Raw genomic sequence first — 224613 nt, forward strand, 5'->3', positions numbered from 1 at the left:
CGGCAAGCTTCAACTGATCACTGAACCCTGTAAAAACCTCTGGCGAACACAGACTGTTTTTTAAGATTTGGCACCTACGGAAAGAAAAAAGAATTTCCAGTTGAATTGAGGAGAACAGATTAGTCTTTCCTTAAAACAGATGATACCACAAAGTACAAATCATGTGCCAGGTAGATGGCTCAGACTCTGAAGGGCTGTGAAGACTTCAGCGGAAGTCAAAAGATGAATGAAGACTGAATCATCAAGAATGAATCTGTAAAGCGGGGTGTGTTGGAGCACACCCATGATCCCAGAGACTTGGGAGGCTGAGGCAGGAGGATGGCAAGTTGGAAGCCAGCCTCAGCAACTTAGCAAGGCCCTGTGTCTAAATTAAAAAAGAAAGAAAGAAAAAGGGCTAGAGATGTAGTTCAGTGGATAAGCACCCCTGGGTTCAATCCGCAGTACCAAAAAATAAGAAGAAGAAGAAGAAGAAACATCCAGATGACTAAGAGTCCTCATTCTGTTGGTTCTACAGGGAACGAGTTTATCATCAAGCAGCTCTTACAAAAGACAATGTAGGAGCGACTGGGAAGGTAGAGAGTCTTGGGAGGGACCTCCGAAGAGATCCCTTGTTTACAAAGTTCTCAAACAAAAAGCCTTTCAGCTTGCTGCCTGTTGGATCTCAGTTCCCATCCAAACCCTTTCCACATTATCGGGGCTGCGGTTGCCAACGGAGTTGGGGGGGAAGAGAGGCGCTCTCCGCTCTTTGGCACGGATGGATAATATTAAATAGCTTTTAAATCCTGGCAGCTTGCAAATTCCCAAGTCTCTGACATTTTCCCTGTGGCTTGGATGAGCATTTGCTAAATATTTTACAACACATTATATTCAGCCTCCAAAGCTCCTGGCCCCTCTCTCTGGCCTCCCCCCTCTCTCCCCCCAGGATGATTCACAAGTTCATCAACACATGTATCATCGGTTATTCACAGGACTTTTCTCTGGACTTAAATCATGCTTAGGGATTCGTGTTCATAAAAATAGTGGGGGGGGGAGTAACTTTGGTCAAGAGTCAAAAAAAAAAAAATGTTTCCAGATTCCTAAGCCTGTGCCCCAAGGACCACAGAGGACCCCGTGAAGGCCTTTTCTTTACAAATCTGAATGAGGGATCTTGAAACAAGAGGTCAGCAAGAGAGGTGACATGGGGACGTGGGGCGTAGCCCCATGGGAGAACATGTCTTCGGCATGCACGAGGCACCAGAGAGAAAGAGGGAGCAGCTTCCGCTGGTATCACACTGCAAATTCCTATTTATAGGTTTGGGGACACACACAGCAACCAGAGGGATGGCCACATCAACAGCATTAAAGAAGAAAAGACAAGGGCATTGCTAGGCTTACTTACAACTGATTCCAGTGATTTTTTTTTTTCATGGCTTCTTTGAGGTGACCGAAGCCAGGCCCTGATGACTTGGTATCTACTACAAACCTCTGTTGATAAAACAGGGGAGAAAGGAGGTTGGAAATTGGTCCCCAGGGACAGTTTACCACTGAGACACATCCCCAGTCCACTTGTAGTTCTTATTTGGAGACAAGATCTCACTATGTGGCTGAGGACCTTGCTAAATTGCTGAGCCTGGCCTCGAACTTGCAATCCTCCTGTCTCAGCCTCCGGAGTCTCTGGGATTACAGGATTGTGCCACTGAACCCAGCAAGACTTCTGTTCTTCATAAGGCAGCCACCTCCCTGTTTTTCTCTTTTCTCACCTCCTCCTGGTTTCTGCTCTGGCTCCTGGTTATCTCTGGTTACATCAGGATCACTATGATTATCTCCACGTCTCCAATGTGGTTACAATTGGTTGCACATGGTGGAGGCTGGCCTCCAATTTGCAATCCTCCTGCCTCAGCCTCCCAAGTCTCTTATATAAATGTGGTTGCACATGGCATTCCTTCCCTTTAATGCTGATGTAAAATAGCAGGATGGCCAGACATAGTGTGTGCACCTGTAGTTCCAGCTGTTTGGTGGCAGGGTGTGACATAGGAGAACCACATGAGTCCAGGAGCTCAAGGTCACTCTGGACCACATAATGAGAGCCCACTTCAAAGTACAAATAGAATCTTCGCCAGTGCAGTGGGCACCTATAATCTCAGCGGCTTGGGAGGCTGAGGGAGGCGGATCGTGAGTTCAAAACCAGCCTCAGCAATGGCGAGGCCCTAAGCAGCTCAGTGAGACCCTGTCTGTAAATAAAATACAGAATAGGACTGGGGATGGGGCTAAGAGGTTGAGTGCCCCTAAGTTCAATCCCTAGTACCCAAAAAATAAAGTAAAATAAAATAAATAGGATCACAGAGTTTGAAAGGTGTCAGGTGTCATAATCCCACCCATTCACTGAACACACGCTCAGTCAAGTCTGCCTGAGAATGAAGGTGGACAAGCCCTGCTCTCCAGGAGACCCAGGGGTGAGTCTTTACCAACTCAGCAGCAGGGACAGCTGTCTAGAGATTTACGGATTCAGAGAGGACGTGGGGAGACACAGAAGTGTCAGAGCACAGGAGCCAGGAGTGGAAAGTCAGAGTGGGATTGAAACCAGTTTACTCTTCATGGTGAGGCGCCATCTTGGATTGGATTTGCAGACCATTGGGATCCAGTAGATGTTGCCAAGCAGAAAGGGGATAGGATCCAATCTGAAATTTGGAAAGCTCACTTTCCCAAAAGTCAGTGCTTCCCAAGTAGAAATCCCCTCTATGTTGCTTCCAACTGCTTGTCCAGCCCCTGCACAACTTCCTGAAGGCATGGATGCTCTGGGGATGACCATCAGCCCTTGGTCCCGGCTCTGCCTCTGAGTCACACACACACCACGCACGTATGACTGCCCCCTGAGGGTTCTGACCCACTTCAGTGCCTCTAACCCAAGTTACAATCTTTTGGCCCAGTGTTGGGCACCGTTACCCCTGGTCATCCATTCTCTACTGTTTCAGGGAGCCAAGACCCCAGAGACTCTGCTCCAAGGAGCTCTGCCTCCAACTTCTTGATCTCAAGTTCATTTCTATTCCCATAACTCAAAACCTGCCCACCCGACTTTTCCAGAAAGGCTCTGCATTTGTCATGGGATTCTAGAAAATGAGACCTGGTGGGTGTTGCTCAGTGACAGTGACACCTATGTCTAGCAAGCTCAGGGTCCTGGTTTAGCTCGCCAGCACTGCACACGCGCACACAAATAATTTAATTAGAAAAATAAAGTCCTTTCTGTAGACAGGTAGTAGGTGTTCAATAAATGGCAACTGCATCTTGGTGTGGACTTCAGCATTCTGCTGACTTGGGTTAAAATTCTAACTCCACAACGTCTGGTTCCATAGCCATATGGCTCTGGCCAATCTCTTAACCACTCCAGGCTTCAAATTGCCCTGGTGTGTAAAACAGGGTGACAGAACCCATCTTGCAGGGCTATCGTGAGGATTAAGTGTAATGACGGTTGTAAAACACTTCTGCACGGTTTTCTTGGCACATCTCAACACAGTACTGGCTGCAGAGCCTTGCTGGGGTTGTCATTATTAAGGTGCTCTTTGTGGTCTGGGATTGTGGCTCAGTGGTAGAGCATTTGACTAGCATGTGTGAGGCCCTGGGTTCTGTCCCTGCCATCACAAAAAAAAAAAAAAAAAAAAAAAAGTTAACTAATCAAATTTTAAAACTAAAGTACCTTTGTGTAAGAAAGGCATCCTGGGCCCTTGGCTGTTCCTGTTGCAATGTCTTTGCAGAGGCTGAGGCAGGAGGATCGAAAGTTGGAGGCCAGCCTCAGCAACTTAATAAGACCCTGTCTCAAACATATAAAGGGGGCTGGGGATGTGGAGAGCCCCTGGTTTCAATCCCAGTACCGCCAACAGAAAAACATCTCTGAAAAGATGTTTGCCCCAATCCACAAGTATTAGGAGGAAAAAAAAATATGTATGTGTTTGAAAGATACATTGCTGTGTTCTGATTTAGAACAAATGCTCAGGATGAGGCTACGAAAATATTTTCTCCCAAAGTAGTGGCACTTTTCTCTTGTGACTTATGCTCCTAATTTTAGACTAATATTACATAGTTCAAATTTCCAGAGGGGTTATAAAGAAGAAGAAAATTGCTAATTTGAGTCTGTAGGGAGTGGGTTGGGATATTTCTATCCCCTCTGGAGTTTTGTAAATATGTTCCAGGCCAAATGTTCCCAGGAGAGTGTCATTTCTGAGATCCGTTGAGTGCCATGGACTGGTCTCAAGGAGGATCCAAGAGGTTTTCTGCAAGAGTTGGAAAATCGATACCCTGGCTACTTTTCCACAATCCTGGCAGCCACCAAGTCTGTGTGTGTCAGAGACTCCACTGACTAAGTTCTGTCACTTCCTAGGGGTGAGGCCTTGGGCAGGTACAATGTTCCTCTCTGGGGACATAGTACCTGGCCTATGGAAGTCCCTCTGCAGATTACATCTCATTCATTCACCATGAATAGGGTCTCGTCTTTCCTGTCTATAAAATGAGGATCTGCAGGGTGCAGTGGTGCACGCCTATCATCCCAGCCGCTCAGGAGGCTGAGGCAGGAGGATCTCGAGTTCAAAGTCCTGCCCCAGCAACTCAGCAAGGCCCTAAACAACTCAGTGAGACCCTGTCTCTAAATAAAAACATAAAAAAGAGCTAGGGAGGTGGCTCAGTGGGTTCAATCCCCAGTACCAAAAAATGGTGGTGAGCGGGATCATAGCGCTTGCCTGCGTGGCTGGTAGAATATCGAATAAATAAAGCCAGGCCATCCTCCCAGGGAGGCAAAGGAGCTAGCCCAAGGTTACACAAAGGAAAGGGAGAGGCAGAACTGAGACCAGACCTCAAGTTTCCTGAACCCTGCACCATCTTCATCTCTTTCCTAGTATGCTGTGCTGTCTTCGGAAAAACCACAAAGAGAGTGTCATTTGGACAGCACAGCACAAACTTTAGAACATAAGAGACTTAAGTTTGAAATTTGACTCCGCCACGTGCATGCTATGCAACCTCAGGCAAGTTAATTCCCGTCTCTGAGCCTCTAATTTATGGCAAAGATCCCAACCTCAATTTGTGTAGGGCTGTTGTGAGAACTACCTAGAGGCCCGAATACAATTAACATCTTCTAAAAGCAAGGACTCCAACCCCACAGGATCTGCTAGGAACCTTGGTTACAAACAGGGGACATTGGTGACCAGCATCCTGAACCAGAGAAGAAATCCATCAAACTCTTCCCCGGGAAGAACTGCCCAGTGATGGCCTGGGTTCTAAGAGCGATTGGAGTGGGCTTTGGGGCACTGCTTTCTCTGAGCCTCAGTGTCCCCATCTGCACCGGGCGAGGGCTGTTTGGCCTTCCAGCGCCGAGATCCTCAGACCCTGGGGCCTCTGGGGGAGGCTGGCAGGAGACAGAGTTCTCCCTGGCTGCCCAGCAGAGCCCTGTGTCCTCTGTTGCCTGAGCTCGTGTTCTCTCTCGGAGCACCAAGGCCCAGGCCAGGCGGCAGCCAACACTCATTAAGGGCCTGGGGCTGGTCCAACCCGAGGGATGGCCGCCTCCAAGGGGAGGGGAGGGGACACCGGATGGCTGGTGGGTTCCCACCCAGAGCCGAGCTGCTGAGAGAGGGGCGTTGTGCTGAGTCAGTGAGCTGGCGGCTCCTGGCCTGGGGTCCCTGGCCGCCTGGGCCTGCCAGATGGGACGGAGCCAGGAAGGCCTCCAAGGAGCCCGGCATGTTATCGACGGTGCTGCCGCTGCCGGGGCCACGGCGGTGGGAATCGTGCCCTGGAAAAGCTTGTCCCCAGCCAGGCCTCCCAGGGCTCCCGGGGTGGGGAACGGCTGTTGGTGAAGGAGGACATTTTTAGGAGCTGCCTCTGACTGGCCAGAGTCGAGCCAGAGCTGTCCCTCTCGTCCCCTGCTCCCCGCGCTGCCGGCTAGTGACAGTCATGATTCTCCAAAGCTCTGCTTCTCGGCTGCTTCCGTCCCTCGGATCCCTGCACAGGGCCATCCGGGTAGTTTGGGGCTTAGGACCCCCTCAGGGAACAAAGAGCACACGCAAAAGGAATGGCGGGGAAGGGTGTAACCACACACAAACCTACACTCGGGAGCGACAGCCCCAGCAGAGGGTCCCGGCCCAGGTTGCGGCTGGAGGCACACAGTTGAGAGGAACCTGCCCTCTTGCTCCGCCCACCCTCCCACCAGCGTCTCCCATTGGTGAGATCTAACAAGAGGAACCCGCCTTCTTCCTCCGCCTACCGTCCCACCAGCGTCTCCCATTGGTTATATCCAACAAGTGGAACCCACCTTCTTGCTCCGCCTACCCTCCCACCAACATCTCCCATTGGTTAAATCCAACAAGAGGAACCCACCTTCTTGCTCCGCCCACCCTCCCACCAACATCTCCCATTGGTTAAATCCAACAAGAGGAACCCACCTTGCTCCGCCTACCCTCCCACCAGCGTCTCCCATTGGTTAAATCCAACAAGAAGAACCCACCTTCTTGCTCCGCCCACCCTCCCACCAGCGTCTCCCATTGGTTAAATCCAACAAGAGGAACCCACCTTCTTGCTCCGCCTACCCTCCCACTAGCATCTCCCATTGGTCAAATCCAACAAGAGGAACCCACCTTGCTCCGCCTACCCTCCCACCAGCGTCTCCCATTGGTTAAATCCAACAAGAAGAACCCACCTTCTTGCTCCGCCTACCCCCCCACTAGCGTCTCCCATTGGTTAAATCCAACAAGAGGAACCCACCTTCTTGCTCCGCCTACCCTCCCACTAGCATCTCCCATTGGTCAAATCCAACAAGAGGAACCCACCTTCTTGCTCCGCCCACCCTCCCACCAACTTCTCCCATTGGTTAAACCCAACAAGACTCCAGAGCGCGGAAGAGCCAATGGCTGCGTTCCATTTGATTCAGCTTCCTGGGGCTGGTGGGGAAGGATGGGGGTAGATCCGCAAAGCAGAGCGCAGTGGCCCCCAGTTAACCACAAGGGCTTGATTCTAGGACACCCCCCCACGGATGCCAAACTATGAGGATGCTCAAGACCCTTATAGAAAAATGGCATGGTGCTTACATAGAACCTAGACACATCCTTCTCAAGTCTTTCTTCCCTCCCCTTCCCTTTTTCTTCCCTTCCTTTCTTTCTCCCTCTCTTTCTTCTTCCCTCTCTCCCTTCTTCTTCCCCTCCCCTCCCCCTCTCTCCTTCTTCCTTTCTACTGGACATTGAATCAAAGGGTGCTTTAGCAGTGAGCCACATCTCCAGGTCTTTATATTGCTTTTATATTTCATTTTTTGGAGACCTGGTCTCACTAGGTTGCTTAGGGCCTCACAACCTTAAACTTGAGATCCTCCTGCCTCAGCCTCCCGAATCACTGAGATTACACACCTTCTCCACTGCACCTGGCCTCCCCCATATTTTAAAGCATCTCCAGTTGATTTACAACACCTCATACGATGAAAATGCTGTATAAATAATTGTTCTATTACAGTGTTTGGGGAATCATGACAAGGTTAAAAAAAAGAAAAGTCTTAAACTGTTCAGTACAGATGTCATTTTTTTCCCAAAAAAATTTGATGCAACTTTGGTTTTAATTCACCCATGTGGAACCCACAAATATCAAGAACTGATGGTGCATCCTTTCCTTATTTTTGAAATTATTTTTTTTTAATCCAGAGGTGCTTCACCACTAAGCTACATCCCCGGCCCTTTATTTATATTTATTTATTTTTATTTTGAGACAGGGTCTTGCTGAGTTGCTTAAGGCCTCACTGAGTTGCCGAGGCTGGCCTTGAACTTGCCATCCTCCTGCCTCAGCCTCCCAATTTGCTGGGGTTCCAGGCATACAACACCATATACGGGCTCTTTTAAAATTTTAAAATAATGTTTAAAATATCGATTCACGTTAAACTGTCTCATCAAGTTCCATCCGTGCCAAGACTTTTTCCAAGAAGAAAAGGACTCTCCAGGATCGAGGGCTACATTTTCCCTGTGACTTCTAGGACCCTAAGATAGGGTTGTGTACCCTCACTTTGAGAAGCACAAGACCTATTGTCCTCAGGGAGCAGAGTTACTTGCCCAACCTCATACAGCTAATGGTCAAACTTTGAGTCCCATGACCTTGCCCCTGGCATGGTTGGAGACAAAGGAAATCTGGCCAACATGGGGCCCGGGGGAGAGCCCAAAAAGGGGAAAAAAAGGTCACCCGTAGTCAGCCTCCGAGGGGAGAGGAGGAAAAGATCGGAGCTCCTTGTCAGCAAATGCTCAGTGACATTCTCTGTCCCCAGCTCTCCTCACACTCTGGGGACACACTGATAAGCCTGGCATGACTCATGCCACCGAGAAGCTCACTCTCATCAGGAGATAAACACATAAGCTGGCGCCCCAAGCACAACAAGAGCAAGGGAACAGAATGGCCAAGGCAGGTGGCAGGTTTAAATCCCCAGCTCGGTCCTTTCTTGGCTCTGTCACTCTGGGCAAGCAAGTAACCTTTATTCTGAGGTCTCTCTTTTATCACTGGGCCAGCTCGTAGCTACACCTGGGAGCAAAAGAGATGGCATGGGAAAGCACTGCGTATTCCAAGTCACTCAGCGAGAGTTAATTTATGGTCACCTTCTTCCTGCAACAAAGGGTAGGATAGATCCTCACGCACCTCAGCACCTCACTTGTGATCCACCTCCCCAGGCAATCGGAGCTCCCTATCCCCTGTTACTGCACAAATCTCTGAAAGGAAGGCTTCCAAGAGGAGGTGACATTTTTGACATGGACTGGGAGGATTTATACGAGTTGTACAGGAAGAAAAGAAAGAAATACCAGGCGACGGGCTCATGTGCAAAAGCCCAGGGCATGTTGGGAATGGTGAATCTTTCAGTTGGACTGGAAGATAAGGATGGATGTTGGAGGAGAAGAAAGAAACCAGTGGAGTGGTAGAATGGAATCCAGGGAGCATCAGGACCTCCATTAATGGACATTGAACAAAGGAGTTGTCAGTTTTCTTTCCCTATAATAAGATGCCTGAGATGATCAACTTATAAAGAAAAAAAAAAAAAGGTGAGTTAGGGCTCCTAGTTTTGAGGGTTCCAGTGCAGGATTGGTTGGCTCTGTGGCTTTGGGCCTGTGGCAAGGACATCATGGCACTCACATCCCAAGCCAGCGAGGGAGCAAAGAGAGAAGGATGAGCTGGGACCCTATAGTTCTCTTTGGAGCACATCCCCAAAGACCTAAAGGTGTTCCTCTAGGCCCCGCCTCTTAAAGGCTCCGCCAGCTCCTCGTCACTCTATCCTGGGGAGTTTAGGGAACTAAATGGGCCTTTAGGAAACATTTATGGTCCAAAGTAGAGGATCAGGAAAGTGGTACATCGGCTGTATTCACTGGAACGACCCCTCTGTCAGCCACTGAGCAGATTAGGATTGGATTGGAAGGTGGGAAGACCACCAGGAGGCTACAAGAGGTAGTGGTGGTATGTGAGGGGAGGCCCTTGGTAGGGCGGACAGGGGGAACAGACAACACGGAAACAGTCTAATACCACAGGTGGGACTCAGGTTTCAACTTGGGACAGAGGACTTGTCTGGGGGTGGGGGACAACAAATTCTGCTGTAGCATTCTGAGGATGAAGTTCCCGTAGGACACCCAGGCCGGTGTATCTAGGTGGCTGTGAGGTACATGGGCACCAGAGGTGAGAGGGGCAGGGGAGAGGTTGGAGGGACGCAGGAGCCATGGAAGGAAGTGACAGTCTAAAGAGAGTGATGGTTATGGAGAAGACCAGCCTGCCACGGTGGGGCACGCCAGTTATCCTTGCGGCTTAGGAGGCTGAGGCAGGAGGATCGCAAGTTCACAGCCAGCCTCAGCAAAAGCGAGGCACCAAGCAACTAAGCGAGAGTCTGTCCCTAAATAAAATACAAAATAGGGCTGGGAGGTGGCTCAGTGGTCGAGCACCCCTGAGTTCAGTCCTCAGTACCCAAAAAACGAAACAAAACAAAACAAAAAGAAGTGGGAGAGAAGACCAACAGATAATCCTGCTGACACTCCCCCTAGGGCTATGGGTAAATCATTTTCCCACTGGGCCAATAGGCAGTTTGACTGATTCCATTCGCTTTTCATCCCTCCACTGATTTTCTAAATACGTCTTGGGGGCCTTCTTTGTGTTGGGGAGGCTGTTAGAGAAGCAGGATTCTGATTCAACGGCCAGTTCTGGGCGAGGATCCCAGCGAGGGTCATCTCATTTCTCCTACACAAGGAGATCCACGGCATTGCCCCCATTTCACAGGTGGGTAAACTGAGGCCAGTCAGCGACAGAGCTGGGATTTGGAGTCAGGTCTTGCGAATTCAAGGGCGGTGACTATGCTCCACGTTGGCAGAGCCCAGGACCTCCAGGAATGGAGGGTCCCAGATCTCCAGAGAAGGGTCCCCATCCCCCACGGCCACTCCCACCGGTGACTCCCCCACAGGCTGACCCAGGCTCCCTGACTCCTCCCTCAGGGGACTTTATTCTCTCCTGTCACTGAGAAGGAAAACTCCCCACAGCTATCTCACTTCTTAGAGAGAGTTTTATGATCAGGAAGCCGCGGCCCAGACAGTTGGCAGTGGGGGTGGCTCCCGTGGAGGGCAAAGTCCTTTCACTCTTAAGTGCCTTCTGTATACAGATTCCTGCCTCGGTTCCCAGCCCAGGAAACTCCCCAGGCCTCTCCCCATCCCTGGACCAGAGCCAGAGTCCAGACCTAGATTGGCTGCGGCGGAAATTCAGGCCCCTGGTCTCCGTCTCTGCCCATCCTTCCTCTCCATCCCTCATTTTTTTATTTCAGGCCTGGAAACTTGAAAGGCCTTGACTCTTCTCATCCAGGCAGGCCGTCACCATTTTGTTGACAGTGGATGGATCCGGTGACATCAAGGGAGGAGAAAGTGCTTTGCATTCACTAGCGATCAGAAAGGAACTGTGCTTGGAGATGCTGTCCCCGAACCTGTGGTCCCCGGAGACAGGCCTCAGGGCAGGTACGGCCAAGATTCAAGTCACTCGGGGGTCACCCCAATTCCAGCCCCAAGGGACTCGGCTCTTGGCTGGAGGATCCCTTGCAAACTGTCTGCCCCTGGGTTTTATGGGCCGGGTTGGGACTGTGAGTAACACCCCATCCTCTGTCACCACCACCAGCCTTGCAGGAAGTCAGCAGGACCCAGGGCTCCCCCCCTTAATCACCGCCACCTCCCCATGACCCGCCTCAATCACGTCTCTTTACAGTTGGGCAGAGCCCGCTGGGCCTCCTCAAACTTCCATATCTGCGCCGCCAGATCACTGATAGGGCTAATGGCGTTTGCTCTGCTCCACACCCTGGGCCCCGGCATTCCAGGAGTCACGCAATCCCCCGCTGGCCCAGGGCGGAACCCGTTCCCACAGCAGCCCTGGGGCCTGGGGAGCCTGGCCACCCCACAGCGCACGCGCAGTGAGCCCTGCTTCCCAGCCACCTGGGTCACCAGCCTCAGAGCCGTTGGGCAGCTCCTGGCTTTGCCACCGGTACCTCTGTCCCCTCCTGAATTCAGCATGCATCTTCTTGGGGACTTGGGGACAGGCTCTACTATGGAGTGTTGAAGCTGAGTGACACAGGCCCTGGCCTCTAGCCACGTGGACTCAGGGATTGCAATGGGGAGACCAGATGTGCGACCGTTCTGGAGGCTGGTAGAGTGTAGAAGTCTCACCCCAATCCCTCATCCTTTCCTCCTGGGTACAGCCTGACCTGACTTCCACCTGCCAGTCCCTGTGTTTCTTAGGCCTGAGGCCTTTCTCCAGTTGGGAGATACTGCTCTCTGCCCTTCCATGGGGCAGATTGAAATCACCAGAGTCTCCATGTTCCCCCAGAACAGCCCTCAACCCCAAGACTGAAGGAGTATAAATACCCCAGCTCCCGGTCTCTCCAGACAGGATGCGGGTTCTGTGATGACTCCCAGGGTTTCCCCAATGGGACCGAAAGCCAATCTCTGGTGGCATAAGCTGCCTGCAAACACTTTCAGGAGGGCTGATTTCCCTTCCCACACCGTGGCCACCCAGGACACTGGTATCACCCATTTATACAGTCAGTGAGAACATGCTGAGCACCTACTGCATACCACACCCCGGGTTCTAGGAAACACTGGGGTGAGTCTGTCGCAGACCTTGGCTTTAAGAAATGCAGTGTCTAGTGAGACCAGCAGACCGATGGCTAAGTCTCAGGAGTCCCACGGGACTTGTTCAGGTGGGGAATATGTCCCAGATAGAAGGCGTGCCAAAGTCCCAGAGGTGTCACCAAGCATGGCACATTCTGGAGCCACTCATTCTTCCACTGGGAAAAAGACACAGGGTGCAGGTGAAAGATCAGTGAGAAATGAAGCAGAACCTCGATCCTAAAAGGCTCTTGGACACTTTTAATTTCTTATTTTATATTTATTTTATTGCTGATTGATTGATTGGTAACACGATGGAACCCACAGGGTGCTTAACCACTGAGCCACATCCTCGGCCGCTTTTATATTTTATTTAGAGACAGGGATCTCGCTGAGTTGCTGAGGGCCTCGCTAATCTGCTGAGGCTGGCTTTGAATTCACCATCCTCCGGCCTCAGCCTCCCGGGTCGCAGGGATGACAGGCGTGCACCATCGCACCCACAGGCTGGAATGTTTGAAACTTTTTTAAAGGGAAGTCTCAAGAAAGGAAGCTGTCATGGAGAAGTGTTTGCAGTTGCGCTGGGAAAAGGTCCTTCCATTCTGGTCCTGCCTCACAGGGGTTTCAGGCATGGCTATCACCAGCCTCTGGCAAAGGGTGCTGGGGGGCAGGCTCTGCGGCAAGGACTGACAAGGCTTTGGAGGAAAGATTCGTCTAGAAAGCTAGGAGCATCTGGCTCCCCCTCCCATCAGACACCACAGCCCCCCGCTGACATGACCCCGTGGAAACCCACTGTCCTTCAGCTGTCCCTGCCTGCTGGGGCTCTGGGAAACTCAGGTCTGGATTATCCTCCGGGTGCTTGGGGGGACAGGTTGTTCCAACATGCCGAGGCCCATCTGAACTGAGTCACCCCAAGCCAGTCCTGTGAGCACGGAGGAAGCCTCCTGACGAGGATCATTTGACACCCCCCAAAAGTCCAGCCCAGCGAGACCCGTTCTGGTGCAGAGGCAGCTGGGTTCCCGCCCCCTTCCCCAGGCAGCAATCTGATTGGACCAGCCTGATACACCCCCCCCAACCAATCACTGTGTCGGAGGGAGGCAGCGAGCCAATGAGCTTGTCCGTGGGTCACGTGCCCAACTCTGCAGCGCAGAGGCTGAAGCCTCCCCTCCACCAAGTTGCGGAGAGGATTTCTCCCAAACTCCAGGGTTGTTTCTAAAGGAAAAGGAATTTTTTTTTTTTTTTTTTTTTTTTTTTTGGAGGAGCAAGAGTTGGAAACCACTCGCAAGAAGCATGGGATGCATTCCATCCAAGTGCAGCAGGACACACAGAACCATGCCAGGATCCCAGCCCACTCTAGTTGGGCGGTTTGCTAGAGGGATTATTAGAAAGGGATGGGCAAGGTGCAGGGTAGACCCCCCCCAGGGACCAAGAGTCCCCAGAACAGGACAAAGGAGCCGGCCTTGGGAAGACAGTGGTCTCACAAGAAGCCTGATCTTGGCCCAGGGTGGTAGATCCCAGGGGACTCCCCCCACTCCAAGAACCGGAACCTGAGAATCAACCCCAGGTCCCTCTCTCTTGCCCACTCCGAAGACTCCAACCAGGGCTGTGGGATCCTTCCAAGAGGGCGCACTCACATGGTTCGACGGGACTGAAGGGGTCCCCTAAATTTCATAATGTTGAACCCCTTAGCTGCCAGTGTGATTGTATCAGGAGACAGGCCCTTCAAGAAGGGAAGGAAAATTAAATGGGATCATAAACATGATGGCCACAATCCCAAAAGGATACAGAAGAAGGTCATGTGAGGCTCAGCAAGAAGACGGCCATCTATAAGTCAAAGAGAAGACCCTCATCAGGACTCGGTCCCGCTGGCACCTTGATCTGCGACTTGCCCAGAGCTTCCAGTCAAGTGGCCCAGTGGCATTGACCTGATTTCTGCCCTCCTTTTGGGGCCCAATAGCTGACACCACCCATGATTGTTATTCCAAAAAGCTTGGAGACTCTTGAGAGAGCTGGGAAGGACCCGAGAGGCCCTCAGATCTCGTGTTTGATGTGAAGAAACCCAAGTCCAAGAGAAAAAGGGGGTTATCCAAAGTCACCAGAAAAACCAACACATATTCTGCACCCACTCGGGGCCAGGTCTTGGGTGGGACACTTTGTCAACCCGTCGTCGTGCTGTGGAATCTCAGCAACCCTGATCCCTAGGACTGATAAGGCCTATTTTATAGACAAGGGAACTAAGGCTCAGAGACGGTAGGTGAGCCGTCCGAGGTCACACAGCTAAAAAAAAAAAAAAAAAAAAACGGTAGAGGCTGAATGGCAGCACAGGTCTCTCTGGGGTAGAAAGGGGTCAAATGAGAGAGGGGACAGGGTCCGATATCTGCACCCCTCCCCTTGGTGGGCTCTGGGGAACACATTCGTCCCCAGCCCTGGCGTCAGCTCCGTGAACGGTGCCAGGGACCCAAGGCCACGTTTAGCAATCCCCAAGCAGAGCGGGTCCACGCTGGGACAGAGCACATGAGCGTGACTCCGCCAAGCTCTTGGCTGCCACTTGTACTCCCATGGCAAGAAGAGCTGCCACCGTGTGAGGCAATCACTGCCACCCTCGCGCAGCTCAGCATCTTAGGAGAAGGCCACGGGCACTCAGGGGACCTGGGGAGCTGTGGCGCAAAGGCTCATATGATCGGGACCGTCCGTTGTGCAACGGTTTGGGTCAAGGGTTTGCCAGTCAGAGGCTCCGATAAACAACGCTGGGCTCCTTGGATACCACCACAACAGGCTCATGTGGGTGTCTGTGTCCTGGTGGCCCAGGCGAAGGGCCTGGACCCCCACACTTCTGAGATGAGTGGACGGGAGATCATCATCCCCTCTTGATAGATGAGGAAACCGAGCCCAGAGCTGGGATACTGACTCACCAAGATCACAGGGTTATGGAGTTCCCAGATCACAACTGAAGCCCTTGGGTTGTCCCCCCGGTTTTTTTTTTACAGGGATGTTGGGGGTACCAGGCTCTCAACCCACTAAGCCCCATCCCTAGCCCTGTTTTGCATTTTAATTGGAGACAGGGTCTCACTGAGCTGCTCAGGGCCTCCCTTTGGCTGACGCTGGCTTTGAACTCTCGATCCTCCTGCCTCAGCCTCCTGAGCTGCTGGGACAAACAGGCCTGTGCCACCGCACCCGGCTGACACCCTCCATTCTAAAGATGCAGGAGGCCTGGCTGCCGGGTGGCCCTCCCTCTACATTCTCTGCAGAATCCCTGTGCAATCCTGGTGTGCAGGGGTTAAACACGGGGCACAGGAGACCTGCCTCCAAGACCTAATCTGCCACTGGGCAGCTCTGTGGCTTCAGGCAAGTCCCCTGGCCTGAGAGCATCTGTTTCCTCATACCTCGCCTAGGAATGAGACTCCGCGCCGCAGGTGTCTTGAGAGGTCAGCAAGCCGATGCCCCGCAGGCTCTGTGGGGAGCCCTCACCTCGGAGAATGCTGATGGGTTCCCTTAAAAATTATTTTTTCTTTTAGTTTTTTAATTCGCAAATAAAATCGTAGCTATGTATCACGCACGACCTGCTACTTGTAAGTACAGCTGTGCACTTTGTGCAGCAGCTGAATTGAGCTGATGGATGTGTCGATGGGGAGTTTAATCCATTGGGACTGCCATCCTGAAGGGCGAGGGATCAGGGGGCTCTGGGACCAGGAACTTGAGTTCCACGTGACCATAGGATCTCTTGGAAGGGACAGCCACCGCGTTGGACAGCTTTCCCTCACTGACAAAATACCTGAGATGATCAACTTTTAAGCAAGAAAGGTTCACCCTGGCTCAGGGTTGCAGCACAGGATCTCTTGTCCCCTTCTGTCTTTGAGCCTGTGACAGACAAAGCTGCTCATACCATGGTGGGTGGAAGGAGAGACAGGAAGGGGCAGGGTCCCACAGCACCCTTCAAGGACACGCCCCCAATGACCTAACTGCCTTCCGCTAGGCTCCACCCACTGAGGTTCCACTACAGACCTGGAGACCAAGCCTAAACACTTGGGCCTTTGGAAAAAAAAGTCAAGCTCCAAACTATGGCAGTCCCTGGCCTCTAAACCCCATGCATCTGTCCTACAGAGAGGCCAGAAAACTCCCAACAGGATCTTCAAGGCCCAGTACAACTATCACCACCTCTGAGATGCCACCTTGATGGGTTAGCTCCCATCAGCCTGTGTGTCTGGGTACCCCCAGCTCCCCGGACACAGCCGTGTGGGCATCTATCAGGTTGGAGAAGAATATAGTCTTGGCCAAGAGCAAGACAATCAGTCAAGTCCCCCCCGCCCCCGCCAATTTCTAGCTGGGTGGCCTTAGGTCACATGGCCTCTGTGGCCCTCTGTATCCTTTTCTGTAAAATGGGTATGGTGACCTCTTCCTCAGTGTTATCGGGAAACTAAAATGCTGTCTCTACTCTGATACCAACTAGTGCCTAATGAGCAATTTTATCTCCATTATTATTACCATTATCATGACTACTATTGTGTAAATAGTCTTGGGGGCATTTGGCTCGGAAGGTAAAGAATTTTCTAGAGCCCCAAGAATGGGACTATAGGGCATGACCTCTACTGAGTATCTCCTGGTCAGTCTTCAGGCTGAGGATGCTTTGCCTACACAATCACCCTCATTTAAGCCTGGCCACAGTCCCCTGCAGAAAACCATCACATTCCCTTCATTTTTATGGAAGAATGAACTGAAGTTCAGAGAGGTCAAGGGTCTTGCTAAAGGCTGCCCAGCCAGGAAGAGGCAGAACTGGAACTAGATCTATCTGCAGAAGCTCACCCTCCTTCCCTCCACCAACCCTATCACCTTCATCTCCACATCCCAGAGCGTAGCAGAGCAGGGACCCAATAAATGCTTGTTGAAGGAAACCTGTTGCTCAGTGACCCCGGGAGAGCACCCCATGTATTCAGCTCTCAGGGCCCCAGGGCTGTGGAGCCATCGGGGGTAGATAAGGGCACGTTTGCAAAAGTCTGATGCACAAGCTCTTGTCAGGGTGGGTGAGGATTTGATGGACAGCCCTCGGGATCGGGTCCCACCCTCCCTGCCCAGCCAAACATTGCTCAATGCCTTCTCCCCAGTTCAGGATCTCTGGCCCCTCCAGGCTTCTGCTGAGCCATCTGCAGCCCCAGTGGCCACTCTGCCTCCCATCTGTCCAGGGGCCTGGCCAGGGGGGCCTTGGAGGCCCAGATTCCCTCTAGAAAACATCTTATTTAGTTTTTCCTTACAATTCATTTTACTATAGAGGGGGAAAAAATACTATAGTCAATAGAGAAAGAAATTCTGTGCTTCATGCAGATTCATTTCAAATACTCATTTCAGAAGGAGGAAGGAGAAACTAGAAATGAGAAATTCAACTGCAGCTCGACCACTGAGATTCCAGTGCCACTAAGATCTCCCCAGGTTTTTGTCTCAGGGGGTGCGTACATTTACATGATCATTTAACCCAACTGCTGTTTAGAAACCTGCTTCATCATCTCAAATGTTTTGTTTTGTTTTGTTTCTTCTTCTTTTTACCGCTGGGGACCAACCCAGGACCTTGTGCAGGCTGAGCCTGAGCGCCACCCCTGAGCCCCATCCCCAGCTCTTCAGTAGATTCTTCTATGCCTGTGTAAGAGGGTAGGAAATTGTCCCATAGAACACTTGAGTATAAAAATAGATACACTTTTGCTAGGTGCGGTGGCACATGCCTATAATTCCAGTGGCTCAGGAGGCTGAGGCAGGAGGATCCCAAGTTAGAGGCCAGCCTCAGCAACCCAAAGCATCTAGGGGAAAGTCTGTCTCCAAATAAAAATTAAAAAGGGCTGGGATGTGGCTCAGTGGGTAAAAGCCCTGGGTTCAATCCCTGGTACCTCCCCCCACCAAAAAAACCAAGGCCACCAGGCAGCTTTGCCCCCCCCCCGGGTGGCCATGAGCACAGCCTTTTCTTTCCATCTCTGTTCCATCTGGCCCCCCGACTCCCCTTTGTCCAGAGGACCCCAGCTGCACACCTCTGGGAGCACAGGCCTCGGGGAAGGGATGCCAGTCAGTTCTTCTCTGGGGCAAAAGCTGATTTAAGAAGAAACCTTTGCTGGGCTCCTCTCCGTCCTCCTCCACTCACTTCCACCCTCATCCCCGCCCTGGGTGGCCTGACTCTCTAGCTCCAAGGCTGCAGGATCAAGGATCTGGGGGTGTCTGGAGGGTGGCTGACTTAAGCCACTGCTGCTGAGCTGGCCTCCGAAGGTGCCGTGGTGCGAATCAGTCCCCCAGAGTTCACCTGTTGGAAACGTGATTCCCAGGGCCACCCTGTTGAGACGTGGGCCCTTTAACAGGTGTGTGGGCCAGGAGGGCCCCGCCCCCAGGAAATGGTTGAGGGCGGCAGTGCAGGAAGAGTCCCTGCTGTGGGGAGGACTTGGGCTCCTCCCAGTCCTTCCTCCCTCCCCTCCCTCTTTTCCCTCCCCGCCCCCCTCCTTGTCTCCTGCTTTTCTTCCTTTCCTTCTTCCCTCTCCCCTCCTCCCCTCCCCTCCTCTCTCTCCTCCCCTCTCCCTGCTCCCCCCTTTTCCCTCTCTCCCCTCCCCTCCTCCCTTTCCTCCTTTCCCTCCTCCCCTCCCTTCTCCCCTCTCCCTCCTCCTCTCCCTCCTCCTCTCCCTCCTCCTTTCCCTCCTCCCCTCCCTCCTCCTCTCCCTCCTCCTCTCCCTCCTCCTCTCCCTCCTCCTCTCCCTCCTCCTCTCCCTCCTCCTCTCCCTCCTCCCCTCCCTCCTCCCCTCCCTCCTCCTCTCCCTCCTCCTCTCCCTCCTCCTTTCCCTCCTCCCCTCCCTCCTCCTCTCCCTCCTCCTCTCCCTCCTCCTTTCCCTCCTCCCCTCCCTTCTCCTCCTCTCCCTCCTCCTCTCCCTCCTCCTCTCCCTCCTCCTCTCCCTCCTCCTTTCCCTCCTCCCCTCCCTCCTCCTCTCCCTCCTCCTCTCCCTCCTCCTCTCCCTCCTCCTTTCCCTCCTCCCCTCCCTCCTCCTCTCCCTCCTCCTCTCCCTCCTCCCCTCCCTCCTCCTCTCCTCCTCTCCTCCCTCCTCCTCTCCTCCTCCTCCCTCCTCCCACTTTTCCTCTTCTCCCTCCTCCCCCTCTTCCTCCTCTCCTCCCCTCCCTCCTCCTCTCCCTCCTCCTCCTCTTCATCCTCCTCCACTGTTTGAAGCCAACAGCCAAACAGTGACCTTCTCAGCGTCTCCTGCTCCTCTCCTCCTCCTCCTCCTCCTCCTTCTCTCTGTCTGTCCCTCCCTGTGGTGCCGTCCACCACATTATGGCACAGCACGAAGGCCCCCATCAGATGCAGCCCCTGGACCTTGGACTTCCCAGAACCAAAAGCCAAATAAACCTCTGTCCCCGAGGCGGCCCCGTCTCAGGCGCCCGTCACAGCAGCACAACCCCCAGAGACACAGTGTGCGGCCCGAGCATGGAGCACAGCGGGGCCAGCGTTCGGCCCTGGGTCCCTGGGCTAAGCCAGAGCGACCCTGTGCGGAAAGGTGTGCAGTCGGCCACCAGGGACACGTGCAGGGGCGGGAGAGCCCGAGCCAGCAGCCACTCCGGGTCAGTGACAGCGACGTCCCCTTGGGGTGGCCCAGGTCTGGGAGTGTCTGGGCCTGGAGTCCAGGTGGGCCATGGGGCTCGGCTCACTCACGGAAGCCACCAGCCAAAGAGTGACCTTCCCAGAGTCTCCGCCCCCGCTGAGGTGTCACCAATATGAACTGTCACAGCAGCCGGGGAGCAGGTGACAGAGGAAAGAATGGCCTCTGCCCTCTGCGTCCCTTCGTATTTGTCCACATGAGTGCTTAGTGACGGATGTTTCAATGTCACCGTCATCATTAGGACCTCCAGCAGAGGGGCTGCAGACCGGGGACTTCTTGGGACCCCAGAGTGCCCCTTGGCCTCTGTCCTCGCCACCTGCCCTCCACAGGAGCCGAATAAACAACTGAGCCAAGTCAGCAGGACTGCAGCCCGGACGTGTGGGGTGAAGTCACCCGCCCAGAGACAGAGATCACAGACAGAGCAGGTGGCACCGTGAGAACGCATCTTCCTTCCCGGCCTCTACCCCGTCTTCGTGGAGGCCAGAGGCTTCCTAGCCTCTTATCACTCAGGGGGGGATCCTCTGAGCGGGGGCAGGAAGGGACACTGCCTCCCCCAAACGCTGAAGAAATGTGTCTGTCCGGATCCTGTTGGGAAATCCTGGGCCAGGGGAGGAGGGAACAGCCTGGCCCCGTCCTGGGTACCTTGAGCAAGCCGAGCCGTTGCTCCATCCACCAAGCAGGGAGCCGATACCCCAGGGGAGGGCTGTTGCACCACATTCTTAGAAAGCGGCCTCTGTCCGGGCCTCTCCACGTGGGGCCCCCAGCTGGTTTTGTTTAATTAAAATCTTTTTCACTTCCAAGTTTCAGAGGGCCCGTGGGGAGCAGAGCAAGATGGTGAAATGATCAGGATTAGCCAACTTTCCCTAAATACTTACCCTATGCCATACCTCGGGCTGTTTCTGCTTCCCGATTGCCGTCTTTGGAATCCACCCCACGGACCCTCTGCAGGAGATATTCTGCTTCCCCACATTTGCCCGTAAAGAAAACTCAGGTCCAGAGAGGTCAAGAAACTTGCCCACAGACACACAGCTTATAACAGTGGAGCCGTAATTTGGAATCACACTGCATGACAACAGGTCTCTGGGACTTTGTTCCCTTGAGTGCTAAGAACCCATGAGGGTCAGGCAAGGGAGGGTACTAGGAGTGGAACCCAGGGGCACGTTACCACTAAGCTATATCCTTAGCCCTTTTCTTTCTTTTTTTTTAATACTTTTTATTCTGTTTATCTATCTTTATGTGGTGCTGAGGATCGAACCCAGTGCCTCCCATGTGCAAGGCAAGTGCCCTGCCACTGAGCCACACACCCCAGCCCTCCTTAGCCCTTTTCTATTTTTATGTGGAGACAGGCTCTCACTCAGTTGCTCAGGGCCTCCCTAATTTGTGAAGGCTGGCCTCCAACTTGCGATCCTCCTGCCCCAGCCTCCCAAGCTGCTGGGATGACAGATGCACGCCCCATGGGCCCTCCACGGGACCCAGCAGAACCCTGGCTCTGAAATCAGGCCGTGGTGGTGTTGAATCTCAGCAACCGTAGGCCCTTTTTTGAAAATTCTCTGGGACTCAGTTTCCCCATCTGTGGAATCCGCAGCTGAGACCACACCTCATGCAGGGGGCGTGGGGCGGGCCTCAGAACCCACGTGGAAACATCGCCTTCTGCCCACTGGAAAGTTCCACGGCCGCAGAAGATAGATGTAAATGAGACTCGAAAGAAATAACGAGAGATGATCACGAAGCCAGCCGGGCAAGCTCGGAGGGACAGGCGTGGGGCCGTCCCTGGGTGACATGGTGGGGACAGGGACAGACAGGGAAGTGGGCAGCAAAACCAGAAACCAGGGAGAACGTCTCTTCTCCTTCCTTCTTCTTCTCCTTTGAAAACTCTTGGGTAAGCTACTGACTAAGACCCACCGTCATCTCTTAGCACCGGGGCAATTGCCTCTGTGTTCTAGAACCTTCTCTGGAAACCCGGCGGCTTTGACGGAGAGGGTCCCCAAAGGGGGATAGTCTGAGCAAGGCACGCTGGTGGCTTTGAAGGCCAAATGGAGACTGGGCCTGCAAACCCCAGAAGAGAGCCAGGCGCCGTGGCATAGGCTTATAATCCCAGCGATGGAGGGGAGGCTGATGCAGGAGGATCGCACTTTGGAGGCCGGCCTCGGGAACTTAGCAAGACTCAATCTCAACTATTTTCTTTTTAATTTTTTGAAAAAAGAACATGCTTCTCTTCTAGAGATGACAGATGGATGTGGCTTCAGCAAGCAAAGAGCCACCCCCTGCCACAGCATGGGTGGAAGTGAGGCTGAGCATATTGGGACGGGGACAACCCCAGTCTGGCCTCCCCTGGCCCCTGCTCCCCGCCTCCAGAGGTGTCCCGTGAGGCAGGGCACAGCCGCCGACGACGACAGGGTGGTGATTGGGGAGTACGTGCTGGGACACACACAGACTCCAGGAACAATGCAGGGAAACCGAGTTCTCACAGGAAACATCATATTGACTCACGACAGACCCATCCATAAAACAAACCCCGGGTACCTGGGGCCGGGCCCAGGGAGCCACGGCGCTCACCCGGGAGAGAGTCTCACGGCCCCCTCTGTCCTGGGCCTGGGAGGAAGTGGGTGCCTTCTGGGGGCAGGGAAGGGCCACTTCCCCTGGACTGTCCTGGGGCTGAGGCTGGGATCTGAATTATCTGTCCCAGTGCACTGTGGCCTGGCCCGGCCTCAGTCGCTGCATTGCAGGAACTCGCTCCAAACGGTGGGATTTTGCAAGCCACAGGCCACACCAGGGAGGAGAACACTCCTCCCAGCCCGTGGGGAGAGGTAGCCTGCGACAGGGATTTGGGAACCCAAAGACTCTATGCCCTTTCTTGACCCCCAGAGGCTGGGCAAGTCGGGCACCAATCTGCACCTCGGTTTCCCCCACACACACACACACACCCTGCTGAAAAAGCAAGAGGTGTATGCAGCCCTGGTTCCCAGAGCCTTGTGTGGCTGTGACAGCTGTCAATCAGGCTTAGACCCTGGGGTCAAGAGAACTCAGGAGATGGTGCCACCCCGGCTGAGCACCGGTCATTTTCCTGTGCAGTTCACGGAGGCTGGCCTCCAACTTGCAATCCTCCTGCCTCAGCCTCCAGAGCTGCTGGGATGACAGGCGTGTGCCACGATGTCCTGCCAGAATTCATGGTTCACGGAGACGGAAGAGAGTCAGTCCCTCCTCCTGACTGCACAGGCATTACAGAGCCGGGTAACCCTGGGAAGAGGACATGGGTACTACAGCAGACTTGAGTGTCTCCTGGAAGTGCTACCAGGAGACACTCTGGTACCTGGTACATGTCCATGGGCCATGCCCAGCCTTGCTCTCTCTGCCCAATCCTAGGAGAGGTCAAGGTACTCTCTCAAGAACATACTGTGGCCGGGTGTGGTGGCCCACACCTATAATCCCAGTAACACAGGAGGCTGAGGCAGGAGGATTGCAAGTTGGAGGCCAGCCTCAGCAACTTAGCAAGGCGCTAAGCAACTCAGTGAGACCCTGTCTCTAAATACAATACAAAATAAGGCTGGGGATGGGGCTCAGTGGCTGAGCTCCCCTAGGTCCCTCATAAAAAGCATCCTCATCACATTTAGCAAATCCCCCCACCCCAAATGGTGACAGCTCTGTGGACTCCGACGGTGCCCGGATTTGCAGCCCGGTCTCCTTCCAGAGAGTCAGAAGCCTCCGTTACTTGTTTTGCTTCTAAACAGACTCCCAACAGGTCTGTAGCAGGCGGCCCCCGATCGCCAGTTTGCATGCCTGAATTTTTAAAGAGTTTTAATGTGTAACCGTTTAATTCTTCCCAGAGAGATGTTTGCTAGGCGATAGAGATATTTTGTAAATAATATACTTATTGAGTGTTGGGAGGGAAGGCAGGGAATGAAAAGTCAAAGTACTAGAGGTAAAAACTGCTTAAAAACTGTGCATGGCACACGCCTGTCATCTCAGCGGCTCAGGAGGCTGAGGCAGGAGGATCGTGAGTTGGAGGCCAGCCTCAGCCACTTAGTGAGGCCCTCAGCAACTCAGGGAGACCCTGTCTGTAAATAAAAGCCCAAATAAATGGCTGGGGAGGGGGGCTCCGTGATTTAAAAAAACAAAAATGGTTTACCAGCCCCCTACATTGGGTCTGGGGATGGAGAAGAGGGTGCATTTGAGCCATTAGGAATGAACGTCTTGGGATGTCCGTGTGCTGGGCAGAGTGTCTGGGATACTTCCTAGAGATCGTGACCTGTCCCCGTGAGTGGGGACCGCTAATGAAAGGAAATCAAAGCCCAGAGATTCCAATGTGCTAAAATAACAAGAGCGGACACACCCTGCAAACTGCTAAGTAAGCTGTTTGCCTTACCCAAAGGCATGCCACCACAGGGGGCCCTTCCTGATGGACACTATCTTCTCCTCCTCCTAAGTGGGGGATAGCAGAGCGGGCTGGGGGGGTGTTGGCAGAGCAGGGTGGCCCAGAGGACAGGCAGGTTAGCGCAAGAAGGGAATGCCTAGGAAAGTCACCAGAAGCCACTGTGCTCCTTGCTCCTTCCGAATGAGGAGGATGGGCGAGGACCGAGAGCAGCTGAGGGGTTAGCCACTTGGGCAGCAGAAGTAGGTGAAATACACCCTTTCTCCCCTGAGATGAAGGCACACACTCCAAGGTGCTTTCAACGGGGAAATGGTAGTAGCCGTCTTCAGAACACAGGAGCAGAGACAAATCAAGGGTCCACCAACGGATTCAAGAATAAGCCCAATGTGGTCCGGCCTTATCGTGGAATATTACCCACCCAGGAAAAAGGGGATCTTGATACTTGCCGCCGCACAGGCAAGCCTTGCAAACATCGCCCGGCTACGTAAGTGTACGTGACAGTCATCCAAAGGCTCGGGAGGCTGAGGCAGGAGGATCGCGAGTTCAAAGCCAGCCTCAGCAACGTAGCAAGGCCCTGAGCAACTCAGCGAGACCCTGTCTCTAAATAAAATATGAAAAAGGGCTGGGGATGGGGCTCTGGGGTTGAGCACCCCCGGAGTTCAATCTCTGGTGGAAGAAAACAGGGAAGGAGGAAGACAGAGAGAGAGAGAGAGAGGGTGTTCTTGGGCGCCTCCCAGCAGCCCAGGTCTTGCTCATCCCTCTCTGCCCTTGAGAGGACCCATCCCCCTCCCCCATTCTTCAAAGCGACAGCCTGTGCCCATGGTGCACCCAAGGTCCCAAGGTGCACCCAAGGGCAGGCCGGGTTCTCCCGTCCTGGAGAGCAGGTCCCTTTCTGGTTTTCTCTCTTGGAGCCTTTGCTGATGGCTGGCGATAGGGCTCTGTACCCGGGCCCTGCCCTGCTCTTTAGCAAACATTCCCCCTGGATGCATCATCCCGCGGGTCACCTGGGCAGCCACCGGGCATTTGATCCATTTTTCTGGCCTAAAACCACAAACAGGAAGCGGTCTTCGCAGACGCGCAGGAGTCCAGTGAGGCCCACCCAAGGCCCTGGGTCCAAGAGTCTTCCCTGGGGACGAGGCTGAGGCCGAGAACCTCTGTCCCATCCTGTCCCCCAAACACAGCGTCCTGTAGCCCAGGCCTGACCCGAGTCAGGGTGACGGAGTGTCGGGTCCAGGGAGGGCCACTGACCAGGCCCCTGCTGGCCACCCCCCCGCCCATGCCACAGCAGCTCCCTCCTGCTCTGCGCTCAGGCAAGACCTCCAGCAAGATTGTCACCTACAAGGTGACAACTCTGTGAGTGCAGCCGGCCGTCCTGAGACAACTGTCCCTTGCTGACTGTGACAGGTACCATTTGGGGAAGGCCTGGCCCTGAGGTTTCATCCAGGGATCGCCCTTGACTTCTTAGGCTGTGGCTTTTGGTGACAAACCAGGACGGCAGCATCTGTGAGCAGGACAAGCATCGTGGAGGCACTTTGGACAGGGACTCGGTGAGTGACGGTCCCCTACAGGACCTCAGGCACAGGAAGAGGTTCAGAAGACCCAGGATGGGCTCTCCTGCCTCTGGGACTATTTTTCCATGCATTTGGATCTTTGGGCCCTTGGAGCCCATAAACCCTTATCCAGAGTTTTCGGAGCTGAGCAGGAAAAACCCTGCCCTTGGTCCACAGTGTCCCCATTCTGGTGACCACCTTAGCCGCTACCCATAGCTGGAGGCCCAAGCCACCAAACTCTCTGTCCTCTCCCAAAACACAGTGGAACCGAATATAGAAAAAAAAAATGGGCATCCGAAACTCTGACCAAAAACGTCCACCTCATTCGCTTCCTTGACATTCGGATGAAGTCTAGAACCTTCTCTTTGTGTTATTAGGAAATTCAGATGAGCATAGAGAAAGGAGGGTGTCAGAGTTCCTAAGGCCACTAAACCAGGCCACCTTTACTACCCTGCCAAAGTCGTGACCCTTAGTAAACCTGTGTGATCTCCAGGTAAACCAAAAATCCAAGTTATGCACAGAATTTCCTAAAACCACAGACATGGAGAAGCCATGGCATCTGTGCTAGGGGTTTACTGAGATGAGACCCAGGCCCTGTCCTGCAGACGTCCCTGCCCACCGAGGACCGTAAAGTACATTCATGAAGTAGCAGCAAATGCCAGGCGTAGCCTGATAAAAGCTGCAAAAAAAGTTCAGATAAAATGTCATGCCAATGTGCCCGGCCACTTGGGAGGCTGAGGCAGGAGAACGGAAAGTTGGAGGCCAGCCTCAGCAATTTAAACTCACTTAGCAACTCAGTGAAACTCTGTGCCTAGATAAAATATATATATTTTTTTTTTTTTTAAAAAAGGGGGGGCTGGGGATGGGGCTCGGGTTAAGTACCCCTGGGTTCTTCCCCTGGACCATTCCCATCTTTCAGATGAGCAAACAGAAACTCTGACCGGTGAAGCCACTTGCCCAAGGTCACAGGGTCAATCCCAGCTGCTCAGCCCTTGAACCCGGCTGGGTCGGAAGCCAGCGCTGCACCTTGGGGTGGATGGGTTGTTTTCGAGCCTGTCACCCTATTTCATCTTCCTGTACCCGGGGTTTCTCTATGTCTCACCAGCCTGTTGGCACAGATGAGTCACCCTGCCCGGAACCGGGAACCTCGCCGTGTGGGCCTCGCCCCCGCCCCCCACGCCCCCTGGTCCTCTGGCCACCTGCAAAGCCTCGCCCACCTCTAGCAGGGAGTCCCCAGGGGACCCAATAAGGTCACCCAGCCCAGGGGACCGTTGGGGCTGCCTCCCTCGGCCCCAGGTGCGCTCCCCACCCCGAGAAGCCTCTCCCAGCACCTGGCCTCCACTATGGAGGCCCACATGGACCAGAGAGGAAATGGGGAACCCACTGCTGGTCCTCAATAAGACCCCCAAGTAAGCCGTTAGGTCCTGGGGCTCCGCGTGGGCACGGGAGTTGTCACACGAGGGAATCAGACTATGAGGGGAAGGACCTGTTCCCGGCTGGGGAGAGGCCCATCTGGAGGCCACATTCACATGGGCCAGATTCTGGGCTCACAGCCTCATCAGCATCATCCTACATCATTCCCCCACCCCCCAAACCCAGCTGCAGTCGGGACCCGTGTTATTCCCGACAGAGACCAAGAAACCAAGGACGCTCAGAGAGGGGCAGTCACTGGCCCGAGGCCACACAGCGAATCAGTGGCGGGATCCAGGGACTGAGGCCTGAACTCTTTCTTCTTTTGGTACCAAGGACTGAACTCAGGGGCACTTCATCACTGAGCCACATCCCCAGCCCTTTTGATTTTTTTTTAAATTTTTGAGACAGGGTCTCACTAAGTTGCTGAGGCTGGTTTTGAACTCGCGATCCTCCTGCCTCAGCCTCCTGAGTCGCTGGGAAGACAGGCGTGGGCCACTCCACCCAGCAGGGCCTGAACTCTTAAACAGCATCTTCATACAACTAGGGCCTGGGGACCCTCTCATTGAAAAATCGGCCATATATATATATTTTTTTTTAAAGAAAAAAACTCTTAAAAATTTGAGACGATGGTCAGACCTGTTTCCATTGAATTTTTCTCTTCTGTCGTTTTCAAGAAACCTTCAGAGCCTGGTGCTTCTGGGCCTAGGGCATGATGGATGGTATCAGCCAGAGCTGTACAAGTCATTGTCACGAACATTATCCAACACGACGGAGCATGAACATCCACCGACAACTAACAACAACAACAAAAATTAATATGTGTCCCAGCACCGTGGTGGTGCACCCCTGTAATCCCAGCTCCTCGGGAGGCTGAGGCAGGAGGACTGCAAGTTTGAGGCCAGCCTCGGCAACTTAGCAAGAGCCAGTCTCAAACAAAATAAAATGAAGAGGGTTAGGGATGTAGCTTTGTGGGAGAGGGCTTACCTACCAGGTGTGAGTCCCTGCGTTCCATCCCTAGTCCTACTGCAAAATAATAATAATAATAATAATAATAATAATAATAATAATATATCCTTTCTGACTTAATAGGTCGGAAACAAACCTCAGTTTTGGTTTGAATTTACATTTCTTTGAATCCTGGTGAGGATGAACTTTTTTTTTTTTTTCCCTTCCTAGGCTTATTAGTCATTGGTAGGGCTTCTTCTGTGAATCGTCTGTTCCCAATTTACTAATTTACAACCAGAGACATGTAACTGCCAAAGGAGACCGGATACACGTCCCCTCAGCCAACACGTCGGCTCCCTGTAGGCACCGTCCGGGGAAAGCCAAGTTGAAGTCAGAACCATGGATGTGGACGCCCGGGGAGCACAGAGGGGTGGGGGACGGGGTGCCAGGGTTCTGTGGAACTGAGGCAGAAGAGACCCTACCCCTGGGATCTACCGAATCCTGGGCCTGAGAGAGCCTCCTCCTCCTCTCTTCCTTCTTCGGCCTCCCTGGCTCTCCAACCTTTCTTCAGATGGATGCAGTCTCTCTTTAAATAGAGGACCACATTCAGGCAGGCCTGGTGGCACACACTTGGAATCCCAGCCAGAGTGGAGGCTGAGGCAGGAGGATGGCAAGTGGGAGGCCAGCCTTAAGAAAAATCCAAATTCCTAAGGACAGAAGGCAAGGCCCTTCACAGTTGACCCTAACCTTTCTTTCCAGACTTGCTCTGTCCCTAGCCGACCACTGGAAGGTTTTTTTGATCTGTGAGATGGGGTCTTGCTGGGTTTCCCAGGTTGGCCTCAAAGTACTGGGTTCAAGTGATCCTCCCACCTCAGCCTCCCAAGTAGCTGACTCTCAGGACCTGCCTGGCTTCTGCTGAATTTTTTCCCCCAGTGTTAGGGATCAAACTCAGGGCCTCATGCATGAAAAGGCAAGCCCTCTACCACTGAGCTACACCCCCAGCCTCTTTTTATTTTTTATTTTTTGGGGGTGCTGGGGATTGAACCCCAGGCTTTGTACATGTGAGGCAAGCCCTCTACCAACTGAGTTCTATCCGCAGACCCCCGCCCAACCCTTTTTATTGAGTTTATTTTGATACCAGATCTCACTAAGTTGCCAGGTTGGCCTCCCACTTGCCGTCCTCCTACCTCAGCCTCCCCAGGAGCTGGAGTTCCAAGCATGCACCCACTGTGCCTAGCTTGATGGTTCTTGAACGTGACACGTATGGTCACAGCTCTGGGCCTCTGCTCCTCTCTGGAATACCCTCCCCCCACCAACCTGGCCTCTTGTTCTTTAATACCCAGCTCAAATGTCAGCTTCTGGCCAGTGTCAATTCTGGGCCTTGGGGCCTTTGCCAGACTGTGTGAGAGTTTGGCTTTCTAGAGCATCCCGTCGGGTTGGATCATGAGAACTTTGATGTGAAATACCTTGTGTGATTTTTTTTTGGGGGGGGGTACCAAAGATTGAACCCAAGGGCACTCGACCCCTGAGCCCTGTCCCCAGTCCTATTTTCCATTTTATTTAGAGACAGGGTCTCACTGAGCTGCTTGGGGCCTCGCTTTTGCTGAGGCTGGCTTGGAACTTGCGATCCTCCTGCCTCAGCCTCCCGAGCCGCTGGGATGACAGGTGTGCACCACCACGCCCAGGCTATGAAGTTGACCTTGACCTCCAGCATAATGCTGGCTCTCGCAGGAAACCTAGATTCCCATTCTGGTCTCCCAGGGCCTTGGTAATAAATCTCTTATTCTCTCTAGACCTCGGTCTCCTTATATATAAACCGAGGACACCAGAACTTCATTATATCTCCATGTTGTTGATAAAACTTACTCTACGAGGCCCCATTCCAGAAGCAGATGTGACAACCACACGATGTCCATAAACATCATGATTTCTATTACGATGATAATATAAAAGCTACCCGAATTTGAAACTTTCAAGGGAAAGATGTTATTCCATTACAGGAATCATGATTTTTTTGCTCTTGGCCCTCCCCAGCGAGGAGGCAAAGCACAGCTCGGATCTCAACTCTGCCACCCTCCAGCTGTGTGACCTTTAGCAAAACACCTGACCTCTCTGGGCCTTGGATAATTAGAAATCGCCCACCTCTTGGAACTTCAGTTACCTCATCGGCTAAATGCACACAGAAGAGCTGTCCTGGGGGGCTAGGATTCAGAGACGGGCACAGCAGACAAGGCTCTGGAACACAGGACCAATTGCCAGTTCCTATCCGAACCAGCTCTGAAACCAACAGCCAGTTTCCTCCATCCCTGTGGAATGCAGAAGAGATTTTTCTTTTCTTTTTTTTTTGCTGATTAAGTGCCCCCCAAACCCCCCTTTAAGAATTTTAATAAAGAAATGCAAAAATCAACAAAAAAGTTCAGCAAACCCTTTCCTGTTATTAAATAAAGGGAAAGTAAATATTGCAAATTGCACATAACTTCCTAAGAGGATGTTTTGTTTGGACGGAAAAAAAAATGAGAAAGAAAAGAAAAAGCTATTTGCTTTCTGGAAGCAAAAAAAAAAAAAAAAAAAACATGTCTTTGCTGCAATTTGGTTTCAAATTTGATGATGGGGACATTATTCCTGGTTGGCCTGGAATGTAGACCTTTTGACATCTAGGACGGATGTACCCAGGGAGGCGGGGAAAGCCAGGTTGGGGACCTTGTTGGGTCTCTTCTCCCCTTCTGTCCTGTGTGAGCTGAGCCACCCAGGGAAATGAAGAGCCCAAGATCACAAGTGGGGAACGTACCAGGAGGATCACACACAAGAGAAAAGCAACTCAAAACAAAGAACAGGTTTAGGTTGTTCTGAGAGAAAGGGAGAAGTTGCTCAGGGCCCTCGCTAAGTGGCTGAGGCTGGCCTCCAACTGGCGATCCTCCTGCCTCAGCCTCCCGAGCTGCTGGGATGACAGGCCTGCCCCCACCAAGCTCCCAGCTTGACTTCCTTTTATTTCTTTGTAGTGATTAACAGTGTTCCAAGGACAGTAGCACTCAAGATGGGACACACTGATCACCACAGCCCTGGAAGACGAGAAAAGACATAAGTCAGACTCGCCCTTATTTTCCACCTGGGGCATTTGGCATTTGAGAGTGAGCATCGTCTGTCTGGGGGACCCATGTGAAGAAGTGATCTAGGGCTGGGGTGTGGCCCAGTGGCGGAGCCTAGTCTAGCCTGGGCCAAGCCCTGGGTTCAACCCCCAGGACCATAAAAAAAAAAAAAAGAAAAGAAAGAAAGAAATCCAAAGTCCCCTTTGCTTTGTGTATATTTTAATTTACATAAACAGTGTCATGGAATTCCTATCATTCTGCCTCTTGTCTTTGTCACCAAACATAGTTTTGAAATTTAACCATGCTGAGCTCTATCTATAGATATAGATATTAACATCTATTTCTTTCTCTGTCCGTTCCTTTTAATGGCTGCATAGTATTCCAGTATGTGACCATTTCATATCACATTTTATGTATCTATTTCCTTTTTTTTTTAAATCACAAACCACCACGCTTTGATACAAATCTTGGTGTCTCTTTGGATATATATGCTCAAGTTTCTCCAGGAAACTGACCCCCAAGTAAGACATGTCGGATCATCGGTGGGAAGACACTTGGCAGGAGCAAGGCATTCCTGGGATCCCATCTACCCTCCGACGCTTATTCCCTGTGTGACCTTGGGCAGGTCATTTCACCTCTCTGAATCCTTTTTTTTAAAAAATATGATCATTATTATTATTTTTAGTTATAGATGGACAAAGTACCTTCATTTCATTAATTGATCTTTATGCGGTGCTGAGGATGCAACCCGGTGCCTCACCCGTGCTAGGCGAGCGCTCCACCACTGAGCCACGTCCCCAGCCCTGAATCTGTCCCCACGTGGGGACCCCTCGATTCCCCTTGGCCTAGCCCGGGGTCAGCAGGGTAAATGAGGAAGCCTTTGTACCCTTGGAACCTCAGTTTCCTTGCCTGCAAAATGGGATGGGACTAACTGCTTCAAAAAGGCTGTCGTGGGACCTGGGAGCTAGACAGGACATTGTGACCAACTCCCCCAGCCTGCTCATCTGGATGCTTCAGAGCCTTTGCATTTGTCTGTCTGTCTGTCTGTCTGTCTGTCTGTCTGTCAAGAAGCCCTGGATCCTTCTTGGGGTCCTGGCTCTCTTCCTCCCTGCAGCCCGAGGGGTTGAAATTTGCTGAAACACCCCCACCTGGTGGACGCCCTCAGGTACTGCAGGGCTTGGCCCAGCCGCAGGGAAACAATGGGGCGACGGCTGGGGCGGCCCTGCCCTGCTCAGAAATGCCGGCGGCTCCCCATTGTCTACAGGGCAAAGTCCAAAAGCCAAGCCTGGAATCCAAGCGCCTCCACCACCGGGCCCAGCCCTACCTATCAGACCTTATCACAGCTTGGACCTCCTGTCCCCAGCTCCTCCCTGGCTCCAGAACCTCAAAGCCCATCCCAGCCTCCCACGTGGGCCTCCCCTGAGCCAGATCCCATCTGCAAGGCTCATCCTACTTCCCCCCCCCCAGGTGAACCCTTCTTCCGGGTTCAGCTCAGGGGCCACCTCCTCCAGGAAGCCCTCCAGGCCCTTGCTCTTTTGTTTTCCTGACGGCCACTCCCCCAACACTTTGTGGGAGCTCTGTTTATATTTCTTTATCGAAAGCTGCCTTCCGGCCTCCTGGTAATCCACAGGAGAGGCTAGAATCCAAGCGCTGGACCTGGTCCCAGGAACCAGGATCATGAGACCACAAGCAAGTGAAGCAGCCTCCCCCGTACGGTGACACCCATCTCACTGGTCTGTTAGGAGAATGATGGATACAGAGGTTGGCACATAGTAAGTGCTCAATAAATCGCCACTGGTGCTGGGCGTAGGGGTGCCTTCCTGTCATCCCAGCGACTCTGGAGGCTTAGGCAGGAGGATCACAAATTCAAGGTCAGCCTGAGCGATTCAGCTGGACGTTGTCACCAAATAAAAAAATAAGCCAGGCGTGATGGCATACGCCTGTCGTTACAGGAACCCGGGGAGGCTGAGTCAGGAGAATCACAAGTTCAAAGCCAGCCTCAGCAACTTAGCAAGGGCCCTAAGCAACTCAGCGAGACCCTGTCTCACTGATTTTTAAAAATCAAAAAGAAAAGGGGGTGTGGATTCGGGGGGTTCAACACCCCTGGGTTCAATCCTGGTACCAAAAGAAACAAACTCACAAGATACCAAAGGCTGAAGGTTGCAAAGTGATAGGTTTATTAGGTGACTCTCTCTACTTTTGTGCACTAAAAAACCTTATAGAAAATCACCTTTGGGTTGTGAGTACCAGGTGTACATAAAACGGGAATGAATTTCCTGTTTCGAGTTGGATTTCCATCTCCCACGATGTACATGCAAGTATTCTGAAATCCCAAACGCTTCTGGTCCCAAGAATTTCAAATTAAAAAAAAAAAAAAAGTACTCAGCCTTCATTTCCCAAATTGGCATGTTCTGGTGTGACATTACAACCCTCCCAATGGATGCCCCATCCATTCCTTTACCACTTGCAGTGGTTCGGGTATGAATTCACATGTGGCAGGCTTGGACCTCAGTGTGGTGGTAGGACTCGAGAATGAGGCCTAGCAGGACATCCTTAGGTGACTGAGGGGCACTGCCCTCAGAAGGGAACACTGGTCTCCGTGTTATGGGTTCTCATGAGAATGAAATGGCTGAGTTGATTCCTGAGTTGCTATCTGGCTTCTTGTTTGATGTGATCTCTCCCTCTCACATTCTGCGGTGACGATTTGCCCCTGAATCTTGAGCTACGTAAACCTCTTTTCCTTATAAAAATTTCAGCCTCAGGCATTTTGTCATAGCCGTGGCAAAGAGTAAGACACTAGAATTCTGCAAATCTTGACAATCTTCTCCCTGTCCACCCCCACTTTTTTTTTTTCAACATTCTCACCATGAAATTCATTTGCCTTTTCCCATCTGAAGCCTGCACTTCCTAGCCTACCACAGTCAAAGCCCAAAGCAGCCAGTGAATGCCACATCATGCTCACAGTCTGGTCAAGGAGGCTCGGCAAAAGAGAACAATCTAGGCTGTGTCAGACACTATTGCAGAACACAGAGATTCCCCCAAGCAGGTGTGAAAAGGCAAGAAGTTTCCTGGAAGAGATGAGAGATCTGAGCTGAAATCTAAAGGATGCCCAGAAATAACTGTAGCAAACAGAAGGGAGAAAGATGTTCCAGGCAGTGACCACACAATGTGCCAAGATCTGGAGGCGAAAGGACATTGGAGAAGATCCAGAATTTTAAAAGTCTGTGGTCAACACTCAGCTGCATGAATCTCTCCAGGGTTAATCACCCACCTCCAGGGTCGTCTCAGATCTGTGCGCTGGAGAACCTGTCAATCAACTGTGGGAAGGTGTCTATGGGACCCCCCATGAGGGCCTCCTTGAAAATAACCAGGTAAGCAATAACTAGTACAGGTCCCGTGCGTGGCCCTCTCTCATAATCCTGACCACCCAACTTTCAGTAGAGAAAACTGAGGGTCACAAAGTCAAGTCACTCGGTCAAGATCACAGTCAATGAGGGCAAAGATGGAGATTCTAACTAGGCTGGCCTCTGGGGCTGAGGTCCTGGTTAAGATGCACAAAACAACTACAACACCCTGGCTTTGGTCTCGTGTCCAGTAGAGAGAGCACCCCCCTCCCCAGGATGTAGCTATCTATGCACATGCGCTCTACGACCCGCGTGTTGCACCCAGAGCTGGTTCCCAAGGGCCACAAGCCCTCTAATGAAGTTTATGACATTACACAGATAGCTTCGTATCTCGGGTGCAAAATGACTCTTGCAGGATCGATGAGAGGAATCAAGGAGAACAGCATCTGTGCATAGAGGCCGTGCGCACGACGCCAAGGAAAGAGACATGGAAAACGGGACACGCAGCCTCAGCTGCAGCCTCCGCTCGCAGCCCCGTGGGTGCAGAAAACACCCGCCTTCGGGCCGTGCGCAGGCGCACTCCGCTAAGACCGCGGCGGGATGGGCGGGGCGTGCCGCAGTTCCGCGGCTGCGCACTCGGCTCGTTTTGCGGCCGCGCTGCTTGACGGCAGCGGCGTCGGCCCGCCCTCCCCGGCCGGCGTTCCCAGGTAACGGAAAGCGCGTGGCGCTGAGGAAGGTAAGGTTCCGGAGGAGCTGGCGGCTTCGCGACGCGGGCAGCGCCGCGGCCCAGTCTGGTGGGCCAATTCCGCATCCCGAAGAGACAGGGTTCCTACGGAAGCCCTCCAGGGCGAGGGCGGAAAGGGCCCAGAGGCCGATTTCCCGGGTCGGCCGGGCTTGGAGCGCGACGTCCCACCTGTAGCGCTCGGTGTCACGCGGGACCCTGGAGCCTGCACACCCCAGGAATTTTCTGGAAGGTTTATTGGCTGCAAGTTCCAGGCGGGGGGGGGGGGCTTGGAGCTTTGCATTTTTATAGGAGTCAAGTAAGAGGTTATTTTTTTTCCCCCTTGAATTCACAGAAAGTGCTTTTTATCTTTTTTTTTTTTTTTAAGATTAGTCTGAGGTTTTACAAAAGCAGAAGTGACATCATCATCATCAAGTGCGCGGCCACATTTCGTTTTTGCAAGACAGAGTAACTTAGGTCTCCCAAGAAATAGGAAGTCCCATCCCACGTTGAGGGTTTTTGTTTTTGTTTTTTAATTTTTTTTTTTTTTTTTGGTAGAAAAGAGAAACTTGTGTGCTTTAAATATGGTGGGGGGTTCTGCCTCATTATGGTAAGGGTCTTCTGGGTAGGAGTCTCTGATCGTCTTCAGGTTCTTCGTGGGGACACTGGGCGTTGTCCTGCACTAGGGGCTTGGGGTGTCCATCAGTGCCTGTGCCCCTGAGGAGACTCAGCCTCTAGTGGGGTTGGGGCGAGGGGGACCCGAAGGCAAGGAAACCATCAAAGGGACAAGTGAAGGCAAAAAGTGGTGCTGCCCAGAGTGTGGCTTCTGCGCAGTTGTGTATTGCAGTTGCATCTGCCATCTGGTGAGCACATCCCAAGTGGTAGGACTTGTAAGGTTCCTTCTGCACTAAATTACCCATTTAATTCTGACAGCACCCTTCAAAGGTTGGTCCTTTGTTGATGTGTCTTCTATGTTCTAACTTGAAAGCTCCCCAGAGGCAGGATTTGTTTGCCTTATCCCTTTCATCCTTGTTTCCCTGAGCCCAGGAGGTATTGCAATTGGAGCTGGGTGTTTTTAAATCAGGAGACAGAGAGCTTTGCTGGGTGGGAGGCATGTTTGGTGCCTGGTCCTAGGGGGTTGGAAAAAATTAAGTGGAACCATTTCCTCCCCTGTCATTTGTTCTTGGATAGGCTTTTACTCAGCCTCTAAAAGGTGTCAAGTTGTTGGCACAAAGAAAGAATAAAGAACAGGCGCTTACTTTTGATAGAAAGTAAATATACTTAACCCAGGCATGCTGGGGTTTGGGAAATGAAAAGTAACAATCCTTTATAGGAGCACTCAGCCCCCGCTTCCACTTTTCTCATCTGTACATTGGGAATAAGAATAGTACTGAGCCAGTCGCCTGTAATCTCAGCAGCTTGGGAGGCTGAGGCAGGAGGATCACAAGCTTCTGACTAGTCAGGCCAACTTAAGTGAAACCCTGTCTCATAAAGGGCTGGAGAGGTAGCTCAGTGGTAGAGCACTTGCCTAGCATGTGCAAGGTCCTGGCTTCCATTCCCAGCACCAGAAAATCAGCAACAACAAACACAACTTTTGCTTGCAAACTCCCTAGCTACTGACCCCGTCTTACCTATTCATTTTCCCGTGCTTCAGACAGGCTTCCTCTTTAGCCCAGTCTAGTTACCATGCCCTCCCTCCCTGCCTTCCCTCTTATGTCCCTGAGCAGTGGGGGCTTTGGGTATAGATGACCTGTCCTCTTTGAGCCTCCCTTTCCTTGTCTGTGATTTGAAATGAGGATCGCAGTTCTCACAGATCACGTGTGTGCGCATGGTACAGGTCTGATCCTCAGCATCACAAATAAATAAATTATACACACACACACAATGGTCTTAATATATGTGCCCCCTTTGCTTGACTATATATATTCAGCATTGGGCAGCTATTACATTGTAGTCTAATTTTAGAACATTTTCATCACCCCCCCCCAAAAGATAAATCCCATATTATTAGCATGGCTCCTCATTCCCCTTTCCCCAGTCCCTGGCAACCACTAATTCATCTCCAGGGATTTGCCTTTTCTGGATAGTTCATATTTATAGTCTCATGTGATCTTCTGTACCTGGCTTCTTTTTTTTAATATGTATTTTTTAGTTACAGGTGGACACAATATCTATATTTTTTTTTTAGGAGGTGCTGGGGATTGAACCCAGTGCCTCAGACATGCTGGGCGAGTACTCTACCTCTGAGCCACAAACCCAGTCCCGTACCTGGCTTCTTGCATTCGGCATAACACTTTCAAGGCTGATTCATGTTGTAGAATGTACCAGGACTTTTTCCTTTTTTATGGCCAAATAATACTCTATGATATGGATAGAGCACATTTTGTCAGCCAGTTATCTGTTAATGGACACTTGGATGGCTTCCATTTTTTGGCTATGATGAATAATACGGCTGTGAACTTTTATGTACGAATTTTGCCATATGTTGTCAGTCCTGAATCTGCACATAGGAGTGGAATCACTGGATCATATGATGGCTCTCTGTTTGACTTCTTGTTGGTGGTACTAGGGGTTGAATCCAGAGGTGCTTTATCACTGAATTGCATCCCCAGATCTTTTTACTTATCTATTATTATTATTATTATTATTAGTTGTAAATGGACACAATAGCTTTGTTTTATTTTTATGTGGTGCTGAGGATTAAACCCAGTGCCTCACACGTGCCACGCAAGCATTCCACCAAACCACAACCCCAGTCTCTTATGAGACAGGTTCTAAATTGCCCAGGCTGACCTTGAACTTACAGTCTTCCGGCCTCAGCCTCCAAAGTAGCTGGGATTACAGGGATGTGCCCCCTATGTTTGACTATATTTGACATTTTGAGGACTTGCCTCACAGATCTGCAGTCCTGTTCAATTTGAAGATGAAGAATCTGGGTTGTGCAAGGCCATAGAACAACAATGACAACTTGCATGTATGAAAGACTCATGATTTGAGCCAGAGTTTTGATGCACATCTTATTGTCGCATAGGCAGGACTTTTTTTTTGTTCTTTGTTTTTTTTGGTGCCGGGGATTGAACCCTCCTGAGCCACATTCCCACCCCTTTTTATTTTTTGAGATAGTCTCATTAAATTGCTTAGGACCTTGCTAAATTGTTGGGGCTGGTCTTGAACATGTGATCCTCCTGCCTTAGTCTCCCAAGCTGCTGGGCTTACAGGCGTGCACCACTGAACACAGTACATAGGCACAATTCACCCTGAAACTGGATTATGAGGTTAACTGTTTTTTCCAGGGACCCTTGTCTTGGGTTAGTGAAGTTTTCCCTTGGCTTCCACAGGGAATTGGTTCCAGGACCCCAATGGATACCAAAATCTGAGGATGCTCAAGTCCCTTCTATGAAGTGGTGTCGTGTTTGTATGTAACCTCAGCACAACCTTCTATATACTTAAACCATCTCAAGAGCACTTATCATATAATGTAAATTCTATATGAATGGTAGTTAAACTTACTGTTGGGGAAATAATGACAAGAGTCTGCAGGGAGAATGTCAGTACACATTTACCATATAGTCACTTTTATTCCTGCATCTCAGGGATGATGCATCCATGGATATAGAACTAGTGAATATAGAGTCTAGCTGTATGTATCTTGTTCATTCTGTTTTCTGAAGATCTCTAATAAACAAGGGCTTTGTTAGGAAGTAATTAATTTTTATCAAGAAGTGGAGAATATTTAAGATATTACCAAGAATGCAGTTATACTCCAGAGAAATCCAGTTATCAGTAACCAATATTCCTAACTGCAGATCATTGATCTTAGGACTCAGCTACATTGCTTTGACATAGCTGAAGTACACAAAATTTGACTGATTTAAATATGAAGGAGTTTTCAGAGAGCGGCCATCCCCAAACTTGGTGGTGCCTTAGAATCATCCGAATCCCAGGTTTCCACTGTCAGATTTTGATCCGGTAAATCAGTCTCATAATTCAGTCTTGATTTTTTAAGCAGATGACAGCAATCCAAAAAAAAAAGAAAACCAAACAAGGCAAGAACTGAACAGAGGTTCAGTGATAAACCTGACAATCTGATAAGTCCAGATTGTTCCTGGAAGTCCCTAAGAGTTCCCTTACTGGGGACCAACATCCTGCTTCAGAAATGCTAACACAGCATTGTTTATTTTCAGTTTTGGAATAAAATGTTTTTTTTTCTTCAGTTGAGTACTAGACGTGATAGTTGGCCTGGGTGGTGGCCTAAGTCATCAAGTAAAGTGAAAGCTTAGTCACAATATCCTTGCCCATCAGTATACAGTAGGCATGGTTTTGTCATAAACATTACACAGCAATAGGTATGTGCATCAGTACATACAGTGATGCTCAGCATGTATCCCATTGAGGGATCTTAACTAGTAATTAAATTATTCTAAACCAGGCATGATGGCTCATGCCTGTGATCCCAGCTACTCAGGAGGCTGAGGCAGGAGGATCACACATTCAAGGCCAGCCTCAGCCACTTAGCGAGACCCTGTCTCAAAATAAAATAAAAAGGGCTGGGGATACAGCTCACTGTTAGGGTGCTTGCCTAGCATGTGTGAGACCCTGCGTTCAGTCTCCAGGACTAGGGATGGAGGTCCCAGGAAAAGGAAAGAAAAGAAAAATTATTCTAGCATGTTGCTGCTAGAACAGATTGGCAATTCTAGGAGGGTTGTGACTTCCTAGTTTCTTTGTAATCGATTTATCAATTCTTCTACTTCTTCATACTGTGTTTTTCTGTGTCTTCATTTCATTCCACAACTTCTTCCTTGAGCACTAACACAAAGGCATCCTCACGCACTGGACAAGGGTTTTAATTTCTTCTTAGTGGTCGTGAAAACCTCGAAGCTGCTCACCCCCTCTTCCCCCCAGCTGTGGCCACATCCTGGATGTCCCAGGCCCTCGTCCATTGCCTGATAGGTGCTGGTGTGGAATATGGGCACCTAAGTGAGCTGTTCGTTTTTGTCCCTTGAGAGGGGCTTGGAGTCTGGCAGGTTAAATATGTGTATGACTCACACATTCATTCATCCGCCTTGCCTGAGCTCTCAGTTTAAATCCAGTCCAGATCCGATGCTGAGGGAACAGCAGGTTCCTGTCTCTTACCTGGTGACAGGCCATCCGCTGCTCCTTGAGCCAGTGATTAACTTTTGAGTTAAATGCCTCTGGAGTGTACAAGGCGCTCAACTCATAGGATGGCACTCCACCCCCACCCATGTTGCTCTCTCTGACTTACTTTAAACTGGGAGCTGATTGGCCCAATGTCTAAACTAGATTTTAAGGTCCTCTTTTAAGAGATTTTAGGTGCTCACTAGGTTTAATTTGTTGAGGACAAGGTCTCCCTTGGTTTTATCTTGGTAGCCTCAGCACCTCTGAATATTAGGAGCCCCAGGAAGGTGCTGAGTGAAACAATGACGATAATCCTTACAGGCAAAAACCCTGTTGTGCCTGCTCCCAGGAGACCTAGCACGGTGACTTTGAGCGTGTCACTAAGCCTCAGTGTGGTTCACTGTAGATAGACAGAAAACTGATGATTTCTTGGAGTTCTGAGGATTAAAATGTTCCTGGTGACTGTGATTTTTATTTTTTATTTTAGTTTTAGGTGGACACAGTATCTTTATTTTAATGTGGTGCTGAGAATTGAACCCAGTGCCTCACACATACTAGCCGAGCACGCTACCACTTGAGCCACATCCCCAGCCCTGATTATTTTTTTTAATATTTACTTTTTAGCTGTAGTTGGGCACAATATCTTTATTTTATTTTTTTTATGTGGTGCTGAGGATCAAACCCAGGGCCTCGCACATGCTAGGTAAGCACTCTACTGCTGAGCCACAATCCTGGCCCCTTGTTTTTTGTTTTGTTTTGTTTTGCAGTACTGAGAACCAAACCCAGGGCCTTCCACCACTGGGCTATATCCCTGGACTTTTTTATTTTGAGACAGAGTCTCACTGAGTTGCCCAGGCTGGCCATGAACTTACAATCTTCCTGCCTCAGCCTCCCAAGTGGCCAGGATGTGCCCAGCTGTACCGTGTTGTTTTGTTGGGTAAAGAGGGGTACCAGGGATTGAACTCAGGGACACTCAACCACTGAGCCCCATCTCCAGCCCTGTTTGGTATTTTATTTAGAGACAGGGTCTCACTGAGTTTCTTAGTGCCTCAGTAGGTTGCTGAGGCTGGCTTTGAACTTTCGATCCTCCTGCCTCAGCCTCCCAAGCTGCTACGATTATAGGTGTGCACCATTGCACTCAATTTATACCATGTTCTTTATTATTCCATGCCTCTTAATTAATCACTTTATAGATACTGGGCTTTTTTTAAATATATTTTTAGTTGCAGATGGACACAATACCTTTATTTTGTTTATTTAGGTTTTTTTTTTTTTATATGGTGCTGGGGATCGACCCAGTTCCTCATGAGTGCTAGGCAAGCGCTCTACTACTGAGCCTCAACCCCAGCCCATAAATGCTGGTTTTAGCACAGACTACAAAGTTTTTGGCTCTGTGCTTCTGATCAGTGTCACTACTGATGGACTGTCCTCCTCATCTGCTCTTTAAAGAACAGTTGCCCTGAAGAATGGCAGAAGCAGTTTTCCACGCCCCAAAGAGGAAAAGGAGGGTGTATGAGAATTACGAGTCTCCACTGCCAGTCCCTCTTGGTCAGGACCAAGATCCTAAGAAATTCAGAATCTTCCGCGCAGAAATAATCAACAACAACGTGATTGTGAGGAGTCCCGAGGACATTAAGCAGCTGTATGGGAAGGTAAGTGCGACCTCAGCGGGTGCCCGACCCTGAGCAGGCCGTCCCTTCCCTCCCGTCCCCTCGAACTAACCATCACAGTGCGGCTTCCTCCCTCACAGTGTGGTCCGTGCACCCAGGGGGTGATGAGATGGCAGACGCAGACCTGCCTCAGACAGGGGTCAGTCGGCTGGCCGTTCTCATCTGTCAGAGCTCGTTCACTGTTGAGACAAACAGAAGACCAAGGATGTGTGGGAATGTGATAGGCAAAACAGGAAGCCCCCACTCGCCATCGCAGTCCCAGACGTAGCCACAGAGTGGCACTGATCCCAGACAGACAGAGGTGGCTTCAGAGTGTGCCCCGGCTCCTCCCCTGCTTCTCTCCTGGCCCTGCAAGTTCTTAGATGAGGTCAAGTTCTAGTTCTTACTGTTGTCTAGCAGTAATGGGTTTGTGTGAGGGCTGGCTGGTGGTTGGCCTTCTCTCTCTCTGCTTTGTGTTTTGTTGTGTTCTCGTATTTTCCGTAGCCTGTTCATCACCAGTGGCGTTTTTACAACCAGCTTGACTGCTGTGTGGCTTAGGGCCCCCACCCATTGTTAATGTCTAATCCGGGGATTATAAATTCAGAAAGTGGTACAGCCATCATCACAATCCTATTTTAATTATTTTTAAATTTATTATTATTTTTTTTAGTTGTAGTTGGACACAATACCTTTATTCCATTCATTTATTTTTATGTGGTGCTGAGGATCGAACCCAGGGCCCCGCGCATGCTAGGCGAGCACTCTACCACTGAGCCACAATCCCAGCCTGTATTTTAATTTTTTAGGTGCTTTTTTCCCAAACCCAGGGCATCGTGTATGCTCTGCACAATCTCTACTGCTGAGCTGCATCCCCAGCCCACGGTCCGGTTTTAAAATATTCCCATGGCCATAGAAAGTTCTTTGTGCCATCACACATAATCCCTGCTCCCACTCCCAGCCAGGACCACCACTGATGAGCTTCCTGTCTCTGTTCGTGTGCCTTCTCTGGAGATGTTATACAAAAGTGGGTGGCCTTCTCGCTGGTGAGATGCGAAGGCCCCACTTAGCTCCTGTCTCCCCACAGCTCCGCAGAGAAAGCCTTCATTTGCAAGTGGCTTCCTAAGGGCCCTGCTCAGTCTGTATTCTAGTTAGTTATGCTATCTATAGTGGAAGATAAAGGGTGTCCCCTTTATTATTTCAACCCTCTATGTGTTTATGACCAAAAGGAGAAGACGTCTCTGTCACCCTCAATCTGTCGTTTCCAGATTGAAATCATTAGTAATGACTTCAATGAGGGGCACTGAAACTTAACCTTTATTCTTCAAAAGATTAGAGACATAAAACCCTGAAGTCAACACGAGTCACCGTGACATTGTCAGAGGGGAAACAGAGTGGCGAAAAGCCCGAATGCCGATATTCCTCTCCAGCTACAAAAAGTGGGTAACTGAACATGAACTTTGTTTTCTCTCTTTTCAAAAGGGCTACTTTGGGAAAGGCATTCTATCCAGAAGCCGACCGAACTTCACAATTTCAGATCCTAAGCTGGTTGCTAAGTGGAAAGGTAAGCTCATACATCATTCAGTTCTTTGGCAAATTAGCATTTTCTTTCATTTGTGATCACACATCTCAGGTGAGTAAAGTTCTAGAGGAGAGTGACAGGGCACACTGACAACTTTACTGCCCAGAAGAGCAACTAAGATAATTCTTATCAAAAGAAAAGTGTTCTTGCTGGGTGTGGTGGTACACACCTGTAATCCCCATGGCTCAGGAGGCTGAGGCAGGAGGATCGAGAGTTCAAAGCCAGCCTCAGCAAAAAGCGAGGCCCTAAGCAACTCAGTGAGACCCTATCTCTAAATAAATACAAAATAGGGCTGGGATGTGGCTCAGTGGCTGAGTGCCCCTGGGTTCAATCCCTGGTACTCCCCCCCCCCCAAAAAAAAAAAAAATGGGTTCTATTTTCAAAAATAGAACTTATAACAAGAAACATGACATTGACATATTTATTAAGACATACTAATATGCAGAGGTCTCACTAGCTTGTTCATCTTTGTGTATTTTTCTAAGGAACGCTCATGGTAGTTATTGAAGAATCTATATCCAGGTGCACTGGTGCATGCCTGTGATCCCAGTGACTCTGAAGGCTGAAACGGGAGGATTGGAAGTTCAAGGTCAGTCTGGGCAACTTGTCAAGACCTGTCTTAAAACAAACAAACAAACAAATAAAAATTTTAAAAGGGGTGGGGGTGTAGTGTAGCTCAGTGGTAGACCACCCCTGGGTTCAATCCCCAATGGGAGGTGGGGGTACAGAAACCAACACCAACATGTTCAAACATAATTAGAAAGGAATTTTTAAACTCCTCACTCCCACCTCCAGGGAACCAGGGCAATTGCTCTACCACAGAGATACACCCCCAGCCCTTGTAATTTTTATTTTATTTTGAGACAGGTTCACACTAAGTTGCCCAAGCTGGCCTCCAACTTGCCATCCTCAAACTCCCAAGTTGCTCGGATTATAAGTGTGCACCACTGCATCCAGATTTTTAGGAAAAAAAAATTAATAAGAAGATGGAGAAGGGGTTGTGGCTGTAGCTCAGTGGTAGAGCACTTGCCTAGCTTGTGCAAGGCACTGGGTTCCATCCTCAGCACCACTTAAATAAAATAAAGGTATAAAAAAATAATATTAAAAAAAGAAAAAAGTGGAGAAATAAAAAATGCACTGAGATACCATTTCAGCAATCAGGCAAAATTCCAAAAGTCTGGCCACATGCTCCATTGCTGAAGCCCTGAGAAACACGGGCTTGGCTGTGTTGCTGGTCAGAGTGCAAATGCTATAGCTCTTAGAGGAATTTAACAGTGTCTCACAAAACTGTATACACATCGACTTTTTTCTTTTCTTTCATTTCTCTTTCCCTTCAGTTCTAGGGAACTTTTACAAAATATAAATGGAATCCTACAATATTTGTTCCTTTGTGCCTGGCTTCGTAATGTTTCCAAGGTTCTTCCCTCCCTAGCAGATATCAGAACTCTATTCCTTTTCGTGACCAAATAATACCAAATAATATTCCACTGTATGGACGAACCACTTTCTTTTTTTTAAATTTATTCATCTATTAACAAACAAATTGTTTCTAAGTTTAGGCTGTTGCAAATAATTCTGTTGTGGCCATTGGTCTACAGTATCTGTTTGACTCTCGGTTTTCACTCCTTTGCATATATACCCAGGAGTGGAATTACGGGATCATATGGTCATTTTATGTTTAATTTTTAATAGTCATTCTAATGGATGTGAAGTGGTTTTTGTTTTCAGTAAAGTCCAATTTATCTATTTTTTTTTTTTTTATTGCTTGTACTTTTGGTCTTATATTTAAAAAACTATCGCCAAATCCAACTTTGGCAGATTTTCTTGTTCTTTTTTTTTTTCTTTTTTTGGTGTATTATAATCGTACCTAGTGGTAGGATTCCTTGTTCCCTATTTGTGCATACACACAGTATGGTTTGGCTTTTCTGTCTCCTAGTAGTTTTGTCGTTTTAGCTTTTGAGTTAGGACTTTGTTGCTCTTTTTAACCTAGCAATCCCACTTCAGGAATCTATTTTAAAGAGATACTAGCAAAAGTTGAAAAGAAATAGCACAGGGCTGTCTGGCAGCACTGTCTCTAATATCCAAAGAAAGGGAGCAGCCCCAATGTCCACCCAAAAGGAGAGTGGCCTCAATTCCAGCATGTTCATGTAGTGAGTACTCTAGAGACACCACAGGAGGGGCCTCTGGGGTGCGTTATTAAATGAAGAGACCCAGGTAGGGGGTGTGCAGTGTGCTGTCGTTCATCCAAACAGGAAGGTTTATATTATGCTTTTTAAATATGAAAGGATTGAGGAGACGTTTAATCCAATTTAAACATCACACAACGTAGACGCGTGTGAAAACATCACATTATCCCCATTAATATGCACAATTTTGCTGAGCGCAGTGGTGCACACCTGTCATCCCAGAGGCTCGGGAGGCTGAGGCAGGAGGATCAAGAGTTCAAAGCCAGCCTCAGTAAAAGCGAGGCCCTAAACAACTCAGTGAGACCAAGTCTCTAAATAAAATACAGAATTTGGCTGGGGACATGGCTCAATGGTCAAGTGCCCCAGAATTCAATCCCTAGCACAATTTTTTTTTTTTTGAGAGAACTTTTTTTTTTTAATATTTATTTTTAGTTTTCGGTGGACACAACATCTTTATTTTATTTTTATGTGGTGCTGAGGATGGAACCCAGTGCCCCGCTCATGCCAGGCGAGCGCACTACCACTTGAGCCACATCCCCAGCCCGCGACAATTTTTATGTTTTACATATTTGATTTAAAAAAATCAATTTAAAAATTAATATGAAAGGATAAACCATATTTTTTTTAAATGCTTATGGAAAGAGATGAAACAGGATGGAGACGTGAGACCTTATAGATTGGACTTGGAAATCTTGTAAATGTATTACATGATTGCAAAACAAAGTTTAGTTTAGTTTGTTTTTGGTATGGGGGTAGAACCCAAGAACCCTTTACTACTGAGCCACATCCCTGGTGCTTTTTATTTTAAGACATTGTCTCTCTAAGTTGCTGAGGCTGGCCTCAAATTTGCAGACCTCCTACCTCAGCCTCCTGAGCGGCTGGGATTGTAGACTTGCACCCCCGCCTTGGAAACAAAGAAATTTGTAAAAAGCAACCTTTTTTTGTTGTTGTTTTTTTAAACAAAGGTGAAACAACTGAATTAGTATATCACTGTTGGTTGTGTAACCACTCAGAGAGAAACTATTTTAAGTACATTAATTCCTGCAGTCCTAATGGGGTCCACTCTGCCAGTTTTCTCTTGTCATGATGATGCTGCTTAATAAACCACCCGAAATTCATCAGCTGTCAACAGCAACCCTGCTGCTCCCTAGTCTCCTGATTTGCAAAATGAGTTAGGAACAGAACAGAACAGAACAAAACCCCAGTGGGCACTTAGAAAGAAAGATGCGCCACTCCTGATGGCCGGAGCGAGAGCCGGGGTCCAGAACTTCCAAGCCCACACTCCAGACCCCCCACTGTGGAGTGCACCTCTCTGGCTGCAGGCACACAGAAGGGCAGAACCCCTTCTCCCAGCCTGCAGGCTCCTGTCTGGACGCCGGAGTGAGGGGTCGGAAGGATGGGGGTCTCCATCCATGCCACCACTGCCTGGCAGAGTGCTGAGCAGAGCATTCTGAGGTCAATCAGAGCCTGCCAGGCACGTGGGTGCAGGGAAGGATGGCACGTATTGCCCATTGGTGTGGCTCACAGGACAGTTAACCTCGTGGACGCGCGACTTTCTTTCTTAGATCTGTAGTGTGTTTTTTTTGTCTCTTAAGGAAAATTTGTCTGAAACTAATAGAACTGCTTTGTTGTTACAGGTATGAAGACAGACTTGCCTGTAATCTCATCAAAGAAGTAAGTTATGACCCGCATTACAGTTATGATCTAAGGTGGATGCCGTAGCTGGCCTCTGACTTGTGATCCTCCTGCCTCAGCCTCCTGAGTTGCTGGGATTATGGGCATATGCCACTGCGCCCAGCCCCAGCGCTGGACTTTTAATTCAGTGGTCTTTTGTATATTGTGAGTTAAGGAATTTGATGAGGGCTGTAGTGTTCAGGGTGGAGCACTTGCCTTATACGTGTGAGGCCCTGGGTTTGATTCCATGGCTCTCCCAGAAAGGGCGGGTAAATTGATGAACCTCTGGGTCTTGTGGTGGGAGCGTAGTTCATGGCCTGCCTGGCGTGCACAGGACCCTGGGCTCAAGTTCAGCACTGGGGGAGGGGGTATATTTCTTCTTCACAAAAATATATGTTGACAGAAAAATTTGTGTTCAAATAATAGAGACTCACAGACCCAGGAAGCCTGCAGGGCCAGTGCTGTCGTCGGTAGGAAGAGCTAGGATCTTTCTTAGATCTCTCCCGTGAAAGTGCTTTTAACTCTGCACAAGTGGCCAGGTCACAGGTGACAGGACACCAGCTATCTTATGGACAGCTCCTTTCTTTTCCCACCAAATATAAGAAACAATCCCTGTGAAAGTCCCTGTAGATAGTAGTACCAGGGTCCCCGTTTTATGGGTTTAGGAAAATGAAAGCACAAAGGTGATTTGTTTTGTCACACAGTTGCAAGTAAGTGGCCAAGTCACGGCGACACACAGAACGTGGGTAATGCCAGCGTCACTGCTTCCTACTGCATCATGGGGCGGGTGTGTGTGTGTCCTTGCCTGCTCTCAGTCTTTAGAACTCGGTTCCTGGTGTGTAGGGATGCGTGCGCTTCTGTCCACAGGATAAACACGGGTGTGGACAGCTTGGGGACTCTGATCCCTGGTGAGCAGCCACAGGTCTCTTAGGTACAGCAGAAGCCAGTCTCCCAGTTAAGGGTGGGAGCTGTAGCGTTTCTCAGACCATGACATACTCAGCCGACTGTACGCAGATAACGGAAGGTGGGGAGTAAAGTTTCACCTGTCCTCTCCCGGCCAGTGATGTCCTGGGTTCTTTTTTGTTGGTACAGGGATTGAACTCAGGGGCACTCAACCACTGAGCCATATCCCCAGCTCTATTCTGTATTTTATTTAGACACAGGGTCTCTCTAAGTTACTTAGCACCTCATCATTGCTGAGGCTGGCCTTGAACTCGCATCCTCCTGCCTCAGCCTCCTGAGCCACTGGGATGACAGGCGTGCACCCCTGCTCCTGGCCATGTCCTAGGGTCTTTACAGACTGATGCTAAAGGCAGAGACAGAAAGTGCTGGATGTCACCAGTTTCGTTAGCCTTCTGTTGGTCCTCAGATTTCAACACAGTGGCTCTTATGCGCAGGAACGCAGCCCGCAGCGTGGTTTGGCACAGGGCTTGTGTTTTCACCTGTGATTTTTTTTTTTTTTTTAAATACTATGGGAAGTGTTCAGATGGAAGTGTTAGAAACTATGTGCATTTTGTCATTAAAATATACCATGAAAATTATTAGAGGGAATGGACCATTTCTTTTAGAATATTTGCACATACTAGATAAGCCAAATAATTTCCAATATGGTGAAGAAGCTGTTTGGTCCTGTGGAAAAATATTAATGGATGGGCTGTGACTGTGGCTCAGTGGTAGAGCACTTGCCTAGCATGTGTGAGGCCCTGGGTTCGATTCTCAGCACCACATAAAAATAAATAAATGCCCATTGACAACTAAAAAAAAAATTTTTTTTAAATATTGAAATTCTCATTTTGCTTTCCAATACTCAACAAAGGGCCTAGTTGTAGGATGAATGGAATATCTATCAGAAAACACTGCAGTAGCCCAAATTGAAAATGATAACAAAGCAAATCCTGATAAAAGGTGGCCATTGTCTCTGTTTTTTTACTTGTGTCTTTTAGTTTTAAATTGGACACATTTTCATACTTTGCAAAATGGGGGCTGATTTTTTTTTTCAAATCAAGCAAATGAAATGAAGCTTTATTAATAAAAACAAGAAAGTGTACATGCTTATTGCAGAGCATGTAGAAAATGCAGAAAGGTATAAAGAACACCTCTACCTATAATCCAGCATTCAGTGAAATTGCTTCAAATGTCTTAGCACTTAGTAGACCACCTTCCGATCATTTTTTTTTTTTTTTAAACTGGGACTTGAACAGAGGCATTTTACCATTGATCCACATCTCCTGCCCTTTCTATTTTTTATTTTGGGACAGGGTCTCACTAAGTTGCTTAGGGCCTTGCTAAATTGCTGAGGCTGGACTTGAACTTGTGATCCTCCTGCCTCAGCCTCCCAAGCTTCCAAGATTACTGGCATGAGAAACTGTGCCCAACTCTTCCAGTCTTTTTTTATATGTTTTGTTGTCTTCAGTTTTAAAATTCAAGAGTTACTGACAGTATTTCCCCTGGCAGGTACCAGCGTCGTGTCGAATGGGCCGCGAGTCTCATGCACAGACAGGGGCAGGACCCGAGAACTGTGCACAAGATCCTCAAGGAGTACACAAAACCGCTTGAACATCCTTGTGTCAGAAGGAACGAAGGGGTTCAGGTGCATGACACACTTGACCCTGAGATAGCTTCCACCCTGGGAAGCACAGTGGGCACCGAGAACCTTTCTGAGATGAATGAAGACATTGGACAGTCAGACGAGCCTAGCAGGCACTCAAACGGCGGCCTGCAGGAGGACTCTGCGCATGACCCACTCCCCACCAAGGGCCTCGATGCACGGGTGGGAGAGGACACCACACCTCTGCCCCGAGATGTCCTCATCCCCCTGCGTGGCCTTCAGCCTGAGGCTGGCGGTCAGCAAACGGGTCTTATCCATGCTGGAGAGAGAGGGCCTGACCATGAGTATGTGCTCGTCGTGGAAGAAGAGGTGTGTGCTGTGAGCGAAGGGGACGACGCCCCCAAAGAGGAAGTAAGTTAAGGAGAGCAGAGCCCACCAGGTACAGTGGTGCTCACCTGTAATCAGCGACTTGGGAGGCTGAAGTGGGAGAATGGCATGTTAGAGGCCAGCCTGGACAACCCCCATGAAACCCCGTATCAAAGTAGCAGTTAATCCTAGCACTGCATAAATAAGTGAGTAAGTAAATAAATAAATAGGTGATTTAAATAGAGGTCTGGGATGTAGCTCAGCAGTTGGGCCCCCACCCCCGGTACAGTTTCTAGTACTAATAGTACCCCCCCCCAAAAAAAAAAAAAAAACAGACACATATAAGTGAACAAAATAAAACACAACAATTCCACAAAATGATCTGCAGGAAAAAATATATTTCATGAGTAAAAGGAAATTTAAAACAATGGGGAAAATCAAAGCTGCATTCTCTCCATAAGGTGTATTAAAAAAAAAAAAAATCTAGTATTTACCCAATAGCATGTGCATCTTGAGAGTCATCAGAAAAATGTTCCTTGCAAAATGTTGTGTCTTCTATGTGGCCTGGGGTGCTACCATGTGTTCCATGTGTGTTTGATGGTATTACTTTCTCATCAGGTGGTGCAAAGACAGAAATTAACGTGCAGAAGAAACCCATATAGGATCTTCGAGTATTTGCAGCTCAGCCTAGAAGAGGTAGGTTTTCATCGTGTGTGTTCAGCACCGTGCACTGTAGGCAGGAACCTACCTCAAACACAGTTCTAAATGTCATGTAGTAACTGAAGATTCCAGTTAAGTGTTGGCATGGGCATTGGCAGCTTCCAAAGTTGGCCTGCCAACTTCATTCCTCAGCCTTTATTTCATTGGTTCTAAGATGTGTGTGGGGGCCAGGGGTGTAGCTCAGTGGTAGAGGGCTTGCCAGGCATGCAAGAGTCTCTGGTTCAATCCTCAGCCTTGCAAAAAAGAAAAAAAAGATGTGTGTTTTATGGGATATTTTTATATCATTGCATGCAGCATTTAAGGGGTTTATTAAGCATTTCTTTTCTCATCAAGATTTCAAATTGGCTGAATTTTATGTCACTAATTTTCACCAGCTTTGTTAAAAATACAGCTTAATGAAATGTAATTTATATACTATCAAGTTCATCCATTTTGCCAGGTACAGCAGGTACAGTGGTGCATGCCTGTAATCCTAGCAGCTCAGGAGGCTGAAGCAGGAGGATCACAAGTTTAGAGCCAGCCTCAGCAACTTAAGGAAACCCTGTCTCAAAATAAAATATTAAAAAAGGGATGGAGGTGTGGCTCAGTGAGTGGTTAAGTGCCCTGGGTTCGGAGCTGGGGTTGTGGCTCAGTGGTAGAGAGCTCACCTAGCGTGCATGAGGCATTGGGTTCAATCCTCAGCACCACATAAATATAAAATAAAGACATTGTGCCAACCTAAAACTAAAAAATAAAATTTAAAAAAAAGTGCCCTGGGTTCAATTCCTGGTACCAAAAAAAAGTTCATTCATTTAAAATATATAACACACAACTGGGATACAGCTCAGTGGCAAAGTGTTTGCCCAGCATGAGGCCCTGGGGTCAGTCCCCAGTCCTGCAAAAATAGCGTTCAGCCCACCAGGCATTCCTGCTGTTGGTTATGGATTCAATCTTCCATGTCTTCTTACACGCTTTCATGTATAAAAAGAAAAATCAGGGCTGGGGACAGAGCATAGTGATAGAGAATGTGCTTAGCCTGTGCAAGGTCCTGGGTTCCAGCCCTAGCGTAAAAAAAGTAACCCAGTTTCCTGTGAGCCACCATTTAGCCATACTTGCTGCACATCAGTCTCTGGGGAGCCTCCTCAATTGTACCTGTAGATTCTATCACCTGAGACAGGTACAGCCAACAACTTGTGGCTGTGTGGATGGTATTATCTTCATCAGAGAGCTCTTTTTATTTCCATTTAAGAGTGATTTTATTCAGCCAGGCCAACTCTCTGAATGCTGGTTCTCCAGCGTCTTTCATACAGTAGAACATGGAATTTCACATAACTCAGTGGAGACGCCTGATAGTCAGGAGAGCTGAGAAACTTATTTTGGTTTTGGTACAAGGGTTTGAACCCAGGGGCACAGTCACTGAGCTACATCCCCAGCCTTTTTTATTTTGAACAGGGTCTTGCTAAGTTACTGAGGTCCTCGATAAATTGCTGAGGCTGACCTGGAACTTTCCATCCTTCTGACTCAGCCTCCCAAATCAAAGGGATGACAGGCGTGTGCCAGTGTGCCTACCTAAATGTTTTTTTTTTTTTTCATTTTTCCTTTTTTGTGTGTGTGGTACTAGGGATAGAACCCAGCAGCACCCTACCACTGAGCTACATCTCTAGCCCTTTTATATTTTTATTTTGAGACAGAGCTCACTAATTTTCTGAGGCTGGCCTTGAACTTGGAATACTTCATTAACCTCCTGAGTAGCTGGAATTGCAGGCAGGCGCCACTGCACATGGCAGTATTTTGTTTGACTTTTTCTTTTCTTGTTTTCAGTATTGGGGATTGAATGCAGGCCCCAAACATGCTAGCAAGCTAGGCACACTCAGTATACCCCAGTATTTTATAAGCAAAGTCTACTCTATATTTTGTAACATAAGCAAAATTTGCAATGCCCTGTACATTTCACAATTTTTTTCTATACTTTTCTCAGCTTAATATGGTTATTTCCTTTTACAGGAGGCAATCCAATTAGCAAAGGTTTCTGTTTTTATTAGTTACTGATATCTTTCTCAGTTCAATTTTTTTAAGGAAAATATATATAATTTTATTTTTTACTGATCTAAACCAGTTTGTAACATTCATGTTAAGATTTTTTTTCGGGGCTGGGGATGTGGCTCAAACGGTAGCGAGCTCGCCTGGCATGCGTGCGGCCCGGGTTCGATCCTCAGCACCACATACCAACAAAGATGTTGTGTCCGCCGAAAACTAAAAAATAAATATTAAAAAAATTTAAAAAAAAAAAAAAGATTTTTTTTCTCAGTTCAGAAATTTTAGTGAGTCATTTATGATAAAAAATATATAATTTTGCTGATTTAAAAACATCCCTTTGGGGTATGGGGACTGTCACTCAGTGGTAGAGAGCTTGCATACTGAAGGCCCTGGGTTCCATCCCCAGGAAATTAAATAAAAATTTTTAAAAATAATAAGTTAAAAGGAGAAAAAGGGGCTGGGGATGTGGCTCAAGCGGTAGCGCGCTCGCCTGGCATGCGTGCGGCCCGGGTTCGATCCTCAGCACCACATACAAACAAAGATGTTGTGTCCGCCGAGAACTAAAAAAAAATATTAAAATTCTCTCTCTCTCTCTTTAAAAAAAAAAGGGAGAAAAAGAACATTAATTTGAGGGCTGGAGATGTATCTCAGTGATAAGACCACTTGCCTTGTACGCACAAGACCCTGGTTTCTATCCCCAATACCCCACAAAAAAAAAAAAAGCATTAATTTGTATTCATTGGTGGTATTTTGGACTAACAGAGGGGAGTGGAGGGAGAGGAGGTAGGAATGATAGTAGAGTGAATCTGACATTATTACTCTATGTGCACATGTGATCACATGACCTGCTTAACTATATCACGTACAACCAAACAAATGAGAAGCTATACTCCGTTTATATGTGATGTATCAAAATAGATAAGTTGTATTCATGGTAGAAAAAATCTCAGCCAATACAATAGCTTCTCAAAAATGTGGCTTTTTTTTTTTTTTTTTTTTTTTTGTGATGCCAAGGAAGGAACCCAGGTCACTGAGCCTGCTAGGCAAACGCTCACCCTTGAACTACAGCGCTCCCACTCCTAAGAATGTGGACCTATTTCTAATGAGCATTTTCTGCTTGCTCTGCTTTCAGGCTTTCTTCCTGGTCTATGCCCTGGGATGTCTCAGTATATACTATGAGAAGGTAAGGTGTTTTGTTCAGACACAATTCATTTAAGTTTCCTGAGTGTTAAAAGCAGGTTGTGGGCTGGGGCTGGGGCTCAGTGGTAGAGCGCTTGCCTCGCATGCATGAGGCACTGGGTTCGATCCTCAGCACCACATAAAAATAAATAAACAACATAAAGTTATTGTCTCCATCTACAACTATAAAAAAAAATTTTAAAAAAAAGCAAGTTGTGCTAATTCTCAAAGTACTTTAATATATTGTATCTGTTTCAGGCTGGGGATGTGGCTTGAGGCCTGAGTTCAATCCCCAACACCACAAACAAAGCAAAACCAAGCAAACGTGTCTATTCTTAGTGAATAAAACAGGACTTGGATATTCTTCTTCAAGGTTTCGCTCTGGGTTCTGAATGTGTCTGTTGAGGTGAAAGCCAGCTTGAACCCTTGTAGACTGAGTTTCGTTCCTAGAGATGAAGCGTAATATATGATAATCAGGAAATTTGTCAGAAAAATACTGAAAAAGAACAATAAGATTGAAGGGGTCTGAGGGGTAGCTCAGGGGTAGAGCGCGTGCTTGGCCCTGAGTTGATCCCCAAAATAGATAGATAGGTAGGTAATGTGTTCAGATAACGCCAGAGCCTTTGACTTTATATAGTGGCTTGCCCCCTTAAGAAGCAGAGGCTAGGAGCTGGGGTTGTGGCTCAGCAGTAGAGCGCTCACCTAGTGCGTGCAAGGCCCTGGGTTTGATCCTCAGCACCACATAAAAATAAATACATAAAATAAAGTTATTGTGTTCATGTACAACTAAAAGTACTAAAAAAAAAAAAAAAGAAGAAGAAGAAGTAGAAGCAGCAGCAGCAGCTTCAGACTGTAGAACCGTTGCCTCCAGGCAGAGGAACCAGGGGACCAGGGACAGGAGGAGAGGCAGGCTTTACACTGGATGCTTTTTATACTTTCTGATTTTCAAACGATGTGAGTATGATACCTGTTGAAGATATAGACACCCCTAACTGACGAGGGTTCGAATTTTTTATGTGTGTAAAAATAACATGCTTTGGTAGAAATGGCACCTTGAACTTTGAACTTGGGATCTTTTCCTGAGCAAATCGCTAGCTGGGTAGCAGCAGCAGCCATGAGTTGCCCCTTCTGGCCACCCTGCAATCACCATAGGAAACAGCTGACACTTCACAGTGTGCTGTGACTCCGAGTTCCTCTACCTAGAATGTCCATCCCAGACTCCCACACCACCCCCATACCACCATCGCCTCTCCTTGGCTACTTCTCATTTTCAGATGTCACCTTTTCTTTCTTCACTTTCTCCGCTGTCCCTTTAATTTCTGCTACTGATAGAGCCCAGGGCTTCCTGCAGGCCAGGCACATGCTCCACCCCAGGTCCCAGATGTTGCCATTTCTGAGTCCTGTAGAGCCCCCCTGTCCAAGAGGAATATCATGCACGTCTCGGATGGGAGCCATGTGTATCATTTTTAGATTTTTCTGGTAGCCACATTTTTAAAAATTCTTTTTTAAGCAGGTGAAGCTAATTTTAATAACATATTCCATAGTTTTTATAGCCCAGTACATCCAAAATTATGGAGCTAGTTTTCATTCATTTTTGGTTCTCATACTGAGTTGGAACTCACTGTGTATTTTACACTCTCTATTAGGACGAGCCAGATGTGCCTGGCAGCTGTGCCCTCTAGTCTAGGCCTTCCGGGGGGCCTCCCTCTGGTAGGGGTACCACATTGATTTCGGTTTGTACCTTAGCTCCACGTTTGTTGATTGGTGAGTGAATACGTGTTCCCAATAACGCCTTTTCTTTTTGTGTGTGATGTTGGGGATTGAACCTGGCCCTTTTCTTTTTAATTGACTTTAGGAACCTTTGACGATACTGAAACTCTGGCAAGTTTTCACTTCCATTCAGCCCACCTTCAGGACCACCTACATGGCCTACCACTACTTCCGAAGCAAGGGCTGGGTGCCCAAAGTGGGGCTCAAGTACGGGACAGATTTCTGTGAGTATTCTTGGTGTACATGGCAGGTGCCAGAATGGCGTTTGCATGAGATTCATCTGAGAAAATCAGATGGGTTACCTGCTGTTGCTGATCCTGTCTGAGACAGTATCGTCCTTCTGGTTTAGATAAGAATATTGGGTGCTGGACTGGGTAGAGGGGAAGTTCAGGCAGGAAAGGAGGCAGCCTGGGAGCAGAAGCGGAAACCTGCAGCCCCACTTCAGGTTCTCCCCCAGTTCACTCTGTGATCTTAGGGGTCTGCAGCACTGATTCCCATGACCTCACGTCACATGTGGTTTAGGTCAGTCCTGTATCCTTGGGGCCTCAGTTGCCTCATTTGCCAGGTAACAATAATCTTATTATTTCCGTAAGAGTCATCGCTGATGTGTATTGAGCGCTGACTGTGCGTCAGGCATTGTGCTGATTGACATTTGTCATCTCACTTAGTCCTCCCAGCAGTCAGTCCTGGGCTACAGGCTGCACAAGATCTTTTCCTAATGTTTCTGATAGGCTGCGGTTTTGAGCGATTGGATCATCTGTCCATAGTCGTTTCCAGGGCCAGAACTTCAAGGGCTGGGCTTTGGGTTCTAGAGCACAGTCTCTTAGACCCTGCCTCCCAGCACTGCCTGCCTGGAGCTTCCTAAAGTCAGTCAACCTTCCAGAAGGTCTGCGGTGGGCCAGCTATTATTTTAGGGGTCCGGAACGCAATTGGACAATAGATGTGCCTTCCTGGCACTCACTGGGGCTGGGGAGAGACAAACAAGCACACAAATACGGAACACAACTTCAGGCGCTATGTACCCGTAGGAAAAACAAGGCAGAGCAAAGGCTCAGGGAGCGAAGGGCATTGCTCAGGAGGGTCAGGAAAGGACTCCCTGAAAAGGTGGGCACAGAGCAAGGGAGCAGCTCACAGGAGAATCTCAAAAGGACACGCCAGGCAAAGTGGACAGCAGGCCCTGAGGCAGGAACATGGGAACATGCTGGGCAGGTTTCAGGAACAGCAGGAGTCGGGTGTGGAGAATGTTGCGATCCCCAGGGGTGACAGGAGCAGAGTGTGAGGGTCAAGCTGGACCAGATCCGGTGGGGCTGGCAAAGACATGGATATTTTCTTTTTTGTTGTTTAATATTTTTATTAGTTTTTTGTTTGTTTGTTTGTTTGTTTTTGGTTTTTTTTGAGAGAGAATTTTAATACTTATTTTTTAGCTTTTGGCAGACACAACATCTTTGTTTGTATGTGGTGCTGAGGATCGAGCCCAGGCTGCACGCATGCTAGGCGAGCGCACTACCACTTGAGCCACATCCCCAGCCCTTTTTATTAGTTGTTTTTTTTTTAATATTTACTTTTTAGTTGTAGTTGGACACAATACCTTTATTTTATTTACTTATTTTTATGTGGTACTGAGGCTCAAACCCAGGGCCTCACACGTGCTAGGCAAGCGCTCTACCGCTGAGCCATAACCCCAGCCCCTTATTAGTTATTGATGGACATTTTTTAGTTATTTAATTGCTTATGTATGGTGCTGAAACTCGAACCCAGTGCCTCACACATGCTAAGCAAGCGTCTACCACTGAGCCCAGTCCCAGCCCAATGTGGATGTTTTTGATTGGGAAGATTTTGAACAGAGGAGTGAGTTGAATCTAATGAGCTGACTTAATGGAACCCTGTCTCTGCCGCCTTGTTCATGACCAACGGGGGCTCAAAGTGGAAGCAGACTCACTAGGGAAGCTGGGCCCACTGAAGGAGTGGACGTGGCAGCTCCAGGTGAGAGAAGAGTTAGAGATGGCTGCTCCTCCAGGGGGCCGCTTCATGTTTAGAGCTCACCAAACAAGTTCAGTGAAGATACAGATGGAGAATCTCATATCTGAAATGCTGGGTAACAGAAGCATTTCCCATTTTAGGTTTTAGAATATTTGTATATAGGTAAGGAGAGATCTCCAGGGTGGGACCCAAGTCAAAACACGAAATTCACATGTGGTCCATACCCATCTTGCATACAAGTCCTGACTGTTAGTTTATATAATATTTTTAAAATAATTTAATGTGTGCAGCAAGGCTGCCTGGTATGGAATTTTCTGCTTGTGGCATCTTGTCAGCCCTCCAAGAAGTCACAGGATTTGGCAGGCAGGGCGTGTAGTTCAGTGGTGGAGCATCTGCCCACTAAAAACAACAACCAATTTTCAGATTTTAGAGCACTTCAGATTTTTGTGCTCACGATGCTCAGCTTAATGAGCAGAGGCGGCAGAGACGGGTGGTTCTGGAGCACAGGAGAGTGGCCTTGACAGTCCTCAAATATAAGGGGTCCTGAAGCCAGGCCTTGGTGAGCGAGCCTCTGTCATTGGAATCCCTTCCAGCATCAGAATCATTCCTTTAAGTCACTGAAACCCATTTTCCACATCTGCCAAATGAGGGCTCTTCCTTGATCTTTTCAGAACCATTGGTGAGGTTCTGATCCGAGTTTTGAGGTGTTTTAGAAGCCTTCCACTTAGTCAGGGCCCATGTGGTTTTGAGCCTTTTATTTATTTTCCATACTGGGCATGGAGCCCAGGGGCACTCAATCACTGAACCAAAAACCCTAACCCTTTTTATATTTTATATTTTGTGACATATTCTCACTGAGTTGCTTAGGGTCTCACTAAATTGCTGAGGTTGACCTCCAACGTGCGATCATTCTGCCTCAGCCTCACACAGCTGGGATTACAGGCATGTGCCACCAAGCCTTTAAGCCTTTTTAAATTCCCAAAGAAACTCAGTTTATTCCTCAAAATTCTTAAAATGTGCTTAAACCTGGAATCTGAGAATAGTTTTCAGGGGGACCCGAACGCCCTCCAAAATTCTTTTCAAAATAGTGTTTGTAGACTGGAGTGGTTTTGCAGGTCACATTCTCTTATCTTTCCTGGGTTCTCAGAGGGGATCATCAATCCAAAATGAAGGGTGGGGCCTGCCCATCTCTGGGATGAATGGCTTCTTTTGTTTCTCCACACCTGGATTTCAGTACAGATGTCTAACCCAGGGCAACCACCTGAAGGCTGGAGGGGAGCTGGTGAGGAGTTCACCAGTTCTGCGCTGGCCACCGTCTTGTTTAAATAAGCCAAGTGTAGGTTCTGTTTTTCTTCCTTGGCTTCCTGCCCTGTCCTCTTCACACTCCGTAAGCAGAGCCGCTTGGTGTGCACCTTTGGCAGGCCTCCTCCAGCTTGCTCATTACGTGGGGGAAACTGGAGTCAAATTTTCCAGTCAACAAGGCCACATCAATGTAAAGAGGTGGCGTGGGGTGACGGGAGACAGCTCTCAGGTTCACAGCCGGCTCTACTTCTTTAACCTTGTGACTTCAGACAAGTTCCTTAGTCTCTGAGTGCTCCCATTTGCTCTTATAAGGTGATAACAACATCTTCTTTATAAAACTCTTTATAAAAGACAGCTGATGATAACAGAATGTGACCTGCAAAACCACTCCAGTCTACAGGGCGCTCACCAAAGCCCCTTCCCCTGCAATCGAATCTGTAGATGACACATAGAATTATAGAATTTTTCTAATTTTGTTTTGTTTTTGGTACTGGGAATTGAACCCAGAGAGCACTTAACCACTGAGCCACATCTACAGCCCTTTTTATTTTTTATGTTGAGACATAAAAATGTAGAGAGTCCTGAAGCCAGGCCTTGGTGAGCGAGCCTCTGTCTTTGGAATCTCTTCTTGCTAAGTTGCGGAGGCCAGCCTCAAACTTGTGATCCTCCTACCTCAGCCTCCCAAGTTGCTGGAATTATGGGCGTGTACCTCTGTGCCCCACTGAACTTATTTAATTTAAAAATGAAAAAAAGGGCTGGGGATGTGACTCAGTGGTTAAGTACCCCTGTGTTCAATGTCCAGCAGAAGGGAGGAAAGGAAGAAAGGAGGGAGGGAGGGAGGGAGGGAGGGAGGAAGGAGGAAGGATTGATTTAAAAGAATAAAAATAAATGGCTACTGGGTATGACAGCACACACCTGTTTCTTCCTGCTACTAAGGAGGCTGAGCTGGAAGATCACAAGTTTGAGGTCAGCCTGGGAAACTTAGTGAGACCCCATCTCAAAATAACAAGGCTTGGGGCTGAAATTGTGGCTCAGCGGTAGAGCGCTCGCCTAGCACAGGCAGGACCCGGGTTCGATCCTCAGCACCACATAAAAATAAAGGCATTGTGTTGTGTCCATCTACCAAAAAAAGATATTCTCTCTCTCTCCCCTCTCTCCCTCCCTCCCTCCCCCCCCCTCTGGTTTTGCTTTTGACTTTTGAGACAAGGTCTTGCTGTAGCACCCAGTCTGGCCCCCAAACCTAGACTCAGGTGATCCCCCTGCCTTGGCTCCTGAGGGCTGGGACTGGAGGCAGCACCACCACGCCCAGCCATGTGTTCATTTTAGAATTTTGGGAACTGAGGTTTGAGAAGTTCATCACAGGCCTGAGAGCCACATAAGCTTGGAGTAGGGAGACTGGGCAGGAGGCAAAGCTTCTGAGTTCCCCTGCATCTCCATACGTGTTTCTTTCCACTCCACCACATCTCCAAAAAGTTTGAAAATGTTTGGATGTTTACTTAAATTTGTGCCAGGGAAAATGAGCTGACTTGTGGCATACTATAAATACAGTTTTCAGAGGGGAACCCAGTAATCAGGAAAAGTGGCCATGGACAGTGGTGGTGGTCTCCCCTGTGTTCCTGGGGACCTTACAGCTGTGCACGTGGTGGTACAGATTTGTCTGTGAGCTTCTTGATTTCCCAAGCCAGGGGCAAGTATGATTCCCTGAAGGATTGATAAGTCTAAAAAGGAAAACTGTATCATCATTACTTCAAGGGAACAAAACTTTCCCTCGAACCATCCTGCCTCGGTTTTAGCACAGGGGATAGCTGAATGCTTATAGTGTAATTCTGCATTAGTGACAGGGATTCCCAGAACTACAGTTAACTTATAAATGCCAGGTCTCTGGAGCTCAGCAGTGGCACTCATTTTTTTGTTCATGGGAAATCCAAAATGAGTGTCTGAATGGCGGGCAGATCTGCTCCAAAAGGTGCTTCAGGAAGGCAGGCTTCTTCCTGTGCCTCACGGTCTCCAGCACCAGCCTCCCAGGTCCCCTTCAGAAAGGAGGGTTCGTGGGCCAACCTGAAGTGTCAGCACATACACGGCCATGCCTGGCTGCTTGGGAGATTGAGACCTGTGGTCTGGCCACATGCCCAAGAGGAAGAAGAACTACATTTGGTGAGCAGGCAGCCGTTCTCTGCCACAGGGCCTTGTGTGCATCCAAAGAGTCCCAGGAAAGTTCCAGAGTCCCTAGCCCCAGTCTCCTTTACCTAGAAGTTCTTCTTGCCCTCTACAGATCAAATCAACCCTGCTTCCCTCAAGGCCCAAAGAGTAGGGCAGACTGATACTTTAGCCTTTTTTTTTTTTTTTCTTTTTAACCACTTGACTTTGAATTTATTAAAAATAGCCATGAGACTGAATTTCTTAAAAACAAGCTTGAATCTTATTCATCTCTAGCACCAACTAGCACCGATCACAGAACTGGCCAGAGTGGCCACTCGGTCACTTCAAATTCAATTGATTTGAAATGAATAACAGATTACACAAACATCACACTGTTGATACAATTTCACACCCTAACTCTGGAGAGCATAAGAGGCAACACAAAGGTTACTTGTGACTGGGTGGTATAGCTCAGAGGCCCTGGCTTTAATCCCCAGCCCCAAGAGGGAGGAGAATTACTTGAACTTGACTTTGGGAGTTACTCTGGGAGAGTAGGGGTGGGGGTCAAAGGTGGCTGGGTGGTGTTGGCAACAGATTTGCTTTACAATTGTACTTTGTTTGGGGGGAAAAATAGTTATAGACACAGTGATTCAGTTCCTAGCACCACAAAAAAAAAAAAAAACAAAGTTAATGCCTCGTCTATGACATTGTTATGCTATATATCTGTAGGTGATGACGGTGTATTTTTGTGTGGTGTCAAAAATACTCTATTTTTAATAGAATATTAAAAATAGATCACAAGTATATTGCAGAATATCCATGTACAGAGATTTGGATATTTGCTTCCCTTTGGAGAAGGGGAAAAAATTAGTAATAATAAAACAAACCTTTGATTTTGAGTGGTTATACATTTTCTTTTTCTTCTTTGCAGTGCTATATTGGAAAGGCCCGCCATTCTACCATGCCAGGTTTGGAATGATTTTCAAATAAATTAACACCTTAAAAGACACAAGGAGGTGATGCCTGTAATCCTAGTGACTTGGGAGGTTGAAGAAGGAGGATCACAGATCAAGGCCAGCCTCAAAAATGTAGTGAAACCTATCTATCTCAGAATAAAAAATAAAAAGGGCAGGGATGTAGTTGGGGGTAGAGCACCCCTGCATTCAATCCCCACTACCCACCCCCTACACAGACACACACAAAGCAGAAGGAAATTCCTGGCTTCCAATTTTGTTTTCAGTGCCACAGAGACAAAGTCATGTTCCTCCTGGCCCTGACAGGGACCAAATATTAAATGTCTAAGCTGGGGCTGGAAGTAGAACTCAGTTGGTAGAGTGTACAAGGCCATGGGATTGGTCCCCAGCACCACACACACACACACACAAAACAAAAACAAAGTTAATCCCTCATCTATGACATCGTTATGCTATAAATACAGTAATCTGTAGGTGATGACAGTGTATTTTTGTGTGTGTGTCAAACACTTGAGTAGACCTCTGAAGTGGTTATTCATCTTAACATCAGTCAGTGTTAGTGTTTCAACAGTTGAATGAATTTATAGTTTTCATGTTGGGAAAATTATCTCTGTTCCTTTCTTGTAAATAAGCATTGAAATCAGCTGAAAGTTTGCATGAGGTGAGGGTTTTTTGTTTGTTTTGGGATTTTTTTGTTTTGTTTTGTTTTTGTTTTCGATGATTCATTTGTATGGAGTGCTGAGACTTGAACCCAGTGCCTCACATGCTAGGCAAGATTTCTACCACTGAGCTATAACCCCAGGTGTGCATGAGTTTCTCATTAACAGTCCAGGTGTACTTTATGGTCAGAACATATAAATTCCATTTTCTGTATCTTCGTAAAACAAACACTTTTATTTTGAACACATGATGTCCTGCCATTTATTTATTTTTTTTTGTTGGGTTTTGGTACCAGGGGTTGAACCTAAAGGTGCTCTACCACTGATCCATACCCCCAGCCCTTTTTATTTTTTTAGACAGGGCCTCACTGAGTTGCTTAGGGGTGCTTCCTTAAATTGCCGAGGCTGGCCTCCAACTTGTGATCTTCCTGCCTCAGCCTCCCGAGCCACTGGGATTACAGGCGTGCACCTCACCCCCGCCCTCAGCCTTGTGCCTTTTATTTTTAAAACATCCTGTCTGTGTCTTCCAGTTATTCTGTCATCGTTGAGCTCGTGGATGATCACTTGGAAGGCTCCCTCCGCAGACCATTCAGTTGGAAGTCGCTGGCCACCCTGAGCAGAATCTCAGTTAATGTCTCTAAGGTAGCACAGCATCAGCTTTGGCATTAGAGCATCACCAAAGTTGTTTGATTGTTTGTGTTCTTAAATATAGTAGAATTAAAGGGGTCATTTATAGAAACTTCATAATGTCCTGACATTAGGTTCTGGGACATTTGGGGTCTTTTGCACCCCGCCCCTATTGGGCTGGCTGCTGTCCTCTTCTCCCCTGGTGTTTTGGGGTCTCTCTTTTCCACTTCCTGGGTTAGGCTGGGTCTCTGTGGCCATCAGTTGTCCCAGGCTCCTTCCTCCCGCAGTTCAGCAGTTCATCACAAACACAAAGGAAACCACACATCATTGACATACTTCTTTTTAAATTTGTCAGATCTCTGAGAGAAGGGAGTTAAAAGGCATCGCTCAGCACTTCGCCACCCTGTTTTCCCACCTCTCTGTTCTCATCCCCGTTCTGAGGATGAGGAATCCTGAGGTCCAGCAATTCTGGGTGACCAATCCCAGGTCTATGGCTCAGATGCAGAAGAGGCCCAGACCCACAGCCATCTGTGTTCCTCACTGCAGTTCTGTGTCCTGTAGCCATCGCAGGCAGGAGGACAGTTTCACCCTGCACTAGGACTATCAGGATCACAAGTTCAGTGGTGGAGCCTCTGCTGAGCACCATCCCCCCCAAAAAAAATAAGGATGCCCGCTGAGTCTCGTGCCACAGTGTGTGCTGACTGACAGGCCATAGGTGTTCCCACTCCCAGTGCTGCTGGAGTTGGCTTAGGCAACCCCGTAGGAAAACAGGGAGTCTGTTTCTGGCATTTTTAAACCAAGTGTATGGGATTTTTAGCATATCCTTAATATTCTAAGTTCTGCTTCTGATCAGCAAGTCTCCTTTATCTGCATTCCCCTGCCATGTCAACTGTGAGATCCCCAAGCCCCAGTTTTAAAGTTCCCAGGAGGAAACGGATGTGCTGCGAAGTTCCCGTGTGCTGGTGGCTCCGGGAGCTCAGAGTGGGAGCTGAGGAGCCCGCCTGCACCCCCTTGCGCTCGCTGCCGTCCTGTGAGCTATGGAAATGGCTTTTCTTTTCTCAATAGGAACTTATGCTGTGCTATCTGATTAAGCCCTCTACCATGACTGATGAGGAAATGGAGTCCCCAGAATGTATGAAAAGAATTAAAGTCCAGGTGAGTAAACAGAGGGACACATCATCCCAAAGACTCTGTGCACCTATTGTCTCCTCTGGAACTTGTGCCAGGAGAGCAAGTGCAGATGGTCTTGCCACAGAGACATGGAAAGCCTTCTCGGCCCATAAGCCTGCTCTGCATGTTTCTCTCTCTCTCTCTTTTCTTTTTTTTTTTCCCCTTGCACAGACAGCCCTACCACCTAGCTGCACCCCAGCGCCTCTCGTTTGACTCCCGTATTGAATTACACTCTCTGCTGTCTTCTTGGCTGACTTTTCTCTGTCAAGTTCTCTGCCAAGTTCATTGTCAGATCATCTGCTCTTTGTTCTGTGCCCCTCCCCCTGCAGGTAGATCTCCTCCCCGCCACCTGGCCTGTCCTCCTTTCCCTCTGCCTCACACACTGCACCTTTGCTCACCACTCCTGTGCCTTAACCCATGGCATAGCCCCCCCTCCCCCGCTCCATCTGCCCTGCTCCTCTCCACTGGGTGAGGTTTTCATGAAATACTGATCAAAATCCACTCCTCCCTTTCCCAGTGGCTGACCCAGTTCTGACATTGGGCACTAGCGTCCATATCGCATGCCTGTCCAGAAATGTGCTGGTGGGAAGCACAGCTGAGCAAGTCCAGCCTTTAAAGTCTCTGTAGTGATTACTATAGATATTATAGATAACGTAAGGATTACATCGTTGCCTTTGTGTTTTCTCCAGATCTTTCTGTTATAAGCACCTGTAATCCCAGTGGCCAGGGTGGTTATCACAGAAGGGTTACAAGTTTGAGGCCAGCTTGAGCAACCCTGCCTCAAAATTTAAAAATAAAAAGGGCTGGGGATGTGGCTCAGTGGGAGAGCACCCCTGGGTTCAATCCCTAGTATGCAAGCAAGGGAGAGAAGGAGGAAAGAGGGAGAGGGTATCATCTTTGCACAGAGGATGCCTCTTTGTGAAGCACAGCTGCGATGTCAGATGCTTGGAACATTCTCTCATTTCTGTCTTTGAAATCAGTCACCTTTTGTTTGTCTTGGTTACAGGAGGTGATTCTCAGTCGCTGGGTTTCCTCACGAGAGAGAAGCGACCAAGATGAACTCTAGTGATTCAGCCTCAGATTTCCCACTCACTGAGCCTTCCACAAAGTCCTTTCCCTGTAATCGTCCATCCAGCTACTTAGGGGAGGAAAAAGAGGCCTGTGCTGAAGCCACAAGGTCTGTCCTCGAGTCACTTGCTCGATGAGCCCTCTAGGCCCCAGCCTGGGTCTTCAACCAGTCACTGGGGACCCAGTCAGACTAGATGAGTCCAGAGAGGACTCTCCCAGGAACAGGTAGGTCTGCTCTCTGAGTTTGTACAAAAATATAATACACGTTTACACAAAAATATAATTTCCATTGATACAGCACTCTGCAGTTTTGGGAGCATGTTCATACACAGATATGAACAAGATCTCTCGTTTGCACATCTAATCTGTTGCAGAGAGAGCATCGGAGAGCAGATGTGGGGATCACAGGGCCCCATGTTCCTTTCTTTAAATGGAGAAAGTATGAATGTATCTCAGCATATCCAAGGACTTGTCCTTGGATTTAAAAATCCATCTGGGTCTGGGGCTCACACCTGTAATTCCATTGACTCAGCTGGAGGATCCCAAGTTCAAGGCCAGCCTCAGCAACTTATAAGACCCTCAGCAACTTAGTAAGAGTCTGCCTCAAAATAAACAGTAAGGACTAGGAATCTGTCTCAGCAGTAAAGCTTGTCTGGGTTCAATCCCCAGCATTCAAAAGAAAAAAAAAATCCATTGATTATCTGCCAAGGATTTTTTGATTCAAAGAAAACCTTTAAAACGTCAATTACTGGGCTGGGGATGTGGCTCAAGCGGTAGCGCGCTCGCCTGGCATGCGTGCGGCCTGGGTTCGATCCCCAGCACCATTTACAAACAAAGATGTTGTGTCCGCTGAAAACTGAAAAATAAAATATTTTTTTTAAAAAAAAAAAAAACATCAATTACTGAGAGCCTGGGATTGTGGCTCAGTGGTATGGCGCTTGCCTGATATGTATAAGGCACTGGGTTCGATTCTCAGCACCACGTATAAGTAAATGAATAAAATCAAGGTCTATCAACAACTAAAAAAAATTTTTTTAAAAAATCAATTACTGAATTGCTTAATTCTCAACTCATTTATGTGCAGAACACAACAATATCACAATATAGTTAAAAATTCTTGCTCTGGGGAACTTGTAAAATAAAAATAAGTGATGAAATAATATGTTTGGAGACATAATAAATGCAGTTAACACGTAGGAAAGTACAATAAACAAATTTGTTTAGTTGGTTAGAAAGCAATGAACATCAAAATTATACTGAGATTCTGTCTCACTCTAGTCAGAATGGCAATCTTCAAGAATATGAGCAACTATAAATGTTGGTGAGGACGTGGGGGAAAAGTCACACGCATACATTGCTGGTGAGACTGTAGATTGGTGCAACCACTATGGAAAGCAGTATGGAGACTCCTAAGAAAACTTGGAATGGAACCACCATTTGACCCAGTCATCCCACTCTTAGGTTTATACCAAAGGACTTAAAATCAGCATAAACAGGGACACAACCACATCAACATTTATAGCAGCTCAATTCACAATAACTAAACTCTGGAACCAATCTAGGTGTCTTCAACAGATTAAATGGGTAAAGACACTGGTAAATACACTATGGAATATTACTCAGCCTTAAAGAAGAATGAGATGATGGCATTTGCTGGTAAATGGATAGAATGGGAAACTATCATGCTAAGTGAAATAAGCCAATCCCAAAGAACAAAAAGCGAATGTTTTCTCTTACATGCAGATGCTAATTCACAATAAGGGAGCAGGGGAGAACAGAGGTATTTTGGACTAGATGGGGATGAAGGGAGAGGAGGGAGCATGAGAGTAGGAATGATAGTGATATCAATGATCCTATGGGCATATAAGATTACATGACCTGGGCGAGGTGGGCTCAGTGGTAGCACACTGGCCTGGCATGTGTGAGGCACTGGTTCAATTCTCAGCACCACATAAAAATAAAATAAAGGTCTATCAAAAAAAATTTTTTTTTAAAGATTACGTCATCTCTGTAACTACATCATGTACAACAGGACAAATGAGAAGTTAGACTCTTTATGTATGGTGTGTCAAAACAGATTCTCTTGTCATGTGTAACTAGAACAAATTTGAAAAAGAAATGAACATTGCCTAAGAAGCATTTGAGGAATGTCTTTAAATAGAACACCTGTGACCTTGTGCTGGGTAAGGTATAGTAGGAAAAAAAAAAAAAAAAAGATTCATTAGGGTCACAAAAATTCTTGTGGCTGGAAAGTCCAAACAGCATGGTGTGGGTTACGGTAAGGGCTCCCTGGCTGTGTCAAAGCATGGCGGAGAAGAAGGGATCTCGCCATGTGCAGAAACGGCTCCTGCAAGAGTAAGAGATTGGGGAAGGTCCTGGCCACTTCTCTAATAGCCTGCTCTCAGGAGCTAACCCATCCTGCAGGAGCTACATCCCTGTCCCATTATCGCTATCTCCCTTAAAGGACCCATACTTTGGTATTACTATTGTTGGGAACTACATGAGGTTTGGTGGGAACAAACCACATTCAACCTATCAAAGAGGGTTGTTCTTTGGCGATGGGGAGGAGGAAGTCAGAGCGAGCTAGTGAAAGTATACAAGAAATGTCTGCGATCCATCCCACATCCAAATCCAGGAAACTGGCTGGCGGCCCTGGCCCCTGACCCTCCCAGTGGGGACAGCTTGAGAACTCTGTGAGATGAACCCTGGTCGACATGCAGGTTCTGCGTGTAGTCATATGTCTCTGTTCAGGTCCTGATCCTGCTGTTCCAACCAGCCCATTTTGCCTGCATGATCCAAATTTTAAGATGAGCCATTCGAATAACAGCCCTTCATCCTCCCCTGCCTCTGGCCGGTAGCAGCCCTTGGTCAGAAGTTCCTTAGGAGTGCCAAGCCCTTCACTGGTGCCTTTCGTTACATGTCACAACACTTCTTTGCAAGCCGGTTCAGTGCTCCAAATGCCTTTATGGTAAAAACTCTTCCATAAGTCAGGCACCGGTAATGGGGCAGGGAGGGGGTGCCTGAGACAGGCAGATCGCCAGTTGGAGGTCAGCCTGGGCAATTTAGCAAGACCCTCAGCGATTTAGCAAGATCCTGTCTCAAAGTTTAAAAAATGACTAGAGATGTAGCTCAGGGCACTGGATCCCCAGCTTGTGCACCTTGAAGCTTGTGACTCCGGTAATGGTGTGGTATGGAAAAGCCAGAGACCACACTAGGGGTATTGATGACAGCAAGCTCTAGAAGCAGCATCTTCACCCCGTGGCTGCTGGGGACCCAGGGCCATGCATATATTAGGTAAGCACTCTACCACTGAGCTGCATCCCCAGCCCAGAAACAATAGCGCTCTCCAAGCCTGTATGGAAGGTGTTCCTTTGTGAACATGATCTGGACTCTGTGTGGCAGGCCAGGTGCTCTTCAGCATTACCATAGGGCCTTTGGGCTGGGTCTAACATTGCCCTCACAGTTTCGAGCTAACAGCAGTAGTAGCTGCTCTTTGGAGGATTTATGTCCTGGCACTTTTGTTCTCTGATATAAATATACAAAGTGGTATGTGTTTTCTTTAAAAAAAAAAAAAAAAAGGCAGTTTTGTTAAGATGGGAAATTTGCTTTGCAATAAAAATACCTTCAGGAGTTTTCCACAGTTCACTGGGGGTGATGCTGCAGCTTCGCTTACAGCAGTGATTGCCTCATCCGTACCTTCAAAGCCTCAGGCTTATGTGGTAATTAATCTTGCAACCCCTCCAGACAGGCCTTGTGTGTCACACCTGTGATCCCAGCAACTCAGCTAAGGCAGGAGGATCACAGGTTTGAGGCCAGCCTCAGCAATTTAGCAAGGCTCTAAGCAATTCAGTAAGACCCTACCTCAAAAACACAAAAACAAGGGATGGGAATGTGGCCCTGTGGTAAAGCACCCCTGGGTTCAATCCCGTACGGAAAGAAGAGCTGGAGATACACCTTAGTGGTAGAGTGCCCTTGGGTTCAATCCCTCCATACTGGGACCTGAAATCCTCTCGTGGTAGGTCATGTAGCTCAGTATAGCTTGCCTAGTTATGTGCAAAGCCCAGGGTTTAATCCCTAGCGTCAAGAAACAACAAAACAAAGCCTTCACAAAATCATCTTTCTCCATCACTGGGCTGAACTGGTGTTCAGTTTCCTGCTTGAGCCAGGTGTGGTTTGGTCATGTAGTTCCAGCTACTCAGGAGGCTGAGGCAGGAGGATTGCAAGTTCAAAGCCAGCCTCAATAATAGTGAGGTGCTGAGCAACTCAGTGAGACCCTGTCTCTAAATAAAATACAAAATAGGGCTGGGGTGTGGCTTAGTGGTCTAGTGCCCCTGAGTTCAATCTCTAGTACCCGAAAAAGTATAAGGCTAGTCTCAGTGGCCTCACAGGCTCACCATGTACGCTTAGCACAGGGATGTCACTGGCTTGAGCACACCGTACTTGGGAACACCCTGAAGTTTTCTGGAACCAACTATTTTCACAAATTTTGTCACTTAGTGCAAGATATTGTACATAATATAATATACATACTTGACCACATTTTTTATTGTTTGTTTGTTTTTTTTTTTTTGATACTAGGAATTTACCTAGGGATGCATCCACTGAGCCACATCCCTGGCCCTTTGGATGTTTTTTTTAATTTTGAAACAGGGTGTTGCTAAATTGCTAAGGTTGGCCTTGAACTTGTGATCTTCCTGCCTCAGCCACCCAAGTTGCTGGGATTACAGGGCGTGTGCCACCAAGATTATGCCTTTTATGTTTACTTTCTCAGGACATTTTATCACTTCCAACTTCTCCTTGGCCTCCAAAACTCACCTACTTATTTTATGATGCTTCTCCCTATCCTTCCATGTTTTCAGGTACCAAGGTGGGGAGATGGGGTGACGGCACACCACAAGCCCAAACAGTAGAAGAAGTAGGTGACCTGCAAAGATGGCTGCTTGTGCCACCTCCTCCATCCAGTCCAGCGCCAAGTCCTCCACTTGCATAGTCATTGGTGAAGCACAGAAGTGGCCATCTCTGAGCCTTAGCCACTGTTCTTGTGAGACCCTCAACCCCAACCCACAGGGCTGCTGTGTGCATAAATGACACACGGGTGTCTGTACCACCTCGGTTCTTGCTCTGAACATGTGCTATCATGTCTTCCAAAAAAAAAAAAAATTGTGCCCCCACATTGGATGTCCAAATCAAATATAACCACCAGGGCAGGGTTGGCTGCAAAATCATTTAAGTGGCATTCAGAAACCGAACTCAAGGGGCACCCGCTCAGCCACGTGAGGTCAGAAGTGCCCCCCTGCCGTTGGGTGTGGGCTTCTGCAGATGCACGATGGTCCTGCTCCACAAGGTTGGGGTGCAGCCAGGCCCCTCCCCCAGGAATGCCCTCCTGTATCTGAGGTTTTATTTATTTGATTTTATTTGCAGTTCTGGAGAGATGGAACCCAGGGCCTCACGCGGTGCCAGGCAACCACTGAACTATACCCCAGGCCTCGTGTGTAATGATCAGGAGAGTGGCGGATCCCACCAGGTCCATCTGTGGATCCAAACTTAGCAACCTCAGCACAGGGGTTTCCCCAGATAACTCCCGCTGAAGGCTGAGCAGGGCAGTGAACCTTCTAGAAAGGAACCCCGGCTGGGTTGTGCCCTTGAGCAACTTCCTTGCTGCCTTTTATCAGCCTCAGTGATCTTAATTCTAAAATGGGCCCCTGTGAATGTTTTTCTCATTGTGCGGTGACAGGGACAAAGGAGGAGGACCCAAAAGGCACCTGGCACCACAGGGAGTCTTACTTCCTGGCAGGAGTGACTCAAATCCGCCCAAAGAGGCCAAAAAGACACAACATCTGTCTATCTGTATTCAGAGCAAATTCCGTGTTGGGATGGTGCCAGAGGGGCCACTCCATCATGGGAGCAAATTGACTTATCTCCGTCCTGCCCTATGAAGAGCCTGGGGCTCCACTAGGGGGGTCACCCTGGGAAGGCCCTGACCGGCTCTGCCAGGCAGTGACACAGGGATTAAAGTGATTCAGTGGGGGCTGGGGTTGTGGCTCAGCAGCAGAGCACTCGCCTCACACAGGCAAGACCCTGGGCTCGATCCTCTGCACCACATAAAAATAAATAAATAAAATAAAGGTATTGTGTCCAACTACAACTTAAAAACAAATATTTGAATAAATAAATAAAGTGGTTGAGGGGCAGCAAACCTGTCTTCCTTTCAGGGAACCGTCTTCTTGGGTGAGAATTAGCACTTGACAGTTCACAGGGTTTAAAAGCTTTAAGACGGGTTTGGGTTCTAGGTTTCAGCAATTTCTTGCTGGAGGCCGGAGGGTTGATAGTGAGACCCAGGTTTGTGTCCCACTTCATTCTACGCTAGTTGTGTGAGCCTGATGTCAAGTGTCCTCAACTCTGAAATGAAGTTAATGTTGCTGATACGCCCACACAGTGGAATGTCACTCAGCCACCAAAAGGAATGAAACTGGCCCGGCGGTAATCCCAGTGGCTCAGGAGGCTGACACAGGAGGATCAGGAGTTCAAAGCCAGCTTCAGCAAAAGGGAGGCCCTAAGCCACTCGGTGAGACCCTGTCTCTAAATAAACTGCAAAACAGGGCTGGGGATGGGGCTTGGTGGCCGAGTGCCCCTGAGTTCACTCTCCAATACAAAAAAAAAAGAAACAAGAAGAAGGAGCAGCCAGACAGAAAGGGTTCTGTACTGTATGATATATAGGAAATATCTAAAATAGGTAAATCCATAGAGAATGCAATTAAGTAAAATTGAGATGACATAGGAAAAGGGTCTGGCAGGTAGATGGTGTATTGTTTCACCTTTCAGATAAAATAACCATTGCTTTTACTACTTTCTCTAGAAAGTGAAAATCTCCATCCCGCCCTGGAAGGTAACACAGAAGGAGAAGGAGGTGACCAAAAAAAATAGTCTGAGGTATGGTAGCGAAGGCCAGCTCAACAATCAGCCCCTCCTGAACCAGGTGGCTGGATGCAGCTGTTGGATCTTCTTTTTTTTTATTTTTTTTTTTCCTTTAATAATGTTTCTTGGGGTTACTTAGCTCTTGGAGTGTTTTGCGCAAGCTGAAGCTTTGGAAAAAAAAAAATTCACTGTGTGAGTCCTGGTCTCTCCTTTCTATGACCCTGAGGTACTTGGTGTGTCCAGTGGTCAGTCCCCAATGTGTGCCCCAGGCAGTGCTGAACAATGACATGAAGAAGCACTGTCACCAGAGAGAACCCAGGGACCTCATCTAGAGAACAGAGTTGGTTTCAATGTTGAGCCTCTTTTTTTTTTTTTGGTACTGGGGATTGAAACTAGGGATGCTTTACCACTGAGCCACCATCCTTTTTTTTTTAAATTATTTACTTCATTTTATTATTTATTTTTTATTATCAATTTTATTATTTTTATTTGAGCAACTTGCTAAATTGCTGAGGCTCACCTTGACCTTGCCATCCTCCTGCCTCAGCCTCCCAGGTGGCTAGGATTACAGGTGTGCACGGTGCCCAGCCAGAGCCTCCTTATCACTGTGGTTAGCAGGTAGCTGGGGTGAGAAATCAAAGGATTCTCAGTTCAGAATTCTACAAAGCTGAGCAACATTGCCATCTGTTGGTGCTATTTCAGTGACTAATTTTCTTTATTACAGGTAAAACCTATAGATATGGTACTTTGGTTTTGTAGGAGTGGGGAATTTGTAGCCTCATAACATGAAATGGAAAAAAATATAAAGCAAGCCACCTCCAGACCAGAGAGTGGCCCCTAAAAGAGGGAATGGGGACCTTCTGAAGCCTTGAAAATCCAGCAGTGCAGCCTTAAGAGAAATTAGCATGAAATATCATGAAAACATTCTAATACTATCAGTTCTTATTTTAGCTGATTTTGTAATGACACAATTTTTACCTTCTTCCCATTTTGCATATTGATGAAAACAATCCTTGTCTTCTCCTTTATCTCTAAAGATGGTGAATGGCTAACCTAGATGCTGGCACACCCTGCCTATGGTGGGTCTTCACCCGTGCACTGACCCAGGGGTTGAATGCACAGCTTTGCAGACAAACCTGGGTATGAACCCCAGTTCTGTCACTATGTGACATTGGGCAAGTATCTTCATGTGCAAAAGGGACATTATGTTGGTTCCTGGAAGATGGGAAATTAGACTAGAGAAACTGACACCTAAAACAGAGTGTGAAGGAGGGGAGGTTGGAATACAAACACTCCTCCACTTAAGATGGGATTTTACGTCTAAACCCACCATCGCCAGGTAAGGAGATGCACACCTGTAATCCCAGCCTCCGGGAGGCTGAGGCTGGAGGATCCCCTCGACTACAGTAAGCTGAAATAGACTTTTTAAAGAAAACCACACACCTTTTTATTAACTCTAGTTAGATGCATTTGGAAATCCTCAGGACCAATTAAAGACAGTGACCCCTGAAGTCCTGTCCCCTCCACCCTCACACACAGCCCTCAGCACAAAGCACCTCAGAAGGAGGGCTTGCTCCTTGGTCAGGATGGTCAACTGCATAGAAGCCATGCTTTTCTATTGCCCGGTAGAGGATGATGTACTTGGAGGCCAACCTTGTCCTTGGGATCACATATTTCTCCGTGAATTCATTCTTGTCCAGTTGCTCCTTGCCTTCTGTGGTCAGGATGCAGTTAATGAATGAGAGGGTGTAGCTGTAGCAGTTGTGGTGGTCTTCATCATACCTTTCAGGAGAGGGATACAGAGAAGAAAAGCTGAGCTGTGTGTTTGTATGCATGCATTTATTTATTTAAGATATGGCCCAGGATGGCGGTGCATACCCACCATCCCAGTGACTTGGGAGGCTGTAGCAGAAGGATCAGAAGTTCAAGACCAGCCTCAGCAACTTAACGAGACCCTGTCTCAGAATAAAAAATAAAAAGGGCTAGGGATGTGGCTTAGTGGTAAAGCACCTCTGAGTTCAATCCCCAGTACCAAAAAGAGAGAGAGACAGAATCTCTCTCTGCTGCCCAGGCTGGCATTGAACTGAACTCAAGAGATCCTCCTGCTACAGCCTCCCCAGGAGTTGGGACTATTGGTGCACCCCGAAGCACCAGCCCCTGAGAGGCTGAACTTTAAAAGCTTCTAAGGAACAGGTTGTGAAGCTATGGGAGGACTTTCATAATTGAAATCTGTTTCCTCAGGGGACAGGGCCCCTTTATGTGCTGACCCACTTACTTATGAAGCCTCCAGAGGTACAATTCTGGGGGACAAGGGTACCTTGGGCTATATCTGCATATTAACCAAAAGACAGGTAGGAGTAGGCTCACCCAAGCGTTCAGGACTTAGGTGCCTATAAACTGCCAACCTGGAGAACTTTATTTGAATGAGAGTCTAGATTTTAGAAGTGAAATTCCATACCTAAGTTTTATGATAGCCCACAGGATCAAAACTCATTGCAAAGGAAACTGCGGAAACATTGAAATTCACAAGTATACCATCCATCTTCTAAAAGGGTGAGGGAGAAAGGAATTGAGAAATCAATTTCAAAATTGCAGGGATCACACCTGCATGCAGAATGTGGTCTTCGTAGCCACCCACCTGTGTGGCAGCCAGGCCCCGGTGGCTGAGAAGTCTTCCAGGTACCTGTCCCACTGGTCTCTCAGTCCGAACATGTTGGGCTGCACTAACGGGACACTTAGACTCTGCTCCCACCCGGCCTTGTCTCGCTGGACACCGAGTTGGTTGTAATTATACACGACGCCTGCAAACCAAAGTCACACAGAGCCCAGGGAAAAACTCATGTCCGTTAAAAGGCACCTCAGACAAGAGCAGCAGCCACCCCCGAAACTTGCCCTTTGGTGAATGCAGGCTCCACTTTCCTGTTACTGTCAGAGAACAAGAGAGAGAGACTCTAGAATAAGTATGGGAAGCAGCAATCCATCGAGTGAGATTTAGATAGGAAATTTAGATGTTTTAGTGTCTAAAATAATTTGTTGGTCTTTTTAGTACTTGAGATCAAACCCAGGGATGCTCTACCACTAAGCTACACCCCCCGCAAGTCTTTTTTTTTAAATGAGAGAAGTTCTCATAAGTTGCTGAGGGCCTCACTAAGTTGCTGAGGCTAGTATCCAACTTCCCATCCTCCTGCCTCAGCCTCCCAAGGGGCTGGGATTCCCCGTGTGTGCCACCATGCCTGGCTCAAAATAAAAATTTTAAAACGGGCTCTGGAGGGGTGTAGCTCAGTGATTGTTCTGGTTTGGATGTGAGGTGTCCCCCAAAAGCTCACGTGTGAGACAATGCAAGAAGGTTTGGAGGAGAGATGATTGGGTTATAGCCTGACCCTAATCAGTGAATTGATCCCTGGTGGGGTGAACTGAGTGGTAACTGGAGGCAGGTGGGGGGAGGCTGGAGGAAGGGGTTTGCTCAGGGCGTGGCTATGGGGTATATATATTTTGTGTCTGGAGCGTGGAGTCTCAAGTCTCTCTGTTTCCTGATCCACACGTGAGCTGCTTCCCTGTGCCACACTCTTCTGCCATGATATCCTGCCTCACTGGAGCCCTGAGGAATGGAGCCCGCCTTCTATGAACTAAGACCTCTGAAACCGTGAGCCCTCAGATAAACCTTTCCTCCACTACAGTTGTCCTGGTCGGATCCTTTTAGTCACAGCAGGGAGAAAAGTTGACTTAAAACAGTGGTATGGGACTGGGGATGTGGCTCAAGCGGTAGCACGCTCCCCTGGCATGCGTGCGGCCCGGGTTCGATCCTCAGCACCACATACCAACAAAGATGTTGTGTCCGCCGAAAACTAAAAAATAAATAAAATAATTAAAAAAAAAAAAAAAAAAACAGTGGTATGGTGTTTGCCTAGCGTGCAAGAGTTGGGGTTCAGTCCCCAGTTCTGCAAACAAACAAAAACCAATTCTAGTTTGGGTTCATGTTATCAGTTTCCTCTTCCTCCAACAGGAAAAACCAACCAGAGAGGCCAGAACGAAGAGCCCCACCTGCTCCCAGGGTCCAGGCCCTTCTGCAGAGGAGACCGATTCTGGTCTCTGAGTTACAAACTCTGCACCTTCAGAACTCCATCCAGCCAAAGGAACATTGTGTAATCGCCATATACTTTTAAAATTTTTTTTGCAATGCTGGGGATGGAACCCAGGGCCTCCTGCATGCTGGGCAAGCACTGTACCAGGGAGCTACCCCCACAGCTTACCTTAAAAAAAAAAATGTTAAGCAAAGTACTGCAGGTCCTCCCACACCCTCAGATGTTCTAACCTTCAGCTTGATTCTTGAATCCCCCGCGGTGCTGGGACCCAGTGGCAGTAGGTTGAATATAGGATTGGGAAATCGAGGAATATGGGTCCAATGGTTTAGACTCGACATGTGGAGGTCTTGGGCAACTCCACTTCTCAGAAAGTCTGTTTTTTCCTCTCTAAAAGTCAGTGGGAAAATGTGCAGGTTTGCGGGGGTCTTCATTGAGAAAAACACTGAAGAGGTGGCTCCGTGGTCATGTTGTGGGAAACAGACTGGCTGAGAGGCAGCAAGCAGCGCTTGGAGAGGAGGAGGAGAACGCCAAGCGTCATTTCACCCTGGTGGGCCCAGAGAAGAACAAACTCCAAATTCTGAGCCCCGATCCACCATTTTCACAGCTTTTCTAGATTATTTGGCGTCATCTTAGACCCATTCTATCACTGGACGCTTTTTTTTCCCCCCTCTTTTAAAAAGAATTCCTAGCCAGTGTGGTGGCGCACGCCTGTAATCCCAGCAGCTCAGGAGGCTGAGGCAGGAGGATCTCCGTTCAAAGCCAACCTCAGCAATTTAGCAAGGCACTTAGCAACTCAGCGAGACCCTGTCTCTAAATAAAATATCAAAAAGGGCTGGGGATGTGGCTGAGTTGAGTGCACCTGAGTTCAATCCTCAGTACCAGGAAAAAAAAAATTCCTAATCTACGTGGCTGAAGGCCTGTGCAAGGTCTCTTAATAAAGCATGCTCACAGAAATGGATAAGAAGAAATGGCTCTTTTTACAGGCATCTGTTAAATCTCTAGCCTTGAAAGCCTGGCACAGGGGTGTTTCCCTATCAAGAGGGAACAGTCACATTCCCCGTGCAGTGTTTTACTGTCCAAAAGGTGGGGACCATAGTTAATTAGGCTTCCTGAAGAAAGGCTGAGAGAAGGGAGGAGAATTGACTTTCCCCCACGTTTCTAACCATAAGGTTTTGTTTAATATTTTTTAGTCGTAGTTGTCGATGGACCTTTATTTTTTTATGCGGTGCTGACAATCAAACCCAGGGCCTCACACATGCTAGGCAGGGGCTCTACCGCCAATCCCCAACCCCAGCCCCCACCATAACATTTTAATTTCTTTTCACAACCAGGTCTAGTTTTGCCGCCATCGTAGAGCACTCACCTAATATGCGCAATGCCCTGGGTTCCATATCTGGCACTGTGAGCGGGGGGAAGCTTCCAGATATTTAGTATGTGAGTAGTAATAACTCGCCATAGAGTCGAGTGTTTCTATTTTATTTTTTTGCAGGGGCTGGGGTAGCTGTTCCTACCTCATGGTGGAACAGCGGGATCACTAGTTAAACGTTGCTATAATCACATCTTTTCTAGAACTACCATTCTCCTCCAACTGGGTGTGGTGGCATGTTTGTTTGTTTTTTTAACTAAAAAAAGTATGCAAATACACTCACCATTTGTGTTAGTGATTCCAACATGGAGATCAGACTTGCCATCATACTCCCTGAAAAGAAACACTTGTTATTATTATAATTATTATTTATTTACTTCTTTTAATGCTGAGTATTGAACCCAGTGGCTCTACCACTGAGCTGCATCCCCAGCCCATCTTATTTTTATTTTATTTTTTTTACTTTGAGACAGGGTTTTGCTAAGTTGCTGCAGCTGGCCTCAAACTTGGGCTCCTCCTGCCTCAACCTCCCAAGTTACTTGGATGACAGGCGTGCACCACCATGCCCTGCAAGTTCTCATATGAAATATCTAGTCCCTCTCTGTATTTAGAAGTAGAAGTGGTAGGGAAAAAAAATTTTTTTTTTTTGTAAATATCTTTTTAAAACTGACGGGAAATAGCATTTGGAAATGTTAACCCACCTCTGAATGGTATACTGTAGGCACTTGCTCACTGGGCTGAGGGAGGCAGAAGGAAAGACGTTACACAGATGTTTTGTTAGCACATACTAGAAAATCCTAGCTTACTCATTGCCGTGTATGTTCTGTGTATTTTGTCCAACTTTGCTGCACTGTATACATTATGCATCTACTGGAGGAAGGAGACTTAATTCTATAATACCTACACTCCAGATATTAAAGCAGTTGCCAGTGTATGACATTAGTAGTTGGTAAACTAACACATTCTGTACACTTTGTGTTAAAATTCATAGAAAGGCAGTCTTTAGAAAAGGACTTTTGAAAGGAAATGGTAACAGTGCCTCCGAGAGACACCTGAGACAGGAGGAGGAGGAATTGGAAGAAATGGAGGATTCTAGGCTGGAATGCCCCCACTTAGAAGATGCTTTCAGATAGAACCATCTTCACGTGTGAGTAGTTTACTGGGCTCTACTGTGGACATTGTGGACACACCTAAGTCCTTATTGGAAACATCTAGTCTTTCTAGATCTTTTTATTTACTACCTCTACTTTGTTAAAAGTAGAGGTAGTAAATAAAGCATTTGGTAGATTAAAAAGGAAGAAAGAGAAGGAGGGAAGAAGCAGCTTATGATAGAGGTCCTCCCCCTCTCATGTGTCACCTTAAGATAAAGGACCAGGGACAGTAGCACACACTCCTGAGGCAGGAGGATTGCAAGTGTGGGGCCAGCCTCAGCAAGTTAGCAAGGCCCTGTCTCAAAATAAAATTTGAAAAAGGGCTGGGGCTGTAGCTCAGTGGTAAAGCACCCTTGGGTTCAATTCCCTGTCCCCCCCCCCCCAACAAAAAAAAAAAGTATATAAACAAACATAAAAATGCATGGGGTTGTGGTTCAGAGGTAAAGTGCTTGTCTATCAGGTGCAAGGCCCAGGGTTCGATCCTCAGCACCACATATAAATAAATTAAATAAAGGTATTGTGTCAACTACAACTAAAAAATAAATATTAAAAAAATGCATGGGGTTGGGGGTGTATAACGGTGCTTAGCAGGAGCTTAGCATAGGAGGATGCTTGAATTCATTCCTTAGCACCAAGGGGTGAGCTTAGGGCCAGTCTGAAATTCGATCATGCATTGTGTCATTTCAGGAGAGCAGGTCTGTGGCATCCCTAGGAGAGCTCTTCAGTAAGGATTTGTTTCATGGGCCAATGTTATGAGAAGGAAATCCTGAATTCTGGCCCCTTGATTCAAAAGCTTTTGGAATCCAACCAGTTAATGACTCAGAGGCGGCTCTTATGAAAGAGCTGGGCCTCTGTGGTTCTGCTTAAGGTGGACGCAAAGGTCCTGCCAGGCTGGGGAGCCACAGTCTGAGCTGAACGTGAATTTTGGAATAGAAGGAGCACAGGGTTGAAGCCTCATGATTGACACTTGGGCCAGGCTTATGTGCCTGATCCCTGGACCTCACCACCTGCAAAGTTGGAGCCATCCTCCTTTGATAGCTGAGGGATTAGAGACTTGGAGAGGGTTCCCAGAGCTGGTTAGTAAAAGAACCAGGATAAGAGATAGGGCTTCCTCACCCCAGAGCCTGAACATCCTTCCTAAATAAAGTGCATGCCATCATTCAATAACATGCATGCCACTTTAAAAACCTCGTTTATACAGGGTCATTTTCAATTCTATTTGTAAACTCCACAGGAACAGTTGAGACATGTTTTCTTTTTGATTTCTGTATTCATTCTTTTTTTTTGGGGGGGGGGGCACTCAACCACTGAGCCACCTTCCCAGCCCTATTTTGTATTTTATTTAGAGACAGGATCTCACTGAGTTGCTCAGCACCTCGCCATTGCTGAGGCTGACTTTGAATTTGCGATCCCTGCTGTCTCAGCCTCTAGCTGCTGGGATTGCATTCATTCTAAAAGCCAGGGAGCAGCCACAATGAAATTTTTTGGGGGAAGAGGGTACTGGGGATAAAGTACAGGGAAGGTTTACCACTGAGCTACATCCTTTTTTTTTTTTTAATACCATAGACTGTGTGGTTTTTTTTTTTTAAAGAGAATGAGAATTTTAATATTTATTTTTTAGTTTTTGGCAGACACAACATCTTTGTATGTGGTGCTGAGGATCGAACCCGGGCCGCCCGCATGCCAGGCGAGCGCCCTACCGCTTGAGCCACATCCCCAGCCCAACTGGGTGGTTTTTTAATATTTATTTTTTAGCTATAGGTGGACACAATATTTTATCTTTATGTGGTGGTGAGGATCGAACCCACTGCCTCATGCATGCTAGGTGAGTGCTCTGCCTCTGAGCCACAATCCCAGCCCCATCCTCAGTCTTTTTATCTATTTCTTTCCTCTATTTCTCCTTGAGACAGGGTCTCTAAATTGTTGAGGCTGGCCTTGAACTTGCAATCCTGCTTTAGCCTCTCAAATCGCTGGGATTAAAAGGTACTATCTTGATAGGATTGGCAGCTGGGTTATTTTCCCAGTTAGCCTCTTAGCAGATACTTTTCTCTCCTAAAATTGTTTGAGCAGGTGTGTCCTTCCTATATTGTGCACATATTCTTTTTTTAAAAAAATATTTATTTTAGTTGTTGTTGGACCTTTATTTTATTTATTTAATGCTCCAACACAAAGCCATATACCCCCAATGACCTCCACACACCAATCGGATTTTTATTTTTTGACTTTCTTTTTTTTTGGTACCAGGGATTGACTTTGGGGGGCACTTGACCACTGAGCCACATTCCCAGCCCTATTTTTTTTTTATTTAGAGATGGGGTTTCACTGAGTTGCTTAGCACCTTGCTTTTTGCTGAGGCTGGCTTTGAAATTGTGATCCTCCTGCCTCAGCCTCCCGAACCACTGGAATTACAGGTGTGTGCCACTGTACCCAGCTGACATTTAAAATTTATTTAGTTAGTTAGTTGTTGATGGACCTTTGGTTTGCTTATTTATATGTGGTGCTGAGGATCGAATCCAGTGCCTCACCCATGCTAGGCAAGCGCTCTACCACTGAGCCACAAGACAAGTAGGTCTACATATCAGGATTTTTTTTTTTTAAAGAGAGAGTGAGAGAGGAGAGAGAGAATTTTTTTTATTTTTATTTTTTTTTAATATTTATTTTTTAGTTCTCGGCGGACACAACATCTTTGTTGGTATGTGGTGCTGAGGATCGAACCCGGGCCGCACGCATGCCAGGCGAGCGCGCTACCGCTTGAGCCACATCCCCAGCCCCTACATATCAGGATTTAAGGTCAAAACACAGGTAAGATCACTCGAGAAACTTCCCGCTGTTTAATGCATATTGATAAAAGAGAAGTTTTATTGACACAAACAGAAGGAAAACTTAGCACAATTCAATATGTTTAAAAAAAAAAAAACAAACAAACACCATACCTGAGAAATGTCCCCTGAGTTGGTCGCAGCAGGAAGGAGCATTTTTCTTGATGCCCATCAGTGAATGGATTAGAGATGCTAACAGGTGCTTCCTCCAGTTTCGCAGAGCCCACTTCCTGCTGGCAGAGAGGGCAGCGTCGGGGCACGCTGAAGCTGTAGATGGATTTCTTACAGTGGGTGAATTTAATCAAAGGCTTCCCGGCTTCTGTGCAGTGCATAGCTTTCACCTCCTGGGCTAGCAGGCGAGGTCTCGGAGACTTCTTTTCTGCCACAGCAACCTGATCCACCATGATGTCATCCTGACTGAGCCAGGTGGGATTAACCAGTAACCAGGCTGCCCCATGGGCTGGCTTCTTAAAGAGCTAGTTTTCATTTGTGCTCACTCACAGGCTCCGTGCAGTTTGCAGCTAATGCCAGCCAGCTCCTGTTCATCCTTCAAAGCCCTATTTTTTGGTGCTGAATTTCTCAGCTTTCTTCAGTATTTTGTTGAACTGCAAGCACTGGACTCATATTCCTACCAGAACTCTATTATTTAATTAGAAGTGCTCACTGCAATCCCAGCGACTCTGGAGGCTGAGGCAAGAATATCACAAGGTCAAGGCCAGCCTTAGCAATTTAGTAGGCCTTCAGCAACTCAAAATAAAAAAAAGATTGGGGATTATAGCTCAGTATTAGAGCACCCCAGGTTCAATTTCCAGTACAAAAAGAAAAAGGAAAGAAAAGAAAAAAAAATCGGTCATTGAGTTTTATTACTCCCATTAGTCTTGGGTTTAGAAACTCACCTCTCTATTTTTTTAATTAAAAAAAATTCTACATCTTTTAGATTTTAGTTTTATTTTTTGCATCACTGGGGATCAAATCCAGGGATCTTCTACCACAGAACAACATCTCCAGCCCTTTTTATTTATTAATTTTTCTTGATGATTGGGTCTCACTAAGTTGTTGAGGCTGTTCTTGACCTTGTGATCCTCCTGTCTCAGCCTCCGGAGTCAATGGGATTTCAGGTGTGCACCCCCCACACCTGGCAGTGGTGTGCTTTTTCAACCTTCCTGTCTTTTATTATTTCAGGGAATTTTTCATAAGTTACAAATTTGAGTATTTTTTTGTTTTTTTTTCCCCCCCAGGAAATTCTGTTTTCTGTATATTACATTTTTTTTTTGGTTTATCTTCACCATTACTTACCTGCTGTGTTTTAAATTGAGATCAAATTTATATACTATGAAATTCACCCATTTAGTGTACAATCCAGTGGTTCTGAGCATATTCACAAGGCTGTGCAACTATTACCACTAAGTTTAAAACATTTTCATTACCCCAAATAAGAAACCTCAAACCCCAAACTATTCACAGTCCTGACCCACTTCCCTTCCCACCAGCCCCCGCACCAATTTTTCTTTATGATTTTCATATAAAGGGACTCGTACGGTATAGGATCTTCTGCATCTGGCTGCTTCTGATTAGCCTAAGTTATCAAAGTTCACCTAGCTCATAGTATGTCTTCTGTATTCATTCAGTTTTATGGCTAAATAATAATCCATTGTATGGACGTATTTTGAATATGGATGTTTGGGTTGTTTCAACTTTGGGCTATTGTGAATAATTCTGTGAATAAGTTTCACCATTTTCACGTGAAAGCTGGTTATTTTTGTTTGTTTGCAGTACTGGGGATTAAATCCAGGGGTGCTCTACCACTGAGCCACAACCTTAGCTTTTTATCTTGAGACAGGATCTCACTAAGTTGCCCAGACTGGCCTTGAACTTACAGTCCTTCTGCCTCAGCCTCTTGAGTTGAGGGGATTCCAGGCATGAGCCCTTGCACCCTGTCTCATGTGCAGATTTTTATGTGACTGTGAAGAATACCTGTAGAGAACCTGGGAAGAGGTGAGTAAAGGACAGACACACGCACACAGTGTAGAAGGCACACAGGTGGCTGTTCCTCTCTGCTGCCTTGTTTATTAACCTAAGAAAGGCTACATATTACCCATCACCATGTCTGCATTCTAACCAGTACTCCTTTAACCCCTAGTGCTGGCTAGCTGAGAGTCCAGGTTCACACAAACACAGAGCCCCTTTCCTCCAAGGACATTACCGTGGAAACGAGATAGCGCACCTGCATAGTTATCCTAATAGCTTCAAGGGGAAACTGCTGGGCATTCCAAGCCTGGGTAACTCGTTAAGAACATTGCTATAGCATCCAGGCATCCTGTGCTTTTGCAGTATCCAGGTATTCTGTGTCTTGCACAGAAACTTTCTAGTTACCATCATGTCACAGTCACGAAGTTTGTCAGAGACCCCAATCCCAAACACAGATCTCCCACAGCTATATCTCTTGGTTACATAGGTAGGAGGGGAATTTCTGAGTTACATGGTAACCTTTAAACACTTTGAGAAACTGCTAGACCTTTTTCCCCAAGTGCCCACATCATTTTCCATAATTTATGAGAGTTCCAACTCCTCCACATTGCCTACGCTGGCCTGGATTTACTTTAGCCATCTGAGTGGTTGTGAAGTTGTATCTTATTGCATTTCCCTAAAGAAATGTTTTTATGTGCTTATTGCCAGTTCATATATCTTTGTTAGGGAAATGTCTATTTAAATCTTTCACACATTTTCTAATTGGGTTATTATTATTTTTTTGGCAGTACTAGGGATTGAAATCTGCAATCCCCACACCTGAGTGCTCTACTACTAGGGGTTATGTCCTCTGCCCTTTTTATTTTATTTTGAGAGAGGGACTCACTATGTTGCCCAGGCTGACCTCCAACTTACATCCTCCTGCCTCAGCCTCCTGTCCACAGTGCCTGGCACAATTTTTTTTTTTCTTAAATAGATGCAAAAGAAAAAGCATTAGATAGAAATAAGGACATTTTAATGATAAAAATGCTAAGAAAACTAGGATTAGAAAGACATTTCCTTAATTTGATAATGGATACTTAAAGTCTGAGGCTAATATTTTAGTTAATGGCGTTAATATTAAATATATAAAATAATTAATGAGGCTAATATTTTAATATACTTTCCTTAAATTGAGGAACAAAACCAAACGTACATTATTTACACTTCTTTTTTTCCACTATACTGAATTATAATGAAGTAAAACTGTCATTGTTTGCTGATGGCTTAATATATTTTTTGGTACTAGTGATTTGAACCAAGGGCATTCTATTTCTGAGCTATCAGCCCTTTTTATTTACATTAAAAAAATTTTTTTAGCTGTATGGACACAATACCTTTCTTTTTAGGCAGTGCTGAGGATCCAACCCACTGCCTGACACATTGAGCCACACCTCCAGCCCAGCCCTTTTTATTTTTTGTTTTTCAGACAAGGTCTGACGAAGTTGCTCAGATTGGCCTCAAATTTGGGGTCCTCCTGCTGAAGTCTCCCTAGTAGCTAGGATTACAGGCGTGCACCACCGCAATCACTTGAGCCCAGTTTTTCTCTTTTTTTTTCTTTCTTTTTTTTTTTTTTTTACTTTAAGAAATTTACAAAGCGACAGGAAATCACTGAAAGATGGAAGACAAAGGACATGATGTCATATAGGTTTTAAAAATAGATTTGGCGCCGTGGCCAACGCCTGTAATCCCAGCGAGTCTGGAGGCTGAGGCAGGCAGCTCCAAGCTAAAATTCAAATTAATTCAGTGTTTCTGGTTCTTTGTTTCCTATGATGCCCTGATGCCATCAGCAATTTAGCGAAACCCAGTCTCTAAATAAATAATAAAAAAAAGCGCTGAGGATGTGGCCCAATGGTTAAGCACCCTTGGGGTCAATCAAACCAAAAATAATTAATAGTGATAATACAATAGATCATTTTGGAAAACAGACTAGGAGACCCGTGGCGAGGCGGTTGCCCGGGCCCAGGATGGGACCCTGACGGCGGATTTGGGGGAGACGGGGATGCACTGGGCGCAGAAGCGGGATCTGCAGGAGCTGGAGCTGGGTCGAGGCTAACTCTGGGGGTTCCCCTAAGAGGAAATGGAAGACGCAGTGCAGGGGGGGTTCCAGCAAAGAGATCGGGGACTGAAACTCTGGGGGAGTAGAGTTTTGACAAAGGGTGTCTGGAGAGGGGCGAGGGGTGTTCGTGGGCGCGGGCTCGAGGCTTCTAAGGAGCCCCGATGAGGTGCAGCTGCAGCATTTGGGGATACAGTGCTCAGGCCCGAGCCGGCGGGGGGGGGGAGGATGAGGTGACTTAGGGGATGCAAGAGGCCACTAAGGCTCTTTCTTGGCGACGGGAGCAGAACCCTAGGAACTAATTGTCCCGGAAGCGACTGGCAGATCTAGGGGGCCTTCAGGATCCGCCCGGGAGGCTCGGAAGAGCGGCCACGGAGCGCCGCGAGGTGTGGGGCACTGCCGGGCCTCACACCCGTCGCGGAACCAATTGTGACGGCGGCTAGGTTTCCGGCCGGCGCTACAAAGGTGCAGCACGTGCGGGGGCGGAGTGCGCCGACGTGACGCGGCTGCGCAGGATGGGCCGAGCCGAGGCCGAGGCGGCAGCGGGAGGCAGCAGCGCGACGACGGCCCCCCAGCCCAGCCACCATGAGCACCAAGCAGGTCACTTGCAGGTGAGTGAGCGACGACCGAGAGCGCCGCGCCACTTCGGGCCGCTCTCGAGAATCCTTGGGAGCCGGAGGACCCCCGGGTCGTGACGCCTGGGACTCGGGGAAAGTTCCTCAGCTGTTCGCTCTGAGGCTTTCGAGGGCGGGGCGGGCGCTGAAGCCCCAGCCGGGTCCGGCGGGTGCGTGGCTGAGGCGCCGCTGTGCGAGTGGGAAGCCGGGTCCCTGTGGGCTGGGAGGACGGACGCGCCAACCCGGGCCCGGCCGCGGGAGCTCGTGGAGCTTGCAGTTCGGCTGGAGGGAAAAAAAAAAAAAATTGGTGTTGAGTGAAGGACGCTACGGGCGCCGGTGCCACGCAGGAGTAGCTTGTTAATGGATTCTCGGGGCCTCGGGAAGCTGGGGCTCTGGAAGCCGCCTTCCCTTCGCAAGTTTGAAGACTGCAGCTGCAACTGCTTGCAGAGAGTTAGCGAGTTGAGAATCGTGTGGAGAAGGAGAAGGGCGTTCCAGCCCTCCTTGTGGAAAAACGAGAATCGTGTGGAAAATAACGAGGCGCCTATTCCCAATTTTTTCTTGTTGTTATTGTGCTTTTCGGAACCGAGAATGGACCCCAGGGCCTTGCACATGCTGAGCAAGGGCTCTACCACTGAGCTACATCCCCACCCCCTTTATATTTTATGACCTATTTATTTTTGATGCTGGGGATTGGATCCAGGTGTAGCTTTACTGTTGAGCTGCACCCCGGTCCTCTTTTAGTTTTGATTCTGGAGACGGGGTCTTGTTCCTCAAACGGGGATCCTCCTGCCTCTGCTTCCTGAGTACCTGATTCTAGGCGTGTTGCCTTTAATCCAGGTTCTGTGTTATTGCTAGTTTCACAGTAACACCTGTGAGCAGATATTGTTCCCGTTTGACAGGGCAGGAAATGGGGACTGAACGAGGTTAAGTGCTTTCCTTTATCTTGATTAGAGACCCATTGAGGAGCAGAAATAAAATGTTATTGGGTGATTTGTCATAGAAAACAGAAAACATGATAGCTATGCTGTGACTGTTACTTTGAAATAAAAATTGCTTTACACCCTCATTCAGTGGTAAGCTCTGTGGCTTACTGGTATTGACATAGTCCTATCGAATTGAAAGCTTGGAAAGTACAGATTGAGCGTCCTTAATCTGAAAATCCAATATTCAGAGTGTTCCAAAGTCTAAAAAGTTTGGACCTGATGCCACAATTGGAAAATTCCACACCATGGAAATCTTATTTCTTGTGCCAAATTATTAAAAATATGATATAAAATTACCTTTAGAGGATGTGCACATAAAATCTATTTTGAAACAGTGAATTTCATGTTCAGATTTGGTACCATCCTCAGGATATGGCAGTACGTAGCAGCAAATATTCTAAAATTCTAAAGCATCTGAAATTCAAAGCACTTTGGGTCTCAAGTATTTTGGATAAAGGATACTTATCCTGTACATGTTTTGTTTGGTTTCAGTAGGACCTGTGTGGAAAGCATGTCTAAAAAATCAGTTGTACGGTTTGTGTAATAATGATCTGTGTGGTCACTCCATTAGTTTGATTGAGGAGTATAGTTCTGCTAGTGTTAGATATTAACTAATTTACCCAGGTGGCTTTTGTTAAGCAGTTATCAAATTGCAGTTAGTCTGAAAAAGTACTTTGCTAGGTTATTTGTACTAGAAGGTCTTCTGTGACAACTGTACTAGTGAATTTACTTATTTTTTTCTTGTATAACTGTTTCCTGTTGGAGGAAGTGTTCCTAGGTCATTTTATACTGCAAAGCAGAGTATAGCTACCTAGAAAAATCTCTTTATTCTCCACTCACTTTATGGTTTAATTCAAGTATTCTCATGCCTGCGTCTTAGATTTGTCCACTTAAACATACACTGTTATGTACTACTTTGTAATTGAACTACTGCACAGTGTACAAATGAGGAAACATGCTGAGCACGACTTGAGATTTGTTCAGAATTTCACATCTTAGTGCAGGAACAAGAAATTAATAAAAAAAATTTTAACCTTTTGCAACTGGAGATAGGCTAGGCTTAAACTTTAATTCTGTTTCTCAAACAAGGGTGTCCTGCAGGATATTGTTAAGTAAATAAAAGTGTGTGGAATGTTGGAAAGGTATCACTCCTGCTAGTCACTGATTCATGTTTTTTGTGGGGCTCACATGTGCTCGGGCTTCTTTTAAGTGCCTTGTTAGTGGAGTAGTATGTAATCCATTAACCAGCTAGATGTATTCCACAGTTTATGAAAGTGAGTTGAATGTTGAAAAGTCTTCATCTTCTAAGTGGCAGAGGTGTCATTCATCTTCTAAGTGGCAGAGGTGTGACATTGGGGTTCATACTCTGTCCTCAGCAAGCAATGCCATTAACATAGGCCAAACATGTTTGCCTTTCCACAGTGTCACAATTTGTTGAATAACAATTCACAAGTTATGCCACTTTCAGTAGCTGCAATTCAGAGTACTCGGGTCACCCGATAGCCATGAGCCAGGCAGTCTCATGTTTTTATTCCAATCTTAATTACTAATATATGACAATTATACACATGTGTGTATATATGTACTTTTTTTTTTTTTTTAAATACAGAAAGGTTAAGGTGACCACACGGGTTTAGGAATCTGAAATGAGAGCAAAGGCAAAGACCCGGATACAAAGGCAGGGGAGTCAGTTGTAGGTAGTCACATAAAGGTTTTTTATTGTTTTTTGGCACAAGGGATTACAGGGTCTTGCTAAGTTGCTTAGGGCCCCACTAAGTTGCTGCACTGGCTTTGAGCTTGGGATCCTCCTGTCTTAGCCTTTTGAGCCACTCGGATTAAAGTTTTTGTTGTATATGTATGGTGCTGGGGATCAGCCCAGGGTCTTGTGCATGCAATGTAGGCATTGTTGTACCACATCCCCAGCCCCAGATGAGGTTTTCTAACAGCCGTTTTCTTAGTTATCAAGGTGGAGGGTCTGGAATGACATTTGTAGAATGTCAGCTTGAAGTGTACCTTGGGTCATTGTCAGGGGCAGGAGAAACTATATTAACTGAAGGTTGGTCACTGTGGTGATTTTCCTAGGCAAAGCTTGAGACAAGTGACCAGGTGTTGGGGTCAGGGTGTTGCTGTGTCCAGGTCTGGAATGCTTTTCCCTTTATGGGTCTCTGGTAAGGAGGTTGCTTCATTCGGTGTTCTGGTATGTTTGTTAACTTCATGGGCTTGGGTTTTTCTGATGTAGGTTTGAAGTGCCTAGCATCCATGTGTTTCTGATTTAATTTGATAAGTTCACAGGTGGTCAATTTTAAAGCACAATTTATCATCAGTTTGTACCTATGGTTGTGCTAGGCAGATGGTGGTGGTTTCTTGTACAAACAAGGTATAGAATCATTCTATCTCAGCGCTTACACTCAAAATGGAGTAGCTCTGGCAAACTACTGCTTAATAAAATGGAGTCACTCAGGTTTAGGCACAGTCTGAAAACTGCTGTTCTCATCATGGAGTAGCCGAGAGCAGGACACGGCCTGCTCTCAGCACATGCATGGCCTCCAGATAAGTGTGGGCATGCAAAATGAAAGTTATTGCAGTTCTTTTCAGCTTTCAGTATGCTCCTATGAAAAGACGGCTCACACAAGAACATGTAGAAAGGAAAAAAAATGTACTTATAAAATGGTTGGAAGGAGTCAGGTCTTGCCAAATAAAAAGCAGAATATATATTCAAGTGGGGGGAAAAAAGTGCAATGTTACCTAGAGTACCAAGCTTGTATTAGTATGTTTGTGGTAGAAAAGATTTTCTCAAGGCTTTTGTGAATAAGACAAACTATCTGCAGACCTTTATAACTTAGATAAAATATTCAAGTTGTGATTTATTTGTGGGTCTGGAGTGAAACAGGGTGTTCATCTGTTTGTTTAGTTTTTCTCAGGTTGCCGGGTGTCTTTGAGGTTTGTCTTCCTGGCTCTGAAATGCAGTGTGTTTGATTATTGTGAATGGCAGGAGAACAAAGTGTCAGTTTTTCTTGCATTCTAATACATATAATGTCTCTCCCAAGAGATGGTTGTCAGATGCCAGGATGCTCAGACTTAAAGTGACAAATACACTTTCTCTATATATTGCCTGGAATCTTGAATAGCTGCTCATGTGGTCATGTTGTCAGTCCTCCAATTCTTTAACTTGCTATTCTATCCAGAATCTCAAACTGGGGGGTCATTTTTGCTGATTTTTGTCCTCTAACCGTCTCCTTAACTCTTCTGGTCTGTTTACAAAGCCCTGGTGCAGGCCCTTACTATAGCTTTAAAATCATTTTTTTTCCTCTCGTTGTATGACAGAGGTTCCCTTCATCTCAGATGTGCTATTTGAAGATCTAGAATTTGTTTCTTGAAATAGACCTAGAACTTTTGATTCACCAAGCCTAGTGTTGATCCTGTTGGCTGATAAGTGGTAGGAGAACTTGAGCTCCAGAGGTGGGTAGTGCAGGATTCTGATCCTGGGACCACCTATGCCATGGTTTCTTTGTAAAATGGGGATGCTAGTGCCAAATCCTCAGGGTAGATTAAAAAATAATAACAAACCATGTTAGAATAACCCTCCCCCCGTTTTGTGGATTGAACCCAGGTGCATTTGATCACTGAGCTACATCCCCATCCTTTTTTTTTTTTTAAATACCTTTATTAATTTCTGTGTGGTGCTGAGGATCAAACCCAGCACCTCATAAGTGCTAGGCTAGTGCCCTGCTGCTGACCCCCAACCCCAGCCCTCCCATCCTTTTTTGTTTTGTATTTTGAGACAGAGTAAGTTGCCCAGGCTAGCCCTTGAACTGTGACTCTCCTGTATTAGCCTCCTGAGTCCCTGGGATTGATTACATGCATGCAGCATTGTGCCTGGCAGCATTTACTGTGTGTGTGTGGGGGGGGGGGGGGGGTTGGAACCCAGGGCTTAGCTATGCTAGGCAAGCACTCTACCACTGAGCTAACTCCACTACATCCCTAACCCTTAAGAGCATTGACTGTGTGTTAGACTGAGCACTTCCATGGATCGTCTCAGTTAAACTAGGAATCTGTCACAGTCCATGAAGTAAGTAGCTATTTTAATCATGTTACAGATGGGGAGACTGAAGCTTGGAGATTTTAAGTAATTCACTCAAGATCACATAGCAAGCAGTGCGGCCTCAGTGTCTTCACTGTATTCGGCCCCACCTCTCATCTGCATGTTTGTTTGAAGCCTACCACCAAGCCTAGTGTTTGCTTCCTTCCCCTTCAAGGTATCTGGGGTCATAAGCAATACAGTCATAACATTTCAGCCTGTGAGAACATGTGGAAAGCTACCTGTAAAGAAAAGTACACTGAAAATGCAAATTACTCATATATTTGGAAATGAGTTGTAAAAGTATTTTGCTAGAGGTGCCACTGAAAGAACTTCCAGAAATCAGTTTGATGGTTTGGCTCTGCTTTTGGCTACCGCTGCCGGCAGTGTTTGGCAGTCATGAACCTGATACCCTTTGCAATATATAATAGCCATACTGTGTTTTGGAGTCACTCAGGGTGAGAAAGCCCCTTAGAGTTGTCTCCCATTAAGAACCTCCCTACTGTTGAGACTCCACTTCTGTACTTCTCCCCTCCTGTCATTGTCTCCCCCCCCCCCACTGTCCAAATGTACACCTCAGTCGTATCAGTAGGAGGGGTGGTTTGTCCATCAGGAGGGAAATGCATCTCACAGTACAGCATGGAGGAGGCCTAGGTGAAGTTCAGCATAGATGAAGAGGAATGGCTTTAAGCAGATGACAGAGACACCCCAGAAGATATGCAGGATGTGCTCAAGGTTTGCTTTGTCACTGGGAAATGGAAATAGTGACTTACACTACAAAAATAGGAATGGGCTGGCTTTCTCTCTTATATAACACCTGTCTTACACTTACCTTTCTTGAAAGCAGTGATGGTGGTCTAGAAGTTATTTTTGAACTTCTTAAAAATCTCAGCCTGGTGACTTGCATGAAGTCACCAGTGTGGAAGTGGCAAATCTAACTAGATGCTCTGATTGACAGTAAATTATATTTGGTCTTCTAATGAAAAAAGATGATTAGTGTAGTTTAGAAGCGTAATTTTCTGAGTATGACTTACGGAAGGTGGTTGGTATAATTCTAAAAGGCATCCATATAGGATTCTGTATCTAAAACAATCTTTCTTGTTGTTCCCCTGGTTAACAGATTCCTTCTGGTAGAGGACCTCTGATAGTCTACTTTGGTTCTTTTTTATTATTATTTTCCCTGGTACTGGGAATTGAACCCAAGAGTACTTAACCACTGAGCTACATCCTTAGCCCTTTTTATTATTTTGAGACAGGGTTTTATTATAAATTGTTGAGGCTGGCTTTGCATTTGCGATCCTCCTGCCTCAGTCTCCTAAAACTCTGGTAATAAAGGGGTGTACCTCTTCACCCTGCTTTCTCTGGTTCTTTCAGGAAATCTGGTCTGCTTTTTCAAAGAGAATCTGAAGTTCTCATTTATGTCACACATGTGGAACTTTTTACTTAGCCACTTTGACTTTGTTCTCTCCCAAGTTTATTGATCCTGATGACTTTGTTCTGCATTGCTGACTATTGACACTGATTTTATCTATTCACTTTTTAACTGTTATACCTCCTGAGATCAAAGATTACCATGTTTGAGGGTAATTACAGTCTTCAATAGCACTTATCAAAAATAGTTAGTAAGTGGGGTATTGGTGGAGACCTGTAGTTCCAGCCACTTGAGAGGCTGAGGCAGGAGGATTGTTTGAGCCCAGTAGTTCGAGGTCAGCCAGGGCAACATAAAGAAACCCCATCTCTGAAAACAAGAACTGTCTAACTGTTTAGATGTGTAGTATTCTTTAGTGTTGGGGTCCCAAGACCACCCCCACATTCACATAGTTGTATCCAAGTTCAAGATCATTACTGTGATGTAGCAAGGAGGTACAGTGGAGTCTGGAGGAGTCTGTGCAAGAGGGGCACAGGCACGTACTACCCCCAACAATGAAAATGTCACACATGTGCCTGGAGGAATTGGTATCTGCAGAGATGGCAGTGCCCAGGTTGGGCACCTTTTGCCTAGTATGTGACAGAGTTCTAGTCTCCCAGGAAGAAGGCAGATGTTTGGCATAAACCACATTGCTTTACAGTTTAGGTGCAGTGAGCCATTTCAATCATTTAAGGAAGTTCTTCGGATGTTTTTGTAAAGACCTGAATTTTTTCGGGGGATGATATACCGGGGATTGAACTCGGAGGCACTTGACCACTGAGCTACATCCCCAGTCCTGTTTTGAATTTTATTTAGTGATAGGGTCTCACTGAGTTGCTTAGTGCCTTGCAGTTGCTGAAGCTGGCTTTGAACTCATGATCTTCCTGCCTCTGCCTCCAGAGCTGCTGGGATTATAGGCGTGTGCCACCACGCCCAGCATTTTTTTTTTTAATAACTTTTTTGTGTGGTGCTAAGGATTGAACCAGTGTCTCGCATGTGCTTGGAAGTTCTCTACTACTGAGCCACAGCCGCAGCCCAGAAATTTTTGTTTTTTTGTGGAGCTGAGGATCTGAACCCAGGACTTTACACATACTAGGCAATACTCTGCCACTGAGTGACACCCCAGACCCAGTGTAGGGAAATTTTTATATCTGTGTATGGTAACTCCTTGCTGTGCTTGTGGGTTTTTTTTTGTTGTTGTTGGCTTTTTGTTTTTGTTGTAGACTTGGGGTGCTGGGGATGGAACCCGGGGCTTCATGCATACTAGGCAAGTACCCTACCATTAAGCTAGTCTGTCCCCCACTTAGACAGTACCAGCCTTATGCAGAACAGTGTTGATCTAGTGGTCATGGGTTAGGGAATTGAACCCAGAGTGCTTTACCACTGAGCCACATCCCCAGCGCCCTACCTTGTATTTAAATATGGCATTGTCATTTAAAAAAAAAATTCATTTGTTCTTTTTACATATACATGACAGCGGGGTGTATTTTGACATACATACATTGAGTGTAACTTACTCTAATTGGGATCCCTTCCTGTGGTTGTACATGATGTGGAGTTAACACTGGTGTGTACTCATACATGAACATAGGAAAGTCATGTCCCATTCATTCGACTATTGTATTCCTACTCCTTTCCCTGGGTTCCCCTTTGTCTAATCCAATGAGCTTCTAGCCCCTCCTTAATGCATGTTATCATATCAGAATAATTTGGCCTTTGGTTTTGGGGGATTGGCTTATTTCACTTAGCGCGGGAGTCTCCAGCTCCATCCATTTACCATCAAAAATCAAAGTCATTCATTTTTTATGGCTGAGTAAAAATAAGTTGTGTGTATATACCGCACTTTTTTTATTCTTTCATCTGTTGAGGGGTTCTGTACCTTTATTGATTTACAAGTGGGGGTGAAGATTGAACCCAGTGCCTCATACATGCTGGGCAAGTGCTCTACTACTGAGCTACAACCCCAGCTCAGCTACTGTGAAAGGAGCTGCTATAAACATTGATGTGGCTGTGTCACTGTAGTATGCTGATTTGAAGTCCTTTGGGTATATACTGAAGAATGGGATAACTGGACCAAATGGTGGTTCCATTCCAAGTTTTCTGAGGAATCTCCATACTACTTCCCAGAATAGTTGCACCAGTTTGCAGTCCCATCAGCAGTATATGAGTATACCTTTTTCCCCACATCCTCGATAATATTTATTGTTGCTTGTATTCTTGATATTTGCCATTCTGCTTGGAGATGAAATCTCAGTGTAGTTTTAATTTGCATTTCTCTAATTGCAAGATGTTGAACATTAAAAATGTTTTTAATATATTTATAGATCATCATTTTTATTTTGTGAAATGCCTGTTCAATTTCTTTGCCCATTTGTTTATTAGATTATTTATTTTTGTTTTGGGTTTTTTGGGGTGTTTGAGTTCTTTATATATCCTGGAGATGAATGCTGTATCTGAAGTGGCAAGTGGCAAAGATTTTGTCCTATTCTGTAGACGCTCTCTATGTTCTTGATTGTTTCCTTTGCTGTGAAGAAGCTTTTTAGTTTGATACCATAACATTTTGATTCCTTTTTTTTTTGGAGGTGGTGGGGTAACCAGGGATTGAAGTCAAGAGCGCCCAAGTACTGAGCCACATCCTCAGCCCTATTTTATATTTTATTTAGTGACAGAGTCTCACTGAGTGGCTTAGCACCTCGGTTTTGCTGAGGCTGGCTTTGAACTCATAATCCTCCTGCCTCAGCCTCCTGAGCCTCTGGGATTACAGGCATGCACCACTGTACCCAGCTATATTTTTTGATTTCTTGTGTTTTAGGAGTTTTGTTGAAGTTGGTTCCTAAGCAGACATGATGGAGAATTAGACCTACATTTTCTTCTTTTGGGTGCAGTGTCTCTGGTCTAATACTCAGGCCCTTGGTCCACTTTGAATTGAGTTCTGTGCAGTGTCAGAGATAGGCTATCCCTAGCCCTTTCTATTTATTTTGAGTCAGGGTCTCACATTAAGAGCTTTGCTTAGTTGCTGAGGTTGGCCTTGAACTTGTGAACCTTCAAAGATAAAAAATGGACCTGTGACTTGAGGACTTACCATGGTGCCTCTTGTCGAAAAAACAAGAATTTCCTTAAATGACTGAATTGGCTCACTGTACCTGAACTAAAACAGCCTCCTCAGTCACTGAGATTATAGGCGTGCACCATCACGCTTGGCTAGTGGTCAATATATATTTTTTTAGTATTTTAGTTGTAGTAGGACACAATACCTTTATTTATGTATTTTTTATGTGGTGCTGAGGATCGAACCCAGGGTCTTGTACATGCTAGTGAGTGCTCTACCACTGAGCCCCAGCCCACTAGTGGTCAATTCTTAAGGGGCTATTTCCTGGGCAGAACCTAGCTACATTCCTAGAAAAAACCCAAATAATGGTACCATGGTACAGTCCTTAAGTCACAGGTCAATTTTTCATCTTTGGAGGTTCAGAAACTTGATTCTGTTAGTGGCCATAGAAGTTCTTTTATCATTTCCCTGGGGAAGAAAGAAAGTATCAGTGAGGGGTGATGATGTCCACCTATATTTCCAGAAACTTAGCAATTTGGGAGGCCAGGGCAGGAGGATCTCAAGTTTAAGGCTAACCTTAGCAACTTGGACCCTATCTCAAAATATAAAGGGACTGGGGGTATAGCTCAGAGATAGAGCACCCCTGAGTCCAATCCCAGTTTAATAAAAAGAGGTGGGTCTGATCAGCGCTGGCCGTGCTCTGGTGCAGTCGGCAGGGGAAGGGAGTTAGCAGTCTGCATGGTGAGCAGGGAAGGATGGAAGAGCTTTAGCTCACTTGGGGTCCAGTTGAGTCAGCCTCCAGGCCCACCCAACGGCCCGTGTGCAGTATGCATTGGCCACTTGCCTTCACTGGACCCCTTTCTCTGGCACATTGGTGATCAGCACCTCACCAGTCTTGCTGGTGTGCCCTTCCTTCTGTGGTCCAGTGTCCTTGCATTTTCTAGTTCTGAACAGAACATTGAGGAGGTCAGATGTTAGTTGGGGTTTCTGTTTTCACTTGGATGTAACGTGTTCCAGCTGTGCCTTTCTGATTTATCCCCAGGGTTCTTCACTAGAGATCCATGTTCCCAAATGCTTGCTTAAGAGCTCCTGCTCTGGGGTCTGGGCCTTCAGTGTGACAGCACTGTAGTGATTGGGCACACCCAGTGAGTAGATCTGTGGGCCCTGAGGGATGAGAAGGCTTCTTGGATCAGCCAGGACTCATGCTGGCATGGGGGGTGGCAAATAGACTATGATAATTGAGTGGTGTGGGAATGGAGTGCAGCCATTGAGTGCACAAAGGGTGGAGGGCCACTGTTGGGCCTGTCTGGAGAGACCAGGGTTGTAGTCTCTGAAACTAGCAGGAAGTCCTGAAGCTCATGGGGTTTAATAATAATCCTCCTGAGTTAAACAAGATCGAGGCGTGAAACTGCTAAACAGGATAGTTACTGCTCATCTTGTCTTTGTTTTTCTTCATCTCATACGTTCCTCATAATGCCCTTATTCAGGGGGGGAGGGAGGACTGTCTTTGCCCTCAAGTCTTTGTCTTTTTTTTTTTTTAATAGTTTTTTAAAATATTTTTTAGGTGTAGATGGACACAACACAATGCCTTTATTTTTTTTATATGGTGCTGAGGATCAAACCCGGGTCCCACCCATGCCAGGCGAGCGCTCTACTGCTGAGCCACAATTCCAGCCCCAACAAGTGTCTTTTCCTGGGAGCATGAGTTACCCCTCCTTACGAAAGAAGAATTGGCGATTTCACATGGAAGAGGAGGGGACGAGGTGAAATCAGGCAGGCCCAGTGCCTGGTCCCTCTTAGGACATCATCTGCTGCTCTGTTTTTGTAGGTGTTTGAAATTTTCCATGATTTTTTAAAAAATAAGTTAAAACATGAGTTCACAGATAAAACTCCTTTCCAGAAAAGAATTTCATGGCCAGATTTCCTTAGCCTTTAATAAACAGGCTGTTGTTCTGTGTCTCCTCAAGACCTCCCAGTGTGGAAGCCTGAGCAGTTTCCGCCTGTCCAGACTTTCACTCCCCAGCTCAAGGAAGCCCCCTGTGTGTTTAGTGAGAACCTGGGGGACTCTGACCTTTACCTGCTCTGCTATCTGATGTGGTCGCTGAAAGACCATCTCCTGCGGGTTCCAGGGCTTACTCAGGGCTTTGTTTTAAGGGGCACACACCAAAGAGCACTACAGCTGATGCCAGGGCCTCTTGGCGCACAGCCAAGTCTTGCAGGGCTGCCCTCCTCCTGGATGTGCCACTGGTCTGCCCTCTCTAGCCACGCTCCCCCACCATTCCACACTTCCCTCTTCAGGACTCTGTCTGCCCCTTGGGGCTGCTCTTGCTGTGTTTCCTCCCTTCCGCAGTAGCTGACCTGTGCTGCAGGAGGGCACACATCACTGTCACTGGTGCAGTTTGACACTGTCTTACTAGACTGGTAAGAGCTGCACTCTTTTTAACGTATGTTTTTAATATTTTTTTTTAGTTGTAGTTGGACAGAATATCCTTATTTTTTTTATATGATGCTGAGGATCGAACCCAGAGCCTTGCACATGCTAGGCAAAGCGCTCTACCACTGGGCTGCAACCCCAGCCCGAAGACCTGCACTCTTTTGGATACCTAAAGTGGGATGGGTACTGTACTGAGCATTTTACATACGTTTCAGAAACCACACCCTTGTCAGTATTGGATTGTCTTGATAGTTTTTGAAACTTAACCTTTATTACAAAAGCAGGTTCATGGTAAAAATGTCAGAATGTATAGCTCAGCAAAGCTAAGAAAAACACTACATAACAGGCAGGGAACGTTGCTCCTTGGTAGGATACTAATGCCTAGTATTACAAAAACAGAAGAATTCATATATACCCTAACCTCAAGGATCCCTACTCTTTTTTTCTCCTTTCAGTGCTGGGGTGGAACCCAGAGCCCTGGGCAAACTCTCCACTACTGGTACACCCTCGCCAGGGATCACCACTTTTTTTTTTTTTTTTTTTTTTTTTTTTTTGCAGTAGGGGTTAGGCTAAGCTGTTTAGGGCCTTGGTAACTTGCTGAGGCTGGTTTGAACCCATGATCCACCTGCCTCACCTTCCTGAGCTGCTGGGCCTCTGTGCCCAGCAGGACCACTGCTTTTAACGCACTAACTCTTTTCAGGGTTTTTTGTTTTTGCTTTTTGGTACTGGGGATTAAACCCATGGGTGCTTTACCACTGAACTACATCCACAGCCCATTTACTTTTATTTTGAGACAGTCTTACTGAATTGCTGAGGCTTGAACTTGCAATCCTCTGGCTTCAGTCCCCCTAATTGTTGGGATTGTAGGTATGGACCACCTTGCCCAGCTGTTTAGATTTTTAAAATGCTTGCATATATCCATTTATGATTTTTGTTTTGCCAAAATGAGATCATCCCATATATGCTGGTTTAAAATTGTTTATTGTAAAATAACATAATAGCGTAAATTTTGCCATCTTAACTATTTTTGTAAGTCCCTACTATTAAATAGTCACATTGCTGTGTAACTGAATCTTGAGAGCTTTCTGTCTAGTAAAAGTGAAATCCCCCCACCATTCCTCAGCCCCCTTTCTGCTTTCTGTCTCTATGAATTGAACTACTGTGGGAACCTTGTATAACTGGTGGCATGCCATGTTGGTCTTGTGACTGGCTTATTTCAGTGAGCATGATGTCCATAAGGTTTATCCATGTGGTGGTGTCAGAATTTCCTTCCTTTTTAAAGCTGAATAATAATCCATCATATGTACCCACTACTACTTATTTATCCACTTTTCTGGGTGTAAACATATGGGTGTAAACATTTTTTGTTAACTGTGAGTGAGCAGTGAACATGAGTGTACAGATATATTTGAGACCCTGCTTTTCATTCCTCTGTAAATATACCCAGAAGTGGCATTGCTAGATCATATTTTTAATTTTGTAGGAACCACCATACTTCTATAGCAGCTATACTGCTTTATTGTATTTGCTATTTTATAATCTGCTCTTTTAGTAGTCTTCAGCTTTTTATGTCAGTACATTTGCATTGTATCTAATCTGGTTTGCCTAAACCAGAATATAATCCAGGATTTAAATATTGCACCTGGTTATTCTGTTCCTTGTGTCCTGTCTACTAACCTATCATAGTCCCTCTTTTCCCCTGCTATTATTAACAGCTTTATTAACAAAGTATAATGACATGCAAAGAATTTGCCTGTTGGGAATATACGATTCTAAGATTTTTAGTATAAATTTAGTTAAATTTTAGTATATTTCCATCGCCCTCCCCCCAAATCCCTTGAACCCTTTAGCACTCATTCCACACTTACCCTCTTCCAGCACTTAATCTAATTTTGCTCCTTTAGATTTGCTTTTTCCTTTCTTGGGAGTGGGTTGGGGGAGTACTGGGGATTGATCCCAGGGCCTTGTACTTGCTAGGCAAGCACTTTACCACCTAGCTGCGTCCCTAGCCCTAGATTTGCCTTTTCTGAATGTTGCTGTTGCATATAAATAGAATCAGAAGCACGTGGCCTTTTGTGTCCTCCCCTTTCACGCAGCATGATGTTTTCAAAGTTTGTGCTGTGCATGAGTCCGTCAGTACTTCAGCACTTCATTGCCTTTTATGGCTGAATAGCAGCCCCTTGTATGGGTGTGTTACTTTTGTTTCCCCCGTCACCAGCTGATGGTTATTTGGGTATTTTCATTTTTTTCGTTATTATGAACAGTACTGCTGTGAACATTCACATAACAGATATTTTTGCATGTGGACATGTTTTTATGTTGGGGAAATGCCTAGGAGTGGAATTGTTGGATCGTATGGTAGATGTGTTTGTTTTAACATGTATTGTGTTTATGTTGGGTGTCTCATATGGAGTCGCATCAGCAAACAGAGTATTTGAGTCAAAGCTTATCCACACATATTGGGTCCAGCACTGTTTGCTGCCTGGACTATGCTTTTGTCTGTTGAAAGCCAGTCTCGGCCACTGGGGAGGCTGAGATGGAAGGATAGCAAGTTTGAGGCCAGCCTGGGCACCTTAGACCTTTTCTCAAAACAGAAAGAAAGAAAGGTCAATTGAGGACACAGTTGTGGTTATGGATAGCTGCCCCAACTCCCTAAGTCCTTATCTCCAATCTCTTGGACTGGGCAGGACCTCTTGCCTGGGGTTCCCATCCATGCTGTAAGGTCCAGAAGACGCCAGGTGGGAGGTCAGGGAATGTGGGCTGACCTGCTGCACATCCCTCAGGAACCAGTCTTGGGTTGCCTTTGTCCATTGTCTGAAAGCAGATGTTTCCCATATGTTCTCCCTCTTCTCATTTCCTGCAGTGAGGGCAAGCCGCTTGCTCCCTCGCTGCCAGAAGCAACAGTCTGCCCTCCCCAGCCTTCTCTCCTCTTCAGTTTGGGTGTTTCTGTTGCTGTGTCTTTAAGCTTTCTGATTTTTTTTTTTTTTTTTTGTGGAATCTAATCTAAACTTATCCAATGTAATTTTCATTTCAGATAACGTGTTTCATTTCTGGAACAACTCTTTTGTATATTTGTTCATTCTCTTCACCTTATAATAATGTTTTCCTTTTAATCCTTCAGCGTGTTGAGACTATAATAACTGTTTTAGGTTCTTTAATGTTGATTTCATCATCTCTTTCTCCTGGTTATGTGTCACGTATTCCTGTATTTGGATATTACCTAGTAATGTTTCATTGGGTGCTAAGCATTGTTTTTTGTTTTTTTTTTTTTTTTTTGCATTTGGATTTTATAGTCCTCCTTTAAAAAGATGGGCAGTAATTTACGTGCTGTCAGTTTGATCATGTTAAAGCTTGTTTTTAAGCTTAATTGGCAGGGAGTGTGCAGCACTTGCACTCAGGACTAGCTTAGCCCTTGTGCTAAGGCATGTTCCTCTGGGGTCTCTAGTTTGCTCTGGGTGTTTAGCTTCTGCTACAGCTGGGCAGACTTAGAACACCTCATCACTTCAAAGTGGGAATTTGATTTCTCAGTGAAATGTTCTCAGATACATTTCTTTTTCTTTTGAGGTACCAGGGCACTTAACCACTGAGCCACATCCCCAGCCCATTTTTTATTTGAGATAGGGTTTCACTAAGTTGCTGGGGCTGGCTTTGAACTTGTGATCCTCCTGCCTCGGCCTCCCGAGTCACTGGGATTACCACTGTTCCCAGCTCAAATACATCTTTTTTTGTTGTCACACCATCTTATTTGATCCTCACTACAACCCAGCGAAGGAGGCAGCGTAATCTTCATTTTATAGATAAAGGTAGCAAGGACCAGGAAAGGTGTTCATAACTTGACTGTAGGTGGCAGAGCTGGATCCTGAGCCCAGGTTCCCAGTTCCGTTACCTGTATCCTTTAAAAATTCATAAGAGCAGGGGAGCAGTTTTCATAAAGAAATGTCTTAATTGGGTCTTAATTTTGCGTGTGTAATACGCCTAAATTGGAGTGTCTTGAGAGGAACTTTTGGGATGATTTATTTTTTTTTTCAGAAAAGCCGTCATTGAGTCATTCTGGTGGGTCTGAAATCACTTTGTCTTAGAACCAAGAAAATATATGTATTTCCAGTGCCTAAGACAGCCTTGATACACGGCATAGGCTCTGTGTGCTAGGTTTAAGAATATGCTGATCTCCGGGCTGGGGATGTGGCTCAAGAGATAGCGTGCTTGCCTGGCATGTGTGAGGCACTGGGTTCGATCCTCAGCACATTTAAAAAAAAAAAAAAAAAGATTTAAAAAAAACCCACAATATGGGGGGAAAAAAAAAAACCCACAATATGCTGATCTTGCAGAACATAGTGGGCACTGGGCTCAGGAGCTTGTGGAGCATGCAGCAGAGTGTGCTTCTAAAAGTGTCCTCCCCCACAGCAGAGTGTGCTTCTAAAAGTGTCCTGTGCTTGTCTCCTCAGGTACTTTATGCACGGTGTGTGTCGGGAAGGCAGCCAGTGCCTGTTCTCACATGACTTGGCGAACAGCAAGCCATCCACCATCTGCAAGTACTACCAGAAGGGCTACTGCGCCTACGGACCGCGGTGCAGGCAAGGACCCCGCAGCCACTCTGACTGGAACCCATCAGGGAGTCCAGTCCTGCGTTTGGAGGATAGGTGTTGAGGAAATTTTAAATTTAAAATTAATTTGACAATACTACAAAAAGAATGAATGGCAAATAATTAAGACCTCACTTTTTGGTATTCTAAAACTACTTTTAATTTTTCAAAGAATTAGGCCTAATTCTTATGACTACAGTGTTAGTTGTTGTCACAGTGTAAATAAGATTCTATATTTTTTTGCCCCATTAGGCATGTCCCCCCAGTTTTTTTCCTATGTTGCCGCTTTATCTCCTCACTGTAGTTTTGTTTCATAATGTTAATTTACCATCATTGAAAAAATATTTCTGTTAGATATTTAAGTGGCCTCTGGTTTTCTTGTTATGCTTGTCCCTACAGTAAGCATTTATGCTCAGTCTTCCTTGGGCAAGTTTCGTAGCTTATAGATGGAAGGAAAGCTTTAAAAACCTGGTATTTTGTTTTTTATTGTTACTAGGGATTGAATCCAGGGATGCTCTGCTGCTGAGCTAGCCCCAGCCCTTTTAAAATTTTATTGTAAGACAGGTCTTTTGGACTGTGCTGTGGGACAGGGCTTGGGGAGGGAGAAGGCTCTAAATATTAAAAGTTGCCCAGGCTGGCCTTGAACTTGACATCCTCCTGCCTCAGCCTCCCAAGTCACCGGGGTCACAGGCAGGGAGGGGCTCTGCACCGCCTTTGCTGTGGTTTTGCGCTGCGGAGCTCCTCAGGACTTCTGCGGCCAGAGCTTCCGTGCTCCTACCTATGGTGGGTGGTGGTGGAGCTGCCTTGTCTCCCCTGCCAGCATCTGCCTCAGACAAGTGGCCTAGGAGACTCCTTCCAAGGGACACTGATGGAGCAGGTGGCGGGAGAATGGAGTAGATCTTAGGAACTCTCAGGCTCTGTAGGTGGTCCGGAGCCCTGTTTTGGTCCCATGGGGCCTCTCCATGTGGTTGATAAGTAGCCTCTGGCCAGGCGGTCCTTACTAAATGCTCAGTCTGTTCTAACTCAGATGGGCTCATGGGGACAGGTTGTCTCATTGCCCACTTCAGCTAGTGGAGCAGAGGCAGCTGTTGAGGGCCAGGAGCATGGGGGACGCTTGTGCAGCGGGTCTGTGACATGCCTGTGTTTTGTTTAGATACGATCACACGAGGCCCTCGGCTGCAGCTGCTGGGGCTGTGGGCCCCCTCCCCCATGCTGGGCCCTCCCCAGGCTTCCACAGTCCTCACCCTTCTGCCGACCTCACCACATCTGTCGTGAAAACCCAGTCCCAGGAGCCTGGGAAGCGGGAGAAGAGAACGCTGGTGCTCAGAGACCGAAGTGAGTGAGCAGAACTGTTACCTCTCAAAAAAACTGCCTCGCTTGTCCTTGGGGCTCGGTCCTAACCACATACCCTGCAGGTGGTCCCCACAGGGAGACCCCAGAGCTGTCCTGAGGATGGACTCCACGTGGGCAGAGCCCTGGAATCTCACATTCGGCCTCATGCCCACAGCCGGGCTGAGTTCCACATTTGGCCTGGCAAAACCAAATGTGATCTTTTGTCACTGTAGCTGCCATCTTCCTGGATGGTGGTCTGGTTGGTGAGGACGAGTCGAGCCGTTTGTTAAGCTGGTGGAGACCCGATCACTGTTTGCCATGTGGGTCTGCGCAGTCTGGGTGCTGCCCTGACCCAGAGGTGGTGCTTTGGGCTGCACCTTTGGAAACCGTGGAGTGTCAGTCTGGGAGGTGGACTGTGCCCTGGAACGGGCTTGGAGGGAGAAGGTTCCAGATGCTAAAAGTTGTCTTTAGGGGTTGGTGCTGCCCCCAGGCAAGGGGGCTCTAGGGCTGGCATTGTACCCTGGTGGGGTCTCCATCCTTGGGCAGCAGGTTGTCTGGGAAGCTCCCAGGAAAAGAGGTGGCAGAGCAGAGCCAGCTGCACCCTGGCTTCTGGACCCGAGGTGTCGCTGGACTTGGGTGTGAAGGAACCTTTGTGTTCTGTCGACCTCAGTCTAAATGACCTTTATATTCTGGGTTATTTGAATGTTAACTGATCCATGCCACTTTCTAACAGTCCCTTCAGTGTTCTTTTTTTTGTTGTTGTTGTTGATGGACATTTATTTGTGGTGCTGAGAATTGAACCCAGTGCCTCACATAAGCTAGGCACGTGCTCTGCCACTGAGTCCCCACCCTAGCCCTTTAGTGTTCTTTAGTACAAATATAACATGTTGTGTTTTGCTGCTTTTCCTGTCTGGTCTGGCCATTCATGTTCCTTTCCTTTTTTTTCCACCCCCTTTTTGTTACGAGGTGCTCTACCACTGAGCCACATTCCTGGCCCTGCACTATGGGGCTTTTTTTTTTAGACGGCCTCACTAAGTTGCTGATGCTGGCTTCAAACTTGCTACCTTCCTGCCTCAGCCTCCTGAGTCACTGGGATTATAGGTGCGCCACTGTGCCTGGCTGTTTGGGTTTTTGGTTTTTTTGTTTTTGTTTTGTTTTTTCTTTTTTAAATTATAAATCTATTCCCTTTATTTTTCCTTTTTGGCCTACTTTCTTGCTGTCTGTTCCCAGGTGTGGATTTCTTAGGTTGGAGTCACTGATCTGTTTGGTTTGGCTAGCAGCGTACCTGAAAGATGCAGCCAGTTTTCACCCGTGTGTCCTGTGTGTTTTGTGTTAAGATCTCTCTGGCCTGGCTGAAGAAAAGACTCACCCAAGCATGGTGAGTAATCTAGGCAGCTGCAGTGACCCCCAGACGAGCCTGGAGGTGAAGCCCCATTCGTACCTCGATGCCATCAGGAGCGGCCTGGATGACTTGGAGGCCAGCAGCTCCTACAGCAGCGAGCCGCTGTGTCCCTACGCTGCGGCCGGGGAGTGCCGGTTTGGGGATTCCTGTGTCTACCTGCACGGGGACATGTGTGAGATCTGCAGGTTGCGAGTCCTGCACCCCTTCGACCCTGAGCAAAGGAAAGCGCATGAGAAGGTAAAGTCACACCCTCGGCTGGACTCGGCTAAGCAATCTGAAATGAGCCAGGTGACAAGATCATTGGTGTCTGTAGCAGTCTTTCTGCCAGATTAATGCCTGCACTGTGTCCCTGGTATGTCTGCATCTATTTTCAGATTCTTTTTTCTGTTGTCATTTTGTCTACTTTTGATTATTTAGGATAAAGAGAAAATGCAGGGGCATCAGAAATGTAAAGCAGTGCAGAGTTTAGGGAGAGCTGGCTTAGGAGCAAGCACCGTGCCTGCTGCTCCCTCACATGGGCAAGGCTCGCGACATCCTCCCTCCCCGGGTTGCACATCACTGGCTGGGACCCAGTGCTGTTGGGAAGCCTTGAGGAGCCCTGTGGTGGACTGTGTCTTTGGCTGTGTGTGGGTAGATCGCAGAGACGGGGGGCACCAGGCCACTTCAAGTGAACTAAAGCCTGCCGAGGACCAGATGATGCTGGTGCACATGATGGAGACAGGCGTCCTCTGTGACTAGTGAGCTCGTGCTGTGTGCCCTGATAGTGCACCCCAGGGGCAGTGGGCGGCCTTGATCCTGGAGGGAGTGCTCTAGATGGGCTTTCCCTTCTGCAGGGTGGGGAGCCTCTGTGCTGTGAGCCCTGGGGCCCGGTGGGGCGGGGCAGGACGGGGCGGGACGGGGCTGCACCTGGGCCTGCTCTTGGCCCTCTGAGTCCAGCACAGAGGAGGCGTTCAGAGCGAGTGGTGAGCTGAGCAGTTCCTCTCTTCGCCCTCTTGTGTGTGGGCTGTGTGTTTTCACACATTGAGCTCATTGCTCCGCATTCCTGGTACTGGCATGGCTCAGCGTGGGGGAGGCAGTGTCCAGAGGAGCCGTGAGACAAGGCCCAGTCCTTAGACACTCTGCCACTCACAGCAGTGCTGTCAACCTCCAGGTCTCTGTGGTCTCCATTATAATTTAGTGTTGACCATATCTCATGGGTCCTCTGGGAATCTAGAGGCAGGAGTAGGGTGGCTGGAAGTCCTCTTTGTGGTCTGAGTGACAGCTTTGTGTCCTGAATCTGGGGGCTGCTGGGCCCTGTGCAGCAGCCGCTTTCTGTGCCCTTCCTGTTGGGGCTGTGGTGGTGTTGCTGCAGCGACCCTGGGCTCTTGGTGCTCTCCGGGGTGCAGACGAAGGTTTCCCTCCTCTTGCTGCAGATCTGCATGTCGACATTCGAACACGAGATGGAGAAGGCCTTTGCCTTCCAGGCCAGTCAGGACAAGGTGTGCAGCATCTGCATGGAGGTGATCCTGGAGAAGGCGTCGGCCTCAGAGAGGAGGTTTGGGATTCTCTCCAACTGCAACCACACCTACTGCCTGTCCTGCATCCGGCAGTGGAGGTGTGCCAAGCAGTTTGAAAACCCGATCATTAAGTAAGTCCAACCGTCCACCCCTGTCCACCCGCCCCCACTAGCGCGCCTTCGTTCCCACCGCTGGGCTTCCTCATCCAGTTGAATCCACCCTTGCCCTCTGGAGGTGTCTTAGTGCAAAGTAACTCAGGGTCCTGTGTGCACTTGGGCGCTGTCATCTCCCCTTCCTGAGCTCAAGCCCCTTTTCTTCTAAAAGGTGGGTGACAGCCAGGCACAGTGGAGCACGCCTGTCATCCCAGTGGCTCTGGAGGTTGAGAAAGAAGAATCGCAAGTTCAAAGCCAAACTAGGCAAACGTGAAGTGCTAAGCAGCTCAGTGGGACCCTGTCTCTAAGTAAAATACAAAACAAGGCTGGGGAAGGGGCTCAGTGGTCAGGGGTCCCTGAGTTCAAACCCTGGTACCAAAAAAAAAAAAAAGCCAAGCGCTGGGGACCAGGGGTGGAGACGGCAGAGATGATCTATGTGAGGAGCGTCGCGGGCCCCTTTCTACCTCCTGGTCCCTCTTTTGGGCCCAGGACCGCAGTACACATTGCCTTTAAGCCAGTCGCCTAGTAACGTGTTTGAGCTTTATTATTTTTTTAAATATTTTTTAGTTTTAGGTGGACTTGACTACTTTGTCTTTCTGTGGTGCTGAGGATCCAGCCCAGTGCCTCACACATGCGAGGCCATCGCTCTGCCACTGAGCCCCAGCCCCTCTTTTCTTTTTTTTAACCTTCAAAAAAAAAGGCCTGCATGGAACGTGTGTGAGCACTTCCTGCTGCCTGGCACCGGTGGTGCTCCAGCCAGCAGTGGGTGGGGGTGCACGCCTGGCACTGGTGGGGGCTCCTCTGCAGCAGCCCGTGTCATGCCCTCAGTGCCATCTGCGTTGCACAGACAGGACCCTGAGGCCTGGTGAGGTCAGTAACTTCCTGGAGTCGCGCTCCGCAGTGACTCGGCCCCTTTGTGGAGGAGTAAAGGGTCTGCTGTGTGCAGCTGTCCCCACAGCCTAACTGCAGAAGGGGTCACCTTCTCAGGCACGTCCATTTGCGGCCACTGCCCCTTCCCCTCTCCTTCCAGGCAGCCACTGACCTTGCTCCTGTCTCCACAGATGTTTGTATTCTAGGTGTTTCCTCAACAGAACCATGTGTTCTCGCGCTTGGCTAGCTTCAGCGCTCGCCCCTGTGGTGGTGTAGGTCAGCTCTGCATCTCTGTGGGCGGATCATAGGCCATCGAACGCTGGGCACATTGTTGGTCCCATGAGCTGATGGCCATTCTGGTTCTTTCCACTCCCCAGCTCTTGGGGATGGTGCTCCTGTGACAGCTGTGTGTGGTGTGGACAGGACTCCCAACAGGTGCACCTGCGGTCACTTAAGAACCTATTTACTGTAAGAAACAGGTTCCTCTGAACCTTAAGTGGACACAGGCCTTCGTTTCTCTAGGTGTGTTCCAGGCCTAGAATTGCTGCTGGGTCTTAGGGAAACTCTGCATTTAACTAAGGAACCCACAGGTTATTTCCCCAAATGGCTGCTTGTTCATTTTACCTTCCTGCCTGCCGTTTAGAGGGTTCTGATGGCCTCACCCCCTCACCAACACTTGTTTTGTCTTTATTTTTGATTGGAGCCATCCTTGAGGGAGTGAAGCAGTATCTTCGTGTGGTCTTGATTTGCATTTCCTCATGACTAATGATAATGAGCATCTTCTAATGTGGTTAATAGTTATTTTAGATTAATACTCAGATTCTTTGCTCATTTCAAAATTGGGTTGCCTTTTTCTGGGTGAGGGGAACCTGTTTCTTACAGTGAGTTTGTAGGTAACTGTCAGTGCCCCTGTTGGGAGTTTTGGTGAAGGAAGGGAGCCCCTGGGGCACGTGTCTGAGCAAGTGGAGCTGGAGCATGGACAGTGTGGCCCTAACCTGGTTCTTATTTCAGGTCTTGTCCGGAGTGCCGTGTGATATCAGAGTTCGTGATTCCAAGCGTGTATTGGGTAGAAGATCAGAATAAAAAGAACGAGTTAATTGAAGCTTTCAAACAGGGAATGGGGTAAGTGCTTTGAGTGGAGATGGGACCTGGTGCTGCCCAGCTGTGATATTGACCTCTGGTCTGGCTTTCAGGCCTCCCTGAAGTTCTGGGGTGCAGAGAGGAGTGAGGTATGGGGAGGTCTTAGTTTTGAAGCTGAGCAACACCCACTAAGAACCCTGGTCTCTGGAGCTGAGGTCGACTGTTCATTCAACAAAGAGCTGTTGGTGGGTTGTGTCACAGGCTGGACGAGCACCAGAGTCAGTAGACAGAAAGCCCAGCCTCGTGCAAAATATAATCAGGAGCAAACGAGACGGGTAGTCAGGGGTGGGAAGTGCGGAGGGCTTAGTCTCTGGGCGGGAGACCCTGGAGTGCCTCAGTGAGGTGGCCCTGGAGCACTCAGAGCCCATGAGAGGAACCTTCTGGATGGAGGGAATGGTCCCTGCAGGCCCTGAGGCAGGAGCCTGGCTGGCTGGTAGATAAGTAGGGGCAGTGATAGGGCTTTATAGGTCCCTGAGCAGGTGGAAAACCATCCTGGGGTCTGATCACAAGAGAGACGTCTGGTCACTGGAGTGATATCTGTGGGCTGATCGGAGAATATATCATAGGAGGAGGCAGAGGTGGAAATGGGGAGAGCAGGACAGCTTAGTGCGCGTGACCCAGGGGCAATGGCTGCAGCCCGCACCTGGGCAGAGGAGCGGATGTGGCGAGGAGGCCCAGACTGGGTTTTTCTGGGGACTTGCTGATGGGTTGGAGTGAGGGGGGGAGAGTGAGTTCCAGCACTTTTCATTTGCTCCTGCGCTTCCATCCTTGCTCACCAGTGTGCCCTGTCCTTGTCCCTGTGATGTTGTGGGTTTACCACCCAGAAACACGGAGAGGCGCTGCTGCCTGCCACTCAGTGCCCTGTCACCACAGGCTTGTTGTGTGTGTGTGGGCTACAGGTCACAGTGACATCTGTGCTTTGGGCCCTCTGTTAGGAAGAGTGTTGTTTAGCTGAACTGTGCACATGAATTCCCGAAGGCTGCTGTAGCCATTGTCCACACACCAGGTGTCTCCAAACCACAGAAATGTATTTTCTCACAATTCTGGAGCCAGGGAACCTGAAACCCAGGTGTGGGCAGGGCTGGCTACTTCTGGATCCCCTGGGGAGAGTCTGCACCTGCCCTGGCTGCTGGTGGTGCTCGAAGTTTCTGGTGTCCCTTGGCTGTGAAGCACCACCTTGTCTGAGTGTCTTCCTCTGTCTCCACCCTCTGCCTCCTGCAGGGATAGCAGGTCGGTTTAGGGCTCACCTGGTGTTCGGGACTCGCTTCTGGGCTCATTAGTTACCATCGTCCAAAGCAGGTCACACTCGGATCCCAGGGCTCAGCCTTTGGACTGTCTTTTGGGGGCCACCCTTCCAGCCACTACCATGGCACCTGTCACAGCTATAGATAGCAGGCTGTCTGCCGCAGCTCACCCGTTCTTCTGTTGATGGACACGTGTGCCGTTTCCCAATTTTGACAGTTCTGAATAGTTTTTAGAATCACATTTAAATAGTTTGTTGTTTTTGTGCTACTGCTGGGCAGTGAACCCAGGGCCTTGTGCATATGAGGCAAGTGCTCTGCCACCTGAGCTCTGTCCCCAGCCCCTGAACGCAGTCTCCAAGCTCATACCCACCAGCCCTGTTTTTTCACCTGGGCATGGAACCCACGGCCGTGTGCCTGCCCTGAGTAGGAGCTCTAACGCACACTCAGCCAGCTCCGCCTGTTTTTTGAAATGTTTTCTTCTAGGGATTGTGGTGACTCTTTTCAATCAGAATTAACATTCCCACAGCCCCACCTGCCTCGTCACTGCCTTTGAACTCTAGGTAAAATGCACGTGCATTCTGTTCACCGGTGTATTTTTTAAAAAACAAAACTGTTGTTTGAAAGGAGATGTCTTTGTATTTTCTCGATCCTGACTTCCTGACGATCTTTCCTTTGACACGCACAGTCAGCCCTCTGAGTCCGCCTGTAGATTCAACCAACTGATTGAAAATATTCAGGAAAAAGAAATTGTGTCTGGGCTGGGGATGTGGCTCAGGGAGAGCCCTTGCCTTGCTCCGCTCCATGTGGCCTGGGTCCCATCCCAGCTGCACACGCAGCAGAGTCTCATCTGCACTGAACAAGAGGGGCTTTTCCCTGTTGTCATTCAGTGTGACAGCAGTTTGCATAGCGTTTGCATTGTAAATAACCTGGGTGACTTAATACGTGTGGCAGGATGTGCAAAGGTCTGTCAGATTCAGTGCTGTGGGCTTGGTGTTCAAGGGGAATCCTGGAACCCGTTCGTTCTGTGACCACTAAGGGGTAACTGAGTTCCTTCTGTTTTCCTTTAGCCTCAAGAACCGCTTCTAACATTTTGTTGCTCTGTTGATCTACTCTTAAAAAAAAAAAAAAAATCATAAATGGCTTTTTTTTTTTTGTGGTACTGGGGGTTAAACCCAGGGGCGTAGTACCACTGAGCTACATCCCCAGCCCTTTTTTATTTTTGAGTTGGTGTCTCGATAACTTGATGAGGCTGGCTTTGAACCTGTGATCCTCCTGCCTCAGCCTCATGAGTCACTGACTTTACAGGTGTTTGCCAAATGGCTGGCTTTTTCCCCTCTATTCTTCAAGGATGTTTATGCAATATGTTGGTCTAATTGGTCTCTCTGCCTTTGTCTCCTCACACAGTAGGTAGAATTTTCTCAGTGCATTGCAACTGTCTTGCAGCACCTCTGGTTTCTGAGAAGTTGGGGATACCCTTGTCATTTTCTCAAGTTACTGTCCCTCTCCTGGCCCTCAGTTGCTTTCAAGGTTTTCACTTTGTCCTAGTTTTTGGCTTTTGGACATTTTGCTTAAGAGTGTTTTTCTTCCTGCTGTACTGGTTGGTATTGTCTGAATACCATTCACCAGTACAAAATTATGGAAATTTTGACCATTTCTTCCTGCTCCCCCACCCTACACCTTCCCTTGTACCAGGGAGTGAACCCAGGGCACTTGAGCACCAGCCACATCCCAGCCCTGTTTTATATTTTGTTTAGAGACGGGGTCCGGGGTCCTGCTGAGTGGCTTACAGCCTAATTTGCTGAGGCTGCCTTTGAACTCGTGATCCTCCTGCCTCTGCCTCCTGGTCCACTGGGATGACAGGCATGTGCCCTGGTGCCTGGATCCTACGCGGTTTTTCTTCTGGTGCTCTAATCGCATGTGACTGCCCTTTGGATACTGTGCCGTAGGCTCTGTTCTTTTTAGATGTTATGGCTGCTTTGAAATCATTATTTGGGGGTTGGAGTCTGGTGATTCTTGGGTCCCTGGTGTTGTACCTGTTACGTCACAGCCTGGATCTGTTGGGCCGTGTGGGAAACGGCAGCCGTGGGGATCTCAGTTCCGTCTTTGCATCATCACGTGCCCTGAGCCTCTGTTTGCAGGGTCCACGTGCTGATAATCCAGCTTTGAGCAGTTGACACCTAGCCGGGCTGTGCTTCTCCTGAGGCCCTTCTGTGGGAGCACGTCCTCCCGTCCAGTGGCTGGTGTCTTCAGCCCTGGTCTTTTGGTTCCTGAAGCCAGACAGACTGGGTTTCTCAGAGTTCTAGCTGCCCGAGTGGTGCTGCCCCGGGCCTCCCTGTGGCCATTCCACTCTCCAGGTCTCTCTGCTCCCCAGAGAGCCTTCCTGCTTTCCTTCATCTTTCTGAGGTGCTTGTTTATAGTCGCCAGCAGGAGGGTCTGGTCAGTTTACTTGGCTGCACCAAAATCCCGTTTTCCTCATGTCGCCCCACTGGGTGTCCACAAGGGGGCAGTGGAGCTCTGCTGGAGTCGTCTGAAAATTGTTGCTGTTGGGACCTGGGATTGTTCCTTCTTTGCTGCTGTGTGACACATTTACTGGGCACCCACCAGGGGCTCTCCAGCCAAGCACCCCTGGGGGTGTGTAGAATACGGGCAAGATAATGTCACGGGAAACCACAAAAGCACGGTTATGATACAGGTTTTCTGGTGACAGATTCTTCATGAGTGGCCCAGGCCCAAACAGGTCTATGTGAGGTGCAAGGGAGGCCGCGCAGGAACCCCGAGCCTGGATGGGGGGGGATAAAGCTACAGAGTTTGCACCTGGGGGCAGTGGGAATTGTCCCTGGAGTTGGAGTAGATGTGTAGACAGATGGGTGGGACCTGCAGGGACAAAGATGGACTGATATCTAGAGCCCAGCATGCCCCTAGTGGTCTAGGTGGTGGTGGGAGGGCCCTTGCTGTTTGTGAGGAAGCTCCTCTGAGGTTCTGTAAAAGGGGTGGACACTGCGGGGGTGGGGGGGAGATGGGATTGGCAGGCACGCGGCCCCCGCCCTGGACATTGTGGGGACTGGCAGGACTGGTGTTTGGGCGGTGCTTTGTGAACATAAGTGCAGCTGGACTTGAGAGCTGAGAATAAGTGGACTCAGGTTTTGGATCTTGATGACCAAGAGAAAGAATAGTGCTGTGTGGGAGGCAGTGGGACACAGGGGGGACAGTGTAGGTGAGCTTACTGGAGCCAGCCTCCTGGGACACCTCAGCTTTGCTGCCTGGTAGCCCAGACGGAACCTCTAGTGACCTGGGCTCCACCTGATCTCGGGGAGCTACTGAAAAGTCTGGACTTCACCTCTGGTGTCCAATCCACAAGGTCCCTCCTGTCACCTGCCCTGTGTCACCCTTGGCTGTCACCCTGGGCTGTCTCTGCATCTCCTCCTTCCTCAGGATTCCAGGGTCATTTATGATTGGAGGTGCCCAGTTTCATCAGCGCGAGTGACCTCAGGAGCAGGGTTTTTAACACACGGGCTGTGCACAGAATTCAGAAAGGACACTGTGCCTCGGCTGCCCCCCACGGCCCATGAGCTTCACACCTGCGGGAACTGCTGAGGAGAACACGAGGGAGGGAGGGAGGCCTGTGATTTAGGCGTCTGCTAAAATCCACTGCTTTCCCTGTCCCTGACCCATGGACACCTTGACACACTGCTGCAGGAGGGAGGGAGGGAGGGAAACGTGCTTTGCAGATTTGAGCAGATGGACGTGGCACTTGAGGTGTGTTCAGGGCACCTGCAGGTGACTTGCCCAGCAGCAGCACCCCTCCTCCGGCATGTGTAGTTCTGAAAGGCCCTGCAAGAGAGGGCTGTTGTCCAGCTGGGAACTTGGAATCCTGGCTCCTTATAACCCGAAACAAGTCACTGAACCTCTCCAGCCTCAGTGTCCCCAGCTATAAAATGTGAAATGACCTCTGGCATCACGGTAGAGGTCAGCCCACCTGCGCCGTGCATTCTCCCACTTGGTCATTCTTCCTCGATTCATTCAATTTTCTGCTTTTCAGGAAAAAAGCTTGTAAATACTTTGAGCAAGGCAAGGGGACCTGCCCCTTTGGAAGCAAATGTCTTTACCGTCACGCGTACCCAGACGGGCGGCTGGCAGAGCCAGAGAAACCCCGGAAACAGCTCAGTTCTGAAGGCACTGTGAGGGTGAGGACTGGGCCGGCCCTGGTGGCTGTCCCACCCCCAAAATCGATCAGCTGTGGCAGCCGTGAAGAGCAGGGGGCGGGGGCTCGCGGCCTTCCTGTGGTCCTAGCGTAACCAGGCGCCCGTTGGTCTCTTGCAGTTCTTTAACTCGGTGCGGCTGTGGGATTTCATCGAAAACCGAGAAACCCGGCAGGTCCCCAGCACTGAAGATGTTGACATGACAGAGCTTGGGGACCTCTTCATGCACCTTTCTGGAGTGGAATCCTCAGAACCCTAGGGTCAGTGGTTGTCCCTGCATCTTGGGCGTTGCTGAGCCAGGGCGTGAGCCAGGCTGTGCTCACCCTTGGTCTCCTCCACTCTCCCTATGACAGCCCTGGGACGAGTGAAGCATATAAAGTAACCTAATAAGTACACGCCATCACTATTTTTATAGTTGGTATCTGAGCTGTACCTCCAGCCCCTCGGCACCAGCTGGCTGCTGGGCGGTTTGCTTTAGAGGAAACCTGGCTCCGCTCCCGATTGTTCTCCTTAGAAAACAGTAAACTCGCAGCTGGCCCCGGAGCACGTTGAATTTTCTTACCAAAGGCTTCCTCCGTGGGGTCCCCAGTGTGTGTAAACAGTGAGCTGCTGTTGAGGGGCCATCGGTCCTCATGAGTCTCCTCAGTGTCTCACGCGTGCAGCTGAAGTGTTGGGCCACCCTTCCCTACCTGGAAGGCCTGGCTTGTCCACACGGGAGCTAGTTTCTTTCTGGCCCAGTAGCGCTTTAGAGGAGGAGGCCAGAGTTCTTGCTCCGTTTGATTTTAATTAAAGAATGTGTGTGACCTCGCAAGTTAGAACAAGCTTGTTCTAAACCTGAATTTTTTTATCTATTTTTGTAAAATGCTGTAGAGATGTTTTATAAAACGTGTCCCTATAGTATGGGTAGACCCGAGTTGAGAATGCTTGATTTTTATAGTTAGCTCTCAGTCAAGGGCCTGAGGAGCAGAGTTCCATTCCCAGCTCTAGAAGGAAAGGGTTAACAGCCATTAAACCTAAATTTAATTTATTTTATTAAAATAACATAATCGAGGAATCATCATAACTGTATCTTGTCAGGCGCAATAAAAACAAAATTAAAACCCAAATCAAGAAAACCTGTATTCCTGGCTTCCTTGCATCCACAATTATGTGACTACAGACGGGGCTGGCCCTGCGGCCCGCCCCATAGGGGCCGCCCCTGGAAGACGAATTCAGCATGACGGGAGGCTGCTCCCAAGGACCAGGACAGGAGGGCGGAGCACCGTGTGCCCTGGACATCTCGGGCTGTGACAGGCAAGTCCCGTGGTACGACATAGAGCAGGCGCATCTCCGCAGTCCTGGGTTGTTCGGTGAGTTATGTGCAAAACGGTTGGCGCTGCACCACTGTCTCTCAAAAGAAGCTGATTTCCAAACCCCCATGTCCCCACAGCGGGGCCAGTCCGCTCACGACCTTGACATCCACTTCTTTTTGCCCTAAAGATACTCGGCTCTTGCAGGGCCGTCAGCATCCCCTGTGCATGCTGGAGACGGGAGGAGGACGGGCCAGAAAGGGTAGAAAAGAAGGCAACGTGAAGTTAAGGCCTGTGCGTCTCTAGGAGGTCCTTAGCAGCAGCTTCTCAGAACACACGCTCTGCCCCAGGAGCAAGGGACAAGGAAGGTGCTGCCTTCCCTTCCTCCCCGGGCTGAGCGCAGATGCAAAGTCCACTAGAAGACAGGCAGCCTGGGGGACGTGGTCAGCGTGCAGGCGTTGATATCCTCGGTGTGCGCTGCCCGGTGCAGGGATGGCTCAGAAGCGCTCCGGTTGATTTTGGGGAGGGAGTGTTGGAGCAGCTCGATGGAAGACAGGATCTGAAACAAGGTCGCAGCCGGGGGCCTTCTTAGCTGGGGTTCCAAACACTGCGTCCTGCTGTCACCCGCCCTCCCGCACCTCTAGTGCCTTCCCCCCACCCGGGGTCTCACCTGGGGAAAGAGAGGCCTCTCCTCCTTCACTTTCTTCACGCAGTCGGCCACCAGCCTCTTCATGGCCTTGGGGCAGTTCTTGTAGAGCTTGCTGAGGTCGGGGGAGGCGTAGCCTCGGCCCACCATGAAGATGATCTGAGGAGGGAGGATGGGAGTGAGTGGCCAGGCCGCCACTGGGCCCGGGGCTCCCACCAAGTGCCCGCGGACATCACCTGATCCCGGTTGTTGATGTGGGAGTAGGGCAGCTCCCCGGTCATCAGCTCGTACAGGACGATGCCGTAGGAGTAGACGTCGGACTGGAAGCTGAAGGGGTTGTTGTCCTGCATCCGGATCACCTCCGGGGCCTGCGAGGGCGGGTCGGCAGTCATCATGGGGCCTGGCTGTCCCTCCCTCAGCCCTTAGGGGCCCTTCCCCAGGGGATGCAGTTTGCTGGTCCCGTCCCCCCCCAGGTTCCTCACCATCCACAGTACGGAGCCCGTGGGCTGCTCCACCTGCTGAGAGCCACTCCAGCGGGACTTCACTGTCGCCAAACCAAAATCTCCAATTTTCACTGTTAAGCCTTCGTGGAGAAATATGTCTCAATGCTTGTTAAGGACGCTAGCTCCCAAAGGTCGGTCAAGTTAATTCTCCACAAAGTTCCTTCTAACAGGGTCACCTCGCCACCTGTGCAACAAATGTGCTAGATCCTCAAGTGTGTCTCCTGCTGCTCGTCCTCGTTTTCACACCGAGGTGCTGGCTCCCTGGCCTTGTGAGCCTTCTGGAGCTTCCCTAGGGGGCTGGACATGGCCTGGTGACTGTGAATTACCTCCGAGTGGCTAGCAGATCCCTTCCTGAGGTTGAATGCGCTCACGGCAGAACAGCCACCAGGCAGCTGCAGCCGGCCTAGGGAGCTGCTGGTGCTCAGGATCCAGAGCCAAAGCCTTGGAGTCCCATGGTGGCTACAAACACCCACCGTTCAATGATACATCTCCAGGACCCTTCTGCTGGCCAAGAAGCTAGGGTGGCAGAGCTTTATTACACACAAGTCTTCCTAGGGGCTGCTTCTAACAGTGAGCTCCAAAGAGATGACTTATTTAGTAATTTTGGGAATTTGGCAACTTTGAGTCTGGATCTAAACAGCTACAAACTACCTTTTCTTCTCAACCAAATGCTCTCCCAAGAAGCTATCGTGACAGAGCTCCCTTCTTTCTGTTCGCTGGCTTCAGACCCCAAAGGATACTGTTGGACTTCATGTCTCTGTGGATGATGTTCTTGGCGTGCAAGTAGCTGTGAGGGGAGAGGAAGTCTGTTAAAATCAGCTTCTGGAGTGCAGGAGAACGTTGTCCCCAACTCCTGCCTGGAAGAAAAGCCACCCGCCCTGTTCACCGGGTCTGCGTCACCAGGAGGGGGGAGCACAGCATAAACATGCTGTTGCGCGACGGTGGTGTGACTAAAGCAGAAATGGAGTCATGCACGCACTGGAGAGCACACTGTACTCCTCTCTGACACTACAGAGGGTGATTTTGTGGACCTGCACTACACCATGGGACTGTGCCTTGCATGGCCCAGCACTAGGGCCAGCTGGGCCTGGTGAGGAGCTCCACCCCCCCCTCCTGCTCCCTGGCCCTGCGCACCCACAGACTTGTCTTCTCAGTGCCAAGCGACAGGGCCTAGCTACTCACTCCATCCCCTGCGCCGTCTGCCGGGCGATGTCGATCAGCTGGAACATCTGGAACTTGGTCTCCTGGACATGCAGATGTTTGTAGAGGCTGCTGCCCTCACACCACTGGGTCACGATGGCCAGGTTGTCCTTTGTCATGTATCCCATGAAGAGCAGGATGTTGACATGTCGCGTTTTGCTGGGGGGGAGGAGAGCTCTGCTTTCCCACAAGGCCTCAGGCCAACGACCCAGCAGGAGCCCCGGTGAGCTCAGGGCTGGCCCCGTCATCAGGACCTTGTGACCAGCACACTCCCAACTTTCCACGGGGAGGGGAAGGCCCCCTTGTCTTCGAAACCCATGGGAAAGCAACTTGGCAACAGCGATGGTCCTCCCCACCTCAAACAAACCCAGAGACGGCTGGGCCGCCCAGGGCAGTGGGCCTCGCCAAGTGTCCACCTTCCAGAGGGAGGAGGTGCAGGGCCCAGGGCCAGACTCACCGCAGGACAGCCACCTCGTTTCTGAAGGCCTGGAACTGCTCTGGGGTTGGGTTCACAACCTTCAGGATCTTCACTGCAACGTCTCCTGCAGATGAGTGGAGAGTCGGCACCAGGTCAGTGGGTCACTTTAGGTTGAAGAGATACAGTGACTCACAGAGAACCCCCTCTACGGGGGGGGGGGGGGACAAGCCTGCAGGTCCTCAAAAAAGGTGTTGGCTGGGGATGTGGCTCAAGCAGTAGCGCGCTCGCCTGGCATGCGTGCGGCCCGGGTTCGATCCTCAGCACCACATACCAACAAAGATGTTGTGTCCGCCGAGAACTAAATATTAAACATTCTCATTCTGTCGCCTTCTCACTCTTCCGCTCTTGCTCTTCTCATTCTCGTTCTCTTGTTCTCATTCTGTTTCTCGTTCTGTCTCTTTCCTTCTCATACTCTTACACACTCTTCTGTTCTCTTGTTCGTGCGCTGTCTCACTTGTTCTCATTCTCACTCTCGCTGTCTCATACACTTGAGTACTCTCTCCCACACTCTCACTGTCTCGTTCTTGCACTCTCGCTTGTGTTCTCATGCTTGTTCTTATTCTCACACACTTCCTCGTTCTCCCTCTCAAACACTTTCACTCTTTTGTTCGCCTGCGCGCTCTCGTTCTCCCTCATCCTTACTCTTGCACACACTCATTCTCTCTCATACACACTGACACGTCGTTCTCACTCTCTAGTTCTCTCACACTTATAATCTCACACACTCTCGTTCGTTCGTTGTCTCTCACTTTCTCTCATTCACACTCTAAAAAAACTGACCGTCCTCAACACCGAGTGCCTCCCACACCCTGGCACTGTGAGCGCCCAGGTCCCCTTCAATCCTCTGTGAATACTTTGTGCATTTGCAGACAAGCAGAGGTCTAGGGACCAGGAAGGTTCCCCATTCCTGCTCCTGCGACTATCGGTGATGCTGACTGCAGCCAGTGTCCCTACAGCTTCAGATCTGCAGATGTCAGTCCCACTTTCTATGCGCTCCAGCTCTGGGAGCCGCTCTGTACGTGCTGTTGGGCCAGGTGCGGAGGCGCAGCTAAGGGAGAGGATCATAAGGGGGCCACCTCAACAAGACCCTGTCTCAAAAGGGAAAGGGCTGGGGATGGAGCTCAGTGGTCAGCAACCACGGGGCCAGTGCCCACTGCAAAAAGTCATTTCTGTAGATATAATTTGAAGAGTCAGCCCGTGGGAGGACAACCTGGTTCCTTCGAAGGGCAAGGACCCTCCCTGCAGCCTCCACTGAACCGGTGCTTCACCACAGATGCCAAACCATCCCCTGGGAGCCCCAGCTGACCCAGTTCCTGGGCCTCGCTGTCCAGGGCAGCCTGGGAAGGCACTGCTGCCCTTAGGTGGAGACAAGACTCAGGGGCCACCTTCTACCAAAGAAATACGCAAGTCAGGAAGCCTCATGTACGAGGTCCTTACGACAGTACAAGGGCGGGAGCTCTGGTCTCCTGGAGGACGTGGGCAGGGCAAAGGGAGGACCATCCAGCAGAAGCTACAGGGGGAGAAAGAGGTGGGGTGGGGTGGGGAGGTGCTGGGCATGTGCAAGGGACAGTTGGCTACGATGACACAGGTAAGTGGCAGAGGACTTGGCCGGACAGAGGAGGGGAGGCAAGATGGGGGGCAGGGAACCGAGCCCAGAGCAGAGCCTGCCGAGACCCTGTGGTTTGGCGGCGCAGGAGGGGACGGCTGCAGGCCCTGCCCTGGTCCTCACGGAGCTCCGTCCAGCGGCGCCCGCTCTGCACTGCTTTGGGAAAACGAACGGGACTTATTCCTTCCAAGCGCCTCTTTTCTTTGTCCCATCACTTTAGTCACAATCCCTGAGTACGTGTGGCAGAGCCACCCCAGAGCACATTTCTAACAGCTTCCAAAGGCATAGGACTTGGTTCACGTGGGGACTGCCAGGAGCTGGCATGGGTGCCCCAGTCGTGAGCTCCCAGCAGGTTCTTCAGGCAAAGGCGGTCAGAGCTTCTGCAACCCCAGACTCCATTACACTCAAACACTATCTGAATTCTTGGGCCAGGGCCCAGTGCGTGAACAAAGGAACAGGTAGAAGAATGGAGGCACCAGAGAGGAGGGAGGAAGATGGGGCAGCATGTGCAGGCCTCAACACCTGCAGGACCCACTCCTATGGACTCCTGGGGGACTGAGCCGCTGGCTTTGTACCTGCTGCAGGCGCTGCCTCCCTCCACTCCTTCCCACTTGCTGGGGTGTGGCTTCCCCATACAAAGAAAGGGAAGGGTCCAAGTTTGAGGACAGATGTGTACATAGTACTGCATTAAGATGCAAAATTTGTTTTTAGGTGTTGGTTATTAGAATCTGCTCATTTTTAAAGGAATTCTAAAATGGAACTTTAAGTGCCCAGGCACGTGACAGGCTAACAGCTGCCCGTGGGACTTCAGTTCCTAGCATGAAATTCAGGACACAGCCCCCAGCCTAAGACCCCTGAACAGAAGTAGGGCTCAGCAGCAGAGCGCTTGCCTAGCACAGGCAGGACCTGGGTTCGATCCTCAGCACCACAGAAAAATACATGAATGTTTTGTGTCCAACTAAAAAAAAAAGTGGACTTCCAATTCAGCCTAGGGTTCCTGGACATCAGCAGTGTGCCATCCCTGCCCTCCTGGCTGGCAGTCGTGCCCCATTTAAAAGACAGTACTTCTGGGTATAGATGGGTCAAATGGTGGTTCCATTCCCCACTTTCCTTCCAAGGAATCTCCATACTGTCCTCCAATTTGGCCGCACCAGCCATGTACAAGTGTACCTTCCCCCCATCCTCGCCAGCACTTGTTATTGACTTCATAATGGCTGCCTTTCTTATTGGAGTGAGATAGTAGAGTGGTTTTAATTTGCATTTCTCTGACTGCTAGAGATGGTGATCATTTTTTTGTGTACTAGTTGATTGTATATCGTCCTCTGTGAAGTGTCTGTTCAGATCTTTGGCCCATTTGTTGATTGGGTTACTTGTTTTTTTGTTCAAGTTTTTGAGTTCTTAGAGCGCTAATCTCCAGAGTATACTATCTGAAGCGTGAGGGGTAAAAATTTGTTCCCAGGATGTAGGCTCCCTATTTACCTCACTTATTATTTCTCTTGCTGAGAAAAAACTTTTTAGTTTGAGTAAGTCCTATTTGTTGATTCTTGAGCATGAGAAGATGATTACCACGAAACAAGGAAAAGAGGAGGGAGAAGGGAAATTGCACAGAAGACGGAAGGAGACCCTCGTGGGTTCACGAAATACACGAGTGTGTCAGGGAGAAGGGAAGAAAAAGATAAGTGTCACAGTAGGGAGGGCCACAGAATACACCTGACACTAGGATTGCTGTATGTATACACATGGAAAAATGAGAATTCATACCCTATTTGAAGCAAATGTATGATATGTCAAGATTATTGTACTGTCTTGAGCAACTAACTAAAAAAACCCAGTACTTATTAACTGTCGAGAGTCAGACACAGCTCTAGGTAGATGGCTGGTGCCCTTCCATGCCGGGCAGCTCAGGAAGCACTCAGCCCACGACAAACCACACATTCCTTTTCTGCCTTAACAGCAAAAGCGAGGGACATGCAGGTAGCCTGAGAATGTTCCACTTCGGATTTTTCTACTGGGAACATGCTCAGGCAACACAGATTTACGAGAAACTGCCCCTGGACTTTCCTTCCTGGGCCAACAGCATGGTCCTCAGGTGACACAGACGAGGGGACAGATGTGCCCCAAGCCCCGGCTACCAGGGTGCATTCCACTGTTTCTGGCCTTTGATATTGTCAACCTGCAATGGCTGATTCCGTCCTAAACTGAGGAGCAACACGGCTTTCTAGGTGTTGTCCCACTTCACATCAGATACTGCCACCACGGTCCTCAGCCGCACGAGGAAGAGCTCTTGTCCCTGCTGGACCTACACGGTTTAAATACCCGGCCACTGTCTGCTCTTACCACAGATACGTCCCGCTCTTGAAAAGAAGGTGTCGTCATCCTGTCAGCGACTTGGTCACAAACCCCAGGCTCTGCGCACATTAAACAGCCCTGGAGCGGCTGCTCACCTCAGGTGTGGGACCAGCTCTAGCGATGTCCCATCGTCAGGGGCTGCGTCATTCCCTGCTGTCCTTGTTGACAGCCTGAGAACCTGCCCAGGCAGATCCTGGCTCACCTCGGGGCTCCAAGCCTGTCCCTTCCCCAGGCAGCTCCCTCTCTACCTGCTGCACTGAGCACAGAACTCTTGAATTGAAAATCAGCAGAACAGCTGCCACCTTCATGACACTCAGTAAGACATCACTATAAACAAATATTGGGGCGGACACACACAGAGCCCCCAGTCTAGAACTGGGGTTCCCTGATACCTCGTTCTTTGTCTTCACTGATGGTGGCCTACCGCTCCGTCACTCATGCAAATCACTCTCTGATGGGAGGGGTGGCCAAGCCTCTAATCCCGGAGGCCGAGACGGATGGAGAGTACACTATTGTCTCTAAATAAAATGGGGAGGGGGCTCAGTGGTCTAGTGCCCCGAGTTCAATCCCAGGTACCAAAACAAAAAGCTTGTGAGCCTGTGGGAGGCCATCCCCGAACGTGATTTGAGTTCCCTCCTTGGGTGGCTGAGAGGGGCTTAAACACAGCTCCGTCTGAGCCTTCCCCACCCTTTCCCAGGTCTGAGCGCTTGTCCATGCAAAGGTGTGCCTGGCCCCTGACCTGGGATGCTGCCCCCCTTGACCTTCATTGGATGGGATTTTCCCTGGAATTTTTTGTTGCCCAATAAAAGCTCACTCCCTGGCATGCTCCCCCTCTCGCTAGCCTCTTCTGTCAACCTCGCCACCGCATTAAGTGGTGGGAGCTAGGAGAAGCCGTCCCGGAGCTGATATGAAAGGTAATGAGAGTGTGTCTCTTTATTTTCAAACTCACTAGCTCTGACTCATGAATCGAACCTTCTTTCATGAAGCCCGCGTTGGTCGCATGGCAGATAAGCCGTCTTTACTGTCTACAGCTCCCCACGTTCCTAAGAGTCCCAAGGAAACATGTTACATGCACCTTACCAGTGTTCACTCCTGTGCCCCTGAGGAGCCAGAAACCCCCATATTAGTGAGCACAAGGCTTCAGAGAACCAGAGATGGTTCTTGCCACCTCTCTACCAAAAAGGACAGACGGCCAGGCACTGGGGGTGATGCTGCGTTAGAGATGTGTTGGGGGGGCACGTAACATTTTCGTGAGAACACTGCTCCCATCCTAACAAATGTCAAGTGTGTCACTCCATAGCTACAGAAACTAACAGAGTCCCTTTCTTCCAAGTGACTCCCACTCAGAGCCAAGACCCGTGTCCGCTCTCCATAGCCGAGAGGAAGCTACCAGGGAGGTCCTCCGCCCAACTGTTCACCCCCGTCCCTCCTTAGCGAGTCCTGCTCCCTCCCTGCGCCTCAGTTTTCTTGCAGGTGAGACCCCTCGGGTCCGCTCTGGCTTCACGTTTCTAGAAGCCACATCCCCGAGGGGGGCAGGTGCCTGCTCAGCGGAGAAGCCCCTAATGATCCCCAGCACAGCCACCTTAGAGCACGCGTCCACCAGCACGGCCCGAGATCCCACACGTGACACCATGTTCCACCTGCAGGTGTGACTCAGAACCCGTGGAGGGTGCTGCTCGGCAAGGGGACCCAGTGCCCTCCGCGCTCAGAATGAAACTCGACTCCCCCCAGAGCCCCCTGACAAGGAGGCCCAGACTCACCGTGCCACTTGCCCTTATAAACGGTTCCAAAGGAGCCCGACCCAATGCGGGTGGAGAGCATGACCTCGCTGGCTTCGATTTCCCAGTAATAGCTTGAATCTCTCTGTCCCCGTGGCCTCTGCAACAAGTGGAGACTGTCAGTCACTCCATGGAGTGACAATTCTGTTGACGATGACGAAAAAAAAAAAAAAAGCAGCCCTCCTCCCGCCCCCTTTTTCTGGAGCTGCTGGGAGGGAACCCAGTGGCCTCTGCAGCCCGTCTTTAAGACAGGGCCTCGCTAACTTGACAGGCTGCCATCCTCCTGCCTCGGCCTCCAGAGCGGCTGGGATTGCAGGTGCCAGCACCCCTGGCCCGTCGCCGTATTTGAGACACACACAACTCCGTAAGGGAAAAGGCCACTTGAGTGGAAGCAGACCAGGAAGTCGTCTGAGGCAAGGGTGCCCAGCACATCACACCCACCCACCCAGCCACCCTGTCCTTAACCAGGCTGCACCAGGGTCGCACCCCAAAGCCAGGCCAAGGCATCTGACATTCAGCCGTTTCCACCGTGGAACCCTCAGCGCCAGGAGGAGCCGCCCCATACTCACAATCTTGTTTTTCTCCTGGGTCCCAGATCCTGGAGCCCGCTCTCTCTGTGCCGGCACCGGGGTCTTGGGCTGGGACCAGCCTGTGGGGCTCAGGTTGTTGGGGCTGCCGGACGGGGCTGAGGGCGAGGCTTAATAGACAAGACAAACAGAGTCCACACGGGGTCAGCCACAGAGATACACAGCATAGAGAGAAGAAGCCATTACTGTCAGTAAGTGACTAGGGAAAGTACCTGATTCGCTGTGACTTCGAATGGCATCCTGAAACAGAAGAGAGGAGCAGGTCAGGCGGTGCCCTAGGAACAGCTTCCCGGGGGAGGGGAAATGGGGGGAGGGGATGTGCAGGAACAGAGTGGACTCTGAGGCCTCAGACCCAGAAAGTCCGACTCCTATCCTAACCACAGTCCCCCAAGTCAATCCACCCGAGGCTGGAGGCCAGTCTCCCACGAGCAGTCGGGAACTGGACATGAGTGTTGGATCATCTTCAGAAGAAACAGCACACGAAAGAGGAGGGCGAGCCAAGTCACCGTCAGCTGAGCCCCTTCCCAGGACTTGGGACCTTGCTCTATTGGTTCCCGGGGGTTACAGGAGGGAGGGGCATTGGGACTCCCTGGCGAGCTCCCCCGGCTAGGGGCTGGAGTCCCCTGGCCAGAGGTGGACTTGACATGGTCTATCCAGCCCCAACTCAGAGAGAGGAGAGAGCAGGAATCCCCAAGGGCTTGGCCAATGTTTCACTATAAGAAAACTCAGGGGAGCAGTCAAGAGACCTGCCAGGCCACCGAGCCGGAGCTGGCAGAGAAACCCAGAGGCCGCCTGTCCCCTCGGAGCAAGCCCTGACGGTAGTCCTACTCTGCTCAGGTGACAGGTCCAAGGCAACCTTCTGAATTTATCAGAAACTAAAGACTGCTTCAATCACAGGGGCCTCCATGAGCCCCAAACCCCAACTTTCAAAGTCTTTCCTTGAAGTGGAACGTTTAACAGAGTAACATGAAACCCCTCGGCCCCCTTAAAACTGGTGTTTTCCCCGAGGCCCTGCATTCTGGGTTTTCTTTTTGTGGCCACAGTATGGACAAGATGCTTGTTCAACACGACTATTACTAGAATGTTCCCACGCAATGACGTCTTGCAAAGAGAAAAAGAATGATGAGTCAGGCTGCTTCTCCACCCCCAGGGGTTATCAATAAAGCCTCGTCCTCATTCCCCAACCTGCAGAGCTGCTCAGGGACACAGCGACCCTCCCTCTGCGCCCCAGCCGGGGTCCACGCAGCATGTCTGCAAGAGGCCAGCTCCGACGAGGAATCCACTGGCTGAAACCCACCTGAGTTCAGGACAATATTCAGGAACTGCTCTGTGATTCAGTCAGAGCATGGCCCAGTGCACCTTTAATAACAGAACTACTCCCACACATACAAGGATCTTTTTCTAAATGTCACTTGATTCGCTTCCCTGTGTCCACTGTGTATGTCACCCTTTGCTGTTCATTTCTACAGTCAGGAGGGGCATTTCTCTGGTCTTGGAATCTTTTCCTTTAGGAGAACTAAATAAGGTTTATGTAGAACAAAAACGTCCAGTTAAAATGCTCAATCAGAGTTTGAGACCCAAAACCAAAAAAAAAAAAAATCCAAAATGCTCAATCATACTAAAAAACCCAAGAATAAAAATGTTTCTAAAAAGTATAGGAAAGGTTAAAGCACAACAGTTTTGCTAGTTACTTTAAAATAATAGTGAAGAATTTTTCGCTTTTAAGTATTAAAGCGCTTACACTGGCAAAAAAAAAAATCACGTAAGAAAAGTAGCTGGTTTATTGTTATATTAATATTAGAACAAACCATGATGACAACAGCACCCACAGCTTATGCATGGCCTCGTGACAACACTGACAAGTATGTCCAAGTGACACTTTCAGCCAGGCACAGGGATGCACAACCATAGTCCTAGCAATATAGGAGGCTGAGTCAGGAGGATCTCCAACAGCTTGGCAAGACCATCTCCAAATAAAAAGTAAAAAGGCTGGGGACACAGCTCAGTGAAACAGTGCCCTGGGTTCAGTACCAAAATAAAAAGTGACCTGCGGTCTGAGTGAGGTAACCCACACCAGAAGTGGCAGGTGTCCTTAAGTTTTTGTTTTGGATACTGGGGACGGAACCAGGACCTGAGCCACACCCAACCCTGTGGACACAGGCTCTTGTAAGTCGCCCAGGCTGGCCTCCGCCTTGATCCTGCCCTGGACTCCCAAGTACTGGGACCACAGGTACGCACCACTGTGCCCAGCCCCTGAGGTTTTTTTAAGGAACAAGCAGGGTGCAGAGAGAGCAGTCACCTCTGATGAGCATTTAATAAAGGACCTCCCAGTCCATGGCAACCAAAGCTTTTCATTTCCAATCAAAACACTGGTTTCCAATGTACAAAACACTGGTGTTGTAAGTGCCAACTAAGCCTAAGTCTACCAACTGCTTGTTGGTTAAAATTGACTCTGTGAAGCCAAGGGCATTAGAATATTTTGTACAATCTACTTTGAGCCAGGTGTGGTGGGCACGCCTGTCACCCCAGCTACTTGGGAGACTGAGGCAGGAGGATTGCAAGTTGGAGGCCAGCCTGGGCAACCAAGTGAGGACCTCCCACAAAATAAAAGGGCAGAGGATGTAGTTCAGGGGTAGAGCATCCCCGGATTCAGTCCCCAGTACCAGGAAAAAAACTATTAACCTGAAAGATCTATCAGCAACACGACATAGTGTGTGTTTTTACTGACTTAAAAAGAAAACATGGAAACAAGTCCGACTAGACATGTGAACTGACTTGACAAGGGCTTTCCATTAGATAGTCTATTGTCTGAGCAGCAATCCTGTTAATGACAAGAAGGCAAAGGCATGAAGAAGAATACCTACTCTTCCCCTCAAACAAAATCGTCTGGACCACGCCCTGGGAGAAGCATTCAGGCTGTTATTCTAGTCCAAAGCAATGAGAAAGAAATAAAGAAGAATAAAGAACAAAGGAAGTATTTCAAGTGTATTCAATTGTTATTAAAGATGACCAGAAAGCAAACCAAACACACAACACACCAAAAAGCCAAGCAGAGGAAAGGCAGACTGCAAACACTAGCTCGGGGCACTTTTCCCTCTGCCTGAAGAACTGCTCACTAGCTCCCAGGCCCCGCCCTTGCCCTGCAACCCCTCCAGGGGCTGGGGTGCCCCATCACCGTTACTTTCTTTCCCAACCAGAATGAGGCTGCTCTGCCTTCTACCAGGGCTCCCCACACACTGGCAAGAAGGCATCCAGCTGTTAGCATCTCTTCGTGCGATTCCCGTCCTCACTGGAAGGATACACCAACCCGCTCAGCCCAGCTGCCGGCTGCTGGACAGGAAGGAATCTGAAAACTCCAGGGGCCCCAGAAACAGTATTGCAACAGCCCTGACCGGGTTGCACCCTAAAATTCTCTGAACCCCACCCATATGAACTGAGTGATCTCATCACTGTCCCCCAGGGGCCCTATTACCTCAATCATCCTGCTGTCCACGGGCAGGGTGGTGCTGACCATGTGGACATTCGGTGTGGATGTTGATCTCTGCCTCTGGGACAGGGAGCCCTCGGAGGCGGGGCTGGCGGTGTTGAAGGTGAAGGCGTGGGGCGTGGAGTATCTGTGCTGGGAACTGGAGGAGGAGAAGGAAAATCCCATCAGTGGCCATCGGGCTTCCCCACTGAGTCCTTTAACCAAGTACCTTCATTGAGATATTGAGGGGTACTGGGCAAGGTGGCACCGGCCTCTTTACCCCAGGGACCCGAGAGGTTGAGGCAGGAGGACTTCAAGTTCAAGGCCAGCTTGGGCTATTTATCAAGACTGTCTCAAAATAAAAAGGGCTGTGGGTGTAGCTCAGTGGTAAAGTGCCTCTAGGTTCAATCCTCAGTAACAAAGGAGGAAGGAGAAAAGAACTTAGGGGACAACTTGATCTGTACAACCCTTGACAAAATGTTTCATTCTGGGGCTGGGGCGGGCTCCGTGGGAGAGCACTGGCTAGATGGGTGAGGCCCTGGGTTCTGTCCTCAACACTGCATAAAAATAAATAAAACAAAGGGTGCGCCCACCTACAACTAAAAAAATCTTTTTAAGCATGTTATTCTTTTGACATGCAGAATTTTAAAACGCTCTTCTGTTAGGGTGCTTTTTTTGAGAAGCAAAATAATTATGGACTTGTAATTCACATGAATAGGAGACCAATACATTATAAAATTTCTCCTTCACCCCTACAGAACACCTCAAATTGCTATAGAATCTAGAAGAAAGAACAGATTCTTAACATTTGCCAAACACCAGCACCTACTAAGCTAGTTGGAATCTGCCCAGTTTAATTTAGAAAACTTCACACAAGATTTAAAACAGAGCTCAGAGCTGTCAGCCGGGCTGCCCCAGGCCAAGGCCCCGCCCCGCCGCCTCTCCAGGACCAGCACACAAAGGCAATTCCTGCGAATTCAGATTTTAGATCTGCAGTCCCAACTGTGCAGTGAACCACTGGCTTCTTTGGGCCAACAGCACACCTTCCCACCCAAACCGGGAAGAGCTCTGGGAAGCAGAACCCTGGGGTAGGCGGGTGTCTGGAGACCCAGCCTTGGCATCACACAGCGCCTGCCCCGGGACATCAGGCCCTGGGTTCCATTCCCAGCTCCACGCCCCCTCCCAAAAACAATGACCCAGCAGTCGGGGGTGGGGCAGCTGGGGTGTGGCTCTTTGGTTGAGTACCTGCCTAGGCCCTGGGTGCAATACCGACACCCGCCTCAGAGCACAACGTCAAACGCTGTCATTATTGCGGTGAAGACGAGTTCAAGCTTTGTTCCGATTCAGGGACACCTGCTTAGGAACTCAAGGGACTGAAGGCACGTTTTTCCAAGGAGAGGAAAAAAAAAAATCACCTTAAAAAAAAAAAAAAATCAGGGGCTGGGGTTGTGGCTCAGTGGTGGAGCGCTCGTCTAGCACATGCAAGGCCCTGGGTTCGATCATCAGCTCCACATAAAAATAAATAAATAAACTATTGTTTTCAACTACTTCCAAAAAATTAAAAATGTCAAAAAAAAAATCACCTTTGCAGGTACTTGTCTATTTATGCCTTCAGAAACCTAGATTGTTCCAATTTTCAGAGGCAAGTACAATTTTATGGCCCAATGTGGTTTGCAAAGTATCAAAAAAAATCACACATAAATATATATCACTTTATAAGGGCCTTTCGATGTTACCTGATTATATATGTATGAAAAATATTGTTAGGCAAAGGTGTAGATTTTACTTTAGGTTCTATTATACTGTGTAACAGTTAACACAAAGTCAACTAAATCCTGGTTCTTAAAGCTGAGAAACAAAATAAACTATAAGCAAGGCATAAAGAAAGGATATTTATACGAAAAAAATTATATATTTTTTAAGATAGCAAAAATACCATAGTCTTGGCAATTCGAGGCATTTCGGAAATGCGGGTCTCATTACTGATAAATCACTATTTCAGTTTGGGGACCAGTCCCATCGGGGCTCATCTTACTGTATACCAGAGAAGGCAGAGTGGCAAGCTTTTAAAATGAGATATTCAGGGAAGCGTTATGATACCAGAAGGAACTGTATACAGTCACTTTCTGGGATGTCAGAACTCCAGGGCCACAGAGGGAAGCGCCCATGGGAGGGGCAGCAGTAGCAAGGCCTGGAGGAGCGGCCAGGGCTCCACGCGCTGCGCTGTGAGGACTCCCACCATCTGTGGCAGCGCCACACCCCCACCCCGACATGAGTCCCCAAGAGGACAGCTCCAGGCGTCCCAGTACCTGACAGGGATCCGGGAAACAGACTCTCGCATCCGACGCATCGTCAGGGAGGGCAGCGCCGGGGCCCCGCTCTCGCCAATGGTGGAATTTGGAAACAACCTAAATGACATCAGCGACAGAAAGACTCATTTATAGCTGTGCAGAAATCTCGGAGAAAACCAGCTGCCCGCCTGGCAAACCCACAGCTGCCACACGGAAACCCCCCCACCACGTTCTCCACCACTGTTCCAGGCCACCTGGAGTAAGGGGACAGCAACCCAACAGCTGGGACTGAATGACTGCAGAATGTCATCTAGGAAGCGGTCCCCATGTTCAGCTCAGTCAAAATGCTTTGTACAGCTCCAGGAGGGCGCTGCACCACCTAGCCCACTTAGCGCTCTCTGGAAACCATGTCTCAGAGACAGAGAGAAGCAAAGCGTGCTCAGCGCCAGAAGTCGTCAGTGAGAGCAGAGGGGTCCTGCCTCCATGAGGCGCCCGCCCTCCCTGAGCCTGTGCTCAACCATCTCCCCTCAGCTCAGCTCAGCTCAGCCTCCTGGGAGGGGGTACTGCAGGGAAGGCCATGCTCCTTTTTTCAGAAATGAACTGAGGCTCAGAAGTGTCCGTTAGTGACAAGACTGAGAATGTGACATCTACTGGGCTCCAAAGTCTGTATCATTTATGTTACTCAAGCTGTCTGCAAAAGTCAACGTGTGACTAGCAAGAGAGCAAAGACCACATTCTCACTGTGGTGTGTGAGTGTGTGAGAGAGAGAGAGTGTGTGTGTGTGTGTGTGTGTGTTGGAAATTTAACTCAGGGTCTGTGGAGTGACAGTCCCTTAGCCCCACAGTGGTTTAATGATAATCCCTTAGTTTTCTGGTGCCTCCTACCCTCAAGAAAGGATAAAACTTTGACTTTTCACATCCCGGTAAACATAAGTTTTTGAAAGGCACGTATGAGCAGTTTTAATTGAAAGTTTCAATTACTTAATAAAATGTAACAAATACATTTTGATAATCGGTTTGTCTCCTGAAGGAAACAAGTATCTTTCAAACTGTTTTAAGCCCAAACCCTGTGTCTGAGGTAAAGAAACAGCACCACTGTGCCCTCCTGCCCTTCCGTGCCACGGCCTGGTCACCTTACTAAACAAAACAGAGCACGGTCGGTGGTGGCCTTGGAGATATCAATTCGAGGACAGGAAGGCCAGGAATCTTTTAGGTTTTGATACCCGCCTGTCCTTTTCCTCACTGAATGCCACCATTTATTTGACAGATGACAGGTTCTACCTGCCTAGTTTGGAGAATCTGACCAGCACACTAAAACCAGCTCATCTCCCAACCCCCGCGTTTCTAAAGCAGGTTCCAAGATCAAAACAATTCACCCAACAAGTCTGCCCCGAGTCTGCGCAGTCAGAACACACGTCCCCGCACCCCAATCTCTGGGGAAAGAGAAAGATGGTCCCTTACAGGAGCTGCCGGATGTTGCTCCAGTCCACGCACATGGTGGGGACTTTGGTGCTACAGTGCTCATGGAATTTGTAGCCACAAGTCTGACACCGAAATCCATTTAACAGGAACTTCTGGCAGATGTCACAGAAGGCAAGCTTCAGGAACGTCTTCCGAGCCTGTGACACAAGAACACGGGTGTGCATTACACAGTCAATGAACCCCGTCCAAAGGCATTTCCACCCAACCTCCCAAACGTCTATGCAGATGAAGATGCTGATGCAGAAATGAAGCACCCCTCCCGCCAACCATGTCTAAAGGGCCTTTGTAAACAAAGGCTTAGCCCAAGTTTTCAGCAATATAAAGAATTTACGCTCAGAAACTCCTAGTGTGCAACGCACGCCACCAACATGCCCCAGAGAGACAACACTGCGACTTACAAAGTTGTGTGTGGTGAGGGGCACGTGGTCCAGGAAGTCCACCTGCAGCTCCTCTCCGATCAAGGAGGCGGCGTCCGTATTCCAATCTAAACGTGCTTTTTTACTAAAAGTTTTGAAAAAGAGTGAAAAGGAAATGTTGGGACGAGTTGAGCCACTTAGACATGGCACATTCGATCCACACAACACCAAGAGCCGGTGTCCTTGTCCTCCTTGTCCTCGTGTTAAAAATGGGAAGATGGCCTGCCTGTCCAAGACTTGACTAGGAATCCATGTCTACGGACAACAGCTGGTGTTGTTAGTCTGCTTTGACAGTGACATGTACCACTGTCTTGGGAAGGGTGTGGGGGCGAGTGGGGTGATGGGTGGGTCCTCCCACCTCAGTCTCCCCAGCAGCTGGGATCGCAGGTGTGTTCCACCAAGTCCAACTTGTAACTGTATCTTAACAGAAGTTTTGTGACGTTGACATTCTATTTTAAAAAAACCCTAAAAGCTTGCCAAATGTATATAAATATGACCACAGTGCCAGGATTTTCGTGTGTGTCTGCCTACTTCAATCTAGAAGATTCATAAATAGAAAGGGACTACAAATGCACGTTACCATTAATAAACGAGTCGTATCTGCAGAGTTATTTACAGTCTGTAAAATTAAGTCTTGGGGAGACTCAACTGTCCTAAAACTTACCCTGAGACTACTGTGTTGTAGACAACACCAAATGTTATCTATTTAAATAAAAAAGAGTGCCCAGCTTCGCGCTCTGCCCCATGTCCAGAAGGGTGAATCTCCGTAAACAGAGAACATCAAACACAAGGCACCATTCAAACACTGGCCCCACCTACCAGAAATCTCTCCAAGCCCTCTTCCTGGTTATCCACAGTAAATACCCAGGACGGGGCCTAGGACACTCCACAGCACTTTCCAGTCCTGTGCGTCCTAGTGAAGAGGGAGGGGACCCCACCTCCGCTCAGCCCTCAGCTGCTCTGTCCCGTGGGGCCAGCTCCTGATCCTGCAGCTCTGGGGAAAAGCAGACCAAGCCCCTCCCGGTCTCAATCTTTCTAGTAATTCAGGAGCACTGTGGACGGACTGCCTGGTGGATCCACCCAGAGCTACATCCAGCTAAAGCTGAGGTCTGCTGTGAGGGTTTGAGCGTCCTGAACAGAAAGGAACAGATTCATTTGAGTTTGTTCCTCGGTGCAGAGTGTGGACTCCTCTCTGGAACTGGGACCTCCTCGGAACATGAAGACGTATGTGAAGAGGAGTAGCAGAAGTCATAGCTTTCCAAGAACACAGCCAAGCTCAAAGACCCTTCCAAAGTTTTCCCCATTTTGGGGGTAAAAATAACAGATCATGGATAATCATGGATGCTCGGTTGCTATACGTTTTAGTCGCGGTCCTTGAGGACACGCCTCCAGCTTGCCACCACCATGAGACACAGGGTAAGTTTTCCCTGCAGCAGAAGGATCGAATATTTTTTAGTTGTCAATGGATTTTACTTACTTATTTTTTTTTTATGTGGTGCTGAGGATTGAACTCAGTGCTGTACCACTCGGCCACAATACCAGCCACCAGCCGCCTTCTCAAAATTTTAAAGGTTAGAGGTGGAACTCCGTGGCTCAGCACCCCTGGGTTCAACCCCCAGGTTCCCCCCTAACGTGAATCTCTAGAGTTGACCTGGAAGGAGCAGAGACATACCCGGCCCCATCCTCAGGCACACCATCAGCACCCACCACGTATTTATTTCCAGAGAATATCCGGGCAAGGATGTCAAGCTCCTAGTGCCTTATTTCTCTGAATTACCTCTTCATAAACAAAGGTAGGTGAACACATGCTATTTTATGGAAAGCTAGCACAAATATTTTTAATGAAACTAGTTATTTGAGTGACTTTCTGAGAGAGGAGCTGGCGGCTGGAGCTCTTACCCTTTGTGTTCCTGGAGAAGTCGGAACACAGCGCAGCACTCGGGCTGCAGGCCTCTGACCTTGAGCGCCTTCATGAGGCAGTCGTGCAAGCTCATGCCATTCCGCACGTTGACCTGCGAACAAAACACGCCCTTAGGAACCACAGCGCTGCAGGAGCCCTCGGAAGAAGAGCACGGGTATCAATCAACGTGTCTGTCAAGGGGGCGCTGAAGACTTACAAAGCACTGACTGTAATGGCGAACACACATGCACACACAGGAAGCAACCTGAGTATCCAGCAACAGGGGAGTGCTTGAATCAAGCATGTAGCACCCAGACTGTCACACTAAACCCATTCACTTGTTGCACTGCTTATAATTAATGTAAAGGGGAATCCATGATGTACGAACTAGGGGAAAACATTTTCAAGATAACACAAAGAATAAGAGTAGGAAATGGGGACACCTGTTTGTACAAGTGTGGAAATACGCTTAGCAGTTACAATCAGAGATTGCAGTTGAGAATAAAGGACACTTTCCCTTTACACATCTCACTTATGTACACACAAACATGAACACCCCCCAGAAAGGAACATGAGCCAATATGAGCCATAGACAAAATGAGATGAGTTTATGGGATTTTAAAAAATTGCCTCTTCTTGCCCAGTGTGGTGGCCCACACCTGTCATCCCAGTGGCTTGGGAGGCTGAGGTAGGAGGATCATGAGTTCAAAGCCAGCCTCAGCAATGATAAGGCCCTGAGCAACTCAGTGAGACCCTGTCTGTAAATAAAACACAAAATAGGGCTGGGATGGGGCTTGGTGGTCAAGTGCCCCTGAGTTCAATCCCTGGTATCCTCCACCCCCACCCCCCCCAAAAATTGCCTATCTCAACAAAATGGCTCAACAAAATGTTAGGGTTTTCCTAACAAAAATTTTCTCTCACATGTGCTTTCCACCGTTATACCGTTAAAGGGGAAACAGGAAGTGCACGAAATAGTCGCTGTCCTGCTGGAGGGACACAGGCCAGTGTTATCCCATATTTACATTCATAGCACACCACACAGCCTTGGTAGCATCCAGTCCCTCCACTATCACTCGTACCCACTCTTCAAAGCCTAGTTAGAGGCTGGGCATGGTGGCACGGGTGTCCCCACTTCCTACTCTTACTCTTTGTATTATTCTGACCCAACTCAGAAGGCTGAGGCAGTAAGATCCCAAGTTGGAGCCCAGCCTCCACAACTTAGCAAGACCCCGTCTCAAAATAAAAAGTGCTGGCAGAGTAGCTCAGTGGTAGAGCACCCCTGGGTTCCATCTCCAATGCAAAAAAAAAAATATGTCAGGCCACTCAAGTCGGCAGAGCCAGCGAGGAGGACAGAACACAGCTGGGCGACACCTGGGAACTGCCCTCAGCGGGCTTCCTCCTCCTGAAGCTCCAAGTGCAGCAGCTCACAGAGGCCATCCCAGTTCTTTTGTAGCCTCTTTGGTCACGGATGGTTTCCTTCTGTCCTTCAGATGTGTGGAAGAGAGGGAACATGCTATCAACAGGCCAAGAGGGGGACCGAGTGATTTTTCATGTAGATGATGTTGTCTCTTGGCCGGGCGTGGTGGCACATGCCTTTAATTCGGCGACTTGGGAGGCTGAGGCAGGAGGATATTAAATTGAAAGCCAGCCTCAGCAACTTAGGCCCTCAACAACTCAGCAAGACTCTTTCTCTAAATAAAATATAAAAAAGGGCTGGGGAGGGGGCTCAGAGGTTAGGCACCCTTGGGTTCAATCTCTGGTACCAAAAAACAAAACAAAACAAAAAAAAAATACCAACTCTCTACCCCACCCATCCTCCCTGAAGCCCAGTTCTGGGGACTGAGCCCAGGAGTGCTCTGTCACTGTGTCACACCCCCAGTCCTTTTTAAACTTTGAGATGGGGTCTCATTCAATTGCCCAGCGTGGGCTCAAACTTACAATCCTCCTGCCTCAGCTGCCCAAAATGTGCACCCAGCAAAGTTACCTTCATCCCATGAATTCTCTGAGGAAAAACACTGGGCCGGTAGGGAGAGGCTGGGTCACCTGATACCTTTGGCCCATATAAATGTTTTATTTACAAATAAATACATGAAATTAACATTCTAAAACTTTCTTGTACACACCAACATAGTTCAGATCTATGTAAACTGAACCTTGTATCAAAATAATTGGGAAAGAAGAGATGGAATGAGATTGAACAGAGCGGCCACCCTTCGCTCACTGTGACCCGGGAGGATGGGCATCACAACCCCGACCTCTCCACTTCCATGTGTACTTTAAATGCTCCACGGGTTGGTTCTAGAGGCTTCCGGAGACAGTGTTAATCTCAGAGAGACCCCATGCATTCCAGGAAAGCAAGTGAGCTATGCTGGCCGAACCACAAAGACACCAAGAATGAGGACAATGAAGGTGAACCCGGAGCCGCGCAGCACCAGGACCTCCCTCCGTCAACTCGGCGAGGCCAGGCCTGCAGAGCGGGAGGCAGCCCCTGGCTACAGCATCCATCATCCTAAGTCCCGGGCTCCTGGAGCAGGACTGTTCTTGAAGTGCTCCCTAACCCGGCGAGATCCCCCTGGTGGCTGGTGCTAGCCTCGTCCCAGGAGCTGTGAAAGCACAGATCTGCAGCTCCTCCCTCCCCCATGCTCAGGAGGCTGCATCTGAACCTGTTAGCAGATTACAGATGCCACGGTTCTCGGCTCAGGTCACTCGCTCACGCAGTAACACTGAGAAGCAGCAGAGTGGCATGTCACAGCAGCAGGGTAGTACAGAAGACACACCACAGCAGACACTGACCATCTACTGCTCCTTACTTCTAAAACTCTTTAAATAACCTTCCCCATCCTTTCTCTGGACCTGCTCTTTATTACCCCAGATGTACGCTGCGATCCGCTGGTGATTTCTGAGTGTTCACTGTGGTTCCAGGGGCGCTGTCCCCTGGCAAGTCACTCCTGCCTCGCCTGCTGCTCCCCCAGAGCTGGATGCCCGGGCAAAGGAAGCTGGTTCTCCCGGAGGCAGATATGATCCATCCTTGGCCAAAGAAACAGGAGAAACTAACCCCTGCTAAAACTTTCTCCCAAGCTGCAGAGGTCGAGCTTATAAAGTTACTGGGTCTGCGGCCCCGCTGTGTTCTAAACAAAGAGCACGAGGAAGACGACGCATCCCACGCTGAGGAATGACCACAGCCCAGTGGGCTCGGGAATCAGGCACAGGACTAAGCAGGAGCTCAGTCTGTCAAGGTCAGGGAGCAGAGGTTCAAACCATCATGCACCATGCATCCTTTGGGTCGGACGCTCGGGCTCCATCCACCAGCACCGGCCAAACTGCTGCCCGACCCTAGCTCTAGGCAAACTGGTAGAGATGGCAACGGAGGGGACAGTAACGCCCAGAAGGAGGGCCACATGGTCCTCAGACTCCCCTAACATTCCCAATTCCTACTTGACCTGTCAATTTAAGGTCAGAAAGGAAACTTTTCATTTTAGGAAGGGGAACAAACATAAATGTAGTTGGCCTTTTGTGGTTTCAGGTCAAAATGCACCTGAAAGTGCCCAACACTGCAAATGGGGGGTCCAGAGGTTCCCAAATGAAGTATAAACGAATTTATAAAGAGGCCGGGGGTGGGGTGGCTCTGTGGCAGAGCACTTGCCTAGCGTTTGGGAAGCCCGGGGTTCCGTCTCGCTCTCTTGCAGTCTATTAGCACACTGACGACACTGGCTGGTCCAGCCGGGCCCACCTCGGTGCCTGGCTTCATCTACGGGGCCCACGGGGGGGGGGGGGGGGGGCAGCTGTGTTCGCACAGAGAGCCAAGGGTGGAAAGGAAGAGACGGGCAAGTTTTGCACTAAGGTTTTCTCGAATGTCCCCAAGCATAATACAACTTGATTTTTCTATTTCAGACACTTTCTATTTCATATTGGAGAATAGTAAACTTTGAGTCATAAAGTGTTAGAAAAACTGGACATCTTATGTAGGAACACTCAGCGGCAGTGTCCTACCATGATGCCAACGTGAACCTGTCACTGATTCTAGAAGAATGCACTTCACGGAAGTGACAAGTGTCCTGGCAAAGGGACAGGAGACACTGACCATCGACTGCTCCTTACTTCTAAAAACTGTGATCTAAGCTGCCTCTGGATTTGTCCTGAGCCTGTGAAACATATCCGAACGGTTTTCTTAATTTCCCCATACTTTTTAAAAACTACCTTAGCTGAAAGAACTAAAGAAACTTTTCAAAGAAAAGGATAATTTGCCTGGGTAAGTAGCAGAGAGGAGGCCAAGATGGGCGATAGGGACCTTGGGAGGAAGGCTCAGGGATGGGGAGAGGAGGGAGGAAGGAGAGCAGCAATGTGACAAGACAGAGTCCACCACTGGAAAATGAGTTGATAAAGACCCATGATGAGGTTCCCGCCTCTGAGCGGCCACACTGTCCTCTACACGCAGAAAGGCAGCCGGGGGTCCCCAGGGGAGCGCGCACATACCACTGTTCTCTGCTTGTTTGGCAAGAAGACCCGGATAGTGCTGCTGGCCTTGGAAGAGTCTGTGAGCTTGCCGTCGTCCGACGCCCGGCGCTGGTAGCCGAACTGCTGGCCTATGGTGGGGGAGATGCAGCTGGAGCCGTCGAACACGGCGTCTTTGAGTCCAAAGCCATTGCTGATCGTCCTCCAGGCCCCCTGAATGTGCTCCATTGATGCAGCGTAGACGACACTTGAACCTGGGCGAGCAAAACCAGTGATTATGATTCTAGAACAAAAGTGCTTCAAGGAGCACCACGTACAGAGCAGGGGTGAGCCTTTTTTAGAATCTATAAATCATACAGAAAAATTCCTATAATAGTCTGTTTCCACAAATATTCCAGACAAAACAAGGGCAATGGGGACAGGAGCTGGGGTTACATTGCCAACCTGGGGCGCAGGCCCAGACCTCCTGGCTCCTAGTGGAACACTTTGTCAATCGCGTTTCTCTCCTTTAGGGATTGCTAAGGATGAGTCACTGCCCTTGAGTCTGACCAACACATTACTATGAGGACTGCGGGGGAGGGGCTGGGGACACAGCTTGGTTGGTAGAGGGTTTGGCTGCCAGGCACCAGGCCTGGGTTCAATACCAGCACCACCACCCCCCACCCCACACACACAAAAAGCGCGAGCATCAGAATATATGAGGACGAAAGTGGGTTTTTTCTTGCTGCTGTTGTTCTGCCTCCAAGAAAGAAAAAGAAACATTTCTTTTTTTTTTTTTTAAGAGTGAGAGAGAGAATTTTTTAATATTTATTTTTTAGTTCTCGGTGGACACAACATCTTTGTTGGTATGTGGTGCTGAGGATCGAACCCGGGCCGCACGAGCGCGCTACCGCTGAGCCACCTCCCCAGCCCAAGAAACATACTTCTAAGATGTGTGCTGCAAACCTTATCTTTCTCTGTCTCTCCATCTTTTTTTTTGGGCGGGGGGTACTAGGGATTGAACCCAGAGATGCTTAAACACTGAGCCCCACCCCCTGCCCCTTTTTAATAACATTTCCTTTAGAGACAGGGTCCCACTGAGTTGCATAGGACTTTGCTAAATTGCTAAGGCTGGCTTTGAACTTGCCATCCTCCTGCCCCAGCCTCCTAAGCCACTGAGATTACAGGTGTGCACCACTGTCTCCAGATAACATTGCATTTAATTTGTGTAAGAAGCCCAGAGATTTTAAATTACTTCCTGAATCCCCTTCCCCAACCCTAGTCCAGTACTGGAGACTGAACCCAAGGAAGCTCTGTCCCCAGCTGGCTCTCATTTTTAAACAGGGTCTCCCTAAATTGCCCAGGTTGGCCTAGAACTTGTGAACCTCCCGCTTCCATCTCCCAAGCAGCTGGGATTACAGGCATGTGTCACTGCACCTCACCGACTCCTTTTTTAAACCAAAGGATGCACGCTACCTGCCCAGGAAACTCCAGGGAATAGGCCCAAAACCAGATTCCACATCTGTCTAGATTTCATGTCCACGAATTTTCCACTATTAACTGTCAGTTCAGTTTTGGTGCAAAAACAAGCTTATAAACAGAACCAAGCAAGGACAGCCATCCAACCCAGAACAATCAAATGCTTTAACCAGACAACAAGGTAACTGCTCTGGAAATCACAGCTAGGACACAACCACAGCACATCAGGCACTCTCAGATATCAGGCCTCAGGAGGCCCTGCTGGTGGCTTAGAAGTCAGCACTACGCAGGAGCCGCAGACTGGTTTGCTCCTTTAGAAAACTGCCAGGTTGACGGAGAATCCCATCCTTCAAGGCTTCTCTCAGAAACTTGTTTTGTCTTGCTAACAGCTGCTTTCGCTTACTACAGAGGGCACACGCCATCTCTCCTCATCACCTTGACCCCTGCGCACTAACACTCTAGGTAGGAACCAGGGCCACATTTTCAGCTGACGGAGTCCTCACACAGTTGAGCTGGGTGGGATTCAGAACCTGGCAGCCCCAACTCCACCCCCTCACCTGCCCAGGTATGTGTGACCACGAAATCATTTCAGAGCCGAAAGAGCCTAGAATTAGAGACTACATAATCCACACCTCTTGTTTTCAACCAGAAGTTTCTGTCTGACTACCCACTATGTGGTACACTCTCTCCTATCAAAAAGGGGGTTAGATATTAACTAATCAGCCTTCAATATCTACAGGTTTCCACATTTGTGGATTCAATCAATATAAAAAATAAGTATAAAAAATCAATATCATGTATATCAATATTTTAAAAAGTTGCAACTGTACTGAACATCGACAGACTTTTTTCTTCTCATTATTCCCTAAACAATACAGTGTAACAATGATTTGCTACAGACAATAAAGTATACAGACATAAGTTCTATGCAGCTACTACTCCATTTTATATAAGGGACTAAGGGACTCTAGCACACACAGATTTTGGTATGGGAGGGCGAAGGTCCTAGAATTAATTCTCAGCAGACACTTAGGGACCACTGTATCCTGAACTGACAGTTGAGGAAACCAAAGAGGTTCAAATTTATTCAGAATCACGACATATCTCAAACAATCTTTTCTTTTTTTGGTACCAGGGACAACTGAACTCAGGGACAGTTATCCATTGGACCACATCCCCGGCTCTTTTTATTTTAAGACAGGGTTTCAGTAAGTTGCTGAGGCTGGCCTCGAACTTGGCAATCCTCCTGCCTCAGCCTCTGAGTCGCTGGAACTGCAGGCATGTGCCACCACGTGCAGCTCCCTTAACGGTCTTGGTATTATCACCTTTTCTGGAAGAGAAAAGGTAATAACCACTAAAATATTGAAACGATCTTAAAGACTAATCCAGTAATTCTACTCTAGGAATTTAACCTATAAAAACTAAAGTCCATAAACATACATGCACAAGCACAGGCACCGCAGCGTGGTCCATACTCTTGAAAAACTGGGGAAAAGAACAAATACCCAGCCACAGGGAACCAGACAATGTTGACATGGAGTATGATAAACTGAGGTTGATCCACATGTGTGCAAATGGAAAAAGATCAGCAAGACAAAATAAAAACAGAAAAAATAAGTGTAGCTTAAACCCAAAAGAGGAAGGAAATCTAAGAGGGGGTGGCAGATCTAGAATTACCAACCAAGCATTAACAGTGATTATTTCACAGAACTATAAGGAATTTTTATTATATATACTACCTATTTCCTTTTTGTTTTTATATTTTACTATTCCATTAGAAACTACTTTCTTCAGGGCAGGGGGCAATGCTGGGATCAACCTGGGCCTCTCCCGCTCACCCACACTCTGACCACAGAGGATGGTAGTACGTGCTCCTGCGCAGAGCTCCTCACACAGCTACATTTTAAACTTTTACCAACCCATTTTATTTCTGTAAGGGGGAAAAATAATCCTACAGCCTTCAACTGACAAGGCTAAGACACTGTCTCCCACCTCTGGCACCTAAACCTGACCTCACTCACTCCTAACTCCATACCCAGGGTACCAGGAGATCACCACAGCACTTCGTTTCCCTAGATATTTTTCCCCTCCACTATGGAAGGAGAGATGAAGGCACTTAGGACCAGATGGGAAAATAGACAGAGGGAAGCCCCATCTGAGCAACTCAAATGCAGTCATGCTAATCTCTACAACTGCCAGCACAATGTCAGCTCCTAGTGACACACCTCTCATTAAATAACTCACAATAAAGCCGGGAGGTGGTGCATGCCTGTCATCCCAGCAGCTCCAGAAGCTGAGGCAGGAGGATCACAAGTTCAAAACCAGCCTCAGCAACTTAGCAAGGCACTAAGCAACTCAGTGAGACTCTGTCTCTAAATAAAATACAAAATAGGGCTGGGGAGGGGGCTCAGTGGCCGAGTGCCCCTCAGTTCAATGTCCTCTATCTACCTCCCCCACAAAAAAGCTGATTGTTAAGTACATCATTTGAAGATAATTTTGGCAACATAGGCTTATATAGAAACTAATTTTAAAGCTTCATTTCTGTCCAATAATAAAAAATAATTTTTAGACACTCTTCACACACAAAGTAGTTTTTCATTATCACCAAAGATCCCAGACCTTAAACACTTATTTATGTCTGAGAATCTGCACTTCACAGACCAAACATTTACTTTTTACATGCCAGCGAAGATGCCTGCTTGTTATTTTACTAACTGTGATAGCTAAATTCTACGAAGTCTTTTTAAAACAGTCTTCAGTGTACTTAATATGAACTCATCCAGTCTATTCTAGAATCCAGGTTCAATAGGTTCTGAGCTGCTTCCACCTGCATTCCAGAACCTTCTCCCCCACCTCTCAACTTCAAAAAAAAGAAAAAAAAAAAGCCACTGGGTGTGGTGGTGCACAGCTGGAATTCCAGCAGTTTGGGAGGCTGAGGCAGGAGGATTATAAATTCAAAGCCAGCAACTTAGAGGGACCCTGTCTCAAAATAAAAACTAAAACAGGCTGGGGATGTGGATCAGTGGTTAAGCACCCCTGGGTTCAATCCCTGGTAACCCCCCCCCCAAAAAAATAAATAAATAAATAAATAAATTAATAAGCAAACAAGCTTAATCCCACCCTACTCTGCTTCCCTCTACTGTCTTCTATCTCATTAAAGAATTGCCAGATTAACCTGATCCTAAAATTCGTCTCTGAAAAACCTCAAGGGATATTTTATGATAGGAAAAGAGAGTGACTCATAACCACCAAGCATCTTAGCGTTCTGCACCCGCCCACACTGCATCTGTCAATCACGAGTTACTATAAATTTCTCTGTTTTCTAGTGCACACTATTTCTGAGGTGGTAGAGTCCACAGGTCCAAAGAGTATGCCCTTTCTTGGTTTCATGCTGTACTCTGCAGTGGAGTGTGAGGGTGGGCTTGTCTTAATCATGTAGTTCATGATTTTTATAGAATACACTCTTTTCACACTCCATTCTTTTTATACCAAAATGCCTTTATTACTTGTCATAATCTCTCAACTGCATTTATTCTTTATGTGAATATTCCTTTTTAGAAAGAGTCAAGTTAAAAGATGGATTTATAATTCTATAGAGCTAGACATGATGGCACATACCTAGAATCCCAGTTTACTGGGAAGCTAAGAAGGATCTCAAGTTCAAGGTCAGCCTGGGCAGCAGAGAGAACCCATCTCAAAATATAAAATAAAAAAGGGCTGGGGATATAGCTCAGTGGTTCAATCCCCAGTAGCAAAATAAACAAACACCTCAAAGGCACTAAATTTAAGTGCAAATGACTGGAGTATAAAGATACACCCTGAATTATAAAGGGGAATATGTATAAACCCAAGGCCCGGTGCTTGAATATCCTGACATTCTCCTGTTCATTTCAATGGCTTTTTGGGACCCTTTTTGTAACTAAGATAGCAACTAGTAAGGTGTCAATAGCCAGGATAGGTACCTCCTTCATAATAGCCAACATCTTCAGAGAAAAGACATTAAAACTCAAGTTTCTTCTCTCCCAAAGCATAGCTCAACACGGTTTCAAACTGTGAGCCAAGTTCATTAAAATTCAGGAAATTATTTGGGGGAATCATGAACACCTTTCTTAAAAAATAAGATCTTACACATAATACAGGTAGTGCTTTTTTATTATTTTTATTTTTTTTACTAAGGGTTGAGCTTAGGGGTGTGCTTTACCACTGAGCCACATCCCCAGCTCTACTTATTACTTTGAGACAGGATCTCACTAAATTGCCCAGGCTGGTCTGGAACTTGAAATCCTCCTGCCTCACTCAGTCTTTTGAATACCTGGAATTATAGGTGTGCACGACCATATCTGATATCTGGCTCAAGGTAAGTGCTATTTTGAGAAATCTTTGATTCAGGTTCACAAACAAAAACGTACTTAGTGTGGATCACTGTTAAGTTGAAACCTACCAGAGTGATTCTAAAGCCCAAATCCCTAGGACAGTTTGGTTTCATGCTGTACTCTGCAGTGGAGTATCAATTTCAGTTTGCATCAATTTCTCCAAATGCCTTTATTCACACAAATACATTTCCTTGCACTTGAGTGATGTTCCTCCCCACTTTCTTTTTGGTACTGGCGATTAAACCCAGAGGCAGGTTACCAATGAGCTGCATCCCCACTTCCCTCCCCTCCCCTCCCTTCATTTTGAGATAGGGTCTTGCTTAATTGTCAAGACTAGCCTTGAAATTATCCTGCCTCAGCCTCCCAAACCACTGGGATTACATGCATGTACCACTGTGTCCCACTCCCTGCTTGAATGACCAATTTTTTAAAGGACTCTTCTAGTCTTACAGTATTTTCCTGCCCAGGCACACCTGTGATCCCAGTGATGAGGTAGGCTGAGACAGGAGGATCACAAAACAAGGCCAGCCTCAGCAACTTAGGGAGGAACTAAGCCAAACAAAGGAACAATTTTCATTCTCTTCATAACCATTGGTTACTATGTGACCTTATTTATCATTCAAAATTAAAAGACATTCTATTCGGGCTGGGGATGTGGCTCAAGCGGTAGCACGCTAGCCTGGCATGCGTGCGGCCCGGGTTCGATCCTCAGCACCACATACAAACAAAGATGTTGTGTCCGCCGAGAACTAAAAAATAAATATTAAAAATTCTCTCTCTCCTCTCTCACTCTCTCTTTAAAAAAAAATAAATAAATAAATAAAAGACATTCTATTCATCAACCAAGGTAATTATAATCTCTGGTGATCATTTTAAATCAACCAATTGACAGAAGTAAACCAAAACTGCAAAACCAATGGTAGCCATAAAATCCACAACATTAAATATTAAAATTTATATGAATTAAGGAAACATGGCTATTTTTAAGATGTAATAAAAATTATAAACTCAAGTAAGTGTCCATGAAAAACACAAATATTTAACAACTATTATTAGGCTACCTGAACAATAACAATATTTGTTCGATTTCCATGATCCTTAGAGTTTTAGCAAGCTGTATCCACCAAAAAATATTTTTCAAAAAATTCTGTAGCAACAAAACTTCACAACAATAACATCAGCTAACCGCATTGTTTATTATCTGCCAGTTTTTTATATCAAATAGCTCATTATGGGCTGGGGTGGTGGCTCAGTGGTAGAGCACTTGCCTAGCATGTGTGAGACACTGGGTTCAATTTTCAGCACCACATACAAATAAAATAAAGGTCCATCAACAACTAAAAAATATATTTAAAAAAAGAGTCTATTAAAAAAAGAAAAAACAGCTCATTTAATCCTCCCAACAAGCCCTTCAAATTGAGGACAATCAAGTTTAAGTACAACTGTCTAGGGTTACACAGCAGGATACAGGGATGAGACACTGACAGAAGATGTGAGGTCAGAAGCATGCACAGGTGTTCCCAGGGCTTTATCACACCATCTTTCTGTATTGTCAAGGCAGATAAGATCAGTGCCATTTGTGGGACTAAACAGATGAGGAGCAGATTGCAACCTTGTGGCCGCTTGTTCTAGCTTCCTGATAGCTATCTGGCTCTTTCCTTCTACTTTGGTAATTGAGTTTGTTTTTAATTATGAGAGCAAACAATAATTAAAATCTGGATAGATAAGGGGAAAAAGTTACCCATGAACTCAATGCTTCCTAACATTTTGGGGGTATCATTTTCTAATATTAGAGGCAAAATACATGGGTATTAGTTCAAAATCTATCTCGACCTTTTATCAGCTGTACGGTTTTTTTTTGTTTTTTTTTGACAACTTGATCAACTGCCCCACATACCAATCTTCTCACTTATTTATGCATGTAATAAACATTCCTGAGTGCCTGCTGTGTACCAGGCATTGATCTATGCTTGGGACACCTATCTCCTAATGGAACCACACACAATAAAGTCAACACTGAGTGGGCACCCAGCGCTGGGGAGGACACAGGATGCAGCTCACAGTGAGGTCAGAGCAGGCTTCGACCTCAAGGAGGCATCAAGTTCACCAAGATTTGGAAGTGACTGAGTCTGACTTGCAGACCTTTGGAGGAAGAGTATTCCAGGTGGAAGGAGAGGCCAAGAAAAACCCTACCTACAAAGAACAGCAGGCCTGTTTAGAATGGAGTGAGTGCACAGAGGGCGGGGAGACTGCAGGAGCCTCCACACAAGTTGCCTTAGATCTTAACACTGCTGGGGCTGGGGCTGGGGCTGGGGCTGGGGCTCCAGGGAAAGCGCTTGCCTAGCCCGGTGAGGCACTGGGTGCGATCCTCAGCACCACATATAAATAAAGAAATGAATAAAATAAAGGCCCATTGACAATTATACACACACACACACACACACACACACACACACACACACACACACACACCCCTCCAGCTGCTATCTTGAAAATAAACTACCAGGCAATTAGATACACAACTGTGGAGTTCAGGAGACGTCTGGGCTGAAGAACTAACAGTAAAATGAGGACCACAATACTTTACTCACTTAGTTTCTTATGAAAATGGTTCAAAAGCGTCTGTGAAGCACTTAGCACTGAGTCTAACGCATAGTAAATGCTATCAGTGCAGCTTCTGCCCTCTGTGCACACACCTAGCACAGGAAAGAAGGTGGCAGCTTTTCCAGCTCATGCTGCACTTCCTAAGCCATGGGAGCGGGGTGAACAGCATAAACCCGGAGAGGGGGCCTCCTAATTCCCACGAAGGCCAGTCCTGCTAAGGCTCCACAAAGCTACGTCCATCCAGAGGGGACTTTTTATACAGTGGCAGTGCCATTGTGTTAGTTGTGGCCCCAGTACCTGTCTACATACAAATGCACTTTTCTATAACTGTGTTCCCAATCCAAATCCTGTTATAATATTCTTCTGGTTTAATTTTAAAAGTTTAATAATTTGTCCCTTCAATATTCCACTGTTCTATATATAAATTACACATTTTTTCAAATTTTAAGATCTCTGAAATCAGAATGCATCTTAACAATTGTGTGCCTAACAGGGAACCTAAAATAAACCCCTTCAAATATAGAGTGTTTTGCTTAACACCTTAGCTGGAGCTGACTCCAGGAAACAGAAACACATGTATGTATGAATGTTACCAGTGTCATGTTTTTGTATTTTAAGACTGGATTTGGGTGAATTTTTTAAGATAAGCTCATTTCCTGAAGTGGTCACTAGTTATCTATTTTTTTTGGGGGGGGGGGGGTTTAACCCGGAAATGGGTTGTGCCGTTACTTCATCTTTCTTAGAAGTGACAAAAGTCTTCAAAAGTTTCAAGAGGGTAAAGATACAGATTGATAAAGACAACTAACACCAGTGGGTATAGCTCCCCTCCCCACCTCTTTTCCCCTCTCAGTCCTGGGATCACGCCCAGGGCCTAGAACACACTAAGCCCACATCCCTAGCCCTGTAACTTTTCTAAGAATTCCATATTAGTCAGCTTTCCATCAGCAACTTAAGCTGCCTGTTTATCTACTCCTCTGAAGAAAAGAACTGCTCAACACCCTAATTCGCAAAGAGTGCTCTGAAACCTTCCATTAAGGCGGCCCAGGCCCTTATTCTTGAAGAAGACAAGAACGTCTCTAGACGGACTGGTGGAAAGGGGGTGTGTGTGCAGATACAGGACTTAACCATCAGGACTTGAGCTATCAATCAGATACGAAGAGTTCATCAGATGCCTAGCACATTCAATTTTCATATCCTTTTCATTAAGCAATACGTGACTGTATTTAATAGTGTTTTAAATTTTAAAATATTCCTTTTAAAAATTAATGTATTTAGGGGCTGGGCACAATGGCACACACCTGTAACCCCAGGGATCAGGAGGCTAAGGCAGGAGGATACGAGTTCAAAGCCAGCCTCAGCAACTTAGCAAGGCCCTAAGCAACTTGGTAAGACCCTACCTCAAAAATTAAAATAAATTAAAAAAAAAAAAAGGTGGGGGGGACGGGGGATGTGGCTCAGTGGTTAAGTGCTCCTGGGTTCAATCCCTGGTGGTAGTGGAGGGGGACTAGCTTTTTACAGTGATCTATTTAAGAGAAAATATTAAATAAGCAACAATCCAAGAAATGGCAGAAAACATTTATAAATCACACATCTGTAAGGGATTTGCTTCTAGAAAATATTTTTCTATGATATAGAAGTCACCAATACTTATTTTTATTTGTTTGTTTGTTGTAATTGGACAGAATACCTTTATTTTATTTACTTATTTTTATGTGGTGCTGAGGATGGGACCCAGTTTGTCTCACATGCTAGGTGTGAGAAGTGCTCTACCACTGAGCCACAACCCCAGCCCCCAACACTTATTAATAACAAAAGCCAGATGAAAAATAAGCAAAGGATTTGAACATACTTTTTTTTTTTTTTAAAGCTAAGTTGCTCAGGGCCTGTGTAAATGGCTGAGGCTGGCCTTGACTTTGCAATCCTCCTTCCTGAGCCTCTGGTATTATAGGCATGCACCACTGTGCCCAGCCCTTAAAATATGAGCAACATCACTAATCCTTAGGGAAATGCAAATCAAAGCCATAATGAAATACCACATCATGCCCACTGGGAAGGGGAAGGGAAATGTTGGCAAAGATGTGAAGAATTCTTGAAAATGGATGGTGGGAAGGTAAAATGATATGCAAGTTCCTCAAATATTAAAACAGAATTGCCACGTGATCCAGCAATTCCACTCCTATGTTTACAGTCAAAAGAACTGAAAGCAGGGACTCAAACAGGTACTTGCACACCCATGCTCATGGCAGAAGTATTCACAATAGCAAATACTCAAGGGCAGAAACAAGCAACCGATCAAGGGAAAGCAAATGGCGATATGCAGATACAATGGAATACTATTCATCCTTAAAAAGGTGAGATTCTCACACACTGGATCATATGGATGAACCATGAGGACAGCATGCTAAGCAAAATAAGCCATTCATAAAAGGAAAGACACTGGACAGTTTCAGTTACAGAGATACCTGGAATAGCAAACTCAAGGAACAGGAAGGAGAACGGTGGTTGTGAGGGACTGGGAGAAGGAAAGGCACTGGGGGGTAGGAGTTAATGGGCACCGAGAGCAGCTAGACAGGAGGAGTTCTGGGGAGGGATGAAGTGCTGGCTACACAATAAGGTGAATGTGCTTAACGCCGCTGAACCGCACACCTACATTTGGTTATAATGATAAATTTTATATTATGTGTATTTTACCAAAACAAGAAATAGGAAAAAAAAAAAAAAGGACTGTGGTTGCTAAGCCTACCTGCCTCATAATTGAGGGAAGAAAGTAAAAAGTGAGTCCTTTTGCAACTAAATGAGACCCTGTCTTAAAAACTAAAAAAAAAAATAAAGTGCCAGGTATGTGGCTCAGTCATAAAGCACCTCTGCATTCACCCTCCAGTCATCTTATGCCCCTTCCCCCAAAAAGGCAGGTCAATCATTAAAGGTCAAAACATTAAATGTGCTGGTACTAAATTTTGGAGGTCTCGTGGAGACCTGTGCCTGCCATACCTCAGTGGCTTCAAGGTGAGAGGAGGGTGGGTAGGACGAGTTCAAATCCTACACCCAGCCTGGTGTCGCTGGAACCCTGAGACTTCAGACCTAATAAAAAGGATGGTCTGATTGCTTCCAATATTCCATAGGAAACCTAATGAAAAGACTCTCTGGCTTCCCAAAGGCCTGCCCAGAGCAATTTTTAAAAATCACCTGAAATTATAGGTTATTAAAACCTTAGAACATTAGAGTGTTCAAGCAGAATTATTCTAAATAGCCAAAAGGCAGAAACAGACCAAATGTCCATCAACAGATGACTGCACTCAACAACTGAATAGTGTGACTCAACATAAAAGGGAATGACAGACTAGTACAGAGCCCCTCTGGTCCTAAGAAGACATCGCGGGACCAGCCGTGGATGTATGGAATCGCACACGGTACTGAACCCTACAACTTAAGCCTTTGCCACCTTCACCAAGACCTATCACGCACTATGGCCATAACTTTTGCAGTGCAAGGAAGGGGAGCAAAACGAGCAGAAATTTCTCACTCCTTCACAATTTCTCAGAAGATTCTTTCTTTTTTTTTGTTTTCCAAAGAGAGAGTGAGAGAGAGAGACTTTTTTAATATTTATTATTTTTTAGTTCTCGGCGGACACAACATCTTTGTTGGTATGTGGTGCTCAGTATCGAACCCGGGCCGCACGCATGCCAGGCGAGCGCGCTACCGCTTGAGCCACATCCCCAGCCCAGAAGATTCTTTCTTACAGTAGAATTTTGCAACTCAGCATGTGGTTTTTTCCCTCTCCTTAAGCTAAAACCTTTCCCTTAAAGAAGTCTTTCATGACCTCTCTCCGGCATACCCAAATAGCCAGCACCCTACTCCTACACTTTGAGGCCATCAAGTAAAATAAGGGTCACTTGAAGACAAGTGACCAGGTATGTGGCTCAGTCATAAAACACTGCAATAGAATGACAGAGAATCTGATAACCAAGACACCTGCGTAAGTCAGCAGAGGGGAGCATATATAACACGGATATGCTGGATAGAGTGATGGTTCATATCCTGGGCAGGACATAACAGTCTGGTGTGATATTTCATCATACTACTCATAACAGCATGCAATTTAAAACTTGTAAATTTTTAATTCTGGAATTTTCCATGTAATATTTTAAGACTGCAGATGACTATAAGCAAAAAGTTGGGGAAAGGAAAACTGAGGATAAGGAGTATATGAGTTCATATTCTGATGTTGCAACAGAACACCTGAGGCTGGGTAATTTATAAAGTACAGGAGTTTGTTTCAGCTCACAGTTCTACAGGCTGCTTATTCCAACAGCATGGTGCTAGGATCTGCTCAGTCTCTGCTAAAGGCCTTGAACTGCAGTAGCTCATGGCAGAAAGCAGAAAGGAAGCAGGCAAAACACAGGGGCTCCCTTGCATTCCAACAATCCACTCCCAGGCAGGGTGCCTGCCTGTAATCCCGTACAGTGGAGAAGCTGAGGCAAGAGTACCAGGACCTCAAGTTCAAGGTCTTGTCCGGGAAATTTAGTGAGACCCTGACTCAAAATAGAAAACTGAAAAAGGACTGCGAATGTAGCTCAGTGACAGAATGCCAGATTCTGCAAAATAAATAAAATTGATTGTGGTGATGGGTGCACGAATATACTAAAAACCATGAATTATGTACTTTCGATGGGTGAATTATATGGTATGTGAATTACATTTCAATAAAACTGTTACAAAAGTGGGGGGAGGTCATTTCTAAAGTCATTGGGTATGGAATATCCGTTTCTGAGCGTTCTAGTTTTCTGTCCTACACCCCCATAAATCTTACAACTTCCTACCCCAAACCCTCAATCAAACCAAATACATCTATGGACCTTGTGGTTCACTATCATATTTAAGCTAGTTTGAAGAGAATTCTGTTCCTTCCAATCTAAGGATCCTAAGGAAAAAATACTACTGTCATTAAGAACTAAGGCATGCTGGACATGGGTGACAAACCTGTACTCCCAGCTACCTGGGAGACTGAGGCAGGAGTACCTAAGTTTTTAGGCCAGTCTGGGCAACTTAGGGAGACCTGTCTCAAAAAAAAATTTTTTTTAAAAAAGGGGGCTGGGAAATAATTTAAATACATATAAAAAATAAATTATGAATTTAAATTAAAAAAAATATATACCATTAAAAAGTATAAAGTCAGAGGGTCTGGGGTGTAAACTCGGTGTCATAGAGCACCCCTGGATTCAATACACACATACACACACACACACACACACACACACACACACACACACAAACATAGCTGCCACATAAATGAACATTAGCAGCAATAGCTTGCTTACTTACATCCTGGGATCTATACTAAGTGGTCTCCATCAAATGATGCTTTAGTAGGTACTGTTTAAACAGGTACTAGGTTTGCAATCTAGCTTCGCTACTTACTGAGAATTCTAAACTTGGACAACCCCATGGATATCAGGTTTTTCAGGTACAAAATTAAGAAAAGTAGGAACTTGATTGAAAGAAAGTAACTGAACGGCAGTGAAGAATACATAGGATACTGTATATAAAACACCTAGGGTCAATTCTGTTACATAAGAAGTGTTCTAAAAGTTAATGAAAGTTGACTCACTCTCCTATTACAAATATTTCTGGTTGAAACATGTAGTTTTTTGTTTTGCCCGTTTAAGTATATTATTTTCACTACTAAGCTTAGCAACCAGAATGTCATTTAGGGGAAGTATGGGGGTTAACTGAGTCCTTCAATTTCTGAGAGCTACAGGAAATTCAAAAACTTCCAGAAACAATACACAATCATGTGTATGTGCACACCTACTCGTACACCTTATTTCTACCAATCTGAAAGCAATTACAATCCAAAAAGAAGCAAATCTGCAAGGATAAGAGTGATTGGCAGGGCTGGGGATGTGGCTCAAGCTGTATCGCGCTCGCCTGGCATGTGTGCGGCCCGGGTTCGATCCTTAGCACCACATACAAAGATGTTGTGTCTGCCAAAAAAATAAATATTAAAAATATTTTTTTTAAAAAAAGAGTGATTGGCAATTAGAAAGCTTTGATCAGCTCTTTCCTCATTCATTTCTGATTTGGTGGTTTTTATGCCATTAATACATTTAAGAAAATATTTTTAGATGTTGATGGACCTTTATTTTCATGCAGTTTATTTACATGCAGTGCTGAGAACTGAACTTGGTGCCTCACACGTACAAGGCAAGTGCTCTACCACCAAACCACAACCCAGCCCCATTAACACATTTTAATCTTTAAAGAGTCGAAGCATATTTACCGTTTAGGCCTTTATGGATACTGTAACAAACGGGGCAGGGAATACATGCATATTACATTAACTATAGTAAAACCACACTATCCAATACTGCACTATGAGGTAGAAAAATTACAATAATGGGACACAAAAGAGAATAGTCCATTCTAACACAAATATTAAAGTAATCTGCGGTGGTGAGTGGAAGATAGTTATTTTAAGAATACCACAATTATTACTTATATATACTATATACCTTGCCTCTTCTAAACTGTAGGGTTTTTTGGTTTCTTTGTTTGGTATAAAAAACAACAAAAAGAAACAAAGATTGAACCCAGGGGCACTTAACCACCAAGCCACTCGCCAGCCCTTTTTATGTTTTGAGCCTGGCTTTGAACTTGCGCTCCTCCTGCCTCAGCCTCCCCAGCTACTGGCATTACAGGCATGTGCCACAATACCCAACTAAACTGTAGTCTTTTTTTTTTTTTTTAAGCACTCTACTGACTAAGCTATATTCTCAGCCTTGATCTGTAATCTTTTTTAAAAAATTTTTTTATTTATTTTTTCAGTTTTCGGCGGACACACATCTTTGTAAGTGGTGCTGAGGATCGAACCCGGGCCGCACCCATGCCACGCGAGTGCGCTACCGTTTGAGCCACATCCCCAGGCCCTAAACTGTAGTTTCTTAAAGGTTCAATTGCTCACCTTGCATAGAACCTGGCACACGGCAAGTACTCAAATATGCGCTCAACAAATGAATGGATTAGCAGGTCAGCCAATGCTGACAGATCTGATTCACGTGGCAGCATGCTCTGTGAACCGATTTTCCTATGTCTATGCTCCTGGGTATCTGAAATGAATATAGGTGGCATAAGGGTGAGGTAGGGGCTGTCACTGGAAAGTTTCAGGGTTTTGTAAGTAATAGAAAACCCAAATCAAACTGGCATAAAGAAAAGATTGATCAATTCACTGAACTGAAAAGGCCAAAGACAGAATGGCTTCAGAGAGGCTTCATTCAGTGACTCAAAGTCACTAAAGATCTGGTTTCTTTTGTTTTCTTCTCTTTGTCTTTCTTGGTGCTTGCTGCAGTCTAAGGTTGGCAATTTTCCACTACAAGACAGGAGTCTGTAAGCAGATCCCGAGGGTCACACGCACCTTCAGTAAATTACCCAGGTAACAGCACTGCTCAGGGAAGCCCTCTGGAGTAAAGGCAACCCAAACATCACATTTCACTGGCTTTCATGGGTCACCTTCAACAAATCACTCTGTCCAAATGTCTGAGCTTTACTGATTGATTTAAACTAATCCAGCCCATCCCAAGAACTCAAGATGTGTCAATCTCATTCAGTCTGAAAGGCAATGCAACAGGGAACAAACATCAATCGTTCCTCAGAGAAAAGGATACAGAGACCACAAAACGAAGGAAATGGAAATAACAGGTGAAAATTGCCAAGGTCAGGGAAAGGAGGGAGTTTGGATCAAGATCTTTTTTTTTTTTTTTTTTTTAAAGAGTGTGTGTGTGAGAGAGAGAGAGAGATGGAGAGAGAATTTTTTTAATATTTATTTTTTAGTTCTCGGCGGACACAACATCTTTGTTGGTATGTGGGGCTGAGGATCGAACCCGGGCAGCACGCATCCCAGGCGAGCGCGCTACCGCTTGAGCCACATCCCCAGCCCCAAGGATCATGATCTTTAAATGGTCTCCAATGCACTCTCTCAAATGATGTCATCAAAATTCAGGATATGCATTTAACTCCGTCCCAGCTTCTGACCCACTGCCACTGCTCCTCAGCAGCCACCCAGACAAAATCACATGAGCAGCACGGGTCTTCTCACGTCCCCGTGGCTCTGTTCTTCAGCAAATCTCAGTTCTTCTAGATCTCTTTGCAAAACCACAGCCCCCCAAGTAGGGACGGGATAAGACACCATCAATTTCTTGTTCAACTGTTTCCCTGGAATGAACCCGCTTGTCACTAGGATTAGGAAGGCTATCATTTCCAGGAAGTGAAATAGGAGACATAATTGAAAGGGGGCAGATGTGACAGATAAAGAAAAACAGAACTTACCATCTTTTGAGCATCTACTTGAGCCAGGCCCTAAGCTAGGTGTTTATATGCTATCTCACTTAATCCACACAACATGAGGAAGATGTTTTTAATGATAGGGATAAAACTAAAATAATCACGGAATTTGCCTTACCTGAGTTTAAATTCAAGCTCTAAAAACAAAGCTACAAATGTGATGACAAATCACTATCTTTTTGGGCCTTAAGTTACTTCCTCTGAAAAAATATCATATTTGATAGGGTGATTTGTAGTGAATGATTCTTCTCATGAATGATTCTAGTGCCTTCAAAATCTAATACATATTAAAAATTTCCAATAAAGAATATGGCTTCCATCCGAGCGCACAGATACACGCCAGTAACCCCAGTGGCTGGGGAGGCTGAGGCAGGAGGATCACCAGTTCAAATCCAGCCTCAGCAAATTTAGTGAGGCCCAAAGCAACTTAGTGAGACCCTGTCTCAAAATAAAGCATCAAAAGGGCTGGAGATGTAACTTGGCGGTTAAGTGTCCCTAGGTTTAATTCCTGGAATTAAAAAAAAAAAAAAAAGGCTTCCTAGCTTCTGAAATTACCAAGCAAGCTTTTCAAAGTGACTTACAAACTACTGTAATGAATAGCCTCTGGTTATTGAGGGGATGAATGTAAGTACACCAAATTTTTCTAAAGTATCAGTTTTATTCAGACTGAGTAAGGGAAGGCAATAAGGTAACTTTGTGTGTGCATGTGCGTGTGCATGTGCGTGTGTGTATGCGTGTGTGTGTGTGGTGGAACTGGGGCTTGAATATAGAGGCACTCTACCACACAGCCTCATCCCCAGGCCTTTTTTATTTTGAGACAGGCTGGCCTTGGACTTAAGATTCTCCTTCCTTAGCAGCCTAAATTGCTGGGATTACAATTATCCACCACCCCTGCCCAGCCAGTAATTACTTCTATCTTAAAATATTGTTACATCTATATAAAGTAAAATATAAGGATCGATGGTGGGGTTTTGTTTGTTGGGGGGGGGCGAGTTTAGGTGCTACAAATGAATTAAACCCAGGACCTTGTGCATGCTAAGCACAAACTTATACTCTTAACTCCAAGAACCAAAGATTTTTGAAGATAAAACATGACTGTAAAGAACTTCAGGATTAATGGGTAGGCATTTAATCTTCTCTAATAACTGGTGGTAGTATGGTGGGAAAAAAGTTTCCAAAAAGTGTAATGATGAATCAATAACATGAAACACATTTCTGTGTCTCCTTTGTATTCACTGTTTTCCACTCTGATTGTCCCTGCTATGTACTATCCTGGTATTTACCTCCATTAACTCTCCGGACTCCTCATCCTGTGTAGTTGTTGATAACCTGTTTGAGGAATTTACTTAACAAAATACGTGTAAGAGCACAAGAGGAGGGGCTGGGGCTCAGCAGTAGAGCGCTCGCCTTACACATGCAAGGCCCTGGGTTTGATCCTCAGCACCACATAAAAATGAATAAATAAAATAAAGGCATGCTGTCCAACTACAACTACAAAAAATAAATTAAAAAAAAAAAAGAGCACAAGAAGAAAAAGAGCCCCAGCCCTAGCCCACTGAATACTGAAAGCTACTTCAGGTTAAAGCTATGTTCCAGAAGATTAAGGCTACCAAAAATAGGACATTAAAGTGAGCAAGGTTCTCTACACACTTGAGACCATGAAACTGCATACTGTTATGGCAAGTTTTTTTTTTTTGTTGTTGTTTTTTTTTTTTAAAGACAAACAAATTTTTGAAACTTCATGACAAAAGTGACTCAATTTTGCTATCCTCTGTATAGTTAACCCTTAAGAATACTAGGGAAGTCTGTAGTGAAAAACTAAATTATTTGACTGTGTCCTCTGAAATCAAGCAGACCTGCAGGTGGATGACCTTAGCAATGTGAACCTGGGCAAATGACCGCACATCCAAGCCATAATTTCAAGCCAGGGATGTAGCTCAGTGGCACAAAGTTTGCCTATCAAACATGATGTCCTAGGTTTGGTCCCCAGCGTCATACAAACCCTTAATTTCTTCATCTTTTGTAAAATGTGTCAAACTATTATTTTAAGAGAATGTAATGAAAAGTAAATGGAAACTCAAGGCCTGGTACATCGTGGGCCCTTAACATATGATAGGTATTATCACCGATAGCGTAACAATGCTTATCCCTGCAACACAGTGACCTAGACATCATCCTTGATTATTTTCCTTATGCACCACATTCAATTATCCATCATGTCCCACCAGATCCTCCTCAAAAATCCAACCCCACAGTGCAGTTAATACATATGCCTGTGATTCTAGCGACTAGGGAGGATCACAAGTTTGAGGCCAGCCTCAGCAACTTAATGAGGCCCTAAGCAGCTTACTGAGACTGTCTCAAAATAAAATTTTAAGAGGGCTGGGCTGGAGCTGTAGCTCAGTGACAGAGCACTTGCCCAACATGTGTGAGGCACTGGGTTTGATCCTCAGCACCACATATAAATAGACAGAGAGATAAATGGAATGAAGGTGTTCTGTCCATCTACAACCAAAATTTTGTTTGTTTGTTTTTGTTTAAGAGGAGCTAAGGATGTAGCTCAGTGTTCAGTTCCCAATCTCCACCCCCCAAACCAACCACATGTGTAGTACTTGTATGGCTGAGACAGAAGGAGTGCAAGTTAAGGCCCAACCTGGGCAATTAAGCAAGATCCTATCTCAAAATAAGAAAAGTGGACTGTGGGTGTAGCTCAGTTGGTAAAGCACTTGCCAATATGCATGAAGCTTTGGGTTCCATCCGCAGTACCTTAAAAAAAAAAAACCCAACCACATCAATCTAATCTCAACCTGTCTAATCTAAACCACCATTATCTCCAGCCTAGAATACTACCTAGTCACTATGTCCACTCCCAGTCCCTCTCTCAATTCTCTACAGAGTAGTCCTTGTGATCACACAACACAAACTTAGTCACATTATTCCTCTGCTAAAATCCTCCAGAGACCCTGCCCCCTTACACTCAAAATAGAGCTCAAATTCTTTAACTATGACAAACCCTGGCCTCCTTTCTCCTTTGCCCCTGATCTGCTACCCATTTCTCTCTTGCTCACTTTATTCCTATCATCCAGCTTTGTTTTCTTTCCACCCGAGATCCTGAGGATGGACGCGGGTCCTCACGCACATTGGCCAGTGCTCCACTGTGAACTACACCCCCAGCCCTCTTTTTATTTCATTTTGAGACAGGATCTTGCTAAGTCACCAACTTCATCTAAAATTTGCCATCCTCCTACCTCAGCCTCCCAGAAAGCGGGGATCATAGACATGTGATACCATGCGGGGCCCACACGAGCCTTCTTGCTGCTGGTTCACTTGGCAAGCATGTTTCCACTCAAATGTCACCTCACCCAAGCACTGTGTTCCAGAATACCCTGCCCTGTTGCCTCTCGACTCAGCTTTATAGTTTCCATTATTTTTCACCATTTCAAATTATATTAGCGGGCTGAGGATAGAGCTCAGTTGGAAGATCGCTTGCCTTGCATGCACAAGGCCCTGGGTTCAGTCCCCAGCACCCCCCCAAAAAAATTACATTGTGTATTTGCCTACCCAATCATTCTGATTTGCTTGTCGTACTGCCTTTAAGAGTGTCCAGCACATTATAGATCCTTAAGATGTACTTTCTGAATGAGCAACAGGCTGGCATAAAAGGATTCCTGCAAGTTTTAACAAAAATCCTGAGTACCATGATTTATGAACTAGAAAATGTTCAAAAGCTATTCTTGGGCTGGGCATGGTGGCCCAGGCCTGTAATCCCACTTACTTGGAGGGCTGAGGCAGGGGGATTAAAAAAAAAAAAGCAGCAGCCACACTTGGACCTAGGATGCCGACAATTATGGGAAAACTATAAAATCAACATAGAATAACTGCTGACTGGCAATCAGCTAAGGTCAAACAGCAATTCATCAAAGCCCAGACAGACAGAAACCAGCATACTGTCCAAGACAAAATTGCATCTTAATGGGCTCTTAATTGAGATTCTAAAATCAGGCAACACCTCATTCTACAAAACAGAATCGAGTGTTCCAATCAACTGAGCAGAGGAAGTTGGTTTTATAGACACAAAAAGCTGAGAAAAGCAGAAATAGAGAACAAAAGTGTTATTGGTCGTTTCAAGTTTGCTTTCCTTATAAAGTTAACACACAGGAGACTTCCTTATCATGCTGGGCCCCTTTTGATTGATTGCTGGGAGTCTCGTGGTTTGGTTTTTTGTTTTCTGTTTTTACAGGTCTGGGGCTTGAGCCCAGCGCCTCCCACATGCTAGGCAAGTGCTCCACCACTGAGCTACATCCCCAGGACCTTTCTTCACTTTTTATTTTGAGACAGGGTGTTGCTAAGTGGCCAAGGCTGGGCTTGAGCTGGCCATCCTCCTCAGTCGCTAAAGTTCCACAGGTATGTGCCACTGTCTCCAGATGGCTAGGGCTGTTTGAACTGGCTCACTTCAGAATTCAGTTTGATTAAGTGGCACTCAGCGTGAGTCACTCCATTCTGGCTTGCTCTGGTCTGCTGTGTCCTCTTACAAAAGGCTAGTCTAAAACAATGGCTGCCTATAAATTTTATTTAACAATACCCAATTGAGGCCATTATGAAATTCTATGATGCTGATGATATCCCCAAGTGACTTGGTGCGGTTGTTTGGCACTGTCCTGCACAGTTGTTTCATATCAGACATAAAACCAAGTACCATTTGGTTGCTCACCTGTTTCGTCACATATTCAACTTGTCCTAAACATACACTGCTGAGTTTCAAACGGCAGCGCCCCTGTCACGGAATCACAGAACGTGCAAAAGGATATTCAGGAACAAAAGGATTTTGGACACGGAGAAAAAAATAGTTTAGCTTCAAGGAAATACAAAATTTCCAAACGTTTCAGAGATATGTCCCAAAACAAAAATTCTTTAAGCATAAACACGTGGTACTAGCTGTAGTTTAGACTCCGAAATGTCAACTGAAAATATTCAATATGTACAAGTTGTCAACCATGAAAGCAACCATTCAGCAAAATTAAGGAGAAAATGAATACAAACTTAAAATTCTGTCATTCTTTCTTGCAATGCTAAAATGTGGGGAAACTGATAAATTCACATTACGTCTGTAAAAGATTCCATAATAATATAGCAGTCACTGCTTTCTACTGTCTTTAGATTTATAATGGGGCAGATATTATTGGCGACCCGGCTGCAAGCCCTAAGAACACTTCCTCATTTTAGTAAAAAGATGAAGCCAATTTCTCAATAAAAACGAAGGGGCTGGGGTGCAGTCCAATGGTAGATCACTCGCCCAGCATGTTCAAAGCCCTGCGCTCAATCCCCAGCAACACAAAGAAACAATTGACCACTGAGTGCCAATTTTTTTTTTTTCTCTTTTTGGTGGTGCTGGAAGCAGAACTCAAGGCCTCACACATGCTAAGCACATGCTGTAACCACCGAGTAACATGCCCAGGCCAAATGTCAATAAGTTTTATAGGTCACGGCTAAATTAGTTGACTTCCATGGTTCAAAATGAATATGTCAGCCCCAACTTGAATAATTTGAAACTCTCAGAAAATCTCAACTTTCATGGTATATTCATATTTCTTAAAATTCAGGAATGCACTCTTGAGTCTTTCTATGAACAAAATGCACCAATACAATGAACTAGTTTTCTGATAAACAAAAAGTATTGCAGAAAAAAAACTATGAAAGAAAGCCAGCTATGAAGACAGAAGGTAACAGAAACAAAAGCCCACTGACTTTCACCTCTTACACTTTCAAGAAAAAAGAAGCCTAAACACTGGCAAGGCAAGACACAGGTCCAACCTATAATACAGTACTTCTGTCCTCAGGCAACAAATCAAATGGCAGGTAAGAGAGCACAGTATCTGCCCCTCAACCCATGGGCATCAGCACAGAATCTCAAACATCCTCCTGGCTCTACTTCCTCTGTCCTCTACTTCCAGAGAGCCTGTAGCCCTTTGAACAGTTCCCACAATCCTCAGGCCTCGATCTACACAAAGCACCACAAAGTGAAGAAACAGGTCAGAACAGGTAGGAACAATGTTAGGTACTCAAACATGTTAAGATCAACTAAGAGGGTAGTAAATATAGGGGACAGTGTTTGTGAAAATCTGACTCGTTTAAAATTAAAAAGCAAGCAGCCTTTCTGGGTAACACAGTGCAGGCCTGTAACCACAGCTACTCGGATGCTGAGGCAGAAGGATCTCAAGTTCAAGCTTAGGCAACTTAATGAGACCCTGTCTTAAAACAAAAAAAATAAAGAGCCGGGCGGAGTGGCTCAAGCCTGTAATCCCAGCAGTTTGGGAGGCTGAGGCAGGAGGATCGCCAGTTCCAAGCCAGCCTCAGCAATAGGGGGGCACTAAGCAACTCAGTGAGACCCTGTCTCTAAATAAAATACAAAATAGGGCTGCGGATGTGTTGAGTGGTTGAGTACCTCTGAGCTCAATCATTGGTACCCCCCAAAATAAAAAGAGCTGGGAGGTAGCTCAGGTTTGATGAGGTAGGCCTTTGATGCATAAGGCCTTGAGTTCAATCCCCAGGACAAATGAATACATAAAATGAATAAACAGTGCTAGATTAATAAAGTTAGAAAAGACAAAAACTTTAAGAAAACCTGAGAGGGTTTTGTTGGGGTGGCACATGCCTGTAATGCCAGCTATTCAGGAGTCTGGGGCACCAGGATTGCAAGTTTGAGGCCAGCCTGGGCTAGAGATGAAGCTCAGTGGTAGAGCACTCACCTAGCCCCAGGGGGAGTTCTACCCCCCAGTATTGAGAATAGAAACTTCGGTGTAATCTGAAGACAGCAGAATTACAAACTGTGACTCATTAATTGTGAATGTTAGTCAATACAAAAGAATTCCTATATATCAAAATAACCTGAGCACTACCCTAGAGTTAGAATTCTGTTGTAATATTATCTGGCTGGAGTTTCTCCTTGGTTTGAAAGTAGGAGGAGGAAGAACTGGTAATAAGAGCTGGAAGATATATGTTGACATAAAGATCTAAATACACTGGAGTCTTTAACATTTTTAAACACCATTTTCCTTAGTGATAGCTAAATTTAAGATTTATTTATGTCACTTTCTCTTAGGTAGTTTCTTTAATTTATTTATTTTTGGTTCTAGGGCTAGAATCCAGGGGTACTTAACCACCGAGCCACACTCTCAGCCCTTTTTATTTTGAAACATGGTCTAAGTTGTTTAGGGCCTCACTAAGTTGCTGATGCTGGCCTTGAACTTGGAATCATCCTGACTCTGCCTACTGAGTCGCTGGGATGACAAGGCATACATGCTCGGCAGCAGGTTTCTTAAAACGTGAAGATTAAACAGTATATGGAAAGCACACAGTGTTAGCCTGAAATAATAAATGTTATAACTATTTTTTAATATTTATTTTTTAGTTGTAGGTGGACACAATATCTTTATTTTATTTTTATGTGGTGCTGAGGATCAAACCCAGTATCTCACGCATGCTAGGCAAGTGCTCTACCACTGAGCCACAACCCCAGGCCCACAACTATTTTTTTTTTTATACAGGCAATGATGTTTCCATTAACTAGAAATTGTATTCTGTTGGTTACAATAATCAGCTACTTTCTAGACAGCTCTTAAACCTCTGGCCTGGGATTTTCCAGTTTGTTGCCTAAAGCTCTTAAACACCGTTACTGTATTTGGAATAGTAAGTCCCAGGTTCCAAAGTACAGGTCAACTGTACTCTGACATTACTTACAGAAGTCTGTATTTCCCCATATTGACTGTACACTATTTGTTTGCTTTTTGGAAATTATTTCCATCCAAATCCTTTTTTGTTTTTGTGTTTTCCAATATAAAGGACTGTACACAGGGCCTAATGCACTGTGTACAGCCCTTTAAATTTTTTGAGACTCAGGCTTGTAACTTAAGTTGCCTAGGTTGACCCAGAACTTGTGACCCCCCTGCCTAGTTTCAGGAATAGCTGATATTACTGGCATGTGTCACCATGCCTGGCTTCCAGATTCTTCAAAGATCCTCTGGGACAATTCTAATTTCCCATTAGTCTATAACTTGGAACCTGTGAATAACAACCACACTCTCTAAATCACCTACAATTAACCAATGCAACTTTTTGAAAACATCTCCCTCTCCGAGTTTATCATTTCCTCAAAAAATCTTATTTCCGAGGAAAGAAAAAGATTTAATATGAAAAGAAAATAATACAGGAGAAAATAAACCAAATGCTATGAACAACTTATAGCTATGTAATACTTAAGAGAAACACAAAATATCCTATTTTAAGGGCTTGGGGTATAGCTCAATGTGGTAAAGTGCTTGTCTCTTATGTGTGAGGCACTGGGTTCAATTCTCAGCAACACATTGTAATAAAATAAATAAAGGTCCATCATCAACTAAAAAAAATTTCATGTTTAAAAAAATATATCCTATTTTACTGTTCCTCAAAGTAAATGCAGGTAAAAGCAAAAGTAGCTCTATCCAATCTAAGTAATAAACACATTTTATTCAGAGTAGGCATTTGTTTTAATCAGTAACTAATTGAAATAAAGTATTTGCTGTATCAAAAGATTGGAAAATAGATTGAGAGTTCAGGAAAATGGTGGCAATGAAATATGAAATTATATATTAAACAACTCTAATAGCCATTCTAATCAGAACACTGTTCTAAAGACATATCTACTCAGTGTTGATTACCTAATTATACAAGGAACCTTTAAGATTCCAAAAGTTAGCAGGGCGTGGTGTCACATGCCTATAATGCCAGTAGCTCCAAGGTTGAAGCAGGAGAATTCCAAGTTTGAGGCCAGCCTGGGCAACTCAGCAAGACCCTATCTCAAAACTAAGAGAAGGGACTGGGGATGTAGCTTAGTAGTAGGGTGTCCCTGGATTCTATCCCCATTTAAAAAAAAAAAAAAAAAAAAAAAAAGCCAGGCATAGCCTGTAATTCCAGCTACTCCAGTGACTAAGGAGGTAGGAGGATAAGTTCAAGGTCAGCCTGGGCAACTTACAAGACCCTATCTCAAAATAAAAAGGACTGGAAAAGTAGCTCAGTGACAGAGCACTTGCCTAGCACGTGCAGGGCCCTGGATTCTGTGCCAGTCTGGGGAGGGAGGGAGGGAGGGAACATGTGGGGGATACACAGCAGAAACTTAGATGAACTGTATGTTAATGTCCTTACAATGTGACTTCACCAAATTCATTCCTCTTTTATACACATTCCTTTCTTTGATTCAGCCTTGCTTCATCTGACAGATTGCTCAGCTTCAAGACTATCTCAAGCTTACTTTAGGGAAGGAGTGTTTTCTGTGTTTGGGGTTTTTTTAAAAATTCGCCTGGCTATACAAACAATACTAGGGGGGTAAAAAATCACCCTCATACATAAAGTTTCTGCTGAACAAACAAACATCCTCAAATATTCATCTCCTCCAAGCTAAGAAACAATATGTCTAGTCTGCAAAAGCCTTACGCTAGTTTCCCAACCCGTCCAAAAGGGCACTCTCATGCACTTCAAGGTGGTGTGTGTGTCAATGTCTCGAGTTTCCTCACTCCTCTTTCTCAATTTCTGACCATAAATTGGTAACTTCATCAGATGACTGACCAGCAAACACTCACATGAAGAGCTGCCCCACTCTACCCTTCTAAAAGCAAGTCAGCAGGAGCCACCCAAGTTTAGAGAACAGATTCTAGTGTTTGGGGTTTTGTTTTTTTGGGCTGGGGACTGAACCCCAAGACTTTGTGCAGGGTAGGCAAGCACCTGGCCAGTGTGCTACATCCCTGTCCCAGATTCTAGTGTGGTAAAATTATAATTAACTTAAAAATGCAAGTTAAAAATGAGCTAATTCAAAAACAATTATGCAAAAACAAACAGTTCCATAGTGAAAGATGTCTGGAGCCAATTTCATTTTTAACTCTCACCACAAAATGAGTTGTTCATTACTTTCATTTTAAATCTCTTGGAATTGTTTGTAACTCAAGTTTTTCTTTTTATCTCTACATCAGTCATTGTTTCTTCATTTAGGCAACAACTGCTCATTTTAAAATGAATCATCCATTTACAAAGTATAACGTTAACACAAGTACCAAAATATACAACAGACAAATAAATATGATTTAGAGATGATTTTTCTGGTGGCCAGGAAACAATAGGATTAAAAAATAGCTATATACGAAAGGGAGGAGGGGAAGCAAAAATCACCCAGTTATTAAATCTCACTCAATTGCCAAGAGACATTTAATCTTGCATCATTAATTCCACATAGAACAGCATAAATTTTACTGGCAAAACGTGCACAGTCAAGAAGTAGTTTTAAGCCAGGCACTTACCCCTGCACGCCTGTAATCCCAGCAGCTTGGGAGACTGAGGCAGGAGGATCATCAGTTCTAAGCCAGCCTCAGCAACATCGAGACGCTAATCAACTCAGTGAGACCCTGTCTCTAAATAAAACACAAAATAGGGCTGGGGATGGGGCTCAGTGGTCAAGTGCCCCCGAGTTCAATCCCCAGTACCACCACCACCACCCCACCAAAAAAAAAAAAAAAAGTGATACTCCCCACAAAAAAAAGAAGTGGTGTTATATTTAAAAAAAAAAAAAAAAGAAAGAAACTGCCTTTGTCATACCAGGCATGGTGGCACCTGCCTATAATCCCAGCAATTTGGGAGCCTGAGACCAGCTTCAGCAACTTAGCAAGACCCTGTCTCAAAACTTAAAAGGGCCTGGGATGTAACTCAGTATTAAAGAGCCTGTGGGTTCATTCCCCAGTACACCCCTCCAACATCAAAAACAAAACTGCTTATCTCAAAACAAATAAAGACATACATAAAATCAATGAATCTACCATCTTACACAATGGCATCACCTATTTGGTCAGACACTGGGACCTGTCTTCAAAATAAGAGGTGTTTCCTGCTAATGCAGTTTCAAGAACTAACCATCTGATTCAGCTAGTTCTCAAACATGTCCTTTTGGAGACAACCACTTTCAAGGAAAAAAATTCCCTATCTTCAGTGGCATACCAGACTTTAAGAATTACTTTAAGAATTTTTAAAAATATATATATATTTTTTATTTACATGTGGTGCTGAGGATCAAACCCAGGGCCTCACACATGCCAGGCAGGCGCTCTACCACTGCGCCACAACCCCAGCCCTAAAAATATTTTTAAAAAAGAAATACTAATGTAGATAAAATTAAAATATTTATCCTAGCAATTTTTTTCATAGTACTGAATATTTATCTGCCACATAAAATATTAATGTATAACCTAAGAAACCAGAATGCGCCTCTCTATACTGGCAAACAACTGCAAGGAAACAATAAGCACCATTCATTCAACAATTTCTAAGAATCAACTTCTAGCGGCTTTGAAGACTATGAAGTTCAGAAAGTCATAGCCTTGCAATAGCTTTTGGTTTTTTGCTGTTAAATATTTTTTTAGTCATAGATTGACACAATATCTTTATTTTATTTATTTTTATGTGGTGCTGAGGATCGGATCCAGTGCCTCACCTGCTAGGTGTGAGAAGTGCTCTACCGCTGAGCCCCAACCCCAGCCCCCTTGCGGTAGCTTTGAAAGTGTGTGTTCAAATGGTCACCACTTACTAGGCAGAGTAAGAACTTTCAGGACAGATAGGATACCTTTGTGGGGGTGGGGCAAGGGTGGGGTTCTTGTAAAGACTGAGAATTTGAATTATAGAAAGATCTCTTCTAGTTGGAGAGAAGAAAGTAGTAGACAATACAGGATGGTTTCCCTGTGCTATTTGAATGTGAAAAGGCAGTCTTTCAAAAAAAAAAAAAAAATGCAAAGGTAAAATGAAACTCAAAGGTGGTCCAGAGAATGTGAACAGAGGGGGAGAATTGGGAAAGAAATGGGTGTGAAGAAGATAGAGCCTTTTAAATTCATACATACACACAGATAAATGATTATAACTTTGTTTCCCTTTGTGTATTCATTTATTTTTTGGAGATGGGGTCTGGCCATGTTGTCCAAACTGCTCTTGAACTCTGGTTCCTCCATCTCAGTCTCCTGAATAGCTGGGATCACAGGCATAAGCCACGGGGCCTGGCTTTCTCTTATTACAATCTTCATACTCAGTGTTTAATATTTTTAGTTGTTACTAGACCTTTATTTTATTATTTGTATGTGGTGCTGAGAATTGAACCCAGTGCTCTACCGCTGCACCCCAACCCCAGCCCCCATACTCAATGTCTTTATGAGCATTATTAATACCAAATTTCCTCCCCTCTACAACCTTTTTTCATTGTGCCAGGGTCTGAACCAGAGGCACTTAACCAGTGACCACATCCCAGCCCTTTTTAATTTGTCATTGTGAGACAGTCTCAAAGTTGCTTAAGCCTTCCTTGGTACTTTTCTGTTGCACTTAACAGATAAATTAGCAGGAGTTTTTTTTGTTTTGTTTTAACCTCTTCCCTGCTTTCCCTTTTGCAAGAATTTATATTTCCCAGTACAACTTTTAAAAAGGTACATTGATTGATTACAGAATACACATTCATAGAAGGGGAAAATCTGAAAAATATTTTTTAAAGAATTAAATTCTAAAAATAGTATATAAAAAATTTAACCCACAGATGTTTATTTTAGTAGATGCCAACATCTTGCAGCAGCTTTTAAACTATATGGACATGTGTATCTGGTCTTTTCTAAGCATACATATATATGTACTTATATTTTTATTTGTAAAAATGGGATATCACAAATATCTTAGTGCATTGCTTTTTTCAGTTAATCTCTCTTATCATCCACTATCAGTTGAAATCATTCCTCACTGGTTGACCAAATACATTTTTTTCATTTTTGAGCAGTACTAGGGATTGAACCAGGGGCTTCATACATAGTAGATAAGTGCTCTATCACTGAGCTACCTTTAAATACTTTTTTTTTTCTATTTTAGTACTGGGGATTAACTCGGGGGTGCTCACCCACTGAGTCCCAGTCCTTTATTTTAAGGGTCTTATTAATTTGCTTAAGACCTAAGTTGCTGAAGCTGGCCTTGAACTTGTGATTCTCCTGCATGCGCCACCCCAACCAGCCTGAATACATTTTAGATTAAAAGCCTATGAGGGGCTGGAACTGTGGCTCAGGACAGCGCTTGCCAAGCATGTGTGAGGCCCTGGGTTCGATTCTCAGTACCACATAAAAGTAAATAAAATAAAGATCCATTGACAACTGAAAAGAAATATTTTAAAAGAAAGCGTCTGACTCAGGTTTTGTTTTTTCACTTTCTTCCCCTTTTAAAAATGGAGTGTGTTGGGTGTGTCTGATTCTGTTCAGATGACTGCAGAACCTGGAAACGCTGTTGCTGCTGCAGAACATACTGCTATTATTAATCCACACACACACACACACACACACACACACACACAGATAATTTGAATTTTTGGAAACTTTAGCTGTGCTGCCAACTTTGGGAAAAGTATCCCAGTTTACCGTGTTGAGTTGGCATTGTACAGAAATTAACAGCCACATTGGTCTAGAAACGTTAAACTTAATTTTTTTTCATTTGTACAGGGGTAACGCACTGTATTAAATATATAAGGTCTTATCTATGTGGGTTTGATTACAGAAACTAAAAGTATTCTCTACATAATAAAAAAATTAAAAGAAAGTGAGCATATAAAGAAGGTTACCTAGAACAACTGCATTTACCAGCTTACAGGTAAAGTTTACTCTTCAGAAAAAAAGAGGAGCCATTAATTGTGTATCAAATTTATCTGTTTGAAGAGTATTATATACAAATGCGTTTGTAAGGGAGGGGGAAATCTATCAGGTTGAAATATAGCCAACTTCTATGGTTCTGGTTTACCCATTAGCTCTACTTAGCAAGAAGAAAAAAAAAGCAGCCGAGGGCTACTTCACACTTTTTTTTTTTTAAATATTTATTTACTTGTAGATGAACATACAGTATCTTTATTTATTTTTATGTGGTGCTGAGGATGGAACCTAGTGCCTCACACTTTTGAGGCAAGCACTTTACCACTGAGCTACAGCCCCAGCCCGCTACTTCACACTTGTTAGAATTATTGTTATTTTAAAAATAAACAAAAAAAAAAAAAAAAGGGAAATACCAAGAGTTGGCCAAGATGTGAAGATACTGGAACCCTTGCACTTTGCTAGTAGGGAACGTAAAATGACAGAGTCACTGTGCGAAACAGTGTGGCAGTTCCTCAAAAACTTAAACACAGGCTGGGCACAGTGACACACTGCCCATCATCCCAGCAACTCTAGAGGTTAAGGCAGAAGGATCACAAGTTGGAGGCCAACCTGAGCAACTAGTGAGACCCTGTTGCAAAATTAAAAAAAAAAAAAAATGGACTAAGGATGCAGTTCTGTGGTAAAGTACCCCTGAGATTGATCCCCAGTATCTAGAAGAAAAAAGAAAAGTTAAACACAAACTTAAACTTTAAGACCCATTAGTAACACTACTCCATATATACCTGAAAGAACGGAAAGCAGGATCTCAAACAGATGCTCCTACACACCGATGCTCACAGCAGCACTATTCAAAACAGCTAAAAGGCAGAAACAATCCAAGTGTCTATCAATAGATTAATGAATAAACAAAATATGACATACCCATACAATTAAATATTATTCAGCTCTAAAGACTGAAGTACTGATACAAGCTGCCAGTGGACGTACCTTGAAAACATGTTGGGTGAAATCAGCCAGACACCAAAGGATAGATATTATATGGTCCCCTTTAGAAGAAGAATTGGGAACAGGAAAATTCAGAGAGAAAGTAAAATCGTGTTGCTGAGGGCAAGGGATTATTATTTAATGGGTAGTTTCTGTTTAGGGTGATGAAAAAGCTCTGGAAATGGATAGTGGTGATGATTACAAGACACTGTGAATGTAGCAGGGTGTGGTGATGCAATGCTGTCATTTCAGCTACTGCAGAGACTGAAATAGGAGGATCACAAGCTGGAGGTCAGCCTCAGCAAATCAGCAAGACCCTGCCAATTTGAAGGGCTGAAGATGTAGCTTAGCAGTCAACTGCCCCTGGGTTCAGCCCCAGTTCAAAACAAAGACCACTCCCAATGAATTGCTCACCAAAATGGTTTAAATGGCAATTTTTATGTTATATTTTAACACACATATCCACACACAGCTTAAGGGACCATTTTGCAATATCAGACAGCTAGTTAAAACTAGCCAGAAAGGTTACTATGTCTACTCTCACAATCATACTCTAATCCCAGTCCAAACTAAGGTCAAGGCAGGCAGGAGAGTATCAGTTATCTCTTCATTGCCTCTGGTTAAAATTTTGTTGAAGTCTAAAATCCAAGGCTGCAGAAGCCAACATGGTAAGAGCTGCTAAAGCTGCCAAATGTCCTCAAGGAACCAACAGGAAGAACAGAACACGACAGACAGTGCCCAACAGAGAGAGGAGTGTCAGCAAGCTGCTACCAATCACAGTTCCTAAACTACAAAATTCTAAGACAATGTTTGTTTGGGGGGATTCTGAGGATTAAACCCAGGGACACTTTACCCCTGAGCTACACCCCCCCCACCCTTCTTAAACTTTTGAGACTAGGTCTCACCAAGTTGCTGAGGCTGGCCTGGAACTTAAAGATTCTCCTGCCTCAGCCTCCCAGTCACTGGAAATACTGGCATATGCCACCACACCCATGGTTTTTTTTTTTTTTTTTTGGGGGGGGGGTACTGGAGATTGAACTCAAGGGTGCTCCACCACTAAGGTACACCACTAGTCCTATTTATTTTATTTATATTAGAGATTGAACACCAGGGGCGCTTAACCACTGAGTCAACTCCCCACCCTTTCTTAAATTTTATTTAGAAACAGGGTCTCCCTAAGTTGCTGAGGCTGGCTTTGACCTTGAAATCCTCCTGTCTCAGCCTCCAAACCGCTGGGATTACAGGCACTCCAGCGCCCAATTTATATTTCATTTTGAGACAGAGTCTAAGTTGCTGAGGGTCTCAATAAATTGCCCAGGTTAGCCCTGAACTTGCAACCCTCCTGCCTCGGGTCTCCCAAATTGCAGGGAATCACACACTCATGTCACAGCACCCAGCAAACAGATCAAGTATGCACTCTCTGTATTGTGGGGGTGTGGGGAGTGGGAGAGGGCAGTGCACGGGTGTGGTGGTGGCACGGGCAAGACACAAATCCACAGGTCATCAACCTCTGAACCTCTACTCCTTCAACTAATGTTGTATAAGTAAAATGAGGTTTTAAGAACCAGAGAGGGCTGGGGATGTGGCTCAAGAGGTGGCGCGCTTGCCTGGCATGCGCAGGGTACAGGGTTCGATCCTCAACACCACATAGAAATAAAAAAGATAAATAAAGATATTGTATCCACCTAAAAAAAAAACTAAAAAATAAAAAATAAAAGAACCAGAGATATATAAAGAAGAGTAAAATATGCCCCACCTTTAAGGAGGCTAAGCCTAGTCAGACTTAAGACAAAATTCAACACAATAAACATTATTTAGCAGCTTATATCCAATAAATTCCACTGCAACTGGGGTCCAGGCACTGTGTTAACCTGAGTATTGCACAGTGATTAAAACTCAAGTCCTCTAAGAGGAAAAAGATGGCTGGGCATGGTGCACACCTGTAATCCCAGCAGCTCCAGCAGTTGAGACAGGAAGATTGTGAGTTCAAAGCCAGCCTCAGCCACCATGAGATTTTAAGCAACTCAGTGAGACCCTGTCTCTAAATATAAAGTACAAAATAGGGCTGGGGATATGGCTCAGTGGTCCAGTGTCCCCGAGTTCAGTCCAGGTACAAAAAAAAAAAAAAGAGGAAGAAAATGTAAAGAACTTAATAGGTCTCACAATAAATACAAGTCTACAAGTGCAGGATACTAAAAAGCATTTGCACAAAATTATTTAAGGTTAAATAAGAGGACTTGTAAAACTTAGTATGAAGTGTTGGAAGTTAAGACTCAGCACTTACACTAAGAACAGGGGCCTCGTCTCTGCCTCTCGAGTGGAAATTTTCCACAAAATATTAATAAACAAACATCTAGTGAAAAGCATTAATTTGAATTTATAATCTAATGGGATGATAAGTTCACAAACAACTATATGATAAAGGCCATAAGAAAATCAAATGCAAAAGAAAAACAAATGCAAGGGTTTTCGGGAGAAGTACAAAAAATGACAAGAGAGAGTGGAAAGGAGAGCAAAAGACCAGGAAATGATTTTTAGATGGGGTTTGAAATGGCTTTTAAAAGAGGAACAGATAAAAGTGAGGAAATCTATAAGGCTCTCTCCATTAGATAAGATCCTTGAAGGGAGGAACTTGCCTTATTCCACCTGCACCAAGCACAGTAGCCTGCACCTACCAAGTTCTTTAAAAAATATCTTTTGAAGTAGGCACAGCATCGCACGCCTACAATTCTAGCAACTTGGGAGGCTGAGGCAGGAAGAATTCAAGTTCCAGGCCAGCCTCAGGAATTTAGTGAGGCCGTAGACAATTTAGAAAGACCCTGTCTCAAAAATTAAAAAAGAAAGAGAGCTGGGGATGTGGTTTGGTGGTAAAGTATCCCTGAGTTCAATCCCCAGTACTAAAAATTTAAAAATAGCTTTTGAGCAAGCTTGGATTGCACATGCCTGAAATCCCAGCATTTCAGAAGACTGATGCAGGAGGATTTCAAGTTTGATGCCAGCCTCAGCAATTCAGCAAGGTGAGAGACTCTGTCTCAAAATAAAGAGAGTATAGCTCAGTGGTAAAGGGTCCCAGGGTCCAATCCCCTATCCCCACCAAAAAAAAAAAGATAAAAACCCCAAGCTTTTGAATTGCACAAAACATCATAAATGAGGAAGTCATGTAGGCAAGACACCCAAGCAAGAAATGTATACTTGGTCCTGGTAGGCAATAAAGACTTGAGGATTTCAGAAAGAAAGTAAAGTGAGCACACCTATACTTATTTTTCTTGGGTCATCAGAAACAGAATGCATAGGAACCCCATAATGTATTTCTCTTCAAAGAAAGCCGAGTAGCTGCAAAACAAAAAAGGCAGAATTACTTTGCACAACATCTGTGAGCTTTGAAATTTGTGGCATGTTCCAAAAAACAATAAAATTTAATTTGTAAGAATCTGCACTATTTTAGAGAATGGGAATGAGTACTAGGGATTGAACCCGGGGCACTTTATGCCACTGAACTACATTCCCCCTCCTTTCAAGACAGGGTCTCCCTAAATTGCTGAGGCTGGCCTTGAACTTGGTATCCTTCTGCCTTAGCCTCCAGAGTCACTGGGATTACAGGCCTGCACCACCCCACCCAGCAAGAGTCTGCACATTAACAAAATGAGTCTGACAGTAATTTGGAGAGGGCTCTGGTAAGGGAAGAAATAGAGTTTAGATCAAAGGTCTAACAATCCAGGCAAATAGTAATAAAGGTGTGAACTAATCTGGAGGCAGGTGTATCCCTGAAAGCAGCTCAAAAACACATCTGTCAATGCAATCTGACAAGTGACTGAATGGCTGGTGTTAAGGACTCATGCAATGAACAAAATTAATTCATTTTACTTTTTTTAAAAAAAATTTTTAGTTTTAGATGGACACAATAACTTTATTTTTTTTTTTAGATGTGGTGTAGGGATCAAACCCAGTGCCTCACACACACTCAGCAAGCGCTCTACCACTGAGCCACAACCCCAGCCCAATTCATTTAACTTTTTAATAAATGTGTTTTTCTATTATAAAAGTGATCAATGTAAGAGCAGGGCGAGGTGGCACATGCCTGTAATCCCAGCAACTCCTGAGGCTGAGGCATGAGGATCACAAATTTAGGGCCAATCTAAGCAACTAACAGCAAGACCAGTCCTCAAAATAAAAGAGTATTTAAAAAGAGATAAGAATATAACTCAGTGCACAGGCCCTGGGTTCAATTCCCAGTACTGCCCACCCCCACCCCTGGCAATGTATTCAGAGAATCTGGGAAGAACAGAATATATTGAGAGGAAAATTATCCTTATGTCTATCACTTAACAACCACTGGTAACATCTACATATATTTCTATGTGTATGTTTTGGTTTGTTTTAACTGAAGATGTAATTTACATTCTTTACAACTCATTTAAGGCATATATTTCAGTGGCTTTTATTATATTCAGAGTTGTGCATCCATCTCCATAATCAATTTACAATATTTTCATCACCCAAAAAGAAAAAACCTCCTATTACAGTCAGTCACTGCCTAGTCCCACTTCCCCTAACCCCTAATTTTTATCTCTACAGATTTTATTCTGAACATGTCACAGAAATAAAATCATATAACATGAGGTCTTTTGTGTCTAGCTTCTTTCACTTAGCATGTTTTCAAAGTCCATACATATTGTATATATGTATCAGTATGTCACTTTTTTATTACTGAATAATATTTCACTTTATTGTTTTGACTTTTTAAAATCCAATTGTAATCATTCCAGATACATAATGTGCGTTCAGCATTTTTTCATGTCATAAATGCTTCATATAAAATGTTAAGGGAAAGGATAGTGTCCCATATCAGGTGGCTATACTTTAGTCATTTCTTTTTTGGAGGTGTGAATGATTTCCAGTCTTTTCTATTGCTAATCAACTTTCTTAAATGTGGTGGGTACTCTTTTTTTAGTGATCCATTTGGAGCCAGGAAAATGTGTCTCCCAGAAACTTTTAAGCTTCCTAATTAGATATGCCATGGAGATCAATAGTTGTATTCTTCCAGGAGAAAACTAGGATTTCATCTATCTCAAATTTAGGCAAGACTTCAAATTTAAATAGTCTCCAAACTATGCAGACGAAGAATGAACACTCATAAATACAAATTAACCATCAACTACCCTTACTCTTCCATCAAAAATCTAACTGGGAATCAAGGAAAACACTGTCTAAATATGATGCCTAGTTACAGAGCTTAAAAAAAAAAAAAAAGAGCTGGGCGCAGTGTCCCCCGCCCCATAATCCCAGCAGCTCTGGAGGCTGAGGCAGGAGGATCCCAAGTTCAAAGCCAGCCTCAGCAAAAGTGAGGCACTAAGCAACTCAGTGAGACCCTGACTCTAAATAAAATCCAAATAGGACTGGAGGGGGGGGGGGGGAGAATGTTTACTTCCACAGCAGGCTGGTAAAAAATAGAACATCTTGATTAAAACAGTAACGATGTATTTACTTCTACTACTGGATGATAGCAAATTAAATCCAATATGTAGAAGAAAGAGGAGGAGATACCACTGCATAGACCACAAGGTTTTCTTAAAATATTATCAGGGCTTGCTCTTTCCCATTCAGTAACCAAAAATGTAAACAATTTCTAAATCACAAAGAGTTTTTACATTCTAAAGTAGTTTTAGAATTGTTAATCCCCACCCAGTAAAATCCTTTAGAATCTAGTCTAAAAATAAAACTATGTGTCAAGTGTTCCTAAAAAAAAAAAAATACTATGTACACTGATTGGAATGTGATGCCAATTAACACACTTCATGAGTAATTTGCCAAAGAAACTTAGCTAGCCTGAGCCAAAACCAATAACAAAGAAACAACACCCACTTGACATTTTCCTTGGTTAAACCAGATTCTAGGAGTAATTTTAGAAGGCAAACAGATCTGAAGTTAACTACTAAAATCACTGAGAGCTACAAGTAATTTGGGAATAAAAGGATCTTGAAAGAGAATGACTCAAACACTGTAAAATTAAAGGTGAAAACTTTAATATGTAATTAAGCAGTTTTTAACTCACAACTTTGCAGGCAACAACAAAACCCCCTGCCAGGAGGATGACAGATAAAATAGGACAACCCTACGCCATAAGTATCAACTAAAGGATGATCCTCATATCTACTGTTATATTTTGAACCAAGTTAGATGAGCAATCAGGAAATTTGCCCCTCTATGCACATGCCAAAAACAAGAGACCTAAACAACATTTTAAAAGAACCCGGTGTTCCTGATTTTCCAATTAATTTGGTCAAGGTGAGCAATTTTCCAACCACAGTCATGAGTTTTTGAAAAAATGACTTCCAGGATCTGCACAACTTAGAAAACAAAACACAACAACTTTGCAAGTCGAATCTTGAGTTTGTGGTTTCATAAACCCCCTCAACTGTCACATTAGTTCACTGCCTTTCGAAGGCAATATTTAAGATTCTCTCCTGCAAGTCAACATTAAGGCCTGCTGTTAGTTAACAAGCGCCTCCCAAGACCCGGATTATTAGGTATGGCCTATTATGTTCCTAACATGCAAACAAAAGTGCTGGCTCATGTAACATTTCTCTATTTTTAGGCAGTGGGTCACTAACAAACGTTCATCTGAGATTTAAATACAGAGGAATCACAATTTGCTAACAGAATTCTTGAAATAGGAATTTGAAGTTATTAGACTTCCCATCTCAAAAATAAATCTAGTGCTCCTACAAAAGTCAAATTTAACTTTCAAAAAGTTATGCTGTTTAATCTTCATAGTCAACAATCATCATACTTCAAGCTAAAAGCAACTTGTGGCAGAGCAACTGTAATATAATACTGGATGTTTAAACACTCTTCAGTTTTCACTTTTTGTCGCTAATGACCAGCTTAATGCTGCTTTTTCCTACTAAACCAAACCCCTTAAAGTATGTTCGAATGTATTTCACTCAAGCCTTCCACTTCAAAGGCACAAGTTTTTTCAACTACAGAGTACAACAAAAACTAAGCAATCCTGCTACAACCTATCATCGAAAACACCACATACCTAAAAGATAAGCTTTTAGAACAAAACAGTAACAGGTTTATTTTTCCAAGTATCCAGTGTTCAACTGGGTCAAATGTTTCTGTTGGAATTTAAACAGCTTATCCCTTGAAATGATAAGGGTAAAAACAAATGGAAAGAATCTTAACGTTCTTCAGTGAACCCAAAAGACATTTAGGTTGTTGCCAGCTGAAGTCTTTTAACTCCATAATAATTATTTTAGCATGAGCATTAATCACAATAGCTGTTTAAGAAAGATAAAGACTTGTTAATAGAGCTAAAGACTTTATAACAGACCTGAAAACCAAAGAATCAATCCAAAGAAGCAGTGTACAATACAAAATACATTATTTAAAAAAATACCAGAGGTTAGAGTTGTGGCTCAGCGGTAGAGTCTTACTTAGCATACATAAGGCACTGATTTCGATCCTCAGCACCACATAAAGATAAATAAATAAAGGTATTGTGTCCATCTACAACTAATTTAAAAACTAAAATAACTTGCCTCCTACACTTTTTCAGATGTAGGTTTTACATAATCTGCCAATTTCTTATGGGTGAGGAACAGTTGATACTGTCAACAGTCATTCAAAGTTCAGAATCAGCAGAGGGTACCACGTTTATAAAACTCACAAAATCATACCTGGCTCAGGAAAATGTTAAGAATCTTTCGCAAGAATCTCTAGAAATGGGGATTTCAGTCCACTCTCCATTTTATCAGCACAATTTCAGTCCACTCTCCATTTTATCAGCACAATTTCAGTCCACTCTCCATTTTATCAGCACAAAACCCATAATGTTCTTGACTGGGTTTAACAAAGTAAATCATTTCAACAGCTATCAGCTTTAACATCACGGGGGCGGTAGGGTGGTAGCTATCATCCGAGTCAAGAATTAGCAACACCGGGCTGGGGTGGAAGCTCATTGGTACAAAGCCTAGCCTGCCAGAGGCCCAAGGTGAGAGGCCCTGCACCCCACCGCCCGCCCGCCCCCCCCCCCAATAAATAAGAGCATACCTTTGGGACAAACATGAAGTCAATCAACCAGGTCACCACTATCTACAACAGGGACCATAACACTCAACTTTGAGACCCTCACGCCTCGCCATCTCCTTCTGGCACCCCAGATCATCTGCCGCCCCCCCCCCCCGCGAACTCATCCCCAACTCCTGCAAGCTCTGCCTCGGTGGCAGCTGCGCCTTCAGCTGACGCGGCGCCCCCTCGGCCTCACCTGGGCAGCACCAGCGCGTCCTTGCAAACTCCGCACAAACCCCCCCCCCCCGGCGCCTGAGCCTCCTCCGCTGTCCGATTTTCAACTCCCCCAAGCAACACTGGCTGCTCCGAGCTCCCAGGCCACTCGGGCCACCGAGCCTTATCGCGCCGCATTGTTTCCACGCCCTGGGAGCGCAGGGAGGGCCCCGCGGACAGCCCAGCTCCAGCGACGCGCGCGGCGATCCCCCCGCACTTCCACCCAGTGACCCCCCTAGCGCCCCGACAAGGCTCATCACGGAGCCAGACGCGGTCCCCCCATTCCTCCCACCCGAGGAGCAGCCCCAGAGGCGCACCCAGGCCCTGGACCGAGAACAATGAATGAACGCGGCCGCCCCGCCTCGCCCGGTGCCCAGACTCCCCGGGTCCGAGCGGCGACGCGCTCTGCAGAGCCCCGGGGCGGCCGCGGGACGGAGGCGTCCGGGGCGGCTCTCGCGGCCCACCAAGGGCAGCCCGGGCGCTCCGAGCCGGGGGGCACCCCGGGGCCAGGCCCCCGGTGGAAGCGGCCCGAACCTCTCATTAGCAAAACCCGCAGAGCCCAGAAGCCCAGGGCGCGGCGCGGATGCCTTTGTGGCGGGGCACTGACCCATTTCGTCCTCCCTTCCCCGACTCCTCGCGTCCGCCCCCGAAAAGGTGTCACTCGGGTCAGGAACCCAGGGAGGAGGCGCCAGCCGAGGTCCCCCCTGCCCCCCGCTCCCTGAGCCCCTCCGAGTGACAACAAAGATACGGGGCAGCTCCGGGCGAGTCTCCCGCTGCCAAAATAGGAGGAATGCGCACTGGGCACCGGGGCGGCGCTGGCACGTCTCCGCCAGCCCCAGGAAACCTGAGGAGGGACGTGGGGACTAGGCTCGCCGGCCATGATACCCGGTCCCCGGGCCCCCGCCCAGCGCCACCCGGGGTGACAGCGGCCTGGCCCGGGCCCTCCGTCCGGCAGCCGCGGGGGGCCGCTCCGTCAGAGCCGCTCCAGGCCCGTCCCCGGGGCCCGCCGCCGGCCTCCCGCCGCACCCACCACCCAGCCTCGGAGCCCACCTGAGGGAGCCAGGCCGCCCCGGCGACCTGCCGTCCGGCGGCGGCGGCGGCGGCGGCGGCGGCGTCTGGTCCGCTCCTCCTCCTCCCCGAGGCGGCTGAGGGAACGGGAGGCGGTCACATTCGACGCGTCCCCAGCCCAGGGGACGGGGCCCCGGGAAGACCCCGCATCGTCCCACTTGCGCTCCGCGGCCTCAGGGCACACGCCCCAAAGCCCCGTCAGCTGGCCTTTTTGGAGGCCCAAAAGAGAGCGACCGAGAAGCCTTCCCGCCTCACGCTCGTTCTTCTCTGACTCCCGCCATCTAAGATGGCGGCCCGAACGCCCGCGATGAAGAGACTCTCGGGCGGCCCCGGCCAGCGAGCCGTCTGCTCGGTGCTCTTCTTCCCGACCTGCGGCGCCCACCGGCTCTCCGCTTCTGCGCGAGCTCTCCCCGGCGGGCCGTCGACTTCACTCTTGGCTCGGGGATCCACCCGTCGGGCCTGAACTCGGGCCCCGCCTCCGGGGCGTGGCCTCGCGGCCGCCATTTCAAAACTAAGGAGGCCGAGAGGCGGTGCGAGGGCACTCACTCTCGGGAGAAGCGGTCGGTATTCGCGAAGAGCAGGGGGAGAGGACGGCCCGTCGGCCAGCATCGCAAGGCCCTCGGGTTGGTGGCCACACCTGCCCTGGATACAGCACAGTGTCCAGCTTTGGCGCGTCCTCTCCGGACGGATCGCGGCTCCGCCACGGGCGGGCTGTGTGGGAAAGTTGCCTCACCTGCCAATCAAGGAGTGGACCCCCCGCATCAGATGGGGAAAAAGAATTAAAAACTGATCGTCCCGTGTGGCCTCAGGGACCGTGGAGCCTGCGCGGGCCGGAATGGACACCCGGGGGGCAATTTGGCATCCTCGGTGCACATTTTGGGAGCCCGTACGCGCTTCTGGCCCGCGGCTCCGCGCTGGAGAAATAGGTCCGCACATGCGCAGAAAGGCCCGTCCCAGGTGTTGAGCACCAGGTGCTTTTCATCTGAGAAACCCGGGGGCAACGCGAATCCACGGGAATCTCGAGATGTGGGGCCCTGTCTCAGAATTTGTAGTCAACGAGTAAGGGCTGGGCACGTAGCTCAGTGAAAGAGCGCCTACCTAGCATGCACAAGGCTCCCGGTTCAATCCCCCCGGGCTGCAAAAATAAAATTTTAAAAAAATATATAAGATTTGTGTAATGCCTAGCCTGGATGTCAGGCCCTGTGTGTTAACGCTGGCCCTGTGACAGTGAACACGTCAAGGCTTTAAAAGTCTAGCAGTGGAGATCAGCAGCAGACAAAGCCACAGAGCGCCATGACTGTCCATCAAGACTGTGCTAAATCACTGAAGAGGGTGACGACAGAATTATTGGGCAAAGGGTGTTGCCTTTTAGATTTCAGGAGTCAAGGAAGGACCCCCCCCCCCTCATGTGATGGTTAAACTGGGCACCGAAGGAAGAGAAAGACAGGCATGGTGGTTACATGCCTGTAATCCCAGTGACTGAACTTGGGAGGCTGAGGCAGGAGGATCTCAAGTTCAAGGCCAGCCTCAGCAACTTTTGAGAAGCTGTCTCAAAATTTAAAAAATAAAATAAAATAAGGAGCTGGGGCTGAAGCTCAGTGGTAGAGCACTTGCTTAGCATGTGTGAGGCACTGGGTTCAATTCTCACCATCACATATAAATAAATAAACATCGATCGACAACTAAAAAACTATTTAAAAAAAATAAGTAAATAAATAAAAAGGACTGGGGACGTAGCTCAGTGGTGAAATCCTGAGTTCAATCCCGAGGACCAGGCACACAAAAGAGAGCGTGGTTCTAACCAGTTAGAGCCCAGGGCCATGAAGGGGGACAGGAGACCAGTGTGGAAGGAGTTAGGGAACCAGGAAGAGACGGGCTAAGAAAAGGACAGAGGCTAGAGTCGCAGCCAGGCTGACACTCCTGCCTGTGACCTTTCCGTGCCATCCTGCCTCTCTGGTGAGTTTAATTTTAGTCACCGATGAGTTTGAAGTGTGGGTCTGGCCCTGGATGGGTGCTAGGAAAGAGAGCAATGTAAATAAACAGCGCTCCCAGGTGATTGGGAGGGCACCCAGCAGAGGCAGAGAATGACCGACCAGCCCTGGCATAGCTGGCCAGAAAAGCCTCCGCAGAGACCAATCTTAAGCCAAGTGCTGAAGGATCAGTCGGAATGTTCCTGCTTGAGAAAGAGGAGCTCAGAGCAGGAGGCAGGAAGAGTATGGATGGGCCAAGGACAGAGGAGGCACCAGAGAGAGATGGTTGTGGGACAGCAGGCAGTTCTGCTGGGTTCGAGTTTGTGTCCCTGGAACAGGCGGGTGTAGAGAGAACGGAGGACAGGTCTGCAAGAGCAGGTCTCTTGCCCAGGGTCACCCCCTGCCAAGGGGCACTTTATGATGTCCCATGGGGTAAGGGGCTGGCCACTCTCAAGCTGTGATGTCATCTGCAGGATAGCCTGGTTCCGTCCTCTTGGGAAGCAGTTAAAAATTACCACATGGGAGGCTGAGACAGGAGGATCTCAAGTTCAAGACCAACCTCAGCCATTTAGCAAGACCCTGTGTCAAAATCCAAAATAAAAAGGCTTAGGATGCGGCTCAGGGGTAAAGCACCTCCCTGGATTCAATCCACGATCACAAAACAATCAATTACAAATTTTAAAGAGATCAATGCCTCTCTTGGGTCCCAAAAAATTTCTGTCTCTGGGAATTTATCCGACAGACGCACTTGGACGTGAAGGAGATGATGTATAAACAGGTTATTCCTTGTCACGTGGCCTGTGATCTAAACAAATAGCCATGCAGTTGTTAGAACAATGAACTGTGTCCTGACGTGGAGAGGAGAGACGTCCAAGAAATACTGTTGAATGAAAAAAAAAGAAAAAACAATGTAGACAGTGTGCTCCTTTCTGCCAAAAGGGAGGCCAGCATTTGCTTGCAGAGGCTTCCCAAGTACGTCTGGAGGTCACATCAAATGCTACAAACAAGGATCACAGGCTGGGGGAGGCTGGGAACTGGGTAGATGAGGTACCAGAGTGGAAAAAAGCAGTTTTCACCGGCTAGCTCTCGATCATTTTTAATTTCTGAACTACAGGAGTGAGTGAATCACCCACCCAAAGCTTTGAAATCTGCCAGGTGCAGCCGGTGGCCTGTGAGCCCAGCTTGGGAGGCTGAGGCAGGAGGATTGCAAGTTCAAAGCCAGCCTCCAGCAATAGTGAGACCCCCCCCCCATCTCAAAATTTTTTAGAAAAATAACCAAAGGGCCTGGCTGGGTTCAATCCAACACACCTCAGGGCTAAAGACCCTCATCAAGGGGTCCAAGGTCCCCTCTCCATCACTGTCCTCTGTCACCAGCTCTTAAAGAGAACGTAGCTTCTCTTTAATGAACCCAACCCCTCCTCTCCTTTGAGGAGAGGAGCCAACTTGAGCTCTGGAGTCAGACAGATTTGAGACCAAATCCCAGTCCCTCCCTCACCCTTGACTCTCAGCCTGTCCCTCAGGTGAAGCAGGAGGAGGGACAGTTGCCTTCTGTGTGCCCAAGATAATGTTCCCCCACACACACCTGAAAAAAAAATTGTTATTAAATGAACAAAACTGGCCCCTGAGTCTGTGGCTCTTTGGCCATGCTGATCACTCACGTGACACCTGCCTAAAGGCCCTCATCAGAGCTGAGCAGAAGCTGACAACCAGCCATGAGTACAATGAACCTCTTTTCTTTATAAAGTATCCAGCTTCAGGTATTTTGTTGTAGCAGCGGAAAATGGACTAATCCATCTGAAGAAGAAAAGTGTGGGCACTTCCAAGTGACCTTTAATACTTTCCATTTTCTACCCTGGTTCTTGCCTTTGGGGGCCAAAATTCATCCCAAAATTATCCAGACTGGGGCTCAACTTCTTCCCTAACCCCTTCAAAGCCCCCAACAGTCTGCCTTGCACAGCCATTCCCAGAGTGGACACTGCCCTCCTTGGTCCCCAGTCACACCCCAGGAGGGTTTCCCAAGCCCAGGCCTCAAGGCATTTGGCAGCACTTGGCCCTTCCCTGTTGAAATCTGCCTCTGTGCTTCTCTCCCATCTCGCAGTTTCCTCTTCTCCCATCAAACCTTCACAGATAGTAGAACCCAGAGCTGCTCAGTGACTTCGTTCATGCTGTTCCCTCTAAAGGAAATGCTTTTCCCTCCTTTAAATCGAGTGACAGACAACTTCTCCTTGGCACCTACTTAGGCAGGAATGCCCCCAACTTCATTGTGTTCACTGCTTTTTCCTGGCCTGTCCTTGCTTCAACTAGCAGAAACATCTCGAAGCGTTGGAGTCAGACTTCTCATGTGCTGCTGCGCGGCAGGGTGGTCTCAGGGGCCTGAGGTCAGCTAGCCACACAGGACCTTCCCCACCCCCACCCCTGAAGACTCTCACCTTTGAGACGTAATGCTCCCTGCCTCTGTCCTGAAATTCTTGATGAGCCTCTTCCTCACCTCCCAGGAGTCTGTGGCTGCCAATCCTCTTTCTGAGACTTTTCCCTACCCCCACCCCACCTACCTGGCTCTGCCCCATCTCAGGTACAGGGTGCAGACCTGCACAATGGTCGTAATTCCCCAAGTGTCAGCTCCACCGTGAGTTGGGAATAGTGTTCCCGTCGGGAGGGGAAAATGGCCCAGCTCAGAAATTCAGCAGCTGGAGGGAGGGGGGACAGAGAATCAGCTGCTGGGTGCACACAGGCCCCCATCAGGGACTACCCTCTGCCTGAGAGTACCCCCCCCTTGCTGGGGGAGGACAAAACTACTCTAAGATTTCATCTCACTCCAGTCAGAATGGCAGCTATCAAGAAAACAGACAACAATAAGTGTTGGCGAGGATGTGAGGAAAAGGCACACTCATACATTGCTGGTGGGACTGCAAATTGGTGCAGCCAATCTGGAAAGCAGTATGGAGAGTCCTTGGAAAACTGGGAATGGAACCACCATTTGACCCAGCTATCCCACTCCTCAGTCTATACCCAAAGGATTTAAAATCAGCATACTACAGGGACACAGCCACATCCCATGTTTATAGCAGCACAATTCACAATAGCTAAACGGTGGAGCCAATCTAGATGCCCTTCAGTGGATGAATGGATCAAGAAACTGTGGTATATGTACGCAGTGGAATATTACTCAGCGATAAAAAAAGAACAAAATCATGGCGTTTGCAGGTAAAGGGATGGAGTTGGAGAATATTGTGCTAAGCGAAGTAAGCCAATCCCAAAAAACCAAAGGCCAGATGTTCTCTCTGATGAATGGATGCTGATCCATAATAGAGGGGGCATTGGGTAAAATGGAGGAACTTTGGGCAGAGGGGAGCGATTGAGGGGCGAGTGCATGGGGGCAGGAAAGATGGTGGAATGAGATGGACATCATTACCCTAGGTACATGTAAGACTGTCCATATGGTGTGAGGCTACATTGTGTACAACCAGAGAAACGAAAAGTTGTGCTGCAATTGTGAACAACGAATCGAAATGCATTCTGCTGTCATAGATACCTAATTAAAATCAATAAATTAATTATGAAAAAAATAGCAAGCACAAATTACAGGTTGAGAGAGAGAGAGAGAGAGAGAGAGAGATCATGGAAGAATGGAGAAAGTTCTACATTTAGTAGTCTGTTTGTACTTTTTCTTTTCTTTTTAGAGATAGATTCTCACTAAGTTGTTTAGGACCTTGCTAAATGGCTGAGGCTGGCCTCGAACCTTCGATCCTCCTGCCTCAGCCTCCCAATTCACTGGGATTATAGGCAGGTGCCGCTGTGCCTGGCTTTTCGAAAAAATTAAAGTAAAAAGGGGCAGGAAATGTAGCTCAGTGGGACATTGCCCCTGGGGATTCCATCCCCGGTACCTAATAATAATAATAATAATAATAATAATGAAAATATCTTGTTATTTGGATATAACTTCAAACAAGCAGAAATTTTACAAGGAAACTTCCAGACACAGAACCTGTATTTTTGTTCAAGAAATAAACAGGTATTTAAATACCAAGCAGCAGATCTTAATTAAGAAAACACCCCTCTACTCAAACAAAGATTCACCTTGGCCACAAGTCCTGAAGCTAATATTTTCTGCACATTTCTCACTCTTTTCGGTATCTGTCTTTGCTGGGCTTGATTTTCAGCCATCAAAGAGTCCCCAAAGCTCAGAGCTTGGCAAACCTTCGAGATCCTCCCTTGCAGACCCCCTCCTGCCCCCACATCTGGCTGGTGGGTGAGCTGGATTGAAGTCAGGGTCAGGGTTCTCGGCCTCCCTCCCTGGGCAGCCCCAGGAGGATGAAAGCATAATGGTTACAAAACTGGATCACCGAGGACCAGAGCCCGGCTCTGTCATTTACAAGCTCTGTGACCTTGACAGCGGCCTCACCTCCCAGAACTTGAGTTTCCTTATCTGTCAATGGAGCAAAGAATACAGACTTCTGCAGGCCGCCAAGGTCATTAAATGAGATAAGATAGGAAAAGAGAGTTTGGCTTCTTAGAAAAGGGTCCAATCCGTGTTGCTTTTCCCTACCTCGACAAATAGCTTTCCCACACTTGAGATTATTTCTGCCCTCTCTGGAGCCCTAGCAGCCGAATAACTGGATCAACTGGTACAATCTTTTTTTATGGCCCTTGATCTCTGCAGACCATGTGCTCTCCTGAAGGGCACCCACTGAGGTGCCACCCGCAGCCCAGTTTCACTACGTCTTTGCCTGCAGCAAATATAATTTTTTTTTTCTTTTGGGCTATTAGAAAAAAAAAAAAGTCTACTCTCTAGAAAGTTCTATCGCTGTTTTAAGTTTGTACCTTTTTCGTTAATTAATTCTTGGAACTGAATAGACCCCATATGTGTGTTTCTGTTTCCAGATTTATCGATTCCTGACCTTGGCCCATCTGGGTATTAGAAATTTTTTTTCGTATCAATAGCTGTGAATTGTTTTTTTTTTTTTTTATGATCCTAATATAATAGTTTATATTTGCAGACAAGTTTTATTCCTAGACTTTGCCTGTTTATTGATGGATTTACTTATTAGTATTGGGGATTGGACTCAGGGTCCCTCGATCCCGGAGCCTTGTCCCCAGCCCTATTTTGTGTTTTATTGAGAGTCAGGGTGTCCCTGAGTTGCTTAGGGCCTCGCTTTGGCTGAGGCTGGCTTTGAACTCGCAATCCTCCTGCCTCAGCCTCCAGACCCGTGGGGATTACAGTTGTGTGCCACTTGCCTGTTTATTCTGAAGTGGTTTTGTTTTCTTTTTAGGGATTTTGTTGTGACAGTTTTTATTGTAATGATAGTTTGGAAGAATTTCCATTGATTTATTTATTGAGAGGGGTGGGGAGAGAACCCTGGCTTTGAACCGTGCTGAGTATACACTCTGCCATGAGCTGAACTCCCAGCTCTGGAGAATTTTAAACTACAGAAGTCTTTCTATATTGTGATTTTTTTTAAATGACTTATGCTGTGTCTTTTCTTTCTTTCTATATTTTTTTCTTTGGGTTTTGATTTGTTTTTATAGTCCTCAGGATTGAACCCACCACTGACTTATACCCCAACCACTTAAAAAAAATTTTTTTTTTTTTTTTAAATTTTGGGACAGAGTCTCTCTCTCTAAGTTGCCCAGGCTAATATTGAGCTTCAGATCCTCCTGCCTCAGCCTCCTGGAGGGCTGGGAATCTAGGTGTGTGCCACCATGCCCGTCTGGGCCTCTTCTTTTCATCCTTCTTCTGCCTTTTTAATTGTATATTTTTTTTTCCTTTTGCAGGGCTGAGGATAAACCCTGGGCCTTGCACACTCTTGACCATGGATCTACCACTGAGCTACGTCCCCAGCCCTGTGCTATGGCGGTGAAAGCAGACAATTTTCAAGAAACAACTATTTTGAGTTGTTGAATCATGTTCCCCCCAAAGATATATTGAAGTCTCAACCCCCAGAACCTATGAACCTGACCTTATTTGGAAACAGCTTCTTTGCAGATTTAATCAAGTGTTGGCAGAGTAGAGGCCGCTCAAATCCTACATCACTGATCTCTTTATAATAAGGGAAGACACGTGGCACACACCTGTCATCCCAGCGGCTCCGGAGGCTGAGGCAGGAGGATGGCAAGTTCAAAGCCAACCTCAGCAGGGTGAGGCCCTAAGCAACTCAGTGAGACCCTGACTCTCAATAAAATACAAAATAGGGCTGGGGATGTGCTCAGTGGTTGAGTGCCCTTGAGTACAGTCCCTGGTACCAAAATAAATCAATAAATAAAAAAATAAGGGAAGACAGAGACCTGGAAGTACCAGGAATGAAAAATTTAAATATCAATAAAATGAAGCCATTGGGCCCTGAGAGTGTAGTTCAGTGGTACTGAATGTGCTCAGCAGGCATGAGGGCCTGGCCTCCAACCTCAAAACCACAAAAATAAAATAAAATAAAAACCAAAACAACAACAAAAGAACCCTGCTGAGCAAAGCAGTGCATGCTTTTGATCCCAGCAACTCAGGAGGCTGAGGCAGGAGGATCTAAAGTTGGAGGCCAGCCTCAGCAACTTGGTAAGACCCTCAACTCAAAAAATAAGAAGGGCTGGGGTTTTATAGCTCAGTAATAAAGCATCCCTGGGTCCATCCCTACTAGTACCAAACTAAACGAAACCAAAACAACCAACCATAGAGAGAAACATAGGAAAGTTTAAAAATATATATATATATATATATTTTTTTTTTAATTACAGGGGTACAACAGTAAATGACAGAAGCCATAAAAGACTAATAAACTCCCTTGCATAAAAGTGAACTTTCTGCATTGTAATAAATATCTTAAACAAAATCAAGGTCACCTGATAAACTGGGGAAAAAAATTCAATTCAATTTGCAGATGAAGGATGGGTTTCCGTAATAGAGTCTAAAAATCATAATGAAGATGTCAAGAATCCAATGGGCAAACACTCAGAGGATATGAACACACCATTCACAGAAAGAAACGTTCAAATAATGACATCATGTAAAAGCATAGCCATTGTCCTCCTGAGAGAAGCGACAATCCTTCTCTACCAGGTTGCACAAAGTCGAACAACATTCACTAACTACTTCTCACAGGTTTTCGGAATATGCTTGACACTGTTACTGTCACCGTGGCCGTTAACACCACAGACACTGGGTGACCTCTTAAGAGCCTTTGCAGCCTGTAAAGGTGGACACGTCTGTAATTCCAGTGACTGGGGAGGCTGAGGCAGGAGGATTGCAAGTTGGAGGCCAGCCTCAGGAAATTAGCAAGGCCCTAAGCAAATGAATGAGACCCTGTCTCAAAAAATAAAATAAATAAATAAATAAATAAATAACTAAATAAATAAATAAATAAAAGGCTGAGGATGTAGCTCAGGGGTAAAGCATCCCTGGGTTCAATCCCCAGTACAAATAAAATAAAATAAAGTTCACAATGTTGAGATTTGTCCTTGTCCTTCTCACCGATTAGCATTACCTGAGCATCAGGGTAGCAGCTGTAAATTTTAAAAGGCACATTTGCCTAGTGGTTTACTACGTGCAACGGTTAACTGTGAAGGCTGGATTCTTGGCTCTGCCACTTGATAACCGATGACACTGGGTTAAAGCATTTCACCCCTGAACCTTCGGTTTCCTCATCTGCAATATGGGGAAAACACAGGGCCAACTTCACAAGGTTATAATGACCGATGAGGTCGCCCGGGGGAAGCCCCTGAGAACCGTGCCTGGCACATGCTAAGTTCCCTAGAACTGCTGGCAATTATGAGTGTCACCAAAAAAAAATGACTCTGAAGTTTTGAAATGCAAAGAAGTTCAGTAGATCTTACCCATCAACCACGGATTCTGAAAATTCCCTTTTTTTTTTTTTTTTTCTTCTAGATGTGACAGCCACCCCATCCATGCTAGTCACTGGAAAAACACAGTCCTACGAGTTCGCCTGGATCATCTCCATTTTACTCATAAGAGAACAAGGGACCAGAGACGTGACGTTACCTGCCTAAGGTCACAGAGCTGGTGACAGCCCCCGAGATGGGGGGGGGGTTCCAACTTAAAAGTCTGCTCAAGTCCTTGCCATGTCAGGCGCTCTGTCGCTCGGTCGTGCCTGGCTGTCCCCTGGAGAGTCTTTCTGGGTCCCCCCAAAGCATCCGGGTGGTGGTGGTGGGGGGTCCCCTGAGGATGGAAAGACCCAGCCCAGCTCCAGAGGCCGGAGCCCGCTGCGCGACACTGATGCTCCCCCTGGATTGGCTGACCTGGAGAGCAGTCGGGGGACATTCCCCGCATCCTAGTGCCACCCGGGGGCAGGATTCCTAAGGTGGGGGGCGAGAGGCGGGTGGCGGCTCCGCCTCCGGAGATGGAGGTGAGGGCAGCGAGCAGGCGCGGTGGCGGCCGAGGGAGGCCAGGGACACTTTCCGATGGCAGCATCCCCCGTGTCCCCTCCGCCCCCCCCTGGGATCGCGCGCCCCTGCGTCCCCGGGGGGGGGGGTGACGTGCGCACAGGCTGGTTCCAAGGGACCTTCTCGTGCAAACGGCGCAGTGACCTAGTTCTCAATAGATGTCATCTGGGCCTTGACTTGCAAGGCGGGCTGTCACCTAAAATAGACCAGCCTCCTCCTGCCCTGTTATTTGCATGACTTAAAAAAAAAAAAATTATTTTGGTCCCAAGCGTCGCTTAGAATAGCAGCACCTATTTACTTGGAGGGAGGAGGCAGGCAGCAGGGCCAGTTTCAGAGAGGGTGACAATGACTCTCGCAGATCGGGTGGAGGAGCACTCAGGGGAGCCTCCTCCGCAGCAGCAGCGCAGGGCTGGGCTGGCCCCTGGGGGACCTGCACCCGGGACCTGCAGGGCAGAGGGTGGAGCCTGGCGCATGCGCACTGCATCCCACCTGGGAGACCCTGACCGTAGGCTTTTGCTTTCAGAGGCAGCGCTGCTGGGCATGCGCAATACCCCTGAACCACACACCCCCCCACCCAGCCCTCCAGTCTGGATTTTTTTTTTTTTTTTGGTGCCAGGGATTGAACTCAGGGGGAGCACTCCACCCCTGAGCCCCCCCCCATCCCCAGCCCTATTTTGTGTTTTATTTAGAGACAGGGTCTCCCTGAGTTGCTCAGGGCCTCGCTTTTTGTGGAGGCTGGCCTTGAACTCGACATCCTCCTGCCTCAGCCTCCCAAGCCGCTGGGATGACAGGTGTGAGACAGGGCGCCCGGCTGGAAATGCTTTTTATATCAATGGTATGGGTTCCAAATGTGTCAAAACTGGTCAAGTGGCATATTTCAAATATGTGCATTTTGTTGTACTTCAATTTTGCCTCAATAAAGCTACAAAAAAAAAAAAAAAAGAATTAAGTGGCCTTGATCATGTAGGGCACCCTGAGCTGCCACATAAGAAATATGATGATCTTATTTTTCCCTTAGGGTCCAGTTGGATTGACTTGGATGTAGATTACCACCCCCAAGTGCTCCAGCAGCTTCTTGGCAAGGTGGTTTTCTGTAAGTCTAGTGGATCCTGTAGTCATTTGTCAACTTCTGTATCACCTAAGTCACCTAATGTGAGTCACCTAATGTGACTTTTTTTGGGGGGGATAGGTACTGGGGGCACTCAATCACTGAGCCCCATCCCCAGCCCTATTGTGTATTTTATTTAGACACAGGGTCTCACTGAGCTGCTTAGGGCCTCCCTACTGCTGAGGCTGACTTTGAACTCTCGATCCTCCCATCTCAGCCTCCCAAGCCACTGGGATGACAGGCGTGTGCCACCGAGCCCAGCCTTGACTCTCATTCTGAGTCTCGTTTTGCAAAGGAAGAAATGGAAGCTTCCAGAGTTAGACAAACATTCATTGTAAAAACAGTTCTGCTTTGTCAAATCCGCTTGACTCCTGAGGTTTTCGCCCTGAACCACTAAACTCCCCAGCCAATCATTGTAATTAGAGTTAATTTAGGAAAAGCAAAAAAAAAAAAAACAAGATCTAACTAAACTGCTACTCGTCCACACACATCTCTCAGGCTTTGTGTTAGAAGTTATATTAACAAACTCGAATTTTGGGATAAAAGGGGGCCCATTCTGCAAAATTTTGTTTTTTTCTTTTTTGGGTGCTGGGGAGTGAACCCCGGGCCTTGCTGGGGGGTAAACCCGTGCTCTACCCTTCAGCCCCTTGAGCCACAACCCCAGACCTTCATAATTTCGGAAAAATGGGACATCAAGCTCAACAGAGAAAGCAACGTGTTAGCTTTTATCCTAAAAAAGCTCTGGGGATGTGGTTCAGAGGTTAAGCACCCCTGGGTTCAATCTCCAGAATTTCCCTCCTCAAAAAAAAATTATATCTATATATCTATATCTCTCTATATATTATATATATTATATTATATATATCTATATTATACTTATTTAATTTTAATAATTTTTGAAGTACTGGGGCATTGAACCCAGAGGCTCTTGAAGACTGAACTACATCTCTAGCCTCTTTTGATTTTATTTTGAGACAGGGTCTCATTAAAATTGCCCAGGTTGCTCCAGAACTGGAGATCCTCCTGACTCGGCCTCCTCAGTTGCTGAGATGACAGGCTTGCACCCCCGGCTTTTATAGAAATCTTTTTTTTTTTTCCCTGCATTCCTTAGCATGGAACCCAGGGCCTCACACATGCTAGGCAGGCACTCTACCCCTGAGCTGCACCCTCAGCCCCAATATATATATTACTGAGCTTGAAAAAGCATGCAGGCCTCTGACCCAACAATTCCATCTCTTGAATTTGGGAACTTAATCCCCATAATTTTAATAATTAAGAGAGTAAATTAATAATTATGATAATCGTAGTCATCCAGATAATGGGTAATTAAGGACAAACCCATAATTTAACTACAGAAATGCTCCTGAAAAACAACTTAAAATATCCGTCCTGTTTTGGGTGAGAGATCTCAGCAACACCCAGAAAAACTTCATAAGAGTGTACCCTGAGGTGGTGGCCAGGGTGTAGCCAGGGGACCAGCTACATCCATGTTACCTGGGAATATGTTTAAAAAGGTAAATTATCTACTGGGAAGGTCACTCTTAGCAGGCATGAGGTCAAGGTTCAACACCAAAAAAAAAAAAAAAAAAAGGTAAAGATGCTTAATTCTTTTTTTTTTATTGGTTGTTCAAAACATTACAAAGCTCTTGACATATCATCTTTCATACATTAGATTCAAGTGGGTTATGAACTCCCATTTTTACCCCAAATACAGATTGCAGAATCACATCGGTTACACATCCACATTTTTACATAATGCCATATTAGTGACTGTTGTATTCTGCTACCTTTCCTATCCTCCACTATCCACCCTCCCATTCCCTCCTCTCCCCTCCCCTCTTCTCTCTCTACCCCATCTACTGTAATTCATTTCTCTCCTTGTTTATTTTCCCATTCCCCTCACAACCTCTTATATGTAATTTTGTATAACCATGAGGGTCTCCCTCCATTTCCATACAATTTCCCTTTTCTCTCCCTTTCCCTCCCACCTTATGTCTCTGTTTAATGTTAATCTTTTCCTCCTGCTCTTCCTCATTATATCAAAGAAGACATTTGAATTTGTTTTTTAGGGATTGGCTAGCTTCACTAAGCATAATCTGCTCTAATGCCATCCATTTCCCTGCAAATTCCATGATTTTGTCATTTTTTAGTGCTGTGTAATACTCCATTGTGTATAGATGCCACATTTTTTTTATCCATTCATCTATTGAAGGGCATCTGGGTTGGTTCCACAGTCTAGCTATTGTGAATTGTGCTGCTATGAACATCGATGTGGCAGTATCCCTGTAGTGCGCTCTTTTTTTTTTTTTTTTTTTTTAGAGAGAGTGAGACAGGGGGGAGAGAGAGAGAGAGAGAGAGAGAGAGAGAGAGAGAGAGAGAGAGAATTTGTAATATTTATTTTTTAGTTCTCGGCGGACACAACATCTTTGTTGGTATGTGGTGCTGAGGATCGAACCCGGGCCGCACGCATGCCAGGCGAGCGCGCTACCGCTTGAGCCACATCCCCAGCCCCTGTAGTGCGCTCTTTTAAGGTCTTCAGGGAATAGTACAAGAAGGGCAATAGCAGGGTCAAATGGTGGTTTCATTCCCAGCTTTCCCAGGAATCTCCATACTGCTTTGCAAATTGGCCACACTAATTTGCAGTCCCACCAGCAATGTACAAGTGTACCCTTTTCCCCACATCCTCACCAGCACTTGTTGTTGTTTGACTTCAGAATGGCTGCCAATCTTACTGGAGTGAGATGGTATCTTAGGGTGGTTTTGATTTGCATTTCTCTGCTAGCGATGGTGAGCATTTTTTCATGTACTTCTTGATTGATTGTATGTCCTCCTCTGAGAAGTGTCTGTTCAGGTCCTTGGCCCATTTGTTGATTGGGTTATTTGTTATCTTATTGTCTAATTTTTTGAGTTCTTTGTATACTCTGGACATTAGGGCTCTATCTGAAGTGTGAGGAGTAAAAAATTTGTTCCCAGGATGTAGGCTCCCTATTTACCTCTCTTATTGTTTCTCTTGCTGAGAAAAAACTTTTTAGTTTACGTAAGTCCCATTTGTTGATTCTTGTTATTAACTCTTGTGCTATGGGTGTCCTATTAAGGAATTTGGAGCCCCACCCCACAATACGTAGATCAGAACCAACTTTTTCTTCTATCAGACGCAGTGTCTCTGATTTGATAAAAGATGCTTAATTCTGATGTTCATCCTAATTTAAGGACCACGGCCCTAGAGATTATTTCCTTATATATGACAGTATGGAATGTTTAATATTATATTTTCTGACTTTCCTGAAGTAAGCAGACTTTGCCAACGCAGCACAATATCTACCTTTATTGAAGATCACATTATGCCCTATTCGAATAATTATGTCTCAATTTAATTTTTTTTTTTCTGTATCCCAAGGGGCACTTTAACACTACATCCCAAGCCCTATTTATTTTTATTTGGAGGCATGCTCCCTAACCTTGCTAGGTTGCTGATCTCAAATTTGTGATCCTCCTGCCTCAGCCTCACAAGTTGCTGGGAATACAGGTGTGCACCACCAAGCCCACATACCATTCTGTTTTAAATTTTTAGTGGTAGTTGGGCACAATGACCTCACTTCCTTCTCCTAAGCCCCACCTTTTAAAGGTCCCACCACCTCCAGATAGCGCCACCATTTAGGTCCAGGAGGACCTTATGCAATACTAACCAAGCACTCTACCACCGAGCCATACCCTGGCCCCTTAACTCTGCCTTCTTTATGGTACCTATTTCTACCACCATGATGGATCTCAAATTCACCTAATACTTGCTTATTCATTTAGAACCTTCTGGTTTTTTTTTTTTTTTTTTTTTTTTTTTTGTCAATAATCCTGAAAACTTCCAAGGCTACCTAAAGCTTTTATTTCTGTAATGCAGTGCTGGGGATGGAACCCAGGGCCTCGTGCATGCATCTTAGGCAAGTGCTTTATCACTGAGCTACGCTGCAGAAATCTCCCCAAGTCCAAGGGCAAAGCCCCCCCAGCTCCATCGAGCTGACTCTGCATTTCTGAAAAGAGCTCTACTTTCCATACGAAAGGTCAGGGGTGCTCCACACCCAACAGGGACAACAGAGGCCAATGCCAGCCCACCTGGCAGTCGCAGGAGCCAGAGTCAACAGTGGACTCTCAGCTCAGTGTGTTCCTTCGTTGCTAGGAAACCTCCAGACGCCGCCGCTCGATGCCTAGCGCCCTCTTGTGTTCATGCGCGGTAATAGCACCTACCGTTGAGCCAGAAGCAAATTTTCCTCTCCTCCTATTTTCTAGGCTTTTTACTTGCTCAGTTGCAAGATGTTCATGGTTTTTATTGAGTGCATCACCGGAATCATTTTGTTCTGGAATATACCATGCCGAAAACGATCGAGGATGTACTCACAGTTTGAAAAAAGAGCCATAAAAAGCCATAGGGCTCTACTCAAGGAAAATGTGGTTTATTCCTTTTCATTGCTGTGTGATATTTCAGAATTTGATGATATCACCACCTGGGCTTTTTCCAGGTTGGAGCTATTTTGGACAGTACTAATGTTGATGTTGATATCCATGTCGTGCAGTGTTATGTCTCCAGGCGACGTACCTAAGAATAAAATTGCTGGACCACGGAATATTTGTGTTATCTTTGACTTGATTAGATAATGCTCAACAATTTTCCAAAAGTAGATGAACAAATAAACGTACATTCCCATCCAGCAAGAGATCTTCATTCTAACTGCTCTCCAGGGTTACCTTTGATATTATCAGACACTGATTTTTCACCAACCTGGTGGGTATATGGGGGTAGCTCGCTATCATTTTATGTTTTTGTGAAACTGAGGATTGAACGCAGGGGTGCTCTACCACTGAGCCATATCTCCAGTCCTTTTTTATTTTTATTTTTTTTTTAATTTTGAGAGAAGGTCTCATTTGCTGAGGCTGGCCTCCAACTTGTGATCCTCCGACCTCAGCCTCCTGAGTCGCTGGAAATACAGGCGTGTGCCACCTTGCCTACTGCTGTTATTTTTTTCCCTAGAATGAATGAAATAAAGCACCGTTTCCTTACGTTTTGGAGATTCCAGTGCATGATTGTTTGGGCAGACATGGAGGAAAACACATCATGGTGAGAGCCCGTGGCAGAGAAAAAACACTCATCTCATTGCCAGGAATCAAGAGAGAAGAGGGTCTCCCTCTGTTCTAAGGGCACGCCCCCAATGATCTAAAGACCTCTCACAAGGCCCCGCCTCTTAAAGGGTCCATTTCCCAAACTATAGCATGTACCCATCTTCACCCAATTCACACCTTGCGTGGCCTGAGCACACTGGACTTCTTGATAGATTTTGGGCAAGGTATCTGTCTTCGCTCCTCCATACCTATACCTTCTGCATGGACAGTCCTTCCCTGTCTCCCTTGTTAAAATCCAGGTCCAATGTCAAGTGCTTTGTCCAGTTTTCTAGACTTAACCAACAGCATTTTCTTCTTTCAAGTCTGGTCCTGGCCCAGATCCTCTGGAGTGGACAAAGGACCTCAGGATCTGTGTCAGGAGACGGGGACAAACAGCTGCTACTGCCCCTGTGAGCTTGTCTCCTGTCCTCCCATGTCTTGCATGGCCTTGAAATACTCACTACCCCATCCTCCTTCCCTGGGACCACAGGAGAAACCCAGTTGACAGGGTCCAGGACACTAGAAGCTAAAACTCAACCTCCCCCCTGCGGCCTCCATTTCTGAGCCGGCCTTCCTGAGCTCAGGATCCAATGCTTTATTTTTTGAGCACACACTGCATTGGGGCTGGGGCTCCACCCGCTGCCTGACATGTAACCAGACCCCAGGTTGGCACTGGCCTTCAACTCCAGCAGACAGAGGAGCTGCGAGAAATCCAGGGTCCTGCCGGGGCTGGGTCCCTGGGAGGCTCAGCTGGGATCTGAAGAGAGTGTGAGAGCCCCTCCTTAGACCACCTCCCAGGGGGGAAGTTGACCAGCGAGATCTGAGGTTGGACTTGTGTCCCCACCGCGCAAAAACCCAACAGGGGAGGACAGAAGACAGAGTTGTCCTGCCTGTTTCTCCCTTGTGCTCCGTGTTCCACTTGGTGCATCTGCCACTATCTTAACACAGTGGAGGTTTCTAGCATGCAGTCAGCTCAGGGCCTGCAGGCCACGCCCTCTGCTTGACCACGCCCTCTACTTGACCACACCCTCTGCTTGACCACGCCCCTTGCTCAGCCACATCCCTCGCTCCACCACGCCCCTTACTAGACCACGCCCTTACGCGACCACGCCCCTTACTCGACCACGCCCCTACCTGGCCACGCCCCTTAATGCTTCAAAGCGGGCACCAAATATGTTCTTGGACTCCGGAAACCAGGGCATAATATTTAGTTGACTCTTTCAGTTCAGGGAGGAGAGTGTTTATTTGAATTGATGGCTTTGGGGACAGCAGGGCTGAGGGAAGATTCCCAGGGGCTGTGGTGTTGGTCCCCTCTTCTTACCTGCATCAGGTTCACTGAGGGGGGGGGGACCCAGCCTAGTGGCTCCATGGCTCTGGGTGGTGAGCTCTGCCCCAAGGTGGCTCTTTGGACCTCAGAGCGCATCAGCCTGGTCTGAGATTTTGCAAGAAACCAGAAGCCCAGACAGAGCGCCACCTGGAGGGTCCCCTGGGCTCTTGGGCCCTCTGCCCAGAACCATCGCTTTCCAGAAGCTTCCTGGTGCCTGGGAAGGGCTCAGGCCCGCGCCCTCCCTCTGCCCTCCCTGCTGACAGCTGGATGGAATTCTGGGGCTGCCCCAAAGGATGCCCCGGTCTGGGCTCCTGCCAAGGTCCAGCCCACATGGAAGGAATGGCCTCCTGTGGTCTCCCAGAACGTGGCTCTGTCCCCGTGGCCTCAGTGGGTCTTCTTAAACCCTGGAAGGCAAAGCCAACAGGATGCACAGAGAGGCCCTGGATCCTCCTGGGGCCACACAGCTGCTAAACAGGCCCTGGGTAGGATTGACACCCGAGTCCCTGCCTCTGGTGGGGTATTTCCTAGAGATGCCAAATCTCCTTTCCTAACAGGGAAGAGGAGGAAAAAATACCCAAATTTACCTATTAACTTCTGGAAGAGAGGGATGAAGCCCTGCAGGACGCTGTGGACACGGTACACTGCTCAGAAACAGAGAGAAAGGCCAGTCAGGGCTGTGCCCGGGGCAGGGGTCCATGCCCAGGCCCACCCTCCTGTCTACCTGGGAAGAAATCAGGAGCATAAGGGAATTTTAAAAAATAATAAATGGAGATGGTCACTCTCTAGTCCATGGTCAGCACAGATGGCCAGCCCTGTGGATCCGTGTGTGCGTGGGCAAGCGCACACGTGCTCCTGAGGTTTGGGGGTACCCGGGGGGCTTACCCAGCCCAAAGTAGATGCCCATGGTCTCCAGAGAAGCGAAGGTGAGCAGGCCGACCCCGAGGGACATGAACCAGTCTGGAGGACAGCAAAGGAGCCTGGTCAGTCTACAGGTCTGCAGGGCCCTGGCCTCCCCTACCACCCCTGTGGCCCTCTCCCAGTTTCTCAGGGGTCCTCACCCGCATAGTAATGGTAGCACACCAGCAGGGCCCCGATGGCGAAGCACAGCAGGACAAAGTGGAAGAACTCGTCTACAAAGGAAAAGCCACAGGGTCACGGCCTCCTTCCCACTCCCCTCCCTCTTTAGGTGGTCCTGGGGACAGGGACCTTGTGCTCTGCTGCTAGGCTACACCCCCGTCCTCTCTTGCTTGATTTTGTTGGTTTTGATGGAGACTCGGGGTCTCCCTATGTTGCTCAGGCTGATCTCGAACTCCTGGGCTCAGGCAATGCTCCTGCCTCAGCCTCCTGAGGTGCTAGGACTCAACGTGGGCAAGGTGGCCTCTTTTTTTGGTACCAGGGATGGAACTCAGAGGTGCTCAACTATGGAGCCCCATCCCCAGCCCTATTTTGCATTTTATTGAGAGACAGGGTCTCACTGAGTGGCTTAGGGCCTCACCATGGCTGAGGCTGGCTTTGAACTGGAGATCCTCCTGCCTCAGCCTCCCAGGCTGATGGGATTATAGGTGTGTGCCATGGTGCCCGGATCTTTTTTTTTTTTTTTTCCTGCAATTGGAGATTGAACCCAGGACTACTGTACCACTGACTTACATCCCTGGCCCTACTTATTTATGCATAGACAGGGTCTTGCTAAGTTGCCAAGGCTCCCTGGTGACTTAGGGGCCCCCAAATTTCCACCTCCCCAAAACTGTAAAAGTGTGCAATGAGATCCAGGTACGGAGGTGCACACCTGTCACCCCAGCAACTCAAGAGGCTGAAGCAGGAGGATCAACAAGTTGGAGGCCAGCCTCAGCATCTTCACAACTCTCTCGAAATCATGAGATGTCGCTTAGTGTTAAAAAGCCCCCGGGTTCCATCCCCCAGTACCAAAAGAGAAACCACAACACACACACACACACACACACACACACACACACACGCCATGTTTAAAGTTACAAAAGTGACCAAGGTCAGCTCCCTGAGTGGGGTGCCAAGGCTGCAGGAAATGTCCAGCACAGACTCTGATGTGCTCTGAAGCTTTGGACAACTGTCCTGACCTCTCTGAGCCTCCGTGTTCTGATGGATACAACTCAAGGTCAATGATAGGCTCTTGGATGGGAAAGTGTCCCCAGACAACACAAATGTTGCAAACCACTGCTATCAAGGGCATTTTGAAAGCAAGTAAAAGGAAGGTGGGGAGGGGCAAAATTGTTTGCTCCTAGGGGGAAAAACAATTGAAATGAATATTTCTAGAACATTCTTGGCTCTGAAGTCAGTTACGCTTTAGGGGAAAAATGTCCATCAGGCAGAACTAGACCCTGTGTAAGAAGAAAGCATCTGACTTAGGTCTCTCTGGAGACAGACAACCTGGACCGTGAGGGGCATGAGCAAACATTTCTTTCTTCTTTCTTCCTCACTTGATTTCTCAGCAATGCAAAATGAATTCCTGATAGAGATGTTCTCCCCAATCTATTTTCTCAGGAAAAAAAAAAAGACAGCACACTACAGGGACACAGCCACATCGATGTTTCTAGCAGCACCATTCACAATAGCTAAACTGTGGAGCCAACCTAGATGCCCTTCAGGGGATGAATGGATAAAAAAAAAAATGTGGCATATATACACAATGGAATATTACTCAGCGATAAAAAAGAACAAAATCATGGCATTTGCAGATAAATGGATGGAGTTGGAGATGATAATGCTAAGTGAAGTTAGCCAACCCCCAAAAAACTAAATGCCGAATATTTTCTCTGATATAAGGAGGCTGACTCATAGTGGGGTAGGGAGGGGGAGCATGGGAGGAAGAGAGGAACTCTAGATAGGGTAGAGGGGTAGGAGGGGAAGGGAAGGGGTGTGACATCTTCTAAAGCAACTCGGACATGGCCTGCACTTTTATGACCCTTTTGAGGCACTTGGCACCCGAGTGACCTCACAGGGCCAGCGCTGAAGTCCAGGCCGTGCCATTGGGTAGACATAAGTCACCCTCCAATCTTGAGCCTCCGTTTCCATATCTGCATCAAATCAGAATCACTGTCGCAGCTTCTTGGGGTGATTCAGGGCTGAGGGTTTTGCCCACTGCAGGGCTATGGTCACTACTGTCCTAGGCCACCAGTCACTTTGTCCCCACAGCAGCTTGGAGCAGCCAGGCACACGGGCTTGGGAACAGTGTTTCCTTACCATCTTTCTTTATGTTCAGTCTTTGCAACTCAGAGGCCGCCTCCTCTTCTCCTTGGGAATAAGAGACAAGTAGGTTTGACTTTTTTTTTGGTACCAGGGATTGAACTCAGGGGCACTCGACCACGGAGCCCCTTCCCCAGCCCTATTTTGTGTTTTATTTAGAGACAGGGTCTCACTGAGCTGCTTAGGGCCTCACTTTTTTTTTTTTTTCTGAGGCTGGCTTTGAACTGGAGATCCTCCTGCCTCAGCCTCCTGAGCTGCTGGGAGGTCATGCCTGGCTAAGTGTTTGGTAAGGATGGCAGGGGGCTTTCTCTTCCCTGCCTTGCTGAGCACTGATCTCCCGGATGCTTCCTTGTGGGTCAAAGGACACGCACAGCAGCCAGGAGCAGGAGCAGCCACGGGAACCATGAATCTGGAGGCCGGCTGGCCTTCACCCTCCTCCCTCCACGGCCTCCACCTGAGTTCTGTTCCATCCTCCCTATTCTGGAAGCTCATGGTGACATTGTGGCTGATGACCACATCCCTGCTGGGACTGACCAATTCTCTCAGGCCCTCTGAGGTCCCTCCTACCCCCTGAAGCCCAGGTCCCCTCCTGCTCTCCCCAGGGCTGCGTCTTTACCACTTGCTGAGTCTGAGCCTCGCCTTCGGAGTCCTGGAATAGAGAAGCTCAAGGTTAGTGGCCAGGCCAGCTTGGGGTCCTTCACAGGCGTCCCCACCCTGTCAAAATTCTCCAGCCACAGAAGATTCATGGATCTGACCCCTCCGGCTGTGGCCAGTCCTGCCTTCTTGCTGAGACCAGGCCAGATGCTCCAGGGCTCCAAGAGGCCTTGGGGTTCCTGTCTCTCAGAGCCACCCACAGTGGCAGTGGGGTGGCCCGTGGGAGAGAGGTGACACCCAGGCCTTGCTCGGCACGGGCACGGGTGAGCCCTCGTCCCTGCGTGGACATGCTCACCTGATTCCCCGGACACCATTACTTCTCCACCTGCACAGAAGGAGAACCAGGGGTCACTACCCATGATCCTCTGGGGGGCAGAGGCTGGGGAGGAAGGTGGGTCCCAGTGAGGATCAGGGGGAGTCGGCATCAAATGAAATGAGGGGAGACCCCAGTCGTATAATTTATTAGCATCCTGGAGGCCTCCAGGGTAAAAAGTCAACTACTAATACATGACTATATATTTGCCTTTTCTATAGTGATAAAAATCACTTTTATTATATATATATATAAACACACATATATGCATTAGGGGGTTCTGGGAATCGAACCCAGAGGTCTTCTACCCGTAAGCCACACCCCAGCGCTTTTTATTTTTGAGACAGGGCCTCCCTAGGTTGACCGAGGCTGGCCTCAAACTTGCAGATCATTCTAATCCCGCCTCCTGAGCTGCTTGGGATTATCAGCCTGTAGCTCCAGGGGTTGAACCCAGGGGCCCTTCACCACGGAGCCCCAGCCCCAGCCCTTTCTATGTTTTATTTACAGACAGGGTCTCGCTGAGTGGCTTATAGGGACTCACTCAGTTGCTGAGGCTGGCCTCGAACTCGCGATCCTCCTGCCTCAGCCTCCAGAGCCGCTGGGATGACAGGGGTGAGCCACCGCGCCTGACTTGCCTAGCATTTCTAAACAGCCCAGCATGCCCAGAGGGGTACTGATCATGTCCCATTTTGCTGATTGGGAAGGTGAGGCCCAGAGAAGGTGGAGTGACTTGTCTAGGTCCTCCTAGAGCTCAGAAGGGAAGGGAAGATTTCCTAGAAACAAGTCTCAGCAAAGGGAAGAGACACCCCGTGTGTCCCCACGTGCCCCCTTTAAGCACTCGACCACCCCCATCGACGTTTGCCAAAGCCCTGAGTCCTCAGGTCCTCCTGATTCTGTTTTCTCCAAAGGTTCTGGACAACCCTCACCTCCATAGAGCTGAAGTTCATCCTTCAAAATGTCAGGGTCTCCGTGCTCAGCACCTGAGTGGAGACAGTCCCCTTAGGTCAGCTGTCCCCAGACACACTGTCCCAGGGCCATTTCCATCTCTCATGGGTCTGAAGCCAGAGAAAGTAATACAGTCCCAGGGCTTAGCCTCATGAGGGCTCTCAGCCTCCAGAGAGAACCCCGTGCAGTCGCCCATTCTACAGATAAGGAAACTGAGGCTCAGGGGGTCGATTAGGGCTGGGGTGTAGTTCAGTGGTGTATCCCATGGCAGTGTGCTTGCCTAGCATGCATGAGACCCTGGATCTGACCCCCCAGCACCAGGGATCAAGGGGGGAGAAAAGCTGAGTTGCTTATAAGGCCTCACTAAATTGCTGAGGCTGGCCTCGACCTTGAAATCCTCCTGCCTCAGCCTCCAGAGCCACGTGTGGTTTACATAACCCTATGTGGGAATTTTCACCAAGTATTTATGATCTCGAATGAATTCTATGATGTGACATCTTTCTCTCGGACTTCCCCAGGAAGATGAGGAACAGCAGCAAGAGGGAGGCCTGTGCCTACCAGGTGACCTGTCCCTGTGGGGGTGACCAGGCCCTGGGCTCCGTCCACGTCCACGTTTCCCAGGAACTCTGAGGTGCCGGTCCTCATCGCCGCTATCTGCAGGGAACAAGCACAAACCAGCTGTAGGAGAACCTCAGGTTGGGATTTTTAGAACTTTTTCTTTTCTTTTTTTTTAAGAGAAGAGTTTTGCTTTGCGGACTGGGGGTTATGAGACCTGCTTCTTTTTCTGTATCACTTCATCTTGCTTGCTTTCTTTTCTTTTCCAACAAAGCCTTGAACCTGGGCCACTTTCCCCCCTGAGCTACATACCCCAGTTCTTTTTATTGTGATCCGTTAGCCTCTGTTTTCTGAGTCACTGGAATGACAGGCAGGTGCCACTGAGCATCTCTTTTTATTTTTTAACTATTGGTAGTTGGAGTTGGACACAATACCTTTATTTTATTTATTTTTATGTGGTGCTGAGGATCAAACACAGGGCCTCACACATGCCAGGAGAGTGCTCTACCATACAGGGTTGCTGAGGCTGGCCTTGAACTTGCGATCCTCCTGCCTCAGCCTCCCAGGTGGCTGGGATTGCAAGTGTGCGCCACTGCACCTGGCTTCTATTCCTATATTTCCTGCAATATCTTATAACTGAAAACAAAACTTCATTTAAAAACCACAGGGGCTGGGGATGTCCCCACGTGGTACAGCAGTTGCTTGCTTGACATGGACAAAGCCCTGAATTTGATCCTGGTCAGTGGTAGGTCTGTTGCTTTAATAGGGAGGTGGCTATTTTTTTGGGGGGGTGGTTCCAGGGATTGAACTCAGGGGCCCTCCACCACGGAGCCCCCTCCTCAGCCCTATTTGGTATTTTATTTAGAGATAGAGTCTCACTGAGCTGCTTAGGGCCTCACCACTGCTGAGGCTGGCTTTGATCTCGAGATCCTCCTGCCTCAGCCTCCAGAGCGGCTGGGAGGACAGGCATGACTCTCATACTTTTGTTTTCGACAATTATTTATTTATCTTAGGTCGTGCTGAGGATGGAACCCAGTGCCTCACGGGTGCTAGGCCAGCGATCTGTCACTGGGTCACAACCCCAGCCCAATTTTTATGCATTTTAAGTGAATAAAGAATACATGATTGATTTGTTTATTTTTTAAGCAGGACTGGGATGGAACTCAGTGCCCCCTGCCCCAGCATGCTAGGCAAGTGCTCTGCCATTGATCTACAGGGCCACCCCTAACACCATTGCTATACCTGAGGAGGAGGAGGAGGAGGAGGAAGAGGAGGATGAAGAGGATGATGAGGAGGAGGATGAAGAGGAGGAGGACTTGTCTCTCTCATATTGCTTTCGGGGAAAGAGTTCAGACTTCCCATGTTGCTTGTGGAAATCTGTCTCTCCATCTGGGAGGCACACACAGGCAAGGGGTGAGTGCTTCTGGCCCTTCCCACCCGGGGACCAGCAGGGGTCCACTGGGACCCCGGGAGTGGTAGAGGGGTCAGGAGGAATGAGATGATCTTCCTAAACATCTAAGATCGATGGAAGGTGCAGGGGTTCGAGGATCTCAGAGATCCCATGGGATCCAAAGGCCCAGGGAATTGTTCTGAATATGGGCTCCAGAAAAAGAGGATTTTAAGCCCCCTCCCCTGCCCAGAGACCACTAGACACTGTAGAGTCTGCCACTTGGGATTCTTATAAGTTACTCTGTAAGTTACTGGGAAGCTGGGATCCCCGTCACACCCCCAACCTTCCCATGCCCCATTCCGGGGCCACTGAGGATCCTTCCCACCCTCACAGGACCCTCCCTAGCGCCACCCAAGCCCCTAATAAGGCCATGAGATTTGGCAAATAAATAAGGTTCCCCTCAGCTACAAAGGGATGGGAGACACTGGACCGATTACGTGTGTGTGTGTGTGTGTGTGTGTGTGTGTGTGTAAAATCATTTCAGCTATGATTTGAGCCCCTGCACCAAATAAGCTGAGCAAGGTCTTCTTCGGTCCAACCTCCTCCTGATCCTACTTGCCAAGTGGTTTTGCCCAGAGGATCCGAGAAGGCAAACATACAGTCTAGATCTTCTGTCTCTTTGTGGATTTGATTGTCGTCTTGAGAGTGGGAGGAGGATCCTGAAGCATCCATGGCTTTGTCCCTGGAGGATAAACAATGATAATTAATTTTACTTTTGCTAATGTCCTTAATATATAAAGAGCCTGGCAAACAAATAAGAAAAAGATAAGGGCTGGGGCTGGGGCTGGGGCTCAGTGGTAGAGCACTCGCCTGGCATGCGTGAGGTGCTGGGTTCAATCCTCAGCACCACATAAAAATAAAATAAACATATTGAGTCCACCTATAACAAAAAATATATATTTTTAAAAGACAAACACCTAAGATTTAAATATATAAGAAAAATAACTCATATATATATATATATATATATATATATATATATATATATATATATGGCTGGGGTTGTGGCTCAGTGGTAGAGCATTTGTCTAGCGTGTGTGGGGCACTGGGTTCAATCTTCAGCACCACATACAAATAAACAAATAAAATAAAGGCGTTCTGTTCATTTATAACTACAAAAGAATTTTAAAAAATAAATATACCAATCTTTGAGTAAGGATCATCTTTTGATAACATTAAGAACATTTTCTTAGGTATGATATTTATATTGGTGTATGTGTTATATTGGTATTACATTTATCCTTAATTTTACTGACATATGGCCAAATATTTCAGATAAAATATAAGATTTCTGGAAACTGCTTCAAGATAATCTTATTGGGGCCAGGCACAGTGGTGAATGCCTGTCATCCCAGCCGCTCAGGAGGCTGAGGCAGGAAGATCTCGAGTTCAAAGCCAGCCTCAGCAATGGCGAGGCCCTGAGCAACTCAGTGAGACTCTGTCTCTAAATAAAATACAAAACAGGGCTGGGAATGGGGTTCAGTGGTCGAGTACCTCTGAGTTCAATCCCTGGTACCAAAAAGAAAAAAAAAATCTTGTTGGAGAGTTGAGAGAAATAGAAAGAGGATCCCAAAACTAAATATATGATTATAAATTGATAGCTTTTGAAGCTATATCAAAATATAAATAGTGATTTCTCTCTGGGTGTTATGGGTATTTTAGTTTTCTTATTTATGACTTTCTATTCTCTAAATTGAGAACAGAATTGCTTTTGTTAGACTAAAACAACCAATAGTGTTCATTATTTAAAAATGCAGCATGCTTATATCACTCTAGCACTTAGCTTTACAAAGGGCTTATATGTCCTGAATTCCATCTGAGCCCAATAACAAACCAGTCTGGCAGGAATTGGGATTAATCACTCCTCACATTTGAAAGTGATTTGCAGACAACAGAACATTTTCCCCAAAGATTGTTGCCTTTGTTTTTTTATAAAATCCCATAGAGGAGTATACTGGGGTAGAGATGGAGTGGCTTGTGTTGGAGGGACTAGTGTTCAAATTCTATTTAATGCACTTGAAAACATCGGTCCAGGGAACGATGGAGTCAGGCTGGAACCTGATTATTTTTGGACCAAAATGACTATAAATGGTCAAGGTGAGGACAAGAAGCAGCACTTAACATGCAGAGGGAGGGTTGGAAATATGTCCCTTTAGGACACCATATTCTGCGTTTTCTTGAACTCTGGAGGGGTAACTAGAGGTGGGCCTTCCGATGGCACCACAGTAGGTCATAACTGGAAAAAAAAAAATCCAAACACCTAAGTCCAGCAAGCAGATGCTTCCCTGGGGAACTTGGAGCCACACTTGATTTTTGCTGGGCACAGGCTTACCCCGCTGAAGACTACATTTCCCAGAATCCCTTGCACCTGGGGTAGCCACGTGACTACACCCTTGCCAGTGGCACATGCGCAGATGTGGTATGTGCAGTGGTGTGTTGAGAAATGGGTAGTGGCCCTGGGGGCGGGGGAGTGTGTACCTAGACATGGGTACACAGGCTTGTTATAAATTTTTCTGATGTAAATATTTAGCATGCAGTTTACGAACCAGAAGACAACAGAAATCCCATATATCTACGCCTTCAGTGTAACATGGTATTTCATGCAAAAATAAAAATTTTAAAAAAAACAACTACTACTATAAACTGCCAATGAGAATGTCACAAAATCAGACTTCAGATAGGTGCCTGATGACTGCCCAATTCAGCAGAGATGCGGCAAAGAGGTTGCTTGGTCTTAATGTTGGCTCATTTTTTTCTTTGACAGTGATCTAAGACGACAGTTTAACTTTCAATCTGAATATTATTATTTTCTTGATGGCTTTCTTAAATTTACACAATCAAGCTCTAACGTGTAGTAGACTGATTTCAGGGGCGTAAAGACTCTACTGTGGCAGCCCACACTTGGTATCCCAGTGGCTGGGGAGGCTGAGGCAGGAGGATCGCAAGTTGGAGGCCAGCCTCAGCAAAACAAGGCGTTAAGCAACTCAGAGAGACCCCGTCTCTAAGTAAAATACAAAAGAGGGTTGGGGGTGGGGGTCAGTGGTTGAGGGCTCCTGAATTCAATCCCTGGTACTGAAAAAAAAAAAAAAAAAAAGACTCTACTGTGAGTGATTTCAAGGTCTCCTTGACATGGTTGAGCACATGGGAGGAGCAATTCAGCAATGCACATGGCACAGTATCCCACCACCTGGGAACAAAAGATTCGAATCTTCTGCAGTGCTCAGATGACAACAGAATGCAGTAAAATAAATGAAGAAGTGGTGTATGTGAAGCATTTATTTTCTTCACATCATCTAATGGTCGTGTTTAACAACTAGCTCTCCAAATTCCTGAATATTTAACAACCGGCTCTCCCCGACCAGCACCTCCTGGCTCCAGCTGCACCTAGGTCGACTCCTGTTGGCATAGGAGCTTCCTCTTTCCTGCTTCTTGCATGCAGGAACACCAAGCTGCTACATCCTTGAATGTAAGACTTGGGGTGCCGAATCGGCTCCAGTCAACACCCTGGGAGTGGCTGAGCCAAAAGGCAAAGGGAACCCAGGTCCTGCTAAGGTCCAGAGCTGCCCGCCTGCCCGGACCTGCCCTCCCTTGAACTGCTTTGAGCACAAGAAATAAGCTTCTCTCCTCCTTGTGCCCCTGTGTTCGGGGCCTCTTTGTTATAGCAGCTTAGCTTAGCGATGCTGACTACATTCTGATTCCTACCCTCGTTCTCCTCCTAGCTTCATTCCCTATGAGGACCAAAGCTTCTCACCTCAGCACTGATGACATTTAGAGCCAGATAATCTTTGCTGTCGTGTACTGTAGGATGTTTAGCAGCTCCCGGGCCTGGGGGACCAACAGCACCCGGTCCACCATTTGGATCATTCCAAACGTCTGCAGGGGTTGGGGTTGTAACCCAGTGGGGCAGTGCTTGTCTTGCAGGGGTGAGACCCTAGGGTTCAAAATCCCAAGTACCACACACACACACACACACACACACACACACACACACACAGAGTCTCCAGTCATTGCCAAATGTCCCCCCCATCCCAGGGCCAAAGTCACCCTCGACCACAACGCCTGCATCTCAGCCTGGAATCCCGCCTTGCTATCAAGGTAGGAATAACCATCTCAGTCATGGAAGTTCGGGCCAGATGCTCTTGCTGAGCCTCAGTTGGCTCCTCTGTGAAATGGGTGACAGTAACCGTACTCATTAAATTGTATCGGCATGCAGATGGCACAAGTTTAAGCACACAAGGCGCTTGGAACAACCGTTGGTATACAGCAAGTGTTAGCCAAATGCCAGCCAGAGGTGGGTACGTGTGCAAAAGGACAATATTTGATGTGTAGCAAGAGCATGTGCTTTGGGGTTGAATCGATCAGGCCCCAACCCTACTACTGAGCATAGGCTTGACCTTGACCTTGGCAGTGCAGTTCACTTCTCTAATCACCTCATTTGTAAACTGGGATGGTGGCACCTTGACAGAGAGGGTTGGTGAGGGAACCCAGGGCCTCACCTAAGTTTGTCCTTTTCTATGTGCCGTAGTTTGGATTTGTTTTTTCCTATACTGGGGGCTGAACTTGGGTGCTCTACTGCTGAGCTCCACCCCCAGTCCTTTTTATTCTTTATTTTGAGACAGGTAATAAGTTGCCCAGGCTGGCCTCAAACTTGCAACCCTCTTGCCTCAGCCTACCACATCACTGGTTTAGATCCCCTAAGGGTCCATGTATTAAAGGCTTCGTCCCTAGGGTGGCACTTTTTGGAGGTGGTGGAACCTTTAAGAGGCGGAGCCTAATGGGAGGTCTTTAGGTCTTTAGAGACACGCCCTTTTCTATGAGGATGGTAGGACCCTGGTCTCTTCCTTTCTCTCTCTCTTTTGCTCCCTGGCCAGGAGGGGAACAGTTCTGTTCTATCACACAGTCCCACCAGGATGTGCTGCCTCCCCACAGGCCCAAAGCAACAGGGCCAACTGCTCCTGCACTGGAATGTTCAAAACTGTGAACCCAAATAAGTCTCTTTGTCTTTTTAAGTTGATTTATCTCAGACATTTTGTTATAGTGACAGAAAGCTAATACGATCCAACTCCAACTGAACTCCTGTTACCCTCAGTGTCTAGCCCCAGCCCCGCTCATCCCTTATCTCCTAGGTCTAAGGTTCATTACCCTTTTCTAAAATAAAAATTCTCTTTTCACAGGAAGAATTCAACTAAGTACCAAGAGGTCACTAGACATTAAAACTAACTGCTCTCTGGTGTATGCTTGTAATCCCAGCAACTTGGGAGGCTGAGACAGGAGGATTGCAAGTTCAAGGCCAGCCTGGGCAATTTAGCAAGATCTCAGAAACTTAGTGGGACTTTAAAATGATTAAAAAAGAGCTGGGGGCTGGGGATGTAGCTCAGTGGTAGAGCACCTCTGGGTTCAATCCCCAGTATCAGAAAACACACACACACACACACACACACACACACACACACAATCCTAACTGATATCAAGGTTATGAATGACTGATAACTTTACATTATTAGTCATGGCACCTTTGTATTTTGAAAAGAATTCTTTGCACATAACAAGTGAACAATGATCTCAATGGCTGAGATAATCTCTAATGAGGAACCTCCCTGGAAGCTGGAGATAGCCATGTGACCTGGTTTTGTCCATTGAGAAGTGGAATTCTGAGAAGAGTTTTCCTTTTCCTGGCAAAAGAGCCTAATTATGCTGTATTTCCACCCCCTCTCCTTTCTTCTTTAAACATGAATGTGATGGCAGGAGCTACAGTGGCCATCTTATGACCATGAGGAAAACCCAGAGCAAATGTAGATACATTATTGATCCATTTAGTCCGTACTGGAAACTGCCTGTATTCTTTTAACTTGAGAAAAAATAAACTCCCCTTTTATTTAATCATTATACTCAGGATTTTCAGCATTTGTAACCGAATACCATTTGACCAACACACCTCTCTCCTATATTTGCACATTAATTGAGCACCTACTAGTCATTGCCACTGGCAAAACTATGTTGAATAAGTTGCCAACTTGTCCCCAAAGAATTTTAAGGTATACTAGGAGGAGGTAGAAGCCAGGGCCCGCCCCCCATCAGACCAGGGTCAGTCAAGAAAAGTTCCTGAAAGAAGGGCTACTGGGGCTGAATCTGGACAGGCCACCAGGAATGGTATATGCAAAGGCCCAGAGGCACAGGGCACCGCCTGCAAAGCTGAAGGAAGCTCTAGTGAGGAACGGGACTTGGGGAGGCCCAGGGGGCACTCCCACACTATTTCCTAGCACATCACTGTCCCAAACCTTAGTCACCTCTGGCTCATTCTAGACTCTTCTTCAAGGGGTAGGGCATCTTGTTGCCCAACTCAAGGGAGGAACTGTTTCCGGACACTGCCCAGGGCTCGGCAGGGAGTTGGACACACCTAGGGTTTGTCTCCTCCATCGGGTTATGGACCTAGTCAGGATGGGGACCCAGGCTGACTCTGTGTCATCGGTATCCTGTACGGGGCTGGGCAAAGCCACCAGGGTGCCCCAGGTTTGAATGTGTGCCCACCAGGGTTCATGGGCTGCAAAGTCAATCCCGGGTGCCAGTGTGTCAGGAGGTGGGGCCGAGGAGGAAGAGGTGACTGAGCCCCAAAGCCCTGCCTTGGAGGATGAGTCACACCCTCGTCCCAGGAGTGGGTCAGCGCTTGCAGGAACCGGCTGGGGAGCCAAGAGAGCTGTGCCTGGTCTTGCTCTGCCCTCCTTCCCTGGCTCTGTGCAGGGGATGAACTGCCATACCCAGCCCCAGAGGATTGTGGGAGTGAGCGGGCATTGGGACTGTGCCCTAACGAGTCTGCAATATCGGCACTTGACAAACCCAAGTCCCCCCTTCCGGGTCTTTATTGGTGGAGCTGGAATCAGAAAAGTGAGGTTAGGGCTCAGGCATAGCTCAAGGAGATTTGAAGGGTGATCAAGGCCGAGTGTGGTCCACTCAGATCACCAGATCCTTTTCTCCTGAGTTTTACAATAGTCTCCCATATGGGTGGCCGGCCTCCGGCCTCCCCTCTCTAAACATTGCTGGACCTCCGTTTCTCCATGTGCAGAGAAAATGGGGGCTGCCCTCTGCCAGGTCCTTCCTGTAGGGGTGACTCTCTTGGGGACGAAGGCTCTTAAACTCTTCAGTTTATCAATTTAATCACCAAAGAATTTGGGGTAGTAAATTTAACAGGACCTGTAAGAGGGCCCAGGGTAGCATGCGCGTATCTTGCAGGAAATAGTGAGGTCTTTCAAATGCCAGGGCCTGCGATGCTTCTTTAGCATCTTCTCCTTCCTTGTATGAGATCGTCCACACATTCGTACCCCTTCTTCCACCTCTCCTACTTCCCACTTCCTGCCTCAAGCCCACGTCATCCCCCGGCTCCTCAAGCAGGGAGTGTATTCCTTCCCCAAGTTAGTGTCACAGCCAGGACATCAAAACAGGACCAGAAAAGACAAGGGACTTGGCCAAGACCACACAGTGGGTAGGAACTCAGACCTCAGAACACTTAAGTCTAAGTGACACAGTAACCTGCTCTGGCTGGGGTCTCCAGTGTCCACCACAGGCCCAGGCCTTAGAGACTGGGTTGTCAGAACTACTGGGAGGTGGTAGGACCTTGAAAAGGTGGGGCATAGTGGAAGGTCTTCAGGTCACTAGGGGTTTGCCCTTGAAGTGGACTGTGGGACCCCAGACTCTTCTTCTTTCTCCCAACAAGGAAGACAATTTTGTTCCACCACGGACTCCCCCCATGATGCGCAACCTCGCTGCAGGCCCAAACCAATCAGGCTCTGGAACCTCCAAAAATGAGCCAAAAATAACCCTTTTTTTTTTCTTTATAAGTGAATTATCTCAGTCATTTCATTACAGTGACTGAAAGCTGACGAGCACAGAACTGAGGAGAGGAAAAGAAGGTGGAACTGCAGGTTGCTAGCCCAGAAAAAGAGCCTATTAGGATTGGTTCCAGCCAGGCACGATGGCGCACACTTGTAGTGGCTCCAGAAGCTGAGACAGGAGAGTGGCAAGTTCAAGGCCAGTCTCAGCAACTTTACGAGGCTCTAAGTGACTCACTTTCCACCTTCTCTCTTTGCCTGTCTCCCCCACCCACCACACACAGTGGACAACAAGAAAAACACACACACAAAAGGAAGGATCCGCATGGATGTCTCTCTAAAGAGACAGATGGTCCACATCCTTAGTCATCAGGGAAATGCCAATCAAACCCACAGCAAGAGGCCACGTCACACACACAAACATGGTCAGGGTAAGACACACACACACACACACACACACACACACACCATAACAAGGGCTGATTGCAGCGTGGAGAAATCAGAACCCTTCGACATTTGGCTGGTGCGATTGTAAAATAGTTTGGTAGTGCCCCCAGGGGTTAAGCAGACCAGGTGACCCAGAAATCCCCATCCCAGGTCATGCCCAAGAAGAACTGAAAACCTATATCCACACAAAGGCAGGGACAGGAAGGCTCACAACAGCGCTATTAAAATAGCCGAAAGGTGAAACGACCTCACGCCCATCAACTGGTGGATGGATGGACCAGATGGGATGTAACCATATGATGGAATATTATTCAGCCATCAAGAGGAAGACTAGCTCCACGCCACCATATGAAGGAACCCTCATGACATTAAGTCAAATAAACTAGTCTGGAAGGACCAAATGCTGTATGATTCCATTTATATGAAATATGCAGAAGGGACACAGCTATAGAGATAAGCAGATGAGTGTTATGTGGGGGTGACTGCTAAAGGATTTGGGGTTTTATCTTGGGGATGATAAAAATGCTCCAAATTAGATAGAGATGATGGTGGCACAACACAGTGAATATACTCAAATCCACTGAATTGTTCTTTTTTTTTTTTTTTTTGGTACCAGGGATTGAACTCAGGGGCACTAGACCACTGAGCCACATCCCCAGCCCTATTTTGTGTTTTATTTAGAGACAGGGTCTCACTGAGGTGCTTAGAGCCTCACTAAGTTGCTGAGGCTGGTTTTGAACTCACGATCCTCCTGCCTCAGCCTCCCAGGCCATGCCCGGCCCGGCCTTGTACACTTTTAAAGAGTGGATTGTAACTGGGTCCATGAGTGTCATCCCAGCCACTCAACGAGGCTGAGGCAGGAGAATCACAAGTTCAAAGCCAGCCTCGGCAACTTACTAAGGCCCTCAGCAACTTAGTGAGACCCTATTTTAAAATAGAAAATAAAAAGGGCTGGGAATGTGGCTTGGGGGTTTTAAGTACCCTCAGGTTCAATCCCTAGCTCCAAAAAAAAAAAAAGAAAGAAAGAAACAAAAAATAGATAAATGTCACAGTGTGTGAATCACATCTCAGTAAAGCTTCTATTTGAAGAAAAAAAAAAGGAGGAGGGAGAGTTCACATACAGGATTGCAAAAGTGAAATAAGGAGGCGGGCACGGCACTGCCCAGCATGGCCCCTGGGAGTCCCCAGTGTGGGTGGCACGTGTCCTCTGGGGCTATGGCAGTCTGCGTTCTAGGAACTTCAGAGCCCAGAGGAGTCCTGTTGACAGATCTGCTTGGTTTGGACCCTAAACAGAACGCCCCAGGCTTCACTCAGTGCCACTGCCGTGACACACACTCCTGACACTCCAGTTAGGATCTTTAAGACTTTGGGACAGTTTTTAAATAAAACAGAAGAAAATAATAAGCACAGAACTGTAACCCTGGCATCCCCCTCCCCCCAAAAATGAATGACTGACCAGAGGGAGGGGTGGGGCCCCAGGAAGGGCTGATTGGGGGGTCTGGGTGTTCTGCCAAGCCAGTGTCCCCTTGAGCCTTGCCACCTGTGTCCCAGGCTGTCCCCCAAGGCCTGACTCTCTGCTCACTGTCCCCCCCAGGACCTTTAAGCCCGAGCCAGGAGCAACTGTCTGGACTCACTGTCCCAGGAGCAGAGGCTGAGACCCTGGGGGAGAGGCACCCTTGCCCTCCTGTCTTCAGGATCCTCACGCTGGGTGACAGATGGGGAAACCGAGGCACAGCAAGGTCAAGGGGTTTTCTGAAGCCCTGCAGCATGCTGGTGACACAATCAAGAGCTGGTCACCGACCAGGGACAGGCACAGGCAGGCTGGTTCTCAGTCAGCTGGGAACATGCAGAGCAGGTCCCCCGAGGAGGTGCCGGATGCCACCCCTGGGAGGCCCCAGGCTCCCTGGTCCCCTGAAAACCAACAGCCCCTCCGCCCACGGCTCCCCGCCCGGGTCCCCTTACCTGGGTCCCTCGTCTGGTCCGAGCAGCAGGGCGACTCTGAGCAGACTGTGTGGACGCCGGCCGGGCAGGGGAAGGACAGGCCAGGCGCACCCGTGACAGGGAGGGGGCGGGGCCACCGTGACCATGACTTGCCCCTGGGTCCCACTGGCTCACCCGGGTGGCATTTCTTCCTGCCAGCGCTATCGGCCCCAGGCCTTCCTGTGGGACTTGACTGTTTCCCACAACACCCCAGGAGGGGAGAAGGGGGCAGCCATAGACTGGACCACCCCTGGGGACATGGCCCTGCCCTTGGGTTGTGGGAGGCTGAGGATGGTCCAGCTGTGCCTTCCCGGGCGGTGCCAAGCTCTGGGAAGGGAGGAGCTGGGGGCGTGGCTCAGGGGCCCCTGGGCGGTGCCAAGCTCTGGGAAGGGAGGAGCTGGGGGCGTGGCTCAGGGGCCCCTGGGCGGTGCCAAGCTCTGGGAGGGGAGGAGTGGGGGCGTGGCTCAGGGGCCCCTGGGCGGTGCCAAGCTGTGGGAGGGGAGGAGCTGGGGGCGTGGCTCAGGGGCCCCTGGGCGGTGCCAAGCTGTGGGAGGGGAGGAGCTGGGGGCGTGGCTCAGGGGCCCCTGGGCGGTGCCAAGCTCTGGGAGGGGAGGAGCTGGGGGCGTGGCTCAGGGGCCCCTGGGCGGTGCCAAGCTGTGGGAGGGGAGGAGCTGGGGGCGGGGCTCAGGTGCCCCTGGGCGGTGCCAAGCTCTGGGAAGGGGGGGTGGGGGCGTGGCTCAGGTGCCTCTGGATGGTGCCAAGCTCTGAGAAGGGAGGAGCTGGGGGCGTGGCTAAGGTACCCCTGGGCGGTGCCAAGCTCTGGGAAGGGAGAGGCTGGGGGTGTGTCTCAGGTGCCCTTGGGGGGTGTCAAGCTCTGGGAAGGGAGGGGGCTGGGGGCGTGGCTCAGGTGCCCTGGGGGGTGTCAAGCTCTGGGAAGGGAGGGGCTGGGGGCGTGGCTGAAGTGCCCTTGGGCGGTGCCAAGCTCTGGGAGGGGAGGAGCTGGGGGCATGGCTCAGGTGCCCCTTCCACCTGCCACCAGGGAGCCTGATTCAGATCCCAGCCATGTGTCCCGACCCGCTTTTCAGGTTGGAGGCCACTGCCAGGTGCCACTGCACTTGACAGACAGTTGTGGCGTAGGGGGCAGGAGAGGAGGCTCAGGACTCCTTTAAGTGGGGACTGGCAGTGCCCTCTCTGGGCAGGAAAGTGGGCTAAAGCTGGACAATTTTGGAGAGAACCCCTTTGCCTTGCACAAGAGGGAAAACCCAGGTCCCACCCAGGGGGGCGCGAGGGACTGTCCTCATGGGGCCTCTGCTTTTCACACCCTCACGCGTCACCTGGGCTGCAGCACAGGAAACCAAAGCTACCACCGTCGGGGAGCACCCAGGCCGCAGGGGAGACGGGCAAGGCCCAGGGAGCCTGATTCCAGGAGGGCTTCCTGCAAGAGGAGTCGCCAGACCCTAAGCTCACGCCCAAGATCTTGGAATCAGCCTTGAGCCTTTGCTCTTTCATAGTCTCCTTACCCAACCCTTCTGGAAAATTCCATTGGCTCCCACCTTTGATATATCTCCAGCCCAGCCCTGTCCCCCGACTTCCACGGTCACCACACTGTTCCAGCCAATACTATCACTTCGTCCCTCTCTCCTCCCCCTACCCCCTGTCTGTTTTCATCAGGACAAAGGGTCGTGTTGGAATCCAGGTCTGCTCACATCTCCCCTCTGCCCACCCTCCCATGGTGCCCCACTCTCAGAACGAAACCTCACAAGGTCCTGTGGCACCTGCCCACACCTCAGGCTCTCTCTGACCTTGATTCCTGTGACTTCCTCCCCCACTCTGCCCCAGCTCCACTGGAGTGTCCCCTATGGCTCCAGGCAAGCCCCCCTCCCCCAGGGTCTTTGCACCAGCTGTTCCAGGGTCTAGAATATTCTCTGCCTAGAAAGCATGTCTTAGGTCTCTGTTCAAGAGTCCCTGGCCACCCAGGACAAGGCAGCAGCCCCAGAATCACCTTCCTATCACCCTACTTCGTGGTTCACCAAAGTATCATACATTTTCTTTTTTTATTATTATTATTATTTTTCAATTGTAGTTGGACACCATACCTTTATTTTGTTTATTTTTCTGTGGTGCTGAGGATCGAACCCAGCGCCTCACACATGCTAGGCGAGCGCTCTACCACTGAGCCACAACCCCAGCCCCGTAGAATTTGTGTTTTCAACTTGGCACAAGTACAAACAAAAATTCCTATCTTCCAAATCAGATCTAGACATTAAATACATTGATAAGCGAAGCAACGAGTCTTCTGACCCCAGGGATGTTTTAAAAAGAAACTGGAGGTCCACCCGGACGCATGCAAAAGGACGTGAACTAGATTATTCCTCAGTGTGGTCCCCAAACCAGTCGTCTCAGCATCACCAGGGAACCTTCTAGAAACGCAAACTGCAGGGCATCTCTCCATCCAGATGTCAAAGGCCATGACAGACCTGCCGGAGGTATCAGGGAAGTCCCTGCTCACGTCTAACCTGAGTGACCTCACCATCCTGTGTGTGTTCACGTGCGTGCGTGATTCACAGGGCAGCCTTCTGTGGCACAGCGGACTGCCCCAGCCAGCTCAGCAGATGAGCGTGGCATCTGGCTTCCCTGCATTCCCAAACCGCCGGCCAGGCCACCTGACTCAGCAGGCACGTGCTTACTGGCCAGAAGGACAGACAGACATAGTCATAGACAGACAACAGCCAGACAGCCTGGCCTTGATTTCCTTATCCATAAAAATGGGCATCCCTTAAGTTACTCAAGTTGACATTAAATTTAACCCTCAGGCACCACCCTTTATGCAAGAGTTCAGACTCCCAACATGGGGGACCAGGAGATGACACTCTGCGGATTCCGGCAGAGTGAGGTCCAGAGGGAGCAGGAATCCATCTGTCCTGTGCCTTATTCTGGGGGGTGGAGGATGATGGGAAATTCTCCTTCTAAAGTCTACAAAACACGCCCACAACCTTCTCTTTCTTGTTTTCCTGGCTCTTCACCCCCTCTCTTGCTTTGGCTCATCCCTGATGTCCCCAGCGTGCCACCCACAGGGCCTGGCAAGGGGAAGCAGTGCCATCATACCTAATGGTGAGAGCCACGGGACGATATCAGCTCTTGAACGCAGGACTCTGGCTCCAAACACCCAGTTTCTTTCTATTCCTGACTTTTCTCCTGTCATCAAGAGGATTTCTTGGGCTGGGGATGGAGCTCAGTGGCGGAGCTCAGCTGGGGAGGCTGAGGCAGGAGGATTGCGAGTTCAGAGTTGAGGCCCTGGGTTTCATGGAGAGCAACACACACACAGAGAAAAAGAAAAAAGAACTTCTCAGTCTGTCATGGACACAGAGACAGAGCAAGCAGGGAGATTGGGAGTGGCCAGGAGGTGTGGGAAAAGAGAGAGATGAGAAATACAGAAAGGGCTTTGTAAATTGCTTATTTCCGATTTTTAATAACTTCTCCCACTCCTGGACAGCACCAATTCCTTATAGAAACTTGAATGAAATACAGGTACACAAGAAAAACAAATATTTCTTGGAATTCTAACCATCAGAAATAACTACTGTTGACTTAGGGGTGTGTGTATCCCCTTTATCTTTCTTTTTTTTTTATGTTCAAATACTTCATTTGTTACAAATGTGAGATTGGGCTATAGAGGCTTCTTTATGTGGCTCAGGGGTAAGATTCCCTGGGGAAAGTTAGGGCTGATCCTTCTTGTGGCCTAGAAGAAAGCACAGGTGTGCTCAAGATAACCAGGTCTGAGAGGAGCCACTCTTTGTCCTGAGCCGTCTAATAGACCCAAGAAATCTGCTAATGTAGCAGTACAGAACTGGTGTGCGAGTCAGCTTTTGTTACTGTAGTAAAACACCTGAGATAATCACCTTTAAAAAAAAGAAAGGTTTATGGGCTGGGGTTGTGGCTCAGTGGTAAGGTGCTCGCCTAGCACAGGCGAGGCCCTGGGTTCGATCCTCAGCACCACATACCAACAAAGATGTTGTGTCCGCCGAAAACTAAAAAATAAACATTAAAAAAATTCAAAAATAAATAAATAAAAGAAAGATCTATTTTGGCTCATGGTTAAGGAGGGTTCAGTCCCTGACTGGTCCCCCTTGCGAGAGAGAGAAAACTGGAATTCCACATTTCCTTGTGAGTGTAATAACCCCAGTGACAACCTAATACCTCTCAGTGCAGTGGCACATGCCTGTCATCCCAGCAGCTGGGGAGGCTGAAGCAGGAGGATCGCCAGTTCTAAGCCAGCCTCAGCAACAGCGAGGCGCTAAGCAACTCAGTGAGACCCTGTCTCTAAATAAAACACAAAATAGGGCTGGGGAGGTGGCTCAGGGGTTGAGTGTCCCTGAGTTCAATCCCCAGTAGGTACCAAAAAAAAAAAAAAAAAATCAGGCATCCAAAGCCACCTTCTCCAGTCACCTTGACCTCCATCTGACGGCTTCCTGTCCTGAAAGAGAGACAGGATGTTGCTTATTAAATCTCCACGTTGAAATCACCATGTAATAATTTGAAAATTCGGATCTTTGCCAGACGTGGTAGCAAAATTGGGGATCCCAATTTCAAGGCCGGTCTCAGCAACTTAGTGAGATCCTGTCTGGAAATACAAGATTAAAAGAGCAAGGACCAATAAAAATAAAAAATAAATAAAAGGGGTCCAGGAATATAGCTCAGTGGTAGAGCACCCTGGGTCCAGTCCCCAGTCCTTGGAGGGGTTGTGGGGGAGAAGAGAAAAAGAAAAAAAAAAAATTGACTTTTCTGGTTGTTTTTGGTAACAGGGATTTAACTCATTTATCACCGAGCCACACGCCCAAACCTTTTTATTTTATTTATTTATTTATTTTATTTTTGAGATGGAGCCTCCCTAAAATTATGTAGGGCCTTGCTAAGTGGCAGAGGAGGCTGGCCTCGAACTTGCGATCCTCCTGCCTCAGCCTCCGGCATGGTGGAGCCCAGGTAGACCCAGCAGTGGACAAATGCTTTCTGTAAAAAAAAAAAAAAAGCCTTTTTCTGTTGGCAACACTGCGGCCATCTTCCTTTCCCCACCCCCACTTTATCAATGCTGTTCTTATTCTCAGGAGATAGAGGCTTGCTGGTCTCCGCTCTGTCCTTGAGAGATAAAAAGTTGCTCTTCTGTGTTCTCAAGAAACAGTAACTTGCTTTCTGCAAAATCAGGCCAGGCTCTGCCAGTAGCTAGGCCTAAACTCACCCCTGATGGGCAGCCATGATTCTGGCCTGTAGATGGTAAAACAGCTGCTCTCTCTCTGTCTCTCTCTCTCTCTCTGCAAGGAGCACCCTGTCAGGGGCCTGATCATAAATCTGCTCATGCCTCTATCCTTGGAGTGCGCCTGCACCCCTTTTCTTTCACGCAAGGTAAATGTTTTGAGCTCTGCAGGCCAGGTGGCCCACAATTCACCTGTGACTCAATGCATGATCATGGCTGTGTTCCAGATACAGGGGGCCGGCTGAGTTTGGGCTATGGGACTGCAGTTTGCTGAACCCGAACTAGAGCGAAAGTGAGAAACAAAGACAGGTTGGAGAATACAAACCATAAAGGGCATAAAGGCATGCACCATTGCACCAGGATTCTTTTTCTTTTTCTCTATCCAAGTCTCTGGGATGTTGGATGTGATGGCAAGAGTCACAGTAGTGATATTTGACCCTGAGGTAATAGACTGAATGTTTGTGCCCTTGAAATTCCTAGGCCTCAAACTGAATCTCCAGTAGGGTGCTATTTGGAGGTGGGCGTTTGGGAGGTTCTGCATAAAGGGTGTTCTTGTCATAATTGCCTTAACAAATGAAGGAGAGAGACCCCACAGAACTCCCTTGTGCTTTCTGCCCTGAAGTCACAGGGAGAAGATATCTATTAACTAAGAAGCAGGCTCTTGGCAGACACCAAATCTGATACCTTGACACTTCCCAGTGTCAACAACTGCAAAACATACCTCATACAAAGGGCATTTCTCCCTTAACAATTGAGATAGGCAATAGCATTACCCCAAAAAAGAGATATCTAGCAATAAATATAACGAAACATAGATAGGATCTGCAGGTGGGAAAGTATACATTCTGATGATGAAAGAAATCAAAGCGGTAAATAAAGAAGAGAGAGCCTATGTTCATGGGTTGGAAGACTTAATATTGTTAAGATGCCATTTCTTCCCCAGTTGATCTACTAGTTCAATGCAATCCCGATAAAAACCCCAGCAAGTGACTTTTTTTTTTTTTAATCAACAAGGTAAGAACAAAGTCAGAGGACTCACACTACCCATCTTTAAGATTTGCTATCAAACCATAGTAATCAAAACTTTGGTATATTTTTCCCTCTTTCTTCCTTCCTCCTTCTCTCTCTCTACCCAACCCCTCTTTTTTTCTCTCTCTTTTTTTTTTTTCCAGTACTAAGCATTGAATCAAGGGGCACTCTACCACTACATCCCGAGCCTCTAATCTGCTGAGGTCAGCCTTGAACTTGAGATCCTCCTGCTTCAGTTTCTCAAGTCACTGGGAATTCAATGTGCAACCCCAACACCTGGGTGTGTGGTATATTTCAAAAGAATAGAGAGGGCTGAGGCAATGGCTCAGTGGTAGAGTGTTTGCCTGGGGACAACCTGGGGTCCATCCCCAGCACCGCAAATAAAAGAATAAATACATAGGGTGCTGGGGTCATTCTAGGGTCACGTCTTTCTGATTCTGGAAGTCATGCTGGGGTTAGGAAGTCAAGACTCTTAACAGGCGACTTAGCTTTCCATTGCTGTGACAAAATAGCTGAGATAAACAACTTTTTTGATTTTCATTAAATTTTTTTAAAGATTATTATTTTTTTTAGAGAGAGAGAGGGAGAGAGAATTTTTATTTTTTTTTTTAAGATAGAGTGAGAGAGGGAGAGAGAGAGAGAATTTTTAATATTTATTTTTTAGTTCTCGGCGGACACAACATCTTTGTTGGTATGTGGTGCTGAGGATCGAACCCGGGTCGCACGCATGCCAGGCGAGCGCGCTACCGCTTGAGCCACATCCCCAGCCCCTAAGAGAAGCAACTTTAAAGGAGGGAAATTTCATTTGATGCACGGTTCCAGAAGCTTCGGCCCATGTCCCCTGGGCTCAGTTGCTTAGCCTGTGGCGACGGAGCCCATGATCATGGCCTTGGCAAGAGCATGCAGAAGACTCCATCTCAAGGCGTCTGGGAGGCAATGAAGGAGGCTGGGAGAGGCGGAGCTCCTTAAATCCCTTTTGAAGCCACGCCCCATGACCTCACTTCCTGCCCATAGCCCCTCCCCTTAAAGGTCCCACTACCTCCAGTAGCGCCACAGGTAAAGCAGCAAGCCTTTAACAGGTCAACATTTAGGGGACACTGCCAAGCCACCACAAGCTGTTGTTATAAACCAACTCTTTTGCAGTTCCCACGGAAAGACATGGAGGGAAGTTAAATGCATATTACTAAGTGAAAGGAATCCATGTTTCTGAAAAGACCATATGCTGTGTGATTTCAACCAAATGATGTTCTGGAAAAGGCATAATTATGATCATAGTAAAAACACTGTTTGGGTGAGCTTTTTCACCGCTATGACCAAAAAGATCTGACCAGAACAATTGTAGAGGAGGGCTCACAGTTTCAGAGGTCTTAGTCCATAGAAGGCAGGCTCCATTCCTCGGGGCTCGAGGTGAGGCTGAATATCATGGCAGAAGAGTGTGGTGGAGGGAAGCAGCTCACGTGATGACCAGGAAGCAGAGGGAGGGGTCTCCACTTGCCAAGTTCAAATATATACCCCAAAGCTATGCCCCAATTCCCACCTCCAGTCACTCCCAGCCACTTCAATGGCCGCTCTGTTAATCCTATCAGGGGATTATTCACTGACTGGGTTAAGACTCATAATCCCAATTATTTCTCCCCTGAACCTTCTTGCATTGACTCACACAGTGAGCTTTTGGGGAATGCCTCACATCCAAACCATAACAAATATAAATGCATGTGGGGCACGGTGGTGCACACCTGTAATCCAAGCCATTTGGGAGGCTGAGGCAGGAGGATCACAGGTTGAAGGCCACCCTCAACAACTTAGTGAGACCCTAAGCAATTAAAGGGATTGGAATATAGCTCATTGTTATAGAACCCCTGAGTTAAATTCCCAGTGCCAGAAAGAGAGAGAAAGAGAGAAGATGGGTTGCCAGAAGCACAAGAAGTCAAGAGAGGTGAATAGGTGGAGCACGGGGAATGTCTTAGGGATGGTGAAATCAGTAACCATGTGACATTGTAATGGTAAAATACATGACACTACACATTTGCAAAAACTCACATAAGTTTATAGCACAAATGGTAAATCTTAATAAATTCAAAATTTCATAAAGCAGGTCAGGAGATTCCAGGATAGAATGCAGAATATGAGAAAACAATCTTGCCATATTACAAGCAATCTTACTAAGATGTGAACATTTATTAGGAATACTAATAACCAGCTAAGAAACTTGATAGAATAGATGTATGGTAAAGCCTTACACCAACACTCTGGCCAGTCTACTGGCCAAGAAGTGGCATCCCAGGTAAGTAGAAGCGCAGGTGGCAAACGCTGGGCTGGCCTGGTCACACAGAGCCCGCCATGCAGGCACAGGGGGCCAGCGCAAGGTGAGCTGGCCTTCAGGGGTCTGGTCTGGGCATAGCCCACTGCAGGGAGCACAGCAGCGGCAACCCACTTGAATGAAAGGCAGGACTTAAGAATTGACCAATAGTGTTAACGATTCCAAACCCTAATTAGCATAAGTTTGGACCAATAGAATTAGTACACTTTCAAACCCTAATT

General features: G+C 47.3%; 5 protein-coding genes across 11 annotated transcripts; 2 read left to right on the forward strand and 3 right to left on the reverse strand.

Moving 5' to 3' along the window:
* Window positions 1-35061: 35061 nt before the first annotated feature.
* On the forward strand, window positions 35062-66963 carry Tsen2 (tRNA splicing endonuclease subunit 2). 4 transcript variants are annotated; one of them, XM_026383038.2, is made up of 12 exons: window positions 35062-35142; window positions 41713-41915; window positions 43392-43473; window positions 47315-47351; window positions 49806-50310; window positions 50884-50961; window positions 54134-54184; window positions 56036-56174; window positions 62303-62339; window positions 63535-63646; window positions 64697-64786; window positions 65808-66963. In XM_026383038.2, the coding sequence occupies exons 2-12, from the start codon at window positions 41730-41732 to the stop codon at window positions 65865-65867; spliced, it is 1377 nt and encodes a 458-aa protein (XP_026238823.2). In that variant the 5' UTR covers window positions 35062-35142; window positions 41713-41729; the 3' UTR covers window positions 65868-66963. The 4 variants fall into 4 exon arrangements, with proteins under 4 accessions (XP_026238823.2, XP_026238824.2, XP_026238825.2 ...); XM_026383039.2 differs by having other exon boundaries at window positions 35067-35142; window positions 41718-41915; XM_026383040.2 differs by lacking the exon at window positions 35062-35142 and adding an exon at window positions 38521-38542 and having other exon boundaries at window positions 41718-41915.
* Window positions 66964-74257: 7294 nt separating this feature from the next.
* On the reverse strand, window positions 74258-82551 carry Mkrn2os (MKRN2 opposite strand). Its single transcript, XM_026383115.2, has 4 exons — window positions 82317-82551; window positions 78516-78565; window positions 75423-75585; window positions 74258-74566 (listed from the first exon to the last, which is right to left on the reverse strand). The coding sequence occupies exons 1-4, from the start codon at window positions 82532-82534 to the stop codon at window positions 74314-74316; spliced, it is 684 nt and encodes a 227-aa protein (XP_026238900.2). The 5' UTR covers window positions 82535-82551; the 3' UTR covers window positions 74258-74313.
* Window positions 82552-86781: 4230 nt separating this feature from the next.
* On the forward strand, window positions 86782-116858 carry Mkrn2 (makorin ring finger protein 2). The gene is made up of 8 exons (XM_026383099.2): window positions 86782-86876; window positions 103277-103405; window positions 104568-104749; window positions 106084-106385; window positions 107561-107775; window positions 109678-109788; window positions 115090-115234; window positions 115371-116858. Exons 1-8 carry the CDS (start codon window positions 86851-86853, stop codon window positions 115506-115508), a joined length of 1248 nt encoding a protein of 415 aa, XP_026238884.1. The 5' UTR covers window positions 86782-86850; the 3' UTR covers window positions 115509-116858.
* A 55-nt stretch (window positions 116859-116913) lies between these two features.
* Raf1 (Raf-1 proto-oncogene, serine/threonine kinase) lies at window positions 116914-181610 on the reverse strand. 3 transcript variants are annotated; one of them, XM_077793484.1, is made up of 19 exons: window positions 180454-181610; window positions 170916-170990; window positions 166786-166896; window positions 139713-139945; window positions 135239-135351; window positions 133322-133424; window positions 132903-133060; window positions 131461-131559; window positions 129158-129311; window positions 125898-125925; window positions 125668-125795; window positions 125081-125198; window positions 119345-119429; window positions 118870-119046; window positions 118428-118474; window positions 117667-117785; window positions 117421-117552; window positions 117209-117343; window positions 116914-117097 (listed from the first exon to the last, which is right to left on the reverse strand). In XM_077793484.1, exons 3-19 carry the CDS (start codon window positions 166835-166837, stop codon window positions 116954-116956), a joined length of 2025 nt encoding a protein of 674 aa, XP_077649610.1. In that variant the 5' UTR covers window positions 166838-166896; window positions 170916-170990; window positions 180454-181610; the 3' UTR covers window positions 116914-116953. The 3 variants fall into 3 exon arrangements, with proteins under 3 accessions (XP_077649610.1, XP_077649611.1, XP_077649612.1); XM_077793485.1 differs by lacking the exon at window positions 170916-170990; XM_077793486.1 differs by lacking the exons at window positions 166786-166896; window positions 170916-170990.
* A 16717-nt stretch (window positions 181611-198327) lies between these two features.
* On the reverse strand, window positions 198328-216106 carry Tmem40 (transmembrane protein 40). 2 transcript variants are annotated; one of them, XM_026383070.2, is made up of 12 exons: window positions 215778-216106; window positions 206145-206227; window positions 205338-205484; window positions 204099-204194; window positions 203522-203575; window positions 202578-202607; window positions 202245-202277; window positions 201626-201676; window positions 199468-199539; window positions 199292-199366; window positions 198994-199050; window positions 198328-198813 (listed from the first exon to the last, which is right to left on the reverse strand). In XM_026383070.2, the coding sequence occupies exons 1-12, from the start codon at window positions 215900-215902 to the stop codon at window positions 198794-198796; spliced, it is 843 nt and encodes a 280-aa protein (XP_026238855.2). In that variant the 5' UTR covers window positions 215903-216106; the 3' UTR covers window positions 198328-198793. The 2 variants fall into 2 exon arrangements, with proteins under 2 accessions (XP_026238855.2, XP_026238857.2); XM_026383072.2 differs by lacking the exon at window positions 205338-205484.
* Between the last annotated feature and the right edge of the window lie 8507 nt (window positions 216107-224613).

Source organism: Urocitellus parryii, chromosome 16 (assembly GCF_045843805.1).
Source record: "Urocitellus parryii isolate mUroPar1 chromosome 16, mUroPar1.hap1, whole genome shotgun sequence".
NCBI lineage: Eukaryota > Metazoa > Chordata > Mammalia > Rodentia > Sciuridae > Urocitellus > Urocitellus parryii.

What these genes read in the sequence shown, in the direction of transcription:
- Tsen2 (XM_026383038.2), top strand. Translation starts at nt 41,730, where the DNA reads ATGGCAGAAGCAGTTTTCCACGCCCCAAAGAGGAAAAGGAGGGTGTAT. An exon ending in TTAAGCAGCTGTATGGGAAG is followed by an intron (nt 41,916 to 43,391) that starts GTAAGTGCGACC and finishes TCTTTTCAAAAG; the next exon opens with GGCTACTTTGGGAAAGGCAT. An exon ending in GCTGGTTGCTAAGTGGAAAG is followed by an intron (nt 43,474 to 47,314) that starts GTAAGCTCATAC and finishes TTGTTGTTACAG; the next exon opens with GTATGAAGACAGACTTGCCT.
- Mkrn2os (XM_026383115.2), bottom strand. Translation starts at nt 82,534, where the DNA reads ATGCACTGCACAGAAGCCGGGAAGCCTTTGATTAAATTCACCCACTGT. An exon ending in ACTCAGGGGACATTTCTCAG is followed by an intron (nt 78,566 to 82,316) that starts GTATGGTGTTTG and finishes GTTTCTTTTCAG; the next exon opens with GGAGTATGATGGCAAGTCTG. An exon ending in GGGGCCTGGCTGCCACACAG is followed by an intron (nt 74,567 to 75,422) that starts GTGGGTGGCTAC and finishes CTCTCCTGAAAG; the next exon opens with GTATGATGAAGACCACCACA.
- Mkrn2 (XM_026383099.2), top strand. Translation starts at nt 86,851, where the DNA reads ATGAGCACCAAGCAGGTCACTTGCAG. An exon ending in GCCTACGGACCGCGGTGCAG is followed by an intron (nt 103,406 to 104,567) that starts GCAAGGACCCCG and finishes TGTTTTGTTTAG; the next exon opens with ATACGATCACACGAGGCCCT. An exon ending in GCTGGTGCTCAGAGACCGAA is followed by an intron (nt 104,750 to 106,083) that starts GTGAGTGAGCAG and finishes TTTTGTGTTAAG; the next exon opens with ATCTCTCTGGCCTGGCTGAA.
- Raf1 (XM_077793485.1), bottom strand. Translation starts at nt 166,837, where the DNA reads ATGATCCTCCTGCCTCAGTCTCCCAAGCTGCTGGGATTACAGGCGTGC. An exon ending in GTTTCCCGGATCCCTGTCAG is followed by an intron (nt 129,312 to 131,460) that starts GTACTGGGACGC and finishes CTCCTCCTCCAG; the next exon opens with TTCCCAGCACAGATACTCCA. An exon ending in TCGAAGTCACAGCGAATCAG is followed by an intron (nt 125,796 to 125,897) that starts GTACTTTCCCTA and finishes TTGTCTATTAAG; the next exon opens with CCTCGCCCTCAGCCCCGTCC.
- Tmem40 (XM_026383070.2), bottom strand. Translation starts at nt 215,902, where the DNA reads ATGGTCACGGTGGCCCCGCCCCCTCCCTGTCACGGGTGCGCCTGGCCT. An exon ending in GGACCAGACGAGGGACCCAG is followed by an intron (nt 206,228 to 215,777) that starts GTAAGGGGACCC and finishes TTTATCCTCCAG; the next exon opens with GGACAAAGCCATGGATGCTT. An exon ending in AGAGACAGAAGATCTAGACT is followed by an intron (nt 205,485 to 206,144) that starts GTATGTTTGCCT and finishes TGTGCCTCCCAG; the next exon opens with ATGGAGAGACAGATTTCCAC.